Source organism: Dendrobates tinctorius, unplaced genomic scaffold (assembly GCF_039654945.1).
Source record: "Dendrobates tinctorius isolate UK_male_01 unplaced genomic scaffold, ASM3965494v1 ptg000041l, whole genome shotgun sequence".
Taxonomy (NCBI): Eukaryota; Metazoa; Chordata; class Amphibia; order Anura; family Dendrobatidae; genus Dendrobates; species Dendrobates tinctorius.
In genome coordinates, this window is record NW_027361709.1 from 7,275,749 (window position 1) to 7,506,323 (window position 230,575).

General features: G+C 45.0%; 3 protein-coding genes across 4 annotated transcripts; all 3 read left to right on the forward strand.

Moving 5' to 3' along the window:
- The first annotated feature begins 8,102 nt into the window (after nucleotides 1-8,102).
- NCKIPSD (NCK interacting protein with SH3 domain) lies at nucleotides 8,103-54,382 on the forward strand. Of its 2 annotated transcripts, XM_073575081.1 has the most exons (13): nucleotides 8,103-8,404; nucleotides 23,220-23,332; nucleotides 26,559-26,760; nucleotides 26,836-26,923; nucleotides 27,503-28,077; nucleotides 41,377-41,547; nucleotides 42,803-42,889; nucleotides 43,348-43,486; nucleotides 48,202-48,282; nucleotides 48,682-48,810; nucleotides 49,973-50,065; nucleotides 50,147-50,319; nucleotides 51,755-54,382. In XM_073575081.1, exons 1-13 carry the CDS (start codon nucleotides 8,234-8,236, stop codon nucleotides 51,956-51,958), a joined length of 2,226 nt encoding a protein of 741 aa, XP_073431182.1. In that variant the 5' UTR covers nucleotides 8,103-8,233; the 3' UTR covers nucleotides 51,959-54,382. The 2 variants fall into 2 exon arrangements, with proteins under 2 accessions (XP_073431182.1, XP_073431183.1); XM_073575082.1 differs by lacking the exons at nucleotides 8,103-8,404; nucleotides 23,220-23,332 and adding an exon at nucleotides 25,806-25,849.
- Nucleotides 54,383-58,146: 3,764 nt separating this feature from the next.
- CELSR3 (cadherin EGF LAG seven-pass G-type receptor 3) lies at nucleotides 58,147-172,037 on the forward strand. Its single transcript, XM_073575083.1, has 35 exons — nucleotides 58,147-62,637; nucleotides 95,813-96,451; nucleotides 115,565-115,787; nucleotides 130,498-130,613; nucleotides 133,418-133,506; nucleotides 134,121-134,278; nucleotides 134,541-134,704; nucleotides 135,568-135,693; nucleotides 135,981-136,150; nucleotides 136,267-136,452; nucleotides 136,905-137,015; nucleotides 137,194-137,362; nucleotides 138,277-138,418; nucleotides 138,517-138,637; nucleotides 139,062-139,245; nucleotides 141,008-141,109; nucleotides 142,349-142,443; nucleotides 150,611-150,820; nucleotides 151,129-151,312; nucleotides 154,054-154,203; nucleotides 155,337-155,517; nucleotides 157,205-157,372; nucleotides 157,497-157,623; nucleotides 157,858-158,064; nucleotides 158,501-158,675; nucleotides 158,762-158,874; nucleotides 160,212-160,291; nucleotides 162,351-162,477; nucleotides 163,687-163,806; nucleotides 163,898-164,034; nucleotides 165,176-165,276; nucleotides 166,115-166,288; nucleotides 166,488-166,682; nucleotides 168,521-169,634; nucleotides 171,599-172,037. The coding sequence occupies exons 1-35, from the start codon at nucleotides 58,320-58,322 to the stop codon at nucleotides 171,624-171,626; spliced, it is 10,704 nt and encodes a 3,567-aa protein (XP_073431184.1). The 5' UTR covers nucleotides 58,147-58,319; the 3' UTR covers nucleotides 171,627-172,037.
- Nucleotides 172,038-193,439: 21,402 nt separating this feature from the next.
- LOC141088860 (solute carrier family 26 member 6-like) lies at nucleotides 193,440-224,749 on the forward strand. The gene is made up of 18 exons (XM_073575084.1): nucleotides 193,440-193,657; nucleotides 196,041-196,180; nucleotides 196,743-196,853; nucleotides 197,640-197,806; nucleotides 202,133-202,297; nucleotides 204,075-204,227; nucleotides 206,446-206,528; nucleotides 214,742-214,889; nucleotides 215,132-215,245; nucleotides 216,556-216,633; nucleotides 218,618-218,713; nucleotides 219,156-219,262; nucleotides 220,011-220,080; nucleotides 220,323-220,415; nucleotides 220,497-220,613; nucleotides 221,985-222,176; nucleotides 222,275-222,329; nucleotides 224,126-224,749. Exons 1-18 carry the CDS (start codon nucleotides 193,515-193,517, stop codon nucleotides 224,275-224,277), a joined length of 2,184 nt encoding a protein of 727 aa, XP_073431185.1. The 5' UTR covers nucleotides 193,440-193,514; the 3' UTR covers nucleotides 224,278-224,749.
- Nucleotides 224,750-230,575: the final 5,826 nt, after the last annotated feature.

Below are 230,575 nucleotides of genomic sequence, written 5' to 3' on the forward strand. Positions count from 1 at the left end.
AGTCTCTCGCCTCAATACCCGGCACTGCCACCAGCACTCTGACCGGAGGGTGCCTCACCTCAATACCCGGCACTGCCACCAGCACTCGGACCGGAGGGTGCCTCACCTCAATACCCGGCACTGCCACCAGCACTCGGACCGGAGGGTGCGGCTGCATGTATTGCTATGCAGCTGAACGCTCTGGGCTGAACCACCGACGGCAGTGCAGGGTATTGAGACGAGAGACTCGCGCGAGTTTCTTGCATTGTACTCGAAAGTGTGACCCTGGCCTTAGGGAAGAGTCAGACGGACATGTACATAACTCAGACAGGGATTGCAATGCAATGCTTGGACTGGCCGGCGGCTCTCCCCTCCCGAGTGTGTCAGCATATATTCCTATGCAGCTCTCACACTCGGGTCAGGAGAGCTGACAGCCTGACCGAGTATTGCATTGTGATCCTATTCAGGTATGGCATTGTGATCCTGTCCGGGTATGGCATTGTGATCCTGTCTGGGTATTAAATTGTGATCCTGTCCGAGTATGGCATTGTGATCCTGTCCAAGTATTGCGTTGTGATCCTGTCCAGGTATTGCGTTGTGATCCTGTCCGAGTATGGCATTGTGATCCTGTCCGAGGATTGCGTTGTGATCCTGTCCGAGTATTGCATTGTGATCCTATCAAAGTATTGCATTGTGATCCTGTCTGGGAGTATTGCATTGTGATCCTGTCTGGGAGTATTGCATTGTGATCCTGTCCGAGTATTGCATTGTGATCCTATCAAAGTATTGCATTGTGATCCTGTCCGAGTATTGCATTGTGATCCTATCCAAGTATTGCTTTGCGATCCCTGTCCGAGTTATACAGCCGTCTGACTCTTCCCTTACAAACCGAAATACTATAGGCAGTAGAAAGTGCGGCAGCATCTGGTGAACCTGATCAACACCAGATCTAGGGGCCTGTGCGCACTACATGCATGCTGTAATACTTAGGGGAACTCTACATTAGAGAGTGGACCCTCTGGGTCACGGATCCGGAGCCCCTGGGCCGAGCACGCCAGGTGAAGACCGACCCCTATACAGGGATCGTTAGGGGCAGGGCCACAGAGGACGGAGGCGCGACAGCCGGAACCAAGAGGGACGGCTCCACGGACAAAAGGACTGGGAAGGTGACGGTGCAAAAACGAGCAAGGACCAGTGGCACAGGGGATGGAATACTACGGGAGAAAGGCACGTGGAAGGCCAAGGCGGACTGGAGACAGAGGAGGGCACAGGGGATGGAGTGAAGACAGCGCCCAGGCAGACTGGGTGGAAGGGAGACACGAGACTGAGGACGGCAGAGCGAAACAGGCAGAGAGAGGTTAACTACAGCAAAACTGTAGAGGCCAGAGGGTGCAGAGAATCTACACAATCATCAGGCGTCCTCCTGACAGCGAGGACGCCTGAAATACAGCACACCCCCGGAAGTGCGTCCCCTGGACCCGCCCCTCAGCGCCGCCCACCGCTGGAGAGAGAGCGTGGGAGGTGGCGTGCGCGAACCAGGAGGCGGGAGCCAGGAGCCGCCGTGAGGCCGAGTGGACGGCGGGCGCGTGACCGGACGGGAGCGCGCTGGAGAGGTAACGCTGCGGCGCGCGCCGCAGCAGCAGGGGCATCGGCGGGCATGCCCGCCGATGTGACAGTACCCCTCCCCTTACGTCCTCCCTTACTGAGATTGGCCAAAAACCTTTTCAGAATGAGAGGGGCGTTGATATTCTCCCGAGGCTCCCAGGACCTCTCCTCGGGGCCAAAACCCACCCAATCGATAAGAAAAAAGGTCTTACCCCGGACTCTTTTCATAGCCAAGATGTCCTTGACCTCGAAGACGTTGTCCGAGATCGCAGGTGAGGGAGGGACGATGGAAACTGGTTGGAACCGATTCAGGACTACGGGTTTCAAGAGCGAGACATGGAAGGCGTTGGGCACCCGGAGCGAAGCAGGCAACCTCAGTTTGTAAACCACTGCATTAATACGTCCAATCACTTCAAAAGGCCCAATGTACCGAGGACTTAGCTTGTAAGAGGGAACTCTCAGACGGATATGTCGAGTTGAAAGCCAGACCTTGTCACCCGGATGGTATGGGGGCACGTCCTTCCGTCTCTTGTCCGCATGTTTCTTGATTCGGACGTTGGCACTTTTGAGCGCGTCCCTGGTCTCTCTCCAAATCTGCGAGAATTCTTTAGCAAGAGAATCGGCTGCGGGTACTCCTGTAGAGGTGGAAAAAGGCAACGGAATACTTGGGTTCTGACCGGTTACCACAAAAAAAGGTGACTTAGTGGTAGATTCACTAGGATGATTATTGTGCGAGAATTCAGCCCAAGGTAAGAGCGCAACCCAGTCGTCCTGATGAGCGTTGGTGAAGTGACGTAGAAAGGTGGTTAACCCCTGATTAATTCGCTCCACTTGGCCGTTGGTCTGAGGATGATATGCGGAGGAGAAGTCAAGAGATGTACCCATAAGCCGGCAGAGTGCCCTCCAGAAGCGGGAGGTGAACTGGACCCCCCGATCCGACAGAATCCGCTGAGGAAGACCATGCAGCCTGAAGACCTGGTGGATGAAGATCTCAGCCAACTTCGGGGCGGACGGTAGTCCCGGTAAGGGAATAAAATGGGCCATTTTAGAAAAACGATCTGCCACGACTAAGATGGTGGTACATCCGGCTGAGCGGGGTAAGTCAGTCACGAAATCCATGGCAATCTGCTGCCAGGGAGCCTCAGGAACTGGCAACGGGTGAAGAAGACCGGCGGGCAAAGTCCTTGCCACCTTATTCTGGGCACAGATTGTGCAAGAGGCCACGTAGTCCATCACATCCTGGCGAAGCGTGGGCCACCAGTAATACCGGGACAGCAGTAAGAGAGTCTTCTTTGTCCCAACGTGTCCAGCAATTTTGGAGGAATGTCCCCAACCCAACACCTCTGTACGTCTGCTTGAAGGGACGAAGGTCTTCCCGGGCGGAGGGATAGCAAAATTCACAGGAGCCAAGGTGATCATCTTAGTCGGCTCGATAATATAGGATGGGACTTCATCCCTCTCTGAAGACTGCAACGACCTGGAAAGGGCATCGGCCTTGATGTTCCTATTACCCGGTCGGAAGCGAAGTTGGAAGTCAAAGCGGGAGAAATACAGGGCCCACCGGGCTTGCCGGGCATTGAGCCTTTGGGCAGACTGCAGATAAGCCAGGTTCTTGTGGTCCGTGAGGATGGTAAAGGGATGTACAGCCCCCTCGAGTAAATACCGCCATTCAGCCAAGGCCATCTTAATGGCCAGTAATTCTCGATCTCCAATGGAGTAGTTGCACTCCGCCGGTGAAAAGACTTTAGAAAAAAAACCGCAAGGGACCAGCCGTCCGGACGAAGCCTGCTGGGACAGGACCGCCCCCGCTCCAGTGGAGGAGGCATCCACTTCCAGGACAAAGGGTCTGCTGGTCACAGGCCGATGCAAAATGGGTGCTGACGAAAAGGAGCGTTTCAGAGTTTGGAAGGCGTTTTCCGCTTCAGGGGACCAGGTATTGGGCTTCGTTCCCTTGCGGGTCAGGTCCGTGATGGGTTTGGTAACCGTAGAAAAGTGAGGCACAAACTGACGATAATAATTTGCGAACCCAAGAAACCGCTGGATGGCCTTAATCCCCACTGGACGGGGCCACTTGAGTACCGCACTGAGTTTTTCGGGATCCATCCTTAGACCGGAGTCGGTGACGACATATCCCAAGAAGGGTAGAGACGACTGTTCAAAAAGGCATTTCTCGATCTTGGCGTAGAGTTGGTTCTCTCGAAGGCGGTGCAAGACCAAGCGTACACTCTTGCGATGAGAGGGCAGATCGGGGGAGAAAACGAGAATGTCGTCCAGGTAGATGACTACACAGGAATAAAGTAGATCCCGGAATACCTCATTGATAAATTCTTGGAACACAGCGGGGGCATTGCAAAGGCCGAATGGCATGACTAGGTATTCATAATGCCCGTCACGGGTATTGAAGGCCGTCTTCCACTCATCCCCAGCACGGATCCGGACCAAATTATAAGCTCCCCGCAGGTCTAACTTCGTGAAAATCCGGGCTCCTCTCAGTCGGTCAAAAAGCTCCGGAATCAACGGAAGGGGGTAACGATTTTTGATGGTGATTTTGTTCAGACCCCGGTAATCAATGCAAGGCCGCAGTGATCCATCTTTCTTCCGAACGAAGAAAAAACCCGCGCCCGCGGGAGAGGAGGACTTTCGGATAAACCCCTTGGACAGATTTTCGTGGATATATTCCGTCATGGCAGAGGTCTCGGCTGGAGAGAGAGGGTATGTTCTACCTCTGGGAGGGACCGCTCCAGGAATCAGGTCGATGGGGCAGTCATAAGGCCGGTGAGGAGGCAGGGAATCTGCCTCTTTCTTGCAGAAAACATCAGCATAAGCGTGGTATGGCACAGGAAGACCAGGGAGGTCTGCAGACTTAAACTGAGGATGGGAACGAACCAGGGTACGTAAACAGTTTACATGACAGGCGTGCCCCCAGCGCAGGATCTCTCCGGAGCGCCAGTCGACAACTGGCTCATGCCGCCTAAGCCAAGGTAGTCCCAAGAGAATGGCGTGGGATAATTGAGGCAGGACATAAAAGGCAATCTTCTCAGAATGAAGTGCGCCAATTTGCAGGTTTACTTCAGTGGTTACCGTGGTGATGAGCCCAGGAAGAGGTTTGCCATCAACGGAGGTGATTGCTCGAGGGTTACTTAGGACGACTACGGGAATCTGGAGTCTGTCAACCTCCTCCTGGTGGATGAAGTTGCCTGCCGCGCCCGAGTCCACATACGCCTCCACGGAGCTACGCCCCCGACCTGAAATAAGCAGAGCTGAAACAGTAAGTGGAAGAGAGGGGGTAGAATCACCTAGGGGGCCCTCTCCTACCTGGCCTAGGCGGATGCGTTTCCCGGTCTCTTAGGGCAAGTGCGTATGAAGTGATTGGCCCCTCCACAATAGAGACAGAGTCCCTTGGTCATCCTCTCCTTCTGCCGTAGTTCAGACAGCTTGATGCGATCTACTTGCATAGGCTCAGGGGTAGGGTTGCTAGGGGGAGCAACGGAGCGCGGAATGGGAGCTTGGTATAATCTAAAGGACCTCTTCTCCCTGGCTGACTCTCTGGCGCGTTCCTGAAAACGCAGGTCAATACGGGTAGCCAGGGAGATGAGATCTTCCAGGGTGGTGGGAAGATCACGCCCGGCCAACTCGTCTTTGATTTTACTAGAAAGGCCTCTCCAAAACGCACCAACCAATGCTTCATTATTCCACCCCAGCTCTGAGGACAAGGTCCGGAAACGGATGGCGTATTGCCCTACCGTAAGGGACCCCTGGCTGAGGTTAAAAAGGGCCTCTGTAGAGGAAGCATGACGTCCAGGTTCATCAAAAACCTTACGGAATGTCTCCAAAAAACACTGAATGTTGGTCACCACCGGGTCATCCCTCTCCCATAAGGGGTTCACCCAAGCCAACGCCTCCCCCTCTAGATGGGAGAAGATAAAGGCCACCTTAGCACGATCCGTGGGGTACTGTTGGGGTAACAGATCGAAGTGCAATCTGCACTGATTTAAAAATCCCCTACACAATTTTGGGTCCCCACAGTACCTGGGCGGTTTACCGAGACGGGGGGGAGGACAAGGGACGGCGTCCTGGGCTTGGGAGGAAGCGGCCGCAGAGGACTGCAAAGAAAGCAGCCGATCATCCACGGACGCCATATACCCCAAAATGTGGGACTGGGCATCGCGCTGTTGTGCGAGCTCCTGCTGGAGACTGACTAAGAGGGGTGCGTGCGCTGGGTCTGCGGTTTGAAGAGCGGAGAGCCGGGAGTCCATGGACTTCATGAACGACATGATACGGGTCTGGTTCTCTCTAAGGAAAAGCAGTTCCTTTTGAGTGGCAGCCGCGGCACCGGCGGGGTCCATGGCCTGATGATACTGTAATACTTAGGGGAACTCTACGTTAGAGAGTGGACCCTCTGGGTCACGGATCCGGAGCCCCTGGGCCGAGCACGCCAGGTGAAGACCGACCCCTATACAGGGATCGTTAGGGGCAGGGCCACAGAGGACGGAGGCACGACAGCTGGAACCAAGAGGGACGGCTCCACGGACAAAAGGACTGGGAAGGTGACGGTGCGAAAATGAGCAAGGACCAGTGGCACAGGGGATGGAATACTACGGGAGAAAGGCACGTGGAAGGCCAAGGCGGACTGGAGACAGAGGAGGGCACAGGGGATGGAGTGAAGACAGCGCCCAGGCAGACTGGGTGGAAGGGAGACACGAGACTGAGGACGGCAGAGCGAAACAGGCAGAGAGAGGTTAACTACAGCAAAACTGTAGAGGCCAGAGGGTGCAGAGAATCTACACAATCATCAGGCGTCCTCCTGACAGCGAGGACGCCTGAAATACAGCACACCCCCGGAAGTGCGTCCCCTGGACCCGCCCCTCAGCGCCGCCCACCGCTGGAGAGAGAGCGTGGGAGGTGGCGTGCGCGAACCAGGAGGCGGGAGCCAGGAGCCGCCGTGAGGCCGAGTGGACGGCGGGCGCGTGACCGGACGGGAGCGCGCTGGAGAGGTAACGCTGCGGCGCGCGCCGCAGCAGCAGGGGCATCGGCGGGCATGCCCGCCGATGTGACACATGCTTTATAAAGCTCTGGAGCTGACTGTGTTGCCCAGCCGGCATCTGAGTCTAACTGCTGTGAATTCAGCACTTTAACCCATAAATTGCTGGCCTTTAAGAGGATGTAAATGGAGAGCGGGCGCCTAACCCTCATTACCACCCACCCCATGAAAATGTGGGATACCAATGAACAATGAAGTGGCCTAGAGAAGGTCATTGTGTCTGCCATCATGGGAGATCAGTCATTTTACAATACATTGCAATATTACAGTGTATTATACAAGTCCTCTATGGGGATTAACATACAATGTAAAAAACAAAAATGTCAGAATCGCTCTTTTATTTGGTCTCCGCCTCCTAAAAAGAATAAATCAGGGAGCAGTGCGGACTCCAAAATGGTAATGACAAAAACGACAGCTCGTCCTGCACCAAACAAGTCCTGACACAATGTATAGATGGAAACATACAAAATAAAAAGTTAGAGCTTTTGGAAGGAGAAAAGCAAAAATTGAAAGCAAAGAAGGGCGCGAAATATCTAGAGCCGGATCTGACGAGCAGGGAGAGCTGCATCTCCCCAAGAATTTGCTCCCATTTGTGGTGTAAGGGAGGGTGCGCCTGCCTCATTTATTTTTTAGAAAAGTGGTGTTGGAAGTAAAAATGGAATTGGGGGGTGGGGGGGGGCAGTGGCACATATACAAGTGAAAGACCCTCTTGGCAAACGTCATTCGATGAGTCCGTCTTCAGTCTCAGAGGTCCGGTGGGGGTTTCGGCACTTGGACTCCCACTCATCGCAATGGCTGAGTCACAGTTAGGCTAGTTTCACATTAGCGTTTACGGACGCAACCTGTTGCGTTTGGCGCTGGTCGGCGCAACGTCAAAAGGACGCATGCGCCGCCAAACGCATACTGCGCACGGCCTGCACCCCCAGTGCTAAAGATAGGGGACGCAGGACGCGTGCAGCGTCTTGCGTCCGTAGGCGGAGCTACCGGCGGAGGCGCGGCAGGGGGCGGGGCTTAGTGTCGTCCGTTCGCAGCCCGACGCTGCGGCCGTAAACGCTAATGTGAAACTAGCCTTAGGCACTAAGTCTATGGGTCTGTGGAAAAAACTGGACGTGTGAACGAAGCCCAACATGAGGGCGGAGGACGGGAACACTTTTTTCTCCATTGCGTTGCTAATCTTTTCATTGATTCTACAGTTCCTATGCGTCTCCATGGGAACAGACTACAAACACACTACATGTAGTCTGATACGTCTTTTTTTTTGGTCCTCTGCGTTTATTGAACCGGTTAAAATTTAAAGTTAGAAACGGCAGAAACCCCCTGGGGAAACACGAGCGCTCCTGCAGATGTTTTTTCTTCAGGATGTGGCTGAATGTACCAGTATTGTGACAGAAAAAAATGACTTTGTCATTAGGACATTGTTATGTTTAAATAAAGTTTGCTTTAAAAAAAAAAATAGACCTGGAAACATAAACAACCCAGCAGCAGGCGCGTACGCAGGTGTGGCGTGGTGCGCGCGCTGTGCGTCGGTGGTCACATGACTGACGGGGACTTTCAGCGTCGGTGGCGCGCTCAGTCAGGGTCCGGCCCGGTGAAGAGGACGGTTCCGCCATGTACCGAGCTCTGTACGCTTTTCGCTCTCCGGAGTCCAATTCTCTGCAGTTCGGGGCCGGGGAGAACTTCCTGATACTGGAGCGGTGTAACCAGCACTGGTGGCTGGCCAGCCGCTGCAGCAGCGGGGACACGGGCTACGTGCCGGCCTCCTACCTGGAGAGGATCAAGGTGAGGGGGCTGTGGGCGGGTCCTCTGTGTGACGTCATCTCCTCCTGCCCTTGGCCTGTGACGTCATGCCTGCATGGAGTGTATGACGTCAGCGCACTCTGCAGTGATGTCACGTCCTAGGACTTTTACGTCACTTTCCATTGAAGTTTGTGGAGTTTGATGGGTGGCCAAAAATAATGTTATGAGTCTGCCCCGGTGTGTGCTCGTGGCTGGGTGTATATCCAGCTCCACTGCACGTAGCGATCACCGCCGCAGGTGACGGACAGCGCTCATTACCTACATACAGGAGAGACCTGTCAGTCACCCGCAGCTATGAAATAAAACATATCCCCGGCTGCATCGCTCCTCTGCCCCGGGGGTAATGCTCCCCAGTGCCCTGCTCTGTGCGCGCCTCCATTGCTCGTCGCTGTGCCGCTGCAGCATTAGAGGAGCGTGGACGAACCTGCAGAGCGGTGCTAGCAATCAGTATAGTATGCAGTTTGTAAGTGCATGCTGCCTCCCTAGAAACCAGCCACCACTCATAGACTGCAGAGGTGGCCTGTAACCTTGACAGCCGGCAGTAAACAGGATTTTTAATATGAAGTAACTTGCAGAGTTCCCCATTTACCACAATGGGACAACCCCCCCCCCCCTTAAATCAACTTTGCAACAGTTCTACCGTTTTGCGTATACAGCTTCTCTGCAGACCAATGCACCTCTGCGCAGTCTGATCTTGCAGTCGTGTTAGTTTCCTCTGCTTTTTCTTGGTAACGTGTATACAGGCTTTAGTGGAAGCGTTAGATGGACATAGATTTCTGTAGGTGCTGGATACACAAAACGGCAAGAGGGGCCCTAAGCATCGGGGAAGCTTGTCCAGTGATTAAATGACACAAGTCATTGTGACATCACATGAAAACATGAAGGGATTGTGGTTATCTACTAAAACGTCATGGCGGCCAATCAAATCATATTTCCAAAAAAAGAGATTTGACCTCCACTTCTATTTTGCACCAGTTTTTATCATACTCCCTTATTGTACATCAGTTGTGCCAGCGTTGATGCCCTCGGGGGAACCCATCCTGTAGCGTTAAAATTCTATGTTACCACTCTCTGGTCTTATAAAGTGATGGTATTTACCTCGGCTTTATGATCAGCGGAGGTCTGATCTGTGGGACCCCCACTGACCCAGAGAATGAAGGGGCTCAGAGCTGGTTTTGGTGCACGTTAGTTCTCCTGTGCCCATGCTCTGTTCGTTTGAAAGGATCGTGCTAATTCCTTGCCCAGCAGGGCTGCTGTTGAAAGAAATATTCTCACCATTGAATGTTCTCCCTACTCTTATCAGATAGCTTGGTCCGCCAGCGATTTGGATAATGGAGCAGAGGTTGCACGTGCTTGACTTTCGCTCCATTTATTTTCTACGGGACTGCAGAAAATTGAGCCCTGCACTCCAGTATTTGTGGCAGTCCCATATACAGTGAATGGAGAGGAGGTTGAACATGTGCAACCTCTGCTCTAGTCTCAGGATCCAGTGCCCCCCTTCTGATTGCTGGTGGACCCCTAAAGTTATCATTTATCTCATAGTTGGGGATAACTTTCATTTGTGGCAATGCCCCTTAAGTAATAGCATATCCGAAGGATGAAACATCGCATTATAAGAAGGGCGTGCCCGTTCTTAGAGTCACAGCCGGGGCTCAGCAGGCTCCTATTCTGCATGCTGCGCTTGTGGCCGGGGTCAGAGAGATACGGCTGATGTCCGGGATGTGCATCAAGGCCGGCAAATAGTCAAATCCAATGTAAAATGTCTAATATAACGCTACGAGAAGTAATTTCCATCCATTATACGCCGTGTATTAATAATTTGATAACCGCCTTCCGTAAATTAATATAAAATCCTCCGTCGTAGAGCGAATGTGACTGGGATAAATTGAAGCGGAGAACGAACATTACATTATAGCCGAGAATTATGTCCTGCTGAAATGAACCTATTATACTAGGACGACACAGGATTGTTAAATACGACTTTATAGTTCTGATTCTTGACTAATATGTTGTAGCAATTCCACGTCGCATCCAGTACCATGTCCCCATCGGCCATTATATGGCTATTACAAGTCACAGGGGCCATATAACAGCAGAGAGCTGTTAGTTGTTCCGATCTGTGCAGGTCCTGGAGCTACGGAATGATTTCCAACATCCTTAACAATTAATTGCTGAAGGGTTTTTGTCTTGTATACCCCTCCTGCTGCAGAACCTCTTTAAGGAGTTGTCCAGGACTTGGATATCGATAATCTAGTCTTGGGTAGGTTATCAATTTTAAATTGCTGGTGGTCTGACACCTGGCGCTCCCGAGAAGCCTGTAAGTAATCATGTATGGAGCCAGAACAGCACAGCTCCATAAATCCTGTGCAGCTCAGCTCCTATCTCACTTCAATGATAAGGATTAACAAAAGCTTCCTTTTCTGCCTCTTTCTGCAGTACGTAAGGCAGTTCACCATTAGATATGTGCAATACGCACTCTCTCAGCCCAAATTTTGTTCCTTTAGAAGGGCAGAGATCTGCAGCTGTCCATCAGGGGGCCCACCAGGCAGGTGAAAGGCATCTGTTCCAGGTACTGGCTTAGTAGCCCGCAGAAGCCATCCATCCATTTTAGGGTCTTGATTTTTAATTTGCTCGGTGGGGCCACATTTTCTCCCAACTTTTTGCCAAAATGTGGGCATGCTGGAAAGCTGGCCATGCACGAGAGCCATTCCTCCTGACCTCTTAGTAAGCATGCACACATCTCTGGTCCCATTCAAGCAGCTGTTAGGACACCACCGGCAGCGGCTTAACTCCCGGCACAGTAAAGGATCAAGCAGAGTGAAATCCAGCATATCTGATCCTCGCCTCCAATAACATCTGCTGTCGGTGGACAGTTGGGGGTTAGATCCCACCAATATTAATCCAGTGTGTATAAGTAGCTTAGGAAGAGAAAATGCACCGTGCTGAACGTTAGATGGGATTTAGAATTGCATGTAATGGTTATGAGCGGTTTCTGTGTTCTTGCAGGCCTTGGAAAGCAGATTTATGCTCTGATGGTGTGTTTATATGTGCAATCCAATGAATAGAAAAATCCAGCTCTTGGTTCTTCCAGGGTTAAATTTATTCAAAGAGAAAATTTTTTAAAAGTCCATCTTCATAAAGAGAGCATAAATGTCACCACCATACTTGGGGACACAAGAACAGATGCGTTTCGAGCTTACAAGCTTGTGAAATGCTCCAGTGCCGCAGGTATAACTGCTGGCTGGACAGGTGGACCGCCGGTGACGTGTGCACTGACGGATTCAATACACTGACCCGGAGATGGGAAATGCAAGGCTTGGTCCGTGCACAGACTTGTGTAGCATGCAAGTCACATCCACTGTAGACTGGAACCGGAAATATCATCCGTGCCAGAAACCAGACATCAACACCAGCAAAATATGCAGAAGAGAGACTAGCAACATAGATCTCTCTATCTCATCCAGTGTAATCTGGTGTCTGTCCATCTTATATGTATTCATGGAGGATTGATATGCAAAATGCACAAAATTCTGTCTCCGTTTTCGCCAATACACTGGTGCACCTGGGTCACGGCTGTCAGATATACTAAAGGCATTCACCATTATTTTGGTGCAGATTATTAACTGAGGGAACGCAAATGTATTATGTAGCGTTGCACTGTTTCTGCTTGTTTCTCTTCGCCAGTGTCTTTTCTTTTAGAGGTTCTGCAGCAGCTGGAGTGTATATTACAGTCCATATACTGTTTGCTGCTGCAGAGCTTCTTCTCGTAGTGGACCATCATGCCAGTCTTGATTGACATAAGCAGCCCTGCATTCAGCTGAGCTAAAAATGAGCCTTGGAAGGGGAATGAGAGTCGAGGAGGGACGCTGTGGGCCGTGTATGTCTGTCATTTACTGGCCTCCCAGTCACATATTGCATCTCTCCACAAACCCTCGTGTCCGATCCTGTCTCTGATTCTGGCTGCCAATCCTGCTTTCCTTTTTTAGACCTTTAAATAACTTTATTACCTATTTCAGATTTGCCTCTCATTAAAGCGGCTGTTGTTGCACAAATCAGCCCTCCGATAGGGAGTGTTTACTTTTAATTTACGCTGCCATGTTGCATGCATAATTTACAGTGTTATGGTGTTGCTATCACGCGGGTCGGGCCCCAGGGGTCCACAGGCATGTATTATTAAAATCCAGGAGCCGAGCTCCTCTGCTGCTTTTCTCTAAGGGCTCATTAAGGTTGCTGTGGCATATAGGTGATAGATGCGTGTTCCTTCCCGGGTGTCTGTGAACAGTCATTTGCCTTCCTGCGTGCCACATCCATTCTGAAGATCGGAAGGGACAGGAAGATATCACAATTTAGGCCAAATTCCACTTACTGGTTCCTACTTTCTAGTCATCTTGTAGATCAGGGTTCCCCAACTCCAGTCCTCAAGGCCCACCAACAGGTCATGTGTTCAGGATTTCCTTAGTATTGCCCAGGTGATAATTGCTTCACCTGTACAAAACATTGGAAATCCTGAAAACATGACCTGTTGGTGGGCCTTGAGGACTGGAGTTGGGGAACCCTGCTGTAGATAACAAATATGGCTGTCCTGGGGGTTAGCACCCAACTTCTCCAGAGTTCTGAATGGCAAATCTACCTTGTCCTTCCACATTGCTGCAAAAGCAGGCAAATTTACCATTCAAGAGTCAGGGAAAGCTGGATGTTTGCGGCAAGTTTCAAGTCTTGCTGTCTTACTTATGCCCTCTCTACGGGTAAGCTGTGTTGCCAGTAAGAATTACTTACATGATCAATCTCAAAAAAATCAAATCCTGATTGATTTTTTTGGATACAAATTGCAAATTACTAAACCATCATGGAGATCGTTTTACGATTCACAAAATTCACTGAATGACTTTCTGCGTGCAAATTTTTTTTTTTTTCTTTGGATGTGATTCGGCTGCAAATTTAGGGTTTGCAACACGTGATACAAAGAATAACGTGGACTTGTCATATGTATGTTGTGGTGCGACTTGCATTAAAGTTTATGTTGAAAAAGTTAAGTGTGGTTTGCAGCCAAGAATTAATCAGGTTTGGATTTTTCCTGTTTCCCGGCAGGCACCAGTCCATGGGATCAGTACCTCTCACCTCCCGATGTGAAACAACACTTTGAGCATAACTTGCAGACAAATCACGCCCTAAAATAGTCACGCAACTAAATGCCGCAGCAGATTGCTGGGCAATCGCTTATACTGTTTTGTTCATGCATTCTGCGGCTTGCAGATAATTAATGGTGGACCCGCTGGGGTAAGTTCCCAACAACTGTAGGGTTATCTAGTGCGATCACTGTGGGTGATTTCCGCGCCACCTCTCCCGCTGTGCTGCCCTCCGCGCTCCCCTGTTGCTTTCCCTCTGACCTTTGCGGTGCAGGAGGTTTCCCTCCTTTTCAGCATTTGTTCCGTGTGAGTTTTTCTCGCTTGGATTAGTATTCGCTTCTCGTCTAACGCCAGGATAATTGAATCAACCTTCTGAGAATAAAATTAATAGTACAAATTAGATTAAACTACTTTTGTGCGCTAATATTAATGGCATTTATGTGATTTCCTACGGTTCTGTCTTGGCAGCCGTAATATCGCTGTTTGATTGTTCTCAGTTTTTCACCTTTTTTTAGGAATATTTTTAGCACAAATTGTGGCAGTGTATCACGGCTGGCCTCGTCTGGGGAATTAATGGTGTCTTATTGCTGTCAGGGATGATATGTGTTACGGTTTTTGTGCAGCTGAAAAGTAGATCCCAACCAGACTGTTCCCTTTTTAATTTAATTTAATTTTTTTTTTTTTTTAATAAAATTACACTGGAAAATTGAGCAAAGTGTGAATAAACTTTAAGACTGCATTCAGAAGTTAGTGGGTTTTTTTTTTATTTTTATTGAAGTTTGCGCAAAAAACTTGCAACGCGTAATCGCTACCTTTAAAGGCAAAGCAGTTTGTATGCAACTTGTAGGATTTAGGCCCATGCACTGGATTGGTTGTAAAGGGTTTGTCTATTTCGGAGGAGCGCAGATTGGAGTGATTCACCCCTATAAGAATCCTGATTACACATTAAACCTGTAAAATACGCTGTGACCTGCACCGAACTTGTCTATTTTTCTATCTAGCACCACTACAGGGAAGATGAAACATTACATTTGGGTCCTATAGAGAGAGGTCCGCTTGATAGCTTCTTCTTTATTTATCCCATTATTGACCGTTGTAATGCATTGAATGCCTCTAATACCTCGCCCCTCCACCTGCTGGTGGTTTGCAGTATTACACGTTTGGAAGTAGAAACTGATAACCTTGCAGTGATTTGCACTCACTCTGCACCATGTTTTTCCATGCTTGTTGACAACCGTCCAGCTCTCTTGTATTGCGCGCTCTGCTTCTTTAATCCTAAGAATTGATTCGACTTGTCAAAATTGGAAAGTGCAGAGCGCTTTTCACGCTTCATTCTGCAAATGAATCTAATTTACAGTAGTGCAAAATGACGGTGAAAATGGAATGAATTACATCAGCAAATCCATGCTCAGTGCATTTATCTGGGATAGTGCAGCTTGTGCCTTCAGCGCTCTCGGAGGGGCTGTCACTGCGGTTGCTGAACACGTGTCGCCGCGCGCTCGCTGGCGTGTCTTGATGTTCTTCTGATGTTCTCATAACAGACTGCAGATGCTTGGATTCTGGATGCATTTCTCATGTGCTGCACTGATTATAGAAACTCATCTGCTGAAATGAAATGGCGATCTGCTCCGTAGATGCCGGAGGAAAAACTTTCTGCATAGAGCCTAAGTTATAGGGTTGGTTGTTGTCGGGGATTCCTGGAGCTTCTCAGAGGACGGGACCACCATCCGTCACTACAGATCATGTGCGTGTGTGATAAAGGGATTGCCACAGAATCCCAATGATCGTAAAGCTGGCCAAACTTTCGGTGGATCACTGCTTCACCTCTGTTATCCCACCACAGTGATTAAGTGCAAATTGGATTGCCATTTGTTGATTTTTTGGGGGTCTATTATTGGCCCACTGGTGGAAATTGATGCCCTACTTGTGCATAAGGACATAAGAGGAAAGGGTCCGTCCAAAAATGGGGCTCTCTTTCTCGAGAACTGAACGTAATTTACAGTAGAGGAAAGTTTAGGCTGGGTTGAAATGCCGCATATGTGGTGCGACTTTTATACGATGCCGTTCTGCGTCACAAATCCACACGTACTTTCCACATCTATTCTTGCAGAAAAGCACCAATAATTAAAAACAAAAAAAATAACTGCCTGGTGGTAGTACTATTTTGCTGATTTGAGGTCGCTGTTGAAATGAGTGGGTTAAATCTGCACTGAAAAGGTGAATTTCCGACACAATTTGATGTGCGGAAATTTAAAAATCAATTTCCGCACCAAAATAACGCACAGCATGTGGATGAGATTAAACTAAAACTCCTCCAGATTGCAGATACTGTAAAGTGATTTGTATATCTCTTCCATAAAATCCGCACCAGATACCGAACGTGTGAACTTGGCCTTAGCCGGCTGCACGGGAATCAGAATCCGAATTTGTGGCGATCAGCCGATCCCTGGGAAACTTATGACGGTCCCTTTTTTTTTTTTTTAAAGGGTTTGTCCCAAAAAATCTTGTGGTTTCATATCGCGGGGGTCCCATCCATCATGGGTTCCTGAATCTGCTGTGTGAGTGGATGGCTCTAGGGGTCTGGCGGTGTTGGCCGTGCACGGTGTCGTAATTGATATAATCTCGTATCTTTGCAGTGTTCTTTCTCTTCTAAAAAAAAAAAGTTAAAAAAAACAAATCAATAAAGCGATGATGAACATGGCAGCAGGAACCTGCGCTCCTCATATAGCGAGATGCCACACGATTGAATTAAAGAGATTTTCCTGCCCTTTACCTTGGAATTGCATTGAACTAACCTGTCAGGCGGATCGCACCGTCTGTTTTGATGCGACGTGACGGGGGAATAGCTGCCACTATTTTTAGTTCCCGTATGCGATGTAATGTGACTTTTTTTTTTTTTTCTTTTTCCCCCTCTCCCCGTGCGCCAGAGGACGATTGCTATTGTAGTCAATTATTGTAACCCTGAAGTGAATGTTGAATTTGCTGTGATATAATGATGTTCAGTTCCCTGACAGGCGGCACGTAACCCGAGCGAAAACCCCAGATGATATGGTGCCGCTAAACAAAGCTAATCATTTAGAGGGAAAGCACATCCAGGAGCTTCGTGTAATAAATCTGTTGTAGGCCACAGGAAGAAAAATGAAATGTCACATACTACCTGGTAGTACAAGGGAATTAGGTGACATGGGGGATTCCCAGATATGGAGATGGGGGGTAGCACCAGATGATTGGGGTTACTAGGTTATGGTCCTGCAATAACTGATGCCCTACAGAGAGGAGAGAGATCTTACAAAATCGACCTGTGGAAAAGGCTCAACAACCTAGAAATCTGTAGGTCTCTTTGTATCCAATTCCTATTGGACATGTAGGCTAATCCTATAAAGCAGCTCATCAACATTACATGGCCGATATTCACCCAAAAGCTTCGGGCGTTTGCAACGGTCAATGCCCCGGCACTGTGAAGGCGCACGGACTCCACCATGTTTTACGGTCTGTGTTCCGGGTGCAATGCCCAGCTGGGCTGCAGGTTTCCTGACCCGAACCAACAACCTCCTTTATGCCTGTAGGGTTATTAGTGCAGTACCTGCGGTACAGCTGGGCATTGCACCCATAACACGGATCACAAAATACAATTGTCGGTGCACCCTAAAAATGGGTTTCCCAAAGACTATACATAGTTAACGCTGCATCACACTTGGGCTTTTGAGACCCCTCTACTTGCTGTCAGGGATCCCATGTGTATCAAACATTTATAACCTGTCCTGTGAGTCTTCACCAACCCTGCAGTTTTTCCTCTATGCATTTCTAAGACTGAAATCTGCGTTCAAAATTAAAACTGTACTGTTTGTTTGCAGTAGCAGTAAAGTGAGATTTCTGCACATGATGCTTATTTTTTCATTTTAGATTTTACATTTTTTTAAATCTGTAGCGTATCCGTTCTTTCAGCATTTTTGCATTTTTTTTTCATCCATTTATATACACATATAAACTGCATATTTATGGTACTGACCACCATAAAACAGGACAATAATTGCCAGTGGCCCCATAATCCAGCGCCGCAGGGACTTCTGTGCCTTCGTACGGTTTTCTGAACGTGGTTTGAGGCATTGACATCCCCATTATCAGCCCTAAATATTCAACCCCATCAGCAGCGGTACCGTGTGACGCCTATGACCGGCTCATATCTTATGTAGAAGCGCGAGCAATTTATCATAACTGCTGATGACCCTCAGCGATGTTTATGGGCTCAGCCATTATTCTTGCAGATGCCAAAAATACAGCCGGTCCGTAAAAAGACGACAGCTGTTCCCATTCAGCTCGCGGTCTTCTCTTACAGTCAAGGTTTCACGTTTAGCGACACTTCCAGTTTGAGTCGGTGAGGAATCGTGTGACCAAAGATCTTCCAACACTTCATCTGCTGTGGAACTACAACTCCCAGCATGACCTGACAGTTTGCAGCCATGAAATAACCATTTTCGAACATCTTTTCTAAGGATAGATTTCTGTTATTTCACTTGAAAATGACAACCAGGTGTTACCAATATGATGCTGTCCAATCAAATGTCCTATAAATGTTCTGTTCCTGATCTAAGATCTCGGCTTTTAGTGGAGATGAATCTGTGCTTCACTTTATGCACGTGCTCAGTAGTGACCAGTGCTGTGGAGTCAGAAGTCAGGGCAATTGAAGCGTCGGAGACAGTGGTTTGGCTTACCAACTCCGCAGCCCTGCCTCTCCGCGCTGCCCAGGCACCAGGTGGCCCTCCTGACATTTGCATTCTCCCAGAATAACCAAATCTGGAGCATTTTCTTAGGACTTTGCATTTTGCTTTCCGCCTCTTCTTCCTCCTGGAAAAGCATTCCCCTTGACTTTAAAAAGGTTTATAGGGCCCTTCCCTGGTGACATGATAACGACAATCAGTTTATTTGTGTGCTTCTAAGCGACATAAATGAGGGACTGGAGATGTTCCAGAATTGATTCCTTGGGAGCGCAAGGCTCTGGCACTCCAGCATGGAAAGATGGAGTCATAAAAGCACCCAAAAAAAAAAGCAAAGTGCCGTGAGATGGAGGAGAGGTCCTTACTGCACAATCTGCAGTGAGCCTTGCAAGGTATGCCAAGCTAAAGGAGACGACCCCGGACGTGAGGAATGAGCAGAGAAATCCTCAGATCTTATTACACAAGTTTGGCCCCAAATCATCACATGTGTGATCCTCTGCCGTGCACCATTGTCATCCAGGATCAAACTGCGTCTTTTGATCAGCGATTATGAACTTGTCGCCTTCTGCATCGTCCGGCGACTGCGCTAATAACACAGCTTGTTTTCTGTTTCGATAACAGACTTGGTAACTCCCTTGTGCCTGTGGTGACCAATAACTGCTTGAAACTTTGGCCAAAAGGGCCAGCAGCCCTAATGGCAACGAGTCAATTATTACTTAACCTCTTAAATACCAATTCACCTTTTTATTGCAGCCGAGAGGGCTGTGGTGCACCCTGGATGTGGCCAAGTTCTCCGTGCCCCACTTCTGATTGATGGTGCTCGCTTCCGAGAGCAAGCACTGCTTAAGGTCCACCAACGTGCGTGCGCACTGACACTGCATGTGCTTCGCCGTGCACTCACGCAGTAGCTGGGCGCCTTGCTATGTCCCTTATACAGCTCATTTAAATAGCATTTAGGGGTGGCAAACTCCCCTTAACTCTTTCATAGCCACTGCCAAGAGAAAACAAAATGTGAATAAACAGCCCTGATGTCTTTTCTTGGTCACAACGTCTGACCGCACCAGTCGCACTGATTTGTGTTACCAGTAAACCCAGTGACCTGATCGATGGTGGGGGCAGGGATCTCATCTGACAACAGTTAAAGGGTCTGGAACGGATAACCCTTTAATTAGATAGCAAAGTATTTTCCCCAGGCTGGCACAGAGCACACATTCACAATGGATTCTGCAACACGTATAATAAGGCCCTTAAAGGGATTGTCCAGCGCAGATGAATACAGTTAAAACTGGGACATGTCGGTGACCTTCCTGGACAGCGGGATGTTTTCCTAAATTCTGGAAAGTAACGCTCGGAGGTATGGATGTACGTTTCACACAGTCGCATATGAACACAGGATGCGTGAAATCCATCCGCTCATGTAATACCTGTCGTGGCAGGGACAATCGCGCCAATATAATCCTCTCCTGAGATACTGCCATCCTGCCTCCACATCGGAAGCTCCCCGTACTAATGGTAATTATGAAATCTGTCTCTGTGGTTTCTCCAGGCCGCGGACGCCTCATCTTATTTCAGAGTAGTTGCAGAAATGCATGTAACGGTTCCATGAAGTGAGATGCTAATTAATGTCAGAGCTTAATCGCAGAGTTCTGCTCCGCCATGCTTCAGAGGGTTGTATGCGTCATGTCGCATGGTGCTGTGGGTCAGGGGTAGAGCGTCGGGCGGAGGGAGAGCTCCCCTCGTGTTCCATGGAAGGACCAGATGCTAATTAGATTACATGCTTTTTACTAAAGGCATCCTCAGCCACCATCGATCATCTGTGGTTGCTTAGATCTTTTCATTTTTATTTTTTTTTTTGCCGCTGCTTTGCATTTATAGCTTTATATAACTACATGTAGGGGGCCAAAGTGTTTTTCATCAGAATAACATGTCTTTTGAGATGTCAATTTTTATAATTCTGTATTTGCTATGAAATGACTATCCTGAGTAGGAGGGAGATGAGAAAAAGAGCACTAGGGATGGGTGAGGAGAAGAGAAGAGCACTCTAGGGATGGGTGAGAAGAAGAGTAGAGCACTCGAGGGATGGGGGAGGAGGAGAAGAGCACATGAGGGATGCGGGGGAGAAGGAGATATGAGCGCTCAAGGAATGGGGAGAAGAGCACTCAAAGGGGGAATAGGTGCAGAGAAAGGCACTCGAGGGAAGGGAGGACAAGATTTGAGTGCTGGACAATGTAGGGGAAGAGGAGCGCTCAAGGGATAGGGGAAGATCAGATTTCTAGGGGTATGGGTCAGAGCAGAGTGCTCCAGCATATGGGGGAGAAGAACACTCAAGTAATAGGGGCAGAGAAGAGCTTTCGAAGGATGGGGAGGATAGGTTTAAGCCCTGCAGCGATGTCTGGGAAGAGAGGAGCGCTGGGGGGGGCAGCGATGTCGGGGGGGAAGAGAGGAGCGCTGGGGGGGAAGAGAGGAGCCCTGGGGGGGCAGCGATGTCGGGGGGGGGGGGGGGAAGAGAGGAGCGCTGGGGGGGCAGCAATGTCGGGGGGGGGGAAGAGAGGAGCGCTGGGGGGGCAGCAATGTCGGGGGGGGGGAAGAGAGGAGCGCTGGGGGGGCAGCAATGTCGGGGGGGAAGAGAGGAGCGCTGGTGGGGCAGCGATGTCGGGGGGAAGAGAGGAGCGCTGGGGTGTGGTTGGGGAGCAATGTCGGGGAGGAAGAGAGGAGCGCTGGGGGGGCAGCGATGTCGGGGGGGAAGAGAGGAGCGCTGGGGGGGCAGCGATGGGGGGGGGAAGAGAGGAGCGCTGGGGTGTGGTTGGGGAGCAATGTCGGGGAGGAAGAGAGGAGCGCTGGGGGGGCAGCGATGTCGGGGGAAGAGAGGAGCGCTGGGGGGGGCAGCGATGTCGGGGGGAAGAGAGGAGCGCTGGGGGGGCAGCGATGTCGAGGGGAAGAAAGGAGCGCTGGGGGGGGCAGCGATGTCGGGGGGGAAGAGAGGAGCGCTGGGGTGTGGTTGGGGAGCAATGTCGGGGAGGAAGACAGTTCTCCTGCTTCACTGGGAAAACTAAATCGGCATGGAATATACTTTATTCTCTGTATCGCTGGAGTGCCAGAGGTGAAACCCCCACTCCACCCCCCACCCCCCCAATCACAAAGTGATGGCTTAACCTAACGATTGTAATATCTGTTGAACACAAACCTTGAATGTGCATGAAATGTTAGGAGGGTCCATCTGTACAGACAGAATATTAGGATATGTCTTCTGGGACATCCTCAGGAGAGGAATCTGTAATCTTATCTGTCCTTCTGGGTGGGTCACATTTATTAAGTGGTACTGTTCTTGTGCCACAATTAGATACGAGTTCCTTCTGACTGACGCTTTGGCCTCCAGTTGTTTGCTAAATAGCGGTGCAGTCTCCCGCAGTCACCTCCGCTCCCAGATGGGGTATACTTGCAGAGATTGTGTAACTGTAGGTGGATGGTGCGGTGCACTTTAGAGTATTTGGCTCCGTAATCCATTTCCTCCCTCTGAGCCCCTTCAGTTTTAAGTTAGCCACTAGTTACCTTGTGTCGATGGCCTGCTTAATTTAGAGGTGCGCTTCTGGTGTCTGTCTTCCATTTATATATTGAAATTTCCTTTTTTTTTTTGTGCAGAAATCTGTTAACATTTTTGCAATTTTTGATTATTATTTTTTTTTTTTTTTTTTGCCGTCCCTCCTTTCTCTCCCACACAGATGATGTCTGTGTTAGCTCAGTATTAATCTGTCATAGAGAGCACATCTGCGGCTTTTCCTTCATTTCCCCTGTTGCTTCTTTTCCTGTTTTCTCTCCCTGTAAATGCTGACGGCGAACCTTCCCCGGCTGCAGAGAGACTCTGTAACCGCTGCAGGCAAAGAGTGAGACCTGCGTCCTCCTGGTTCTTATCGATCTGTCAGCAGGACCTGCTCGGGGGAAGATGAAGAAGGAATGTGGGAGAGAAAAAAAAAAAATATATATAAATTTATTTTTTTTTCCCCATAAGAAAGTGTACGTCTTTCTGTTATGGTGAAGGTTTGCTCTCTTAGATTGCTTTGCCAATTTAATATCAGAATAGGATGCCAGGATGGGGGTCTGTGCCCCTGACCTGCGGGTAACGATCCTATGGGATCATAAGGTGGAACTAGCCATTTTAGAGGCTGGATCGCACAGCCAGGTGAAATGCTGCTAAATAGGGCATGAGGCTCAGACCATCCCGATCCTCCTGTGTTCTTTGCCTTTTGGACGGTGATCAGGTTATATGTCGAACCTTATTTCCCCGCCATCTATCACCCATTACCTCTGTCGGCCCCTGAGACTGAGCGGCCCTGATATTTTTAGCAAGATGGGTTGTTGGTTTTTATTTATTTATTTTTTTTGCATAGCGTCTAAATATATTCACATTTCAGCGACGTCTGCTATCCCCAAAATGTCTGAGCTTATTACTGAGACGGGGACTGAATAGAGACAATGTCACAGGCTCCCAGCTGCTACATCGCCTTAAAGTGGAAGGTAATGAAGTGACATGATTGCATGTCGTCAGGGTGGAGGGACGACATGCCAAGGACTAGAAAGACGTAATGAATGACCTGGACAAAAAAAGGAGCAATAATAACATTTAGGACCATTTCAACATCAGAAATACTTTATAAGCAACTTGTTACCATGGTTACAGAGGACGTTCTGCCCCTTGTACTATGGTTTTTTATGCGAAAGCAAAACCTACATCACCTTTACTGTCATAGATGAAGATGATACTGCACCCATAGAGACTTGTCCCTCCGCTGCTCGGCGTGTGTCGGTCTTCACTGTATATCTAGCATTGTATTCATGAATGAGCGTACAGTCCTGATAGATGGTGCCATCCTGTCCATTCACCGTGATATAGCTCATTGCATTATACAGCTGATATTTATGACTTTATGTAACGTTTTATGTCCGCTTTGTCTCTTCCAGGTTCAAGAACAAGATGTTGTTCTCCAGTCGATCGATCGAGCTATTGAAGCCATTCACAATGCAGCCATGAAGAATGGGGGTAAATACAACCTGGAGCAGAGAGACGTGCTGCAGTAAGTACTGACAATGCTCAGCCCCCTACATCCAGGGGAAGCATCACCGTCGCATGTATACAGTGCCGGTCACATGTCCGGACACAACTGATCATACCATTGTTTTCCTTGTTCTTATTGGAATGTGCACGTTGTAAATTCAGACTGAAGGCAGCAAAACCACGAAGAAGGGAACAAATATGGAAGCGAAGAGTAAAGAAACACATGTGAAACAGAGCATAATATGTTACACACTGCCCCCTCCATTGTTCACGGGGGGCACCACAGATATAGGAGCTATCTGCTCACGTTTTCTGCGTGTCAGGCCGAAGTCACACTTAGGAGTACGATGCAAGAAACTCGCGCATCAATACCCGGCGCTGCCGTTGGCACTCGGACCGGAGTGTGCGGCTGCATAGAACTACATGCAGCCGCACACTCCGTTCCCGAGTTCCGGCGGCAGTTCCGGGTATTGATGCGAGAGACTCGCGCATCGTACTCCCAAGTGTGACCCTGGCCTCAGACAAATAGTTGGTAACAAAAATCTCATCAGACCACAGTACAAATTCCACTGATCTAATGTCCAGTCCTTGTGTTGCTTTGTACATAAAAGTCTCTTCTTGCTTGCACTCCTTGGTAGCACCTTCTTTGCAATAATTCGATCATATAATAATAAATTTTATTTCTATAGCGCCGACCTATTCCGCAGCACTTCACATTTCAGAGGGGATTTGTACAGACAATAGACATTACAGCATAATAATCATATAGATTATAACAGACACCAAGAGGAATGAGGGCCCTGCTCGCAAGCTTACAGTCTATGAGGAAATAGGTAGACATGAAAGGTGGGTGGTAGAATCATAGAATCGTAGAGTTGGAAGGGACCTCCTGGGCCATCTGGTCCAACCCCCTGCTCAAAGCAGGATTTGCTAAATCATCCCAGTCAGATGTCTGTCCAGCCTCTGTTTGAAGACTTCCATTGAAGGAGAACTCACCACTTCTCGTGGCAGCCTGTTCCACTCATTGATCACTCTAACTGTCAAAAAGTTTTTTCTAATATCTAATCTGTGTCTCCTCCCATTCAGTTTCATCCCATTGCTTCTAGTCTTTCCTTGTGCAAATGAGAATAAAGTTGATCCTTCTACAATGTGACAGCCCTTTAGATATTTGTAGACAGCAATTAAGTCTCCTCTCAGTCTTCTCTTTTGCAAACTAAACATTCCCAAATCCTGCAACCTTTCCTCATAAGACAGGGTTTGCAGACCGGTCACCATTCTGGTCGCTCTTTTCTGAACTTGCTCCAGTTTGTTGATGTCTTTTTTTAAAATGTGGTGCCCAAAACTGGACACAATATTCCAGATGAGGTCTGACCAAAGAGGAGTAGAGGGAAATAATGACTTCACGTGATCTAGACTGTATGCTTCTGTTAATACATCCTAGAACTGCATTTGCCTTTTTTGCTGCTGCATCACACTGTTGACTCATATTCAGTCTGTGATCTATTAGTATACCCAAGTCTTTTTCACATGTGCTGTCACTTAGCCCTATTCCTCCCATTCTATATATGCTTTTTTCATTTTTATTGCCCAGATGTAGTACTTTGCATTTCTCCCTGTTAAAAACCATTCTGTTAGTTACTGCCCACTTCTCCAGTTTATTTAAATCTTTTTGAATCCTCTCTCTCTCTTCTCTAGTATTAGCTATCCCTCCTAGCTTTGTGTCATCAGCAAATTTAATCAGTTTACCCTCAATTCCTTCATCTAAATCGTTGATAAAGATGTTGAACAATACAGGGCCCAGGACAGAGGTAACAGTTGCCCTGATTGTATGGACCAGCCATAATGTTAAGTGTGTAATAGTACAGACACAGAGGGCTAATGGATGCATAAAGCATGTGGGAACATGATGCGGGGAACCTGGTTATGGTAAAACTTTTGGCTGTGCCACACAGGGATAGATTAGGTTAATGTGAGTCTCACTTCTCATTTCCACAGGAAGTTGATGTGTCTGCTACTTGATGTCATCCTTTATCAGGGCAGTTATCGGATGACCTGTCAATTTGCAGTTTCTAAGGTTGGTAACTCCAATGAACTTATTCTCTGCAGCAGAACTAATTGTTGCTCTTCCTTTCCTGGGGTGGTCATTGTGTCAGTCAGTTTCTACCATAGCAATTGATGACTTTCATGATTGCACTTTGAGGGTAACTTCAAGGTCCTATCAATTTTTCGGACTGACTGACCTTCATGTCTTAAAATAATGATGGGCTGTCGTTCTATTTACTTGGTTAAGTGTTTCTTGCCATATTCTTGCTTGGAACAGTTGTGGAATAAGACAGTATGGAGCTGTGCACCAATACTGCCCCTGCAAAACACACCTGATAATCGCCAACACAAATAAGCTCTTGATCAGCTGTTATATCAGTGTTTCTTGTGTTTCCTTGTTTCCATACTTATTCCTTTGTTTTGCTGCCTTCAGTATGAAACCATAAGAATAAGAACAAGGGAAACCATTGCTTAGTGTCAAAATTTTAATCTGGTATGTATATATCGTTGAAATCTGTTAACTTTTAACTGGTAATCCGTGTATAACATTTTATTTATTGTATATGTGTGTATACATATATATTTTACGAAGATGATCTATAGGAGAACGTGTGTTAGCTTAGTTTTGGCTGGACTAGCTTTGCGCTTTTTCCGTTTGCCACTCACGCATTCTTCTTACCCCATTTCTCACCAACTCTTCTTACTCCCCTGTTGTTCAAAGCGGTATTGGCTTTATCCCCCGATCCTTGAAAGAACAACTGCTCCTCCCCATTCTACACATACTCTCCTCTTTCCTCTCTCCTCATTCCTTGCATGCTCTCTTCTCTCCGCGCTCGCCCCTCTCCCCATCCCTTGCACGCTCGCCTCTCTCCCCATCCCATGCGCGCTCGCCCCTCTCCTGTATCCCCATCCCTTGCGCGCTCGCTCCTTTACATGCGCTCTTCTTTTGCACTCTCTTGTCTTTCCCCTGTCCCATGCGGTTTCTCAACTTAGTTTCTGGACATGAGGACAACTGTCCTTCAGATGCACAAGTAACCACTTACCTTACACAACTTTTGGTCAGGGATATTAGTAATGTTTTCCATCCTGGACCGGAAAGATGCTAAATGAATTGTGGCCGAGCTGGCATATCTTTGCAGTCCTGTCTCTTCTTCTTTCTGTAAGTGAAAGGAGTATTTTCTAATTTCATTTTCTTTATACAGAAAACTTATCCATCATAGGAAAGAAACACAATCCAGGAAAACCCACTCTCCGACCAGGCACTCAAACACCATGCCCACCTCTTCCAGTGATCACCACGTAGACCCTGGGAGGCAGCCCAACGGCATGTGCAGGACCGGATTGGATCGGCACATGAGCTTGCCCAGCTCCGAGATTCAACCTGAGGACAACGGACAGTATCCGGTACGAGCGATGACATGTGCTTTATACAAGTACCGGCAGATCAGATGTGTCACTGTCATTTCTGCTGTGTTTTAGATTCCACCCCAGGCTCGACGTGCTGCCCCTCTTACACCGCCCCCACCTGAAAAACGAAAAAATGCCCAGCTGTCACAGACCGCTAAAAGTGAGTGATCTGATCATTTGCTCTAGTCACCAACTGGTGGCAGGACATGAATGTGATGTGCACAAAACTCTGCAGCGTGCTAAAATAGCATCACCGTAACAAAGGTTTACACTAAATAGGTCACCTCTAAAAGGATTAGAAAAACATGGCTGCTGTTTTCTAAAAAAGCGCCACCAATTAGCACCAGTTGCAAGATTGTACACAGCGCCACACCTATGCACAGGTTGTGAGTGGTATTGCAGCTCAGCCACGTTAAGTCCAGTGGCTCTGAGCTGCAATACCAGACACAACCCATGACAATCATCTTGTATTCCTTGTGTAAAAGGAGCAATAATGCACATGCATAACAGGCTTTGTTTATAGGAGTGCACAATACCACTTCCATAGATGTAAACTAACTCCCACACAGCCCCATCACCCCCTGTTCTTGCCATCCGCATGGTCAAACCTTCACTGATCATGCATACATTGCCTGTTCTTTGCATAGTTGCTGAATATTGTTTGTGTTAATCCGTTCCTGTACAGTACGTTTTCTGACCATTAATTCCATTATATTTATTTCTATTTTTTTTTTTTAAGATGGTGTGGATAAAACCTCAAGATCCATATTAAACATGTCCGCCACTAGCATGTCCTCTCTCGACACCTTGTGCACGACTTCCACAGACTCTTGTCATCTCACCGCAGCCTCCAGTCCCAGTCACACTCCTCCACCGGTCCCCAGCAGAAGTGCACACACCACAGTGTCTCAAAGTCTGGACAACTGCGTCTCAGTCCCCGGAGCACTGGACTCCCACAGTAAACGGACAGCTCCAGCACCTCCTGACAAGGGGAGCACTTCTGATATCGAGAGGAACCCCTCAACCAAGAGAACTGCCCCAGCCCCTCCTTGCATGGAGGCCTTCAACACGGTCAACCTGGAGAGCAAAGCAAAATCACCGTCAAAGTCCTGGGCACCGGAAATCGAGAACTGTACTGTAACTGTACCCAAATCTATTGGTGCCGAGTTAATTGAATTGGTCAGAAAGAACACAAATCTCAGCTATGAACTGTCCCGGGTGGCTATAGGTGTCGTCGTCGGGCACATTCAGACGTCTGTCACGTCTACAGGTCCCGTGATGGAGCAGATTCTCATCTCTCTAGTGGAAAGCAAGGTAACGTGTTACCCTGTAAGGCTATGCGCACACGCTGAGTAAATGGATGCAGAAATTTCTGCACCATTTCTGCATCTCTTGGCAGGAAAAACGCAGCTGCAAAAGCGTTTTTTGACTGATTTGAGTGAGCTCAATGGTGGAAAAACGCACATAGAATTGACATTATGTAGATTATTTTCTGCATCAATCTGAAAGTCAAAAATACTCAACGTGTGCCTGACTTTTCAGGTGTCTCATTCACTTTGCTGGCATCAGGACTGCTTCAGGTTTTGCTAACAAATCTGCATGTCAGAAACACATCAAATCTGCAATGTGTGCACAAGCCCTTAAGTTGTTGTCTTGTTAGCGCTTTTCAAACTCTTCATATCGAGGTTTAATATTTGTTATTGGGAAACTATTATTACTCATTTCATACTCCAGACCAGACCCTTAGAGTTAATTTGGATCCCTATTATTACTCAAACCCAAATCTGACCTCTAAAATCAAACCCAGACCAGACCTGTAAAATAATTCAGATTCCTAAAATTCACAGAACCACCCGCTAGTTAGACTTCTGAAAATGATGCACATCAGAGGGCACGTTCTCTGTCACCATTGTAGTCTATGGTCCCAGCGGCGCTGACGTCCGAATCCTGTCTTGTGCGTAAGTTCGTTCACAAGCCCCGACAGGACCCACGAATGGGCAGAAAATCACAATGTGAAAGCCTAACATTTTCTGACACATCAGATTTCAAGCCAAAATTAAACTGTTTTGGAAATGTCCAAAAATCCCTACAGTTCTGCTACAATGCTGGCGGTGTCATTCTAGAAGTTTTCCTTTTTTATTTTCTTTTTAAAGTTCTTTTAAGTTGTCTGTAACTTTTTGGTTCATAAGCCAATATATTTCACAGTTGATCACCCACACCAATCATGAACACCCCCCTGGGCGGATAATTTGTTCTGCATAATTTATTTACATCGTATTGGAAGCCGTGCATTAATATTGATGATGATTTATTGTAAGCCGTCCATAAATATTGATGCTGACCTGGTTTCCAGTTTGATGGAAGACGAAGGGAAAATGTAAATGCCTAACCAGCTAAGCCTTGCACATTGGAAATACTACTTTACTCTGTCGCCTAATTGGGGGACACAGAACCTTGGGTGTTATGCTGCTGTCCACTAGGAGGCGACACTATGCATAATCTGAAAAAGATTAACTTTGGCTCCTCCTCTGCAGTATACACCCCTGGACGGCGTCAGCCTTCTCCAGTTTTTGCTTAGTGTCGCAAGGAGGCACACCTTTTTTTTCCGTTTTTTCCTTTTTTCGTCCGGAAATACAGATGAAGAAAAGTGGGTCTCCAGCGAGACTCCCGGCATGGCTCCCTCCTCGGTCCCCTATTAGGGGTACCCGGTTGAGGTCGAGGTGGTTTTTCCCCATGTCGCTCCCTCCCCAGTCCCTCGGGTCCTGGTTCGAGGTCGAGACCCCCCTCCTTCCCCAACCCCTTTAAGGGGTCTGGGATGAGGTTGAGGCGAGGATGAAGACCCCCTAACGGTGACAGACGCACCCTCCCTAATCCCCCGCAGGGGGCATTAGGTTGAGACGCCTCAGGTAGGGTCGGAGATCAGGCAGCTTTCCGCAGCTTCCAGGGACCCCAGGCCGGCTGAGGGATCCTGTTGGGGCCGGGGGAGGGTGCGGACTGGATGGCACAGCAGAGACAGGGTTTTTTCTGCATCCCTGTCTCTGCAACAGCAGCGGCTCCATAGCGCTTCAGGGGCACCCCATACAAAAACCGCTGCCCCTGCTACCCCCACCGCTATCCAGTCGACCATTCTGGGGGGGCTGGTACAAATCCGCCCCCCCGGACTACCGCGCCGCTCTGGAGCCCTCCTGGGCATCAGGCTTCTAATTTAGGCCGCGGCTTCGGCCTAGCTGAAGCCGCCGCCTTTTCCCCGCCCCCCGGCCCGCCCCCCGGATGACCAAAATGACACGCTGGAGTGTCATAGAAGGGGCGGATTGAAGCAGAAAGGGCGCCTTTTTACACAGCCCAGCGCGCCCTTTTCAGCTCTCCGCCCCCTCCTCCCTCTCCTCAGAGCCCCAGTGGCCATTTTTTTTCTGGATGAGATCCAGGAGAGGAGCATCACAGCGGTCTCCGGGGGGCACAGAACTGGGATCTGTCGGCGCTGGACCTAGAGGCACACCGGTGGGGTAAGCTCACAGCTGGGTTCTCATACTCAGCTGTGAATCTATACTTCCTATAAGGCTCTCTGTGGGTTCCCTCTGCGTAGCCACCCCTGTACGATCCCTTATAGCCAGCCTCTGTGCACTATGCCGGGCTCAAGGAAGAGAACCAGGCAGGAATGTTTCTATGCATTCTGCACAGCCTGCAAAGCCACGCTCCCTAGTGGCAGCACGTATCCGCACTGCCGGGACTGCATCCAGAACTCCGGGTCAGAACCCCAGGGACTCCCTACTGACGCTTCAGTGTCACAGGCCACGCCGGAATGGGCAATTCAGATGTCTCAGTCTATGTCACAGTCCATAGACAACCTAACTGCTACATTACTGCAAGCTCTGCAGAGTCGGGCCCCGGCTATGGACGGTACACAGCAAACGGACAGCTTGTCTCAGGAACATGCTGCTTCCGACTCTCTCAGACGTAAGCGGACCCACAGGTCTCGATCACCTAAGTCGCACTATAGCACAAGGTCGTCCCCCTCTAGGGAGAGACAGCGTCATTCCAGGTCTCCTGGACAGTCCCCTGCCACAGACAGACAGTGCAATTTACCACAGGGATCCCCCGCCCCAGGTCGTCCTCCAGGGATCACCTTAGCGAGGCACAGGATTCGGAGGGCATCTGTGACTCTGACTCAGATAATGAAACGGTCAGGTCCGTGGTACCTTCTCCCCCTAGCAATACAGCGCTAGTTGAGGACATAATTTCTGCCATTCATCGGGTGCTAAAAATTCCAGAGTCCCCCCGGAAGTCCCAGAACATAGGATTTGCTTCGAAAGTGTTCAAAAACCACCTAAGGTCTTCCCTAATCACGATGAGTTTGAGAAAATACTTACCAGTTTGCGCAGCCTGACAAAAAATTCGCTAATCGCAAATATTTGGAAGCGAAGTACCCCTTCCCACAGAAAGACATCAAACAATGGACAGATCCACCTGAAGTGGACCCTCCGGTTTCTAGGCTAGCAGCGCAGACTTTACTCTCTCTGCCGGATAGCTCAACCCTCAGGGACGCAGCAGACCGGCAAGTAGAACGCATGGCTCGTTCTATTTTCGAAGCGGCAGGCGCCTCTCTGGGCCCTGCATTCGCTTCAGTTTGGGCAGCCAAGGCCATCCTGGCTTGGGCCAAAAAACTACAGGAGGGTCTTCAGGCTTCAAATCCTGAACTCTCGGACCAAGCGGTCCAGATGGCAGTGGTAGCAGACTACATGATTCATGCAGCCCTGGATTCCGCCAGAGGTGTAGCGGGAATAGCATCTAACGCCATCACGATCCGACGCATCCTCTGGCTGCGAGAATGGAAAGCGGATGCGGCCTCAAAGAAGTCCCTCACGCGACTTCCGTATATTACTGGAAGACTTTTCGGCGAAAAGTTGGACACCATGATAGCCAATGCCACTGGGGGTAAGAGTACCTCTCTCCCTCAACTAAAACCGAAACGCACGTTTAAACGAAGAAACCAGACGCGATTCCGATCCTTTCGGAATTCCTCAGGCTGGTCCGTTTCGCGCCCAGTGCAAAACCGCAACCGTTCTCCACGCAGAGACAAACCACGGACGCAGCAGCGACCGGACAGGGCTTGGCAGTCGAAAGCAGGCCAAGCGAAACCCAAGGGAGGAAAACCTCAGAACTTCACTTCATCATGACTCGAGACCTCCGGAAGACACCCCACCAGTAGGCGGCCGACTTTTACTCTTTCAGCAAGTCTGGCTGCCTATTACAGAAGACAGGTGGGTCAGGGAAATAGTGTCTTCCGGATACAAGATAGAGTTCACTTCCGTTCCACCGAACCGGTTCTTCCTTTCTGTTCCTCCAACACCACCAGAAAAGGCTCGTGTTTTCCACCAAGCGGTTTCCTCTCTCCTTCAATCAGGAGTTGTGGTGCCGGTTCCCGCGAACGAGAGATTCCGAGGATTCTACTCAAATTTGTTCGTAGTCCCCAAGAAAGGAGGCGGCGTCCGACCCATACTGGACCTAAAACAGCTCAACAATTACGTACGGGTCCGTCATTTCCGCATGGAGTCCCTCCGGTCCATCATTGCATCCATGGAGCAGGGAGAATACCTCGCCTCCATAGACATACAGGATGCGTATCTCCACATACCAATTGCTCCCGCCCACCAGAGGTTTCTCAGGTTCGCGGTCAACCAAAACCACCACCAGTTTGTCGCCCTTCCGTTCGGACTCGCCACGGCTCCAAGAACGTTCACCAAAGTCATGGCGGCCACCATGGACGTCCTGCACTCAAGAGGCATCCTAGTCGTCCCGTACCTGGACGACCTCCTCGTCAAGTCTCCCACTTTCAAAGACTGCGAGGTCAGTGTCTCAATCACTCTAGACACTCTGAGTCGCCTGGGATGGCTAGTCAACCTACAGAAATCGTCGACCATCCCAACTCGGACTCTAACATTCCTGGGAATGGTATTCAACACCGCCAGGGGCCTGGTGCTCCTTCCCAAGGACAAGACACTGGCCATCCGTCTGGGAGTTCGCACACTCCTTCGCAGGCCTCCTCGATCTCTCCGGTTTGCCATGAGAATCCTCGGCAGGATGGCAGCAGCAATAGAGGCAGTGCCATTTGCCCAGTTTCACCTCAGGGTCCTTCAACTAGCCATACTCAGGTCTTGGGACAGGAACCCCTTCTCCCTCGACAGGGAGTTCAGGTTGACGTCATCAACCAGGAGATCCCTGCATTGGTGGCTCAAACCAACCTCGCTTACACGAGGGAAGCCATTCCTCTCAGGACAATGGAAGATCCTGACTACCGATGCAAGCCTGACAGGCAGGGGGGGCGGTGCACCTACATCACAGGGCACAGGGCAAGTGATCACCGAGGGAAGTGACATTGCCCATCAATGTTCTGGAAATCAGGGCCATCCTCTTGGCACTGAGAGCCTTTCATCACTTGCTTGCAGCCTCGCACATACGGATACAGTCGGACAATGCCACGGCTGTGGCATACGTGAACCACCAAGGCTGGACCCGCAGCGCCCAGGCGATGAGAGAAGTGGCTCATATCCTCTGCTGGGCGGAAGACACAAGGTCGGTACTTTCTGCGGTACACATTCCGGGTGTAGAAAACTGGGAAGCCGACTTCCTCAGCAGGCAAGGAATGGACTCGGGGGAGTGGTCTCTCCATCCCGAGATTTTTTTACCAGATCTGTCAACTCTGGGGAACCCCGGATGTGGACCTAATGGCATCCCATCTCAATACCAAGGTCCCCAATTTCATGGCCAGGACACACGACCCGCGGTCGCTCGGAGCGGATGCCCTGGTCCAGGACTGGTCCCAGTTCCGACTCCTGTACATTTTTCCACCCCCTCCCCCTAATCACCAGGGTCGTGAGAAAGATCAAGCAAGAGGGAGTTCCGACCATCCTCATCGCGCCAGACTGGCCCAGACGTACTTGGTACGCCGACATCGTGCAACTTACGGAAGACGCCCCCTGGCGTCTACCCGACCATCACGACCTTCTGTCTCAAGGTCCGTTCTTCCACCAGAATTCAGGGGCTCTCAATTTGACGGCATGGCCCTTGAAACCTGGATTCTAACCCAGGCAGGTTTTTCACCGGCAGTCATTGCAACTATGATCAGGGCAAGGAAGCCTGCCTCCGCCAAGCTCTATTATCGTACCTGGAGAGCTTTCTTTTCTTGGTGCGAATCTCATGGACAAGTCCCACTCCCTTATTCCCTCCCGAAGGTACTAGGTTTTCTTCAATCGGGCCTAGACGCCAAGCTATCCTTAAGTTCGCTTAAGAGTCAGGTGTCGGCGCTTTCAGTCCTTTTTCAAAAGCGCATTGCTATTAAACCGCAAGTAAGGACTTTCATCCAGGGAGTTTCCCGATTGGTTCCTCCCTACAAACGTCCGCTGGATACGTGGGACCTCAATCTGGTCCTGACAGCATTGCAAGCCCCACCCTTCGAACCTCTTAGAGGAGTTCCACTCTCCATTCTGTCTCAGAAAGTGGTTTTTCTAGTGGCGATCACCTCGTTACGCAGAGTGTCGGAATTGTCAGCACTTTCCTGCAGACGGCCTTTCCTAGCCTTTCACCAGGACAAGGTGGTTCTCCGCACGGTACCATCCTTCCTTCCGAAGGTTGTGTCCAACTTTCACCTTAACGAAGAGATTTCACTACCTTCCCTTTGCCCGGTTCCGGTTCATAGAGTGGAGAAGGCTCTGCATACGCTTGACCTCGTCAGAGCATTGCGGATTTACGTGTCCAGGACTGCACCTTTCCGGAAATCTGATTCCCTCTTCATTCTTCCGGAAGGTAGTCGCAAGGGGTTGCCGGCTTCCAAGGCTACCCTTGCCAGGTGGATCAGGCCCACCATACATGAGGCCTACCGACTTAACAGTTCCCCTCTTCCGGACGGTATCACGGCACACTCTACACGGGCAGTAGGGGCATCCTGGGCCATTCGGCATCAGGCTTCGGCACAACAAGTGTGCAAGGCGGCCACTTGGACTAGCCTACACATGTTTACGAAACACTACAGTGTTCATACCCAGTCCTCAGCGGATGCGAGCCTGGGTAGACTGGTTCTGCAGGCGGCAGTACCCCAAGTCTAGGGGACTGTCAACACAATATTCGTCCACTGCTTCCCACCCAGGGACTGCTTTGGGACGTCCCAAGGTTCTGTGTCCCCCAATTAGGCGACAGAGTAAAGGAGATTTTTGTGTACTCACCGTAAAATCTTTCTCTTAGCCTTTAATTGGGGGACACAGCTCCCACCCTGTTGCCCTTACGGGTCGTTGTTTCCTGTTGAGTTCTCATATTGTTCTTTGAGCTCGTACATAGTAGCCTTCTTACAGGCATGGTTATGTTATTTGGTTACGTTCCTCCTTATGCTTTGGCACAAAACTGGAGGAGGCTGACGCCGTCCAGGGGTGTATACTGCAGAGGAGGAGCCAAAGTTAATCTTTTTCAGATTATGCATAGTGTCGCCTCCTAGTGGACAGCAGCATAACACCCAAGGTTCTGTGTCCCCCAATTAAAGGCTAAGAGAAAGAGATTTTACGGTGAGTACACAAAAATCTCCTATATCCATTGTATCTGGACTTTACTAATCTCCCATAATTGCAACACAAACACGCTCTTTTAAAGTGCCCCTGTCTGATAATGCACTTGACCCAATCATCACTTATCTTATTATTTCAGTGGACAGTTCCCCTCTATGCACATTTTGCCAGCACTATAGGTGTTGGAGCTATCGACAAAAGAGCAAAATTAGAGGGGCCAAGGTCCGCCAAACCCCCATTTCCTGTAGAGGGGAACCACGGCCCGCAGCCCCCTCCATTTCTTCTAAAGGGGTGCCGAGAAATCTCCCCCCCCCCCCCATTTCCTGTAGAGAGGAACCACGGCTGGCCCACACCCCCCTCCTTTTCCTGTAGTGGGATCTTGAAACCCCCCCATTTCCTGTACAGGTGAACCGCTGCCCGCACCTCCCTCCATTTCCTGTAGAGGGGTGTCGAGAAATACACACACACACACACACTTCCTGTAAAGGGGAGCCAGGGCCTGCCCCACACTCGCCTCATGCAGAGAGCTATTTTAGTACATATTTGCATTTGTCGTGAAATATTAATTCTTGACTGACTTGTTTAACTTTTTCTGGGGCTTTGGTTTTCTGTTAGAGCTACACATCTGTTGTATCCTGTAGTCTCCACTAGAGGGAGCCTACTGCATGCAGATCATCCTTTGTGCTCAATAATAGCCCATACATACATTAAGCTCCTGAGCTCCCCCTAGTGGTGGCTGCAGGCAGAGTTTTATCATGTTAGGAGTTCGGCATCATAGACAACACTTTACAACTGCTGTAGAGATGTATTGTGAAATAAATAGTTGCACCTAGAAACGACAGACAAATTCTGTAATGATAAATCCCGGAGGCCGGGAAGAAGTAAAGAGAAGAATCCCCGTTCGAACACCCCCCACCCCCCCCCCGATCCCTTCAAGCCCCTTTTTGTTATTACCATATGCACAGGCCCAAAATATTTAGTAACAAGTTCTATTCACCGCAGTTTTATTGATGGTACATGGGATTAGCGGCTCCATGATTACAGATATTAAATCTCTCATCTGAGTATTTCCATTTCAGTTTTCAATTGTCTGGATTCCTCCTCCCGATCTCTGTATGTTTGTCTGCTGTAGGATTAGCAGGGAGACATCTATTTTTGAGTATCAGTTGATATACCCCTTGTCTTCAGCCCATGTGTCATCGGTAACCGGACCCTTAGCGAGCCCCCTATTCCTCTATGTATGGTATATAGATGCCACAGTGAGATCCCCCCCCTCCCGTCACATGGCGGCTAATTACCGCTATTATGTAATTGCTCTGCAGGATTCTGTAGTTGCAATAATTACATTTTAATGTTCCCGTAGATTACACGGCCTGTTGGGTCTGTGTCTGACACAATTGATTTTTGTAGGATTTTTGATGGCTCTGGATATTTCCGGCCGCCTCTTATGTAAGAAAACAATCCGAGATCATCCGTCTGATAATTCGGCATCATCACAAGACTAATTAGACAGCGAGGGGGAGAAAACTTGAGACCTCTCAGCTTGTCCTTATCGATTTGAGAAGTTCTTCGTTTTCTCATCTACTCGTAGATTGTGTTTATTATTGAGGCGTTTAACTGCGAGGGTCTCCATTTATAGAGGATTTCCCAAGAAATGAGCCTCGTCCCTTTCTGAGTCCTGGTTGTAAGATGTAAGTCCCATGCGACAGCGACTTGTCTACGATTTGGGCTTTCTTTTTTTTTTTTTTTTTCACGGCAAAATTTCATTTCTAAAATAGTCGGCCCATCCTCAGACAAGCTGCAAGCGACTTGCATTGAAGTCTATGGTAAGTGAGTCATAGGTTGCAATGTGTCACCGTAGGATGCCGCAGTGTAACAATCCCTGTATCAAGTTAATGCAGGTGTCCACCTTGACGACTGCAGAGTTGCAGAAAGGGCGAAACAAAGTTCAAACTCCCAAATGTCACCTCTTGCATTGGACTTCATGCAGCTGCTGCGGCTCACTTGCATTAGCTAAAAAGGATGATGGGACCCTCCACCCATTGAGCAAACCTGCAGCTGTCATCTGCTGTGGTGCTACCAGTTAGTGACCTCTGCCCGAGAGCTGACCTACACTAAACCTTGCCCGATCGTCATCCTTCTGATCCCCTTATACACATGCATGCTCAGTTCAGCTGAGCGTACACATGTTCTGACCGACATCTACCAGACCCTCCGGCAGCGAATTATCTTCCCTGAAAATAAGGGAATTGCAATTGATGAAATCCAACCTCTTTCCCCCCGACATCTGCTGAAGGTTGGGACACTGACCCTGCTGATACTCACCTTGTTCATGGCCGCCGTACCTACAGCCTTCCTGTAATCCAGGATTTCACTGCAGTCCCGTCACTGACTTTTCCCCACATTGTCATGGACGTTGCAGGAAATAGAAATCTAACGATGGATATTATTTCATCAAATCGCCATCACTCGGAGCGTTTGTTCCAGAATCCGCGGGGATGCGCTAGATACATTTCCACTTCCTGTATATTTGATAAAAGCCCAGTAATTGGTAACCCTACCCGCCTGTATATATACTCCCACCATCTTAGGACATGACTAGCCTACATGTATATCATCAGATCATGCCCATTGGGGGGGTGCACTAATATATGAAGCAGAAATCTCCAGAGATTGCAATTCAATAAATTAGATTAAAGTTGTCTATGTAATGCGCCCTTCTGCTTTCTGACGCCGATCTCTTGGGAACGTCTTCAGTGAGATTTACATGTCATGCTGGTAGTAACCTGCCTAATTATAGTGATACCGTCTCGGTGAGATCTTGAAGGTCGGCACCTGCCAAGTCTACTCCACGACACTGGCACACGGGGCCACTTCCATATCTGTGGGATTTGCCATAATTAATTCACCTTCGTTCTCTACCATCATGACATTTGTAATTCCAGATTTTTGTGATGATTCAGAATAAACTGACTGATACAGAGATGCAAATCCTCTACATGAACACGGATGCTAGCGACCTGCAGCCGCCACTAGAGGGAGCTCCCAGTATACTGTTCTCACGTTGCAGTTTATAATAAAACTGTATGCAATATTCTTCTTGGCTCCCCCTAGTGGTTATTGCAAGTAATAGTCTAATAACTTTTAAAACGTACCTGCCCTGTCGTAAAATCTGTAGAAAAACATGACTTCTGCCCCCCCATAAAAAGGTAAAACTGCTCGCTTTTGTCCAGGAACTGTCCTAATTCTCATACTTTGTAACTTGCCATCCACTAATTTTGAGTGGGTGGTTCCTTTTCATCAACCTCCTGCCAGCACTGTACGTGATTTGAACTTTATTTTTCTCAGTTTGCCCTGGACTAAAGGCTCAATTCTCTGTTAAGCGTGTATGTAGTTCGACTTACAGGAGAGCAAGATCAGAGGGGCAAAGACCCTCCCTCCCCTTCCCACAAGGGGGAAGGCAAAGGTCTTCCCTCTTAGCATGGGGGGGGGGGGCAAAGACTCACCCTCCACTTCCTGTAGATGGGGGGGGGCAGAGACCCGCCCTCCATTTCCTGTAGATGGGGGGGGGCAGAGACCCGCCCTCCATTTCCTGTAGATGGGGGGGGGGGCAGAGACCCGCCCTCCATTTCTTGTAGATGGGGGGGGCAGAGACCCGCCCTCCATTTCCTGTAGATGGGGGGGGGGGGGGCAGAGACCCGCCCTCCATTTCCTGTAGATGGGGGGGGGGAGGCAGAGACCCGCCCTCCATTTCCTGTAGATGGGGGGGGGGGAGGCAGAGACCCGCCCTCCATTTCCTGTAGATGGGGGGGGGGGGGGGGGGCAGAGACCCGCCCTCCATTTCCTGTAGATGGGGGGGGGGGGGGCAGAGACCCGCCCTCCATTTCCTGTAGATGGGGGGGGGGGCAGAGACCCGCCCTCCATTTCCTGTAGATGGGGGGGGGGGGGGGCAGAGACCCGCCCTCCATTTCCTGTAGATGGGGGGGGGGGGGGGGCAGAGACCCGCCCTCCATTTCTTGTAGATGGGGGGGGGCAGAGACCCGCCCTCCATTTCCTGTAGATGGGGGGGGGGCAGAGACCCGCCCTCCATTTCCTGTAGATGGGGGGGGGGCAGAGACCCGCCCTCCATTTCCTGTAGATGGGGGGGGGCAGAGACCCGCCCTCCATTTCCTGTAGAGGGGGGGGGCAGAGACCCGCCCTCCATTTCCTGTAGATGGGGGGGGGACAGAGACCCGCCCTCCATTTCCTGTAGATGGGGGGGGGGGGGGGGACAGAGACCCGCCCTCCATTTCCTGTAGATGGGGGGGGGGGGACAGAGACCCGCCCTCCATTTCCTGTAGATGGGGGGGGGGGGGCAGAGACCCGCCCTCCATTTCCTGTAGATGGGGGCGGGGGGGCAGAGACCCGCCCTCCATTTCCTGTAGATGGGGGGGGGGGGGGGGGCAGAGACCCACCCTCCATTTCCTGTAGATGGGGGGGGCAGAGACCCGCCCTCCATTTCCTGTAGATGGGGCGGGGGGGGCAGAGACCCGCCCTCCATTTCCTGTAGATGGGGGGGGGGGGGCAGAGACCTGCCTTCCACTTCCTGTAGATGGGGGGGGGGGGGCAGAGACCTGCCTTCCGCTTCCTGTAGAAAATCTTAAAATTCGCTAGTGTAAAGTGGCTCATGCAGGTCTGATAAATCCTCCTATTTCTGAGGCTGTCCATTCTTAAACTATGCCAACTAACTGGTGGTGAAAATTTGTCACAAGACGTAAAGTGGTAACTATGATGCAAATCATTAAAGACAGTTTTTTTTTTTTTTTTGTTTGGGGGGGGGATTCCTTGGTTCAAATTTAACTTTGTGCCCCAATGTCTTCTTTTTTTTTTTTTTTTTTTTTTTTCACGCTGCTAAAAGCCTCAGCCGCAGCTGCCGTCCTTCTTACTGATGTCTCCATTGAACTTTGCCATAGAAAAAAGAGAGAACCTTCTAATATTGAAGGCTATAACGGACAGCGGAGACTCTGGTCAGTCTGACACATCCCTAATGGATACACAAACATTTGGTCAACGATCCCAGGTCAGGTTCCACAGGACGCTGCGGGCAGAGAGTCAGCGCAGGGTAGGGTTTCCTCAAGAGACTGCCAAGTAAAGCTGAGAGGGTGAGGAGGGGACATGAAGATCTACAAGATGCCCAGGAAGGGTTAAAGGGAATATATAGAAAAAAAATACCTGCTTTCCTCCATATACAGCACCACCCCATCCATGCCTTGTCTCTGATTTTGCAGCTCCGCTCCTTTTAGATCCATGATGGAAATAACCAATGCGGTAATGAATGCAATAACAGATGATTTATTTTATTTTTTAACCCCCCCCCCCCCCATTAACCTATAATGGATGTAGCCATGTGTATGGGGGAATTGGGAGATCTGGGGGTTGGCCAATCGATTATTTAGCTGTGCGGTAAGATTTGTGACCAGCTCTTGCCTCATTTAGATTTACACAAATTTCAAGAGAAAAATTTCATGGGACACTCACAAAGTGAGAGAAGACTTTCACTGAAAGGGATTTTTATTTGGTGGCCCTTTTTTAGGATAGGCTCTCTATTTCAGATTGACAGTCCTCACCCCCGGCTATCTGCTAAATGGGGATAACATGGACTCCTTTGGGTGCATTTTTTTTTTATTTTAAATGCGTATTTTTTTGGACTATAAAAAATATTTGTGCACAGATTTGACTTGTACAGTTTTTTTGTTCCCCCTGCGCATTGCTGGCTCCAACCGAGTATCAGTCAGTGAGCTCGTTATAATTTATGACCATATGAAAATTTTTCATGATTTTTCACGAGAAGTAAATGGTGAAATTGCTGGTTTTCAGTTGCACTTTGCTATTTGATTTGTTTACAGACACGTGACAACTGATGTAATAAAACCCAACTGCAAAACTTCTTAGCCAAAAGTGCAAGCCTTTAATGGTTCTCTAATCTGGATTCCCCCCCCCCCCCCCCCCCCCTCACATTGAGTTGCCAAATATCTGCTGTAGAATAGATTTTCTGATGGTGAAATGTCTCTTGTCTGATTTGCAGGATTCCAGCACTGGATTACCTTCCGGACAGATCTGTCATGACGAGCAGCGTCTGGAGGTCATCTTTGCAGACTTGGCCAGGCACAAGGATGACGCTCAGCAGCGCAGCTGGGCCCTGTATGAAGACGAAAATGTCATCCTCTGCTACCTGGAGGAACTCCTCCTCATCCTGGTGCGTCACTGAATATGGGCTTACTACGTTCCATATGTGCAGTCACTGGTTTGTAAATGGAGGGTTCTAGTTTTTACAACAGAGACTATTGCTAATTCTGGGGGTTAATGACCCCAGGGTGCTCAAGGCGTTAGATTGTTTTGCATTTTGCTTTTATTTGCTGCTTTATTTCTTGTGATAAAACGGCATCATGTTATTAATGTCTGTGCAACCAGCAATGAGCTGCAGGTCTTTGTTGGGTGGGGGAGTTCAACAGACAGCAATCTTACTCTTTTCCGCTCTGATCGCCATGACTGACAGGTGTCTTCCTATGCACATTCATAAAGAGCGACCTGTCATTCACGGAGAAGCCACCAGGACAGACACAACAGAGACACTTGGTTCCAGGACAGTTTTTCACAGTATATTTTATCTGAAACTCCGCAGCGTTTCAGAGTAAGGCTGGGTTCACATTGCATTATGGGTATGCGTTTAACGCATCCGTTACATAGCGGCACTAACGCTATGTATCGGATGCGTTAATGCACCCATTGGTCACAATGTTAGTAACGCATGCCTAATTCGGCATGCGTTAGCGATGATGCATTACTTCATGACGCACCCGAGAACGCGGTCTACAGCGTTTTCAGTTGCGTCAGGTCTAACACACAGCGAACGGATGCGTTCGCTGTGCATAGACCTGTATGGCTAACGCATGGTAATGAAATGTTACCGTGCGTTAGCGCATATGTTAGCGTTAGGTGCACAAAAGATGTAAAAAATGACATCTGTGTTAGTGCATCCGTTTAACGGATCTGTTAAATGGATGCCCCTAACGCAATATGAACCTAGAATAAGGCATACTGCAAGACTTTGATTTGTGTGGCCCATGGTTCGGGCAGCATGAGTCTCCAGTAATTCCCTTTATTAGGACATCTGCATGAGCTGCTGGTACCACACTCTCAGCAATGTCTCAATCCAAAGGTGAGAGGCGATGAATAACCTCCTGTTTGCAGGACCAGAGTTTTATTACAGATCTATAAAGTTGTGTTAATTATTATAACTGTGTTGCCCTTTAATACTCTTCCATCAGCATTGGCCCCCTCTGCAAGGACTGTGTAGGACACTACTATCTTGCTGCTCGTCTACTCTCTACCCATTCATGTGTTTTTGCTTAGGCTCAAATTCACTTAAATTAATTATAACGTGCAGCGTCTAAAAATATTCGACAGTAATATCCCCAAAGTCGACGTAACGTGCCCCGGTTTTCATCCAGACAGATGCAGATCCCGAGGTGTGCAAGAAGATGTGCAAGAGGAACCTGTTTGAGGCCGTATTGTCCCTGGTGGCTTATTATCAAATGGTAAGTAGTATGTTCCCATAATAACTGGCAGCACTTTCCACAAACTTATTGGTGTGTAAAAGAAAAGCATCTGGCAGCAACCAAAAAAAGAGCAAGATTTACTGTAAAGTCTCCATCTGTTGGATGTGTTATTCCAGCCCTGTGTTTGTGTTTAGTCAGGATGAGCGTCAAAATTGGTAAATCTCCATATTGTCTAATAAAAGGAGGTCTTCATAGACTGTTCATCTGATTGGCACATTAAACTGTGCACCGCAGTCTTCTCCTATACCACTGGCCATACATGATTCGATACCTGCAGGGTGGGGGCCAAATTTATGTACAGTACGTTTCTTCCCACTGAAGTCTATGGGAAATAGCCAAGTGTTACCACCATGTAGTCTCCTGACAGATCAGGGGTCCTAGATAAGCACGACTCTCAACATTGTTTCTTACCTTTTGCATGTGTTTTCTCCCCACAGGAGCATAGAGTGTCGCTGCGCTTACTACTTCTGAAGTGTTTTGGAGCCATGTGCAATCTGGATGCCTCCATTATTTCTTGTCTTGTTAATTCTGTGCTTCCCATGGAGCTGGCCCGTGACATGCAGACTCACACTCAAGGTGGGTTCCTTGGAATAAGTTGAACTGAAATGGAATTTGTATCCACCAAAAAACACTATCGGCGTCTTGTGCCAAGATCATTAGAAGACCACCGTTCGGCAATCATTTACAGACCTTTTTACACTCAATGTGCAAAGAGCAAGCTTTAGTACATGTGACCAGTGCCCATAGATTCATGTTATCATCAGCATGTCCTATTTACAATGTGCTACTGATGGCGATAATTTTTAGACTGGCTTAAAAATAAGCCACCTGTTTAGATGAGTCTGGAAAGAGTGCACCTAGAAACTCTGGTTCCCTGATTAATGGCTCTGCTAAATTAGCTATTGGCTTATGTATTTTTGGATTGTTTCGTACACAGAATTAGGAAGCTGCATATACCGAGAATATTGGGTAGGTCAATGGGTAAGAACAGCTGGTCTCCACCCTACTGATGATTTGGAGATTGGACCTCTTTCTCTGCATCACTTCCCCTTTAATACAGTGAAGTTTTGAGCAGAAGCCACTATTAATCGTCCTTGCATTTGCTATTATATGACCCCCGTTATACAATGCGCTGCCAATACTTTACTGGAAAGTCACTTCTTGGCAATGATTCTTCCATTCTGTTTTTTTTTTTTTTTTTTTTTTTTTTTTATTGCTGCCTATTGATCACACGGTTTCAGAGGGTTTAAATTCCAGCATCGCCCAGAAATCATCTGTGTGATTATGCTGGATCATGGACTCCTCGTTCGGCAGTGGGACACATAGGAGGAGAATATGAATCAGTATTGACCTTGACTTAATTTCTGCTCAAGACACTGGCATCATGCTTGGGTGGGGATAGTGACAACCACAAGGTAATGAGAACGGTTGTCGCATCTTGTACACTGAACACAAATATCAGCGCAAAATTTTTGTTTTTTGCTCCTATTTTTCATGAGCTGAACTCAAAAATCTAAGCCTTTTTCTATGGACACAAAAGGCCTTTTTCTCTGAGATTGTTCACAAGTTTGTCTAAATCTGACACAGTGGGAACCGCAGCTCTGACTGGTGGTATTAATCTTGTCAACAAACAGAGCCGCCGGTGTTTTCTCGCTATATCATGCAGATGACAGCGCGAGAATCACCCGATGTTTGGGGTGCCGAACCTGAACAGCAACACGGACTTCCTGGTGAATTCCGTTTTCAGGGTCTATGCCGGAACAGTAGGTATTCGCTACGGACCATGAACTTTACTGTTCAGGTTCGTCCATCTCTAATCACCACCAATGTATACCTGTAAATTAGATGTTATATGAGCTATATCTGTAGCTTCCACTACTTCGGCAGTGACGTGACTGCTCTGTGGTCCATACGTAGAGATCAGATCGGGAAAGGTGTGGAGCTTGAGGTTAAAGAGCAGATTGGTTCCTTAGGCTCCGCACCTCGGTGCACTGTGCACATATTTTAAATTTGCTGTATATTTGCAAAACCGTATGGTTTCCCATGTGTTTTAGATTTGTTGCACACACTATTATAAGCCATCCTGTCATGGTGGCATATTTTATATACAGGATCTTTGGATACATAAAAGTAAGATGTGATTATCTAATCCCGCTGTGATGGAGGAGTCGGACAATGGCTCTGCCTCCTGGAGGGGCCTTTTCCTCTCTGGTTTTTAGTTCACATTCAGTCTTTGTCGTTTTTTCGCGCTCTCTGATCTTTCTCCGTCTGGTATTATCTTTTTATTCACTAAATGATTGTCACTTTGTGTTAAAAGCTTACAAGTTGCACAAGAAAGTCGAAGAGACAGAAGCGCTCGGTGTGCTCCACGCCGGCGTTCGGCTATTTCAGTGCAGTGCATTCCCGGGCGGAAACTAAGGAGCAGAACCATTTATAAATCACGGCAAGACATTAAAGAACATGTACAGTGTATAAATAAAGGATTGTAAATCCGCAGCTCCTGGAGCGTGGACGCTGCTCCTAGTAACAGGCTGCAATCATGAAATGTGAAGGTGGTAGCGCAGGAGAGAAAAAACATTCATCCTTTAGTAACGTGGTCGTATAGAATAACTGCCTCCATAAATGTAAAACAATTGTATGTATTGTTGAAAAAGGCTTTACCCTACAGATCCGAAGCTAGTGCTGGACACACAAACAACCCTTCTAGATTGATAAATAGCCTATTGGTTCAAAAGGAGTTCAGACCCCTAAATACTGTTTCCTGGTATCGATGCTGCCTGATGTGGTCAACGCCTTGTCATATAACCATCGCAGAATATGCCATTGCAGGGGACAGGAACTATATAGAGATATGGAAGTCGCAAAGCAAGTTTACCATGTACCTGTGGCCAAAAAATGAAAAGCTCATGAAGTCTGATGCTTTTGTTCTGAGGTCACCCGTTGCAGACGCCTCCGGAATATTTTTTTCTTAATCATTTTGTTGGAGGGGCTGCCCGACATTGCTACCCCCAACCCTCCCACTCGATCACTATAAATCTATGTGATGTCACTTCTAAACTGTGACCTCAGCGTGTAAAAGGTCCTGGAGGGTCTGTAGTGAGGCTTCTCCTGTTTCAAAGAATGGATTAATCTTGGGTCTTGCAGTTGAGAAAAATCACGTTGTAAATTAACCGAAAAGCTAAGTCTACGAAATTTTGCACAGTGGAGAAGAGGAGGTGTATGGTATGTGTCGCAGCTGTTCAAAGGTGAGACGTTGAAAACATTTGAAGCACTTGAGAAATAATTCCATTTGGAACACAATATGTTGTACCAGTACCTGCGGCTGCGACATGCATTTCATAAGCAGTGGAGAAGATCGCCGATAATGATACAGCGGGACAGTTTGAGTATACTTGGGGCACAGAGGAGTACTAGGGGTTTTATAACACTAATGTACAAGGGATTGCTGGACACGTTTTTGAAAAAGGCTGGTTTGAGAATGGATTCCAGGTGCCCGAGGTGTACGATGGATGAGGCCGATATGCTACATATGCTATGGTCCTGTCCCTAATTGCAGGCATTCTGGATAGTGGTCTTGAATTTGATAGTGATGGAAATAAACATTACTTGAGATACATTGACGTGTATTTTGGGGCATGTAGACGGGGTGGCGACGGAAGAATGGGGCAGACTGGCATTAGCCAAAATGCTATATGTTGCAAGGAAGACTATTACATTGCATTGGTTGGATGAAGATCCTCCTACTAGAAAGAAATTTGTGAACAGAGTCAATCTTGTGAGACTTATGGAGCGGAGTGTGTATATGAAGAGAGGCAAAATGAATCGCTATGAGGATATATGGGGGGGTTGGTTGGACTTTCCTGGGTTAGCCTCTCTGGAACTCATCAAAGACAGGATATTAAGGTTATAGAAATGTGTGCGGCATTGTATTATATGGACAAAGATCACGTAAGCGTGACGAGTGGGGATTAGGGGAGGGTTTTCTTAGTTTCTAAGGGGGGATTTTCTTGTATTAATGTAAGAAAAGTAATATTGCTGATATATATTTATGCATGCCTATGTACTGTATGTATTGTCATCTTTTTTATTTTCTTCAATAAAAACTATTTGATTTAAAAAAAGAAAAAAATTAACATTTTTCTAAACCTCTCGTTCACTGTGTGAAATGTCCTAGAAGGGCTGCAGTGAAGCTTCTCTTAAATAAACGAATAGATCTCTGGTCTTGTAGTGAAGAAAAATCACATTATCAGCAAACAGGTTTTTATAAACCCTATTAAATACTTATTATAGAAAAAAAATTTGTATTACTAGATGGTGTCCCGTGCAGAACATCTCATTCTCTGTGTGAAACATCCTAGAGGGGCTGTAGTGAAGCTACTAGTAGAGAAAAAAATGGATCATGGGTCTGTCAGTAATAAAAATCATCTTAAAGCCCCTCACATTGGTTATAAACCCTATAAACAACTTGTTATAGAAAAAAAAAAAACATTACTAGATGTCGTCCTGTGCAGATTCAAAAACGACCTTGAATTTCAGGCATCGTAAGCTGTTTTGGGGCTTAGGAATTTGGGGCGGACGTCTGCTGCATTGTTGGTTCTAATCCCTTTTACGCCTGGTGAAGCCGCCCGTGCCCTTCCTCAGGACGGGAATATGCGGGCTCCCTGGGATCTAATGTGACTGAAGCCAACTGGTTAAACGTTTAAGGTCTTTGAAGTGTGAGATTTCCACCTCGGGGACGGATTGTCACACAGGTTGGCAGCTCGTCACCCACCCCGTCCAGAGACGATAAAGACGGTGGTGTCATCAGAGCACATGAAAGCGAGAGACGCCGTAACGGCACCGTCTTCATTGTCTCTGATCCTAACTCAATTAGAGCGTGAATATTCTGACGCTAATCCCTACAATCAATTCCCTAAATTCTGTGCTTTCTGGATCGGGGCCAGAATTATGATTTGCAAACTCCAGATTCCCAAATTTAATGTTTTGTTATTAGTAGAGGAGACAGAGGACGATACAATGTCATTCGGATGTGGTCAGTGCAGCATCGGCCCCCTCCTCTCCTTTATTCTTGGGGTCAGAGATTGGACCCCCACTTGGATGAGATGGGGATGCCAGTTTTTAAGCTTCATTTAATGGTGTTTTCCATCACAGCCACTTTACTTTTAGAAATCCCAGAGAGTTGGTCCAATGCTGAAAACTCGCAGAGTATTAATGTGTCAACATCAACCAATATCGAGCTCCCCTATGAAAGCAGAGACTTGACGCTAAATCAGTGTCCCCTTCTCTTACAGAACACCAGAAACTCTGCTACTCCGCATTAGTCCTGTCCATGATCTTCTCCATGGGAGAGCCGCTTCCCTACCATCATTACGGTAAGTGGCGTCCATGTGGCATCTGTCCGTGTGCATCTTGCTTCTATAATACGACGGTTACATTGTGACCATGTCATAGGGAAGGACACCTCGACGCTGTATATTTACTGGCTGATTTTTTTTTAAATTTGTTTCTGGGGGATGGAGGGGCGATGATCCTCCGCACTAGAGTTTGGCTTCTGGCAAGGATTGAGTGGTTTGGCTTCGCAGGCAGGATTCCTTCAGGCACGTGTACGATCTGGCATGGGTTCTCATTTGTTTTCCCTCTAAACACATTCACACATGGACATATGTTCATAGTAGCGGTGCTCACAATCAATGATCCAGGACGTGAATCCCGCCGTACGATGTGCAGCAGCTGGGAAAATAAATACATTAATACCACTCTCGTTACTACAGAGCATCTCAACTCCCAGTTTGTCCAGTTCCTGCTTGAAGTGATTGAGGACGGCCTGCCTTCAGACACAACCGAGCAGCTGCCCGACCTGTTTGTCAATGTGCTGCTGGCATTTAATTTACACATAGCAGGTATGTATGATAATCCAGAACAAACTCCACTCAAGACGTAAACATTCAGGAGTGACTGCAATTAACCCCAATATTTCACTCTAATACTGCTCCCTGTGTACAAGAATATAATTACTATAATACTGCCCCTATGTACAATATAACTACTATAATACTGCCCCCTATGTACAAGAATATAACTACTATAATACTGCTCCTATGTACAAGAATATAACTGCTATAATACTGCCCTCTATATACAAGATAACTACTATAATACTGCCCCCTATGTACAAGAATATAACTACGGTACTATAATACTGCCCTCTATATACAAGAGTATAACTACTAGAATACTGCCCCTATATACAAGAATATAACTACTAGAATACTGCCCTCTATATACAAGAATATAACTACTAGAATACTGCTCCTATGTGCAAGAATATAACTACTATAATACTGCCCTCTATGTACAAGAATATAACTGCTATAATACTGCCCTCTATATACAAGAATATAACTACTAGAATACTGCCCCCTATGTACAAGAGTATAGCTACTATAATACTGCCCCCTATATACAAGAATATAACTACTATAATACTGCTCCTATGTACAAGAATATAACTACTATAATACTGCTCCTATGTACAAGAATATAACTACTATAATACTGACCCCTATGTACAAGAATATAACTACTATAATACTGCCCCTATGTACAAGAATATAACTACTATAATACTGCTACTATGTACAAGAATATAACTGCTATAATACTGCCCTCTATATACAAGAATATAACTGCTATAATACTGCCCTCTATATACAAGAATATAACTACTATAATACTGCTCCTATGTACAAGAATATAACTACTATAATACTGCCCCTATGTACAAGAATATAACTACTATAATACTGCTCCTATGTACAAGAATATAACTGCTATAATACTGCCCTCTATGTACAAGAATATTACTGCTATAATACTGCCCTCTATATACAAGAATATAACTACTATAATACTGCTCCTATATACAAGAATAGAACTACTATAATACTGCCCTATATATACAAGAATATAACTGCTATAATACTGCCCCCTATGTACAAGAATATAACTACTATAATACCGCCCCCATAGGATACACAACGTCTTTATTGCCCTTTTTTGTAGTTCCAGCAAGCAATGTGATTATGAAAACTCTGTGTAAACGTCCCAATGTGAAGATCTTTACAGAAAAGCTTCTTCTGCTTCTCAACAGGGGAGGTAGGTGTGTGAATGTCCTTGCATGTTCCGGGTCTTGTAATGAAGAGGTCACTTACTTGTCCTGTCCTCTCTCGTTACCAGATGATCCTGTTTGTATCTTTAAGCATCAGCCTCAGCCCCCGCACTCTGTGCTGAAGATCCTGCAGGATGTATTCGCCAGCTCAGATACGGCTAATATCTTCTACCACACAGACATGATGGTAATGATCGATATCATTGTGCGTCAGATCGCGGATCTTTCTCCCGGAGATAAGGTAAGACACAAGGAATGCCACCATTCGTCGTATTGACGTTCTTCTGACCACGTGTCTCATAGCTTTGCAAGACTCCTAAATTTGGACTTCTAGGGGTTGTCCTGCCCTGGAATACATTTTTGTCTAGGCATGGATGTTTGAAAAACAGTAACCGGAGACCTACTCGTGTTGCTTCATCCTCAAGGATCCAGCGCAGTCCTTTTTGCTTCTGGAGCCACCACAGACCTCCGATGTCTGCTCTGTTCTAAAGCCACTAGAAAAAAAAAAACCTTCCATGCCTTGAAAAGAAGAAGAAGAAGAAGAAAAAAAAAAAAAAAAAAAGATTTTATTGTTGGGTAACCCCATAAAATACTACAACAGCTGTAATGCCGATCTGAAGTGGTGGCAGCTGGCAGCCATTTCTGAGCCTATGGAGATCTAACTCTGGTCTACCAGCGTGTAAAGAGTGTTTATCAGTTCGTTGTCTACATATTTAAAAAAAACAAAAAACAAGACACTCAATAGTATGTCACAGCCTCGGCAGCCTACCCTTATGGTTCTGTTTGCATGGGGCATATATGCAGCGGGTGGTCTACTGTGGATTTGCTTGCAGAAAACCTACATATTACAGTTTACAAAATTTCATTCACACTTTTCTAAGAAACTGCAGGTGGGGTAAAATCTGCAGCTTGTCAATATATGCAGAAGGTATCGCTGTGGATTTCTCAGATTACTAACATGCAAAGGATGAGATGTGCGTAAACCCTGATGCATTCTAGCAACAAAATCCCCAATTGGTTTTACCACTTTAAGATTATCTCGTTGGGCGTGTTCTTAAAGGGATTGTCCTGCACATTAATAATGCCTATAGGATCACATAGGTGTGGGTGTATGACACCCGACTGCTGTTACAATAGCCGCAGTACCTACCGTAGTGTATGGGGCCAGGACACCACAGCTCTGAACACTGTACACTGTGTAGTGACCTTTTTCTTGTCCTGAAGCTCAGATCACATTCACTTCAGTAGGAACTGAGCTGCAGGACCCAAGAACGGTCACTACCCCGTGTACGGAGCTGAAGTCTCCTGGCTTGATATTCTGTACTTACAGTTTACATAGGGCATGGTAACAGCTGATCGTGGTGGTGTGGGGGAGGTTGGTGTCGGACCACCACGGATCTGATATTGATGACAGCCTAAGGATTGTCAATCAGTATCAGTCTTGGCTCATTAGTAGGTCACACATTGGCTTACAAAGTAGATGGAGATAAAGAAACTGTATTCTTCCTTCTAGAGGAGGGCTAACTTGCACGCCACTTCCCGGAGCATTGCTTGTAAGACCCCTATGCCAACTGCATGTCCACACTGAGACCCTCTTCCCTCCTTAGTGCTGAGTAGTAAGGCATCCGTAATCTCCCGCCATGTGGTGTAATTGCTGATTTCTCCCATCCCTGCAGCTGCGGATGGAGTACCTGTCCCTGATGCACGCCATCATCCGCTCCACTGACTACCTGCAACACCTGCATCGCCGTCACGACCTGCACAGCATAATGCAGCGTATTCTCGACGAAGAAGAGGAAGGACCTCACAGTCAGATGGACAAAATGATCATCCAGGAAATCTACAAGGAATTTCCTCAGATCTCCCCCGAGAGCGGGTGAATGATTGCTGGCCTGGAGGAATAAGTTTACAAAGCTGCAGAAACTTCATCTTGACAGTGAATTGTTCACAGCATTGCCGCTGCTCTCCTTACATCCTAGGGGCGCAGTGTCTCTTGCTGCAGTTGCAAGATGTTTCTGCTACTGAAAAGTAATTAATTTGCATTGGAGTAAGGTTTTGTTTTCTCGTAAAGCTTTTCAGGCCTAAATCTAAACTCCTCCTTATATAACGACCTGAGGGGAACTGTTAACTGGAAGTTTAATGTCTCCTGTCCTTTCTGATCCTGCTGAGTTTATTCAGATTTTTCTATCAAAAGTAACTGGTGACCAGTAATGGTGAATGAGGCAATTGCTTGTTATGGGTTGATTCTCCTTGGGTCCCTGGTAGCTTATGCTCCCTACTGACTCTGGTTGAAATGATGCAGAAAAGGCAGGAACATCACAGAAGGGGGGAGATGCATTGAGATATTACAGGCCTTTATCCCCTCCTTACTGACACTTGGCTATAAAGGAAAACATTTAGTCTGCATAAAAGAGAAGTCCATATTAAATGATCATCTACTCTGTTGTAGATCCATGTGAGAAGATCTTTTATCTCGGACCCCAATGATCTCCAAAATAAAAAAGGCTCTGGAGGGAGTTTAAACCCCTTTGTTACAGCTCAGCGGTTTCTGTTATTAGATGCATGTGTCTTTATAGTAACAGCAACGGTGCCAAAGGGGTGTGAAATCTCTGTGCAGTCTTTTCTTACTAGAAATGGATGCTTGTCTGAAATCAGTCATTAGTGTTGATGAGCCTATAGGAGATCACATACTTACCAACTCGCCCCACCCATAGAATCGCCCCCAAAATACACACTTTTGGGTGTGATTTATCCAAGCCCTGACCATTTTGTAGGACTAGTAAGTCTGGGTTGGAAACAAATTCTGGAGGCACCGGGTCTCCCAATTCTTAAATCCCTATAAGCCACAGCCCACGTGGGACGGCCATCTTCCCCCGAGTCCTACCTACACTTCTGCAGGTGACTTTGCAGATCTCCATAGGAGCAAGGACAATTATGGTAGTCACCTGCTGATGGCAGTACTTGTTGCTAGGCGACAGCCCAGGACATGCTGGGAGTTGTGCTTCCACCGCAGATGGCTGAGAACATCAGAATAGCGTTTCTCTAAAATATAAATGAGCTGGTAAGTCCCTATTGTCCGAAATATTAATATGCAAGTTCTTGGTGTATGTGGTTGGGGGAAGACGTCCAGCTTGACGCTCCTCCGGAATATAACTGTGCAGAGATCATTAACCCTATATAACCAGAATTAGACAAAAATATATATATTTTACTAGCATGTGAAATACTGACGGTTGATGAGCTCCTCGTGCGTCTGTTGCACCTTTCTACTGGATATTGCTAATCTGCAGATTTCTCTATTTTGTTAACCAGATGCTTTACTGACCAGGATGCATGGGTCTGACGGATGATATTTTTCTAATTGAAGCTGCCGCAGATTATTTTATCTCATGCGTTTCGATTTGCTATTTTAAACTGGCATGTTTTATATTAAAATAATTAAAAAAAATGGCGTCAATGGAAAAACCAGACACTGTGCAGCAGCAGGTCATATCTGCGGTCTCCAGTGCGTGCTGTGCTGTACTGCGGTATTTGTCGTGGATTTTGTCCGTCTTTATTAGGTCGTGTTAATGAGCTGATGTTATTAGGTAATTGCATTGTAAGCAAGTAGCGTTTCTTTTTGGAGGAATAGCCATCTACATAAGCGAACGGGTCATCAATAACCCGCAGGTATGCTGCGAATACATCGTTCTCGACTACGGCCCTCCCGATGCAGAATCCAGGCTAACCGTATGTAAGGTATTTGCAAATCTATTTAAAGGGGTTGTCCACTACTTTACAACATATTCTGAAGTTATTCGCCAGCCGGATCATCGCCGCTCCTCCAATCTCCACACTGTGTTCCCCGCCGGTCTCCTCGCTGCTCCTTCGGTGTAGGGGGCAGCCTTACATTATGCAGGAAGAGCGATTGGAACATCATCCAACTTTCCCAAACATTTGGGTCTCTGTGCACCCCTCCGATCACACATTGGAGGCCGGTATGACCGCTCTGCTGCACCTTGTCTGGTCATCATCCATAAGTTTTTTGTTTCGCCATTGCTGCATTAATGTGGAACACACACTGACATTTTTTTTTTTACTTTTTGCTTTGCTATATTTGGTTTCTTGTCTTTGTATCCATTTGTGAGATGCTGTCGTGTGAACATTGTAACTTTCTAATCTGCATTGTACGACTTCGCCAATGTAAACCGCCATTGATATGTACACGGGGCACCTGCCCCGCTGCGCTCCACGTACATTGTATTTCTCAGACTTACTGTACTTGAAATAACATTTGTGGAATAAATGGAATCAAATAAAATGTATCTAATCGTTTATTGTCTTTACTGCTTTGTTAGATGATCTGACATTCTCTTAAAGGGGCAGCACATTTAGTGATCTGTTCTTGTCTGAATTAGTAAATCGCATCCTGTTTGTGAAGCTTCGGATTCTGAGGTCGTAAGTGCACATCTCCAAGATGGACCAAAGCTAGAAGGGGTTGTCCACCTCTAGGGACAATTTTTAGTTTTCTACTGAAGAATATTCTGAACTGAGAGTCCTCAGTGGTTGATACGTTTTTAATGGCTAACTGAAAAGATAACACATTGCAGCTTTCCAGACTACTCAGGTCTCTTCATCAGGCATTGACCGGATGTAACTCGTGATTAGTAATGTATGTACACAGTGACTGCACCAGCAGAATAGTGAGTGCAGCTCTGGAGTATAATACAGGATGTAACTCAGGATCAGTAATGTAATGTATGTACACAGTGACTGCACCAGCAGAATAGTGAGTGCAACTCTGGAGTATAATACAGGAGGTAACTCAGGATCAGTAATGTAATGTATGTACACAGTGACCGCACCAGCAGAATAGTGAGTACAGCTCTGGAGTATAATACAGGATGTAACTCAGGATCAGTAATGTAATGTATGTACATAGTGACTGCTCCAGCAGAATAGTGAGTGCAGCTCTGGGGTATAATACAGGAGCTAACTCAGGATCAGTAATGTATGTACACAATGACTGCACCAGCAGAATAGTGAGTGCAGCTCTGGGGTATAATGCAGGATGTAACTCAGGATCAGTAATGTATGTACACAGTGACTGCACCAGCAGAATAGTGAGTGCAGCTCTGGAGGATAATACAGCATGGAACTTTGGATTAATAGAGGATGGAGCATATTTCCATGGTTTTATATAATGGCGTCAATAAATTTGCTTATGGAAAAGCTGAATGGCTCCCAAGGTAACAAGAAATTTTTTCCGGTGTTCCCAAATTCCTTTTTCTGCAGACATTCACAAGTTAAAACATCTGTCTCTGTAGGAAAAACCGGGCAGCCATATTAGTTGTCACCTAGCTTTCCTGGAAACTGATAGAAACTTTGTACTTGGCCTGAAACTTCCGAATTGGACGAGTCTGGCTAATATCAGACTAGTGACAAATAATAAATAGCTTCAATTATGGCAGAAATGGAGCCTCCATATTAACAATGCCCATAAAGGATGCATGGCCGTTCCTTTTATCGCCCGTCTTGCATATGTCATCCGCTCACATAAGATTGAAGACGCTGGCAGATCTGTTGTAATGCATGGGCTTGTTCTCCGAGCCAATAGCAGCGGCTGGCTGTGCAGAGGGAGCAGGGCAGACAATGAGGGATCTGGGCTCAATGAACACATTGATGTGAGGAGTGGAGGGCGGCTCCTCCACATTGTCAGATTGGGGACAATGAGCAGAGCTGGGAACTCTCACTAATGGATTCAGACGCTTCCTATAAGCAGATGAGGCCGGGTCTGTTCCACTCCTGGGGGAAGAGAGGGGGGAATACTGGGCACTACCATTGGCAGCCATCATTGTGACTGGCAAGATGCTGTCTAGGATTTTTTTCTCAATGCCATTTATCACAAGGAAACAGAAGAAAAATCCTTCTGAGTGTGTGATGGCAGGGGGTGTTATGGCCTAATACCCAGCTTATAAAGATGTGTTAATATTCAAGTGACAGCCTTGAGGGATTAAAGCCACAATGATGGGATGTAGCAGCATGGCAGTCAGCATAGTGGGGCTGCTGCTGGGTATGCTGGGACTTGTAGTCCTGGATCAAATCACTGGATTGTGCAAGGGTTAAGATACAGGAACATTGTAAATGGGTGTTCTGTAGAACGAAACAATGTGTCACTGCGCTGAGTATAGCACATTAATCACCTCGCTTTATGGCACGCAGGATGCCATCATCTTGGATATGATCCACCAGCCGCTTACTGGAAGCCTGGAAACATCACTGATTAATGAAGTAGAAATAGATCCTAGATGGTTAGTTAGGAGGCAGGTAAGATATTCATAGAAAGTAGATATGAAAAATAGACAAAATATATATACTGTATGTGTGTGTGTGTATGTGTGTATATATATATATATATATACACATGTACACACTCGAACATTGAAACTGCAACACTAAGGTTGCTTTCACACTGAGTTCAGTGGCTCTGTTGAGTCTTGCATCAGAACCTCCCAAATAAACCATGATTATGGTGTATGCGCCAATGGGGCCATTGCCTATACTGGTGCCGACAGAGCAAACGTGTGCTCAGCCGTGCATCATTTTTGGGCGTCTTTCTCTTAATTAGAAGGAAACTGCAAAGAAAGGGGTCTAGCCCATTTTTGCTTTCACTGAAGAGCTTGAGGAAGGTGAGTTTCAGTGCTCCTTTCGTTTGGAGTTGGTGCTGAGTGGCGGTCATTGTTGCTGTGGTTTTGTGCTGGTGGAGTGGCGCAGTCTGGAGTCATGGGGACTCAGTCTTGCAGCATGGGCGCTGTAAGGCACCAGGCTGTCTGCCCTGCCGGGGCATTGCTGCTGTGTCGAAGGTGACCCCGAGGTTTGCCATGACGGTATGAAGTTACTACTTCATGGCATTCCCCTGGTGGGCCAATCTCCAGCCATCATTGTGTCCATGACATCCGGAGGCCATGTGGGTAATGCCATGATGAGGCCTTCATGAGAGTATCTCACATCGGTCATTTTCCCGAGATTATGATGTGGGGTGGCATAATCTGTGGTAGCCGGACCCCCTAGTCTTTATTCCATGTCACTAGCAGCTTGGTGTTACATTGATTTGGTGGTGGGACCAGTCGTGCGGCCGTTTCTCTAAAGTGTCCCGGGATCCATTCTTCAACAAGACAACACCAGGCCGCCTTTTGCTCGCACTGATGATTTGTCCATTCAGCGGCAGAATGTTCCTCAGACGACCATTAATCACTGCACTGATAGCAGCCGAGGCTGGAGGTGCCGGGATTTCTGCACGTGGCTCATACTTCAGACTGAATAATTCCAGATGTTTTGATTATTTCATGATTTGCAGATTATTAATGCATTAAATCCTGCATAGAACGACATGTGGGGATCTATTCACATGGGGCAGATATGGCGCAGAAAGTAAATAAATATCCGTAAATGTGATTGGGACGTTTCTGCAGCTGGTGCCAAGATTTATACAATCCCCATCCACATGAATAGGGCAGTCACTGAAATCTCTGAGGCGAATGTGCCACGTGTGACTGTATCCTAATAGAATCTGCAGTGTTCTCTCAGGAGTCATCTGATTAGCACCGTCCTATCATGCACTGATGTAGCAGAGCTGAGTTTGTCATTCATCGCAGGGCTTCTGCAGGTAGTTTGCTCTGTAACCTAGCAACGGGCACCACGGCCATGATCAGACAGAGGTGACGTTATGTATGCCTAAAGCAACCAATCAGAATTCAGCTTTCATCTGCTAACCTGCCCTTGGAAAATTAAACGTAGACTCTGATTGGTCACAATGGGCAACACGACCATAGTGTCTTCCTGTCAGGATTAATTTCTATAGGCTTCATATAACGATACAACATATACACCACTGGGAGTATATCGCGAGTGGCTGACATCAGCTTTTCAGTACCCTGGATAGCGACCCCTCCAGCTGCCAATAGTAAACATGGCGCCTTGCATTAATAGTGACTGACTCAGCCGCCGCTTGTGCGCCTGCGCATCGGGATCTACCAACTCCGTGCTGTAGTAAAGGGGGGGAGGGTAGAGAGCTGGGGTGGAGCGGACCATTAAGGTTGCCGGGAGCCATGTTGGTGTTGAATGAAGGGAGGGTGAGGAGATGCTGCGCCCGGAGAGTCTGGGAAGCGCCGAGTAGATGGTAGCTGCCAAGGCAAGGAGACAGACAGGAGGACCGGGGGCGGGGAGCGCTGCTGCCCAGTGAGGAGGACAAGGAGGGAGACTATGGCCGCTCTGCTGCTGGGAGCCAGCCTGTGTGTGCAGCTCCTCCAGCTGCTTCTCCTCCTCTCCAGCCCTTTGTTCACTTGCAGCCTGGAGAAGCATGCAGGCAGCTGGGGGAGCCCCGGGAGCCTCTGCCCTGCTCCAGTCCTGTGCATTGGGCAGCAGGGGGCTCGCACTGGCGGGCAGCGGCTGGGGGAGCTCCGGGGGGCTCAGTGCACGGTGGCTGCCCCTCAGGCCAGAGGCCATGGCAGCTCCCCCTGGCACCCGACCACTGGACAGGCATCGGGGTGCAGCCCTGCAAAGTGCATTCATAGGACTTGGGGGTCGCGTCAGCGCGGCGCATGCAGGTGCATTCCTGTCGGATGCAGGAAACCCATGCCTGCAGCTGGCACTCGCTGTTACCTGCCAAATCCCAGCCCGGTGCCTCCAGCCTGTGTCATTATAAGGACCAAAGGGGACCCCCCTCCTTGGCATCGGATTACAAAATCTCACGTGCTACCTATGGATTGTCTGCTCGGACCCCATCATTGCCTTAAAAAAAAACCCAGCAAAGACGTCGCTCGCCACTGCCAGCCGATACTACTGACGTTCAGCAATAGGACAATGTGTAAGAAGAGTTCGCTACGACACGTTGTGCTCAGGCGGAGTGACAGGTACGTCAGGGCTCTGAAAACTAACAGAAGTTGCCTTTCCAACCGGAACTGTCCACTTGTCTTCCCCGTACGTTGCTTTTGTAGAAACTTTTGGGGGGGCGCAGGAGGTGGGCACCATCAAGACTTGAATGTGGATGTAATGGTTAAAAGTGATGGAAACGGTCAGGACCTCAGGGATCGGTGTGGTCTGTTTTACTATACGGATGTCCAGGAGGGGCACGGATCTCCCGGGGATTGCCTGGTTCTTGCTCTTTTGGAAGACAACCATGTGCTTGTGCAATTTTTAAACCAGCATGCCCTCCAGGTCATCCGGCGCTGTCAACGGAGACATCCCCATCTGCGTTTGCATAAATCCTCTGATATAAAATGGGACTGTTACACTCTGGAATACTACGCTCATCATCCCCAGGCTGCAGTTTCACCAGTGCTTTGTATCAGTGGATTACCCCATGGTGGTCTTTGTGGGGTCGGATTTTCAGGTAACCAGTCCTACGATCTCTGGGATCTACGGGATTGCTGGAGCGAGCAGCCCGGGGATACCACGTTGAGAGAGGATATTTCAGCACCAGCAGATCAGACAGCTCCCAGGGCGCCTACCGCTGCTCCTACACAACCCCCAGCTCTCCTGTCCCCAAAACAACCCTGCTCCCTTTATTTCCCATTTAACACCACCAAAGGTTGCTTAAAAACTACTTTCCCACTATCCGGCCTTGAGAAGCTTGCTAATATTGACCTGTACACTCAACGGCAATTATCCGTCAGCAAAGAAATGCAGCCGAATCCATTCCACCTCCCTCATATATCACATCCACACGATGTCAAGCAGGGGATCAGTGGGAGGAGAAGAGAAAGGGCATCCCTTCCATTAATAAGATCACGCAGGGCAGCCAACCGGCATCCTCACTTCCCCCAGTATAACTATCAGGTTCAGGTGGCCGAAAATCAGCCCCCAGGGACCCCTGTGATAACAATGACAGCACAAGATCCGGATACCGGGGAATCTGGGCGGGTAGTGTACACTATGGATGCCTTGATGAATAGCAAATCTTTAGAGCTCTTCAGTATAGATTCAGTGACGGGTTTAATCTCCACCACTGAGATCCTAGACAGGGAAAACATGGATCTCCATTATTTTCGAGTCACAGCCATAGACCAAGGGAGTCCACGTTTGTCGGCGACCACTATGGTGGCCGTTACTGTCATGGATAAGAATGACCATAGTCCATCGTTTGAGCAGACAGAGTACAGGGAGAGCATTAGGGAGAACGTAGAGGAGGGGTACCCCATATTGCAACTCAGAGCCACCGATATTGACTCCCAAGCCAACGCCAATATAAAGTATCGGTTTGTCAACGAACAGGCCGCCCATTCTGTGTTCGAAATAGATGCCAGGTCTGGTTTAATCACCACCAGTGGGCAGGTAGACAGGGAAAAAAGGGAAAAATACTCCTTAATTGTAGAAGCCAGTGATCAAGGTAAAGACCCAGGGCCCAGATCATCTACTGTGAAGGTTGAGATTACTGTATTAGACGAAAATGATAATGTCCCCCAATTTAGCGAGAAACGTTACATCGTACAGATCAGAGAAGATGTCAAACCTCATACTGAGATTTTAAGGGTTACGGCCACCGATCTTGATAAGGATAATAATGCTGTGGTCCACTATAATCTCATTAGTGGCAACAGCAGGGGGCAATTCTCCATCGACAGCTTAAATGGTGCCATACAGGTCATCACCCCCCTAGACTTCGAAACTGAGAGGGAATATAGTTTGAGAGTCCGTGCCCAGGACTCCGGCCGGCCTCCCCTTTCCAACAACACTGGCATGATAAGCGTGCAAATCATAGACATTAATGACCATGCCCCTATATTTGTTAGTACCCCATTTCAAGTAAATGTGCTAGAAAATGTTCCCTTGGGTCACTCTGTGATTCATATCCAAGCTGTTGATGCCGACTATGGTGAAAATGCCCGTTTGGAATACAAGTTACTTGGGGTCTCATCCAATACCCCATTTGTAATTAACAGTGCCACTGGTTGGATCACCGTGAGTGGGCCGCTGGATAGAGAGACTGAAGAACGTTACATGTTTGGGGTCGAGGCCCGCGATCACGGTAACCCTCCTCTTTCTGCTTCCGCCAGTGTCACAATCACAATCCTGGATGTGAATGACAATCGGCCTGAATTTACCCAAAGGGATTATTTTATTCGTTTGAATGAAGATGCCGGTGTGGGCACGAGTGTCCTTACTGTCACTGCCATAGACCGCGATGTAAACAGCATAATCTCCTATCAGATCACAGGTGGGAACACCCGCAATCGCTTTGCCATTACTACTCAAGGTGGAGCAGGGTTAATCACTTTGTCATTGCCCCTTGACTACAAACAGGAAAGACGTTACGTACTAACGGTGACGGCGTCCGACCGTATCCTGCATGATAACTGTTATGTCCATGTAAACATCACCGACGCAAACACTCACCGACCGGTCTTTCAGACCGCGCACTACACAGTCGATATCAACGAGGATCGTCCCATTGGAAGCACCGTGGTGATAATAAGTGCTACTGATGATGACGTGGGTGAAAACGCCAGGATCAGTTACTTTCTGGAAGACAATATCCCTCAATTTCGTATTAATGCAGACAGTGGAGCCATCACGCTCAATGCCCCCTTAGACTATGAGGATCAGATGACTTACAGCCTTGCCGTTTTGGCAAAAGATAATGGAATCCCCCAAAAATCCGACACCACTTATGTTGAGATAATGGTTAATGATGTGAATGATAATGCCCCCCAGTTTCTAAATACGCAATATCACGGAATAGTCTCAGAGGACGCGCCACCCTTCACCAGTGTCCTTCAGATCTCGGCCACCGATCGGGATTCTCATTCCAATGGACGAGTGCAATATACTTTCCAAAATGGGGAAGATGGAGATGGAGATTTCACTATTGAACCAACCTCAGGTATTATCCGTACCGTACGGAAGTTGGACCGTGAAACGGTTCCCTTCTACGAATTGACAGCGTATGCTGTGGACAGGGGTATCCCACCGCAAAGAAGTCCGGTCCGCATTCAAGTCGCAGTTCAGGACGTCAATGACAATGCCCCTGTCTTCCCAGCGGATGAATTTGAGGTCTTTGTAAAGGAAAACAGCATTGTTGGCTCGGTCGTTGGCCGAATAAGGGCTCGGGATCCTGATGAAGGTCCAAATGCGCAGATTATGTATCAGATTGTAGAAGGTAACATTCCTGAAATTTTTCAAATGGATTTCTTTTCTGGAGAACTCACTGCCCTAATAGATTTAGACTATGAGACAAAACCTGAATATGTCATTGTGGTTCAAGCCACGTCGGCCCCCCTGGTTAGCAGAGCCACGGTGCATATTAAGCTGATCGATCAAAATGACAATACTCCGGTCCTGAAGAACTTTCAGATACTCTTCAATAATTATGTCTCTAACGACTCCAACACGTTTCCCTCTGGTGTCATAGGGAAGATACCGGCCTATGACCCCGATGTGTCCGACAGACTCTTCTACACCTTTGAACGTGGGAATGAGCTCAATCTGTTGATAGTCAATCACTCCAGTGGGGAATTAAAGCTCAGCCGGAAACTGGACAACAACCGTCCCTTGATGGCGTCCATGTTGGTCACAGTATCAGGTAAATGAATATGCTTATAAATTATATTTTTGTCTAATGTTCCCTTTTAGGACTTATGCGATATGACCATTTGTAAGGTCTCAGGGCCATGAGTGGTCCCTACCAGTAGGCATCTTCTGTGGATCTTGATTTCCCAAACTTACCCGCATTCATAGTTAGATTGATAAATGACCTAAAAAGGTCTGTCAAGTTCAACTTTTAAGGACACCAGTTGAATAATATTTTCTTGCACGCTGCACAACTCCAACCTGTTACCCTGATTCACCTTCACTTGGATCTGTCAGTGCTTTTTAGGACCTTTTTATTTGTAGCCTCATTTAAAATGTCTAGAAATGTGTTGATTTATTTATTTTTTACTCTGAAAGGAGACAAGAAGCCTCATCTATTCACTTTTCTCCCATTTACCTGTAAGACTTGTCAGCCGAGCTTCTTGTCTGCTTTTATAGACAGCTTGATAGGAAATGTCTGGAAATTATGCCAGGAGAAATAAGATTTCTGAAATAAGCATTTAAATCGATCCGCTCCCCGTCAAAGAATGCAAAAATATCACCATTAGGCTCAGGGATTCTAGAACTTTACTATTTTATGTGATCAATGTCAATAGGCCTTAAAAAATGTCAGCCGACTCTTGCATAATTTAGGATAGGGCTACACGCTAACGTTTGGTTACCCTTCAGTTACGGGAAAGTGTCAGCATCAATGGAAACAAACTATTACTAAATTTCAGATTCTGGGGCCTTTTCAAGGTCATTTGCGACCTTGGTTCTTGTAGGAACATTTTTGAGATTGAGAAATTGTAGCAACTTTTCTGTGACCAATTGTCACTGTGTAGTCCGAACAAGAAAACAGCAGAAGAGAAAGTTGTGCTTGATGCCCCCTCTTCTCTAAAAACGTAATTGACAGTGGGGCGAATTTTGTAAATTTAGAGGGTTACAATTTATTCCATCCCATTTTTGTGTTTGGTTCCAATGAACAGTAAAATGAGTAATTGCCTGCCATTACATGATCTTTACCCACATATGTCTGGGAGACGGGGCCCCCTGTAGATGTGGTTGGTGTAAAGGGTTACCCGGGGTCCACAAGACGGCTCTGGATAACGTCCTTCCATTTTGTCAATAATATTCTAGAAGCATCCGATGTCTTACTATCCATGGGGCTCAATATCTATCGGTTGATGTGTCTGGTGTTGCATGTCATTGCCACAAGATCGGTTCACGTTCTATCCTCAGATGACCTCTTCTGTTTGGTAATTAATATTTTATTGGCAGCCATTGTTACAAGTAGTCCCAGAGATTAGTTAGTGGGCAACTTACTGCAAGTAAACCTGGCCATACTGGATAGTTGTTGGCCTATTGCTTGTTTGACCAACTGCTATCCATATGGTCCCCTTCCCAATAAGAACACATTTCTCCCCATGTTGAAATCCACCTGCCTGATTCTTATTTCTACAACCTTTGATTTTCGAGAGCCCCATAAAAATCAGATGGTCGGCCGATCTTGCCACAATCGGCAAGTTGGGACGACACTAACCCTAGGTGTATGGATAGCTTTAGGCATAGCCAGGTGAATGCCAGGTGCCTGACAACCTATTCCTAAATATCTACTACTGTTGCCTAACTTTTTGGGCCTATGAAAGTTTTTATTTTTTGGCTTCTAAGAATGTGATATTCGCTACTGGAGTGGCTTAAGATGCCCTGAACGGCTGGTTGATCCCTGGAACAAGGGAGTGTTTTGAGGAAGGGAATGCCCTCTGGTTGGCACAGATGCCTTACTAGGGGGGCATCTTCCAGTTGGCACAATCCCAGAAGTGCTTATAAAGTGGATTTTTGCTATAAGTTGTATACCATGGTCGGTTATCCTGGTGATGAAGGAGTCTACATATCGTAGCTGCAGGGGTTGCAGTCACACCTGACCCGAGCACAGCAGCCTACAAGAAGACCAATACTATATAAGACCTGTGATATATGGGGGTCTTGTTGGAGCTTTTGCATTTGATTCCACGGGCATCTCATACCTCTACTGCAATCACGTGGACACACTGGTAGAAGTTTGCCAATAATGGACACAAGGCAGAACCCATCTTGATTCAGTGCGTTGTTACGAAGCCTATTCCTGTAGGTAGACTCATACGACCACACAGATGTAGCTACTGAATAATTAATGAGTTCTCTGAGAACTATCGCTCCAGCCTTAAATATATTCTCACCTAAGACTCATTAAAGAACAATGATGAAAACAAGTCCCCCGCTTCCTTGCAAGGATGAAGCGTTTCTCTTGTTGGGATAATGGCCCTCACTCTGTCTTGGCTTTCGTCTTCATCACGTCTTTCAAGATTAGGGCTCTCCAGGGGTTAATTGTATCTGCAGGGCAAACCGAGGCTGTGAATGCATGGAGCCCACCATCCGGTGACCACGTATGCAGAAAACCTTTTAATGTTCCAGGTGCAATTTGGTAAATGTTCGTCCAACCTTTTGTCTGTCGCTGAAACGAAGCAAATGTTTTCAACCAGACAAAATCTTAATCAACAGCCCAAATGTAGGTTAGAACGATGCGAAGCGGCCGGCAGTATCTGTACAGGAAATCAATTTAGCCATAATTAAACTATGGCAGCAACAAGATCTTCATAATAGGAATCTGTGAAACTAATATGGACTAATACAGGGACCACGATAAGGACTATTGAAAAAAAAAAAATTGCAAAAATGTAACGGTCAAAATTCAAAGTTATTCTCTGTCATTTTGATTGCTGAGGTTCAGACTGCAGGGACCCCCAGAAATCCCAAGTACAGGGCTCTGGTTCCTCAGGATGGAGTTGTGCAAAGCCCCATCCTGAATGGAGCAGAAGTGTGCTGGACTGCCGAAGAAAAGAAGAGTACAGCGCTCCCTACGATCAGTAAGTTATCGGCTATCTTATAGATGTATCACTATCAGATTCCTACTGAGGAATGAGTGACTACACTGTCAGGGCTTTTATTGTGTCCATGACAATTGTCATTAAGCTTAAAGAACAGATTGCACATTCCCATCTTAATAGTTTTGTAACTATAGAGGCCCCTTAACAGTTTTGCCCTTCAAAGCGGTGCTTCACCCAAAATGCAGCTCTAGCGGTGTTCAGTCACTTACTGAGATGGGACTATCCCTTTAAGGTGACTATCACTCTCAACAGCTCATTGTGCCAGCAACTATTCCTCTCAACCCCTCTTCGGTTTGGCTGCACATGCAAGGTCCTTCCAATTTGGAGAGGAAAATAGGTAGATTTTGACCTAATATTGTGATGGTCCACTTGTCCTCTGACTGCTGAGGACTGGATACATATCTCTGAAGTGTCCTCTGGCAGCAGGTCCTATAAATCCTGCAAATTGCTCGGTGCGGCCTCCATTGACGGACTTACTTTTTCAAAACATCCACTGATGATCGATCGATCGGATTGAGGTGCAGGAATTTGGAGAAAAGTCACGTTCCTCAGATCACTCACGACCAACCATTATCCTGATGATGAAGCACTGGTATTAGGTGGTAATAAGAGGGTACTGTACAATGCTCTGGCAGTAGTACGTGTCACTTCGACATGATGCCAGAAATAGTAGACACCTCTGGTGTTGACTTTGGAAGCAAAGGATTGCGCATGTTTAATATCCACATGCCCAATCCTTTTTTTGCTACTGTCACTTGTCAAAAAAACATTATACGAGCTTCTGCCAAAGTTTGCAGGGTTGGCCGACTTTTGTGTAATGTGTATGGTCACCTTTAAGGCCATCCATAATGCAATATTAAGACCCAGTATTATACTTATCCCTTCTATGCACCTATAGCCTGCTGTGACCTTACACAACACTTCTGTACAGCTGTGCATGCCATGTGCCATCAGATTCATTATTGTGAAGGTTAACTCCTTTATAAATATTGCTTGCAGGGGGAAAGACGTACCATGCAGAGGCACCATATGACGGCACACTGTCACGCGGCGGCTGCCGCGCACTCCTCTCTTTGCTTCCTCCCGGCCGCAGCTTACCCATCCTCCGGTGTCCTGCTCCCCTCTGCGCCGGCGGCCGCGGTCTTCTCCGCGGTCCTCCCCGGCTCCTCTTCTCCGTCCGGCGGTCTCCTCCGTCCGGTCTTCCGGACCACGCCGGGTGCACGCTCCCGCCCCTCCTGCTCGGCGGGCGCGCGCACATACTGTGCCTGGGCACGCGCGCGTCTCCTCCTCCTCCTCCTGAGGACGCGCGCCTGCTCCTCCTCCACTTTAGGTCACGACCCGGAAGTCCTCCTACTAGCCCCTATATCTGGCCGCCTCTTCCTGCCAGCGGTGCCTGAGTATCACTGCTTCTCCCTAGTGATTCTGGCCGCCCTCTATGCACGCTATCGCGTCCTGTCCATCCGTTGCTCGTTCACCTCTCCATTTTTCCTCTCTCCTAGGTCCTGTGTCTCCCAGCCGTGCCCGCCTGTCCTGTGTCTCCCAGCCGTGCCCGCCTGTCCTGTGTCTCCCAGCCGTGCCCGCCTGTCCTGTGTCTCCCAGCCGTGCCCGCCTGTCCTGTGTCTCCCAGCCGTGCCCGCCTGTCCTGTGTCTCCAGGCCGTGCCCACCTGTCTCGTGTCTCTAAGCCGTGCCCGTCTGTCCTGTGGTTCCCAGCCGGTACCGTCAGTCCTGTATCCCCAACTCGGCTCTAGCTGTCTGTCTGTCGTTACTTCCCAGGGTACCAGCTGCCGTGGTAATAGATACCCGCGGGCTTGCCCCAAACGCTCCCTGTATAGGGGGTGGTCCACCTGGTCAGCTCGCCCCCGGGAGGTTCGTTGCAACGGTCTAGCGGGTCCACCCCAGGTGTACCTCACAGAATACTCAGGCCATGGATCCCGCTGGTACCCCGACCCCGACCCAAAAGGAACTTTTGTTCCTTCGTGAGAATCAGGCGAGGATCATGTCGTTCCTCAAGTCAATGGAGTCCAGACTTTCATCTCTGCAAACCTCCGATCCGGGGATTGCCTCCCAAATCTCCGGCTTACAGCAGGAGCTTGCTCAGCAGCGCGACACCCAGGCCCATATTTTGAACTACATAGCCTCTGTAGATAACCGCCTTCTAGCTCTACAGACGGCGGCCGCTGTCCCTGCGCCTGCGGCAGCTTCTCAGTCCTCGCCCCGCTTGGCCAAACCCCCACGCTATAGTGGAGATCCCAAACTCTGTCGGGGGTTCATTAACCAGTGCCAGTTGCACTTCGAGCTGGCATCCCTGCAGTATCCCTCCGACCGGGCCAAGGTGGCCTTTATGATTTCCCACTTAGAGGGTGAGGCATTGGCTTGGGTGAATCCTTTGTGGGAGCGAGATGACCCGATAGTCTCCCAGCTCGCAACCTTCTTGGAGACATTTCGTAAGGTCTTTCATGAACCCGGCCGTCTGGTCTCCACCACCGAATCCTTGTTTTGCCTTCGCCAGGGTGCTCTCTCTGTGGGACAGTACGCCATCCAGTTCCGTACGTTGTCTTCTGAACTAGGATGGAACAATGAGGCTCTAGTAGGGGCTTTTTGGCGTGGCTTGTCGCCCCGAATCAAAGATGAGTTGGCAGGCAGGGATACACCTACGTCTTTGGAAGATCTCATCTCGCTGGCAACGCGAATTGACCTGCGTTTCCGGGAGCGTTCCCGCGAGGTCGCCAGGGAGAGAAGACCCACTCGGTTTTCTCCTCCGACACGCAGTCCTCCCCGCTCTCGGCCTTCCACCTCGGCGTCAGTCCCTGAACCTATGCAGGTTGACCGACTCAGGCCCGCAGAGCTACGCCGCCAGGAGAGACTCACTCATGGCCTTTGTCTCTATTGTGGCAGTGCTTCCCACCTTCTACGTTCCTGCCCTGTGAGGCCGGGAAACTCCTCCGCCTAGGACAGGTAAGAGAGGCCTCCCTAGGTGCCTTCGACACCTCTCTACCTTTGACCCTTCCTGTTTTGTTTATCCAGGGATCCAAACGTTTCTCGGAGTTAGCCTATATTGACTCAGGGGCTGCTGGTAATTTTATCCAACTCGAGGCGGTGAAGAGATTGGGGATACCTGTTAGGTCCTTGGAGGTTCCTCGGCAGTTAGCTTCAGTTGACGGCATTCCCTTGCGCGAGACCGTTACGCTGGTCACTGAAGAGCTGGAATTACAGATCGGGGTCCTGCACCGTGAGAGAATAGCCTTCTTCGTGCTGCCGTCTCTATCCCACACCTTGCTCCTGGGTCTTCCGTGGTTGAGGATGCATGAACCTGTCCTGGATTGGCGGACCGGAGACATTCTTCGCTGGGGCTGCGTTTGCCAGACTAGATGTCTTCGTCCAGTACAACCCCTCAAATGCTCGTCTCCTGTCTCGGGTCCTGCGGATTTGCCCTCGGCCTATTGGGCTTTTTCGGATGTCTTTGATAAGAAAGAGGCAGAGGTTCTTCCACCGCACCGGCAATATGATTGCCCCATCGAGCTTGTACCCGGCTCGACTCCGCCCCGGGGGCGAATCTATCCGTTGAGTCCACTCGAGTCCCAGGCCATGTCTGAATATGTACAAGAGAATTTGGCCAAAGGCTTCATCCGAAAGTCATCTTCTCCCGCTGGGGCTGGCTTCTTTTTTGTCAAGAAGAAGGACGGGTCTCTCCGCCCCTGTATTGACTATCGAGGTCTTAACCAGATTACCATCAAGAACAGATATCCTCTACCTCTCATCCCCGAGCTGTTCGACCGGCTACGAGGGGCGCGAATCTTTTCTAAATTGGATCTCCGTGGAGCCTATAATCTCGTCCGTATTCGCTCCGGAGATGAATGGAAGACCGCCTTCAACACCAGGGATGGACACTACGAGTACCTCGTCATGCCCTTCGGGTTGTGCAACGCCCCCGCAGTCTTTCAAGAATTTGTGAACGACATTTTCCGAGACCTTCTGTACTCCAGTGTGGTTGTGTACCTTGACGATATCCTGGTCTTCTCTCCCGATCTGTTCACCCACAGAAGAGATGTTCGCCGAGTACTGTTCCGATTGAGGGAGAATCGCCTGTACGCCAAATTGGAGAAGTGCGCCTTTGAACAGTCCTCCCTTCCATTTCTGGGCTATATCATCTCCGACTCCGGCCTGCGTATGGATCCGGTGAAGGTGTCTGCCGTGCTCAACTGGCCACGTCCCCAAGGGGTGAAAGCCGTTCAGCGATTTCTCGGCTTCGCAAATTATTATCGGCAGTTCATCCCTCATTTTTCCTCATTGGCCGGCTCTATCTCATCTTTGATTCGTAAAGGAGCCAACCCGCACGTCTGGACCCCTGAAGCAGAGGAGGCCTTCCTATCTCTGAAACGAGCATTTGCCACGGCTCCCGTACTCCATCGTCCTGAGGTCAACAAACCGTTCGTCCTCGAAGTGGATGCATCAGCAACTGGAGCTGGAGCGGTTTTGTCTCAAAAATCTTCCTCCGGTAGGCTCGTTACGTGCGGCTTCTTTTCCAAGTCCTTCTCCACCCCAGAGCAGAATTATTCCATTGGGGACCGAGAACTGCTGGCCATCAAGTTAGCTCTAGAGGAGTGGAGATACTTATTGGAGGGTGCCGCACATCCCTTCACAATCTTCACAGACCATAAGAATCTAGCTTATCTTCGGTCTGCACAGAGACTCAACCCACGCCAGGCCAGGTGGTCTCTGTTCTTCGCTCGATTCGATTTTGACCTGCATTTTCGCCCAGGCAACAAGAACCTCAAAGCTGACGCCTTGTCCAGGTCCTTCCTTCCCGCAGATGTCGAAGAGGAACCCACGCATATTTTGGATCCATCCCGGCTCATCACGGTGGCACCACTTTCTCTTCTCTCACCTCCACCTGGCAAGACTTTTGTGCCGGAGAAGGACCGAGGACGAATCCTCCACTGGGGACATGCTTCCAAGCTGGCTGGCCATCTCGGGCTTAAGAAGACACTTCTCCTGGTGTCCCGCTACTACTGGTGGCCGACTCTTCCCCAGGATGTCCGGGATTTCGTCGCCTCCTGTCTCTCCTGTGCCAAGATCAAGGTGCCTAGGCAGCTGCCTTCTGGTCTTCTACACCCGCTTCCAGTACCCTCGTCCCCTTGGCAACACATTGCCATGGACTTTATTACGGACCTGCCCCACTCTGCCAACTGTACTGTCGTCCTAGTGGTGGTTGATAGGTTTTCTAAGATGGCACACTTCGTTCCTCTTTCCGGCTTGCCATCGGCCCCAGCCTTGGCAAAGATTTTCGTTCAGCACATCTTCCGTCTTCATGGACTGCCCCAACATATTGTTTCTGACAGAGGAGTCCAATTCACCTCTCGCTTCTGGAGAGCCCTATGCAGATCAATGGATATCACTCTCGACTTCTCCTCATCTTACCACCCCCAGTCCAACGGTCAGGCCGAACGGACAAATCAGTGCTTGGTGAACTACCTCCGGCATTTTTCCAATGTCCACCAGAACGACTGGGCTGAACTTCTCCCGTGGGCTGAGTTCGCCTATAATAACCACGTCAGTGAGTCTTCGGGCAAGTCCCCTTTCTTTGTCGTCTACGGGCAACATCCTGGTGTACCTCTTCCGGTTCCCCCTGCCTCGGGTGTACCGGCGGCTGACCTTCTGACCGGGGAATTCTCCAGGATCTGGCAGGAGACCAAGGCCGCTCTCGAGTTGGTACGTAGCAGAGTTAAGAGACACGCCGACAAAAGACGCCTGGATGCTCCGCCATATCACCCTGGTGATAAAGTTTGGCTGGCCTCCAAGTTTATTCGCCTCAAGATCCCTTCCCATAAACTGGGTCCCCGTTATATTGGACCTTTTGAGGTCTTGTCCCGTATTAATGATGTCTCCTACAAACTACGGCTTCCTGCCTCTCTCCGTATCCCTAATGCCTTTCATGTGTCCTTGCTAAAACCAGTCATCTTCAATCGTTTCCTTTCTAAGGCCCCTCACTCGCCTCCGCCTGTCTCCGCAGACGATGTATTTGAGGTTAAAGATATTTTGGCCATGAGGAAGCAAAAGGGGAGAACCTTTTTTTTGGTTGATTGGAAGGGCTTTGGTCCCGAGGAGAGGTCCTGGGAGCCCCAAGAGAACATCCAGGCCCCTCGAATCTTGGCTAAGTTTTTTTCCGGACTGCGGAGGGAGGCGCGTAAGGAGGGGGGTACTGTCACGCGGCGGCTGCCGCGCACTCCTCTCTTTGCCTCCTCCCGGCCGCAGCTTACCCATCCTCCGGTGTCCTGCTCCCCTCTGCGCCGGCGGCCGCGGTCTTCTCCGCGGTCCTCCCCGGCTCCTCTTCTCCGTCCGGCGGTCTCCTCCGTCCGGTCTTCCGGACCACGCCGGGTGCACGCTCCCGCCCCTCCTGCTCGGCGGGCGCGCGCACATACTGTGCCTGGGCACGCGCGCGTCTCCTCCTCCTCCTCCTCCTGAGGACGCGCGCCTGCTCCTCCTCCACTTTAGGTCACGACCCGGAAGTCCTCCTACTAGCCCCTATATCTGGCCGCCTCTTCCTGCCAGCGGTGCCTGAGTATCACTGCTTTTCCCTAGTGATTCTGGCCGCCCTCTATGCACGCTATCGCGTCCTGTCCATCCGTTGCTCGTTCACCTCTCCATTTTTCCTCTCTCCTAGGTCCTGTGTCTCCTAGCCGTGCCCGCCTGTCCTGTGTCTCCCAGCCGTGCCCGCCTGTCCTGTGTCTTCCAGCCGTGCCCGCCTGTCCTGTGTCTCCCAGCCGTGCCCGCCTGTCCTGTGTCTCCAGGCCGTGCCCACCTGTCTCGTGTCTCTAAGCCGTGCCCGTCTGTCCTGTGGTTCCCAGCCGGTACCGTCAGTCCTGTATCCCCAACTCGGCTCTAGCTGTCTGTCTGTCGTTACTTCCCAGGGTACCAGCTGCCGTGGTAATAGTTACCCGCGGGCTTGCCCCAAACGCTCCCTGTATAGGGGGTGGTCCACCTGGTCAGCTCGCCCCCGGGAGGTTCGTTGCCACGGTCTAGCGGGTCCACCCCAGGTGTACCTCACACACATGAAGTGCCTATGGCGCCATCACGTAGACTCCGAGGGAGTGTACAGATGCCTTATAGTAGAAGCTCATCGGGGGCTTGCTGCCAGCTTGCCCTGGCGAGTTCTGCTTTCCCCTCACAGGAGGAGCGTCACAGAACTGTCTAATAGCCATCAATATGTTCTAATCCACACAGTGAACAAGGATAACCCCAAGAAATAAAAGACTTTGCTCTAGATCTGGCCTGTCTGAATAGATGTGCCTTCATTTATGTTACCTTTTGCCTCTTTTGGAGATTGTAGCAAGGACATATACGCTTACCTGGGATACATCCGTAGGGATCAGTGTGCATATAATCGGAGATTGATGGATCTTTGGGCAATACCCGAGAACCTGATGGAGCTTTTTTGTTTGGCACTACACCGGTAACTCTCTGCCCGATGAGTATTGCACTAATTGTTATAATAGGATAATATGGGGAATCACTTGTGTGGACGGTGAACCCCCGGCCTCCTGTAAATCCTCCGGATCAGTAGAGTCCCGGTGTTTGCACACATCCTGTATAATGAGCTGTACCAGTCAGTAATGGGCTTGTCTGCGATTGTTGTATCTAATTGTTACTGTTTTTCCTGCTGGTTCTAAACTCATTAGTTCCATCCACATCTTATCTGTTCATTGGCGTCACTTGTTTCGTTCCTCTATTGCCAACTTAATTGCAAAAACATTAAGATGTATGTACGACGATAGTACAGTCAGTGCACTGACGTGGAAGGATTGTCCCTAAAGCACAACTAATCATAGCAATCAGGTTGGCCACATATATAAAAAAGCGACTGGGATCATCAGCCATAGCATTAAAACCAGATTGCCTAATACTGTGATGGTCCGCTTGTTCTCTGACCGCTGAGGACGGGAAGCACATCTCTGATGTGTCCTGTGGTCTCTGGCAGCAGGTTCTGTAAATCCTGCACGTTGCACGCTGTGGCCTCCATTGACCAGACTTACTTTTCCAGCACATCCACAGATGACCGATTGGATTGAGGTGTGGGAATTTGTAGACAAGTCGTCACGTTGATCTCTCTCTATATCACGTTCCTCAGATCACTCCTGTCCAACCGTTAATCCTGATGATGAGGGACTGGTATTAGGGGCTATTAAGAGGTGACTGTACAATGTTTAGGTAGATTGCACGTGTCCCTTCGGCATGATACCAGAACCCAAGATTTCCAGCAGAACGTTGCCCCGTGACACTGCCTCTGCCAGCTTGTCTTCTTCCCATTGTTTAGCCTGGTCCCATCTATTCTCCAGGTATCTGACTCTGTCCACATGTTGTGAAATGTGATTCATCAGATGAGGTCACCTTCTTCCATTGCTCCATAGTCCATTTCTGATGCTCACAAGCAAATTGTAGCCCTCGTGGTGCATGAAGAGGAAAAGGGGCTCCAGAGCAAGGATTAAAATGGACCCCCTTTGTGATGCCAGGTTTTGTCACCAATTGCCAAGTGATGAAGTGATATCTATCGTTCCAGAGATCGCATTTCCGTGTCCCTTTCTACTAACCCAGTGGGGGGTCTACTTTTCCATGTCCTTTTCTTGCGCCTCTTCCAATAACGCTCAGTCTGGCTATCGGGTAAATGTATCATGTGCCGCCTACTCCACCCCAAGCATCACTGGAAGAGGGATGGAGCAGGCTACAAACCCTGAATCAGGTGAAAAGGGCCACTGGGTCAATTGTTGGTGACCATGGTAGCCCTGGTGGACCTCTTTTTTTTTTTTTTTAGGCAGTTTAGACATAACTTTAACTATTTTTTCTGATCCCCCAAACTGACAGAATCTGTTTGGGCCTCATGGTAGTGTGTTTCTGGTATATATCATTATACAGTTTCCATGGTGCAACTCGAAGATGGGTCAGACATCCAAGTGTAATCAGGCAAGGTCGGTCTTCGTAACGCTAGCGACAAAGTCCTCTGGGATGAAAACTATGAACCAGGCGATTCAGTGAAAGTTGCTCTATCTTATCTGTTATCTATAGTCTATCTGACTATTTATCCATCTTTCATCTCTGTGTCATATTTAATTCTCTTCTGGCTATCATCTCTATCTGTCTTCCTCTAAGTGTCTTCATGGGTAAGTGTACTAGATGGGGGGTCCCTATCCTCCATCATCACATTGGCACAGACATTTATACCTTATAGTGGATACAGTGTTTTCTTACAGATGCTATTACATTAGGCTTTCCTCCCTTGTCTGTGTTGCCGGTGGCATGGTGCCACCCAGAAGACAGTCAGTGCATAAAGCCCTTGTCAAGTTGTGTAAAACTTCTCACAACTTTTCAAATAGTCTTTTATGTTTTTCTTAACTAAGAGCTGGGACCCTGGAAACCCTCATTCAATGAACTGAATCTAAACAGACTGAGCCTATCTATAGGAGACAATGGGGCCGCACTGAACTGTGCCAGGTCACAATGGATGCGCTGCTAGGCGTTACAGGGAGAACAATCCGAAACATTCCTGTCCGGACCCTCTATAGGACATTACGGACTTCCCTTCCCCCAGTCAGTGAAGCATAAGGGGGTGACATATTAGATAAGGGTCTAACAGTGTGACGGACAGATGCCGTCAGCACTAGGAACGCTAGGATGGTTTCTCTCCTCTGTGCCATTCTTCATTGTTGTGAAATTCAGGGTCTCGATGTCCCACTGTGTAAAGGCGGCTTGTACAATGTCCCTATTCCACCCTTCTATCAGCCAGGGCGCCAAACATATGCATAAAAGCAGGGGGTAGCCAGGTGGGCAACGAGATCATAGTGCAGGAGACTAAAAGGAAGCCTGGCTATGGCTTATATAAAAGAGACAGCTACTATGGGCAGTGGATCATATATTTTACTCTGTATGGGGGATGGGAAGCGACAACCTGTGGTTATTACATTTCTCATTTTATTAAGAAACGCCGACTTGGAGCTGACTTGCAGTATAGATTTTCTGGGCATATGCTAAGTCCCATCTATTACTACATGCTGCCGCCCCATGCATCACCCTCAGCACATCACCTGGCCATACACCTTAGAATGCCATTCTTTCTGAGCGACCCCATACACAAGCACACTCGACTGGGATGAGCATACATGTGTTCTTAGAGAAAAAGCTGCTGCTAAACGTTTCTGATGATGGCATATAGCATTTGTGTGTCTTTGGCCGAAAAAAAAAAACCCCCAAGGTGCACTGAATCCCATAGGGGCAGTAATATGTGACTTGTGGCTTTTTGCAACAGTTGTGGTCGTGTTAGGTCGCTCCTCGCAATGTGACCCCATTAATAGTTATTAGATGCAATGTTGCATGACGTGCTGCCATGTAGCCTTCATCTAATACATGGTGTCGCCTTTGGTAACAGCTTTCTGCTGTGGCTGATTTTGGGGGGTCTCGGGCAAACATCCATGTGCTCTAATCGGATGTAATAGTCTGGTTTCTCCTAATGTCCCAACCCTTTAAATTCTGCACCAGTAGCTCCTGATCATGGCCAGGACGTTGTTACTACCACTGGTTATACATTTTGCCGGTGGAAATATCTTACTGATGTGTTTTTATGTTTGCAATACAGTATTGAAGGCCGAGTCTGACAACCACTCAGCACATTGCTGTATGAGACAATGACTGTAAGCCAGGCAGAAGCCGGCGGTGACGGGGGCGCGGGGTAATAAGTCGTGTTGTCTATCATCATTTTTATTAGACTAGTCTGGAGAAGTATTTGCAGGAGATGGATTTCCAGAACTTAATTTGACTCTGCAGGGATGAGAGGGAGGGAAAGGCGCACGCGGCGCTCAAGATATCATCATCACTGAGAAATGGACGATTTTCTGGCTCAGCTTCTCTCATGAAGATTCATGTGTCGGGTCTTCGGATTGATATGTGATTATTTCAGGAGCAGATAATGAGATATGGAGAACAACAAGTAAGATAGACACGTAGGATCCCGGCTGAGAAATCCAGCTCACAGCAGATCAGGAGCGTTCTGCAAATGCTACAAACCTTACAAAACCTTCTGCCAGGAGATACAGATTCCTAAAATCGTTACTTAATGTAAGAAATAGTAGGAGTGCCGTATTAGTCTAAGCGCTTCTGGCCGAGCCGCTCGTTTCTTGGTAAATGGCTCTTCACCTAAAAGTTATTCTTACAGAACTCTGATTTCAGGCATTCAAAAATGACAATTTCATTTTTTCAAGTGGAAACCGCTTCAGTAAACTCTTCTTTTTGGAGATGTTTTTCTTTTCCGAAAGTGTTTTTTTTTTTTTTTTTTGCAGCCTTTTGATTGGACACTGCATAGTTTGGAGCGTTTTCCATCAGGAGCCGCACCTGTACTTTCTTTTTTTTCCACCAGAAAAACCTGAAGTTGATAAAAACAGCCCAAAAATTACTCAAACGAACAGCAAGGAGGATTCCAATTGAAATAAGTAGGAAGGAGTCTTTCAGGTGGAATTTCAGGCGATTTTTGTTGCATTTAAAAATAATAAAAAATCTGCGTCTGAATTTAGCCTAACTGGGGACGGCTACTCTAATATTTTATATCAAACACTAAGGTTGTTTGGCAACTAGTCCGTCCTAAAATAAAAATAGTCCTTTCACTTTGTGCCGCTCCTCATATCAGCCGGCATTATTAATCAGATTTTTATAAAAATGGAATAACAACAAATGGAAAGAAATTAAACTCCACCCGAAAATATAACCGTCTTGCAGTTTCTATAACGTGATTACAAGTGTGGTGTGGAAAAGTTATGGGGAAACCAGAAGACTATGCTCTCATATTCCAGCCGTCGGTTGGATTCTCGGCGGTCTGACCCCCAGCAGTATAACATACTGGATAGGTAATCAATAATTCTGGTTGGAATATGACTGTTAGAAATGTATCAGGTTTTATGGTCTGTGTAATAAAAAAAATGACTGTCCACAACACCCATTCACAAAAGGGCGCTCAGGAGCTTACCGTATACTGTGCATTCATTGAAATCAATAGCAATATTGTAGACAGCAAATTCCTAAGCTCCCCCTAGTGGTGGCTGCAAACAGACAGAATTAGATAAATGTTATGTTCATGGAAGGAATTTGGAGCAGATTCACAAAAACCAAACTCCAGGTGTCTGCAAATCTCATCGCCTTTCTGCCTTTTAGTATTCACATGTGATTTAATTCCCATTTGTATCCAGAAGTTCCTTACTTACCGTCACCCAAAACTTATTAATATGACCCAAAGGCTTATTCTAGTCTTCTTAATTGTGATAACGTGGTGATATTGGTCCCGTCCTATGCCCAGTGCACCATGGTGCAGTATACACCATGGTGCCCTAACACCCCCACCCACATATACCCATCCTCTTCTCACTGATCTTCAGTTTCTACCGCAGACTATAAACTTTTCCTAATAATGTAATGATCTATTGTGATTCTCTTCCAGCTCCCTCTCATAATGATGGATCATAGAGAGATTTTAATGACATTTGTGCGACTGTAATGAGCGCCGAGAACAGAAAGATTTGTGACAAACCACTATTAATATTCCTCTCTCCTGACCTTGTGAATAGTCGTCTCAGGGCCGTCTTCATAATGAGTCTTAGACTCTAGTGATGAACAGTGGTAAATTTCATCAGATTGTGGAAGAAAAGTTTGAAAGCTGAGTTTGACGAGGATTTAGAGTTTGGGTGATACAAGGGTTTCTATATAGGAGGGTCCGCCTAACATTCCTAAATGCTGCCTAGGGGTGGGTTTGTCCTACACAACATATCATTTCAGGGTCTGGTTGGGACTATTGTTGCTCTTTTGTAGTGACCTGGGGGACTTCGGTTTAGGAGCTGCTTTATTATGAGGAGTGTAAAGGCTGCCAAGAGGGGACCAAAATGTCCTCCATTACCCAAATGATAAGATTAACACCATTATAGATGAGTACAAGTTGAGGGACCCTGTTACAGATTTTGCATTGGGCCACAGGTGTTTTAAAGAGTACCTGTCATTTAAGGTAACTTTTCAGAATAAGCTGTTGCTTATTCATATCAATTTTCTCCTTGGCAGGCTCTATCTCTAGTTTTCAGTTGTCTCCTAGTTAGTAGATGATGACTAGCTGCTACAATGTCTCGGATACATAGCACACACATATTGGAGAGATTCAAGCTCTCCTGTCTCTATGAAGCATCTGTCCAGAAGCAACATCAGAATGGAGTTCGTTGTGCAGCAGTACTGAGCAGTATTGCTGTGAATCAAGCACTGGGGCAAGATAAGCATGTACTATAAAGCAGCAACATGGAGAGCATTATACAGCAGTACTGAGCAGGGTAGCTGTGAATCCAGCACTAGGGTGAGATACAACACTTATTAGAAACCAGCGATGCTGGAGTGTGTGTCTGCCTCTCTCACTTTGTTCCTCCTCTCTCTATAGACCTTCACTAGGTAGCTGTAATCTTGATACCTAAGGGCCCCGTCACACATAGCGATCTCGTTAGCGAGATCGCTGCTGAGTCACAAGTTTTGTGACACAACAGCGATCTCACCAGCGAGATCGCCGTGTGTGACAGCGATCAGCGACTGGCTGATCGCTGTAGGAAAGCCCTGGACTTTTCTTTGGTCGCCGGTCTCCCGCTGGCCAGCACGCATCGCTGCGTTTGACAGGCGGGAGACCGGCGATCAGCTGGTAACTAACGTACACAGCGACGCCGCGCGCTCGGCGTCGCTGTGCTGATCGCTGGTGAAGCTGTCTGTGTGACAGCTCACCAGCGATCATGTAGCGACTCACCAGCGATCCTGACACGTTGATATCGTTGTCGGGATCGCTGGTGAGTCCGTTATGTGTGACGGGGCCTTAAGTGAGAGCCCCGTGCTACCCTCCTGCCTGCATTTACCACCCTGCAGCGGTGACATGCTCTTGATGGCTGTGGTCAGTCACTGACTTCATTGACAATACTAGCATCCGGGATCAGCTACTTGTGGCACCACAGCTCCCAGCATGTTGAGCTATGAGGGCAAGCTGGGAATTAAAGTTTCACAACAGCTAAAATTCTGCAGCTGATTCTTGTGACCACTAAGGCTGCACCGAAAAATATATTCTATGTGTGTATATACGGTGTATATATAAATTAGACTGGCTGGAAGCAAACAAAGCAAAGAAAATTGCTTTTTTTGACACATACTTTTCACCCCCTCCGAGGTTTTGCAGAAATGACCAGCCGTCCGGATTGCGTGCCCAGCAATATTAACAGACGCGGCCTTTGTCAGTTTTAGTCTCAGTGAATTTAAAATCAATGACCCCACAGATTACCCAGCATGGGGAAACGGGCAAATGGGCCAAATATAATGGCATCTGATTTCTTGCAAAGCCGTCTATCATAATCATACGCACGGCTGCACCAGGTTCTGTGGCTTTTATCGCCATCGGGTTAGGAGCAGCCTCAGACTTCAGAGCTGTGATTGAGCCTTCATTTAGGAGACCTGCCGGGATAGTCACTTACCTGCCGCTCCTCGGCTCTGCTGAACCGTTACCAACAAGGTGCCACCGCAGTGTCTTCTCTCATTTTCCTGCCCCCCCCCCCCCCCCCCCCCAGTCTGCAAATCGTTGCATGTCTGATGTATTTGTCACCTCATGTCCAGCATCTTAAAAAAATAGAATTACTCTTAGGAGACAAACATTTACGGTACTTCTTTTTGTTCACAGAGAAATTAGTTTCAAGCAAAGAGATCAAAAGATGAAATTCAACTATTGCAAAGAAGGGGGGGGGGGTTGAAAAAGAGTGAAAGGATAAGACATGAGAAAGTGACAACTAATACTAGAAGAATATAGTAGGATGGAAATGGTTGTTTTCCCTATCACCCAGGTGCCAGAAAAGGAGAACTGACCACCTAACTTGGGTAACAGATGCACATTATGAAAATTCTCTATGTTATGTATAACATTCAGAAATACTGCAATATTTGCAATACCACTGCGGCCAATCACAGGGGGGAGGGCTTTATTTAGTCCTTATATACTGTAACCTTTCCATGGTAGTAAAATAAAAATCTTGGACGGCTCCTGATCAAATATTAGACAAAGAAGTCAGCACCACTGGTTACATGTTTAATAGCAGCTGCTTTGAGGATATTGTACAGCACTGAGCAGTGTTTCTGTCAATCCAGCACTTGGGGAGATAAACCACTTACCAAACAACAGCCAAATAGACTCCAATAGATAACTGTAAGCTGATCCCTTACTGAACTGGAATCAAATCTTCATCTGACCAAGATGGATTTGAGGTGATTTTCAGAGTGGATATTAAGTTCAAGAGGCAAGAGACATGGCTTATAAGTGGAGAAAAAAGCAGATTTCTCTGATAAGATATATTGCAAAGTTTATTTTTACTTGTACTGTTGAGTTATGCAAAGAGATCATTTAGGATACCATGACTAGTCCAGCTTTCTTTTAAGGATAGTCCTGATGGTATATGAAGCCATTCAAATAAAGTGGAATATCTTAGGGGCTTTTCCTTCCTATTATAAAATACATCCCAAAATTAAAGATCTACCGCGTAAATTTAGAAATTTCTAATGTTGCCTTTCGAAGGAGCTGCTTCACTTGACCCGATAAACTCACTTCAGAAAGAAGATAAAAGATATGGAGTTACTTCTGGAAACTTTTATATAGTCATGCGAAGTCCTTTGGATTGTAGAGAAGCAGCGTTGTGACCCACTTATTGTAACGTGCAAGACTCTCAGGTCTGAGTTGAGGCCTCCAGCGTCTCAGGTCCTTAATTAATCCTGAGCTACAGCTCATGGCCCGTTCATATATAATGCATACGTTCAGCTAATGCGTTATAAATAGATCTTTCTCATGTTCCGTCTTCGCCGCCGTTTCTTAATCTTGAGAACCCAATGTTTCTTCTATTGACTTGAGCTTCTTTGCATCAAGTGCTCAAAATGCAAACGCTACTTCCCACCAAACAAACAGGCGCACATCACTGCGAGGGATAGTTTATGCTAAAATCCCTCAGAGATCAATTTTTGCTTTTGGAATACAGGATTTATCCTGCCGAAGCTTCCTCCGCCTGACTGTCTCGCCAAGGAGAGAAATGCTCTTTGAAGTCTTGAGTTCGGAAAGACGAATGCGGTCTCTGAGTATAAGACGTAGGAGGGGAATAATGCAGGAACTCTGGCCCGCAGCCCTGTATTCTACAGATCCGCGCCTGTCACACTGGGTGAGTTCATGCGGATTAGAAGACCGGGTGAGACGCAATATGGCTTATCGAGCAAGACAGTTGGATGGAGATGGTTACGGAAAAACAATTTATGGCTGCACTGAAGTCTTGTGATTACCTTCACTATGCGACGGATAGACCTTGAAGCAGGCTTGGAATATGCATTAGTAGCATCCATATGATAGGCTGAGGAACCATATTTCTAGAAGATTTGCAGGAATTGTCTTGTAATTTGTACATTGCTTTGTGGACTGCAAGGGTAGCAGTCATACCTGGCCAGTTCACCCTGAGGAAGTCTCTGTTCACTGTAAAGGGGTTCTCCACCTTGAATTTTTTTTTTTTTTAAGATCATGGCTGTTTACTACAAAATGTGTATTTTAAGAAGTTGTCCACCCGAAGTATAAAACAAATTATGTACGTTAACCAATCCTCCACCAGAGCTGCCAGTGTCCCCGGCGGTCTCTGTGTTTCCTCTTCCAGAGAGGATGGATGTGTGAACGCTGTATCTAAATGGTCAGAAGACGAGGTGCAGACTTGCTCTCTATATCCTGTTCTGTTCATATGGACATGTAGCCGCTGCAGCCAATCAGTGCCAATAGCTGTCACCGCTGAGGCCCTTGATTGAATGCAGCAGGTACAGGCTCATCTTATTGAAAGTTGAAGCGCTAAGACCGATGGGGGACCTGGGTAGCTTTAGGAAAAGCGTTACAGAGGATGGGTAGGTGAATATTTTTTTTTTGTTATGAGTCCATGACGAGTACAGTCCACTTAAGTTATGCATCTTGTAAACTTTCATGGTCAAGAGTTATGGTCCTCAGTTGGGTGGAGATCCTACCTTATATTTCCTATGTCCAAAACTAGAAAATAAAGTGGGTAACAAAGAGGACTTAATATCGGTCGAACTGTACTAGAGATTTTCCTTGCTCCTTCTGGAGGGAAACGGCTTTGCGTATTTTTTTCCCCAACATTTCCAGTTTTTCCTCAATGAGATTCTGTGCCCATCAGAGCCAATTGCTCTGTGCACAGGCACAAATCTTTCGATTACAATCATGTTTGTAGCAGGAAATCCATTGTGACAAGCCACTCCTTTTCCTCAAGATAATGGGCATCAGTCACATGTTCATTGTCTTATTTTTCTGCTACATATTCAATTGTGTGAAAGTGTTTGCCCCCTTCCTGATTTCCTCTTCTTTTGCATGTTTGTCACACTGAAGTGTTTCAGATCACCAATCAAATTTAAATATTAGACAAAGATAACATAACTAATCACAAAATGCAGTTTATAAATGAAGGTGTTTATTACTAAGGGAAAAAGAAATCCAAACCTACAGGGACCTGTATAAAAAAAAAAGTGATTTCCTCCTTAACCTAATAACTGGTTGGATCACCATTAGCAACGACAATTGCATTCAAGTGATTGCGATAAAAGTCATTGAGTCTTTTACAACGCTCTGGAGGAATTTTGGCCACACATCTTTGCAGAATTGTTTTAATTCAGCCACAATGGAGGTTTCCGAGCATGAACTGCCTTCTTAAGGTCATGACACAGCATCTCATTCATATTAAGGTCAAGACTTTGACTAGGCTACTCCAAAATCTTAATTTAGTTTTTTATTAAGCCATTCAGAGTTGGACTTGCTTGTATGTGTTGGCTCATTGTCCAACTGCACAACCCAAGTGGAGTTCAGCTTTAGGTCACGAACAGATGACCAGACATTATCCTTCAGGATTTTTTGGTAGACAGCAGAATTCATGGTTCCCTTTACCACAGCAAGTCTTCCAGGTCCTGAAGCAGCAAAACCGCCCCAGACCATCACACTACCACCACCATATTTTACTATTGGTATGATGTTCCTTTTCTGAAATGCTGTGTTATTTCTACACCAGATATATTGGGACATACACCTTCCAAAAAGTTAAACTTTTGTATCATCAGTCCACAGAGTATTCTCCCAAATGTCTTGGGGATCATCAAGATGTTTTCTGGCAAAACTGAGATTAGCCTTTATGTTCTTGTTGCTCAGCAGTGGTTTATGTCTTGGAACTCTGCCATGCAGACCATTTTTGCCCACTCTCTTTCTTATAGTGGAGTCATGAACACTGACGTTGTGAGAGAGACCTGCAGTTCTTTGGATATTGTCGTGGGGTGTTTTGTGACCTCTTGGATGAGTCTTTGCTGCGCTCTTAGGGTAATTTTGGTCAGCTGGCCACTTACGGAAGAGTTCACCACTGTTCCATGTTTTCGCCATTTGTGGATAATGGCACTCACTGTGGTTCGCTGGAGTCCCAAAGCTTGAAAAATGGCTTTATAACCTTTTCCAGTCTAATAGATCTAAGTTACTTTGTTTCTCATTTGTTCCAGAATTTCTTTGGATTGCGGCATGATGTCTAGCTTTTGAGGATCTTTTTATTTATTTCATTTTGTCAGGCAAGTCCTATTTAAGCGATTTTTTGATTGAGAGCAGGTGTGGCAGTAATCAGACCTGGGTGTGGCTAGGAAAATTGAACTCTGCTTTCTAAAATTGTGATTAACCATAGTTAATTTATGTTTTAAGTGGGGGGGGGGCAGTCACTTTTTCAAACGGGTTCTGCTAGGTTTGGATTTCTTTTTCCCTTAATAATAAAGTCCTTCATTTAAAAACTGCATTTTGTGATTACTTGTATTATCTTTGTCTAATATTTACATTTGTTTGTTGATCTGAAACATTTAAGCATGACAAACATGCAAACGAATATGAAATCAGGAAGGGGGAAATTTTTAAACAACTGTAATTGAGGTTTTCAAAACCCCACTCACATGTATTGTACTGTAAAATCCGCAGTAATTTCCCCGTGTCTGAACATGTCCTAATGACTCTAAATGTCTGCTTCTTTCCCTCTAAAATCGTCGAAAGGATGTTGGTTGACCTCGTCTGCCATATCGGACAAAATTGTCACATTTGGCCGACGTTGCTTAAACGTGTTTAGACCCTTCAGACGTGTCAGACTTTGCAGGATTTCCTGGCTTCACGGACATGACAAAACAGAGAGCGTAGGCCCCAGTAGGAAACATCATCTTGATTTTATCCACCTGTGTAAAGAGCAGATGCTAAACTTCTATTTGGCACTTATGGGTTAAGTGCATTTTTCCTCTCCATTTCCTCGATTCCCTGTGTAAAATGGTAAAGATTTGCCGACCTACTCCTGGCATTGATTAGCATCTGCCTCAGAACCTTTTTCATATTTTCTTCCTAATTTCACAGTCTGATTACAATGTTCGCTTATGACTTTGACAGATGTCATTACTGGGGAAAAATAAAGAGCTTGGGATGGCTCTTCAAACGCCATAATTATTCCCGATCCCTTTGTTGCGCCATTTCAAAAGTTCTCAGCGTGTCTTTCATGCGCCCCTATCAAACGGGCCGGGCCTTGTGCTCCGGTGGAGATAGACACACAGACAGACCGCTCATTTTCATGCCGCACTTTCAAGGCGAGTGCTCGCTTCTATGGCCCCGATGTAATAAATTGGAATGACTTTATCTGTCTTTGGACAGGGGGGTAGGCTGTGAACAATCTGCCGAATGCATTAGCCCGGTACTATGCGTGCGTCTACGTGAGGCCCTGCCTGTGTATTCCAGGCACATAGCAATAGGCGGCGAGTGTTACATTATTGCTTCTTCGTACCTGTCCCTTGATGGTTGAGCAGGTCCACATGACAGCTTGGATAGAACGCCGCTGACATTTAATATCATTGCATTGATACATGCATGCTTCAGGGGATGACTGGCAGCTGAAAGGTTAATTAAACATGCACCGATGTCTATTGTATTCGGTGGCGTCTACTATTCAGATCTGTTACACTGAATTTTTGGCCTCCCCAATGCTCGTTGTGCCTTTGTTACCATCCGCCATTGTTTGCCGGACCTTTCACTTTTTTTCTTTTCCCGCAGGCAGCCGTTTCCTGTGCTGCTGCTTTTTCTTGTACGAATACTCCCTGTAGCTGGAGTATGGCACCCCCGACAGCTCTGAGGCTGAGTAATTAGGTAGGGGCCATTCAATGTGTCACAGAGAGGGGCGCATTGTGCCTAAATGGCTGGAGGACAGGGCAGGAGTTTTTCATTATTTTTTTTTGGGGGGTTTTGTCATTGCCAAAGGCCCAAATATTTCTGATTCTCCATTGTCTGTCCAGAGCCTAGAAATAGAAGCCATTCTCTGGAGCCTTTTCAACATCCATGGCCCAGGATTGTGTCCCCAGAGGTCAGTACGCAATATATAAGTCTGTCGAAAGAAACCAGGGATCATATAAGGAAGAACAAGGCTGGATTTATTGTATAGGGGGCAGGGAAGGACATACTGTCTGTGGAGATACCGAGAGGCTATAATAGACCCCTAAGGATTTTATTGTAATGAATTTAGGTGCTGCTACTTCAGATTAATTAACTAATTTCTTTAAATGATGATCAAAAAGATTCATAGGGCCCTGGTCCAGTGGCCACATCGGTAGTCAGTGGTCACCAGACAAGAGCCCTGCAAACCCCCTATGAGCCGGGATCTCCGGTGCTGCTTCTGATTAGACCCAGCGCAACATCATCGTAGTGCCACTCATTTTTCAGAAAAGGCGCCGGGGATGACGGCAGGTTCTCGGGGTACTGGTCCGATGGCTACGGACTACCACTGTGGCCACTACTCCGAAGTCCTGCAAGTCTTTTTGCTGAACTCCGTTTCTTTATATGTGCATGTAGCGGTGTTCGAGATTTGAAAAATATGGATTTTTTTTAATACGTTTTCACATCTGTCCATGGTTGCATTTGCACCTCAGCTCCATAGATTCGCTGCAATTCCAAGCACAACCTGTGGGCAGGGATGGCGCTGTTTTTTAGGTGGAAAAAAAATACAGGCATGTTTGGAAAACCAATAGGACATATTAGACACAAAGACTTTGGAAAAGTTGCATGCACGGATGCTTTATGGAGGCACAGAGAGTCACTGCCGCCCCATGATATGATGCTGTATTTTTCTTTAGAGAAAGTACCAAATACTCGAGTGAAACCCACCAATGGCTGCCATTAGAGGGCCACAGGGAGATGGGGCATTGCACAGGGTGGAAAGAACTAGGAAGATAAGGATGAACAGTCTTATGGGTCTCAATATTTGAACCTGAGAAAGGACTGAATTTTATCAGAAAGCAATTCTGTATCTGGGGCTGCAATTATTGGAGTCTTCTGTGATGTCCCTTTAAATCTCACTCGCAGATTTACCCAATATGCCAGAAATATCCCTCAGTGGAAATAACGTATTGCCTCTGAAACATTGAACCGCTCTTTATTGGATAGGAAGAATAATGATTGATGTATTTATTACGAGCGAAGAGAGACACCAGCTGATCAATAACTACATTGCCACTAAGGGGTGGCAGTAAATATTGACGAGCTGCCGGGCGAATCTTAAAGGGCAGAACATTCCGCTTCTCGGCCGGGAGATTAAACCGTTTATTGAGAATTCACATCGAGCTGAAGAGCTCACTTAAAAATCATTTTGGCTTCTTCGAGAGGGACAATCTGTATCAATCAGATCAAAGGGAAGAAAAACTTTCATTAAGTTCGTCACTTGTTTTTGATTCTTCACATATCGACCTGGAGCATCTAGACGCTCTTAAAGGGTAATGCTGCTAAAATGAATCTGGGTTTCAATCAGTATAACCACAATTGGCCCTCTTCCTGTCACTCAGCTTTTCTAGATTCCTGAGCGGTAAGTCCTAGTTAAGCACTTGTACAAACTTCTATATTACTACATATCTAGAAGCGGTCATCACAAAGGGGGCGATTACTGGACAGCACCCCTATATACATCCTAAAATGGGGCAAGTTGACTGCAGCCACCACAAGGGGGCGCTTATGAGCTTATTGCATAATCTAAGTTTATTGTGCCCTCTAGTGGTGGCTGCAGGCAGCTAGAATTTTATGATGTTTCATTTACTGTGAAGGCAATATGGGGCTCCGAATCAGAAAAAAATCAGCTTGAAAAGCAGGATTCAACTTTATTCTCCAGCCCTAGGAATATCCAATAATGCATAACGGATTGGCTAATACAAACCAAGACAAGCAAATATTTTTTGGTACTTATTCTGAATATTACCTTTTGAAATTCCTTTTAAATAATGAATAACAGGAGTTCTGGTGTATATATGGTTCCTGCCCGCGATAATGTACAAACTACACAGTGCTATAAATTACACTTGGATTGGTGTGATCCGCCTGGTAATCAGAGTAGGCACTGCAATCATAAAAATAATATGAAATATTTCCCATCTTCTAGCTATATTGTATAAATGCATTCACTGTTCATATAGGGGTGTAAAATGATTGCAAATGGCTATTAAAGGGGTTGTACAGGATTAGAAAATCATGTCCGATTTCTTGCACAAAACAGCTTCACCTCTTACATGGTTGTGTCTGGTATTTTAGCCAAACTTAGCTGAACAAATAGGGATAAGCTGCAATACCGCACACAGCCTGTGGACAGGTGTGGCGCTGTTTTTGCAAGAAATCAGTCCTATTTTTTTTAATCCTGTACAACCTCTGGTATGGCTGGACCCTATTATCACTGCAGAACTGGTCCCCAATAGATCCTTGGATCTGGTCCCCACTTTATTTTAACGCCATCCCCAGGTGTAATGTCTGGGAACGTGCTCTGCACCCCACATATACAGAGGTGTAATGTCTGGGAACGTGCTCTGCACCCCACATATACAGAGGAGTAATGTCTGGGAACGTGCTCTGCACCCCACATATACAGAGGTGTAATGTCTGGGAACGTTTTCTGCACCCCACATATACAGAGGTGTAATGTCTGGGAACGTGCTCTGCTCCCCACATATACAGAGGTGTAATGTCTGGGAACGTGCTCTGCTCCCCACATATACAGAGGTGTAATGTCTGGGAACGTGCTCTGCTCCCCACATATACAGAGGTGTAATGTCTGGGAACGTGCTCTGCACCCTACATATACAGAGGTGTAATGTCTGGGAACGTGCTCTGCGCCCCACATATACAGAGGTGTAATGTCTGGGAACGTGCTCTGCATCCCACATATACAGAGGTGTAATGTCTGGGAACGTGCTCTGCACCCCACATATACAGAGGTGTAATGTCTGGGAACGTGCTCTGCACCCCACATATACAGAGGTGTAATGTCTGGGAACGTGCTCTGCTCCCCACATATACAGAGGTGTAATGTCTGGGAACGTGCTCTGCACCCCACATATACAGAGGTGTAATGTCTGGGAACGTGCTCTGCACCCCACATATACAGAGGTGTAATGTCTGGGAACGTGCTCTGCTCCCCACATATACAGAGGTGTAATGTCTGGGAACGTGCTCTGCTCCCCACATATACAGAGGTGTAATGTCTGGGAACGTGCTCTGCTCCCCACATATACAGAGGTGTAATGTCTGGGAACGTGCTCTGCTCCTCACATATACAGAGGTGTAATGTCTGGGAACGTGCTCTGCACCCCACATATACAGAGGTGTAATGTCTGGGAACGTGCTCTGCTCCCCACATATACAGAGGTGTAATGTCTGGGAACGTGCTCTGCACCCCACATATACAGAGGTGTAATGTCTGGGAACGTGCTCTGCACCCCACATATACAGAGGTGTAATGTCTGGGAACGTGCTCTGCACCCCACATATACAGAGGTGTAATGTCTGGGAACGTGCTCTGCACCCCACATATACAGAGGTGTAATGTCTGGGAACGTGCTCTGCACCCCACATATACAGACGTGTAATGTCTGGGAACGTGCTCTGCACCCCACATATACAGAGGTGTAATGTATGGGAACGTGCTCTGCACCCCACATATACAGAGGTGTAATGTCTGGGAACGTGCTCTGCACCCCACATATACAGAGGTGTAATGTCTGGGAACGTGCTCTGCTCCCCACATATACAGAGGTGTAATGTATGGGAACGTGCTCTGCTCCCCACATATACAGAGGTGTAATGTCTGGGAACGTGCTCTGCTCCCCACATATACAGAGGTGTAATGTCTGGGAACGTGCTCTGCACCCCACATACAGTCATATGTAAAAGTTTGGGCACCCCTATTAATGTTAACCTTTTTTCTTTATAACAATTTTGGTTTTTGCAACAGGTGTTTCATATATCTAATAACTGATGGACTCAGTTATATTTCTGGATTCAAATGAGGTTTATTGTACTAACAGAAAATGCGCAATCTGCATTTAAACAAAATTTGACCGGTGCAAAAGTATGGGCACCCTTATCATTTTCTTGATTTGAACACTCCTAACTACTTTTTACTGACTTCCTGAAGCACTAAATTGGTTTTGTAACCTCATTGAGCTTTGAACTTCATAGCCAGGTGTATCAAATCATGAGAAAAGGTATTTAAAGTGGCCACTTGCAAGTAGTTCTCCTATTTGATTCTCCTATGAAGAGTGGCATCATGGGCTCCTCAAAACAACTCTCAAATGATCTGAAAACAAAGATTATTCAACATAGCTTTTCAGGGGAAGGATACAAAAAGTTGTCTCAGAGATTTAACCAGTCAGTTTCCACTGTGAGGAACATAGTAAAGAAATGGAAGAACACAGGTACAGTTCTTGTTAAGCCTAGAAGTGGCAGGCCAAGAAAAATATCAGAAAGGCAGAGAAGAAGAATGGTGAGAACAGTCAAGGACAATCCACAGACCACCTCCAAAGACCTGCAGCATCATCTTGCTGCAGATGGTGTCACTGTGCATCGGTCAACAATACAGCGCATGCATAACGCCTTTTTGTATGACCAAACAACTCAATCTTTGTTTCATCAGTTCACAGGACCTTCTTCCAAAATGTAACTGGCTTGTCCAAATGTGCTTTTGCATACCTCAGGCGACTCTGGTTGTGGCGTGCTTGCAGAAACGGCTTCTTTCGCATCACTCTCCCATACAGCTTCTCCTTGTGCAAAGTGCGCTGTATTGTTGACCGATGCACAGTGACACCATCTGCAGCAAGATGATGCTGCAGGTCTTTGGAGGTGGTCTGTGGATTGTCCTTGACTGTTCTCACCATTCTTCTTCTCTGCCTTTCTGATATTTTTCTTGGCCTGCCACTTCTGGGCTTAACAAAAACTGTACCTGTGTTCTTCCATTTCCTTACTATGTTCCTCACAGTGGAAACTGACTGGTTAAATCTCTGAGACAACTTTTTGTATCCTTCCCCTGAAAAGCTATGTTGAATAATCTTTGTTTTCAGATCATTTGAGAGTTGTTTTGAGGAGCCCATGATGCCACTCTTCATAGGAGAATCAAATAGGAGAACTACTTGCAAGTGGCCACTTTAAATACCTTTTCTCATGATTTGATACACCTGGCTATGAAGTTCAAAGCTCAATGAGGTTACAAAACCAATTTAGTGCTTCAGGAAGTCAGTAAAAAGTAGTTAGGAGTGTTCAAATCAAGAAAATGATAAGGGTGCCCATACTTTTGCACCGGTCAAATTTTGTTTAAATGCAGATTGCGCATTTTCTGTTAGTACAATAAACCTCATTTGAATCCAGAAATATAACTGAGTCCATCAGTTATTAGATATATGAAACTGAAATACCTGTTGCAAAAACCAAAATTGTTATAAAGAAAAAAGGTTAACATTAATAGGGGTGCCCAAACTTTTACATATGACTGTATACAGAGGTGTAATGTCTGGGAACGTGCTCTGCACCCCACATATACAGAGGTGTAATGTCTGGGAAAGTGCTCTGCACCCCACATATACAGAGGTGTAATGTCTGGGAACGTGCTCTGCACCCCACATATACAGAGGTGTAATGTCTGGGAACGTGCTCTGCACCCCACATATACAGAGGTGTAATGTATGGGAACGTGCTCTGCACCCCACATATACAGAGGTGTAATGTCTGGGAACGTGCTCTGCACCCCACATATACAGAGGTGTAATGTCTGGGAACGTGCTCTGCACCCCACATATACAGAGGTGTAATGTCTGGGAACGTGCTCTGCACCCCACATATACAGAGGTGTAATGTCTGGGAACGTGCTCTGCACCCCACATATACAGAGGTGTAATGTCTGGGAACGTGCTCTGCTCCCCACATATACAGAGGTGTAATGTCTGGGAACGTGCTCTGCACCCCACATATACAGAGGTGTAATGTCTGGGAACGTGCTCTGCACCCCACATATACAGAGGTGTAATGTCTGGGAACGTGCTCTGCACCCCACATATACAGAGGTGTAATGTCTGGGAACGTGCTCTGCACCCCACATATACAGAGGTGTAATGTCTGGGAACGTGCTCTGCTCCCCACATATACAGAGGTGTAATGTCTGGGAACGTGCTCTGCACCCCACATATACAGAGGTGTAATGTCTGGGAACGTGCTCTGCTCCCCACATATACAGAGGTGTAATGTATGGGAACGTGCTCTGCTCCCCACATATACAGAGGTGTAATGTCTGGGAACGTGCTCTGCACCCCACATATACAGAGGTGTAATGTATGGGAACGTGCTCTGCTCCCCACATATACAGAGGTGTAATGTCTGGGAACGTGCTCTGCACCCCACATATACAGAGGTGTAATGTCTGGGAACGTGCTCTGCACCCCACATATACAGAGGTGTAATGTCTGGGAACGTGCTCTGCACCCCACATATACAGAGGTGTAATGTCTGGGAACGTGCTCTGCACCCCACATATACAGAGGTGTAATGTCTGGGAACGTGCTCTGCTCCCCACATATACAGAGGTGTAATGTCTGGGAACGTGCTCTGCACCCCACATATACAGAGGTGTAATGTCTGGGAACGTGCTCTGCTCCCCACATATACAGAGGTGTAATGTCTGGGAACGTGCTCTGCACCCCACATATACAGAGGTGTAATGTCTGGGAACGTGCTCTGCACCCCACATATACAGAGGTGTAATGTCTGGGAACGTGCTCTGCTCCCCACATATACAGAGGTGTAATGTCTGGGAACGTGCTCTGCACCCCACATATACAGAGGTGTAATGTCTGGGAACGTGCTCTGCTCCCCACATATACAGAGGTGTAATGTATGGGAACGTGCTCTGCTCCCCACATATACAGAGGTGTAATGTCTGGGAACGTGCTCTGCACCCCACATATACAGAGGTGTAATGTATGGGAACGTGCTCTGCTCCCCACATATACAGAGGTGTAATGTCTGGGAACGTGCTCTGCACCCCACATATACAGAGGTGTAATGTCTGGGAACGTGCTCTGCACCCCACATATACAGAGGTGTAATGTATGGGAACGTGCTCTGCACCCCACATATACAGAGGTGTAATGTCTGGGAACGTGCTCTGCACCCCACATATACAGAGGTGTAATGTCTGGGAACGTGCTCTGCTCCCCACATATACAGAGGTGTAATGTCTGGGAACGTGCTCTGCACCCCACATATACAGAGGTGTAATGTCTGGGAACGTGCTCTGCTCCCCACATATACAGAGGTGTAATGTATGGGAACGTGCTCTGCTCCCCACATATACAGAGGTGTAATGTCTGGGAACGTGCTCTGCACCCCACATATACAGAGGTGTAATGTATGGGAACGTGCTCTGCTCCCCACATATACAGAGGTGTAATGTCTGGGAACGTGCTCTGCACCCCACATATACAGAGGTGTAATGTCTGGGAACGTGCTCTGCACCCCACATATACAGAGGTGTAATGTCTGGGAACGTGCTCTGCACCCCACATATACAGAGGTGTAATGTCTGGGAACGTGCTCTGCACCCCACATATACAGAGGTGTAATGTCTGGGAACGTGCTCTGCACCCCACATATACAGAGGTGTAATGTCTGGGAACGTGCTCTGCTCCCCACATATACAGAGGTGTAATGTCTGGGAACGTGCTCTGCTCCCCACATATACAGAGGTGTAATGTCTGGGAACGTGCTCTGCTCCCCACATATACAGAGGTGTAATGTCTGGGAACGTGCTCTGCACCCCACATATACAGAGGTGTAATGTCTGGGAACGTGCTCTGCTCCCCACATATACAGAGGTGTAATGTATGGGAACGTGCTCTGCTCCCCACATATACAGAGGTGTAATGTCTGGGAACGTGCTCTGCACCCCACATATACAGAGCAGTGTCTAATCCATTCTCACAAAGTCAATGGAGTAAGGCATGTTACTTAATAGAAGTCTTTTACTGTGGTTATAAATCATACGGTGCGGCATCAGCCTGCCAGACCTAAATAATAATTTCCCTGACTCACCAAATTACTAGAACTGTAAATCACCCGGCCTTTAACCCTCGAAGACACAAACATTCACGTCCTTTGGTGACCTGGTGACTATATTCCAACAAGTCCAGGCCAGTTGAGAATTCGGTAACAGCCAGGAGCTTTACCCTAAGGGACAATAGCCACTGTTTCTATGGTTATAAGGAGCTTTACCCTAAGGGACAATAGCCACTGTTTCTATGGTTATAGCCAGTGGTCCTCCTCCATGGGTGCAGAGAAAGGGGTGAGAATACATGGCCGTAGTAGCCAGTAAGATTTCCCCTCTCGTTATGGTGGCCGTGGGCAACACCAACATTTTTTGCTAGTGATAACTTGTTTTAAATGAGGATTTGTGTCTTTTCTTTTTTTCCGCTTCCCCCAAATACATGTGATGTTAGAACTTATGGGGGCATTTATGGTGGCACCGTATCTACCCTTCTTCCATCTGGTGGGTTCACATACATAACGTTGGCCCGTAGAGCAGGTTGACCCTCATCGGAGTTGATCACAGCTACGATCCATTTGTATGCCGCCCCCCATGAGCCGTACGTGTATCCGTGTACTCGGGATATCGCCTCTTTATGTTCTCTCGTCCGCTTCTCGTTTTTCTTCTCTACGTATGAAGGGAAATCAATGGCTTTGAACCTGAAGGGAGTGTGACGGCCTCGGGTGTTTAGCAGAGGAGTAGTTTTCTGCTTTCCCGTCTCATGATGAATATCCGAGGAGAGATGACGGATAAATCTTTTCTCAGGCAGTTATTTTTTTAGCTTTATTTTACGGCATTTATTACATATATGTCGAGAGACTCTTATGAACGTGGTCGGGAAGAATGGAGTTAACAAAAAAAAGGATCAAATCAGGGAGCGAATTTGACATTTTTAATCACCAGGCAAAAAAAAAATTGTTAAAATAAAAAATATGTGAAAATGTAGTATTTTGGTGAATTTTTGCTTTTGGTTTAAGGTTTTAAGATTTAACCTGCACTAACAGCATCAAAGTGAACTAGAATTAAATAAAACTCTATTTGACTCCATCTTTTTAGTTAAACCCATTTTTGGAAAACTTAAGTGACCTTGGATAAGGTGGTTATAGAAGAAAAAAAAAAGCTTTCTTCCAAAAACAGCCAAACACTTGAACACAGGTTGTATCTGGTATTGCAGATCAACCCCATAGTGTTTAATTGAACTAAGTTGCAATACCAGACTCAACCTGTAGACAGATGTGGCGCTGTTTCTGAAAACGGTTGTGCAGAGTTAGAAAGACGTGGCTGCTTTCTTCTAGAAACAGCACCTCTCTTGTCCATGGGTGATATCTGGTGTTACACTTTATTGACGTGAAAGCTGCTGAGCTGCAGTACCGGACATAACCTGTGGACATATGTGGCGCACTTTTTGAAAAAAGAAAATCAGAAATGATTTCCTAATCCTCATTAATGCCTTACATTTTAAGTCTTGCTCCTGTTTGTCCTGGGATCACCTCCAAGATATTTAGAAACATGGTTCCAATTTATGAAATCATAGCACAGTCTCACAAAAATCAGGACTGTTGGCTTCTTTGGGTGACCAGTCAATGTGGCCACAATAGCAGCTCACCCAAGAGTGAACATCATGTGGTTAACAGTTGGGGATGAGTTTAGCCTCTTTTTTTTTTTTTTTTTGTATTCTGGAAAATTGACAAACTAGAAATAATCCAAAAAGTTAATAACGTTCTAAATATGAAAAAGTAATGATGACACAACGTTGTCTTTTTCTTGTCTCTTCTGTAGATGGGATCCATAGTGTGACCGCTCAATGCGTCCTGCGCGTCCTCATCATCACAGAAGACATGCTGTCCAACAGCATCACGGTTCGTCTGGAGAACATGTCTCAGGAGCGCTTCCTGTCCCCCTTGTTGACCAGTTTTTTGGAGGGAGTATCCACCGTGTTGGCCACCCCGAAGGAAGACATCTTCATCTTCAACATCCAGAACGACACCGACGTGAAGAGCTCCATTCTCAATGTCAGCTTCTCTGCCCTCGTTCCCCAAGGAGACCGCTCGCAGTTTTTCAGCTCAGAAGACCTTCAGGAGCAGCTATACATGAAGAGGATGACGCTCACTTCGGCATCCATGCTGGAGGTCCTGCCTTTCGATGATAACGTCTGTTTGCGTGAACCCTGTGAGAACTACATGAAGTGTATATCTGTGCTCAAATTTGATAGCTCGGCACCGTTCATTGCTTCCGAGTCCATACTTTTCCGTCCAATTCACCCCATCACTGGTTTACGTTGCCGGTGTCCTCAAGGCTTCACCGGGGATTATTGTGAAATCGAGATTAACCTTTGTTACTCCAACCCTTGTCAAAATGGAGGCATCTGTGCCAGAAGAGAAGGAGGCTACACGTGTATATGCCAGGATCGCTTCACAGGTCAGTGTTTGTGGGTCCCTCCAGTGGACTGACGAGAGGAATGAGGTTGTGCGGTGGGATAATGGTGGCTTAATGGGGTAATATTCTGGCACTATGAGCTTCAATGGCAGTGTCAAGATCTACACGGTGGTCGTGTTGGTATTATATGGGAGGCTTGCATGATGCCTCTATAGAGCTTTATTTTGGTAAGGTGGCATAATATGATGCCATTGCAAAGCTGTAGTTGGTGTTCATGGCCAACAGTCAGGCATTTGTGACCCATTTGGGGACATCTTTGACTAACTTGATGGCTTTATTGGTTGGAGGCTTTTCCGGCCTTTATATTGGCCATTGGAGAGCAGAAAAAATTAGGTTTATGCGCGGTCTCTCCAGTTGACTTATGTTTGTGAAGGCCTGTAGGTCACATTTAGAATAGTCACAAGAGTCAGGTGGCCAATATGCCTCGAAAGTTGCCCTTTTTGGTTACTTTTTTCATTAATATCTATTAAATGTCACAATTAGCATTGAGCAAAAAGATTCGCAGGAACTTAGTCCAGTGGCCACGTTGGCTTTCTGTGGCCATCAGACCAGAGACTAGGAGGTTTGCAGTATTCTGGTCCGGTGGCCCCAAACTATCAGCGTGGCCGCTGGACTAGAGTCCTGCAAATCTTTTTAATCCGCTCAAGTCATTATGCCAATCAGTAAAATTGTCTCCTAAAGTCTATATGACCGTACATTGCACAAGAAGGTCAGCCAAATCTAGTGATAATGATGGGACCTGCTGAACATCTAATATGTACTCTCTGTTAGACCAAAGCTCGATCTGCAAGAGACTAAAAGGTTGGGCATATTGAATTTTAGCATGCCCAATCCTTTTGTTCTCCATGGAGATAACCTGCGACCAGAGGTGCCTGGTAACATCCCCGTCAGCGGCCCTACAGCTGCAGCCGTGGACTTTGGAGCACCACTCAATGAGCCACTTGACTTGGTCAGACAGAAGCTGAAAGTGTCTTAAAAGTGTTTGGTACCAGTGTCTTCAGGGATCAGCCCCGAATTACCCATCGCTATAAATATAAAATAAAAACTGATAGTAAAGTTTTACTTTTTGTTTTTTCACATAATACGATGGTTGACTGGTCGAGCGGTGAAATGCTTCACGTTCTCTTGAGTCGGGCTCAGCAAACATTATAGATCAGCGCGCCGCGTTCCCTCGGGGGAGCTTTGTGTGGTCGGCTAGCTGACAGTGAAGCCAACAGGTGCCGTACGGTAATTCTGTGCTGTTTGCCCAGTACGGCTCTGTTTACCATCATGAAGCCGGGGACGGGGCTGAATTCTAAGCAGCGTCCAGGGAATTACGGAAGATGAATGCACGCGGCCAAGTCGTAGAATGAATGCAGGCGCTTGTGCCGCTTCTCCCAGGAAAATAAATGAGAAACGTTTGTGAGATACGCTGAAACCACCTGGAGCCGGGGAGGTAGCTCATCACACACACGATAAATGTCTGAAAACTCTGCTCTCAGTTATGTCGCTTTCACTACCCGGAGGGCTGCCACTCAGCTTTCCCAGAGTCCTGAATGACAAACCTGACTGCATTAGCACACGCGGAACCCTGCTTAATTGTCACCCAGCTTTCCCATGAATATATATAGGTAAAAATGGAAATTTTTAGTACTTAAAGGGGGTTTCCAGAATATACATAAACGACCTAAGATGGGGACCGGCTATTAATGTCTGCTCAGTGGGGTCATCCATAATGATAACCAGTTTCCCATGCAAGAGCTACTGGTTGGGAGGTAATTTTGCATTACAGGGGTATAGTTTTAGGACACCCTTTCCTGCTCCCCTGTTGCAATGTCATTACCACCAGGGAATGGGTGTGGGTAGAAAACGAATGCACCCAAGCACCTCCTGTGCCGCGAAGCTTGTGAGGAGGCTGATATCTGATGCCAGCAATGTTGGATCTAGTGGCCCTTAAAGAACCCAAAGATATGTAACAGGTGCCAGCTTGTCAGCACCTCGCCCCCCGCCCCGGCTGAGCCGCGTTATAAATACACAGCGCCCCCTGCTGGCAGACCGTGGACAGTAAACGCTTTCTGATTGGCTGCAGCGCTGTATGATGCTCCCGTTGTTAATAGAAACATCTGTATTTTAGCAAAATGGATAAAGAGCACATCCAGGGGACACATTATTACATTGCCCACTCTTGTCTTGCAGCCACCAGTACAGAAAGCTAATTTCCAAGAACTCCACTTTCCCCCTCGAAAAAGTGCATTGTTCTTATAAATCCCTTCCTCTCCACTCTTAACCCTTGTTAAGCTGTTGCCTTTGGGTCTTCGGTCCCCGGATCGTCCCATGGTTCCATCGTCATCACCGGCTCCAGGCGGTACATGGGATTAAAGGAATGTGTTCTTCCTTGCTGAACGTTTCCCTTTTCGATTCCTAAAGGAATGTCTTGTGCTTGAGAAAGATAAAGGATTATTAATTTAAAACCCCGCGCTTCAGAGGCTGGGAGCACAGGCGGCATTAATGTGTTTCTGTTTAGACGACTTGCTTGGGCAAATGTTTATTTAACACTTTAGTTTCTGACCGGAAACTTACGCAAAGCATTATGGGTAACTGGCAAATATGGGCCTAAGCCGAGGTTCTGTCAGACGGGGACCTGTGACGGAGTTCTGGCCATCAGAAATGTATCCATATAATTAAAAGATTAGTAATTACTCCTGATTGGGTTTTATATCTGCATAATCAACGGCACAATCTTCTTGGCTGCCGAACCCAAGTTCTAATCGGCTTACAGACAGATATAATGAGGCTGAATAATTGAGCTTACTACGGCGTCTACCTACAACAGCTCATTACAGCGCTTATGCCGTGTACGACCATACTACCAGCATTGGCAGCTTAGCTCCACTTTAGTCCTAGATTTTCAAGGAAAATTTGGGACAGTTATAAAACGTACGTCACGACCTGAACTTCCTATAGGTCAGTATTTTGGCCCCATGGACTCCCTTAAAAGCAGTGCAGTTAGGAGATAATACCGGCATAACGTGACATGCATTGCAGAGTCTATCAAAAGTCAAAGGTAGAGTATAGGTCCATAGCTTTCTATGTGGTCGATGGTTTGGCCGACGGCTTTCTCTCGAGTCCCCCATACACAGAAACGGTCGGCTCGGATGGGGGCTGCTGTGATTTCTATTAGACCTTTAGCAGCGGCTTATGTCTGCGCAGAATAAAAGGATCAGTCGTTGAAATTCAACATCCTGGATCATCTGTTGGGGAAGAATTAGACGGACCCCATACAACCCTCCGAAACTGGCATGTTCGGCTGACTTTTATTTAAAGTGTATCAGGACCTTTAGTTGCCCTCTTAAGCCCCCCCGTCTGTCTCAGGAAACCACCATGAAATGCTCATGTCATTTAGGCCTAAAGCTGACTACAAGCTTGTCTTTACCCAACAGCCATAAGCCTCAACTTTCCTATAAATATGGCCGCCGGCTCGATAGGACTTGCTGATAAGGGACCACTTATTTTTTTTTTTTTTAATTCGTTTATTGAACCTCAGAACAAGAAAAAACGTATAACATACATATTTGCTTATGGTAGTGAGCATTATACAGAGCATACACATTTCCATCTATTGTTAAGTACAAAACCAGAATTGCACACTCTTACTTATATACAGGGTGATATATACATAACCCCTCAAGCATACACACAGAACAACAGGCTGTACATTATGAAGCATGTATGTCAGTCAAATCTCACAAGCCTTTATCATGTTACTCAGATAATAAAATCTAATTCTAAGTTCCTAAACTACAACTACATCAACTGGTATTTACTATTTCACAGCCTAGCATCCTACATCATATCACATGTGATGCCTCCACCTTGCAAAGTAAGATGAGAGGAGTTCCACCTCTCCCAAATCTTTTCAAATTTACCCGGGCATCCCCTATTTTGGTATAACGTGCGCTCGTATGGAACAATCGACTTTACCAAGTCAATCCAGATTCTAAGGGAGGGACATGAGCCCCCCATCCACCGCAGTACCAGCACCTTCTGTGCCATAAACAACGTCTCGCGCAGAAAGATCCCGACATAGTGACCCCAAATCTCCTTATCCCATACCCCAAACAAGCAGACCAGTGGCTCAAGAGGGACATGGGCGTGCACCAGGGATGACAAGAACAATGTCACCTCTTTCCAGTAATGTAGGATAGTGGGACACTGCCATATCATGTGAATGAAATCTGCGTCTGGTGAGTGACATCGCAAGCATTCTGATGATTGAAGCCGACCCATCCTAAAAAGTCGTGTCGGAGTCAAATATGATTGGTTTATTATATATAATTGTATCATTCTGTTATTAATAGATGGTGATACTCCGATCGGAGACTCCAGGATCTCTTCCCACTCCTCTCCCTGCGTATTAGGGATGAGTCGTTCCCACTTCCCTTTAATAGAGCTTATGGCAGATTCTGCTCCCACTGACAGCATGTACGTATACAAAGAGGAGATAAGGCGAATTAAGGATTCCTATCAGAGGTAGAGGCGAAATAGCACGGCCCACACCCATACACCTCGTATGTGATTGAAGAGCTGATCTGAGCGGTAGATATCGGAAAAATTGGGATATCATGTGTAACTTGTAATTGCTCAAAAGACATTAAGGTCCCCTGATCATACAAGTCCCCCATCGAGGAGACGTTATGTTGAATCCAAAAATCAGTGGATGGGTGATTTAGTAATTCCGGGAAATAATCATTATTCCATAGGGGCAAGGGACCACTTACTTTGCCGTCACTTGTCTTCATGGGGTAAACAATCGGATTAGGAAGGTTAATAATTATAGGACCTTTAAGAGCAGTCACTATTGACGTTGGACTTGATAAAACCATTTTCCACAGCCAGACATCTCTCAGTTAATTGGATCATTGTTTGGGACAATTCTGATTGGTTCGTCAGATATACCGCCATCCCATTATTGAAGACGCTCGGTAATAATAGATGTGCAGTTACCCATTGGCAATCCTCTAATGAGGCAAAGATACATAGATGAGAGATATGGACGGATGGAGTAAGATCCTCGGATCCAGGGTGGTCCCCCAAGGAGGAAGCGACGTTTCTGTGGACGTACAGTGGGGACTACGTGATTTCCATGCAAAAGATGGAAGAAGGGATGATTTGCTTCTTTCCTGGTGATCTGGAAAGAGATACCTGCATTTCTTGTAGGGGGAAGCGTACTTCTCATTTATCAGACCTGTGGACACAGGGACCCCGCCTGCCTTGTGCCATTTGCATCCTCTGCCACATAAGAAGACACCAGTGTTATAGATGGCACAAGGCAGGAGGGGTCCCTGTGACAGATAGATTTTGTATTATGTCCCCGCCTTCAGGGTATCTGGGTTCCTATTTACAGCAGTGACATAGTCCCTCAAAAGGCAAAAATGTAAAGACCTTCTCACCTAACTAGTTTAGGACACTTTCCTCCCTTCATATATTTTTTTGGTAAGAACACCCATCTGTACAAAATGGCACCAAGACCGTTCCCACCTGTCTTTAGTCTGTACCTAATGGTGAAGATCAGCACTAACTAGATCTTTCTTCTATCTTCATGTTTATAAAAACATTCCTGTCGTCTTCAAAAAAACAGTGCCACCCTTGTTGACAGGTTGTGTTTGTCATTGCAGCCTGTATTTTTTCTTTAAGTGATTGGAGCTAAGCTGTAGGACCACCCTCAACCTACAGACAGGTACAGAGCTGATTTGGGAGGAAGTCAGACATTTTTCTGATCCTGTACAGAGTGGCACTCCCCACCCATGTCTTGTGCCTCGTTACTCCTCCTTAATATCATGTTTCTAATTTTGCACATTTTTTGGGAAGAGGCTCCTGAGAGTCACCAACTCCTGGGTTCACTTTTGCTGTGTGGGTAAAATGAGGGTTTATTCTTAAATAATCCACAGACTGCAGACACCATGTGCCAGGTGTGCCCAACTATCAGGTGGGTGCAGCTTGTCGTCAAGTGAATGGAGACGGGAGGGAGCGTGCTGACGGCGTGCAATCATAAATCATATTTTGCCTGGCAGACTGTGGGATCCCTTCCTTTATCCCCCACCCCCGGCTTTTACTGGCACACATGGTGCTGACAAGCCAACATTAATGAAGGTGTCTGCAGCGATTTCCCCGCACATGCATATATTAACCATAAAAAAAAAGATGGAAATCAAATCAGAAAAAAAAAACTGAGAACATGCACAAAAGCCTCAAAAACAAATCTATGGAATTCTTCCGTAACGTGTAATTATTTGTAAGATAAGCTAAGCCTGCAATAATTAACCTCGGCCATAAGGAACCATCTGCAATCCAGTTATCGTTTCATGCTGGTATCTGCTTCACGTTTCCCGATTTTCTGCGCCGCATATAAAAACATCCATAATTCCGGCAGAAGTCAACAAAGGAAATCTTATTAATTAAAGCAGAAAATTCAATCAGGAACAATATGAAATGGCGAAACTGCAGACAACCAAGAAGGAAACAGGCCTATAATGCACCAGTGTAAACTAGATTTCAGGAGATCAGGTTGCCCACATATTGTTTATTTGCCCAATATATAGAACTTGTCCCATTGTTTTTGGCTATGGTGCCTGGCAGCAAAGTGACACATTCACATTCCTCATGGGTGGGTCTTTTACTCAGGGGAGGAGCTTCATCCCGCTTAGTATTATCCAAATAGTCCTCCTATCACAATCAACTCTTTCTACACCTTATGATAGAGGCTAGTATTGAGCAGCCACATTGCAGCTATATAGGAGATATGACACTGGTCATGGAGGGATATACATTTTATGCTATTCCCTGTGCAACATCGGCTACTTCTGGTTTGTGCCAGTTAACATTTCTTTTGTTATCACCAGTACAGGCTGTGTTTTTTAATATCTGGATATTTTCTGATATTACTCTTCTCCTGATTTTATATATAATCCAGACCTGAGATTATATTGTTTATCATTTCAATCATCTGTCAATTATTCCAGACGCATTGCTGGAAGGAATAAGCAGGAATCCATTAGTCGAGATAAGAGCTTTAAATTGTAGGAAACCTGTGAACCTGCCAGTTCTGTGAGAAGACTACCTCTAGTCATTCACATCCAAGGCAATGTAGTGAGGGTCATTATCTTAACTAGAACATGTCACTGGGACGGGCCCATTATATTCCACAAATGGCTGTAAAGCAATGGATTAGAAGAAGCACAGCTCAGACCTTTTTTTCAGCTATATCGATAAAATGTAAATACTCTAGTATTGCCAATATATGAGAATATAACTTCTATAATACTGCCCCCTATGTACAAGAATATAACTACTATAATACTGCCCCTATGTACAAGAATATAACTACTATAATACTGCCCCCTATGTACAAGAATATAACTGCTATAATACTGCTCCTATGTACAAGAATATAACTACTATAATACTGCCCCTATGTACAAGAATATAACTACTATAATACCGCCCCTATGTACATGAATATAACTACTATAATACTGCCCCTATGTACAAGAATATAACTACTATAATACTGTCCACTATGTATAAGAATATAACTACTATAATACTGCCCCTATGTACAAGAATATAACTACTATAATACTGTCCACTATGTATAAGAATATAACTATTATACTACCCCATATGTACAAGAATGTAACTAATATAATACTGCCTCTATGTACAAGAATATAACTACTATAATACCGCCCCTATGTACATGAATATAACTACTATAATACCGCCCCTATGTACATGAATATAACTACTATAATACTGCCCTTATGTACAAGAATATAACTACTATAATACTGTCCACTATGTATAAGAATATAACTACTATAATACTGCCCCTATGTACAAGAATATAACTACTATAATACTGTCCACTATGTATAAGAATATAACTATTATACTACCCCATATGTACAAGAATGTAACTAATATAATACTGCCTCTATGTACAAGAATATAACTACTATAATACAGCCCCTATGTATAAGAATATAACTACTATAATACTGCCCCTATGTACAAGAATATAACCAATGTAATACTGCTCCTATGTACAGGAATATAACTACTATAATACTGCCCCCTATGTACAAGAATATAACTACTATAATACTGCCCCCTATATACAAGAATATAACTACTATAATACAGCCCCTATGTACAAGAATATAACTACTATAATACTGCCCCTATGTACAAGAATATAACTACTATAATACAACTACTATAATACTGCTCCCTATGTACAAGAATATAACTACTATAATACTGTCCTCTACGTACAAGAATATAACTACTATAATACTGCTCCTATAAACAAGAATAAAACCACTATAATACTGCTCCTATGTACAAAAATATAACTACTATAATACAGCCCCTATATACAAGAATATAACTACTATAATACTGCCCCTATGTACAAGAATATAACTACTATAATACAGCCCCTATATACAAGAATATAACTACTATAATACTGTCCCCTATGTACTATGTACAAGAATATAACTACTATAATACTGCCCCTATGTACAATATAACTACTATAATACTGCCCCTATGTACAAGAATATAACTACTATAATACAGCCCCTATGTATAAGAATATAACTACTATAATACTGCTTCTATATACAAGAATATAACTACTATAATACTGCTTCTATATACAAGAATATAACTACTATAATACTGCCTACTATGTTCAAGAATATATCTACTATAATACTGCCCCATGTACAAGAATATAACTACTATAATACTGCTCCTATGTACAAGAATATAACTACTATAATACTGCTTCTATATACAAGAATATAACTACTATAATACTGCTCCTATGTACAAGAATATAACTACTATAATACTGCTTCTATATACAAGAATATAACTACTATAATACTGCCCCTATGTACAAGAATATAACCACTATAATACTGCCCCTATATACAAGAATATAACCACTATAATACTGCTCCTATGTACAAGAATAAAACTACTATAATACTGCCCCTATATACAAGAATATAACTACTATAATACTGCCCCCTTTGTATAACTTGCACAAGTCCACCCTTTCTTTATTTCTGGGAAGATTTTCTGCTTAGGACCAAGAAATTTTGTGAGTCTGAGAACTCTGTTAATGTATTTCTTCATTCTGGAAAGAGGATCAATAAAGGGATTGTGTCTGGATAAGATCAGACTCTCACTACACAGGTCTTAATTAACTCTCACTTCTCAGGAGGAGACTTTATTCACCCTTTTATTTCCTGTAAGAAGTCAGGAATATCTTGTCTCCTGAATTTCATGCTGAGCATCTCACCAGCACCAAAAGGGTCAAAGACATCCTCTGTCAAACTGAAGAAAAGGATCTGTCATCCACTTTCATTCTATTCCGGGCAGACCCCCACTTGAGAATTTACATTTTTGTTAGACTTAATTGGTATTTAATATACTAATCTGTTAATTATTAGTCCCAGGGAACATGCTTATAGGGATAATTCTATCCACTCAACTCTTTGATGTGCTAAGACAACGTACAAACCATTGACTTTTTGTCTAGCCTCAGACACTACAAGCTATCCACATCCAAGACATAAAGATCTGAATCCTGGAATGTGTATCCAAGACATGTCTGGTATATATTATATCACTGTCTGTATATACTACCTGCAGGCAGCAATTCTAGGTTTACAGCCAAACACATAAGTCCACCTGTCTGTTCAGTTTACGGGGCAGTATTATAGTAGTTATATTCTTGTACATAGGAGCAGTATGATAGTAGTTATATTCTTGTACATAGGGGGCAGTATTATAGTAGTTATATTCTTGTACATATGGGCAGTATTATAGTAGTTATATTCTTGTACATAGGGGCAGTATTATAGTAGTTATATTCTTGTACATAGGGGCAGTATTATAGTAGTTATATTCTTGCATATAGGGAAGTATTATAGTAGTTATACTCTTGTACATACGGGGCAGTATTATAGTAGTTATATTCTTGTAAATAGGAGCAGTATTATAGTAGTTATATTCTTGTATCTAGGAGCAGTATTATAGTAGTTATATTCTTGTATATAGGGGCAGTATTATAGTAGTTATATTCTTGTACATAGGGGCAGTATTATAGTAGTTATATTCTTGTACATAGGGGACAGTATTATAGTAGTTATATTCTTGTACATAGGGGCAGTATTATAGTAGATATATTCTTGAACATAGTAGGCAGTATTATAGTAGTTATATTTTTGTACATAGAGGCAGTATTATAGTAGTTATATTCTTGTATATAGGGGCAGTATTATAGTAGTTATATTCTTGTACATAGGAGACAGTATTATAGTAGTTATATTCTTGTATATAGGGGCAGTATTATAGTAGTTATATTCTTGTACATAGGGGCAGTATTATAGTAGTTATATTCTTGTACATAGGGAGCAGTATTATAGTAGATATATTCTTGAACATAGTAGGCAGTATTATAGTAGTTATATTCTTGTACATAGAGGCAGTATTATAGTAGTTATATTATTATACATAGGGGGCAGTATTATAGTAGTTATATTCTTGTATATAGGGGCAGTATTATAGTAGTTATATTCTTGTACATAGGAGACAGTATTATAGTAGTTATATTCTTGTATATAGGGGCAGTATTATAGTAGTTATATTCTTGTACATAGGGGCAGTATTATAGTAGTTATATTCTTGTACATAGGAGCAGTATTATAGTAGATATATTCTTGAACATAGTAGGCAGTATTATAGTAGTTATATTCTTGTACATAGAGGCAGTATTATAGTAGTTATATTATTATACATAGGGGGCAGTATTATAGTAGTTATATTCTTGTACATAGGGGCAGTATTATAGTGGTTATATTCTTGTACATAGGGGGCAGCATTATAGTAGTTATATTCTTGTACATAGGGTCAGTATTATAGTAGTTATATTCTTGTACATAGGGTCAGTATTATAGTAGTTATATTCTTGTACTTAGGGGCAGTATTATAGTAGTTATACTCTTGTACATAGGAGCAGTATTATAGTAGTTATATTCTTATACATAGGGAGCAGTATTATAGTAGTTATATTCTTGTACATAGGGGGCAGTATTATAGTAGTTATATTCTTGTACATAGGAGCAGGATTATAGTGGTTTTATTCTTGTTTATAGGAGCAGTATTATAGTAGTTATATTCTTGTACATAGGGTTAGTATTATAGTAGTTATATTCTTATACATAGGGTCAGTATTATAGTAGTTATATTCTTGTACATAGGGTCAGTATTATAGTAGTTATATTCTTGTACATAGGGGCAGTATTATAGTAGTTATATTCTTGTACATAGGGGCAGTATTATAGTAGTTATATTCTTGTACTTAGGGGCAGTATTATAGTAGTTATACTCTTGTACATAGGAGCAGTATTATAGTAGTTATATTATTGTACAGTTGTGGCCAAAACTATTGACACCCCTGCAATTCTGTCAGATAATACTCAGTTTCTTCCTGAAAATGATTGCAATCACAAATTCTTTGGTATTATTATCTTCATTTAATTTGTCTTAAATGAAAAAACACAAAAGAGAATGAAGCAAAAAGCAAAACATTGATCATTTCACACAAAACTCCAAAAATGGGCCAGACAAAAGTATTGGCACCCTCAGCCTAATACTTGGTTGCACAACCTTTAGCCAAAATAACTGCGACCAACCGCTTCCGGTAACCATCAATGAGTTTCTTACAATGCTCTGCTGGAATTTTAGACCATTCTTCTTTGGCAAAACTGCTCCAGGTCCCTGATATTTGAAGGGTGCCTTCTCCAAACTGCCATTTTTAGATCTCTCCACAGGTGTTCTCTGGGATTCAGGTCTGGACTCATTGCTGGCCTCCTTAGAAGTCTCCAGTGCTTTCTATCAAACCATTTTCTAGTGCTTTTTGAAGTGCGTTTTGGGTCATTGTCCAGCTGGAAGACCCATGACCTCTAAGGGAGACCCAGCTTTCTGACACTGGGCCCTACATTATGCTGAAAAATTTGTTGGTAGTCTTCAGACTTCATAAAGCCATGCACACGGTCAAGCAGTCCAGTGCCAGAGGCAGCAAAGCAACCCCAAAACATCAGGGAACCTCCGCCATGTTTGACTGTAGGGACCGTGTTCTTTTCTTTGAATGCCTCTTTTTTTCTCCTGTAAATTCTATGTTGATGCCTTTACCCAAAAAGCTCTACTTTTGTCTCATCTGACCAGAGAACATTCTTCCAAAACGTTTTAGGCTTTTTCAGGTAAGTTTTGGCAAACTCCAGCCTGGCTTTTTTATGTCTCGGGGTAAGAAGTGAGGTCTTCCTGGGTCTCCTACCATACAGTCCCTTTTCATTCAGATGCCGACGGATAGTACGGGTTGACACTGTTGAACCCTCTGACTGCAGGGCAGCTTGAACTTGTTTGGATGTTAGTCGAGGTTCTTTATCCAACATTCGTATCTAATGATGGCAGAATAAAGATTGAAGATTTTTTCACCCGGATTTGGATGCTGTTCCTCTCTTTTGCCTACAGGAACATTCAGGTCTTTGGAGATGGACTTGTAGCCTTGAGATTGCTCATGCTTCCTCACAATTTGGTTTCTCAAGTCCTCAGACAGTTCTTTGGTCTTCTTTCTTTTCTCCATGCTCAATGTGGTACACACAAGGACACAGGACAGAGGTTGAGTCAACTTTAATCCATGTCAACTGGCTGCAAGTGTGATTTAGTCATTGCCAACACCTGTTAGGTGCCACAAGTAAGTTACAGGTGCTGTTAATTACACAAATTAGAGAAGCATCACATGATTTTTCGAACAGTGCCAATACTTTTGTCCACCCTCTTTTTTATGTTTGGTGTGGAATTATATTCAATTTGGCTTTAGGACAATTCTTTTTGTGTTTTTTCATTTAAGACAAACTAAATGAAGATAATAATACCAAAGAATTTGTGTTGTGAACTCATTTTCTGGTTTACCTCTGGCTTCTGGTGAGGGTGGTGGAGCTGGCTGTGTTGATGGAGGAGTCGTGAGTTCTCCATCCGGGCTCCCTCTAGTGGTGACAGTAGGTAATGAAGCTGATCTAAATGGCAGAGACCTGCCACCTGAGGAAGAGGACTGTGAGTGGACATCAGTAGTCTCTGACTGGATTTAAGACAGCTGACTCCCTAATTTTGTGCTGGTGATTTTTTCCTGCCCTGAGGTTCTGGTTTCCAGTTCTGTTCCTGTCTTCTCAAGCTAAGTGTGCTCTGCTATTTTTTCAAATGAGATTTGGTCTGGTTTACTCAGTTTTTGTGGTCAGCCAGCCCCTGCTGGGGCTGTGCTGAATTTCCATTCTTATGTCTCTGTTTATGCAGTTTGCTTTTTGTCCCTGATCAGATTGGTCTCTTTTTGCTCTGTCTTCAGAATATACCAGAGTGCTGATATAGGGAATTGAAGTCTAGCGACTTCAGGGTTTTTGTTATCAGAAAGTGTTGGACATTTTTAGGCAGGGTTTTGTGCATGATTGCAGACAGCATCTTTTCTTTCCTTTCCTTTCTATTTAGTGTGAGCCCCATCGTTTGCGCAGCCTATTTTTCTATCTGTGTTTGTGTTTTCATCTTGTCTCACCGACAATATAACAATATATGTTTGGGGGCTGTCTATTGCTTTGGGGTCTGCTTTGGGGCAGTTTAGATTTCCCCTTTTCTTGCTTTAGGCTTATTTAGTTCTCCGGCTGTGACGAGGCGTCTAGAATCATCGTCGGTACGCTCCACGGCTACTACTAGTTGTGTGGATAGGATTAGGGGTCTGCAATCCGCTTAGTTACCAACCTCTCTGGTTTTCTGTGGCTTAGCTTGTTTTTGTTTTTCCTCCTCGGTGACTCATTCATAACAAATTTGTGTTTGCAATCATTTTCAGGAAGAAACTGAGTATTATCTGACAGAAGAATTGCAGGGGTGTCAATACTTTTGGCCACAACTGTGTATAGAGGCAGTATTATAGTGGTTATATTATGCATCAGGGGAAGTATTCTAGTCATATCTGGGCAGGGGAACAATGCTTGTTTTCAGCTTTCAGACTTTATTAAACAAACATGTAGAAAAGGAAATTGCTAATTTGCATATCCTCTAAACAGACTGATTGTCCTCATTGTTCCAGCTGCCTTTATAATATTTAACAAACTGTGCAGAAATTTATGAGTCTGGAAAATTTCATCTCTTAAATGAAGGCGCAGACGAGCTTGTATGATCCGAAGAAAATTAGTTGTTCATTTGCAGCAAGCAGTAAGACACTTTCTTAGTGAAGCTATGACTGATCACTGGTATATATGATTTTGTTATCATGCTCATCTAATTTTGACTAATGGAACAGATATAGTAGTTTTCTAGAAACACCAAGATTCTTGACCCATTATCAATATCATTGCGACCAATGTCTCTGCATTGACAGAAGTTTAATCATGTGTTAAGAGTAGAGATGAGCAAAAAAGATTTGCGTTGCCCTGGCCTGGCATCCATTTCGGTACTCCATCCATGGCGGCTGGGCCCGGACAGTGTGAACGTCACCGGCTAGCACTCATATTCTGGCATCCTTGGCGCCTCTTACAATTATTACACCCCCTTGATGTCATGATGTGACAGTGATAGAGAGGGTAAACTGTAGAGCTAGTTCTCATATAACCATCCCATTCACTTTTAGTTCTTTTCATCCTGATCTACCTGGTTCATAAAAGAAATCCTTGCGTGAATATGACACTAACCCAGGCATATATATGTATTGGAGAGGGAAACTAGGAAGAAATTATGCTTACCAACTCGGTTTCATATGCCACTCAGGGTGGGTGGAAAGTCAAATGACATCCTCTATGGGAACGGCAATGGCTGCCATTAGTGGCTTATTTGTTACCTGAAAAAGAATAATCAGCTTATTGTGACAAAACGCGTCACACTTAATCCTATATTCTAAATTACATTGTGCAAGTTTATGAGTCTGCAAGGCAAAAGGGAACACGGTGGAAATGAATTCCAGTGAATGGCGCACATGTAGAGGAAGCATTATCTCCGTGGGTTAGTAAAAGGCCAATTGCTTATTTCCTGCTAAAATTTGCAATTGCTTTTGTCAGGCGCTGGTATGTTCTAGGGTCCTGGCTTCTTGCCCTAGAACCGGCCTCCATGGGTGTTTTTAGTTGCAAATGATGGTATTTCCTAATGTAATGAACCTGATGGCAGAAATGTGAACCAAAAATGTCAGTAACAGCAGCGATGTGACATATTAGGGAAATAACGGAATTGCTTTTGTAGTAACTCCCTAAACTTCCACAATGCAGTTGTCCTATGTGTGATCAAAGGACTGTGATAGAGGGGCAAAAATCAGGATATCAAATTCTACCGTATCAATTGCTCTTGATGGCACAAGTTGGGAGTGGTGCCAGTGTGCCACCCTGCCATATCCAGGAATAGGGAAGCAAATTACCGTAAATCCTGAAAGAAAGCCATCTGGGTATGAATCTCTTCAAGCCCTGATTTCCTGAAGAGCCTATTCTGTAGATAGCATTCAATCTGAATAGTGATAGCTGCAGTGTAAAGCATGGAGAATGGATAAAGCTTCAGTCTCAGAGGAGATGTATTTGTGAGCAATGTCTTTAGCTGGCCATATACCTAAGATTATGATTGCCCAATCATTCATTCATTAATTGTATAGTTCATATAAATGATTCGAACAAATACATGTCGGACTATACAGGAAGATCATACAGATATTTAAAGGGGTTTTCTAGGATTAGAAAGACATGTCCACTTTCTTTCAGAGACAGTGTTACTTCTGACCATGTTTTTGCATAGTATTGCAACTCATGTCTATTTTGCGGAGTTGGAAAAACAGACACAACTCATTGTTAGGGGTTTCTGAAAGAAATACGTGCATACGTCTCTAATCATGCACAAGCCCTTTAAGGAGATGGATCACTAATAGGTCTGCTATGTAGTCCAACTGGGTGTTTTCTTTTTCTTCAAAGCTGTGATTGGCAAGGCCTGGGACTGCTAGACCAGCTGCCGAGTTGTGATGTGCAGGGCCTGTGACTGCTAGACCAGCTGCCGAGTTGTGATGTGCAGGGCCTGGGACTGCTAGACCAGCTGCCGAGTTGTGATGTGCAGGGCCTGGGACAGCTAGACCAGCTGCCGAGTTGTGATGTGCAGGGCCTGGGACAGCTAGACCAGCTGCCGAGTTGTGATGTGCAGGGCCTGGGACTGCTAGACCAGTTGCCGAGTTGTGATTGGCAGGGCCTGGGACTGCTAGACCAGTTGCCGAGTTGTGATGTGCAGGGCCTGGGACTGCTAGACCAGTTGCCGAGTTGTGATTGGCAGGGCCTGGGACTGCCAGACCAGCTGCCTAGTGGTGATTGGCAGAGTTTGGGAAGAAGGGATGAAATCACACAACTCCCGAGAAGACTCAGAATAAACAACCAGTTGCACTACGACCAGAGATTTCACATACTGCTCTTCAAAGGCAACAAATGTAAATATCTGTGCAATAGAGCAATGTAGAACGTTAAATAACGTCAGTATCAGGGGAGCTCAGGGATTTTTTTACAAGCTATTTTACTACATTTTTTTGAGCAAGTGACAGGTCCTCTTTAAATGAAACAACCTAAAGACGAGGATGATACATTATACACACAGATACATTGTAGCAAACTAGACAGATGAGACAATGAGTGCTTTTAGCTTGCAAGGATTGTCTAGACTAGATGCAATTACATTATCCACCTCTGCATCTGTAAGGGGTTTATCCATGTCCAGTGAATAAAATTGTGTTATCCACTGACTGCAAGCAAAGATCTTGAAAATGGTGAGGAATTTAACAAGTTCAAGACCAGACCATTGTTCCTGACCCAACACATCATTGTTTGTTTTTTCCTAAATGAGGTTTAAAGAGCTGTAGATGTTTTCTCGTTTGGATATTCTAATACTTTTAGCATCTATTTTTGTTATACATGTTATTTTCATACTCTTTTTTATTTTTTATATCTATCGATATAGAGTGATATTGGCTTGAAATAATGGAAATACCTATTTGTATTTCACTTTTTTTGTTATGATCACAAAGCACCACTAAAATACATTTTAAAATGTGTTCCCTTTTCTGTAGCAATTACCTTTATATATCAGAGAAGTTTTTTTTTTTTTCTGCATGTGGAGCTATTAACAGCAATTTGTATTGGCTGCAGTTCATATAAGGCCTTTGAGGGGTATTTTCAACATTTTTATTTATTTATTTTTTTCATCTGATTTTCCCTGTAACTGAGGCAGGCATATTAGCCCCAGTTACAGTGGAAATTCAGCCTTTTGGCTGTATAGCAGCGCCAATCACATTATTAAAGGGACTGGAGGAAGAACTTGTGTAGCTGTGGACCGTCCAGACATTTCTGGTCCATGGGTGGTCCAGAGGTAGTTAAATACAAAGGGGGAAGTTAATATTAGGGGACTTTTTAAAGTTCATAAATCTGGCTAAAACATCCTCAATCAAAGCCACATTATAACTTTTGAAAAATGCGTGTAAAATTGCAAACAGTCATTTTTTTTTTTTGCACTAAAATGCAGAACACTGGCGCAAAAGTCCTGATACATGCCCCCCAAAGTGTACTAGAAAGCTGCTGAAGCTTTTATTGTACAGTGCTTGAACTTTACATACGGTACATAGGAGCAGTGAATCCCTTCATGGTGCAGAAGTCAAGTCAAAATTGGATGTGTCATTATCATCAGCAACGCTTGACCTCCTTGCTGATGGTTTCCACATAGTGCATCTGTTATTTTAGTGAGAAAGTTACATCTGTATCAACTTTATGAAAGAAGTATCATATCAAATAGAAATATTCTGTAGCTTTTAACTTTCTTTGTTCTCCTCATCCTTAAAGTGTGAGCAGGAAACCAAGGTCTCCTTGAAGGCAAGGGGCTTCCTATCTATACCATCTGTCACTGGCATCAAAGACTCTGTATTTTTCCTTCTATGCTACCCTCAAAGGACACATTAACACTCTTCTCACCGTGTAGACTGGGCAAGGCTCCACTGTGCATGCACTGTCTACGTGTCTCCAGCCACTTTGGGGTTAATGGCAAAGCTTCACAGGCTTGAGTCTTTTGCCAGGAGCTGGAGATCCCACCGTATGCCCAAGAAATTGCCTCCTGCGAGGCTCTGCACTGACAGTGATGTCAGCGTGATCTGAATCAGGGAGGAAATCTTCTATCTGTGGCCTGTAGAGATTGTATCAATCACTTCCACCTGAGGCGTAAACAAGTGCCAGCTCTGTCCTGCCGGGCACTGCCACACTTTATGCTATCAGTGAAACTTTTTAGAAAATAATTAATTACGCTTTTTTTTTCTGCAGAGGCAGATGAATCAAATCTAAGGAGTCCTGCATGGCCATATTGAAGTTCTTACACTTATTTGGGATGTGAAAAGCAGGCTGGCAAGGCTCAGATGCCAACCACGTGCCCAACATAGACAATGTGGCTCAAATGAGGATCTATCTAGGATTGTCAGGGAGCAGGCCCCTTTCCACTACACTGATAGCTGCCGATACACAATTGATTCGCCAAGGGTCTCATTATATGTGATGCCCCTGTGCCAGGCAAGTCCGTAGTGCCCAGGAAAGACTCTGCCTGTCATGAACAGGTTGATTATATAGGAGCACTTGATCTTTTAGCCACTAGATGGCAGCACATAAGGGTACAAACACTCCCCAAATAATAGAGTATTCACCTCTTTTGAAAGATCTGTTAAGTGCAGCGGTAAGCCCTGTTTCACACATCCGTTTTTTGTGTCCGCCAAATGGATCCGTTTCCGTTAACAGATGCTTACGGATCCGTTTGGATCCGTTTTTTTGACGGATCCGCGATAGCCGCTAATGCAAGTCTATGGGGGGAAAAAAACGGATCCGCCAAAAACATGGCAGATCCGTTTTTTAACGGAAAACGACGGATTTGGACGGATTTAAAAAAACGGAAGTGTGATCCAGGTCTAAGGATCGGGTACAAACCTTCTCTCACTCTCTTTTCTTACAGGTGACAACTGTGATGTGGACAGCAGCTCAGGACGCTGCGTGCCTGGAGTCTGCAGAAATGGGGGGACATGCACTAACTTGGCAGAAGGAGGCTTCACATGCCAGTGTCCATCTGGAGGCTTTGAGAAGCCATTCTGCGAACTGTCAACGCGCTCCTTCCCTCCTAAATCGTTTGTCATGTTCCGAGGACTGCGGCAGAGATTCCACATGAGCCTGTCACTGTCGTAAGTGCCCCCGTCCGTCTGTCTGTCGTCTGTGTCTGCCTGCGGTGAAAAAGTGTTGCCATATTTATAGTCCAGTTAGAGTAAAATAAACAGCTAATATCTGTCTATCTAGAAAAATTAAGACTGATCAGCACCTACTGACAGTGAGCAAATGTGAACAGGTGCAAGCTGCTGTGACTATGCTATATACACATCAAAGAATGCAACAGCCACTGTCCCACCAGAGAAAGGTTGCCTTGTTGTGGCCGGTGGGCTCTCATGAATTGGCCAATTTGTGTGCTGAGTTCATTTATTTTAATAGTACAGTCATGGCCAAAAGTTTTGAGAATGACACAAATATTATATTTTCACATGATCTGCTGGCCTCTGGTTTTTATGTGTGTTTGTCAGATGTTTTTATCACATACAGAAATATAATTGCAATCATATTATGAGTAGCAAAAGGTTATATTGACAGTTAGAATGAGTTAATGCAGCAAGTCAATATTTGCAGTGTTGACCCTTCTTCTTCAGGACCTCAGCAATTCTCCTGGCATGCTCTTAATCAACTTCTGGATCAAATCCTGACTGATAGCAGTCCATTCTTGCAAAATCAATGCTTTTATTTTGTCTGAATTTGAAGGTTTTTGTTTGTCCACCCGTCTCTTGATGATTGACCACAAGTTCTCAATGGGATTAAGATCTGGGGAGTTTCCAGGCCATGGTCCCAAAATCTCTATGTTTTGTTCCCTGAGCCATTTAGTTATCACCTTTGCTTTATGGCAAGGTGCTCCATCATGTTGAAAAAAGCATTGTTGATCACCAAACTGCTCTTGGACGGTTGGGAGAAGTTGCTCTTGGAGGACATTCTGGTACCATTCTTTATTCATGGCTGTGTTTTTAGGCAAGACTGAGAGAGAGCCCATTCCCTTGGTTGAGAAGCAACCCCACACATGAATGGTTTCAGGATGCTTGACAGTTGGCATGAGACAAGACTGGTGGTAGCGCTCACCTGGTCTTCTCCGAATAAGCCGTTTTCCAGATGTCCCAAACAATCGAAAAGGGGATTCATCAGAGAAAATGACTTTACCCCAGTCCTCAGCAGTCCACTCCATGTACCTCTTGCAGAATATCAGTCTGTCCATGATGTTTTTCCTGGAGAGAAGTGGCTTCTTTGCTGCCCTCCTTGAGACCAGGCCTTGCTCCAAGAGTCTCCGCCTCACAGTGCGTGCAGATGCACTCACACCTGCCTGCTGCCATTCCTGAGCAAGCTCTGCACTGCTGGTAGCCCGATCCCGCAGCTGAAACACTTTTAAGAGACGGTCCTGGCGCTTGCTGGTCTTTCTTGGGCGCCCTGAAGCCTTTTTGGCAACAAGGGAACCTCTCTCCTTGAAGTTCTTGATGATGCGATAGATTGTTGACTGAGGTGCAATCTTTCTAGCTGCGATACTCTTCCCTGTTAGGCCATTTTTGTGCAGTGCAATGATGACTGCATGTGTTTCTTTAGAGATAACCATGGTTAACAGAAGAGAAACAATGATGCCAAGCACCAGCCTCCTTTTAAAGTGTCCAGTGGTGTCGTCCTTACTTAATCATGACAGATTGATCTCCAGCCCTGTCCTCATCAACACCCACACCTGTGTTAATGGAGCAATCACTGAAACGATGTTAGCTGGTCCTTTTAAGGCAGGGCTGCAATGATGTTGAAATGTGTTTTGGGGGATAAAGTTCATTTTCTAGGCAAATATTGACTTTGCAAGTAATTGCTGTTAAGCTGATCACTCTTTATAACATTCTGGAGTATATGCAAATTGCCATTAGAAAAAATGAAGCAGTAGACTTTGTAAAAATTAATATTTGTGTCATTCTCAAAACTTTTGGCTATGACTGTATATTCTATATAGCAGTAATGCAGTTTAAGGGTCATATATTCAATGTTTGCACATCTAAGCGGCTGGATTCTTTGATTTCCAGCTATCTCCTTCCTTCCTACCTGATTGAATGAAAAATTGCAGACTTTCTGATTGTAATAAACCAACAAAACGAACAATTTATGTACCTCAACACAACTAATCTAATAAGTGGTATGTAATAAAAACAATGATTCCTCATAAACGCTGCCAGAAGCTGATGTCTGGCTATGCATCATGTTTGCAGCAGGTTATAACAGCCAGCAGGGCTCTGCTAAGTACTAAAGACGCTTGTCATGAAGGGGGTGAATAATTCTGAGACTGCAGGTGTCCGTGCCATTTTGTGCTGGATTTTGAGAAATCACTTGTCCTGTTAGTTGTGTTCAGCTGTTTACATTGTTCTTGTTAAATTTTTTTTTTTTTTGCAATTCTATCTATCTATCTATCTTATCTATCTATCTATCTATCTATCTATCTATCTATCTATCTATCTATCTATCTATCTATCTTCCAAGATAGTAAGATAGAGATTGGAATTTTTTTAAACAGGAGGACACAATTATTAACTCTCATTCTCTTTCTTGTATTTTTACTGTCCCGTGTCCCTCATTCCCTACTTCTGCTCCACCCCAGATGTTCCTGACGGCTGCTTTCCATCAAGGCCCAGCACTTTCTTATTATATTAGAATTGATTGATGATGATGATGTCATTAGATGCCGTCCTCCTACCAATCAGATCATTGCGTTGCTATATGTTTGGAGGGTGACCTCATCCGAGACCTTGAGTCAGAGGAGTCCCATCTATTTTTCACAGTGCTGTTCAGAGATAGATATGACTATCTATCTATCTATCTATCTATCTATCTATCTATCTATCTATCTATCTATCCATCTGTCCTGACACTTTGTAATTCTTCAGCAGTGTTACATGTAATTCCTTGTATTCTGAGGATGATGGTTGTGGTAGTTTAGTGGATTAACATCTTTTTATTTAACTCCATCCTGCTGAAATATTCATGTCCTCGCCCTGCCGGTTATTGTTAGTGAATCATTTTGATTGTGGTGATCAGTCAGCGGCTATTACACTGAGGATTGATCCCTCCTGATGTTGTTACAGTGATTCATTTATTAGTCAGGATATTGATCAGCGCTCAGCCCCGATCTCTCCAGAGCCGACGACCTGACGAGATGTCTTACATAATATTTATCTTAGGAAATTATAAAGTCTTACCATATATTCAATAGAAAACTCCTGGCTTATCTCCCAGTGTGAGGAAATGGGAAATAGCAGTTCCAGGCTTATGATCGTTACAAAGCCAATATAGTACTAATCACAGTGTCCCATAATGGCAGTCACAGTACTCCAATAATTACAGCTACAGCACTTCAGTGTGAGGACCAGCTACAGTATCCCCATAATGACAGCTATAGTGCTTCAGTATGAGGACCAGCCACAGTATCCCCATAATGGCAGCTATAGTGCTTCAGTATGAGGACCAGCCACAGTATCCCCATAATGGCAGCTATAGTGCTTCAGTATGAGGACCAGCCACAGTATCCCCATAATGGCAGCTATAGTGCTTCAGTATGAGGACCAGCCACAGTATCCCCATAATGGCAGCTATAGTGCTTCAGTATGAGGACCAGCCACAGTATCCCCATAATGGCAGCTATAGTGCTTCAGTATGAGGACCAGCCACAGTATCCCCATAATGGCAGCTATAGTGCTTCAGTATGAGGACCAGCCACAGTATCCCCATAGTAACGGCTATAGTGCTTCAGTATGAGGACCAGCCACAGTATCCCCATAATAATGGCTATAGTACTTCAGTATGAGGACCAGCCACAATATCCCCATAATAACGGCTATAGTGCTTCAGTATGAGGACCAGCCACAGTATCCCCATAATAACGGCTATAGTACTTCAGTATGAGGACCAGCCACAATATCCCCATAATAACGGCTATAGTACTTCAGTATGAGGACCAGCCACAGTATCCCCATAATAACGGCTATAGTGCTTCAGTATGAGGACCAGCCACAGTATCCCCATAATGACAGCTATAGTGCTTCAGTATGAGGACCAGCCACAGTATCCCCATAATAACGGCTATAGTACTTCAGTATGAGGACCAGCCACAATATCCCCATAATAACGGCTATAGTACTTCAGTATGAGGACCAGCCACAGTATCCCCATAATAACGGCTATAGTGCTTCAGTATGAGGACCAGCCACAGTATCCCCATAATGACAGCTATAGTGCTTCAGTATGAGGACCAGCCACAGTATCCCCATAATGACAGCTATAGTACTTCAGTATGAGGACCAGCCACAATATCCCCATAATAACGGCTATAGTACTTCAGTATGAGGACCAGCCACAGTATCCCCATAATAACGGCTATAGTGCTTCAGTATGAGGACCAGCCACAGTATCCCCATAATAACGGCTATAGTGCTTCAGTATGAGGACCAGCCACAGTATCCCCATAATAACGGCTATAGTGCTTCAGTATGAGGACCAGCCACAGTATCCCCATAATGACGGCTATAGTGCTTCAGTATGAGGACCAGCCACAGTATCCCCATAATGACAGCTATAGTGCTTCAGTATGAGGACCAGCCACAGTATCCCCATAATGACAGCTATAGTGCTTCAGTATGAGGACCAGCCACAGTATCCCCATAATGACGGCTACAGCACTTCAGTATGAGGATCAGCCACAGTATCCCCATAATGACGGCTATAGCACTTCAGTATGAGGACCAGCCACAGTACCCCCATAATGACGGCTACATCTCTTCAGTATGAGGACCAGCCACAGTATCCCCATAATGACGGCTATAGTTCTTCAGGATGAGGACCAGCCACAGTATCCCCATACTGACAGCTATAGTGCTTCAGTATGATGACCAAGCACAGTACCCCCATAATGACAGCTATAGTGCTTCAGTATGAGGACCAGCTACAGTATCCCCATAATAACAGCTATAGTGCTTCAGTATGAGGACCAGCCACAGTATCCCCATAATAACGGCTATAGTGCTTCAGTATGAGGACCAGCCACAGTATCCCCATAATAACGGCTATAGTACTTCAGTATGAGGACCAGCCACAATATCCCCATAATAACGGCTATAGTGCTTCAGTATGAGGACCAGCCACAGTATCCCCATAATGACAGCTATAGTGCTTCAGTATGAGGACTAGCCACAGTACCCCCATAATGACAGCTATAGTACTTCAGTATGAGGACCAGCCACAGTATCCCCATAATAACGGCTATAGTACTTCAGTATGAGGACCAGCCACAATATCCCCATAATAACGGCTATAGTGCTTCAGTATGAGGACCAGCCACAGTATCCCCATAATGGCAGCTATAGTGCTTCAGTATGAGGACCAGCCACAGTATCCCCATAATAACGGCTATAGTGCTTCAGTATGAGGACCAGCCACAGTATCCCCATAATAACGGCTATAGTACTTCAGTATGAGGACCAGCCACAATATCCCCATAATAACGGCTATAGTGCTTCAGTATGAGGACCAGCCACAGTATCCCCATAATGACAGCTATAGTGCTTCAGTATGAGGACTAGCCACAGTACCCCCATAATGACAGCTATAGTACTTCAGTATGAGGACCAGCCACAGTATCCCCATAATAACGGCTATAGTACTTCAGTATGAGGACCAGCCACAATATCCCCATAATAACGGCTATAGTGCTTCAGTATGAGGACCAGCCACAGTATCCCCATAATGGCAGCTATAGTGCTTCAGTATGAGGACCAGCCACAGTAACCCCATAATAACGGCTATAGTGCTTCAGTATGAGGACCAGCCACAGTATCCCCATAATAACGGCTATAGTACTTCAGTATGAGGACCAGCCACAATATCCCCATAATAACGGCTATAGTGCTTCAGTATGAGGACCAGCCACAGTATCCCCATAATGACGGCTATAGTGCTTCAGTATGAGGACTAGCCACAGTAGCCCCATAATGACAGCTATAGTACTTCAGTATGAGGACCAGCCACAGTATCCCCATAATGACGGCTATAGCGCTTCAGTATGAGGACCAGCCACAGTATCCCCATAATGACAGCTATAGTGCTTCAGTATGAGGACCAGCCACAGTACCCCCATAATGACAGCTATAGTACTTCAGTATGAGGACCAGCTACAGTATCCCCATAATGACGGCTATAGCGCTTCAGTATGAGGACCAGCCACAGTATCCCCATAATGACAGCTATAGTGCTTCAGTATGAGGACCAGCCACAGTACCCCCAAAATGACGGCTATAGCTCTTCAGTATGAGGACCAGCCACAGTATCCCCATAATGACAGCTATAGTGCTTCAGTATGAGGACCAGCCACAGTATCCCCATAATGACAGCTATAGTTCTTCAGTATGAGGACCAGCCACAGTATCCCCATAATGACGGCTATAGTGCTTCAGTATGAGGACCAGCCACAGTATCCCCATAATGACAGCTATAGTGCTTCAGTATGAGGACCAGCCACAGTATCCCCATAATGACAGCTATAGTGCTTCAGTATGAGGACCAGCCACAGTATCCCCATAATGACGGCTACAGCACTTCAGTATGAGGATCAGCCACAGTATCCCCATAATGACGGCTATAGCACTTCAGTATGAGGACCAGCCACAGTACCCCCATAATGACGGCTACATCTCTTCAGTATGAGGACCAGCCACAGTATCCCCATAATGATGGCTATAGTTCTTCAGGATGAGGACCAGCCACAGTATCCCCATACTGACAGCTATAGTGCTTCAGTATGATGACCAACCACAGTACCCCCATAATGACAGCTATAGTGCTTCAGTATGAGGAGCAGCTACAGTATCCCCATAATAACAGCTATAGTGCTTCAGTATGAGGACCAGCCACAGTATCCCCATAATGACGGCTATAGTGCTTCAGTATGAGGACCAGCCACAGTACCCCCATAATGACAGCTATAGTGCTTCAGTATGAGGACCAGCTACAGTATCCCCATAATGATGGCTATAGTGCTTCAGTATGAGGACCAGCCACAGTACCCCCATAATAACGGCTATAGCACTTCAGTATGAGGACCAGCCACAGTACCCCCATAATGACGGCTATAGTACTTCAGTATGAGGACCAGCCACAGTATCCCCATAATGACGGCTATATTGCTTCAGAATGAGGATCAGCCACAGTATCCCCATAATGACGGCTACAGCACTTCAGTATGAGGACCAGCCACAGTATCCCCATAATAACGGCTATAGTACTTCAGTATGAGGACCAGCCACAGTACCCCATAATAATGGCTATAGTGCTTCAGTATGAGGACCAGCTACAGTATCCCCATAATAACAGCTATAGTGCTTCAGTTTGAGGATCAGCCACAGTATCCCCATAATGACGGCTACAGCACTTCAGTATGAGGACCAGCCACAGTATCCCCATAATAACGGCTATAGTACCTCAGTATGAGGACCAGCCACAGTACCCCATAATAACGGCTATAGTGCTTCAGTATGAGGACCAGCCACAGTACCCCCATAATGACGGCTATAGTACTTCAGTATGAGGACCAGCCACAGTAACCCCATAATAACGGCTATAGTACTTCAGTATGAGGACCAGCCACAGTAACCCCATAATAACGGCTATAGTACTTCAGTATGAGGACCAGCCACAGTATCCCCATAATAACGGCTATAGTGCTTCAGTATGAGGACCAGCCACAATACCCCCATAATGACGGCTATAGTACTTCAGTATGAGGACCAGCCACAGTATCCCCATAATGACGGCTATAGTGCTTCAGAATGAGGATCAGCCACAGTATCCCAATAATGACGGCTACAGCACTTCAGTATGAGGATCAGCCACAGTATCCCCATAATGACGGCTATAGCACTTCAGTATGAGGACCAGCCACAGTACCCCCATAATGACGGCTATAGCTCTTCAGTATGAGGACCAGCCACAGTGTCCCCATAATAACGGCTATAGTTCTTCAGTATGAGGACCAGCCACAGTATCCCCATACTGACAGCTATAGTGCTTCAGTATGATGACCAGCCACAGTACCCCCATAATGACAGCTATAGTGCTTCAGTATGAGGACCAGCTACAGTATCCCCATAATAACAGCTATAGTGCTTCAGTATGAGGACCAGCCACAGTATCCCCATAATGACGGCTATAGTGCTTCAGTATGAGGACCAGCCACAGTATCCACATAATAACGGCTATAGTGCTTCATTATGAGGACCAGCCACAGTACCCCCATAATGACGGCTATAGCACTTCAGTATGAGGACCAGCCACAGTATCCCCATAATAACGGCTATAGTGCTTCAGTTTGAGGACCAGCCACAGTATTCCCATAATGACGGCTATAGCACTTCAATATGAGGACCAGCCACAGTATCCCCATAATGACGGCTATAGTGCTTCAGTATGAGGACCAGCCACAGTATCCCCATAATGACAGCTATAGCACTTCAGTATGAGGACCAGCCACAGTATCCCCATAATGACGGCTATAGCACTTCAATATGAGGACCAGCCACAGTATCCCCATAATAACGGCTATAGTGCTTGAGTATCAGTATCAACCAGGGTATCCCCCATAATGATATGATGGCTATAGTACTTCAGTATAAGGATCAGCCCACAGTACCCCTATAATCACGGCTATAGTACTTCAGTATGAGGATCAGCCACAGTACCTCCATAATGACGGCTGTGGTACTTCAGTATGAGGACCAGCCACAGTATCCTCATAATGACGGCTACAGCACTTCAGTATGAGGACCAGCCACAGTAACCCCATAATAACGGCTATAGTACTTCAGTATGAGGACCAGCCACAGTACCCCATAATAACGGCTATAGTGCTTCAGTATGAGGACCAGCCACAGTAACCCCATAATAACGGCTATAGTACTTCAGTATGAGGACCAGCCACAGTACCCCATAATAACGGCTATAGTGCTTCAGTATGAGGACCAGCCACAGTAACCCCATAATAACGGCTATAGTACTTCAGTATGAGGACCAGCCACAGTATCCCCATAATAACGGCTATAGTGCTTCATTATGAGAACCAGCCACAGTACCCCCATAATGACGGCTATAGTACTTCAGTATGAGGGCCAGCCACAGTACCCCCATAATGACGGCTATAGCACTTCAATATGAGGACCAGCCACAGTATCCCCATAATGACGGCTATAGTGCTTCAGTATGAGGACCAGCCACAGTATCCCCATAATGACAGCTATAGCACTTCAGTATGAGGACCAGCCACAGTATCCCCATAATGACGGCTATAGCACTTCAATATGAGGACCAGCCACAGTATCCCCATAATAACGGCTATAGTGCTTGAGTATCAGTATCGACCAGGGTATCCCCCATAATGATATGATGGCTATAGTACTTCAGTATGAGGATCAGCCCACAGTACCCCTATAATCACGGCTATAGTACTTCAGTATGAGGATCAGCCACAGTACCTCCATAATGACGGCTGTAGTACTTCAGTATGAGGACCAGCCACAGTATCCCCATAATGACGGCTATAGTGCACAAAAATTCACCAGATTTCACCTTGACCATCCCCACAATCTCAGTTTTCCACATACAGCTCTGGCAAAAATTAAGAGACCACTGCAACATATTCAGTTTGTCTGATTTTGTATATTTTTGAGTAAAACATAAATTGCTCTTTTATTCTATAAACTTCTGACATGTCTCCGAATTTCCAAGCATTCAATTTTGTATTTATTTTCAGAAAATGAGAAATGGTCAAAATAACAAAAAAATGCAGTGTTTGCAGACCTCAAATAATGCTAAGAAAACAAGTTCATAATCCTTTAGAAACAACAATACGAATGTTTTAACTCAGGAAGAGTTCAGAAATCAATATTTTGTGGAAAACCATGATTGTTAATCCCAGCTTTCCTGCGTCTTGGCTGCTTTCCACCAGTCTCTCATGCTGCTTTTGGGTGACCTTATGCCACTCCTGGTACAATAATGTAAGCAGTTCTTCTTTGTTTGATGGCTTGTGACTATCCACTATGTACTCTGGTTGGAATTCAGCTGACACTGGAATGGAATGGCTGTCAGACATGGAGAAAAGCTGATTTTTATAAAACTGTGCAGTGGTCTCTTAACTTTTGCCAGAGTTGTACTTATGCCAAGAGAAGCTTACGGGAAAATAAGAGGTATGAGTCATGGCACCAGATTTTGCGCTCCCTCTGCACCCCAGCCTGGCAGTGCCCCGGAGTTCTGCAGAGCCGTCGCTGATTGCTTCCTATGGCACGTAAATGCTGGATATTCCAGCTGCTCCAGTCCATAGATGCGCTAATTAGTCTGTTCTGTCTTTTATTACTTTTGTCACATTTTATTAGATTTGATTATCTAGGAGGATATTTTATATGAGCTTTTCAGTCTGCAAATTTAATCTCCTGCCCTAAAGAGGTCACATTTAATAACATCTCTCCCGGGGGCATCCTGAGGCCGGTATAATGTAACGGGATAAATTACAGGAGCGCCGTGCAATAAAGCAATGACCACTCTACTCAAACAACAGCAAAGGGGAAAGGGACTAACCAAGGCTGGCCCTGATCTTCTCTTGGGCCCCGTAGTAGCCCCATAGTGTGTCAAGTCTTATAAGATGATGAATTGTGACTGGTGGGCTCCCACCCTTGGGACACCAACCGATCCTTAGAATAACAGGGCTACAAAGCCGAGCTAGTGCTGCACCACTTTACTGAATGAGGCCAGTTGCAGTTTCACAGTTGAGCAGCCGGGGGTGCTGCTATGCAAAAAAACGTAGAAGAGGAATATCCCAGAAGTCGGACCCCCACTGGTCATCATAGATGGGAATACCCCTCCCAAAAACGTTGCTTACTTTGGATAAAAGGCTGATCATAAGGACTCCGATCAGCTCTAATCAGCGGAAGAAACTGGTACCAAGTGTTCAATTTCCCTGCAGCGCCACCGCTGGGGAGTTGAAAGATTACACGTTGTCCACTGAAATGAATGAGCTGTCCGTGTCATGTAAAGTGGCCGGTCCTCCAGAGTGAGAGACGTTCTGCATAGACCTTTACCCCTCTCATACCAGCTCCATGATTGGGATGAATTACACTGCATCTGTTTCTCTTGCCCGGGGAAGGGGATATCATGATACTTCCTTTAGTCCTTCTGGTAATCACAGAAATGGAACTTATGACAGCTGCTCCATTCTCTCCCATTAACATGGATCAAACCAATCGACAGGACTGAGACTACATTTTCGTGCCATGATAGAATGTGATTTTTTTCCCAACTTATAACCATTAGGTCTTTCATGATGCCAGCTCTTGGACCCGACCACAAGAGCCGCCACGGTCTGCACTGATCCCTCCTGTCATGTGTTTGGCAGGTATACGGGGTATCATCAGTCTCATTGTGATATTCAAGGTCTTATTCTACATTGTCATTTGTCCTCATAGATATTTATGTGTTAATGACGCTCTTGAACCACTTGACCCTCTTAAGCAAAGGCCATTAAAACCTCCACGCGACCAAGGGAAAGGATCCTGCTCGGTGTGATAATAAGAACTGAGTGGCTCGGCAGAAGGGAACATTTCAGGCTAAAGGAAAAACATTAATTTCTTGTCAATGTCTAACTGCTTAATCCCCATAGAAGAACATTTCAACTAAAGGTCACCGCTCGTCTCCCCACCAGAGCGCAATCTCCAAAGACAGATTTGGACATCCTCCGCCTTAATACCTTTCCATCTCCTCTGATTTTTCCTGTGGTGAAAATTGTACTGAAATCTTTATAGTATCAGAGACTATTGTAAAGTGCACAATCCATAATGTATCAGACGTCATAAGTAGGTTTACCAACATTGCATTGCTGACGGGGGCGCAATTACCGTAGATCGAAATTTTACTAACATCCTGCAGAGCACTAATTAAAATGGTTAGTTATTGAATAAAAAGAATAGAATTAAATAACTTATCCATTGGAGAGAAAAAAATAAAATACATTGCTTATCTTGACCTATCCTGTATTATACCCCAGAGCTGCACTCACTATTCTGCTGGTGCAGTCATTCTGCTGGTGCAGTCACTGTGTACATACATTACATTAATGATCCTGAGTTACATCCTGTATTATACTCCAGAGCTGCACTCACTATTCTGCTGGTGCAGTCACTCTGTACATACATTACATTACTGATCCTGAGTTACATCCTGTATTATACCCCAGAGCTGCACTCACTATTCTGCTGGTGCAGTCACTGTGTACATACATTACATTACTGATCCTGAGTTACATCCTGTATTATACTCCAGAGCTGCCCTCACTATTCTGCTGGTGCAGTCGCTGTGTACATACATTACATTACTGATCCTGAGTTACATCCTGTATTATACTCCAGAGCTGCCCTCACTATTCTGCTGGTGCAGTCGCTGTGTACATACATTACATTACTGATCCTGAGTTACATCCTGTATTATACTCCAGAGCTGCACTCACTATTCTGCTGGTGCAGTCACTGTGTACATACATTACATTACTGATCCTGAGTTACATCCTGTATTATACTCCAGAGTTGCACTCACTATTCTGCTGGTGCAGTCACTGTGTACATACATTACATTACTGATCCTGAGTTACATCCTGTATTATACTCCAGAGCTGCACTCACTATTCTGCTGGTGCAGTCACTGTGTACATACATTACATTACAGATCCTGAGTTACATCCTGTATTATACCCCAGACCTGAACTCACTATTCTGCTGGTGCAGTCACTGTGTACATACATTACATTACTGATCCTGAGTTACATCCTGTATTATACCCTAGATCTGCACTCACTATTCTGCTGGTGCAGTCACTGTGTACATACATTACATTACTGATCCTGAGTTACATCCTGTATTATACTCCAGAGCTGCACTCACTATTCTGCTGGTGCAGTCACTGTGTACATACATTACATTTCTGATCCTGAGTTACATCCTGTATTATACCCCAGAGCTGAACTCACTATTCTGCTGGTGCAGTCACTGTGTACATACATTACATTACAGATCCTGAGTTACCTCCTGTATTACACTCCAGAGCTGCACTCACTATTCTGCTGGTGCAGTCACTGTGTACATACATTACATTACTGATCCTGTTCTGATCCTGAGTTACATCCTGTATTATACTCCAGAGCTGCACTCACTATTCTGCTGGTGCAGTCACTGTGTGCATACATTACATTACTGATCCTGTTCTGATCCTGAGTTACATCCTGTATCATACTCCAGAGCTGCACTCACTATTCTGCTGGTGCAGTCGCTGTGTGCATACATTACATTACTGATCCTGAGTTACATCCTGTATTATACCCCAGAGCTGCACTCACTATTCTGCTGGTGCAGTCACTGTGTACATACATTACATTACTGATCCTGAGTCACATCCTGTATTATCCTCCAGAGCGGCACTCACTATTCTGCTGGTGCAGTCACTGTGTACATACATTACATTACTGATCCTGAGTTACCTCCTGTGTTATTCCCCAGAGCTGCACTCACTATTCTGCTGGTGCAGTCACTGTGTACATACATTACATTACTGATCCTGAGTTACATCCTGTATTATACTCCAGAGTTGCACTCACTATTCTGCTGGTGCAGTCACTGTGTACATACATTACTGATCCTGAGTTACATCCTGTATTATGCTCCAGAGCTGCACTCACTATTCTGCTGGTGCAGTCACTGTATACATACATTACATTACTGATCCTGAGTTACCTCTTGTATTATACCCCAGAGCTGCGCTCACTATTCTGCTGGTGCAGTCACTGTGTACATACATTACATTACTGATCCTGAGTTACATCCTGTATTATACTCCAGAGCTGCACTCACTATTCTGCTGGTGCAGTCACTGTGTACATACATTACATTACTGATCCTTAGTTACATCCTGCATTGTACTCCAGAGCTGCACTCTTGCATGGTATCATTTATGCTCTGTCAGACCTGCTTCCGTGCCAGCTGTGTTGCTCACACGCTCAGAAGGTGAGGTATGCCGCTGAAGGTGTGGACACTCAGAATTTATACTGAGGCATCCGTCCTCTATAGGGACCCACTGTAAAGAAATGTGTTCGGCTCACAAGATGAGGGGGATCCTCAAGGCCCAAGGTCCACGTGGGCATCGGTGCAGCAGGCAGTTGAGGCACACAGGAAACAGGTAGCAGCGGTTCTGAAGATCAAGAACAGAGGTGTGTGTCTTGGTGGGCCCCATATAGGCCTAGGTAGACGACCACATGGTGGACCACCTGCAAAGCCCAACACGGAGCACAAGAAAGTTTAGAGATCCCGGTGAAGGGTGCAGAGCCTGGACCTGAGACAACAAAATCCAGTGTTTGGTAGAGGTTTGTTTGCAGTAGCCTCTGTATAGGAAGGTGCAGGCCGCTGTGCTTTCCTTTACAATTCAACAAAATGCATGCAGGCACAAACTGGCCAGACAGAGGCTGGAAGAACACATCTTCAGCCTCTGTCTGGTCGCATCTGGCGCCTATAGCTTCCAGTGTATATCGGACAAGGTGCCCAGATGCAGCGTGCTCCAAGCCTAACCTGTGTGTACACGCTGTTGGCCAGCAACCCATGCTAACAAGCAGACTCTCCTTACAGCAATGTGCTATAATAGTAACTGATAAAACACAGTAATAGAAATATCTGATAATAATAGATTTATAAATCTGACTTTGCTTCTATTTCTGTTCAGATTTGCCACTAAAGAGAAGAATGGCCTCTTGTTTTACAATGGACGTCTCAACGAGAAGCATGACTTCATTGCAGTAGAGATTAACGACGGACAAGTACAGCTGAAATACTCCACAGGTCTGTGCTGCATGTTACATTTGGTGCAAAGTGGAAGAAGAGATTCATACAGTGTTTCTTCTCACTTTGTGAATCCAAATATTACTTATCTAATATTGATCTTCAGTTACATCCTGTATTATACTCCAGAGCTGCACTCACTATTCTGCTGGTGCAGTCACTGTGTACATACATTACATTACTGATCCTGAGTTACATCCTGTATTATACCCCAGAGCTGCACTCACTATTCTGCTGGTGCAGTCACTGTGTACATACATTACATTACTGATCCTGAGTTACATCCTGTTAGGTGTCGGATTCCTGACACTGCACAGTGGGAATCCAGAGCCAGACATCCAGCGGTCTCCCATTCTCCTCCGACAGCTCCAGGTGCTGCTCAGCAAACACGGGGAGCCAGGCGTGTTGCTCAGACTCGCTCTGACAGCCTGGATGTTGCTGCCACCTCTGGTGCAGCAATGGTAGCGCAACCTGTTCTGCAGGGAACCGCTCCAGAGGCTAAGTCCTCGTGCCGTGCTACTGGGCATGCCCGCAAGGTGACCTCTCGCTGGAGAGCAGGGGTCACATGCTCAGGTCCTGTGTCGGATTTGATAGGTCCTTTCCAGGGTACTGGAAGGTCCCGGAAGCGCATGGCTATAAAAAGCCCGCATGGCGGCTCGGCCATGCGCTATTGTAGCATATTATGCTGTGTGTGTATGGTGATGGATGCATGGACTGGTGAGTGACTTATTATGAAACCCCTTCCCTTTGATAATACGAATGGTGACAGAGTGTGGCAAGCTACACGCCACTGTGCCTCCTGCACTGCCCACTAGCGTCCGACGGTGCTCGGTCTTCCGGCGCCGTCGTCCAGCGGCTTTAGTTATTGCCGTGCTGCGGTAGAAGCGTCCCTTGGTGGTTGCGACTGCAACGCCATCCGCTGAGCTTCCTGTGAAGCTAACAGGGCCAGTGTCTTTATATTTATTACTGCCAAGCGACTCTGTGTCTGAACAGAGCCGCTCTTTGCGTTAGGGTGACGTTAACCTGAGCGCAGTACTTCACCTTCTGGTGCATCTGCCATTGTCCAGCAGCGGTCTTACCATCTACCGCACGGTGGACCTCGGGCGGCGAACGCACCTTCTATTATTTATATCTGGTGCGTTCCGCCGACCCTAACACATCCTGTATTATACTCTAGAACTGCACTCACTATTCTGCTGGTGCAGTCAATGCATACATACATTACATTACTGATCCTGAGTTACATCCTTTATTATACTCCAGAGCTGCACTCACTATTCTGCTGGTGCAGTCACTGTGTACATACATTACATTACTGATCCTGAGTTACATCCTGTATTATACTCTAGAACTGCACTCACTATTCTGCTGGTGCAGTCAATGCATACATACATTACATTACTGATAATGAGTTACATCCTGTATTATACTCCAGAGCTGCACTCACTATTCTGCTGGTGCAGTCACTGTGTACATACATTACATTACTGATCCTGAGTTACATCCTGTATTATACTCTAGAACTGCACTCACTATTCTGCTGGTGCAGTCAATGCATACATACATTACATTACTGATCCTCAGTTACATCCTGTATTATACTCCAGAGCTGCACTCACTATTCTGCTGGTGCAGTCACTGTGTACATACATTACATTACTGATCCTGAGTTACTTCCTGTATTATACCCCAGAGCTGCACTCACTATTCTGCTGGTGCAGTCACTGTGTACATACATTACATTACTGATCCTGAGTTACTTCCTGTATTATACTCCAGAGCTGCACTCACTATTCTGCTGGTGCATTCACGGTGTACATAAATTACATCACTGATCCTGTACTGATCAGTAATAGTGAGTGCAGCTCAGTAATGTATGTACACAGTGACTGCACCAGCAGAATAGTGAGTGCAGCTCTTGGGTTTTGGGGCTTTCCAACAACGATCAGTGATACTGGCAGGGGGGGGGTCGGTCGGTGATAGGTGTCACACACAGCGATCTCGCTGATGAGATCGCTGTTGCGTCACAAAACTTGTGACTCAGCAGCGATCTCGCTAGCGATATAGATCGCTGTGTGTGACGGGGGCTTTATAGGAGGGGGATATTCTCAGGGTCTCCTCTGTCCCCTCTTGTACTTTTCCAGTATACACAGTGATGAATACTCCTGGGTGTCGTGAATATTTCATGTTATGAGTCCGGTGTTGGATGTAATAATCTCAGTTTGGAAAGCATTCATAATCCCGACTGTCCCATCCATCCAACACCGGGCCTGGACACAGATGTGGGGGTGAAACCTGTCAATAATTGGTGCATTAGCAGCGGCTCGGCTCGTCCTGTTTGCATGGTTTGTGGTGCTGGGGGCCACACGCTGCAGATTGATGGCCACTTTAGAGGCAGTAACCGATGCTGTAAATCTTCCCACATTGTGACAGCGAGCAGATTTAGCTTTTTCCTAACCTCTTAATTGCTGTTGTATCCCTGGCAGAAACGTGCGGTTGTGGATCTGTGATGTTATAATGCAGAGCTGAGTTTGTCATTAATGGACAAGATAGACACCGTCCGCTCTTATTAATTACTCCTGCCTGATGGATGCTGGAGAAATGGGATTATCAACCTCACCAGCAGGAACATATGTTACAATATAATGGGGGCAGATAAGATCAGGCTCAGACAGCACCGCACCTTACATTCATTTTATCAGGGTGGTCTGGGCAGAATTAAGCAGTCGCACCTGCCCCACTGATGCGGGACGCTCTGTATAACAAGCAGTGGAGTCATTGAAATGTTACTGGCTGTTTTATAGGTGAATCCAGCACCCTGGTGGCCCCGTATGTCCTTGGAGGGGTCAGCGATGGCAAATGGCACACGGTCCAGCTCCGCTACTACAACAAGGTAGGAGAAGTCGCTGGCTTCATTATTTTCGTTCTTATTCGCCATTTCACTATACTGGACCCCATTAAATTCTTAAGTTGCCTTTCTCATAAAAAATTGCTAATATCTGTCTTTAGAAAAGCTGGGTGACAACCAATATGGCCACAGTCATAGTTCTATTCCCAGAGTCTTGGATGACAAATCTACATAGAAATGCAGAAATAGACTGTCAGGGGTTTGTCATCTGAGGTTCTGGAAATGTTGGGTGACGTCTCATTTTTTGGCTGTAGTTGCAGCCTAAGGGCTGTTTAACATTTCAGTTATTTGACGTCAGTCAAAATCCGCCGGATTGTGGCAAAACAGATCCGTTTCCGTTTTGGCACAAACGGATGGCACAGGATTCATTTTTTGACTGATCCATTTTAGCTGCAAAGTTCATTAAATTTAAAGTGAAACAACTCTGGAAAAGGAGAGAGAGAGAGAGAGAAAGAGAGAGATTCCGTCAATTAACGGTTGGCAACGGATGCCACGTCAAAAAACCGAAGTGTGAAACAGGCCTTATTTGGTAGCCACCTTGACAACAGAATAGGGCATCTCAAAGTGACAGATTAACATATTATGGTTTTATTTTTTAGCCTAAGACAGGATCTATGGGGGTGGCCCAAGGACCCTCTAAGGAGAAAGTAGCTGTGCTGGCAGTGGATGATTGTGACATTTCTGTGGCCTTGAAGTTCAGCAATGAGATCGCAAACTATACGTGTGCTGCCGAAGGAGTCCAGTCAAGTTCCAAAAAGTAAGATGGCTGCTCATCATCCCCTGTACCTGCGTCAGTGAATCTCTGGTCAGAATGAGTCCAGCAGATGGACAATCCAGTTTGGAGGTTTGGATTGGGAGAGACCTTATATCAGACACTTCTTAGACATGTATGGCATGCCCGATGTCTGATAGGGGTCCCCTCCCTTTCTGCTGAAGTGACCACTGTGAATGGAGAGGTGGCTGTGCATGTGCTTCCCTCTTTATGACTCCAGTAACATGGCTTGTCTCCTTCCTTGCAGGTCCCTGGATCTCACAGGTCCTCTTCTTCTCGGAGGGGTTCCCAATCTCCCTGAAAACTTCCCAGTGACCCACAGAGAGTTCATAGGATGCATGAAGGATCTATATATCGATAGCAGAAAGATTGACCTGGCGTCGTACATAGCAAATAATGGAACCTCTGCCGGTAGGATGCACGATTTAGGATACATCCTTTTATCTTCATGCCCTCTTCTCTGTCATCATCTCAAGATGGTCAAAAGAAATAAAGTAGATGTTGAGTTAAATGGCTTCTGCTATCCTATAAAGTGATGTGATGTCACTAGGATACACCATCACTTTATAATTGGTGAAAGTCTGATCTCCCAGCTGCGGAGAGGAGGACACACCACTGATTCAGTGCGAGTCCCAAAGATCGCACCCCTGCCAGTCATAAAGTGTTGATGTGCGTGTTGAAATCACACTGATTTTATTAGGGCTGTCCCAATCTCATTGAAGTCTGTGTGATCAGATGTCAATTTTAGTGCGAAATGTGGTTGAAATAAAGTAGAAGTACACACAGACGTTCCCTAAGGGTATGTTTCCATGGTCAGTAACCACTGCAGATTGGACGCTGCGTACAGCCACAGCGTCCAGATGTCACAGCATAGTGGAGGAGATTTTATGAAATATGCACTATGCGTGCAGGGACTCATCCGGCTCTGCGTATACGCACATGTGACGCGTCTTTCTAGACCGCAGCATGTCAATTTATCTTGCGGAGACGCTCAGTCTCTGCAAGATGAAGTCACCCATACAATGTATAGGATGCGGTGATTCTGCACGGTTCAATGAACACATGCGGAATCACCGCGCGTACAAAAGCCGGCAGCGCTTTGGACGAATTGAACATGTACTGCGTCCAAACCGCTGGCAATACTGACCGTGGAAACATACCCTAACACTGCAAAATAAATTTTCCATGGACTACAACTCTCAGCCATGTTCATTTTTACAATTTTTATCCCATTTCCATTCTAAATCATAATGTCTGTGTTTTTCGTTTATCAGGGTGTAACGCAAAGCAGTTATTTTGTGACCCTAACCCCTGCAAAAATGGAGGCAACTGCACATTAGGCTGGGGCACGTACACTTGTGATTGTCCATTAGGTTTTGGAGGAAAGGACTGCAAGATCAGTGAGTTCATGCATATTGTTTTTACCTTTATGGTGGATTTATTGATATATATATTTATGTATGTATTTCCTTATAAAATTGAGACATTACAATAAAAAGATCTGGAAGTCGGGGTTTATGATGTTGTGGATGATGGGAGTTATAACTGTGCGTTAACTCTGAATGACTCAGAAAAAAGAGGCAATATGCTGCCCTCTTGTGGCCATAAACTGGAAATGCATGTTTTAGATTTAGGCGTGTTTAAGCTTAATATTAAAATATTTTATCTAAAACCTTTCCCCTCTCAGCAATGCATCATCCGTATCATTTCAATGGGAGTGGAATTCTGTCCTGGGACTTTAAAAATGAGATGAAAATCTCCATACCGTGGTTTATGGGACTGGCTTTCCGAACCCGCCGTGCTGATGGCTTGCTGCTGCAGGTGCATGCTGGCCAATATACCACCATTCAATGCCAGGTAAGTTTCTGATCGTCTTGCATTATACAGATGATGGATTGCTTTGTATTTGTCCTTTACTAAAGACTATTTTGTATTAGTATTTGCCCATGTCAGTTTCGTATCTTTCCTTGCAGCTGGTTTCTGGACACGTCTCGTTCTCCGTCGGCCGTGGCTCCAGCAGAGCGTCTGTCCTCCTGCTGGACCAGATGCGGGTGAATGACGGGAGGTGGCACGATCTGCAGATGGAGTTACGCGATGTACGTAGTGGACGTGAAACGCGTTATGTTATCACCATCAACTTGGATTATGGGTTCTACCAGGTATGGCCTTATAATATAAAATAAACCATTATTGAATGAGCAACCTGTACCGCACTAGCTGTTGTGAACTACAGCTCCCAGCATGCCCTGACAGCCAGCAGCTGGAGTGCCGCAGTTTGCTTGATTTACCATATATTTAGAAAATGCTGAGAAATTAAAATGCAAGTATATTACAAAGTTGCAGAAAGGTTTGTAAGGCAAGTTTTCAAAGAGTTGTGGAAAATTAGATAAATCATGGCTGCTTTTTTCCAATAACGGCGCCTCCCATCTCCACAGGTTGTGTTTGGTATTGCAGCTCAGCTTCATTCACTTCAAAGGAGCTCAGCTGCAGTACCAGAGACAACCTGTGGACATGGGTGGAGCTGTTTCTTCAAGAAGGCACCCATGATTTTCTAATCCTGGACTAACCCTTTGAGAACTGGGTTTACAATATATTTTCTTTCATTTTGTAGGACACTGTGAATGTGGGGAATGAGCTCCATGGACTGAGGGTTAAACACCTTTATGTGGGTGGCGTTTTGACAGCTCAGGCGGTACAGAATGGCCTGGAAGGCTGCATACAGGTGAAGACTCTGTTCATACCTGCCCCTATCACAGAATGCATGTCTCCTTCTATAAAGAGCACCATGGCTTTTACCTTTTGACTAAGACAGATATACGTGGAATTCCCCTTTAAATAACTTTCATGCTGAAAATGACCTATATTTTGTATATTTACTGGTGCTTCTTTTTGCACTTAAGGGGCTGCGCCTCGGTGATACACCCAACGGCATCACTTTTCCCAAGCCAGCAAACCTTGTGAATGTTAAGACTGGCTGCAATGTCACCAATGTGTGCGATTCTAACCCCTGCCAGGGGAACAGCTCCTGTATGGACACATGGCTGGGCCATGTCTGCGTCTGTCACCCTGGTAAGTATTATGTCAGGGAGGTAAATTCTTCACTGTCTTGTCTTCTTTTCATCTTTCTGATATAATCCTATCTGTCTGCAGCTGCCACTAGGGGGAGCTCACTGCAGATCACGTATACAGCTCCCCTTGAACTCCACAATCTTTGTGTAATGACCACTTTTGCGACTTTTGGCATTTTAAACAGTGGGTGAAGGTCAGGTGGGACATTGTGTGGCTAGTTGTGCGTACGACTGATCATAGTTTTTGCCAAAAAAGGCTTAAATTAAGAAAGAAATGTACTTTTGTCAGTGCTGCACGAGAGTTGAAAGATTCACCAAATTCAGTGAAGATACGCTCGCTTCTTATAGAAAAATGTCATGCCCTATGCCGTTCTAAATATATGTAGTGTGGATGCATTAAACTAGTCACCGACCGCCGTCTTCTCAGATTTTCACCTGTGCTCTGGTCCTCTTATGTCTCACTTGTCCGATTCCTTGGCTCCCGCTGAGGTTATATGTCAGATGGAAATCACTTTTAGGATTTGTGCACAGAGAGTTTTTGAGCACTTTGTTTCTGCTCAGAAAACTCAGCAAAAAGACTCGGTGTGTGCAAAGCCGTACAAGCTAAGGCTATGGAGCCTGGTTCTGATGCTTCGTAGTCTTACATGGTGGAATTGACTTCCCACCCAGATAAGGCAGGAGAGGACCGGTGCGGCGCTGGACAGCAGGGAAGACTGCAATCACTGAGTATTATATTACATAACACACTTATTTGGACAGGTTAGTAATTCTTGAGAGTGCGTCTTTGAGACTGAAGTATAAATCACCATTCTTAATGATTGGGGCCCTTTGTGTTTATATTTCTTCCCATTTTCAAAATCTCTGCTTGCTGTCAAATATTAGCAGGAGCTAACGGGCTCCTATTTGTCCACACAGGGTTCTTGGGGGATAATTGTATGGACATCTGTCAGCTAAACCCTTGTGAAAATAAAGGAGTGTGCTCTCATCATCCAGACCATCCCATGGGGTATACATGCGAGTGCTCAGGACACCATTTTGGAAGATATTGTGAGCACAGGTAAGAACTATTAGACTGGAGTGGGGATATGGGTAGCAGGAAAACAATATAATCCCCCACATATCTTATCATCTGCTAATTTTTGATTGTCCTTCTAGAGTGGATCATCAGTGCCCTAAAGGCTGGTGGGGGAACCGAACCTGCGGACCGTGTAACTGTGATGTCAATAAGGGCTTTGATCCGAACTGCAATAAGACAAATGGGCAATGCCACTGCAAGGTAAATGGGGGCTGCTTAAAAAGGCAAGGGCATTACATGCAGCATCACCCCTGGACATAGGTTGTGTCTGGTATGGCAGCTGAGCTTCAGTGAAGTGAAAGGGGTCTGAGCTGTAAGTTCACACGCAACCCATGGACAAAGGCGGACTGTTTCTGGTTTTCTAATTCTGGACAATCCCTTTAAGTTCTCTGTTACTATCCCTTCTGCTTACAGCATATGGAGCATCTTTTCGACACTAGGCACAACAAATTCGCTGCAAAATTCACATGTTTGACTTGCAGATTTTGCTGCCGATTTCACCTTTTGCAATGCCGCAAGCCCACATGTAAGACGCGGATTTTGTGCAGGATTCACTGAAGCCATATCCGCAGCGGAAAAAGATGCCGCAGTTGAATGATGCTTATTCTTTACTTTCACCCTGCAGGAATATCACTATCGCCCAAAAGGTAGCGATACATGTTTGCCTTGCGATTGTTACCCCATTGGATCATCTTCGAGATCATGTGATCTAGATACCGGCCAATGCTTTTGTAGACCCGGAGTGATCGGACGCCAGTGCAACAGCTGCGATAACCCGTTCGCTGAAGTCTCGCCAAGCGGCTGTGAAGGTGAGATCTCAATGGTGCAAATGTAGAGGAGATTCTGAATGAGCTGCCGAAGCCACCAGTGTCCTGCTCTTCTAGCTCCGTAAGGATTGTATAATTGATTTATCCTGAGAAAACATTACATCAACCCTATATTAATAATACTAGATGGAGAGGATGCGACCCATAGACCCTGAATGGCAAATATGCCGGCTTATGTTTAGGGGGTTGCATCAGACTGGATTTTGCTCTAGTTGGTGCATGCAACATTTGTGAAAGTGCAAACCTTCATTCTCTATTCATGAACCATAGAGATGTCTCTCCAGATAGGCGTGTGCTGCAGAGCATGACATTATTGGAAGACCGGGACTTATATGAAGCGGTTAGGACAAGTTTACTATGGAAAATAGCACTATGGCAGCTTAGTTCCTATACAGCAATGAAATTTATGCATGTCTTGCAGTAATCCAATGACCCAGCACTGAGAAATTGAGCTTTAAAGGGAATCTGTCACAAATTTTTTTGCCTATAAGCTGCCGGCACCGCCATCAGGGGCTTATCTACAGCATTACAGAATGCTGTAGGTAAGGCCCCGATGTAACCTGAAAGAGAAGAAAAATGAGTTATTTTATACTCACCCAGGGGCGGTCCGGGTCCGGAGGGAGTCGCAGTCTGGTCCGGCGCCTCCCATCTTGTAGCGATGACGTCCTCTCCTTTCCTGCCCGTCGCGGCTCCGGCGCACTGCTCTGCCCTGTTGAAGGCAGAGCAGAGTACTGAAGTGCGCAGGCGCTGGACCTCTTCCGACGCCTGCGCACTGCAGTACTCTGCTCTGCCCTCAACAGGGCAGAGCAGTGCGCTGGAGCCGCGACGGGCAGGAAAGAAGAGGACGTCATCTCTACAAGATGGGAGGCGCCGGACCGGATCGCGCCTCCCTCCGGACCCGAAACGGACCCGGACCGCCCGTGGGTGAGTATAATATTACTCCTTTTTCTTCTCTTTCAGGGTACATTGAGGGCTTATCTACAGCATTACAGAATGCATTACAGAATGCTGTAGATAAGCCCCTGATGCCCCTGATGGCGGTGCCGGTTGCTTATAGGCAAAAAAATTTGTGACAGATTCCCTTTAAAGCCACATGCAAATTAGCCTGGAGCAGGTCCATGTGCTCTCTGAGTGTCTAGACCTTCCTCTATATTAGCTAGCATTCCTGTAAATAACAGCTCTCACACCAAAGTGTGCCATGGCTTAAATTAAATAGATATTTATGGAGGTATTTAAGGAGCAGTGCCCACCCAATCCCAGCTAATCACCCGAGGTCCTGCTTAAGGCTAAGTGCACACGTAGCAGAAAATTTCTGCTGGAAAACCTGACTCCCTTCCCAGCAACCGCGCGTTTTTTCTGCGCGTTTTCACCTCGATTTTTGTGTGGTTTTTATGCGTTTTTTTAACGCACGTTTTCTAAACGCATAGAAATAATCAGAAACGCGGAAAAATCCGTGAAATTAATGAGCATGCTGCGTTTTTTACGCATCAATGTGCACAAAAAGTGCAAAATGTATAGAAATGAATGGGAAGCTTATTTTTCGCGGTTTTATAGCGGATTTATTGGAAAATCCGCTGTAAAATCCGCGAAAAAAACGCTACGTGTGAACACAGCCTAATGGTGATGTCCGAAATGGTGCTGAGTATGTGAAACGTTATTCATAGACATATAGTTTTGCAGTATAAGGGGGTGGGGGTTGGTTTTTGCAGTCTCTTATTTTTACTAATCTCTTTCTACTCTGCAGTTATTTATGACGGATGTCCAAAAACATTAACTTCAGGCGTTTGGTGGCCCAGGACCAAGTTTGGCCTCCCTGCTGCTGTTCCCTGTCCCAAAGGCTCCCTAGGTAAGTAATATAATCTGACTGTGCTTACTACAAGCTGTCATGTCATCTCATCACCCACGAGCCGACTGAAATCCTGCCACCCCAATAAGTGTGCTCTCATCAGACAGATTGCTCCAAATCAGCCGCACTCCAAATATTTCTAGAATTATGGCAAGCGCTTAGCAGAGAGTCATTAAACATTGCCGATAGCTGCCCACCTTGTTTATCCCCTGCCTGTCACTCGGCTCTCGGGAGCTGGAGGGAGGCCTGCTGGCTTCTCAGTGCTCAGATATTAGATGCCAGGTAATGCCTGATCCTTCTACCTAATAACCATACTTACACTCTCCGTAGACTCTGTCTGTATTTAGTAATGAATATAATATTATGTATTTGTATAATATATATTTTATATATAATATATTTTAATTCTATGGCTGGCCGAACGTTATGTTGCAGTATCAGAAAGGAGCACTTCATGCAATAAACACTATTCATTTGGTGCTCCTGACATGTCCCTTTAGATTACATATACAAGATTTTACATTGTGTAATACAAGAGCAGTGTATATGCCTCTGAGGTGGAGCACAGCATCGCCAGGGACATAACTAAAGTGGGTGCAGTCCCACTAACCCATAAGAATGCACCTGTGATATAAATCGCACATGGTAATGGCGGCCTTTAAAGATTTACACTGGGGTCCTAAGTCTGTGCTTACTTACCAGAGGGTAAGTCCGAAAGCTAACATTGAGACACAACCCTCCCAGGATCACCACCATCACAGCAAAGTCTTAAAAGAGACCCCCAGCGAGTTCCCCCCGGCCTTTAATATTGTGTGAATGCAAATAGTGTCCATCTTATTAATCGATCAGATGACTTGTTTTTCACGTTTTGTTTCTTGCCATGCTTTTTCTGTACTGCGTATGTGCACTCGGGGTTATAATGTGGTTTTAATTATAGTATTCCCTTGTTTTATCCTCGGCCACGTGCCCCTTTTCCTTTCCATCACACAGGTGTGAGGGGCTCAGGTGAGGATTTTGAGTTGACCCTTTGGCCCCTTTCTGTGCTTGCTTTCTGTGACTCCCCAGTTATAGCTTCTGCATCCAGCTCCTCTGCCTGACCGGCCGTGCCTGCACCGTGATCCCGGCTGCCTGCGCCAGTTCTGTAATAAACTGCCCCAAACTGACTGCCACTTGCTGTATGTTCTTTCCTGCACAATCTCCAGTTTAATGTCACCCAGATAATGTATGTTTTACTGACAGGAGCGGCCATACGACACTGTGATGATGTGAAGGGTTGGGTTGAACCGGACCTGTTTAACTGTACGTCTCCAGCGTACACGGAATTATCTGCATTGGTGAGAAATGGAAAAAAAAGATTAACTCTGTAATCAGCCACAAGAATAGCGTACTGCTGAATTTACTAAATGATGTGATCGACTATCTGTCCTGTGTATTTACCGTGCACTTTAAAGGGGTTATCTGTTGCAGTTCAAAGCCGTTTACTTCCATATCGGCCGAGACGTGTGGATGGCACCTGCCAGTCATGCGTCATTGAGGTGTTGTAATGTCATTGAAAATGCAGCTCCAGATTACTGCAGATAACCCCTATAAACTGGATGTGCTGCAACTACATGATATACAGGTGCTTCTTACAAAATTAGAATATCATCAAAAAGTTAATTTATTTCAGTTCTTCAATACCAAAAGTGAAACTCATATTATATAGCGTCACAGAGTGATCTATCTCACATGTTTGTTTCTGTTAATGTTGATGATTATGGCTTACAGCCAATGAAAACCCCAAAGTCATTATCTCAGTAAATTAGAATACTTTATAACACCAGCCTGAAAAATGATTTTAAAATCCAAAATGTTGGCCTCCTGAAATGTATGTTCAGTAAATGCCCTCAATACTTGGTCGGGGCTCCTTTGGCATCAATTACTGCATCAATGCGGCGTGGCATGGAGGCGATCAGCCCGTGGCACTGCTGAGGGGTTATGGAAGCCCAAGTTGCTTTGATAGCAGCCTTCAGCTCGTCTGCATTGTTGTGTCTGGTGTCTCTCGTCTTCCTCTTGACAATACTCCATAGATTCTCTATGGGGTTAAGGTCAGGCGAGTTTGCTGCCAATCAAGCACAGTGATACTGTTGTGTGTACACCAGGTATTGGTACTTTTGGCAGTGTGGACAGGGGCCAAGTCCTGCTGGAGAATGATATTTCCATCTCCAAGAAGCTTGTCGGCAGAGGAAAGCAAGAAGAGCTCTAAAATGTCCTGGTAGATGGCTGCGCTGACTTTGGTCTTGATAAAACACAGTGGATCTACACCAGCAGATGACATGGCTCCCCAAACCATCACTGATTGTGGAAACTTCACACTAGACCTCCAGCAGCTTGAATTATGGCCTCTCCACTCTTCCTCCAGACTCTGGGACCTTGATTTCCAAATGAAATGCAAAATTTACTTTCATCTGAAAACAACACAACACCTTGGACCACTGACAACAGTCCAGTTCTTTTTCTCCTTGGCCCAGGTAAGACGCTTCTGGGTTTGTCTATTGGCCATGAGTGGCTGACACAAGGAATGTAACACTTGTAGCCCATGTCCTGGATACGTCTGTGTGGTGGCTCTTGAAGCAATGACTCCAGCAGCAGTCCACTCCTTGTGAATCTCCCCCAAATTTTTGAATAGCCTTTTCTCCTTCATCTCATTGGGGGACACAGATACTGTGGTGTATGCTTCTGCCGCTAGGAGGCCGACACTAAGTGAAAAAAAGAGGTTAGCTCCTCCTCCGCAGTATACACCCTCGCCCCTATTGCGGGCGGAAATCAGTTTTTTGCTTAGTGTCCTATGGAGGCACACACAGTCTGGATCTCTCCAGACTATTTTTTTCTAGTTTACTATGAAGAGGAGACAGGGGCGACGGATCCTATTGAAAGGGTCCGATCTCCCCAAACCATCAACGGGCGAGCACGCGTTGAGTATCGTCTCCGCGTATACTTTCCCGCACCGAGGGACATATCTGGGACTTTTCCCCAGACTTCTATTTTTGTTTGTTATTTTATGAAGATGAAACAGGGTCAACGCAGCCTATTGAAAGGATCCGATTTCCCCAAACCATCAACGGGCGAGCACGTGCGAGTATTCCTCCACGTATCCTTTCCCGCGACGTGGGACATTATGCCAAACTTAGCCCTGTCAACCCCTAGGTATTGAAACCATGGGCTTGCACAGAGGCACAAGACTAGTCTGTGCGGCCCCCACTGCTCCACCAACGCTAGACGGCAGTTCTGCATGGCGGCGGACGGTCCCTCTCCTCACCCCCTGAAGGGGTTAGTTGGAGCTAGGGTGCCTGCGCCGTCCTATTTTTTATCAAAGACCCCCTCACATACCTGCGCTCAGGCTGAAGAGGATCATCGGTGAGGAGAGGGTCGGGGAGGGCTCCTGCGAAGATTTCGGGCTGGAGCCCACAGCTCGGCATCCACTAGCCATGCAAGAGAAGGGCTGGATCCGTCAGGCGGCAGCCCGGGAAACGCCGCGCCGGTCAGTAGCACTATTTTTTGGTACCGGAAAAATTGAGGCCGCGGCTTCGGTCGGAGCTAGGCCGCGGCCGGAAGTTCCGCCCTCGGGGCCGCGCGTCACTTCCGGCAGCCCGCCCCGCACTGGGCGGCGGTAAAAATTGAGGCCCCGGCTTTGGAGCACGGGCTAGGCCGCAAAGTGGGAGTACCGCCCCTAGAGCGGTTTTTACAGGCTGGTGCACGCCACAGATGTCGGCGCACGATTTAAAGGAAGCATCCAGGTCGGGGGGGGCGCAGGACTGGGGTAAGTGCTGCCCGAGAGGCCACGCTATAGGGAAAAACGAGGGACTACCTCTTCCCCATATCCCCAGCAGCGGACAGATACAGCATGTCCGAAAAAGCAAAGACACACACGTTCTTTTACGCGGCATGCATCTCTTGTCGGGATGCGTTTCCGCGGGCGCAGAGCAAGCGTTTATGCGAAGCCTGCAAATCCAAATGCGCCCAGGAGCCCTCCCCTGCGACCAATGTGTCAAATCCCCCGGAGTGGGCCCGATCACTGTCACAGTACAGTCCAGAACGGCGTTTTCTCGGTTTAAAAGGCACTCGAAACGAGGTATCCGTTTGCTCCGGACCTCCGTAAACAATGGATGGAATCCCCGATAGTGGATCCTCCGGTTTAACGTCTGGCCACTAAGACTGTTATCTGTCCCTAGGGTTTCCGCCATTAAAGATCCCACGGACTGCCTTATTGAGAGCCTAGCTCGTTCAGTATATGAGGCGTCAGGGTCTGCACTCGTTCCCTCGTTCGCAGCAACTTGAGTAGCCAAGGCTATGATAGCATAGTCAGAAACATTAAACAAGGTCGCGCCGGAGCAGGATCTGCCTGCAGAGATCTCGGAGGTCGCAGGTCAGATGGCGATAGCCGGAGACTATGTAATGAATGCGTCTTTGGATGCGGCCAATTGTTCAGCACTTGCTGCCGCTAATGCAATCTCTATCTGAAGAGCCCTATGGTTGAGGACATGGCAGGCCGATTCTACTTCCATGAAGTCTTTGACTTCCCTGCACTTATCAGTGCGGCCGCCTATTTGGAGAAAAGTTGGATCAACTTATCTCCGACTCCACAGGAGGAAAGAGCGGGTTTCTCCCTCAACAGAAGGTTAAACTGTTTTTTCATCACCCGGTTCAGGCACGTTTTCGGGCCTTTCGCAGTGCCACCGGCCATTCTAGGCCGGGCGTGACGGCATTGGTCAGGTGGCGGCCGCTAAGCGGCCCGAGCCTGGTCCGGGACCCGAATAGGAGACCGGTCCGCGGTCATGCGTTAAAAGACTCCAGGTGGACTACGGGGCCCAATTCCGCCACCTCAGGCCGCCCCAACCAGGATAGGGAGCGGCAGTTCTCATATAGAGCCAACCCATTGGGGAGAATGCGTGCTCAACAGGCCAGAGCGAGGGAACCCAGATCCTAAAGATCATCGGCCAAATGACTCGAGGTCTTTACCAGACGACACCAGCAAAGTGGGCGGCCGCCTACTTTGTTTTCACCACGTCTGGGCCAACATCGCTCACGACGCATGGGTAAAAGAATTGGTGTCCTCAGGTTACAAAATAGAATTTGTCAGATACCCTCCAAGATGGTTTTTTCTTTCCCGGCTTCCCAGGGTGGATACCCAGGTAGGGGCTCTATTGGGAGCCATGAAGTCGCTCCTGCACAACGGAGTCATTGTTCCAGTGCCAGAACACTGAAGAGCTCAGGGGTTCTATTCCAACCTTTTTGCGGTTCCAAAAAAGGGCGGGTCTGTCAGGCCTGTTTTGGACCTAAAGCTTCTGAACAAATTCATCAGGATCAGACATTTCCGGATAGAGTCTCTCCGTTCAGTCATAACGGTCATGGAGCAGTGAGAATACTTGGCCTCAATTGACAGCCAGGACGCATTTCTGCATATTCCCATTTTTCCCTCCTCATCAGAGGCTTCTACGCTTTGCCATCAGCGTTCAACATTTTCAGTTCGTAGCGCTACCCTTCGGGCTAGCCGTGGCTCCCAGAGAGGTTCACAAAGGTTATGCCAATTGTCAGGGCCACACTGCATTCTCAAGGCATAGTCGTCTTACCTTATCTGGAGGACCTCTTGGTCAAGGGCCCGTCAATACGGGCATGTGAGGAAGGTGTCAACATCACGCTAGATACTCTTGCCGCTTAGATGGTTGGTCAATGCAAAGAAATCATCCCTTGTGCCAGCTCAGAGGATCTCCTTCCTAGGAATGATCTTCGACACTTGCCGAGGGTTGGTAATTCTCCCTCAGGAAAAGGCGCTAGTCTCTGGCAGGGAGTCCGGACACTGCGCCAACCAGTCCCTCATACCATCCGATCCGCGATGAGGATCCTAGGGAAAATGGTGGCAGCAATGGAAGTGATACCTTTCGTCCAGTTCCATCCTTCACACCCTGCAGCACGCCTCGTGTAAGCCTGGGACAAGAATCCTTTCACGCTCGATTGGCGGTGCCAACTGTCCTCTCAAGTCAGGCAGTCGCTTGGATGGTGGATAACCAGTTCCTCTCTGGCCTAGGGGAAACCTTTCCCCCAGGTCATGGGCTGATAATGACAATCGACGCCAGTCTCCTCGGTTGGGGAGGGGTGTTTCGCCACCACACAACCCAGAAACGGTGGTCGCCACAGGAGGCACGCCTCCCGATCAACTTATTAGAGATACGAGCAATTCGGCTGGCTCTGCAGAAGTTTCATCACTTTCTAGCAGGCCGCCCTGTCCGGATTCCATCGGACAACGCCACGGCGGTGGTTTACATAATTCGTCAGGGGGGCACCCGCAGCAGAACCATGCGCGAGGTGGGGCACGTTCTTCAGTGGGCCGAAGCAAACCACTCGGTGATTTCGGCTGTCCACATCCCGAGCGTGGAAAATTGGGCGGCAGACTTCCTCAGCCGGCAGGGTCTTGCATCCGGAGAGTGGTCTCTACATCCCGAAGTTCTTCAGCAGATTTGTCAACTGTGGGGAGCCCCGGATGTGGACCTGATGGCTTCCAGAGTGAATGCCAAGGTGCCCACATATGTCGCTCGGGCCAGGGACCCGCAGGCATTCGCGGTGGACGCGTGGGTTCTGCCATGGAACCAGTTTCGCCTCCCATATCTATTTCCCTCACTGCCACTACTCCCGAGAGTCAGCAAAGGGATCAAGACAGAAGGGGGGCCGGAGATTCTGCTGGCCCCGTCGAGTGTGGTACGCAGATCTAAGGCAGCTGCTCGCCGATGTTCCTGGGCGCCTGCTCGAGCGCCCAGATCTACCGTCTCAAGGACCGATGTGCCACCCGAACTCAGGGACCCTGTGTTTGATGGCAGGGCCATTGAATCTTGGATTCTAATCCAGGCAGTGTTCGGGAGCAAGGTGGTGGCTACAACGATTAGCGCCCGGAGGCCTGCTTCAGCATGAATTTACCATCGCACCTGGAAGGTGTTCTTTGCTTGATTTCGAGGCCGCGGTATTTCTTCGCTAAGATTCTCGATCCCCAACATCTTGGTTTTTCTCCAGTCGGGCTCAGAGAGCCCGGATAGCTCAGTCGGTAGAGCATTAGACTCGGGCTTTGCCCCAGGTTTCCGCAGGAGACAAATGTCGGCCTTATCCGTCCTGTTCCAGTGCAGGATTGCTACCAATTTGCAGGTGAAAACTTTTCATCTGGGGAGTGTCCCACTTGATACCTCCCTATAAGGCGCTGGTGGACGCCTAGGTTCTTAACATGGTCCTAAGTGTTCTGCAGGAAGCTCCATTGGAACCGCTTCAGGATATCTCTTTGAGGTACCTTTCCTGGAAAGGTTCCCCTAGTGGCCATCACTTCCATCAGGCAGGTTTCAGAGCTGGCGGCTCTATCCTGCCGAGCTCCGTTCCTCACTTTCCATAAGTAGAAGGTGGTCCTCAGACCAGCCCCTCCTTTTCTGCCGAAGGTCGTGTCCTCTTTTTCACATTTATTCAAGATGTTGTTTTGTCTTCATTTTGTCCACCACCGGTGCACCATGTGGAAAAAGGCTCTTCACACGTTAGACCTGGTAAGAGCCCTTCGGAGGTACGTGTCTCGGACAGCACTCTTTCGTCAGACGGACACGCTGTTCATGCTCCCTGAAGAGCGCAGGAAGGGACTCGCTGCCTCAAAGTCGACCATAGCCAGATGGATTTGTTTGACTATTCAGGAGTCCTACCGCATTAGAGGCACGCCGATTCCAGCAGGGATCAGAGCGCACTCTACCCTGGCGGTGGGCGCCTCTTGAGCGCATCGGCATCAGGCTTCGACGGAACAGGTTTGCAAGGCAGCAACCTGGTCCAGCCTGCACACATTTGCCAAACATAATATCCATGCTCAGGCCTCGGCGGATGCGAGCCTGGGTAGAAGGATTCTCCAAGCAACGGTGGCGCACCTTTAAACAGGAGGTGCATGCAGCTTGGATCGGTGAGTCAATCTCCCACCCATGGACTGCTTTAGGACGTCCCACAGTATTTGTGTCCCCCAATGAGACGAAGGAGAAACATGGATTTTTGTGAGTACTCACCGTAAAATCCTTTTCTCCGAGACGCTCATTGGGGGACGCAGCACCCACCCTATTAGCCAGTTGGCTCTTGTTTAAATGAATGTGTTTACTTATTTGATATAAGGGTGGGGTGTTCCTTTGGACATGTTGTACCTGTATTAAGGCTGATTTGTTGTCCTCCTACTGCTTTGGCACCAAACTGATTTCCGCCCGCAATAGGGGCGAGGGTGTATACTGCGGAGGAGGAGCTAACCTCTTTTTTTCACTTAGTGTCAGCCTCCTAGCGGCAGAAGCATACACCACAGTATCTGTGTCCCCCAATGAGCGTCTCGGAGAAAAGGATTTTACGGTAAGTACTCACAAAAATCCATGTTTCTTAACAATCCTTTCCAGGCTGCGGTTATCCCGGTTGCTTGTGCACCTTTTTCTATCACACTTTTTCCTAACTACTCAACTTTCCATTAATATGCTTGGATACAGCACTCCGTGAACAGCCGGCTTCTTTAGAAATGACCTTTTGTGGCTTCCCCTCCTTGTGGAGTGTGTCAGTGACTGCCTTCTGGACATCTGTTGTAAGCAGTCTTCCCCATGATAGTGGAGCCTACTGACACAGACTAAGGGACCTTTTTAAATGCTTAGGAAGCCTTTGCAGGTGTTGTTTGTTACCGTATATACTCGCTGACCCGAGTATAAGCCGAGGCACCTAATTTTGCCACGCAAAACTGGATAATCTTATTGACTCAAGTATAAGCCAGGTATGCATTGTCCCCTTATCCCTGTCCTGCTATGTGTGGCTCTCCCTGTTGTATGCATGGCTCCCCGGTGCCACATGTATTCCCCCCCCCCCCCCCGTCCTACTCAACCTCCTCGCGCCGTCCCTGCATATCCGTTGTCCCGGCGCTGGCAGCTCTCCTGTGCCTATGGGAGTGGAGACGCGTGCATATTCATTACCTTAATGAGTGGTACCACGTTACCGCTCAGCACAGGAGAGCTGCCGTTGTCGGGACGAAGATGCAGCGACGTCGTGAGGAAGGTGAGTATGATGTCTTCTTGAAGCCGGCGGCTGCAGCAGTCACTGTGCCACAGCCGCCGGCTCCCCCTCCCCCTCGGGTTTTCTGGACAATGACTCATGTATAAGCCGAGGGGGGCATTTTCAGCACAAAAAAAGTGCTGAAAATCTTGACTTATACACGAGTATATACGGTAATTATTCTAATTTACTGAGATAATGACTTTTGGGTTTTCATTGGCTGTAAGCCATAATAATCAACATCAACATTAACAGAAATAAACATGTGAAATAGATCACTCTGTGTGTAATGACTCTATAGAATATGAGTTTCACTTTTTGTATTGAAGAACTGAAATAAATTAACTTTTTGGTGATATTCTAATTTTGTGAGAAGCACCTGTACATCATTCACAAGGAATTTGACACCTAAAGACACCAGTCATTTTATTCTCCCCAAAGCTGGACGGTTTAGAGAGAAACGAGACTGAACTGAATACAATAGAGTCCAAGAAACTGTCCCTACGTCTTCGCTCTGTGACCGACCACATGGATCAGTATTTCGGGAACGACGTCTACATCACCTACCGCTTGCTGTTGCTGCTCATGCAGTTTGAGAATAGGCAGGAAGGGTTTGGGCTAACGGCTACACAAGACGCCCAGTTCACGGAGGTAAGATGGTGTGATATCTCGCCATGTAATGCACAGACATCCAGTGTAAAACTAACAAGCAAGCATCAGAATTTTGAATGCATCTCTGGATGTTAGTGGAGTATTGAGTATGCAGGAATACCATATAGGCTATGTCCATACAGAGTTTTTCAAGGAGGTTTTGGAGGTTTTCCTCCTCCAGATTTCAAAACTCCTTGAAGTTTCCTCTCAGGTTCTTCTACAAAAACTTCATATTGAAAAAGGCTCTGTGTGCACATACCCATGTGCTGTGTATTGTAATAACCATCGCGCTTTTTGTCTTCTCCTAGAACCTTCTCCGGACGGGAAGTTCTGTCCTAAGTCTGAATAACAGGGAGCATTGGGAAACGCTCCTGCAGAATGACCGGGGCAGTGCCGGGCTCATGGATCTGTTTCAGGAATATGCCAGCACCTTGGCCAGGAATATGAAGCTTACGTATCTGAACCCGGTGGGCCTTGTGACTCCAAACATTAGTGAGTACCCACATTGATGAAGAATTACTGTATATATAATGATGTCCGACATATACAAAGGTATAACTGCCCTTTTTATATTCCCTTTGTTCTTTTTTCCCTCCGATATCCTGTTGCATTTATAGAATTAAAGGAGCACCCCGGTGATTTTTTTTTATCACTTCGTTAGCAATCGTGTGTATGTGTACAGCAATATACTCAGTTGTTGCTGTCTTCTATTTTTTTTTAAATCAGATTATTTTTTATTAAACAGTTTTAACTTACAAAATTGAGACAAGGCACACACAGTTTTAACATACAGATTTGAGACATACCTCTTATACACATCCCAACCCCCCACCATTATCAAACTATAACTAATATAACCGTGGGTTTCTCCCTTTTTCTACTATTTATAGGTCATTTATGTGACCTATAAATAGTAGAAAAAAGGGAGAAACACACAAAAAAAAACAAACAAACAATTTTTAAGGGGGACAATATGAAATAAGATAAGACTTGTACAGCATAGAACTATGAACAGTCAGGCACATAGTACAAAATGAGCAGTAGACATATTCATGAAACCTATTCATAAAGCAAGAGATCATATGGAACCAAGAGGGAATAAAGGGGAACCATAATTAACGAAGCATAGGGAACAGATTCTCCAGCAGCAAAATTTGGGATGGCAAACCCGGGGTGTTAAGCCAGGGGCTCCAGATTTTATCAAATTTTCCGTTAGCTTTTCTTTTAGTATACACTCCTTTTTCCAGCCTTATAGAACTATTGACTCTATTAATAAACTCCTCCACCGTCGGGGGTGCAGATTGCTTCCAGTGCAAGGCAATAGTTTTCCGTGCTATATATAAAATTCTAGCCATACCGATCGCCAGCGGGTCTTCCACAGGAATACCCGGTATAATACCCAGCACACAGACCTTTGGATCAGGGAGCAATCTTGAACCATAAACTCTTGCCAACGTATTCAGAACATTATTCCAGAACCGTCCAAGCCGAGGACACTCCCAGAACATATGCATAAGGTGTGCATCAGGTAGGCTACATCGGGGGCAGCATGAGTCACTCCTTATCGCGATTTTGTGCAAGAACGCAGGCGTTTTATATTTCCTATGTATTAGATACACCTGCGATAATCTCTGGGCCTCCGATAACGAAAGACAGGGCACTGAACGCAACACATAGTCCCACTGATCATCTGAGAGCTGGCCAACATCCTCCTCCCATCTTGCGTTGGTGCAAAGTGGGTACTCATTGTGGAATGCACTGAGAAGTATTCTATAGATGGAGGAAATCAGTCCTCTTCTGGAGCCCAAGCCCCCCACCAACATTGTCAAGGGATTAGGGTCTATACTAAGATCTCTAGTTTTGATTTGAGCTGCATACGCATGCCGGAGCTGTAAAATTCTCTAGAAAAACCTATGGGGAATGTCAAATTCAGTGCGCAGTTGTTCAAACTGTTTTAATGTATTTTTAGACTGAATGTGTGCCACCGTCATCACCCCCTTTGCCTCCCAATCAGAGCACCCAGTTGTTGCTCTCTTCTACCTTTTTTTCAGTGGAGCTTCGGTCTGTTTCGGCATCACGTGACAAATCAAATAGCATTTCTGTCACCTTCTCAATGTAAATCTATGAAACTCAGAACAAAGCTAGAGAATTTTGTTCTGAATCTCATAGACTTGCATTGAAAAAAATAAAAAATGACCTCCACTTTACATATCAGTCACTATGTGATTCGGCAGGTCACAAATGCAGTCATGGGACGCTGTAGGGGAAATAGAAAAAAATTAGCAAAGTGTTCAAAGTTATGGAGCTTTTATCTTAATTGAAAGTTATCCCCTTATACTGATCACTGGGGGCCCTACCCTCCCCCCCCCCCCCCAGTGATTCTAAAGCCCATTTTGAATAACGCTCAGGTATGCACGCTCGACCATCGCTCCTTTCATTGTCTGCAAGTCCCGTAGAGAATGAATAGAGTGGTAGTTGAGTGTGTATCCAGCCTTGTGGGAATACTCCTTTTAATATAGCATTTTATAAAAAAAAAAAAAGGTTGCAATGAAAAGCAGACCAAAGTATGACATTGCTGTGACCCCTATTGGTCTACTGTAATTTGTCACCAAACCTGACGGCTTTTTTATTTCCTGCAGTAATAAAGAAGCATTGCACACCTCATTGATATCAGTGGCTGTCCATATAATGCACTGACACGCTATTTTTGAATCAAATGACCCCCTTTAATTTTAGCAGGATGCACTAGAGGATAGCCGGTGAGGTTGGTTTTCCTGTACAAGTGTTCTTAGAAACTTTTCTTTAAATAAAGTAAATGGCGAAAAAATGTGTATAGATCCATTATTGTTGCCATTAGCGACTTAGCAGTGAGAATCCCTGGCTGTATATCCGACCTTTTACTAACATTTTTGAGAGATGATATAATTTGAGAAGCAATTCAATAAGAAGGTTCATTAAGTCCACCACCGACTGGCAGCACGGTGCCTCTCCCCGAATCCCTGATGCCCGAGGAATCTGCCAAGTGGCATGAACGTCAGCACATCTGACACTATTGTAGCCGCTTTCTTAGAGGAGGAAGAAATGTGATTAGTTCGGTTTGTTGGCCGCTCACTCCCAGCTCTGTTGTCTGGAGATATTGTAGATTTGAAATTATTGCTAGACATTCATCACAGCCTCAACCAGATCGTGTAAAGCAGCTCCTGAGACTCTGCTTCTTCCTTTCCTTCTGACAGTTGTAAATATCGAGCGAGTGGATAATCAGATCCCACCAAGAAGACATTTTCCCAGGTATCACAGCAGTCTTTTTCGGGGTCAGAATTCCTGGGATCCTCACACTCATGTGGTGCTGCCGGCCTCAGTCCTTAAGTCACCCAAACCAGAAGGTAATGTGATAATATAATGAGTTTGTAACTCTATGTATATTCTGTATATGCTGTATATATATTTCTCTTACACCTCATTGGGGGACACAGACAGTGGGATTAAAGTCAGGCCTCACGCTTAGCTCGCTCAAGGGCCAAAGTTCAGCCTTGTCAGTCCTATTCAAACGCAAAATTGCCACCAACTCCTGTAAGGCTGCGAGAACCAAGTTAAGGTCCCATGAATGCAATGGCCTTTTATAGGGAGGCGCCACATGGGAAACTCCCTGAATGAACGTCTTCACCTGAAGTTTGGTGGCAATTTTGCGTTGCCTGGCTTTAATCCCACTGTCTGTGTCCCCCAATGACTGGCTCGGAGAAAAGGATTTTACGGTGAGTACACAAAAATCCCTATTTTCACTTGTAATGCGCCATGGAATAAATGGCACTATAATAATAATAAATAAAAATAATAATGTAGCCATTATTATTAAGTTTCCCGATCAACCAATCAGATTCCTGCTCTCATTTTTAGGGGGGAACTTGAAATTGAATAAAGTACTCAGAAGATATGGACACTATTGGCCAATTTTGATAGATGAGACCATAACCATAAAAAATATCCAACGAAAGCATAAATGTTTTGTTTTTGGAAATGCTGAGTGACAACCAATATGAGCGCCATTACAGCTCCCACATGAGTTGTCTGCTAGCTTTCTCAGATTTTGAACTGCAAATCCTACACAATGATAACATCACGAAACAATCACTTCCCTGGAGGAAGATCTGGCTAGTCCCGTGTTTGAGACTCTTAAATGAGGCTCCACTGACTTTATTTGCATACACAATGATAACGACACACATCCAAAGATCACACTGTGGCGATGCTATATTGCGCCAAATTGAAAATACATGTGGACATGTTGTACCCCTGCTACGACTGTAGCAAGAAAGTTGCAAAAAATCCAAACCTGCTGGACTCTTTGCTATTTGAATGTTGGCTGCAGCTGCCACTTGCAGGTGGATACGTGACCACATTCATTGGCACGATGTGGTGTCACCATAGTGCAGTGTGTAGCCATGCTGCATGTGTGACAGCCAAAGCCACCATGTAGCCCCAGAAGAGAACCTATATATAAAAGATATTATTTTTTTAGTGCCACCCACAGTTGTGCCATCTCCAACCATCGCAGAGAGCAACATAACCACAGCTGCACTCCCACCAAAAAGAGTCATCCCAGAACCAGAGCCTGCGCCAACCATACTGGTTCTCATCGTGTACCGCACCCTAGGCGACCTATTGCCAGCACGTTACAACACTGAGAGAAGAAGTCTCAGGTGAGCCCCCCATGTGTAAAACACTTGTAATGTTGCTGTCATAGTTAGGACATGGTTAATGTCCTGTTCTCACAGGGTTAACTTTTGCCGGCCTCTCTTTGGATCTGGGAAGGGTATTTATACTCCCTCCAGACTAGGATTCCCTGTCAGCTATACTGTTATTCTGGCTGTGTGTCTGACCCCCCTGGTGTGCGTGTATACTGCATTGCTTGTTTGATTCCCGTGTATGACCCGGTCTGTCCCCTCACTCTGTACTCCGTCTCTCGTTTTGGTACTATTGTCTTCTCCGGTTCTGACCTCCTGGCTTGGCTATTGTTACTCCGTTACAGTTTGTCCCTATTGTACCGTCCATTGCCCGTTCTGGCTTTCTGATCTATTGCTACGTCCTGACTATTCGCTCTGTCTAACCCTTTGGTACTGTCCTGCTATCTCGTGCTTTGACCCGGCTTGATCTGGTTTACGTCCCTGTCTATGCCCCTTGGTAACTTGTCCCGTAGTTACCTTTCTAGGAGTTTCCCTGCAGCTCCTAGCTCTGTGGAGCTTAGGTCAAGCCCCCAGCAGTCACGTGCTTCAGGTCCTGATAGTCTGAAGCACGCATCGTCACTGCTGCTGCCCCGCTCCACGGAGCGGGGGCGCCATGTCGTCAACAACTAGGGTGCCATCCTCCGCGGTCAGGAAGGGCCTCATTAGGGCTGTCTAGGGCATTATAGTTTTTTTGCCCCTTCTGCAATTTATATTCAACCATATTTGGAATACATACAGATTTCTTTTTTAGACCCCCTGGTATTCTGTGTGATTCTACATGTGTGTGTTTCTTTTAAATATTTAATTAAAAGTTATATTTTAGGGGTTTTTCCTTGCTGCGCCCCTACATTAGCGCCTCCTTTAAAGCGAATCTGTCACCATATTTGTCACCCTATTTTTCGCCTATCAGCTGCCGACACCGCCATCAGGGGCTTATCTACAGCATTCTGTAATGCTGTAGATAAGCCCCCGATGTAACCTGAAAGATAAGATAAAAGAGTTAGATTATACTCACCCTGCCGTTCGGTCTGGTCCGATGGGTGTCGCTGTCCCGTCTGGCGCCTCCCATCTTCTAACGGTGACGTCCTCTTCTTTGCTGCCTGTCGTGGTTCTTGCGCAGGCGCACTGCTCTGCCCTGTTGAGGGCAGAGCAGAGTCCTGCAGTGTGCAGGCACCGGGAGAGTTCTGGCGCCTGTGCACTGCAGTGTTCTGCTCTGCCCGCAATTAGGCAGAGCAGTGCGCCTGTGCAGGAGCCACGACAGGAAGGAAAGAAGAAGCTGTCACCATTAGAAGGGAGGCGCCGGCTTGCAACACCGATCTAACTCCTTTTTCTTATCTCTCCGGTTACATCGGGGCTTATCTACAGCATAATAGAATGCTGTGGATAAGCCCCTGATGGCGGTGTCGCCAGCTGATAGGCAAAAAATAGGGTGACAGATTCCCTTTAACTCCTTCCTTCCTGGACTGCTCAACTTTTAATACATTTCAGTGCAACATCTTTAATACTAGACAGCAGCAGCCTGCATCCTGTTAACAGATGGTGAAAAATTACAACCTCAAGCAGGGCTGAAATGATGGGAGTTCTAGTTTCACTAAACCAGGCAAGTCACATGATAAATAGCTTACAAAGTTTTTTGTCTTTTTTTTTTTTTTTTTTTTTTAAGGATCCACAAGAATCCGGTGTTAAATACTCCCATCATTAGTGTGTCCGTTCTCCGAGACCAGACCTTTATCCATGGGGATCTGGACGGAGCGCTGATAATAGACTTTCAACTGCTGGAAACGGTGAACAGAAGCAAACCCGTGTGTGTACAGTGGAATCACACAACCCAGTACGTCCCCTCTGCTGAATACAACCTACATGTATTATATACTGCATGTATGCATGAGAAGTGATAGTGGATATGATATTGGAGGAATCTATTTCTTTTACACCTTTGTATCTTACACTTTCAGAGTAGACCATCCAGGGAGCTGGACGGCTAAGGACTGTGAGCTGATCTTCAGGAACACCACTCATGTGCGCTGCCAGTGCTCCCGGTTTGGTAGTTTTGGAGTCCTTATGGATGGTTCCCATCGAGAGGTAAATGTCCTGACTGATCTTTATTCTGACCTCTCTCGATGCTTTCTGTCATACATCTAATCCCTATATGATTATAACCTCCCTATACCCAATTATAAGAGTAATAGATTTTTCAGTGACTTCATAGACTATCTGATTATCTATAATATCATTCATCTGGCAGCGTTATACGGCAGGACACTTCTCCGTAGCTTGTACCCTCATTGTATAATATGTGTTTTCTTCTTTCAACAGCAATTAGAGGGAGATCTGGAGACCTTGGCCGTCGTCTCTTATACCTGCGTGTCCATCTCGCTGGCGGCTCTTTTGTCTACATTTGCAATCTTGACGTCTCTGAAGGGGGCGAAATCCAACACGAGGGGGATCCACTCTAATATCGCCGCTGCACTTTTCTTCTCTGAACTTGTGTTTCTACTGGGCATCAACAGCACAGAAAACGAGGTAAGAGAGTGGATAGTGAAGGGGTATTCTGGTAAGAAAAAGGATCGGTGGAGGTCAGAACTGATCAGTGGAGCTCAGGAACTGATGCCCACCTCTGCACGCACCTTTCCTGCCCTATAAAGAATGAATGGTGCGGCAGCACACGTACACAACCATCACCCCAATCACACGAGGCACAGCTACATTCTGGTGAATATTTGGGGTCTCAGCAGTTGGACCCCTCACCAATTTAGTAATTATCAAATATCTTTCTCATTCTAGAATAAACCTTTAATCTGTTTTCCCATATTAGAAATTTGTAGCATTTCCTGTAGATACATTTTGGATAGGTGGGAGTCTCACCTTTGGGGGATGTCGTACCACTAAACCTTGTTCCATCACTTCACAGAAGCGACCATTGTAAATTAATTATGGTGTTTCTTTGTCTTTCTCCCAGTTCCTGTGCACCGTGATCGCCATCCTGCTTCATTATTTCTTCTTGTCCACGTTTGCCTGGTTATTTGTGGATGGACTCCATATTTACCGCATGCAGACAGAAGTCAGGAACGTGAACTACGGAGCCATGAGGTTTTACCACGCCATTGGTTGGGGCGTTCCAGCCATTATTACAGGTACACATCATATGGTGTCAGGCTCACATTTGTCCATCAAGCCCTAAATTTGTACCACAAATCATAATAAATGTCTTTCCTCGCAGGTTTGGCAGTGGGACTGGACCCTGAAGGTTACGGAAACCCAGATTTTTGCTGGATCTCGATCCATGATAAACTTGTGTGGAGTTTTGCTGGACCAGTCGCTATTGTCATAGTGGTAAATATTCCTCCTTTACGAGTAGCCATTAATGGATGAGCACATGTATTTTTTCCATCTCCTGGTTTATCCCATCATTCATTTCAGCTCCATGATATACATTTATTCTGGAAGTTCAACGAACCAGCAGTTATTAAGGAATTGAGGCATCTTGTGCAAAACATTGGAGGATATTCTCCAAATTCACAAACTGATGCTTATTTTTCTAAAAGAATGAATAAATGAAATAATAACCTATAAAGTTTGCTAAAACTGGGAAAGTGGTCACTGCTTCCCACAAGATCAACACATTCTTCTACTTAAATACTCAGTACTGCTGTGAACCTTGTTCCTTTCACTACCTGCCTGGGATCTCCCTATAACTCTCATTCTTATCCTAACCTCATGCTCCATCACATTCAGCCTCATCTGCACTAATATAATGACATGACGTCACTGCCTCCTACAAAGTCAGCATCTTCTTCTCCTGCTGCTGTGAACTTTTGTGTGATCATAGAATCGCAGAGTTGGAAGGGACCTCCTGGGCCATCTGGTCCAACCCCCTGCTCAAAGCAGGATTCGCTAAATCATCCCAGTCAGATGTCTGTCCAGCCTCTGTTTGAAGACATCAATTGAAGGAGAACTCACCACTTCTCGTGGCAGCTTGTTACACTCATTGATCACTCTAACTGTCAAAAAGTTTTTTCTAATATCTAATCTGTGTCTCCTCCCATTCAGTTTTATCCCATTGCTTCTAGTCTTTCCTTGTGCAAATGAGAATAAAGTTGATCCTTCTACAATGTGACATCCCTTTAGATATTTGTAGACAGCTATTAAGTCTCCTCTCAGTCTTCTCTTTTGCAAACTAAACATTCCCAAATCCTGCAACCTTTCCTCATAAGACAGGGTTTGCAGACCGGTCACCATTCTGGTCGCTCTTTTCTGAACTTGCTCCAGTTTGTTGATGTCTTTTTTAAAATGTGGTGCCCAAAACTGGACACAATATTCCAGATGAGGTCTGACCAAAGAGGAGTAGAGGGAAATAATGACTTCACGTGATCTAGACTGTATGCTTCTGTTAATACATCCTAGAATTGCATTTGCTGCTGCTGCTGCATCACACTGTTGACTCATATTCAGTCTGTGATCTATTAGTATACACAAGTCTTTTTCACATGTGCTGTTGCTTAGCCCTATTCCTCCCATTCTGTATATGCTTTTTTCATTTTTATTGCCCAGATGTAGTACTTTGCATTTTTCCCTGTTTCCCTGTTAAAAACCATCTGCTCTAATCCTCACTTTCTCTGCTCTTGAGCGGATCTTACATGCTATTGCTTGCTTTTTATGATTGGTTTCAGGTTAATGGCGTTATGTTCCTCATGGTGGCCAAACTTGCCTGCTCCCCCGGACAGAAGGAAACAAAGAAAAAATCTGTACTGTAAGTGTATCCTGAGTTTTCTTTATATATTGAATGATGTTATACTCATCTTAAAGAAACAGTCCAGGCAAAGCTGTTATACTGTGCTACGGCTCGAGCAGGGCATGACGGGGATTCTCTCCTTGGTGTCATGCTCTGCCCCTCAGACCCTGCACTGATCACAATGCCTCATTCACACGTCAGTGATTTTCTCATGCAATAAAATAAGTCTGAGTTTTATTAACATTTTTTCTTCATCAGAAATTGGATAGTGCATCATTTTTTACCATCAGTTTGGTCAAAGTTTCATCAGATTTTCTCGAATGAGAAAGGAAGCAATTTTCCTTTTTTTTTTTGGGGGGGGGGGGTATCTATCAGGTTCATTAACTTGCATTGCCAATTTGGATCCATCACGTAAATCAAAATCAGGCATGTCTCCTCGATGCTTTGTAAAAATCACTTACTTTTGAACAGCCCCCCCTCACTGTTATAGGTAAGAGTGCGATCCGAAAAAAAACACACAAAACTCAGATGTGTGAATGAGGCCTTACGTAGGGTATTCGTTTTTGCCTGAAGTGTTTTTGTAACTACCTGGTGATCAGACTTTCCAGTACTGTTTTTTATGGTGGAAGTGACAGTGAATTACATTATTGGCATTTTCTATTTAAGAGTGGACGAGGCCCAAATTTTCCTTAATATCTTGTAGAATAGAACGAGGAGTATTTAGAGTATCAGGCAGAAATTGGAATTGTACACAGAAATATGACGGTAAGATCTCAGGATAGAGAAGACAGGGCAATTCCTAGGATCGGCAGAAGATGTGGAAATGTAAGCAGAAGAATGTCAGTAATGCGGCCTGAGTGGCAACTACCTCATTAGAATATCTTTCCCTCATTAAAGGGGTATTCCCATTGCCATCACATAATGATTGCTGGGGGCCGACGTTAAGGACAAATATTGATCGTCTGAATGATTTAACCTCTCTACTTCAGCAATGCATTCCCATCACAGTTTTTCCTTGTTCACAGGGGCGTTCCCAGACACCCACCGCAGCACAGCACTGCTTCATGTGAATAGTGCCGGCTGCCATAGCTTGCATAGACCCAGCTTGCTACTGTGCAGTAAAAAAAACTGTGAAGGGTATACAATGCTGAAGCAGCGATGTTGCCTTTCATTCTCCGTATCGGTGGGCATCCAAGAGGTCAGACCCCCATATTCCAGCGACATGCCCTCACTTACCGGAATGGGAAAACTCCTTATAGGAGCTGTACAGAATATCAGAATTAGATCCCTTATAAATGTGACATGCTCTAATGATTGCAGAGGAGCTTTGTGGGCTTTGTCATTCCTCTCAATGTAAAACCTCTAGTCAGCTTCCCCCCCCCCCGTCTGATAACAGAAGACAATAGTTTACATTCATTCATAAAAACCTTTTAGGGTCGAGGTCGGTTTACACCTGCTGACTTTGTAATCTTACACGAGTGCCAATCTGTAAATACTCACCGGTCAGTGGTTGTTTAGAAGCCTGTTCACACAAGCAGATTGAACGATCTGGATACTTCAGCACACATAGGCTGTTCGTTGTTCTTGGCATCGCAGGTTCTGTTCACTGTCAAAAACAATAATCATTTGTGGAGCCAAAAGATCATATCACCCAAACAACCAACGTTTTGCTTGTTCGTCGAGTGATCTGCAGCTTATTTAGACTGCAAGATTATTGTGAAACAAATGTTCCTGCAAACCCTCTTTCACAATAATCTTATGGTATACATGGGCCTTCTGTGTCCCCTTTAATAGCTCATGATGGATGAAGTGATATACTGAATGTGCATCCAGTTTGTATAAAATACATTGTATAATCCTGTGCAAGGTGCAACCAGTGTAAGCACACATAGCGTGGCGTAAGATGGGGGTGTAATGTGCATATGATGTCCTCCTCCCTCGGTGCCCCTTGTACATGTATGCATGCTGCAGATCGTGCCCCTTGTATATGGGATACATGATGAATGTATTGATGTTCTCTTTCCTGGTGTAATCTCCATGTCTATGCTCTCTGCTGCTTCTTCCTGTCTCCCTGTAGCATGACTATACGGAGCTCCTTCATTCTCCTCCTGTTTATCAGCACTGCCTGGCTATTCGGTCTGCTGGCTGTAAATAACAGCATTCTGGCCTTTCACTACCTCTATGTTCTCCTCTGCAGTCTGCAGGTAAAATCACTTCCTACGGCTCTAGTCAGTGGGTCATTTCCGGGACAGATCTGTATCTGATCGTGCTCGTCTCTTGTGCAATATAAGGGTTATATAATATAGACGACGCCATGAATTGCAGACCGTGCACAATATGATGTAAGGGAGTAATGGATGTTCTGTAGACGGCGTTATCTCTGTAATTCTGACCAAGTATTTCGAGGGCATCAGGCCGATCATGTCTGTTCATCTTACGTCTCATTAAAACGGCAGTGGCTTTTATGCAAAAAAGATTTTCATCAGTGTTTGGTTGGTGTGTCAGCATCTACCATCAGTAATTTCTCATATGATAAATATAAAACCCAAATTACAAAGCTTCTCTTACCCACTACAATGCGAATACTGGACAGTACATAGATTGCACACTGATGTCAGCCGTGTGCTGCCTGGGATTTTCATGGACCCATAGACTTATATGGGAGTTTTGACCCATAATTTGAATTAAAAAAAATGGACATGTCTTAGCTTTTATGTCGATCACTCAGTCCACAAAAAAAAAAGGCCGTGTTAACAGCCACTTAGACTATAATGGGTTCATGTTCTATCCATGAAAATACAGATTGAACTCAGACATTAAAACATGGACGTCTGATTGGCACTTTCAGCCATGCACTAAGGCCTCAATCAACTATATAGAGGGGCCAAATATTATAAGTTCTGAGAACCTGCATATAAAACCCAAAGGGAGAACTCAGCAATTAGGAGTTTATAAAAAATGCCAGGATTAATTATAGCAGCCCCAGTAAAGTTGAATGTCCCTGTTGTATGCCACCCTCTCTTCGTTATGATCCATTGCCTATATGTTCCCCCTCCATGTCATAATAACCTATCCTTGTACACTGACTATGACTCTCTGTGCCGTCGTTCTGCCTCCATGTCCTCTATATATACACAATAAACCATCATTTTATTAACACGCTCGCATGTGTCCCATGTACAAAGACTCTTTCTCTCCGTATATACTGTATACCATTACCATCTCTTACATACCCTAACATGTCACCGCTTGACATTACAGTACCCATTCATCCCAATGTCTGGCATTTCTACCATTAGTGCATCTGCACCCAGAGTAGTATGGTGACCCATATTCTAGCACTCGATCCTCAATGCCTCTTACTTCCACAGTTGTATTATGCACACATTATGTCATGTCCGATGCCTCCACAGGGTTTGGCGGTGCTGGTTCTTTTCTGCATACTCAACGAAGAAGTCCAAGAGGGTTGGAAAATACTATGTCTTGGCAAGAAAGGTCAGGGAGAGGAGTCATCCAGACAAGCTCCAATGGGGGTAATGTACTGCGATTGTTTTCCGCTGTACAGTTATTAGTAGCACCCATCATAAGATATACTGTGTATAAATCTTATTTCTTTCCTCGCAGGGTCCTAATGCTTACAATAATACGGCCTTATTTGAGGAGAGCGGTCTGATCAGGATCACTTTAGGAGCGTCCACAGTGTCATCAGTCAGCAGTGTGCGCACCGCACGTACCCACTCCAGTCACAGAGCCTATCTGAGGTAGACTGACGATTTATTATACACCGTAAGCCCTTTTATCTTTAGAAAATCTGATAATCCAGTATTAAGCCCCGTCACACACAGCGATCTCGCTAGCGAGATCGCGGATGAGTCACAAGTTTTGTGACGCAACAGCGATCTCACCAGCGAGATCGCTGTGTGTGACACTTACCAGCGACCGGCCCCCCCTGCCGGGTATCACTGATCGTCCTGGAATGGCCAGGACATTTTTTTGATCGCTGGTCTCCCGCTGGCCAGTGCCGCGCGCTGCTTAGAAACCCGATGTGTACCTTGGTTACCAGCTCCCTGCACCAGCACGCTGGTAACTAAGGTACACAGTGGGTAACTAAGCGACGTGCGTCGCTTGTTACCTGCGTGTCGCTGTCCTGGTCGCTGGTGAAGCTGCCTGTTTGACAGCTCACCAGCGATCATCTAGCGACACACCAGCGATCCCGACAAGGTCATATCGTTGTCGGGATCGCTGGTGAGTCGCTATGTGTGACGGGGCCCTTAGATGGATTGAGACTCGGTGTGACTGCTGCCACATTTCCCCTTCTTTGCTTTGAGTCATAGATAAGTGGCTTATCGGCCGTAGAGATTACAGTGAGACTGCCGGGCGCTACCACCATGGTAACCAGTCCGTCTTAGATTACCTCGGTATTTCTTGGGACCGAGGTGAAGGATTTATACTATTTGACCAAGGCTTTTCTGTACTTGTTACATTAATAAGTAGGAATTTTTGTTGTACAGTATGGAAACTTTGTTAGGTATTTGTGATGAGTATTTTTTAGTAAAATATAAGAACTCATTTTGAAATACCCTTATAGGATGAGGATTTATATTCAGAACACTCATATTTTAGGCAGACCAGAGAGCGGTCTCACACTGGAGGACCTGGTACATCCAGACATTCCATGGACAATCTGTTCATATCATTGAGAGTTGCGTAATGCCTCACTATTCCTGTGGTGGCGCTGCAGGGAAATTGAACACTCACTGCTATGGTCCCTAGTTTTCAGCTGATCAATGAGGTTCCTTGGAGATCGAGCCCTGTTTTCAGTTTATAGTCTGGGGATAACTTTTTGTTCAAGGTGGAGAAACCCTTTAAGTTCTGACATTGACCTTGTTGATTCTTTTGCAGAGAAAACATTGCAGCTCGACAGGGTTCCGCCAAAGACCATAGTCATCACTCTGGTCCTACTGACCTAGACATGGCAATGTTTCATCGAGATGCTGGAGGAGGTAAAGAGATATGTTAAAGAGTTTTTCCAGAACTATAATATTGATTATCCTTAGAATAGATCATTAAGGGAGTGGATCAAAAAGATTCTCAGGACCTCGGTGCAGCAATTGTCCATGGCTGCTGGGCTGCAAAACTCTTCCTACCTTGTGGAATTCCCGGCATCCATTCTGATTAGTTGATGATGCACGTATGACTTTGTGCTGGGCCTTCCCATCAAAAAAGGAGCCAGAGGATTAGGTTCGGAGGGCTCTCGTCCTATGGGCACGGACTACGACGTGGCTGCTGGGCCAGGGTTCTGAAAATGTATATGATCAACTCTTGTCATGAATATCAGATTCAGGGGACTGACGCCAGAAGCCCCCACCAATCAGCTGTTTGCAGCTGCGGACAGATGTAAACAGTGTATGTTGTGGCCACTCTCCGGTACAGCAACCAGGTCCAGTTCCTTTCAATAGGAGATGAGCTGCAGTAACCAGGAACAGCCACTACACCATGTATGGCTCTTAGACTGTTTGCACCCAGCTGGAGCTGCAATCCGCCAATTGGTGGGGCTGCTGGATGTTGCACCCTCACCAATATGATATTGGTGACCTATTCTAAGAAAACAACATTAGCTTAAATTTCCTGGAAATCACCTTTAAAGGAGTCTTATAATTATTACATTATATCGATGGAAAGGTGTCTGTTACCAGGTGCCCCCATTCACACCAGGGGTGTCGATTTTATACTTTCCCTAAGAGTACAGGTTGTGCCTTTTGCCCTTTACCCTGTGTATGTTTTGGTCTTATTGCAAACATTGTGAATAATATTTTCTATATGTGCGTGTTATCTCTCTAGAACAAGATTCCGACACGGACAGCGACCTGTCATTGGATGAGGAGCGCAGCCTATCTATCCCATCATCAGAAAGTGAAGAAAATGTTCGTCCCCGAAGCAGGTTTCAGCGGCAGTTCAAGCGAGCAGCTCACAGCGAAAGACTCCTCACCAACCCATCAAATCACAGCCCTAAAGGTGACGCCGCGGCCCCCACATCATGCAATGTATCATGGGATAGAGTGCACTGTATAATAAAGATAATGTCCACATTGCAGAGGAACTACATACCGTACCGTATATAAGCCCTGCACATCCCCAGGACTCAGCCTGCTCAGAGCTGGCGGTATCTCCAGTATCAGTACAACACTTGATAGACACCTCTCTTTCCTTACAGATATGGATGGCAATGACCTGATGTCCTATTGGCCGGCCCTGGGAGACCCAGAAGGGCAACCAAACTCATTGCAGAAATGGGGGTCTGAAAGGAAACTTGGTATCGATCTCAATAAAGACGCGGCTAACAATAACCAGCCAGACCTGACCAGCGGGGATGAAAACTCTCTCACGCACTCCCATAGGCAAAGAAAAGGTGACACACCAGAATTAGCTTACACTATTGTTACAGATGTCCATGTTTAGGGGGATATTGCCATTAATGTGGCTGTCCTGTTTTGAGTATCGCTTTTCATACACTTTACAGAGAAAAAAATTGGGCCTCATAGGTTAATCATCGAATTCAGTTTTCTCCTTCAGTCCCATTGCCCCTGGACAGAAGGCTTAAAAGTCATTACTAACCCCATAACTGCAGAGTCCAGACCTCCTCTGGTACTACCATCAGCACAAACACTGGGCCTCCAACGGGAGCTTCATGGCTGAGCAGCTGCATGCAGCCGTACATCACCAAGCACAATGCCGAGCGTTGGATGGAGTGGTGTAAAGCTGCCACCGCTAGACTTTGGAGGAGACGTGTTCTGTGCAGTGATGGGTCATACTTCTCTATCTGGCATCTGATGGATGAGTCTGGGTTTGGTGTGTCCAGTCACTAGCTGACTGCATTGTGCCCACCGTACAGCTTGGGGAAGGAGGATAATGCTATGGGCTGTTACCAGGAGGCGGCCTTGAACCCTTAGTTCCATTGAAGACATTGTGGACAATTGTAGCTTCCAGCTTTGTGGAACCAGTTTGGGGAAGACCCTTTTCTGTTCCCCATGACTGTGCCCAGTGCACAAGCTCCATACAGACAAGGTTGAGAGAGTTTGTTGGAAGAAAAATGACTGTCCTTACAGAGCCTGGACCTCAACGTCATCCAACACCTTAGGCCTCTTTCACACATCCGTCTGTCACCATCAGTCAAAATCCGCCATTTTTCTTGGCGGATCTGTTTTTTTCCCCATTGAGTTGCATTACCGGCGGATCTTGACGGATGGTTATCCGTTGGATTCGTTTGTATACGGATCCGCCAAAATTTTGGCGTCCGCCGACTTGCCCAGACGGACAATGAAACGTTTTTTTGGCCGTCCGGATCCGCACTTTACAGTGCACATGCCCGGAGGAATTCAATCAGCCGGAAATTTAACCCTAAACTCGGTTCTGGCGGCTCAGAAAATTCTCTCTCTCTCTCAAAATAACGGTCCGGTGACAACCGTTTGTTTCAATCCGCCAACGGATCCATTTGCCGCCATTTTGACGGATTTCAACTGAGCTAAAAAACGGATGTGTGAAACAGGCCTTAGGGATGACCTAGAACGGAGATTATGAGCCTAGCCTCTCCCCAACATCAGTGTCTGACCTCACAAATGTGGAAAAAAAATATCCCACAGACACCTCAAAAATCTTGTAGAAAGCCTTCCCAGAAAAGCCGTTGCTTTTCTGGGAAAAGCAACTTATGGTATTATTATTATTATTATTATGGTATTAAGATTCCATATTAATACCCATGGATTTAGAATGAGAGGTTTTAGAATGACAAAGGGTAAATGACTATATAGGGGCTTATCCCAAGAATAATAACTCATCACCAGACGTTAGTGAAATCGTATGTGCTCATCATGGGACTGCTTCAATACAAGCGGGGGTGGTCCAACTACATTGGAGATGGTGACTATATGTGAATTTTGTTAGGGCAGATATTTTCGGCAAGTGTTCGCTGATATGCAGATAGATAAAAACCTATTAAAGTGGAGCAAAACTAAAAGTGTGTGTGTATATATATCTGTAGAAATATGTATTATATATAGTTATTTCTACTGACTTCTCAAGAGTATTGGCAGAATCGCTGATGTCTGCTGTACGTCTGCTCACAAAGGAGCCCAGCACTTTTACTTCTAATTTGAGAAGTTCTGCTCATCTGCACATAACCTTTACCAGTCTACAGGGGCTACTAAAAAGTTTTCCTAACCTATTTCCTATTGTATTTTTCCCACCCAGGAATCTTGAAGAATCGACTTCAGTATCCACAAGGTTTGCCGTCCATGGGTAGGATGACAAACGAACTATCATGGTACAAGACCTCCACGTTGGGACACAGGGCTGTGCCGGCAGCCTCGTATGGCAGAATGTATTCTGGAGCTGGCAGTCTGTCTCAGCCAAACAGTAGATACTCTTCTCGAGAGCAGCTTGACATGCTGATGAGAAAGCAGATGTCCAGAGAGCAATTGAGTAGGAATAATTCCCGAGAACTTCTGGAAGCTGTATCCAGTAGGCATGGGTCTCGAGAACAACTAGATACCATACCCAGTCGACATGGTTCAAGAGAACACCTGGAAATTATTTCCAGTCGACATGGATCTAGAGAACATCTAGAAAGCATATCAAGCCGACATGGTTCTAGAGAACATTTAGACCAGTCCGATGTGAGAAGCGATATAAGGGATAACCTGCCCAGAAAGCATGCTTCTAGGGAACACCTGGAAGAGTTACATAGCAGATATGGGTCAAGAGAGCAACTTGACCCAGGGCCAGTACGGGAGCTATCTAGAGAATGGGTAAACACTTTGCCAGGTAGGCAAGTTTCTAGAGAGAGAATGGACTCTATATTAAACAGACATCCTTCTAGGGAACAACTAGACCTTCAGTCGAGAAGACAGCCTTCCAGAGAGCAATTAGCATCAAGTAGGCAACTGTCAAGGGAACAACTGGACTTTTTATCAAGAAGGTCTAACTCCAGAGACCATCTGGACACAGTGCCTAGTTCATGTACAGATAACTTAGAACCTCTTTCTAGAAGACAGCCGTCTAGAGAAAATTTGGAAACTATTTCTAAAAGGCTTCCATCTAGGGACAACCTTGAACTTCTCTCTAGAAGACAACCTTCCAGGGAAAATTTAGACACGGTTCCCAGTCGGCATCCATCTACCGAGCAGCTAGATATCTTATCATCCATCCTGGCTTCATTTAATACATCCGTCCTTTCATCCAATAACTCCGCCCAACAAACCGTGAACCCTTCAGTGCAAAACTCCTCAACGCCATCTCTCCTGTGTTCTTCTACACCCCATTCTGCCACGTCACACAGCATATCCGAGATGTCTGCAGATTCTGAGTAAGTCAGATCTATTTATCTGTTGGTGAAAATTCACCAGAACTTTCTCTGATAAAATTATACAAACTTTTGCAGAACTTTCACTAGTTCAGGCTGTACAGATAGTTATCAACGTAACCCATGCTGTGATGTTAGCGAATGGCTGGACACCCCAAAAACCTTTAGTGAAGGTTGCTACCACTTTATTCAGCTGCTTTTCATTGCACTGGAGATAGGGTGGTCTTGCATATTGCAAATGCAATTAGGACTGCATTAGTCTTGAGTTCAGTGAGGGTGAGACCCTGCCTATGGGTAGATTAGACAGTTGACCCCAGCTCACTAATACTTCTGATAATTGGAGCACTGCAGCTTTTCAGTACATTTTGCATGCACCACTTTTAGATAGACATGAGTGAAAGGATTTCAGTCTTCAGATTTATCTAATTACTGCTTCCATTCTTCAACAATAAGGTATTGAAAGTGATGAATTATTATAAAACAAAGTGCAATAGAAAGTAGCAGAATTTTTCATTATGCTGTGACTTGAGCGAGGACCATGACTTATCTCTACACATACCTACTGGGACGTGTGCACGATACCGGTCAACCGTTAGTACAGGACATGTCCATGATACTTGCCGATGTGCAGTGTCCCGGTCGGTATGAGTAGATGACACGTCATCCATGCCGCTCACCTCATGATGAGTAGGTGAGCGGCAACGGAAAACCCCTGCAGAGGCTACATCAACTTTCTCATACTATTTTTTAGGCTTTTTTTTTTTTAATCTCTTTTTATTGAAAGATTCCACAAAATAATATGACAAACATGCGACATTGCAGTGCAAAGAATTCAGATTAATCCACTTAATCACAATCCACAACTTCAGTTCCAGAAGTATACTTTCAATAATAAAATAGACAAACAACACAGATAAACATTAAGCATAATGTGTTCAATTCTCAACAGCATTGCATCACAATCAGGGGATTCTTAATTAGGGTTCTAAGTTTGCAGCAATTCGGGTTATAATAAGCGAATAAGCAAATATTCCTGAGTCCACGTAAAGGATCACATTTATGCACTGCAAAAGAGACACTTCAAGGGTTCTATCTCATAGTTGAGGAAATTATGGCATCGGGAGCTAGTTGTGTCAAGGGCGAGTCACACCACCTTTCCCAAATTTTATGAAATTTGAGGACATCCCCTGTTCCTGTGTAGAATTTTCTCATATGGAATTATATTATTCACCAATTTTTTCCACTGATTGATCGAAGGAGACCTTCCCCCCCATCCACCTCAATGCTATCGCTTTCCTAGCGAGAAACAGAACCGCCCTAAGAAATATTCTGTCATAATGAGTCCACATCTCTTCGTCCACCACACACATCAGTGGACTACATTCTATTGGTATCCCAATTATCCTTTCTAGTGTAAAAATTATGTCCTTCCAATATCTTCTTATAATTCTACAATCCCCAATGAGATGCCAAAAATCTGTATTTTTTAGACTTTTAATGGAAAAAATATATAAAACCTACTGCACTTGGTAATAGATGTCACAATTAAAATGTCCTACCGGTTTTTTGGTTTTTTTTGCAGCTGCAAGGCAGAATTATGGGTTTTCATAGTAAGAGACAATAAGAAAACTGTAGTCTGATTCTGCAGTTTTATTTAGAAGTGTTCGTTAGAAGAAACTTAGGGACAGACAGAAGAACGAAAGAGACTGCAAGGCCGCAGGAATACACTAGAGACTTGGTTGTCTCCTACCATGGAAACTGCATAGCACTTCTATACACAAAACGATAGGACATTTTTATTGAAGACTTATTACAAAGTTGTTTCCTTTTAGATATATGGCTTTAAAAACTGTACATTGCCATCGTGTGTTATTTACACAAAGCAAATAAAAACCCTTTAATAGTAAGGTTCCATTGTAAATTATGAACTGATACTTACTAGTCCCATTTTTTGTCACCTACTTAAGGTTAGTGAGAAATGATGGTCATTCCTGAAAAAAAAAAAAAAAAAAAGACAACGGGACCAGAAGATACTATGGGCAGCCGTGCATGCAAGCACCTGGTTACATATTTGCTAGCGGAGGTCTGTAGTGCACTCGCCCGCTGGCCTGAGACCTGACTGAGCAGAAGGAGGTCGGAAATCTCAGGTAACCATTTACCAACTGCAATGCCGAAGCCAGGAGGAACATCTACAAGAGCACACGACCGCAACAGGAAGGAAGTGTGGCACCGGGCACTGACGCTGTATCTATGTATCGTCCGAAACGCTTGCTGCGGGAGGCTCCTTTAAATAGATGGTCATCAGGGGAAGAGAAGTTCACTGAACTAAATGGACATTTTTTTATACATTTTTCTACATTTGTAATCAGAGCTAAAAAAAAAAAAAAGAGAGAAAAAAAAAGAAAATTTTTATCCTTATTTTTAGGAGTAATTTGTCGATATCATTCCAGTGCAGACACTGTTATTATTGAGGGTTAATTATAAGGGGGATGTGAGAAAATAGGATTATGCTTGGACTTTCGAGAAAGTAGTGGAGAGTCTGGTGGATTAAGAGGAACCTATGACACAGGGTGAGAGGGGAAAAATAATGTGTATTGTACTATGATTGTATAAAAAGAAACTATAACGAAAATATCTTATAGTGTCTGGAATTCCTTACAGATGGGAAATTAATTGTATACCGCTTGCCTTTACCAATATGTGGGCTGCACCAAGTTAGAAAATTTCTTGGAAAATTTTAAAGGATATGTCCACTAATTTCCAGTTTTCATATAAAGTTTAGTCACTTAATAAATAGATGGAAATGTCCATCTTATAATGATCCTGCTTTAGGCTATATTCCCATAATGAGTTTTTGATGCTGCCTCAGAAATGCAGCGTCTTACAGTTCCAGCAGAGTGGATGGGATTTATAGAATTCTGCCCGCTGTGCTTTTATTTTACTCAGCGTAAGCCGACTTGCGGTCCGAGTTTCAAATCCGCAGCATGCCAGTTTCTCTTGCGGGCACACGGAGTTTTCTGTGCAGATTTTCCCCATAGGCTTGCGTTAGATGTGGAAAATCTGCAGAAAACAAATGCACAAGCATTTTTAATCAAAAAAGCATGTACTCTCCACCAAAGTATGTCAATAAACTTTTGTCAAAGCCAAATACCAGAAACTATTTTAAAAAAAAAAAGACACACCAAAAGAAGACATAAAATGCAGAATCAAAAACTAATGTAAAAAAAACAAACACAATGAAAAAACACAAGTAACATAATTTACATAATAGGTACAGAAATTCTGCAGCGTCAAAAACTCACCAAAAGCTTATTGTGGCAATGTAGCCTTATACTCCAGAGCTGCACTCACTATTCTGCTGGTGCAGTCACTGTATACATACAGTCATGGCCAAAAGTTTTGAGAATGACACAAATATTAATTTTTACAAAGTCTACTGCTTCATTTTTTCTAATGGCAATTTGCATATACTCCAGAATGTTATAAAGAGTGATCAGCTTAACAGCAAAGTGCAAAGTCAATATTTGCCTAGAAAATGAACTTTATCCCCCAAAACACATTTCAACATCATTGCAGCCCTGCCTTAAAAGGACCAGCTAACATCGTTTCCGTGATTGCTCCATTAAAACAGGTGTGGGTGTTGATGAGGACAGGGCTGGAGATCAATCTGTCATGATTAAGTAAGAATGACACCACTGGACACTTTAAAAGGAGGCTGTTGCTTGGCATCATTGTTTCTCTTCTGTTAACCATGGTTATCTCTAAAGAAACACGTGCAGTCATCATTGCACTGCACAAAAATGGCCTAACAGGGAAGAGTATCGCAGCTAGAAAGATTGCACCTCAGTCAACAATCTATCGCATCATCAAGAATTTCAAGGAGAGAGGTTCCCTTGTTGCCAAAAAGGCTCCAGGGCGCCCAAGAAAGACCAGCAAGCGCCAGGACCGTCTCTTAAGAGTGTTTCAGCTGCGGGATCGGGCTACCAGCAGTGCAGAGCTTGCTCAGGAATGGCAGCAGGCAGGTGTGAGTGCATCTGCACGCACTGTGAGGCGGAGACTCTTGGAGCAAGGCCTGGTCTCAAGGAGGGCAGCAAAGAAGCCACTTCTCTCCAGGAAAAACATCATGGACAGACTGATATTCTGCAAGAGGTACAGGGAGTGGACTGCTGAGGACTGGGGTAAAGTCATTTTCTCTGATGAATCCCCTTTTCGATTGTTTGGGACATCTGGAAAACGGCTTATTCGGAGAAGACCAGGTGAGCGCTACCACCAGTCTTGTCTCATGCCAACTGTCAAGCATCCTGAAACCATTCATGTGTGGGGTGGCTTCTCAGCCAAGGGAATGGGCTCTCTCTCAGTCTTGCCTAAAAACACAGCCATGAATAAAGAATGGTACCAGAATGTCCTCCAAGACCAACTTCTCCCAACCGTCCAAGAGCAGTTTGGCGATCAACAATGCCTTTTTCAACATGATGGAGCACCTTGCCATAAAGCAAAGATGATAACTAAATGGCTCAGGGAACAAAACATAGAGATTTTGGGACCATGGCCTGGAAACTCCCCAGATCTTAATCCCATTGAGAACTTGTGGTCAATCATCAAGAGACGGGTGGACAAACAAAAACCTTCAAATTCAAACAAAATAAAAGCATTGATTTTGCAAGAATGGACTGCTATCAGTCAGGATTTGATCCAGAAGTTGATTGAGAGCATGCCAGGGAGAATTGCTGAGGTCCTGAAGAAGAAGGGTCAACACTGCAAATATTGACTTGCTGCATTAACTCATTCTAACTGTCAATATAACCTTTTGCTACTCATAATATGATTGCAGTTATATTTCTGTATGTGATAAAAACATCTGACAAACACACATAAAAACCAGAGGCCAGCAGATCATGTGAAAATATAATATTTGTGTCATTCTCAAAACTTTTGGCCATGACTGTACATTACTGATCCTGAGTTACATCCTGTATTATACTCCAGAGCTGCACTCACTATTCTGCTGGTGCAGTCACTGTGTACATACATTACATTACTGATCCGGAGTCACATCCTGTATTATAGTCCAGAGCTGCACTCACTATTCTGCTGGTGGAGTTGCTGTGTAGATACATTACTGATCCTGAGTTACATCCTGTATTATACTCCAGAGCTGCACTCACTATTCTGCTTGTGCAGTCACTGTGTACATACATTACATTACTGATCCTGAGTTACATCCTGTATTATACCCCAGAGCTGCACTCACTATTCTGCTGGTGCAGTCACTGTGTACATACATTACATTACTGATCCTGAGTCACATCCTGTATTATACCCCAGAGCTGCACTCACTATTCTGCTGGATTCAGTCACTGTGTACATACATTACATTACTGATCCTGAGTTACATCTGTCACGTGGACCCGTCCTGTGTGACGCGACCAGCAGGCCGGTAACTAAAACAACAGGACGCGGCACGTGATACTGTCCCTTGTGACACGGCTCGCAGGCCGGTAACTAAAACAACAAGACAAGGGGTAGGGAAACGGTTACAACAGTGGGCCCTGCGATAGGGACAGGGGACATGGAGACCTCATGCACTCCCCTGAGTCAGTGTCCCTAACACTCCTAACGTTCCCTATACCGGTTCCGCACCGGGCGCCGATCACGAACCGGTCGCCCTAGCACACCCTACACCTATCCCTTGCTAGGGAGCTGTGTGGCGCAGGCACTGGCCCCACCGCTGCACTAATGCACACTAAGGAAAAACACAAACAGGGAAACACCACTTAGCTTTACTCTGTTGCACTTGCTCCTGGCAACAGAGTCCACCACCAGCATGCAGCTCTCCTCCTGAATCGCTGCCACCAAGCTCTGTCAGAGCTGCTCTCCAGCTCCTTCCTCCACCAAGGATGGTTGAAATGAACACTATCACCAACACTGATTGCAACACCTGTGACTCTTTTATAGCAGAGCCAGCAATCACACCTGCAGTATAATCATGTGCACTTAACTAAGAAACCAGAGTGCAATGACGCTCACCACCACCGGGGGGAAACTTAAAAAAAACACCACAGTGCAATAATCCTAAGGGCCACCAGGGGCAAAAACCCACCTTAAGCACAGCTTAGGGAAAAAAAAAAGGTTACCTGTGCTTTATATCTGTCATGATCCAGTAATAGTGAGTGCAGCTCTGGAGTGTAATACAGGATGTAACTCAGGATCAGTAATGTAATGTAAGGACACAGTGACTGCACCAGCAGAATAGTGAGTGCAGCTCTGGAGTATAATTTAGGATGTAACTCAGGATCAGTAATGTATGTACACAGTGACAGCACCAGCAGAATAGTGAGCGCAGCTCTGGAGTATAATACAGGATGTAACTCAGGATCAGTAATGTATGTATACAGTGACTGCACCAGCAGAATAGTGAGTGCAGCTCTGGAGTATAAATTAGGATGTAACTCAGAATCAGTACAGGATAAGTAATGTAATGTTTTTACTAAGTCACTCAATGCAGAATGTGCCTGTATAATACTTTTTAGCCTAAAAAGTCTTGATGGGAAAACAGACCAAAACTTGATAAATTCCATTAGGCCGGGGTCACACTTGCGAGTGCGCCTCAATACCCGGCGGTTTGGACCAAAGCGTTCAGCTGCATAGAAAGACATACAGCCACACGCTCCGGTCCTGAGTGCCGGCGGCAATGCCGGGTATTGAGGCGCGAGTTTCTCGCATAGCACTCGCAAGTGTGACCCCGGCCTTATAAATACCGTAAGATCTGTCTGACGCTGCTGATACTGCTCATATGAGAGGCATGGCAGAGCATTGTGGCTTCCATTGTAAAGGAAAGCCACATTGGCACCGTGAAGAAAAGTCTAGACTGTTATATAATTTTCAAAGGTGGACATATCCTCTAAAGCTTCGATCCCCCACCCCACTGCATAGCATTCTAAAAATATATACTGTTTCTTAGGAATCGGTATAAACATTATCATCCTTGATATACGGTCCTGTTTTGTCAACAACTGTATTGGATGGCGTATACGCCATATATAGGACCGCACAATGCTGGCAGTATCAGTGAGGACAAGAACTGGTGACAAATACTCCGTGAGCTGTAAAGCCTCCTGATTCATTAGAGACACCTTGTGCCTCGTACCTCTCTAATGATATTATTACAGGAGGTCACTCGTTACTTGCCAGTGTTGGCAGCCCACAGATTGGCCGCATTTTGTGTAGGTAACGTGTTAACACACCGGAGTCGGATGCAGGGTTCCTTGAAATAAACCTTCACTGCAGCTTTAAGAAGCGTGTCTTTGTACAGATATTACTGCCAATTCGCTTCAAATAAAGTTACGTTTTCTTACAGATCAATGTTAAAAGAGCTACTTTTATACGGTGCCTACAATGTCCAACAGTGGTGACGTCTCCTCTGCTTCCTGCTGCACGTAAAGGTGAACGCGATCCGTAACCTCCTCATTTAGCTCAAAGAGCCTCATACATACAGCCAGAACGGGGTTAAAAGCGCTTAATTTACCGCCCATGACATCTGCCATATTAATACAAGACATTATTAATCTTCTGCATCATGTATGGTGTGTAAGAGGGTCGTGGCTAACCCATTCTCAATGTTTGTGCCATATGTGCTTACTTTTTGCACTGTTACGTGTATAATCACCATGGGATGACGTGGGTGTGCTTAGCATTTATATTGTGTACTGCTCTGGTTCGATCATTTTAGTGCAATTTTTGCCAAATTTAACATCTTTTCTCCCCCTTTGGTGTCATGCAACCATTAATAAATCTGCCCCCGTGTTTTATTTTTTTACTTTTATTTATTTTATTTTTTTCAGTATTTCACAGTTTGCAGTCTCTGCATGTGAACGGCTCTGTGTCCACAATATGAGTAAGGACGCTCTCTCTCCCACTCTCTCAGCAGAAAGTCACAGCAACATTTTAAGGAGTTTGTTAGAAAAACATGGCTGCTTTCTTTCAGAAATAGCATCACCGCTGACCGTTCGTTCTCTCTGGTATTACAACTCAGTCCCATTGAAGTGAATGGTTCTGAACTCCAGTACCATATACAACCATGCACAGGTTTGGGGCTGTTAGTGAAAGTAAGCAGCTTTTTTAATATCAGCACTTGACTTTAACCTAGTAGCTGCATGTTACCAAATATTTGGCGTCTAAGGGCCCCGTTACACACGTCAATGTCCCAGCGATCCCACCAACGATCTGACGTGGATGGGATCGCTGGGACATAGTTAGCTGATCGCTGGTGAGCTATCACATAGGCAGACCCACCAGCGATCAGGACCAGCGAGCACACTGGTATCCAGGGCAAACAGCAGGTATCTAAGAGCCGCACGGATACCCTGGATACCAGCTCCCAGCGTCTGCTGTATGGTGCTGGGAACTCGCTGATCGTTGGTCTCTCGCTGTCAAACGCAGCGATGTGTGCTGCCCAGCAGGAGACCAGCTATAGATTTATGGCCCAGACCATTAGGCAACAATTAACGATCAGCCAGATCTTTACCTACAATTGCAGTATGAAGACATTTTCTGGGCTGAGAGAGGAAATTGTAGTTTTGATTGACAAGGAAAGAGCTTCCATTTGAGCAAAGCGATTTACTGGAACGTGGATCAGAGGCCACTTCGGTAGCCTGAGTCCTGTAAACCTCTTAGCTGCTGACATCTTTCTGATTAGTGGCTCCAGTGTGACATCTTGTGTGCATTACGCCACAAGTATTTCACCATGTTGTGGCATACTAATCAGAGGAGGCAGCGGGCATACTGTCAGGCAGGAGGACGCTTGCAGGGCTCTGATCCAGTGACTACGGGCTACCGATGTGGTCACTGGACTAAGGTTCTGCGACTCTTTTTGCTCAACTTAACCAATTTATCAAAAACATTACAGTCAGACCAGGGATATAGATTTCTCAACTCCTTGGCGCAATCATTTTACATAATTACTATGCAATGGCCACAAACTACACTCAGGCTACTTGCTGACGATTTCCACATTCACAGAGATTTTTGAAAGGCGCAAATAACGCCTACTTAGGCAGGCAGAAAATGTTATATATCCAGGATCAAACCAAAACTTAAGTAATATACCTGACAAAGTAGCTCAGAATTCAATTAGTGATGGCGTTTTGTAAGCAGAGGTGCACTTTAAACCAAAAATCTACAAGTAAGGAATTTCTTTTTGGATGCATCAGCTTTTTGCCACCTCTTGCACAGCCATCGATGAAAGCCAATAAGGGAAAATGCAAGCGATTATCTGTTCTGATCACTGTCAATCACTGTTGCCAAAATGTCTGCATGTATCAGTGTTGCAAAGACGATGAAACATATGGGATTGTAGTGTGCCGCATGGCTCCAGCGCAGTCTATCGTGTGACTCCTGCAGATGGACATTTTGTATAAAAATAAAAAAAAAATAAAAAATAGAAAAAGTAACCCACATATAAATAAAACTATTCATGCAACTTGGAAAATGGTGCAGTATGCCGACAAATACGTCTGTGTATCGGCATACATCTACGTGTGCGTGTGGTCTTGGTGTGTTTTGTTCTTGCCTCTTTGTTATCTGTTGCTTAAACAGAAAAATGAACAAACCTGTTTATTTTTTCAGAATGTATATAAAGATTGAATCTCAGAAATCTATTTGTTACGCATATTTATACTACGGCCTATTTATTTTACTTACGTGACTCATTTGTAAGCGACTTTTTTGTTTATTTGTGTTTTGATAAATATTTATGCTGTTTATTATCACCAAAAAAATGACTCGAAAACATGTTTTTTGGTACTTCAATCAAACAGAAAGGATTGTAATGGAAATGTTTTTATTTTTTAGCAATATTGCTTTTTGTTTTAATTTTTTTTAAATTGTCCCGGTGGGGGGGGGGGGGGAGTAGATTTCTGAAAAATAGTATTCCTTTTCAGGAGTTCAAAAAATATTTTTCAAACTTTATATGTAATATATGCATACGCACACAGATTTTGACACCACTTTATAACAAAACAAATAACTGAAGTGAAAATTCTAAAAAAATAAATAAGTTTGCCTTCATAGCATGAATCATACACTTGATTGCAGACTAGGTTGTCCTACTCTGAAACGTTGCGGAATTTGGAGGAAACATATTTAGAAAAGTCGGCCGGTGACTACGTATCTTGGCTGACTAGTCCGAGGCTGGGCCAGGGCTGGCTTCTCCTTTGAGGGAAGGAAATGTCACGAGAATTGGGGTCCTGTGTCTCCCATTTGAATGAAACAGCGGTCATGCATGCGTGAGGCTGCTTCTTTTATTGTTTAGGAAGTTAACAGAGCCAGACAAGTGCAGCGCCATCTCCAGCAGTCCCATAGAGATGAATGGAGCGGAGGACACATGCTCAAATCGACCTCCATTCAGATCGGACTCTTCAGAGGGATAACTGATTAACTTAGTACAAATTCTTTCCAAGCATCAATAGCTGCAGAAAAATATGGGACACATCTGCTCTAGTAGGATTTTTTTTTTTGGTTTGTTTTTTATTTGTTGGTCAAAGAATGAAACAAAAAAAAAGTTTTAATTTTTTTCTTGTAAAATTGTAAAAGTAAATTTCCAGATTTGAAAATAAAATATTGTAAAATTACTTTGTCTGTGTTTCATCATGGGATTTTCTATGCCACACTGAGAAGCTTTGATCCCATCTCTTTTTCCAAAGAAAGTTGATGTCACTTCCGTTAGATTGAACATACTGCTGAGGTAGAACAACTCCCACTGAACGCGGAGATGAATCTGTTTTCAATAAGCACCCGCTGGTGGTGACTGCGGGCAGCCAGAAGTTTGTTGTTTTAGTGGTTATTCCAAGAACACAATAGTGATAGCTCATGCTTAGCATAGGGGATAGTTTATCAGTTTGATAGAAGGAGGTCTGACCTCATCACCCCTGCCCATCAGCTGTTTTATGGGGTCATGCCCTCACGTCAGCAGTGAGGCCTCTTCATTGCTTCTATTGCACATCTACCTAAAAGTATCGGCAGTGCTTGAGATTGCATTATTGTTATATGATCTGCTGGGGTGCCAAGAATCAAATGATATAGAAGGCCCCAAATTTAATGTTTATTTTCATCTTTGCAATCATTTTCTTTTTTGCATCTAACAAAAAATAAAGTTTGCGTTGTGCAAAAAGCAGGGTTGTGGAGTCAGTAAGCCAAACCTGCGACTCCAACTCAGACTCCTCAATTTCCCTTACACCGACTCCGACTCCCACATATATTGCTTATGTTTAAGTGCAAAATTTATTGTAGTACAATGTGAACATCAGACATTTAAGCATCTTTATGATACAATAATCAAGATATTTAGATAGAACATAATATATATTTATTGGAATACAACTTTAGAACACAAAAAACTAATAAATTGTAAATATGTAACACACTGTAATATTGATTACATATATATATTATATAACACTATGTAATAAACTATGTAAATGGCAAAAACATTTTTTAACAAAAACATACTAAATAACATTTGTGCAGTCTATGAATTTGTTCTAAGAAACAGAATTGCCTCCATCAGATCCCCCTTCATAGATTACCTCAAATCTGACCTAACAATTTTAAGGCCAGAGAACAACCTCTCTACAGTAACTTGGGTTGGAGGCAAAGCCGTAACCACATGGGCAACATCTCTAACAATTTCCGGGTATAAAGGAATTGCCTCATGCACAGTCAGTTTTGATGAACAATTGAAGTTTTCTATTTCTTTGAGAACAAGTGAAACATTTTTGCTGAAATATGGTCAATCTGCTTGCTATAGGAGACGGAGTGAAATCTTTTTCCTTGCGGCAACGCTTTGCCTGCTCCATGTCATCCAAATACTTGTCAAAGTCAAACTCCTCGTCTGATGAGGATGACGATATGGCAGCAGTAGCACTGTCAGGACCCAAGTCCTCTTGCGCCTGGCAGTTCTCCTGTAGGCCACTCATCCTAACTGCTACCTCAGTCAGAGCTTCTTTTCCTTTAGTAAGCTGTTGATCATCCAGCAATATACGATGACTTGAGTCCACATAAACAGCTGCCAGAAAAATTTTAATTTTCCAATAGCTGTGTCTCTTTCCGTTTCATTGAAGCAGAAATGCCATCTGCGATTAAACCTCCTCTTTGGGACAGGCAAAATAGCAAGTTCTACCACTCTCTTATGAAAATGCCAGGAGTTAAATCCTCAGCATGTAATTTTTTAGTCACGGTAAATAGGTGATTAAGCAATTCCCTCAATTCAGCCACCTGTGTCCATTGACCTTCATTTTGGGTTACCTGAGTGTTCGCCATATCTATAAGAAACGGTTTTAGTTCAAGCAATTGCTCAATCATTAAATAAGTGCTGTCCCACCGAGTGGCTTGATCGACAATTGCCCCTTTCCTAGCACGTCTCTTCAAGATGGAATCAATTTTAGGGGTTCTGGCGGCAATAACCAATTTCCTCACTTTTCTAATCAGATTTCCAGCATGTCCCTCTTGCAGACTCTCTTATTGCCCGCTGCAGCATGTGCACAACTTTCTCACTTTCTCCAGCTGGTTGCCCAGGAATCGGATCCTGTGCAGGGCAGGCACCCCTCCCCCTCCTCTCTCTGGTGAAGACGGCAGAAGACAGGTCAGAGGAGGGGAGATTGCCCCCTGCAGTCTGGAGCCGGTGCAGGACGGGAGCACTGCAGCATACAAGTGAGTTTTGATAGGTGCGTGCCCCTGCTTCTAGGGGGGGGCAGCTGCCCCCCCTGCCCCTCGTTGGCCATGGCCATGATTCACACACAGCGTTTCTGCGGATCCATTTTTTGCAGTAAAATGCAGTGACTCTGGGCATCCCAGCAAAGTCAATGGGTTTCAAGATATGACATTCAGACACATTGTTTTGTGAGGATCCGTTTTTGGGCTGAATGAGCAGGTCAGTTTGTGTGGCGTTTTTCTAATCTGCTTTTGGTATTGAAAACATTATGAGCTCAAAAACCTTTGAGGTGATGCGGTTTTTTAAAAAGCTGATCTGCTTTTGCAGTTGAAAAACGTATCCTCAAAAAAATCAGCAAAAGCGCTGTGCGTGAATGTAGCCTTAGATCAGGAATAGAACAGCCATATATAGGACATTTCATAACTTTCCCAAATTCCTATGAAAAAATATTCAGCACATTCTGCATTGAACTACTGTACCCAATTTATTATATATTTTAGGAGTCGGAGTCGGTCCATTTTATACCGACTCCACCAAAATGAGCAACGACTCCGACTCCACAACTCCGACTCAGACTCCACAGCCCTGGCAAAAAGTCTACATTAAAAACCTATATTTTTTGTGCACAGCTCAAATGAAGACCTTTGTGATGCCATGGTCACAGACTAAAAAGTATAGGGGAAATTGACTATTTGTTCTATTTTTTGCGGCCTTAAAAAAGTAACAAATGATGACCCATGCCCTGAAAAGGGCTTAGCCGATACGCCTTAACAAAAATATTGCGTTTAAAAAGGAAGTTACTTCCAGAAATGCTATTTCTCTGCAGCTATGGGGGAAATCCGCAGGTAAATACTGTTTAAATCCTGTGTAGTCGGATTACTGTAGCAGCGACTGTAGGGAGAAAATGAAGTTGTATTCTTCTTGACACTCACTTCCAGTCATTGAGGACTATACAGTAAGCACAGCCTTAATCACTCCTGTGCACTTTGATTGACAGCTGTCTGCGCACACATGCTACAAAGCTGTCATTCAAAGTGCGCTGGGGCGTGATTACAACACGCTCACTGCATAGTGGATATGCATCACTCAAATCTGCCCTATTGGTAAGAAAGAAGCCCCTGAAGAAATTAAATAGTCAATTTAGTAAGGTAAAAGATTAGCATTAGTGGAAATACAGGAATTTTATAGTATTATTTTCCTACTTTAATGTACAGCTCGCACACACAATGGAAACTTGGTGTGTACTAGGAGCAGGTGCAGTGGACCCAAAAATGTTTATGTCTCTGTTCCGTGCTATGGACTGTAGTCCCAGGACATGGGCTCCAAGAATCATTAACAGGTCCACAGAACAACCACCAACACTCCCCTAATATCTATATATCGATGTCCAATCCACAGCTACTGCCTAACTAAGAAAGGTCTGTCTAAGGCTGTGTGCACACGCTGCGGTGTACAGTACCATGATTCCCTATGGGAATCAAAAACCGCAATGCAGACGGTGCGGAATTTTCCGCGCGGATTATCTGCGGTTTTCAATCCGCAGAAAGAATTGACATGTCAGTTCTTTCTGCGGATTCTGCTGCGGTTTGCCATCTCCTCCATTGAGGAGATGAAAAACCGCAGGGCAAAACCGCAGAGCAATCCGCAGGTAAAACCGCAGGTCTTTTGACCTGCGGTTTCACCTGCGGATTTTACAAAATCCGCGCGGATGAATCCGCACCTAATCCGCAGCGTGTGCACACAGCCTGAAGGAATCCAGAAAACCTGTGTGGTGTGATCAAGGGCTTAGCTAATTGCTCATGTGCCTACATGTAATCATTTAGCTTGGGTTTCCTTTGGACAGTGATTAGCACTTATTGGTGTATGTGACTGTAAATGGAGCATGTATTTGTATTTATATTGGTGCTGAAACTGTCTGCATGGAAAAGTGCTGGTGTGTGGAAGGATACTTTTTCTTCTTGGGACACAGACAGTGTGGCTGTGTAGCCGTTATGGGGTAATTATGGCCTACATTTTTTATTTTAGTCCATAAACAAAAAGTTGCTCTGCTTGAGACCGCGAGGGATCTGCAGTGATTTCTTGAGAACCTGGCAACAAATATTCAATTTTTTGCAGCACTTCAACAGGAGAAATGAAGCATTATACAGTGTGGACTGAAATTAATGTTGTGTCATCAAAATAGATGTTAGACTCGCAAGGTGTGGTGAATACCCAAATCCCGATCCAAGTGGGCACATGAGCCACGGATGTCGGTGCAGCAGGCAGGAGAGGCACGCTGGAAACCGGTAGCAGAAGTACAGGAGACTGCAAACAGACAAGAGTCCTGAAACAGGTAGCAGAGGTCCTCAAAGCCGCAGACAGGCAGCAGAGATCCTGAAAGACCAGGAACAGGTAGCAGAGGTACTGAAAGTGACACCTGAAAGCTGCAGGTGGACACGTAACAGAGGTTTTGTAAGACCGGGAACAGGTAGCAGAGGTTCTGAAAGACTGGGAACAGGTAGCGGTCGTCCTGGAAAACCGCAGACAAATAGAAGAAGTTCTGGAAGCTAGAAGTGGCAAGAGACATCCTGGAAGCCGCAGGAGGACACGTAGCAGAAGTCCTGGAAGATTGAGAACAGGTAGTAGAGGTCCTGGAAGACAAGGAACAGATAGTAGAGGTCCTGGAAGACAAGGAACAGATAGTAGAGGTCCTGGAAGACAAGGAACAGGTAGCAGAGATACTGGGAGTCATAGGTGCTGAGCAGGTCATGCTGTACAGACAAACTAAGAGTCTTAATACCAAGACCCAGGTGTGTGTCTTGGTGGGCCTTATAAAGGCTCAGGCAGATGATCACATGGGATCCCGATGGGCAGTCTGCAAAGCCCGACGTGGAGCACAACAAAGTTCAGCAGAGCAGAGTGAGGCGAGTACAGCCCTGATCTGGGACAGAATTGTAAGAATAGACACTTTGAAGGGGTTTTCCAGCGCAGCTCGCTTCCACATTTGGAGGTGAGCAACACAGATGATATCACTTGTATGCCTACCTACCGTGATACATGCCATATCAGCATTCATTAAAATGTGCATGGGTAGCAGGTTGCACCATTGGCGCTGCTCATCTCCAGATGCAGACATGAGTGGTATAGGTTAAGAGGGACCGCTCCTATTATGTTGGAGTGCAAAAATAAGGCCAATGAAGTGGGTTTTGTAAACTACTAGGCTACATTCTCACATGCTGTTTTCCTAATTGGACTATACTTTGCCTTTGGTCTTTATGACCACCAACAGATATGTCCTGGATGTTGTCTTGTGGAGGTCTTGCTAATAAAAAAACACTAAAAGATGCATGAGGTGCTACCCCACACTAATGTACTTTAATGTAGAGTGACCTAAACACCCATCCACCATGCAATAATGTACCAGAACTAGAATGTTGTTGGTTTCCAGTTTTGTATTAGGATTTTACTCCCATTGTTGGTTTTTTCCATCTGGCCAGAAGCCTAAAGAGGTCAGGACTATGTGTTCTTTCTATAGAAGGTGTCTTCACGGATCAGCAATTCACAAGTCCCTGGTAACATATTATACAGACAAGAACTTGCTTTAGCCTCTCGCTTGCACAGATCTATCCCACCCCTAACTTATATATAACAGGATAGGTCGGGATTAGGATGGTGATTGGGCTTGTAGCAAAGGAAGACAGATGATACAAGACACGTAAGTCAAACTTGTTTGTTTTATAACTGTATATTAATATAATTTAATTTTAACTTGAAAGATGATTTTTTTCCCATATAAAAAAGCCTGAAAAATTACTTGTAAGAGTACATTCTTAAATGGGTTATTACTGTTTCTGCAAATAAAGGTTATTTTTTTTTGTAGAATGAAGTCCTACAATTTCCCATTATAATTATAATTTCCTCAGGGGGTGTGAGGAAGGAGCCCATTGCTCCGAAACGCGCGTCGGGGAGACGAGCACACCGCCCGGTCATCCTGAAGCTGGAGAGAGGTAATGTGTATCGGGGTATATACCCCGCTGGGTCATATGCATGTTTTGCAGCATTGGGAATATCTAACCGCTCCATTTATATACATATGTTGTGTTAGTATATCTGGTTATATCTTGGGGCGGTAGTCATGTATCCAGCCCCTCAATATGGAAGGCACATGTGGACAACAAATGTTGGGCATTAGCCCTTCTATGTAGAACAATGGACATGTTCAGATGTCCTAGTAATTTAAGGCAGTTCAGGTTTCCCACTTATTAACCCTTTGAATCCATTTGGATTTGGTATATACCTCTCCCTATATAGATTGGGATATCTAAATACAGTCATATGTAAAAGTTTGGGCACCCCTATTAATGTTAACCTTTTTTCTTTATAACAATTTTGTTTTTTGCAACAGCTATTTCCGTTTCATATATCTAATAACTGATGGACTCAGTTATATTTCTGGATTCAAATGAGGTTTATTGTACTAACAGAAAATGTGCAATCTGCATTTAAACAAAATTTGACCGGTGCAAAAGTATGGGCACCCTTATCATTTTCTTGATTTGAACACTCCTAACTACTTTTTACTGACTTCCTGAAGCACTAAATTGGTTTTGTAACCTCATTGAGCTTTGAACTTCATAGCCAGGTGTATCAAATCATGAAAAAAGGTATTTAAAGTGGCCACTTGCAAGTAGTTCTCCTATTTGATTCTCCTATGAAGAGTGGCATCATGGGCTCCTCAAAACAACTCTCAAATGATCTGAAAACAAAGATTATTCAACATAGCTTTTCAGGGGAAGGATACAAAAAGTTGTCTCAGAGATTTAACCTGTCAGATTCCACTGTGAGGAACATAGTAAGGAAATGGAAGAACACAGGTACAGTTCTTGTTAAGCCCAGAAGTGGCAGGCCAAGAAAAATATCAGAAAGGCATAGAAGAAGAATGGTGAGAACAGTCAAGGACAATCCACAGACCACCTCCAAAGACCTGCAGCATCATCTTGCTGCAGATGGTGTCACTGTGCATCGGTCAACAATACAGCGCATGCATAACGCCTTTTTGTATGACCAAACAACTCAATCTTTGTTTCATCAGTCCACAGGACCTTCTTCCAAAATGTAACTGGCTTGTCCAAATGTGCTTTTGCAGACCTCAGGCGACTGTTTGTGGCGTGCTTGCAGAAACGGCTTCTTTCGCATCACTCTCCCATACAGCTTCTCCTTGTGCAATGTGCGTAGTATTGTTGACCGATGCACAGTGACACCATCTGCAGCAAGATGATGCTGCAGGTCTTTGGAGGTGGTCTGTGGATTGTCCTTGACTGTTCTCACCATTCTTCTTCTCTGCCTTTCTGATATTTTTCTTGGCCTGCCACTTCTGGGCTTAACAAGAACTGTACCTGTGTTCTTCCATTTCCTTACTATGTTCCTCACAGTGGAAACTGACAGGTTAAATCTCAGACAACTTTTTGTATCCTTCCCCTGAAAAGCTATGTTGAATAATCTTTGTTTTCAGATCATTTGAGAGTTGTTTTGAGGAGCCCATGATGCCACTCTTCATAGGAGAATCAAATAGGAGAACTACTTGCAAGTGGCCACCTTAAATACCTTTTCTCATGATTTGATACACCTGGCTATGAAGTTCAAAGCTCAATGAGGTTACAAAACCAATTTAGTGCTTCAGGAAGTCAGTAAAAAGTAGTTAGGAGTGTTCAAATCAAGAAAATGATAAGGGTGCCCATACTTTTGCACCGGTCAAATTTTGTTTAAATGCAGATTGCACATTTTCTGTTAGTACAATAAACCTCATTTGAATCCAGAAATATAACTGAGTCCATCAGTTATTAGATATATGAAACTGAAATAGCTGTTGCAAAAAACAAAATTGTTATAAAGAAAAAAGGTTAACATTAATAGGGGTGCCCAAACTTTTACATATGACTGTAATAGCCTTTTCATTACCGCTCAGGTTCACCGTGGTTGGTTCTGCTCGTTCTTGTATTTGCACTATTGCACTTTTGGTTGCCATTTGCACAGATCCCCCATTTTGTCTTGTCCTGTCCATCGTTTAATAAAGATGATTTATATATTTTTAAAGATGTTGATCTATGGTCGCAATTTTTGTTGTGGTTTCCACATCTCCGCTCCATGGCAAGCTTTACAGAATACTGATCATTCTTTTTCTTATTTATACATTTTCTACTACAGTTAAATTCAAAGCTACAACTGCTGTTTTCCTGTTACCAGAGGAAAGTGCATTGTGGAAGCTTGGTTGACAGCTATATATATACTAAACTAAGCAGTAAAATCGCATAACTTACTGCAGATAAACTGTGTTTTCCAGGGAAATAGCAGAATTTTGAACGCAGCTCTTGGTGTGACCTGTGTACATGTAATAGAATTGCATATGTTTCAACTCTGAGGCAGGAAAGAGGGACACACTTCAGCATGTCCTTCTTATATTATGATGTCCTATAAAGATGGCCTTACAGCGCCCCTCACACATTATTATGCTCCAACAGTATGACACCCCCCAAAGTGCCCCCCTCATAATTTGTTTTCTCCACAGTATAACAACCTCAAAATGCCCCTTTTACAGTTTGATGACCCAACACTACCACTCACAAACTGTGAAGCCCCCACAGTCTGATGCCCGCAGGGTGTCCCAGGCCCATGATAATGCCTCCATAGGACCACCTCACACATGGTGCCCCTCAAACAGTATGGGGCCTCCACAGTTTCACTCAACCTAGAATAGGCTAAGTAAAAAAACGACCTGCACTACTCTATGCTGCGAGAGGCTTGGCACAGCAGGCGCTTTCCATGTGATGTCATCACCCCTCTTGCTCTGCGCCTCAGACACTGCAGGGGGGAGTGCATCAGCTGGATGGTGGAACGGCTAACTGATGGCTCCCTGCTCCATCTCCCTGCTCTATGATGGTCTTCATCTGTCCTATATAAACAGATACAGTAAAAACCTAAACACCCCCCCAACCTACTGGGACAGCAAGACAGCTCCCAAAATCCTGGAGTATCCTGCTGGATCTAGGACAGTTAGAAAAGTTAGAATTGGTAAGGTAATAATGTATATAGGTAAATCAATTGTTTTACAACAGGACTGCTCATGAGGCCTTAACCCTTTATATACGGCACAAATCGGAAGTGGGTGTATGGAGCAGGCTCACGCAGCGAGCCCACCCCATGCTCGACACAGTGGTTGGCTGTGTATTACAGCCAGGACCTAGTGCTAACAATCGCAGGGAAGTGGAGGAGTCCGAGGAGATTGTTAACTTGTTAAATGCTGCTGATGACCCCCGTGACTGTCATTACGGACTGTGATTTCAGCAACATACAGGAATGCTGAAGCATCGGTGTGTATAGCACAAGCGATCAGATGATCGCATCTTCAAGCCCCCTAAAGGGGCAAACAAAATCAGTAAAAAGTGAAAAGAGTTTGAGAAAAATATGAAAAAAATAAATAACAATAAAAGTTCATTCCCACCCTTCTCCCCCCCCCCAACTGAAAATGAAGATATTAATAAAAATTAACACATATTTGGTATCGACGCTCTCAGATAAGTCCGATCTATCAAAATATAAAAATAATTAACCCGACTGGCAAACACCGTAAATGGGAAAAATTAAAGAACGCCAAAACTACATTTTTTTGGTCGCCACAAATCCACAAAAAAGGCGATCAAAAAGTCACATCTATCCCAAAATCGTACTAATAAAAATTTAATTTAGCCCCTCAAAAAATATGCTATCATGCAGCCCTATCAGATGAAAAATAAAAATGTTTTGGGGCTTGGAAAATGGCATCAACTCCAAAAAAAATTTTTTTCAATTTCAGATTTTTTTTACACCACTCAAATAATAATGATAAAAAAAATGGACGTTTGGCATCGCCGTAATCATATTGATGAGTAGAATCATATTGCATGGTTATTTTTACCACAAAATGTACACTGTAAAAACAATTCCAAAAAAAAAAAAATGTCAGAATTGTGAATTTTTCAAAATTTCACCACACTTGGAATTTTTTTTCCCATTTTCAAGTGCACTATATGATAAAATGAATGGTGTAATGCAAAGGTGCAACTGGTCCCGCAAAAAAAAACAAAAAAAACAACAAGCCTTCATATGTGGACAGGTAAATAAAAGATTTATGGCTCTGGGAAGAAGCAGAGGAAAAAACAGAAACGAAAAGAAAAACAAAAACGGAAGGGGCATAAAGGGGTGAGAGGCTTCCTGATATCAAGACAGGACAGTTATGTAAAGCTCTACATTCAAGTGATTGGGTAAAACATACTGCAAAATTTATCCAAGAAGAATTACCATTTTACCTAGTAGGGACTGCCAACAAGATGCAACAATATTAACGCCAAATATTTGTCATACCCTGAGGAAGAAGTGGTGTTCACTTCGAAACGCGTTGGGTATAATTGATTAATCTTCAATCATAATAGGAATTGTGTATTTTGTCGAGCAGCGCACAGAAAGTCCAAAAATTAATTCCGTAAGAAGTGAATGAAGTATTATTACTTCATATAAAGCTGAACAAGTAACGCCAGAACCTATAACTCCTGAGCAAGTGAAAACCGCCAAGGATGGATTATCGAACCGGCAAAAGGGGCAATTGTCCTAGTGCCGCCATCATGTGCCCAGCTAAATTACCTGGTACAATGGACTATTGAGTCTCGGCACAATAGCGCCTTTTTCCCCTTCATCCCTTATCTACTCTGAACTTTGTAAAAGGTGGCATTATTTTGGGACAGAAAGGTAGAATATTCCTGCACTGCAAGTTTACCATTACACCTGGATAAAGCTTGTATTAGCATCCAGATTTGCCCACAAGTAGGGCAACATTCTTGATCTAGTCAGGCAACTTTCTGCTTCCTGTAGAATAGATGATATGAAGATGCTGCCAGACGTTCATTTATGCTCCTTTATTCTGAGGTCTGGAGCCTGCACACTGCTTGTGACATGCATGCTGCGGCACAGGGTACAGACTGCACGTTCGTGGGCGTAAGGCATGTATCTGTGACTGCAGCATCTTGCTCACAAATTTGGGTATACAGTTGAATCCTGAAGTTTCCATACACTATATAAAAAGACACATCTGCAGGTTTTTCTCAATATCTGACATGAAATCAGAATAAACCTTTCCTGTTTTAGGTCAATTAGGATTACCATAATTATTAATATTTGTCAATAGCCAGAATAATGAGAGAGAGAATGTTTTAAGGCATTTTTATTACTTACTGCAAAGTCAAAAGTTTACATACTGTTATGCCGGAGGCGGCAAGTACCAAGAGTGGACCCACTGTACCGTGATACCGAAACTCCCCCGAGCGAGCACATCAGATTGGACCAACCCCTATACAGGGATAGTTAGGGGGCAAGCCCAGGGACCTCTAGTACCACAGATTCCAGGACCAGGGGTCGGCTCAGGGACAAACACAAAAATGGAGACGAGACAGGGTAGTTGGGAAAGAACTATAGACAGCGCAGGGAAGGTACTGGGGAGGCACGGAGATAGGAAACCGCAAGGTGGAGAGATTAGGAAGGCTGGGAAGAGCGGAGGTGGAGATGGAAGGAAACACCAGGATGACGGAGGGCTGGAGCAGGCTCTGGAAGAGACAGGAGAGAAATAGGGTTAGGACTAAAGCTTAGTGAAGTAATAGCTAGCGATGGCAAGACAGGACCTGAGTATAGAAATAGAACTCAATAATCAGGCACCTCCACTAGAGGAGGGCGACCTGAAATACCCGGTGCCTGCCCTCTATTGGCCAGGCAGTACAGCCGGGTCAGGTTACGCAGGAGGATAAGGGCTGCGAGTGCACGCACGGTCAGGCACTAAGGCGCATGTGTGAGCAGACAGTGCACACGGCAGAGGAGCGCCCCAAAACATCCGCGCAGACGCGCGCCTGGACACCTGGATCCGGAAGCCAGAGGCAGCGTGGGAGCGGCGGCGGAGATGTAGGCAGGAGCAGTGAGTATGGCGCTGGCGGTGGCAGACCTGGGTCCGGTGGTGGTGAGAACGGTGCTAACAGTACCCCCTCTCTTACACCCCCCTCCTCTACCTTTGGACAAAAACCTTTTTAAGAATACGGGGCGCATTAGTGTTCAGACCCCACACTACACATGGAGGACAGGAAGAGAGTGACAGACCCCACACTACACATGGAGGACAGGCAGAGAGTGACAGACCCCGCACTACACATGGAGGGCAGGTAGAGAGAGACAGACCCTGCACTACACATGGAGGACAGGAAGAGTGGTAGACCCCATGCTACACATGGAGGACAGGAAGAGAGTAACAAACCCCGCACTACACATGGAGGACAGGTAGAGAGAGACAGACCCCACACTACACATGGAGGGCAGGTAGGTACTGACAGACCCCGCACTACACATGGAGGACAGGTAGAGAGAGACAGACCCCACACTACACATGGAGGGCAGGTAGAGAGTGACAGACCCCACACTACACATGGAGGGCAGGTAGAGAATGACAGACCCAACACTACACATGGAAGGCAGGTAGAGAGTGACAGACCCTGCACTACACATGGAGGACAGGTAGAGAGTGACAGACCCCACACTACACATGGAGGACAGGTAGAGAGTGACAGACCCCACACTACACATGGAGGACAAGTAGAGTGTAACAAACCCCACACTACACATGGAGGGAAAGAAGAAAGTGACAGACCCTGCACTAGACATGGAGGACAGGTAGATAGTGAAAGACCCCACACTACACATGAAGGACAGGTAGAGCGTAACAAACCCCGCACTACACATGAAGGACAGGCAGAGAGTGACAGACCCTGCACTAGACATGGAGGACAGGTAGAGAGTGACAGACCCTGCACTGGACATGGAGGACAGGTAGATAGTGACAGACCTCGCACTACACATGGAGGACAGGTAGAAAGGTAAGACAATACAATACACTTGGAGGGCAGGTAGAGCTGACAGAATATGGTATAATACTATAATTTAATGCAAGTCTGGTCAGGTGTATCGTCTTTCATTAATCACTACCTGGTGGACAAACATATTACTGTTCACCAGCTGAAGATGCTTTTGTGTGTGTTGGCAGGTTCTTCTCCAATATATGTGGGACGGAACACTTACGCCATTCATGCAAAGGAGATTATTACAGCGTTAGTTGATTTACTTAATTCTCAGTCATGGAGAACAAGGAGCTGAAGTATCGAGATGTGAGATACTGCATTGAACGTCCTGTGTTTCATGAGCAAGAACTTGGGGAATCATTGCCCAGGACCACGAATACCATACAGTCCCTCATCAGTACAGCCAAATGCAAAGTCAAGTAAGTTGGGAGTCTGCCATTACATTTAACAGGAAAACCTGCATTGTTTTATTATTTATATACTGATTTTAGTTTTAAAGAGGTTGTTCAGTTTAGAAACCCAATTTTCATTCACCTTATTATGCAATTATGAGTTATTTTAGGGGGTTCTTATGTCAGAATCCCCATTTCTTGGCTACAGTAAAGTGTGGTTACCAAAAGCATCCTCCATTACAAAGACAAACCATTGTTTTGAATGGACAGCGGACACAGTGTAATACTTCATATCTCTTGTGGGGGCACTGCATGGAAATTAAATCCTTAATGTCAAGTTTCCAAGCATATACAGTGGGGAAAAAAAGTATTTAGTCAGTCAGCAATAGTGCAAGTTCCACCACTTAAAAAGATGAGAGGCGTCTGTAATTTACATCATAGGTAGACCTCAACTATGGGAGACAAACTGAGAAAAAAAAATCCAGAAAATCACATTGTCTGTTTTTTTTTCATTTTCTTTGCATATTATGGTGGAAAATAAGTATTTGGTCAGAAACAAGCAATCAAGATTTCTGGCTCTCACAGACCTGTAACTTCTTCTTTAAGAGTCTCCTCTTTCCTCCACTCATTACCTGTAGTAATGGCACCTGTTTAAACTTGTTATCAGTATAAAAAGACACCTGTGCACACCCTCAAACAGTCTGACTCCAAACTCCACTATGGTGAAGACCAAAGAGCTGTCAAAGGACACCAGAAACAAAATTGTAGCCCTGCACCAGGCTGGGAAGACTGAATCTGCAATAGCCAACCAGCTTGGAGTGAAGAAATCAACTGTGGGAGCAATAATTAGAAAATGGAAGACATACAAGACCACTGATAATCTCCCTCGATCTGGTGCTCCACGCAAAATCCCACCCCGTGGGGTCAGAATGATCACAAGAACGGTGAGCAAAAATCCCAGAACCACGCGGGGGGACCTAGTGAATGAACTGCAGAGAGCTGGGCCAATGTAACAAGGCCTACCATAAGTAACACACTACGCCACCATGGACTCAGATCCTGCAGTGCCAGACGTGTCCCACTGCTTAAGCCTGTACATGTCCAGGCCCGTCTGAAGTTTACTAGAGAGCATTTGGATGATCCAGAGGAGTTTTGGGAGAATGTCCTATGGTCTGATGAAACCAAATTGGAACTGTTTGGTAGAAACACAACTTGTCGTGTTTGGAGGAAAAAGAATACTGAGTTGCATCCATCAAACACCATACCTACTGTAAAGCATGGTGGTGGAAACATCATGCCTTGGGGCTGTTTCTCTGCAAAGGGGCCAGGACGACTGATCCGGGTACATGAAAGAATGAATGGGGCCATGTATCGTGAGATTTTGAGTGCAAACCTCCTTCCATCAGCAAGGGCATTGAAGATGAAACGTGGCTGGGTCTTTCAACATGACAATGATCCAAAGCACACCGCCAGGGCAACGAAGGAGTGGCTTCGTAAGAAGCATTTCAAGGTCCTGGAGTGGCCTAGCCAGTCTCCAGATCTCAACCCTATAGAAAACCTTTGGAGGGAGTTGAAAGTCCGTGTTGCCAAGCGAAAAGCCAAAAACATCACTGCTCTAGAGGAGATCTGCATGGAGGAATGGGCCAACATACCAACAACAGTGTGTGGCAACCTTGTGAAGACTTACAGAAAACGTTTGACCTCTGTCATTGCCAACAAAGGATATATCACAAAGTATTGAGATGAAATTTTGTTTCTGACCAAATACTTATTTTCCACCATAATATGCAAATAAAATGAAAAAAAAACAGACAATGTGATTTTCTGGATTTTTTTTTCTCAGTTTGTCTCCCATAGTTGAGGTCTACCTATGATGTAAATTACAGACGCCTCTCATCTTTTTAAGTGGTGGAACTTGCACTATTGCTGACTGACTAAATACTTTTTTTCCCCACTGTATTTTTCCCTGCAGAATGTCACTTTGTGACCTGCTTACTATCAAAGAACTCTTCTATTAAGAATAATTGTCCAAAGTGTAGAAACCCTTAAAAGTTTATCTTTATTTCCCTCAAGTAAACTTTGAGATCCTTTATTTCAGGACTAATTACAACTAATTGCACTTGGCATTGGTTGACCATAGCAGAAAGGGGAACATGGCAAAATTTGAAATAGGTACACCACTATAACTCTATGTTTGTATGGTAGAAGGCCATAGCCATTGGCTGTGTGAAGGCACAAGAGTCCAAACACTATGCAGAACTATAAGACAACTTCAAATATTCAGATATCAAGTGTGTGTACTTGGTAAAAACTTTCAGTAGCATCTCTGAATATATGCATACTAATGGACCACCAAACATGTCAACTATTATTCCCACCATTGATATATATGTCATGGTCTACTTTATAGATGTTCTCAATCAGCAGCAAAGGCCTTGTTATTCCACTTCTTACCGATTCTCCACTGGCTTCCTCACTATCCGTTCAAAGAATGGTTTCTTGGAGATATTGTGTCTGGCATCAGTGTGGGGATCCTTCAACTTCCACAAGGTAAGGGTATTCTGACACCTGAATAATTTCAAGTTTCATAGATATTTCTAAGAGGGACAAATGATCCCAAAAGAGGATTAACTGACCCTCCAGTAGACAGATGAAGGGTGAACTTTCACAAAAACATTTCCTCTGGTAGGTCCATTGTGCCCAAGTCCAATGCCATGTCATGCAGCCTCTTTATTTGCCCGTATTATATAGAGGATAGACTAACTCTGCATAGTTGGAACAATGATTTTACAAATACCACACTGTACAAAATATTCTATCATGTATGGCACGTTATCTGCCCATTTTCATCCACATTCTTCACCTTCTCTCCCCGAGAAGTTGCTCTCTTCTATGGATTTGGCGGCTCTCACAGTTACATTAGTCAGGGAAGACATCTAAACCTGTGGTAGCATCTTCCTCTGTTTTATGAAGAATAAGCTAGCAAAGGGGGTAATGATGATGATGGTATCCTAAAAATGATCAGGTGAATAGAATATGACACACAGGCTGTTGTTACATACTCACAGTTCTGGTTCAATCCCGAGCAATCTGCCCCTTTTGTCTTCTGCAGGTTTGGCATATGCTCTTTTGGCCGGAGTGCCACCTGTTTTTGGATTGTATTCCTCCTTCTTTCCAGTGTTTGTTTACACTTTTTTTGGCACATCTAGACATGTGTCAGTGGGTAAGTCACAGTAAACTGCAGAAGAAATACTTGATAAGGTGAATGAAGTCTAAACCTTAAAAAAGGGGTTGTTCAATTTGTGGGAACTTTTTTTTTTTTAACGTACAGTATTTGGGGCTAAAAGTCATACTTTTAATTGAACTTCATTAGAAATGTTGCACGTTTTGCATCCATAGCCTCTGTGTTTCACTGTCTATTGTGGGCTGCAGAATAGGTTAACTGGGTGGGGGGGGGGATCCGTCAGTCAGCTGTTATGATGGTCTGATAGGTAGTTTTTAACTCCATTATCTGCATTTTCTTAGCTCCTCACAGCTAATATATGACCAAACACAACATCAGAATTGAATGAGCAGCATAACAAAGCCTGTTTGTTACTTTTAGTGAAACCTAATTGCAAACATGTTTTTTAGCCTCAAATATATGCATTTAAGTAGAAAATAAAATTGTCACTTACAATGGACAACCCCTTATTATTAGCTAATACAGATATTAATTGAAATCAAGTTGGTCAGAACCAAAGGGGTCAAACTGTTCATCAAATGTAGGAAGCAATCAATAAGCATGTTGTCAGACAGTCACCTATGAGCTTAGTTGAGCACCTGCTTCAATGCTAGGGGGTATTTGTTTTTTTCAAGAATCAGATTAGTCCACAATGTAGAATAAGAATACAAATCGCTCTTGTCGGCCATTGAACAATCATAGTATGTAGTCTTCCCAGTACATACAGTATGTAGGGCTCAGACGCATTGTGCACAAGATTGTAACAAGTGTGCGGTTTCTTTTCAGGCAGTTTTGCAGTGGTCTCCATTATGATAGGCAGTGTCACTGAGTCTCTGGTACCAAACGACAACTTTATGTCGGCGATAAATGAAACTGTCATTGATACTGTAGCAAGAGATAAAGCCAGAGTGGAGCTGGTGGCTGCAATGACGTTAATGGTGGGTTTATTCCAGGTAAGAGTCTCCATGTGTACCATGGAGGGACATCAGTTACATTGAAAATATTAAAGGGGTTGTCTTATGCTGTCTTAAGGAGTACATTGCTTCCCAGCCACCCAGTTACCTATTTACCATGGAGTATAATGGTTGTGCTGCTGGCCCGAACTGCTTGCTATCTGATGCTGCAAGTAAAAAATAAGTTTTTGCCCTTGGAAAAGGAGCACAGGGGCACTGAACGGTCCAGCTTCAGAGCAGCACTAACAAGATATAAAGCAAAGAGCTCATAAGTGCTGCTCTCCTTGTCTAAGGGAACGGCCACATCCCATAGATTGCATAGGTGGCTGATAATCTAGGCAACTAGCAGTAACAGATTTTAAAAAAATCCCTCTATTGAGAATGGACAGAATTTTTGATGACAAGTAGATTGCAAAGTTGCTTATTTTACAATCACTTTACAATTTTACCCATTTAAGATGATGAGAAAACCCCTCTAGGTCACATGTACTCATATAATGATCACCTAGGCAGGGAGTCTAGTTGTTAGGCTACAGTCACACTATTAGTATTTGGTCAGTATTTCACATCAGTATTTGTAGCCAAAACTGAGTGGGTGAAAAATGAAGAAGTGGTGATGGGTTTCTATTATACTTTTCCTCGGATTGTTCCTCACCTGGTTTTGGCTTATAAATACTGACGCAAAATACTGACCACATACTGACAGTGTGACCGTAGCCTTACTGTGGTAAGTAGGCTGTGTTAGTTCAAAGTTACACAGTTACATTATATATATATATATATATTATATATATATATATATATATATATATATATATATATATATATATATATATATATATATTTTCTGGAAAAGCTGGATGGAAGTCCACTACTATTATTACTCTTCCCAGAGTTCTGAATGGAAAATTTACCAACATATGCAATCATACATGCAGAAGGCGATATACAGTACAACAACCCTTACAAGTAGGCGCCCACAGTCAATGGCAAAATCCACCATAATTCTGTGTGTATAACATGTGGATTTTAGTGCGGATTTCACCTAGCTGCCTCACTGTTCGAATCTGCAACAGAAATCTAAAATCGCAGGTCAATATCGATGAGGAAATATTCCATACAGTTTCCTTGATACTTTATATGTGGCGCCCCTGAGGGTTCAGTCGCCACAGAGGTACTGCACCTCCTCCTGAGGTGTGGTACCCCACCATCCAGGTAAGGTGGAGACACCTGACCACACTCCAACACCTGCATCCCACACAACATAGTAGTGTAGCAAAGCACCCTTTGGTGGCTCCCTGCTTGGAACACGAAGAGTGCTGGGAGGTGGGTGGTGCTTAGTCTGCACCAAAAGAGTGGGAAGATATTAGGATGTGGTCAGTCTGACTAGGTCGGTCGGTCACAGGAGTCTGTGAGAGGAAATCCCCGGAGAGGGATGGATGAAGGGAGTGCTGCAGCAGACCTCAGTGACCTGGGTCTGCTGGCACAGGAAGGAGAGATTCAGAAAGTCTAATTCTCCATAAGAAAGAAGGATTTGTACGGAACGTAAGGAAGAAAGGAGGACTAAGGATTAGGGTTAGAGCAGAACCCTTCCCAAGTTCACAGCGCAAGGCCGGGGTCCGGTCCCCGAGGTTGTATGGATACTAATGGTCCAGGAGCAGACACCGGAGGAATAGAAGTTGTCACCACTTTATTCCCACACAAGACTTGGGGGCACAACAGCAACGTGAGTGAGCCGGGACTAGGTAGCAAGGAGTCCCCGAAGCAGGCTACAGCTGCCTGCCGTACAAGTAGAGTTCATAGGAACATCAGAAAGGAGGAACTCCAGTGTAATTCAGTACTGTGAGTACTTCGCCATAGGCGCAAGAAGGGAGACGTTCAGAAAAGGCACATGTTGGCGGAGTGTTGGAATGGAGTGCTTCATCTAGCTTGGAGGTTGACTGAGCCCCTGCCCCGGAGGACACGGCACAGATGCGGGCACCTGTATGCACAACAGACTGTGAGTAAAGCTTTGGAACTACATGCCCTGGTGTCCTCCGCTTATTCCTGCGCCAACACCCTCAGTGTGGCGCCCCTGAGGATTCAGTTGCCACAGAGGTACTGCACCTCCTCCTGAGGTGTGGTACCCCACCATCCAGGTAGGTTGGAGGCTCCTAACCACGCTCCAACACTCGCATCCCACACAACACAGTAGTTCAGCAAAGCCACATTGCGGCTCCCTGCTTGGAGTGTAGCAGAGCACCTTTGGTGGCTCCCTGCTTGGAACACTAAACGTGCTGGGAGGCTGGTGGAGTTAGAATACATAAAAGAGTGGGAAGGTTTAGCATTTCAGTTGAGTTGAGTTCGAAGTCAGTCAGAGGAGTGAGGAGAGAAGATCCCTGGGAGAGGGATGGAGGAAGGAGGTGCTGCAGCAGATCTCAGTGACCTGGGTCTGCTGGCACGGGAAAGAAAAGAAAGAGAAAGACATTGAACAGAAACCTGATCTTCCATAAGAAGGAAAGACTAGTACGGAATGTAGGAGTAAAAGGGAACAGAGGACGTGGGTTAGAGGAAGAACCCTGCCTAGAGGTTCTAAGAGCAAGGCCGGGGCCCGGTCCCCGAGGTTGTATGGACACTAATGGTTCTGCAGCAGACACCGGTGAAGTAGTGGGCTGTAAATGCACTACTCCCATCTCAGACTTGGGGCACAACAGCAACTTGGATAGTGAGCCGGGACTTAGGAGTAAGGAGTCCCCGAAGCAGGCTACAGCTGTCTGCCGTGCAAGGAAAGTTCTTGGGAACAGCTGTCAGGAGGAACTCCAGTGTAACTCAGTAGTAGGAGTACTTCACACTTAAAGGCGCTATAGAGGAGACGTTCGGAAAGGCACATGTTGGCGGAGTGTTGGAAGGGAGCATCCTATCTGGCCTGGAGGTTGACCGAGTCCCTGACCCGGAGGACACAGCACGGAGGCAGGCACCTGTGTGTACGACAGACTGAGTAAAGCTTTGGAACTACAAGCCCTGGTGTCCTCCATTCATTCCTGCGTCAACACACCTGGTACCGCTACATCTGGGTACCAGCTTCTACACTGCCTGCGCCTCTCAGCTGCCCCTACATCTACACTGCCCTGGGACTACAGCTCCACCTGTGGGGAGCTTCACCATCTTGGCTGCAACACACCACCAGTCCCAGAGGATCTGCATGCAGCGTCGGCTTAACATCTCACTTGCCGAACACCACAGGGGCGTCACAAACTATTCATTTAACTACATTCCACCATTTCAATTCCCCATTACTTGGGCGCCCAGGGCCACGGACCGGGTCACCACTGCTATGACACATCCCGCTGACACCGGCCCGGTACCGAGTACCCACGACCCATCAGCACTGCTACATGTCTGTGCCTGACACTGCACCATCTAAGTCTCTCCCCTATCTCTTCACCTACACTGCCCTGGGACTACTGCCCTACGTGTGGAGGGCCACAACATCATTGCTGTACCACACCATCTGTCCCAGAGGATCTGTCTGCAGCGTCGGCTTAACATCTTCATTGCCGAACACCACAGGTGGCGTCACGAATCATTCACTTACAAACTTTCACCATCATCCACATGTTCAACATCCTCCCTTTTACAATGGACACCCAGGGCCACGGACCGGGTCCCAGCTGCCGTGACATCTCCCATTGAAACCCCACGGGCCCGGCTCCGAGTACCCCTCGGCCCTGGCGGGCGCTCGATATACATGAGATTTCCTATCTCATCCACATGACTGATTTAGCATTCTGTTGCTGATTTTACCTACTCAAATCCATTAGGAATATTTGCAGCAATTCTGGCTCTTTGGGACCTAACAAGAACGAGCCATAATAGTAACAGATAAAATTCAGATATAGGATTTGAGGTGACTTTATAGGAGAGGACATTTCTTCCTTAATAGACTTATACTCCCACAAACGCAGTGTGCACTTCGTCCATGCCTGGAGCTTTTCCCGGCTCATAAGTTAATGTTAGCATAGGCCCATATTTACAAGACGAGGACCAAAAATGCATCTTTATGGCCTTCATTTGGCTGCAATACGTAGGTATAAGTTTAGTTTCATTATATAGGAAAATGTAGCAGAGTGAGACTGAGAAAACGATGTATATCATGTGGTATATGTTTTTAAAAAGCGGTTACCTATCATGGACGGATGGCTCGACATCTATCGCGACTGTGGCCGCCTATCATGTGTTTACACCTGATGGTGGCCATAACCGCAGTGTTTGTAGCCTAATCCAGTGACATCCATTATAACCGCATCACCATGTGTCTGTCTGGTGTTTGTTCTCACTTTTTCGCAGCTTATCCTGGGCCTCGTGCAGTTCGGATTTGTGGTCACTTACCTCTCAGAGCCGCTGGTCCGGGGTTACACCACCGCAGCTACCATTCACGTAACCGTGTCCCAGCTGAAGCATATATTTGGCCTCCCTCTGAGTGAACGGTCACATCCTCTGTCACTGATTTATGTGAGTTGTGACGGCATGGTGTCAGTGTTTGTCTAGAATTAATATCAGTTCTGTTTACCTATCAATACAAACACGAATGACTCTATTCACTTACAGCATGAAGCTGTATTATACTGGTCTGAGGATAAACTACAGGAATTAGGCCTCAATTACCTCAATCACACTGTTACCTATGGCAACCAATCAAAGCACACGTTACGATTCTTATACTGCTGTGGAAAAATGACAGATGCTCTGTGATTGGTTGTTTATGGCCAACAAGGTCAATTTTGTTTTGAAGCCCTTAAGACCAATCACAACCAAGCTTTTATTTTTATAGAGTAGTATAAGCAATGAAATCTGGGTTCTGATTGGTTGCTATGTGCAAGGCATTTCCGCAAAATTAATGAACATGCTGCGTTTTTTTTCTGCTACGCGTTTCTGCAGCGGAAAAAAAACGCACCATTAGCACAACATGTGCGGATTCAATTATATTACATGGGATGCTTTTCTTAAGCATTTCCGCGGCAGAAACGCGTGTCTAAAAGCGCTGTGGAAACGCTTAAAAAAACGCAACGTGAGCACACAGCCTGAAAGCAATGTAAAAAAAAACAATGTAAAACAAAAAAAAATAAAATCACCGTACTTTTTATCCAAAACGTTACTGAAATTAAGATAAGTAGAAAAATCAAACACAGATTTAAGTAATCTAGTGGGCATTCTTCTGGAACATTATTAATATATTACAAAAAATAAGAAACATACTTGGTATTGCCATGAGCGTATCTGTTCATACTAAGGCCGGTTTCACATTTGCGCTTTATAGCGCAGCGACAGCCTGCGCACGGCCACCGCAAAGCCCCGCTCCCTGCCCGCCCCATCCGGTCATCGCCGCCTACTAGTGTACATGGACGCTTGCGATCTGCGCACCCTATCTTTAGCATAGGGTGCGCAGATCGTGCGCTGGCCGTGCGCTAGCAGGATTTTGCCGTGCGCTGCGCACTTTTAAAGGTGCGCCCGTGTGCTCCGAACGCAGCATGTTGCATTTCGGCACGCACGGCGCACCTTCAAAAGTGCGCAGCGCACGCCAAAATCCTGCTAGCGCACAGCCAGCGCACGATCTGCGCACCCTATGCTAAAGATAGGGTGCGCAGATCGCAAGCGTCCATGTGCGCTAGTAGGCGGCGATGACCGGATGGGGCGGGCAGGGAGCCGGGAGGGGGCGGGGCTTAGCGGCGCCGTGCGCTACAGGAAATAAACGCTAGTGTGAAACTAGCCTAATAAAATAATTTTCCCATACACCAATATGTAAGAAAAAAAAAAAATCATTTTTTGTTACTTTGCCTCCTAGAAAATATTAATGATAAAGATTTACAGCTTGCACTGCAAAAAACAAACCCTGACAGCCAATGTTATTGACGGTAAAATAAAATGGATAGAGCACTTGGGAGGCAAGAAATAAAAAACAAAAGCAAAAAGGGGCTGATGCAGACCCCCTGGGCCTTGTCAGCATAAACTTGTAGCAGCCACATTTATCTTCCTGCAATTTCTGATGTTCTACTGAATAGGATTAAGAACATCATGGAACCATACAAAGGGGTCAGATTAAGTCCAGATTTGGGCCAAAATTTTGGAAGGTGTCTCAATCCTAACCATCTGATCCCTATAATGTAGCCCTAATAATGTAGGCAATTTATTCATTTTCCTCACTTAATATAGCGCCTATAATAGCCTGAGAAATCACCTAGGTTACTACAAATAGCATATATTGATATTATATTTTTTTTCTTTTATTCAGTCTTTAGTCAGTTTGTTTCGCAGAATCCACCAGACGAACATTGGCACGCTTGTTGTGAGCCTCGTTGCCCTGGTTTTCCTCTTTGCTGTTAAAGAAGTTAATCAGAGGCTCCATTCCAAATTATGTATGCCCATCCCTATAGAACTGGTGGTGGTAAGTAAATATTTCTCCTTAACGGTTACAAGTTTATAGTCAGTACTGGGTACATTTGCAGAACAGTTCTTTTCTATGCACATTAAATATTTCACCACTAGGTGGCACGATAAAGCATTGTATGACAGTATTTTGTCATTGTGTTGTTCATGGTCTTCAACATGTGATCATGAGTGGCATTACAAGTAAAGTTAATTATGCAATACTTTAGACTCTATAAACGCACAATAATATATTAAATTGCATAGGGATCAATTCCTTTATATATTTTCGTTAGTGGAAACCTCCCCACCATACACACCCAGACTCATACCTGTTTCATGCTTAGTCCCACGGATGGCCAAGTTTCTTCTACATGGCACTCCATGTGGTCAGGAGTGGTATTGCAAGGAGCAGAGTGACAATTATAAAAAAAAGAAGAGAGAAACATATATACAGTCATGGCCGGAAGTGTTGGCTCCCTTGAAATTGTTGCACAAAATGAAGTATTTCTCCAAGAAAATTATTGCATTTACACATGTTTATTTCCTTTGTGTGTATTGGAACAACTCAGAAAAAAAAAGGCAAATTGGTCATCATTTCACACAAAACCCCAAAAATGGTCCAGAAAAAATTGTTGGCATTCTCACCTTATAAATAACTGCAATCAATCATTTTCTATAACCACAACGAGCTTTTTAAACTTCTCAATTGGAATTTTGGACCACTCTTCTTTTGCAATCTGTTCCAGGTCTCTCATATTCTCCCAACAGCAATTTTAAGACCTCTCCACAGGTGATCAATGGGATTTAGATCCGGACTCATTACTAGTCACTTTCAGAACTCTCCAGTGCTTTGTTTGCATTCATTTCTGGATGCTTCTTGAAGAATGTTTGGGGTCATTGTCCTGCTGGAAAACCCATGTTCTGGGAAGCAAACCCAGCTTTCTGACATTGGGTACTACATTGCAACACAAAATCCATTGTCAGGGCACCCAGTGCCAACAGCAGCAAAACAACCCCAAAACATCTTTGATCCTCCACTATATTTGCCTGTAGGTTGCGTGTTTTCTTTGTAGGCCTCATGCCTCATGTAGAATGATGTACTTGACAAAAAAAATCACTATCTTGGTCTCATCTGTCCAGAAGATGCTTTCCCAGGATTTTGACTTATTGGCTTACTCACATAGATTTTGGCATTCTACCTTTTTTACATCTCTGTGTCAGCAGTGGGGTTAACATTTTCATTCAAACGTCGACGGATAGTTTGCGCTGACACTGATTTACCCTGAGCCTGCAGATCAGTTTGAATTTCTTTGGAACTTGATTGGGGCTGCTTATCCACCATCCAGACTATCCCCTGCATTGCAACCTATGATCAATTTTTCTCTGCTGTCTACATCCAACAGAAATGTTACAGTGCCATTATGCTGCACATCGTGGACAAAAAAAAAATCAAGATCTCTGGAGATGAACTTATAACCTTGAGGTTGTTGATATTTTTCAAAAATTTTGGTTCTCATATAAAAACTGAGTCAACGTCTCACCTTTTTATCTGGTTTCAGGAGAGATTTTCAGATTCCCCGCACTTGTTACTTGCCACAGGTGAGTTTGAACAAGCATCATTTCTTGAAACAAAATTGTTTACCCACAATTTTGGAAAGGTAGCAACAACTTTGTCCAGCACATTTTGGGGATTTTGTGTGAAATTATGTCTAATTTGCCTTTTTGTCTCTGTTTTTGTGTGTTGTTCCAATACACACAAAGGAAATAAACATGTGTATACAAAAGCATGTGTTATTGTAATAAGTTTCTCTGAGAAATTCTTCATTTTCTGGAACAATTTCAAGGGTGCCAACACTTTCGGCCATGACTGACTGTTGTTAACATCAGATTCTTGCTCCACACTGCAAGTTAGAGACAATAAAGCCAGAAGTGCTTTCATGACCTCTGCTTCTATGCCTCAAGTTTCATAGATATGGGGAGTTTGTTCATGTATTTACCAATACAAAATTTTATTAAAGTGATTACCATAATTCTAGGACTGTTACATGAACGATAGTCACATTTTACATGTGCATGACATTGAGAAACATACGGCAGTTCTATTGGCTAAATCTTGCTCAGATTATATTTAGAGTTCTCTGTTTATATTAGTGTTACATATTATTAAATTTATTATATAATATTACATGATCAATATGTCAAATGTCTGATTACATCTTCTTTTTGTTCACCAGCTCATCATTTCCACTGCAGTGTCATATGGAATGAATCTTACTGAAAATTATGGTGTTGGCATTGTAGGGGATATTCCTACTGGGTTTGTATCTTTATATTAAAATGAATTCTAGAGATATCCTTCTACATGCTTATTTCAGCATGTATTTATTAGAGTAGTATTATAGTAGTTATATTCTTGTATATAGAAGCAGTATTATAGTAGTTATATTCTTGTATATAGGGGCAGTATTATAGTAGTTATATTCTTGTACATAGGGGCAGTATTATAGTAGTTATATTCATGTATATAGGAGCAGTATTATAGTAGTTATATTCTTGTATATAGGGGCAGTATTATAGTAGTTATATTCTTGTATATAGGGGCAGTATTATAGTAGTTATATTCTTGTACATAGGGGCAGTATTATAGTAGTTATATTCTTGTACATAGGGGCAGTATTATAGTAGTTATATTCATGTATATAGGGGCAGTATTATAGTAGTTATATTCTTGTACATAGGGGCAGTATTATAGTAGTTATATTCTTGTATATAGGGGGCAGTATTATAGTAGTTATATTCTTGTACATAGGGGCTGTATTATAGTAGTTATATTCTTGTACATAGGGGCAGTATTATAGTAGTTATATTCTTGTATATAGGGGGCAGTATTATAGTAGTTATATTCTTGTATATAGGGGGCAGTATTATAGTAGTTATATTCTTGTACATAGGGGGCAGTATTATAGTAGTTATATTCTTGTACATAGGGGCAGTATTATAGTAGTTATATTCTTGTACATAGGAGCAGTATTATAGTAGTTATATTCTTGTACATAGGAGCAGTATTATAGTAGTTATATTCTTGTACATAGGGGCAATTTTTATTATAAAACCAAACATGAATACAGTTATAATAAAGCAAAAATCATCCAGCATTACAAAACACAAATCACTTAGGTTATATATACACAGCACTAAATAATCAGATCATATTCATAAATAAATGAAAGTGTCCACACCTGGGGAGGGAAGAAGAAAATAAGAAAAAAAAAAATTTCACATTTCCTAACTGAATTTTACGTTCCTCCACAACGTAATGTTTCTCGGACTCCTTCCAACTTCTATTTTGATACAGGAAAGATGTATATCTTTGTACCGTGTTAGCCAGTAGATAGAAAAATATTCAGAATTGAGAGTCCTCAGTGGTTGATACCTTTTAATGGCTAACTGAATTGTATTAGTCTATGCCTGATGAAGAGACCTGAGTAGTCTCGAAAGCTTGCAATGTGTTATCATCTTTTCAGTTAGCCATTAAAAGGTATCAACCACTGAGGCCTCTCAATTCTGAATATTTTTCTTCCAACTTCTAGTGATTTTATCCACCGGAGTTCTGACATAACCTGATTGGCGGCAGCGGTGTGATCGAACGGCTCATTGTGCAGTGACACCCGGGTTCTCATGTGCCAGTGATAGTATTTGATGACACTGATTATAATGTAAATCGTCTCTCTGTTGATGTCACTAACAGTGGAGGGGACACCATAGATTATGTCAGGGTACTTTAGGGTCCGCAGTCTGGGGATTTTTAGATTATCTGACACCTCCTCCCAGATCTTCCTCCCTCCCCAGCAATCACATATAAAGTGCTCCATTGTCTCCTCCTGCTGACAACCAAGGGGACAATTCTGATCAGAGACACACAGATGTTTCAGGTTCCCCCTGACAAAGAGCCGACTATGCAGTGAAAGCCAAGTGACATCAATCAGTTTAGGAGGAAGCCGTTTCCCGTTTAGGAACCTAAGGCTTTCCTGCAGGGTGGTGGTGACACAATCTCTCAGGGCCAGTGGAGAGTAGAAGAAAGTCCTACATACACGAGAATACAGGTCTCTTTCGTACTGCTCTCAATGTAAAACTTCTCCAGTCCCCACCTCCTAACACACTTCAGACCGTAGTCCAGATACTGGGGGAGGTGGTCACCTGTCCATCTCCTCCTCTTGAGACTGCTGCCTCGCACCCAAGATTCTGGAAAAGGCAATATCCAGTACCTGATACTATTTACCCACAGGGTGCTACTGTTTGAGTCCATGTTCCCAAAATTCACCTTTAGAAACAAGGAGTCAAAGAAAACTCTTGGATTCAACATATCCAACCCACCCTCTCCGCCGTTAGTACGTTATTCCCCTCTTTATTAGGTTCAACCTATTCCCCCCCACAAGAGCTGGAAGAACAGGCTGAAGAGCCTCGCTGAGAAAGATTCTGGCAAAGGGAAAATGACAGAGACATACAAGAAAACGGGGACCAGGTAAGTCTTCAACATTCTGACCCTTTCTCTGTAGGTCAGCCTCCAGTTCTTCCATTGCTGAACCTTTGCATTTCTGGTTTCCAATTTCTCCTCCCAATTTAGCTTGGCATTATCATCCCTTCCAAATTTAACCTCTAGGATCTTAATATGGGTGGAGGCTTTGGCAAACTGCGGCAGATCAAAACTGGGCTCAGTATCTAATGTCCACAGAGCTGGACTCTTTTCAAGGTTGACCAGAGACCCGGAGGCCTCTGAGTAGCTTCTGATGGACGCAGATAACATCTGCACCTCTCGAGGATTGGAGATCACCAAAGTCACATCATCCGCATAGGCAACAACATTCGGAGGCGGGCAGTGGGGGACCGGCACCCCCTGAAAATCACAGTCCTGCAGTGACCTCAGAAACGGGTCTAGGGCAAAAACATACAGGAGCGGACTCAGTGGGCAGCCCTGCCTCACCCCCGCCCCAACTCCAAAAGTGTCACCCTGCCAACCATTAATCAGAGGAAAGCTCATCGCCTCTCTGTACAATGTCTTTAACCAATCCACAAATTGTCCCGGAATACAGTACTTTGACAAAGTGGCCCACAGATAGTCATGATCAACCCTGTCAAAGGCTTTAGCCTGGTCCAGACTAACAACATATCTCCCACACCGAAGAGCTTTACATCTCTCAAACATTTCCTGTAATGAGATGACTGCTCCAGAGATGTTCCGCCCTTTTACTGTGCCAATCTGAGAGCCTGCCAACAGTGCCGGGGACAAACAGACTAATCTAGAAAATAGGATCTTTGCTAGAATCTTCCTGTCCACATTCAAGAGGACAATCGGCCTCCAGTTCTTGATGTCGCTGGGCTCTTTACCTTTAGACAGCAGAATTAGCGAGGACACTCTCATGGATGGAGGCATCAGGTGATTTTCTAGACAATTTCTATACACATCCACTAGGACTGGAGCCAGGAGGGCTCTGAATTTCTTATAAAATTCTGCTGTTATACCATCTGGACCCGGTGCCTTCTTCAGATATAATTTATCAATAGCATCCTTAACTTTCTCCACCGTTAATTCTGCTGTCAAAGGAGAAAAGGCCAGATCATTAGTATCAGGCGCTGCAGTTGCCTCCAAGAATTGAGCCATTTTATCTTTATCCAAAACTTTCCTCTGAAACAAGTCAGCATAGTAAGATCTCACCACCTCCAGGATACCCTCCCGTGAATCCTGTAATACACCCTGGGAGTCAATGAGACCCATGACCATTTTTTTGGCCACCCTCTCCCTATAATTCTCAAAGGGATCAGGGGCCCCTAAGGACCCATAATCCAGTTCAAGAACCAGGGAGGTATACCTGTTATACTGATACTGCCTTATCTCAGATTTCAGCCAGTCGATCTTCACTTTGTCATCCCCGCCCGCCGAATACAATGACTCCAATTCTTTGCGCAGCTTTAGGTACTGGCTGTACTTATTCCTCCCTTTATTAACTGACAGTCTCTTTAAGAGGGATCTGATATCCTCCTTGACGTCCTCCCACCAGTCGGTCATGTTGTCATAGAAGTCAACCCTGTCTAGATGAAGCTGAATAAGGGAGTGAACACGACTCTGAACATAGGCATCATCCAGGAGACTGGAATTGAGCTTCCACAACCCTCTACCAATGTCCGGATGGTTAGAGGTCCCCAGAGAGAAGCACAAGGCGAGGTGATCAGAGTAAGGGACGACCTTCTCACTCAGGGAGCTGACAGCCTCAGTAGGACTCACAAAAGCAAAATCTACCCTACTGCTCCTGTTGGAACATGAATATGTGAATTTTGGCTGTCAACCACCCTGTGTGAAAACGTCAGTCAGTCCTGCCTGCATTATGACGTTATGTAGGACCTTACTGTCCCTGGTCACTGTCCTGCCTGAGGAGCTGTCACCTGATGTCAGTATGGCATTAAAGTCCCCCACCATCACCACTGGAAGAGAAGTGAAGAGGTAAGGCTTGACGTCATTAAACAGCTGGATCCTGTCAGTCACCGTCTGTGGCCCATAGATGTTAATAAGCCGGAGTCGCCTACCATGGATAGTGACTTCCAGGACCAGACATCTTCCCATGACCACCTCCGTCATCCTATGCACAGTCACATCATTGGTGTTAAACAGGACAGCGACCCCGGCGTAAGGCTCCACAGCCAGTGACCAGAAAGAAGGACCAGACCGCCATTCCCTCTCAGCCTCTCTCATAAGCCCCAGAGATGTCAGTCGTGTCTCCTGCAGGAAGATGACATCTGTGTCCAGATATGTGAGATGTTCATACACCACGTGTCTCGTCCTCCTCAGCTTAATGATATTCACATTGCTCGAGGTCACTGTCAATGAGAACCCCGCCATCACAACACAATATAGAAGGAGCAGAGTAACAGCCATCATCATGAGTCAGAGATGTTCTGTCCACCACTGGTGTCCATGTCAGACTCTACCTGAAGGTCTACAGATAAGGGCTTCCGCTTTGGCGGGGGATGGTCCTCTATGTCCCTGTCACACTCAGCATCAACTTTCCTCAACTCTTCCTCATAATCATCATCATTGAACTCAGATAAAACTCCATACTTGTTGGACACGACCATCACTCCTGCAGAATTCTGAACCTTCTTACTAGCACTCTGACCAGTGTCATATTCTTCCTCAGGTTTACGGGAGGATGTGTTCTTTTTCTTCCTTTTATTATTATTAATGCTCCAGTCATCAGATACAGACAGTGATGCTGAAGGGGGGGGGTATCTGAGGCTGCTGGACCTGATGGAAGACCTCCATGTTCCCCTCTGCACCCTGCTCCTCTGGTGCTGCCTAAGTGGACTCCTGGTGGGCATCTGAGCTGGTCAGTATCTCTGCTGACATTAACTCCTCCTCCCCATGTGTCCCTGCCACCACATCCTCATCCTCCAGAGACTCTGCCCCTGCCATCACAAACTCATCAGGGAAGACTCTGCAGATGTTGTGCCAGGCATCTGGACAGTCCCTGTGAGGGTGGCCCATCATACAACAGAGGTTGCACCTGACGTCCCGGCAGTCTGCAGCGACATGGCCGATTGCTCCACACAGACTGCACCTCACCACAGCACAGTCGTTAGCCAGATGACCTTTCCCACCACATTTGAAGCACTTTCTGGGTTGCCCGGGATAATAACATCTTCCCTTCTCCCTCCCAATGAAGGAGTTGGGTAAGTGGGCAGTGATGTTATCACATTGCCGCAGTTTCACCAAGACACGCCACCCCATTGTCCAGATACCATCCTCATCTCTGACCTTGGTGAGTCCAGAGACGAGGTCACAGTGTCTCCGGAGCCACACCTCGATGTCCTGTGGAGGAACGGCCTCATTCCAGAACGTGATGTTTACTGTGACTGTGTCCGGCCTGGAGATAGGAACCAACACAAACTTATTCCAGCCCTCAGCATCTCTGAACTTTGGGTAATTGGCCCATAGTCTATCCAGGTCAGACATGAGCTTGAAGCTGACCTCGTAGCCCTGCCTGTCCTGTAGATTAGACACTGCCAGTATCTCGCTTACCACAAACCCCATCTGGCCGCATAGCAGCTCTTTCACCATAAAGCTGCGTTGTGGCAGATGCTCTTTGGCACCTATGTATTTAAACCGCACCACATTAATGCTTTTGAATGTCTGGCCGGTGTACCTGGCGCTGGAAGTGAAGGATGGGGCGCCGCGGCTCCAAGCTTTCCTTGGGGGGCACCTGCCGGGTCACACTGGGCTGACTGACAGGGAGAGGGCCTGCAGCAGGGGGGCTGTCACACCTTGTGGACTAGATGGCAAAGGGGGATAGTCACACATATCATGCACATTATTATGAGGTCAGTGCGACGTCCATTACAGAATGTGTAACCCCTCCAACCCCCAACCCCATTGGCAGAGCATCACCAGCCACAGTCTGTGCCTCAGCGTCATCAGCACAAACAGTCTCACATACACTGTCCTGCTCCTGTGTGGGGCACTCTGGGACCTGTGGTGCCTCTGCTGGAGTCTGCAGTGTGTGCTCCTGTTCACACTCGGCTGCCTCAGCAGCACAGTCTCACATACACTGTCCTGCTCCTGTGTGGGGCATTCTGGGACCTGTTGTGCCTCTGCTGCAGTCTGAAGTGTATGCTCCTGTTCACACTGAGCTGCCTGCTGCTGCAGTTGTTTTCCCTCCTGGAAGCAGAAGCGGGCAGCCTGTAACACTGGCCGTGTCCGCTGCTGGGGGGTCCCGTCGTGAACATCAGGGGTCCTGGCCTCTACAGCACAGTCCTGCTTATAGGAGGCGAACCACTCGCGGTTCCTGTAGGTCTCTGCCAGGGGCCCCATGCTCTCCAGCACAGATTCAGTGTCCTGCACAACACTCGCCAGCTGTACACCCAGTGTGTTCAGTCTCAGGTCATAGGCATCATTACTGGCAGGATTAGTGGTTTTTAGACTATAGATAAAGTCTACTTCCATTTGCAGCGCTTTTTTTGCTGCTGTAACTCACCCAGTTTTCGGACAAGTCCCGGTATCTCATCCGCTAGCTGCAGCTCGGGTGCACGCGCCGGCCCCACAGGTTTAGTCTTAACCACGGGTACAGGGGTTTTGAAGACAGTCTTGTGCGATTCCATCACGGATGGTTTTGTGGCTCCTTGGCTGGATGCAGGCTCCGCAGCAGGTTTATCGCTGCCACCTGACTGCGGCCGTGTGCGTCCTGACCGCGCCATACTGCCATGCTGCTGTAGGTTCTCCTGCATTGTCTGCCTTTCCAAAGACGTACGTCTCTGCCTGGGAGCAGGAGAGATGATCTGCACAGCTGGGGCCGATCTCACCTGTGCACCTGGCAGGAGCTGCTTACTGACTGGGGAGCTACATGACTTCATGTTCTGCTGGATTCCATCACTCACTGACACTTTTCCTTCTTGCTTCTTTGCTGGAACTGGAAAAGGTTTTCCTCCCAAAACTTTAGTCACAGCTTTTTCCTCCTTCATAGAACTGCTGCAGCTTTGGCTCGCTGCATTCACTGGTCTCACAGTGGCTTTGGGATTAACATTCCCATTGGTAGAAGCCTGGGAGGCTTATCCTAGTGTAGGCCGGGAAGCCTGGGCCTTGCCTGGGGAGCTTCCCCGCCCAGGGTGGCCCCTCCCTGGGCTTGCTCCAGACATGAGGAGATCCACAAAACACAACCTCACAGCTAGGAGGCAGTATTATAGTAGTTATATTCTTGTACATAGGGGGCAGTATTATAGTAGTTATATTCTTGTACATAGGGAGCAGTATTATAGTAGTTATATTCTTGTACATGAGGCAGTATTATAGTAGTTATATTCTTGTGCATAGGAGCAGTATTATAGTAGTTATATTCTTGTGCATAGGGGGCAGTATTATAGTAGTTATATTCTTGTGCATAGGGCCGGTATTATAGTAGTTATATTCTTGTACATAGGGAGCAGTATTATAGTAGTTACAGTATATTCTTGTGCATAGGGCCAGTATTATAGTAGTTATATTCTTGTGCATAGGGGCAGTATTATAGTAGTTATATTCTTGTGCATAGGGGCAGTATTATAGTAGTTATATTCTTGTACATAGGGAGCAGTATTATAGTAGTTATATTCTTGTGCATAGGGCCAGTATTATAGTAGTTATATTCTTGTGCATAGGGGCAGTATTATAGTAGTTATATTCTTGTACATAGGAGCAGTATTATAGTAGTTATATTCTTGTACATAGGGGCAGTATTATAGTAGTTATATTCTTGTACATGAGGCAGTATTATAGTAGTTATATTCTTGTGCATAGGGGCAGTATTATATACATATAAAGAAAAATTAGAGTAACCATAAACCACAATAGAAATATAAGAAAAATGAAAAATCTTTATTAACACATCTTAAAACAATATCAGACATTTATAAGCACATAATAGGAGGTAGATATACAAGGAATAATCAGTATTATAGTAGTTTTTATTATTTGTCTAGTAGATGCTATTACATGTTTATCTATTACAGGCTAGTCGCACCAACAGTCCCCGATGCTGAATTTTTTGCAAGTATTGCTGGGAATGCTTTCGCCATTGCTGTGGTCGCATATGCTATGTCTATATCTCTGGCTAAAATGTTTGCAATGAAGCATGGTTATAAGGTAGACAGTAACCAGGCAAGTATTTTTATATATATATATTTGCAGGTTTAGTCTTATACTATGGATAAGATAAATTGTTCAGATTGTATTCTCTACAGACATCACCACACTTGTGAATGAGCTATGAATGAGGGGTAGCTAACTAGCTGACTTCCTACATGTAGACAGGAGTGTCGTACAAAACCATACAATTTATAAAATAGCAGCATCCATGATCTGATTGTAACACAAGTTGTATATGTTATTTCACCTCTAAGGAACTGATTGCCCTCGGACTAAGTAATATCACTGGCAGTTTCTTCCATTGTTTCGCTGTAACATCATCTATGTCCAGAAGCCTTGTGCAGGAGAGTACTGGAGGAAACACACAGGTATTGATAAAAAATACAGGATCTATCCAAAAGTGCCATAGGGGCAGCAGATGCAGCCACAACGGGGCCCCTAGAGACACTATGTAAGGTTGTTCTCACAGGGATGCCGCACTCACAGGCGTTATAGAACAAATTGGGACTCATGACAATTTATAGAATGGAATGATATGTATACTATTTGCTTAAAAGGAACTAAACTTTTAACCACATTTTAATTTAAGGGCAACACCTCTTATTAATTTGGGAGCATCTTTGGCTATAGTTGCACCAAAAGTTGAAATTTACACCTGCTATATAGATTTGTGATATAGTTTGTGTCAATTTTGGTTAAATGATAGCTCTGTTAGTCCGTGAAAGGCGATGGTCCTACTGTAAAGAGCTAACCACTTTTCTTGTCACTTAAAAAAAAAAAAAAGTGTCTAGAAGTGTGAAAAGTCAAAACTTAGGTAATAATTTGTGACCTTTCTACACCGTTGAAGTGGTGTAAAGCTTTTTTCCCCCCTTTGTATTTCAATTTGACACCAAATTCAGAATTTCTACTTGTGGTCACTGAAGGTCATCCCAGAGATCATGATATCTTGTTCAACAAGTACAGGGCTGGTTACAGGACGATACTCTTCTATCCCACAGTAGGTCCAGGCAGTAGTTGATCAGATACACAACAAGAAAACACAAAATGACAAATTTGCAAAAATACTCTGCAGTAAAAAATGACAGTAATCAGCAAGTGCTGGATAACAAATTCAGGGTATTTAGTCGATACGTTTTTTGCAAAAAGTGTATACCAAGCTGCTCCACCTCATCACGGTAACCCTTCACGGAGCAGTCCTTATCTAATGTATTTAAAACCTGAACATGTGAACAGTGTCTAAATGAACAGGATACAGACAGGCGCCTCCTAGTATGGGCTCGTGGTGTAAGACAGCTCATTTATGTGCATGTCACACAAGAGAGGGGTGGGGTCTCCCAAACCATGCAAAGCAAGGAAAAAACGGATTAAAAACATATGTGACATGCACAAATGTGAACAGGTCGGTCGGACAGTGTTCACACCACCCACTGACTGAAACACAAGAAGAAAACACAAAATGACAAATTTGCAAAAATACTCTGCAGTAAAAAATGACAGTAATCAGCAAGTGCTGGATAACAAATACAGGGTATTTAGTCGATACGTTATTTGCAAAATTGTATACCAAGCTGCTCCACCTCGTCATGGTAACCCTTCACGGTGCAGTCCCTATCTAATGTATTCAGATGATCAATAAATTTCCATTTTCACGTTCTAAATTATTTGCCCTTATTTCCAGATTGCAGGATCCGTATCGTCAATCATTATCTTGGTGATCATTCTCAAGGCGGGCGAACTATTTACATGTCTGCCACAGGTAAGAATTCTCAACTTGACTAGCATCTTGTATATGGAGGTGTAACATAGTATTGTGGTCAGGTAATGCCTCATCTATATCAGGGAGGATTTTGTCATGATTTTGGAGCTGTCTATGAGAATGCTCCATAATCTAAAAGAGCATTTGGAAGGTCAGACACTGATGTTGGGGTGAGGTGGGGTCACAATCTCCATTATAGGTGTTGGATGGGGCTGAGGTCTGGTCTCTGCGTGGCCGATCATGTTATTCCACCAAACTGCCCCAACCAAGTCTGTAGGTATACGCATTTTTTCAAATATCGTGGCACTACTGAGTAGGTGCACAAAAAGAAGGTTCCCACACCAGAATAAGTAATTGAAAAAATTTTTGGCACTCAACTTTTGAGATATGTGAAGGATTTTATTTGCAGTCACAAGTATTAGACGTTTCGGCTATGACAATAAGCCTTCATCAGTACACAAGACTGCTCATGTTCAAAGAATCATTGAATATTTGAATGAAGCACCACTCATAAGAAAAATATGGGCCAAAATGTCCACAAACGATCTGGAGATCTGGGCAGAAAATTAGAAGAATGGACATCAGTAGAATATTCTCAGTATATGTGTATTATAAAGTGAAATCCCTTGAAAGGTCAATCTCACACATGGGATTAATATATTTATATCAGCTATTGGAAGGTGACAGCTTTGGTAGTGTGTGGATAGCGGTCGTTGGTGGGTGGTGGCGCTGTGTGGCCTGGAGGAACGCGGTATCCACTGCTAGTGCCGCAGGTAGGTATATGCAGTCATGGAGAACAGAAAAGGGTCTTCCACAAACTGTTCCCACAAAGCTGGAAGCTATAACTGTCCACAATGTCTTGTGCTGAAGCATTAAGATCTGCCTCCACTGAAAAGAAGGGCCCAAGGCTGACCCCTTTTAACAAGCCCATAGCATTAACAAGCCCATAGCATTATCCTCCTCCACCAGTGGGTGGCAATGCAGTCAAGGAGACAACCTTCTCCTGGCATTCACCAAACCTAAACTCATCCATCAGATGCCAAATGTAGATGTGTGATCCATCACTGCACAGATGTCTCCTTCACAGTCCAGTGGTGGCGGCTTTACACCACTCCATCCGACGCTCGGCATTGTGCTTGGTGATGTATGACTGCATGCAACTGCTCAGCGATGAAGCTCCCGGTGGGGGCGCAGTGGTTGTGCTGATGTTAATACTAAAGGAGGTCTGGACTCTACAGTTTGTGGAGTCAGCAGAGCGGTAGTGACTTTTCTGCCCTCTGCTCCTCAACGCTCTGTCATACATCGAAGACTTAGTACTGAAGGAGAAAACTAAATTCAATGATTAAGGTGTGAGGCGCATTTTTTCCCCCATGTTCTTCACTTTATTGTTGAGTTTCTGAGGTTCCTTACACTTTTTACATCTGTGACTCCTACTAGGCTACATACCCACGATCAGGAATAGCAGTGTTTTGGAAGCAGCACATTTGCCCTGCTTCTAAATCGCTGTGTTCTACATTACAAGCACAGTAGATGGAATTTATCGAAATCCCCTGCCCGCTGTGCTTTTATTTACTGCTGCATATACTCACCCGGGGTGCGGGTTTATAAGCCACAGCATGTTAATTTTGTTAGTGGAGATGCTAGTCTCTGCTGACTATTTTCTCCAATAGCTAATCATTAGATGTGTTAAATCCGCATAATTCACTAAGAAAATGCAGATCCAACTGCGTGATCAGAACGCGTTTTGGGGGCAGCGAAAATACGCTGCGTCCAAACTCTGCTATTGCTGATGGTGGGCATATAGCCTAACAGGACCGCGCTGGTATCAGACAGGATGGCGAGGGGCCGGATGTTATACTCTGAGAGTAATGGGACTGAATGAAAAACTGGAATACAACCATTAAGATACTTTTCTCCATATGATATAGTGTCCATGTTTATATAATGCATCAGTCCACCTCATTATTGTTTCTTAATTCCAAAGGCAATACTGTCCACCATCGTCATTGCCAACCTGAAAGGCATGTACAAGCAGTTTATGGATATACCCCACCTATGGCGGACCAACAGGTACGATCTGGTAAGTAAAGTGATCACACAGCTCCAGTTTCTATGCGATATCGTAGGTATAGTTTTTTGCATCACTCTTGCATCATAGCGATCATTAATATTGATTTCTGTTTCCTTACATTTCCTTACTTATCTACAGCACTACTGCACTGATACATTCCCTCATACTCTGTTAAAGCAAGATCGGTGTGTCAGTTTTCACCGCATTTCTGAAGTTCTATTCAATGTCATACATTCGTTGCGAAAGAGTTAACTGCTTTCACACTAACTGGAAAAGTAATTAAAAAGCTGCCAGAGCGAGGCATCTGCTGCTAAATATTTGTACTGAGCGCTGCCAAGAACCTGGCATTTCACCTCTGTTATTGGGATCTGTGGGTTCCGGGAATTCCATTGGTGTGTGCATCACCACCATATATTACCGTAATGGAAATGAATGACTTTTTGTGTTCCAGCTTATCTGGCTTGTGACCTTCCTGTCTACCATCTGCCTAAACCTGGACATCGGGCTGGCGGTCTCGGTCGTATTTGGATTGTTCACGATCACTTTCCGTACTCAGTTGTGAGTTATATAATTAAACATGAGCTATGATGCCACGAAACATAAAAGCTGCAAATTATTTTTTTTTTTTGCAGCTGCGCTTTATTTTTGTGCATAAAATCTGCTGCGTTTAATATTACAAGCAAAGTGGACGTCATTTATTGAACACTCTAGTCCACCGTGCGTTTAAAGATGCTCTTAAATAGGAAGGATTTTTTATGCATCCCCCCCAGGGCTTGTTTCTGTGGGAATCCTAAAAAACTAATGCAAAGAATGTTGTTGGATTTTTAGGTACAGAATCTTAGTGTTTCTACAATAAAAATGGACAAAGAACGTTGCTTCTAATTACTGCGCCAAAAACATTAAAAAAGGGAAAACTGTAAAAATTAAAAAAAAAAAACCGCAGCAAAAATGCAACAATCTGAACAGGTTATTATAAATATTTCGGTGTGAAAACACCTGCTGATAATGTACGGTGGGAAAAAAAAAACAAAAACAAAACATTTTTGCATGTGGGAACATGCTTTATTGTAAATATGGTTTCTTAATATTATTAAAACTTTATTTTTTTCATAATTTTCACTTTATTCTTATGGAACTTGAATCTGCAGTAATTGGTTCTATATACTGCAATACCATAGTACTACGTTACATCGTAACACAATACAGTGAGCGCCCCCTAGTTGCAGCTGCAGGTGACATTTATGGCTTTTAATGTTAAATATGCACAATACTATAAGTCTGTAGCTTTTCAGCTTTTCTGTCACAGGACTCATTACTCCGTTCTTGGACAAGTTGCTGATTCTGACATCTACAGAGATGCAGAAGAAAATACCTTGGTAAGTAGAACAGAATCCAAAATGAACCTGAATTCAATGAGTTCTTAATAATGGTGTCTGAAAGTAGGATTTATGACAGTGTCATGGGACTGCTAGGACCCCATAGTATTTGCACTCTCTGCCCACCCCGCCAAAACAGCGACACACTCTGACTCTATAGTATCTATGAAAGGGCTATCTATATATTTATTTATTTATTATGTAAAGTTGTCGGGTGCTTTTTTATTTGATATCTTTCCAAGGCCAAAGAGATCCCCGGTGTGAAGATTTTTCAATCAAGTTCACCCATTTACTTTGCCAATGCCGAATTGTTTGCAAAATCCTTGAAGGTGAAGGTAAGAATAAAGTGTGAGGAACACTATATGATTCTCAAATCATTTTTACAAAGCTCAAGCTCTATCAAAAAATTATTGTAGATGGGGGTGAATGTGGACAAACTGATAGAGAAGAAGAAGAAAGCCATTCAGAAGAGAAGGAAGGGCCTGCAGAAAGTCATCAACCTGGCCAAAATCATCCTGGCGAAAACACAAAAGGTGAGTGCTGATGTGGGCGACCCAGGCAAATTTGGGCCTCACTAATAAAAACTTACAGAAAAACTACTTCAAGCTGAGCTTTACTTTCTTAATCCCTTCCCACTCCATATATTTTATATAATCATCAAGGACTGGGTGTATGGAGTATTCTCTTGAGCTGAACCTGCTCCACACAGGTGCCGGCTGCGTTATACAGGCAACATCTGCCTGCAACAGCCCCCACACCAACCCCCGTGACGCGAAGGGTTCTTAGGAGACCATGATTTTTATTATATACTGCATTACTAAATTACTGCAGAATATGATACATCTAAATCAAAAGATCACAGTTTCAAGTCCTCTAGGGAAATTAATATTAAACAAAAATGAAAAAGAATGTTTTTTTATTTAAAAAATGAAAAAAAATAAAAGACTTTTGAATCGCCCCTACCCCTTTCCCTTATAAAAAAAACACCATCTGATATTGACATGTCTATAAAACACAATCAAAATATAACATAATATAACCCTTAGAGGAAACCTCGTAAATAACATAAAAAAAAAAATCTATATATACACCGTATATTATATATAATCCAGAATTAAACTCCAGAATTGCTGTTTGGTCTCTCGACCTCCCACTCCCATCTAAAATAGCAATCTAGAGCTATCAACACCATATCTACTCCAAAATGGTATCAATACAATCTACACCTCACCAGGCCAAAGAAAAATGTTCACACAGTTCCATCAACATAAATATAGTAAAGTTAAGGGTCTCGGAAAAATGCAACACAAATCAAATTATTGTATTTTACAAAGTTCAGAAATTATTTACGCTACTAAAATTATATAAAAGCAAAATACACTCATCAAGCCACTAGGTCATTTTTACTTCATAGTGAATGGTGTAAAAGCAAAGCCACCCCCCCAAAAAAAATAAAATAAAAATAAAACAAAAAATAAGCTGAAAAATAAGCTCTCACATGAGTATGTCCAGGGACAGGTTAAGAGGTTATGGTCCATGGAGGGAAAAAAAAAAAAAGCGTGCAAGACCGAAACTTGCATCCTTAAAGGGTTAAACTGTTGTGGAAAAATATAAGCTGAGCTGTGATTGGTTGATATGAAAAAATAAGACCTGATATTCTGTCAGATAGTTTAATTAACCAGCATTAGTGGCAGGGGTAGCAGGGCTGTCGAGTCGGAGTTGGAGCCCATTTTGGTGGAGTTGGAGTCGGTGTCATGGAAATTGAGGAGTTGGAGGTTTGGCTTACTGAATCCACAGCCCTGAGGGGTAGTACGAATTTTGAAGAGGCCACTAATTTTTTATTCTGGTCCAAAGGGCAAATGTTCGTTCTTTGTCTCGTATTGAAAGATTTATCTTCCGTCCAGGGAAGCGGATTGGAATTTCTGACAACTAGAGACGGGGTGATTGGAAGCTTGAAGACCCTGAGTGAGTCCATCCCTCAGAGTCCGGTCACCCTCCGCTCTTTAGGTTTGGAGAAACTTGATTTTCATTCCCTCATATTGGACTTTTCAGCTGTCAGTTTCATTGACACAGTTGGAAGGAAAATGTTGACAAATGTAAGTGAAACGTTTCTTTGAAGACGTCACGTTTTTTGTTTTTTTTAATATTGGGCCTAATTGCATTTTCTCATTTTCTCTTATTTGTCTTTTTTTAGGTTTTCAATGAATTTCGTGAAATTGAAGTTGAAGTATATATTGTAAACTGTCCTGGTAAGTTGTGATAAAATTAGAAAATATTAATGAAAGCAAATTTTTTTTTTTTTTTTTAAAGACTTAATTTAATTAAAGGCGATTTTTAACTGCATTCATAAAAATGTTAGTAAATCAGAATTTGTCAGAGACCAAGTTTAATTAAAAGGTGTTCTTTTCTTCTGATACAATATTTTCCTGAATCTGCCGCCATGTTTTTTTATGACTTTTAAATGAGATTTGTCAAGAAAGTGGAAACCTGTGTGGCAGAGGGTTATTTTTTTTATTTGCTAAAGAGTACATAATATTGATTCGGGAAGCAGATTATAAAACGGTGATAAGAGATATCTATACTTATCCAATGCTTTTTATTGTTTCCATTTGTTTAAATAAACAATATAGACAAGTCATCTATCATTATTGTAGGCTGCTCTTATGCTGGTTTATTTGTCTCCATGGCTACAGACTACAAACAAACCCTGTGTAGTCTGATCTAGCAGGTCGTGTGTTACTCCACTCCTTATCTTATTACCCTAAAGGTGGTATAAGAGGAGGAATAGGAAAGAGTACCCTACAGATCTCATCAGAAGTTCTTGTATGCTCAAAAGGAGGGCAGTGGGCACATGTCACCAGGAAGGGTGTTTTCATACAAGTCCCTGCTACAGACTCACTTTAATGCTGGACATACACCTTTGTAAAAAAATTACCAGAAGCCACTGGTTTAAGTGGGACTGTCCTTTCCTTTAGTGTATATTGGGCTGGCCTGACTCTGAGATTTGAAAAAAAAAAAAGGATTGGACATGTTAGATTTCAACATGCCTGATCCATTATTTTTCACTGAAGATAAACTACCGCCATAAGAATCTGGCAGCTGCTTTTCCTTCTCTTCCCATTGGGAACACATGCACACTAGTTTGAGTCTTACATGATTTGGGACTCCTATTGCAGCAGGTAAGCTTTTTATCCACCATTGACAACAGATATGTCAACAGGAAAGGTCACTCTGAATGCTGCCATTTTGCAGATGTCCTGTTATAGTTATGGGTGTAACTGCAGCCTCCAACTATAAGGTGCCCATCATGGAGATGAGGATCAAATACATCAAATTAGGCTACTTTCACACTAGCGTCGTGCGATGGCAGTCGCCCTGCGTCGGGGCGACGTACCGTCGCACGTTGTGAAAGTTGTGCAAAACGGGGGCAGCGGATGCAGTTTTACAACGCATCCGCTGCCCCATTGTAATGTCCGGGGAGGAGGGGCGGAGTTTCAGCCGCGCATGCGCGGTCGAAAATGGCGGAGACGACGCACAAAAAAAGTTACAAGTAACGTTTTTGTGTGCGTCGCGGCCGCCAAAACACGATGCATCCGTTGCACGACGGATGCGACGTGTGGCAATGCGTCGCTAATGTAAGTCTACGGAGAAAAAACGCATCCTGCGGGCAACTTTGCAGGATGCGTTTTTTCTTCAAAACGACGCACGTCGCACGACGCTAGTGTGAAAGTAGCCTTACCTTGATAATGCCGTTTGGTTATTCACCTGGGACAAGGGGGCTCACATATCCACAACCCCGTCAGAATCTCCCCGTTGCCAAGTAGAAACTCAAACGCAACCCTTACTGATCCCCTGATTGGCACTTCGGGAGGGAGCTATTCGGTTCATAGAATGGAACCCTTCCCGCTGACAGTTTCCCCTTTTATAGAAAAGTTAAACAAAGCCATAAAAAAAAAAAGCACAATAAGGCAAGTGTGATGATTGACGGTAAAATTGCACATCTTATTTAGGGCCGCTGACATAAGATCTGCTCTTTCTTTCGCAGTCTCTGTGCTACGCCAACTCGAGAACAGCAATTTCTTCAATGAAAACATCACGCAGGCCTCAATTTTTGCCTCAATCCACGACGCCGTGTCCTACGTTTCCAACGGACAAAACAGCGAGTCCAGCTCACTATCAGAAATCACTGCCATTTAATGGGATTATACTGCGCAGTCACCAAAGTGCTAAGAAGGCTGCAAGTTATATATAGGAGTATTGTACCATTTATTCTGCAGAGGACCCGTTTAAGTGCTCAGGAATAACAAACTGGTCAGATATATTCAGATTTATTGTTCTGAATGGTCACAAGTCAGGCCACAATTTGTGCATTAACAAAAAAGCTAGAGATGAATAAATATTTTGAAATTCAAATTCACCAGGTTTTCTTTTTTTTTTTTATTTAATTTGTGGTGATTCATAAGTACTTCAACTACCCTGAAAAGACGTATGTAACACTGGGAGGTCTCCTAGGACTGTATCCAACCTCTTACATGCGCTTTAACGCAGACGCAACCTTAGTAATATCAAAATGACAGTAACTTATATGGCTATGGGGAAGTAGATGGTAACTGTCTTTCACTGTAGAAATTGTTCAGTGTTTTATGGTTTTCCCTTCCTTTCTCAATAGCTAAGCAGTGACGTCCTCTCAGTAACCAGATGCATTGCAAAATGACTTCTGCATTCCCTCCTTCAGCTTTTATGCAGGCTATGATAGTTCCTCCTGATTGGTGTTGCTGCACCATGTGATGTGATAGCTGCGAGGTGATGTCAGCCATCTCTGGCAGATTCAAGCTTCTATATTGTGTAAAAATGGATATTTTTGGTAATTTCTTCCATTTTAAATTGCAAATTGTTCAAGTTCTCTGGGTCCAGCAAAATCCCTAAATATTGACATGGATTTTAATGGACATCAAATCGATTTTCTCATCTCTAGAATGAAAAAAAAATATGGTAATAGAACATTAAACCAACTAAGAAAAGGGGAAAGCCTAATAATATATCAACAAAATATTTGTTATTGATAGTAATAATACATTGTACTTCAAGTGACTCATTAAATTACTACAGGGAGGAAATGGTTGAGGAGGTAAAAGTGGCTGGGACCCTAGGAGGTAGCGACCATGCTATTTTAGAATTTTGGATAACTAGAGGCGGAAGACCTGTGAAGACTCAGACGTCAAGGTTAGATTTCAGAAAGGCAGATTTTAAGGGATTCAGAAAGAGAATTGGAGGGATCCAATGGCTGGATATCCTTAAAGACAAAAATGTCCAGGAAGGATGGGAAATCTTGAAAAATGAAATTCTCAAAGCACAGTTGTTAACAATTCCGAAAAGAGGGAAGAATAGGAAGCAGTTAAGGAAACCAGGATGGATGAACACAGAACTTAAGCACATGCTAAAAAGGAAGAAAAAAATGTTTATAAAATGGAAAGAGGGAGGCATATCTAAAGAAGAATATAATGCTGTCTGCAGAACCTGCAGGGCACAAATCAAATTATCTAAAGCTGAAAATGAATTGAGGCTTGCAAGAGATGTCAAAAGCAATAATAAAGGATTTTGGGGATATGTCAAAAGTAAAAGAAAAGTCAAAGATGCTATAGGATTTTTACAGGATGAAAATGATGAATTGGTAAGACAGGATGTTGAGAAGGCTGAACTTTTAAATTCCTATTTTGCATCTGTTTTCTCTCAGAAAGGAAATGTAACATCAACTGTTATTCACTGTCCTATTAAGGGAATAGAAGAATCCAGGATATCTATAAACAGAAAGATAGTGAGGAAACAATTAGCTAGCCTAAATGAATTCAAGTCTCCAGGTCCAGATGAATTACACCCCAGAGTACTGAAGGAGATAGCAGAAGAAATTTTTGAACCCCTCTCTATAATCTTTGAAAATTCTTGGAGAACAGGAGAAGTGCCAGAAGACTGGAGAAGAGCAAATGTTGTTCCTATCTTCAAAAAGGGGAAGAAGGTGGACCCAGGTAACTATAGGCCGGTGAGTCTGACTTCTATACCAGGAAAGATCTTTGAACAAATTATTAAACAACATGTATGTCAATACCTGGATAAGAATGAAGTGATTAAACAGAGTCAGCATGGGTTTGTAACTAATAAGTCATGTCAGACTAACTTAATTTCCTTCTATGACGGTATCACTGATTGGGTGGATCAAGGAAATGCTGTAGATATAGTATATCTTGACTTCAGCAAAGCATTTGACAAAGTCTCTCATACAATCCTTATTGAAAAAATGATTAAGTATGGAATGGACAAGGCAACTGTTAGGTGGATTCATAACTGGCTTAGTGATCGGACCCAAAGAGTGGTCGTAAATGGCTGCACATCCAGTTGGAAGAATGTCTCAAGTGGGGTACCACAGGGCTCTGTCCTGGGCCCTGTATTGTTCAACATCTTTATCAACGATTTAGATGAAGGAATTGAGGGTAAACTGATTAAATTTGCTGATGACACAAAGCTAGGAGGGATAGCTAATACTAGAGAAGAGAGAGAGAGGATTCAAAAAGATTTAAATAAACTGGAGAAGTGGGCAGCAACTAACAGAATGGTTTTTAACAGGGAGAAATGCAAAGTACTACATCTGGGCAATAAAAATGGAAAAAGCATATATAGAATGGGAGGAATAGGGCTAAGTGACAGCACATGTGAAAAAGACTTGGGTATACTAATAGATCACAGACTGAATATGAGTCAACAGTGTGATGCAGCAGCAAAAAAGGCAAATGCAATTCTAGGATGTATTAACAGAAGCATACAGTCTAGATCACGTGAAGTCATTATTTCCCTCTACTCCTCTTTGGTCAGACCTCATCTGGAATATTGTGTCCAGTTTTGGGCACCACATTTTAAAAAAGACATCAACAAACTGGAGCAAGTTCAGAAAAGAGCGACCAGAATGGTGACCGGTCTGCAAACCCTGTCTTATGAGGAAAGGTTGCAGGATTTGGGAATGTTTAGTTTGCAAAAGAGAAGACTGAGAGGAGACTTAATAGCTGTCTACAAATATCTAAAGGGCTGTCACATTGTAGAAGGATCAACTTTATTCTCATTTGCACAAGGAAAGACTAGAAGCAATGGGATGAAACTGAATGGGAGGAGACACAGATTAGATATTAGAAAAAACTTTTTGACAGTTAGAGTGATCAATGAGTGGAACAGGCTGCCACGAGAAGTGGTGAGTTCTCCTCCAATGGAAGTCTTCAAACAGAGGCTGGACAGACATCTGACTGGGATGATTTAGCGAATCCTGCTTTGAGCAGGGGGTTGGACCAGATGGCCCAGGAGGTCCCTTCCAACTCTACGATTCTATGATTCTATGATTCTACTGCACGACAAGCCTACGGATTGTGCCCGTGTTTTGGAAACAGAGCCTCCATATATGTATATATAGTATATTGTTGTTGATTTTTTTTTTTAGCAATATCTTGTCTTGACCTTATCTAGATGTTATTTGGCTGAGTTTGGAGAACTGGAAATATTCTGGAACATTTGATGAATCATTCCAATGTATTTTATAGCTATACTGTTGTACATTATATTCAATTAATTTATAAACCTCTGAGAGTAAATATGCACCATGAATCCTGATTGCATAAAAATTAGCGGTTTCTTGTTTTTGTACAGATAAAAAAAAAACAAATCACTTGCATTGTACTGTAAATCTCAGATTGTATCACAAATCCTGATTGTGTGAATATGCCCTTATAGTATTAGCTCTTGGAATGCAGCAATAAGAAAAAGTAGGTCAAAAATTGGCCAAGGGGTTAAAAATAATATTTTGGTCTCTTGAACTTGCTTATTTTGACCAAAGTAAGAAAGCACATTCGTTAACTAACTGACCTACATCTGTCATGATGATAATTGGTGTCTCCCATAAGAATAAGTTGAAAATATTGATCCATAAACAAGTCAAAATATACTTAAAGGCATATTGCCATCTTAATGAATGAATGAGTTTTCATTCTAGTGAATGGAGCCGGCTGCCACACCTGACGGAATAGCACCTGGTTTAGTAATCAAGTACTAATTGTCAGTAAATTTAGAGGTTAGCATTCAGAGGAACAACACAGAACAGAAGCCAATACATTCGTATTACATACTTTATTAGGCTAATTTTAATGACTGAGACCATGACTGAAATTGCTTGACTGGATTAAGGTCCATGGGGTCTCTAGGGGGTTCCTCATATGACATTTTTTCTGTTGTTCCTGCAGATGTGAATCTGCAGGAACAACATGCCTGCATGTAAAACTTTGCATGTATGTAGCAAGTGTGTACACATGCCTGTACCTTGTAATTATGCATCCAGTGTGTGCCTACCTATGTATAAGAAGTGAGCGTGCATACATGCAGTGTGTGACTTGTGCACACGTATGTGGAGCCGCATTATAGGGACGGAGGGTACCCAGGTTGCACGCTCTAGGACCAACGCTACCCAGGAAAACAATTGGGTTCTCTACCAAAACCCCTACTTTTAGACCGAGTAATGAAGTTAATGTCAGCAATCAATGACATAACGTGCCATATTATGGGGCTGTCAGATTTTAAGGTTCCTCACCCGATCTGCACTACGGTCTACCTGATCTGTGACTGCGGCATCAGACACGTCTAAATTTTATTCTATTTTTTCCCTTTGCTTTCACTGCGCCTGCTCTGTCTGTAATGGCACAATGGAAATAGTACTGCCTCCCATTACCTTTAATCACGCCCTTTTAAATACATCAAACCCGTAAAGGCCACTCCCATTTTACCACCGCACACCGGTGCTGGACACTCCAGGGTTGACATTTCTGGAAATGTCAAGGACAACTGCTTGGGTCTACCAGTGTAAAAGTCAGATCACTGTTATATAATATCCTGAGAGGCCCTTGATCGGGCAGCAACAGGTCACACGGCCTACAGGCAAGAATGGCGGAGGTATTACTGTGTCCACTACGTTTTCAGGATAGTATTCGTATAGGTCGAACCTCCGCTAATCATAAAGTAATGGCATATTCTACTGATTTGTCCTCGCTTTGTAATATGGAGATTAGTGACTTATCATTAACATTGCGGCTTTAAATCTCCTTATCTCGGCATGCTGAACATGTCACTCTCCGCAAGGAGAAACGTTACTACTTGGATAATTAATGTGATAAGTCGCTCCTTTATTTGTAGTAAGACCCTGAAGAACAAGGAGGCGATGCCAACAACACAAGGTGTAAAGGCTATGTACACCTTCACACAGAATTTTTTTGTATTGTTCAATTGCTTACTACTTGCAAAGCTACCGCAAGTCACTTCCTAAAAAGTTTTATTTAAAAAATGTCCACTATTTTGCTGTTGCAAATTCCATGTCTTAGCTACGGTAGCTGAGAGCTTTGCAAAAATGTTACAAATCAAGCCGATTTCCTGCTCCTGATGACTTTTTCTGTTTTTCCCCATTTCCTTCTCTGAGTGTTAGAAATCTCATCAGGGAAACGGAGTGGGGATTTATATACAGATATCTATGTCTTGTGATGAAGAATTTACATTTCCCCTCACTGGAACTAATGCGTCAAGGCCGAGTCCTGAAAAATTTGTCCATGGCATTATCCTTTTCCACCAAACCGTACAACGGGCACAATGCAGTCAGGGGTTAATGTCCTCCAGGAATTGCCAAACCCAGACTCCTCCATCAGACGCCAGATAGAGAAGTGCGATCCGTCGCTGCACAGAACATGTTTCCTCAATTAAAGGACTTTATTCTGGCTGTGTGTTTATTTAGCATATACCTGTAGGATAAGTAATGGATAGGTGTCTTATAGATGCCTCTTTATTACTAAGCCAAGGGTTTGATGTCACCGGACAATACAAAGGTGACATCAACTCCACAAACATGAACCCCACTTGCCACCAACACAGGGTAAGTGGAAAGAGCCGGGCAAAGCGCCAGAATTGGCGCATCTAATAGATGTGCCTTTTCTGGGCGGCTGCAGGCTACAATTTTTAGGGTGGGGGGGGCAATATCAATGGCCTCTTACCAGCCTGAGAATACCAGCCCACAGCTGTCTGCTTTAGCAAGCCGCCTGGTTGTTAAGAATAGGGTGGGTCTACCCTACACCGTTTTTTAAATATATATATATATATATATATATATAAAAACAGCGTGGGGACCCCTCTATTCTTGATGACCATCCTTGCTAACACTGACAGTTGCAGCCCCCAGCTGTCAGTTTTGCCTGGATGGTTATCCAAAATAGAGGGGAACCCACACTAGGTTTTTTTTTTTAATTATTTATTTAGAGCACAGATGCCAGCTGATGAATACTCCCATCAGCTGCTACTGCTCTCGCTGTTATTAGCAGCAGCAGGCGTCAACTGATGGGAGCAGTAGTCCCATCAGCCACACCAGTGACGGAGGTAAACTGTAGAACTCCAATCACAGCTGTGGGCTCACGCTGTCATTTGACAGAGT

Excerpts from the sequence above, each read along its gene's own strand:
- NCKIPSD (XM_073575081.1), top strand. The coding sequence starts at position 8,234 with ATGTACCGAGCTCTGTACGCTTTTCGCTCTCCGGAGTCCAATTCTCTG. Across the intron at positions 42,890-43,347 it reads TGGTGGCTTATTATCAAATG|GAGCATAGAGTGTCGCTGCG; the intron begins GTAAGTAGTATG and ends TTCTCCCCACAG. Across the intron at positions 50,320-51,754 it reads ATCTTTCTCCCGGAGATAAG|CTGCGGATGGAGTACCTGTC; the intron begins GTAAGACACAAG and ends CCATCCCTGCAG.
- CELSR3 (XM_073575083.1), top strand. The coding sequence starts at position 58,320 with ATGGCCGCTCTGCTGCTGGGAGCCAGCCTGTGTGTGCAGCTCCTCCAG. Across the intron at positions 138,638-139,061 it reads ATGGGCAATGCCACTGCAAG|GAATATCACTATCGCCCAAA; the intron begins GTAAATGGGGGC and ends TTCACCCTGCAG. Across the intron at positions 158,676-158,761 it reads CGTTCCAGCCATTATTACAG|GTTTGGCAGTGGGACTGGAC; the intron begins GTACACATCATA and ends CTTTCCTCGCAG.
- LOC141088860 (XM_073575084.1), top strand. The coding sequence starts at position 193,515 with ATGGAGAACAAGGAGCTGAAGTATCGAGATGTGAGATACTGCATTGAA. Across the intron at positions 202,298-204,074 it reads ATCCTCTGTCACTGATTTAT|TCTTTAGTCAGTTTGTTTCG; the intron begins GTGAGTTGTGAC and ends TCTTTTATTCAG. Across the intron at positions 204,228-206,445 it reads TCCCTATAGAACTGGTGGTG|CTCATCATTTCCACTGCAGT; the intron begins GTAAGTAAATAT and ends TTTGTTCACCAG.